We start from the raw sequence: 245,705 nt of genomic DNA, 5'->3' as shown, positions 1-245,705 counted from the left end.
TTTCTGATAGTACAGGAATAGGCACTGTAGTTTTTGCTAAACTCCACTGGGCCAACATTTTTTAAATATAGTTGCAGTTCTTCTTTTAGGGGGAAAGGATATGGAATAAGGTCTCCATATGTCAAAACATTATTGTCTACGGATTCTGAACAATTTTTTTTTGAAAGTGGACTATAAGTTTTAAAATGTTTGTTTCTTTTTTTCCCATGAGGAGTGCACAGGTTTATTTCAGGGTAGGGCCTCTGCTCATCAAGTTCCAGTGGCATGGTTGAATCGCTTGATCGCATTTCAAAACTTTCACTGCTGGTACTGGTATGGGCACTTTGGGTATTTGCAGTGCTGGCATCCAGCTAAAACAAATTAAATATTTGATCAAGTATTATAATTTAATTTATATCCTGTGCTTACAAAAATAAAGAAAAACTACCATATGTCCTTACTAAATTAAAAACATTTTAAACTACCATTATCTTATAAGTTCAGTAAACTGGTATAACCTGAATAGATTGGCTATTTAAATTATCAAAAAACAAATTTGGACCTAATTTCATTTTCGTTTAGGGGACAATCTTCTGCGGTTATTCCACTTTCTAAAATGTACATATTAGTTATTTCACTTTCTGAAAATGTATATACTAGTTATTTTACTTTCTGAAAATGTATATACTAGTTATTCCACTTTCTAAAAATGTATATACTAGTTATTTCACTTTCTAAAAATGTATAGCCTATACTAGTTACGGTCCTACTAATTACCACACAGAACAACACAGGCTGACAACCAGGGGCATTGTCCAGAAGAGGGTTAGGGTAGGGTTTAATAAAAAAAATTGTTTTTTTTAAATGGCAGTAAAAACAGTCAACACGTCCTGTGTGGTAAATAGTCGCCTCTGTGTGGTCCTGTGCGGTCCTATGTGGTCCTGTGTGGTAATTAGTAGGACCCTACTAGTTATTTCACTTTCTAAAAATGTATAGGCTATACTAGTTATAAAAGTCTTAATCACTTTATTACCACAACCCCTCTAAAACAACTTACAAGTATGATTCGGCAGATAGTTAAATTAACCTCAAATACCAGCCCAAATTTTTTTTTGATTTCTACCCCACTTAACATAATTTTTTCACCTTTTTATTAAAATGCGTTTGATACCATTATATGAATTAAGGTAGCATATAACAGAAGATGACTGAACTGTAACACTTAAGCAAAGTAACTTTGCAAATGATTTGGTCAGGCAGTAGGACACTTTTCCTAAGAAGCCCGATTCGGTTACTGTTGCCATTTTAGGAAAAGTGCCGTACTGTCAGGGTTTAAATAGTGTTCACAAATCGGTTTAAATCTATAGTAAATTAGTTCTAAATAATTTTTAAAGGGTAATAGAGGGTTAAAGTACCATCATGCCCAATATTTTGTATAAAAGCGCTTCGCATCTCTATTAATTGCAATGCAAAGGCTAATTTTAAAAATAATTTTTTAATTTTAATTTTGCTAATTTTAATTCTAAAATTGACTTTGTATGTAAGGTAATCTAAGTTGTTCATATTTATATTTTATTACCGCTGGCAGCTTTTACGTAAACTTGTATCTAACAAAATATGTATTACTTCCACAGAAAACATGTGCTTATCCAACTACTTGTATTTTAAACAACTAAACCAAATTTAATAAAATTTAAATGCAAAAACTTACCCTCAATGGATGAAATCACATCAAAATCAAACTTAGATGCTAGGTCTATTAGAGACATTATAAAATTATTAAGAACGATTCGGCCGGATTAAACCTTTTACGACCTTTATCTAAATAGGCACTGTTGAAAAGAATGAACTATGATAATTGGTGGCGCAATAAAAAATATTATTTGTGTTGCCAAAATATTTTATTTAAAACTTGTAAATAACAATTTTAAATATAAAACGGTATACTTAAAAAAATTAAATATAAAAAAATATGATTTTAATATATTCTATTTTTCATTAATGCATATTTTAATAGACATTATATTTCTACGAATACAACAAAATTTAAATCTTTAACTACATATAATTCTTGACAACATGACAGAATTGAAAAATGGCTATATGCCAAAATTACTTTATTTAGTAAATTTAAAATGTACTACTGCCGCGTAGCCCAATGTAATACAGAAAAGGAATTTTCGACGTGTAATATTAATGCGTTTATACGTCATCTGGGAACTCATTCATATAATGAAATTAGTTAATCAAAAATTCAATGTCAAACTAATGGCTGTCCTCTTGAGTTGTCTTCAGTTAAAAGCTACAGACTTCACAGCACAAGAAATCATGACATTTTACTTCAACCCTATACATTTCCGGTCCTATCAGTAGAAAATAATACTAGTTCAGAAGACAACTCGCACTGTACCAGTAATGTCCAAACAACTCACAGTGAACCAATAATGCCCAATACGAATGAAAATTGTTTACAGAAAAACAACATACATGTTTCCCAAGTATTTAATAAATGGAAACATAATGCTGCAAGGTTTTTGCTTTGTGCAAAGGAAGAGCATAAATTAACTGAGGTTAGTAAATATCTTTCTATTAAAATTGAAACTTACCTCATTAACTAAGAATACAAAACAACTTTATATTGATAAACTGATAGTGTCCTAACGTTTTGGTTTTGTCTTAGGCTTCAATAACCTACATTTCGGAAGGAATAAATGACATTTTACAAACAATATGGGAAGAAGTAGACAAACATGTCGAACAAAGGAATCATTGTCATGAACTTGAAATGGCAGTAAACCAATTTAAAACATTACAAACACCATGGCATCGCAAAAAATTTATGCAACTTTCATTTCCTATTGTTGAACCAACAGAGATTATATTAGGGCATTCTGCACAAATAACTGGGTTGGGGGGAAATCGTATTACAGTAAACTCCCCTCATTTATTGTATTATATTTCATTGAAAGAAACAATTGGTGCTCTGTATAGACATTCAAAGTTAAATACCTTTCTTGACAACAATAACATACAGGACAACAGCACCTCCCTTTATTCGCATTTTACTGATGGAAGAGTATTTTCAGAAAATCCTGCCTTTTGCAGGTATAATTATCACAATGTACAAGTTATCTTATACTATGATGATCTTCAGTTATGTAACCCACTTGGCAGCTATACACATTACAATAAAATAGGGTGCTTTTATGTGACATTTGCCAACATACCCAATGAATTAAGATCTCGTTTAAATAACATATTTTTATTGGGTCTTGTGAAGGTTGCAGATATTTTAAAATATGGCTATGATTCAATTTTAGAAACTTTTTTCTTGGAAATAACTGAGTTATCTGAAAATGGGTTTCATTATGTTATTGATGAAAAACAAGTTGCGGTATATGGTGGATTAGCTTATGTAGTTGGTGACACTTTAGCTGCACATCAGTTACTAGGCCTAAAAGAAGGTGTTGGATTTGCCCTAAGAAAATGTCGATACTGTATGACTGATTTTAATCAAATGCAAAACGTTTTTTTCGAAAATCAATTTCAATTAAGAAGTCTTTCATCACATAAAAAACAGTGCCATGAAATTAAGCTTCATCCAGCTAAATCTGTACAGTATGGAATAAACAGGCATTCTAGTTTTTTTAATCTTCTGAACTTTAATCCGTTTAAATGTGTACCTCAAGATAAAATGCACATTGTTCTTGAAGGATGCATCCCACATACCTTAAAATGTATGCTTGCAAGCTACATTGATCGGAATTTGTTTTCCTTAGAAGTACTAAATGAAAGAATATTAAATTTTCCCTACAGTTATCAAGATTCTTGCAATAAACCTTGTGCGATAAAACTATCACATGTCAAAGAAGGAAAATTAAGACAATCAGCTTCCCAAATGTGGGTTTTAGCAAGATTAATGCCATTTTTTATTGGAGATTTTGTTGATTTGGATGAAGATTGTTGGAAATGTTACAGCCTACTTTTACAAATTACTAGTGTGATAACTGCTCAAATTATCTGCATGGACCAAATTGAAAGTCTCAAATTGGACATTAATTTCTATTTGTGTGTGTTTAAAACTGCATTTCCCACAGTCAACATTATACCAAAACAGCACTATTTGTGCCATATTCCTACAGATATACTAAATCTTGGGCCACCGATTCATTATTGGTCAATGAGGTTTGAAGCTAAGCATTCTTATTTTAAAAGAATAGCAAGGGTGGGCAGTTTTAAAAATATATGCAAATATCTTGCTGAGCGACACCAATGGAAGTTTTGCAAAGATGTGATGAAAGGGGATATATTTAAAACCGAAATATGTCATGGTCCAACTACTTCAACCATGTTTTTTGAAATGGATACTCAACTACAAAATATTATCCAGTCTCAAATACCGAACCTTGTTTCTGGAAGTGAAATACTTTCAACTTCTTGGATTTGTATAAATGGAATCAAATATAATCCCGGTATTTTTTTATTTTGTAAAGTAAAACAGGATTTGCCTGTGTTTGCTAAGATTATTAGTATAATTTTAACCAATTCAACATTTTACTTTTTAGTAAATTTACATGCAACACATGGTGTCTGTAGCTCTTTTAATTCTTATATAATAAGTTTCATTAGTGACTTAGAGACAGTCATGGTAGATAACTGTAAATTACCTTGCCATCAAACATTTTCTGTTTATACATACAAAGAAAAAATGCATGTTGTTATTAGGCTGGATATCTCTGCATTACTGTAAAGTTTTAATTTTTGTATTGGTAGAATTCGCAGAAATACACATTAAGCTGTATTGAAATGATAAAAAATAAATAAAAACATAAAATTTTGGTATTGCATTCCAGTGACTACGCAAGATAATTAACACAAAATTCACTTTTACTGCTAAACTATTTTAAATTATCCAACAAATTAAGCCAGTGCTAATCTAATGTTAATATTAGCCACCTTGGCACTTTATTTAAATCCAAATTTATTTTGGTATTTAATAAAGCCAAAGCTATGCTTAAGATAACATATTGGCTATAAATAGGCCAATTTTTTTTAATAAAGACTGTATTTTAGCCAAAACTTTTTAGTGGCCTATTTTTGGCCAAATTACATAACACAGCATTAAATTAAGCCAGACTGGCTTATTCTAAATACAATTGGCCCAAGATAAGGCAAAAATTTTTCTAGTAGCTTTACTTTAGATTTAACTTGGCTCAAGATTGCAAAATTTAACTTACAGTTAGAGTGAGTTTAAATGGGAGGCGTCCCAGCTACATTAAATGGCCAACCGCTTCTCCGTACGTGGATATTCATTGGTTTTAGATGTGCTTGCAGTGCCTTTAGACCGATAGCTTTGATGACTGTTCGCTTAAATTTAAATATCTGATCACCTATGCTATAGCAGCAACTGTTTTTTATTTCATCAATTCTGTTCAAATTTATCAATATAGCTAGTGGTTATACAGTTTAGTTTGTTAGTTATACAGTAAATTAGTTATAAAAGTTGGCTCGTTAGTTATATAGCTATGAGTTATGAAGCTTGGAAGGTCTGTTATATAGCTGGTTGGTGTTTTGCTTGTTTGTTACACAGCTTGGCTTGTTAGTTTTAAATTAAATATGGCTAGTTAGTTATGGAGCTTTGTTTGTTGAAGTTTTTACCAATTGGTATTTTTATTTTTTTGCTTACTCTTTTAAAATGTAAGAAGACGGAGCGCATCTTCCAACAGGCTTCAAATCAATTAATGGCTTCACCCTTTTTTCGCTTTGAAGCAATTAATGGCTAACTAATTGGCTGGATATCCGATATGCGTTTTAGAGACCCAGCAAGAAAAAGGAAATGACGGAAGTATATGATAATTAGTAATTTACATTTACACTCAAACCATATGTCTCAGTTGTACATTTTCATTTTTTTCTATTGGTTAGTGTTTTAGCTAGACTTTTATCTTAGCATTTAAAGGCTAGTTAGCTAGTAACTAAATATAAATATGATTTAAAAATGGGTGACTTAAAATTATGTATAAGTGATTTATGTATTAGTTAAGTATAAGTTATTTGCATTGTTTTTACATCAAAAAAAAAAAAAAAAAAAACTAAGAGCAACAAGCAAGTTAAACTGCTGTAGGTCATGTTAAACTTATTTTTAACCAATGCGGTTGATAATGTTTAAATCACTAAAGAAAGAAAAAGGGTCAAGGTAATTAAAAAAATATATTACATTCATTTACGACGGTTTTGTTATATGCAATGCTAAAATTGTTATGTATTGTCAACTTTCGATACGTAAAAATATTGTTTATTATGCTTAAACATAACAAAATAATATTAAACCTATACCAACTTTTCAAAAAAACAGTGCACTACAATGATCGCTCAGCTATCGCGAGAGCCTAAAATTCTGATAAACATGTTTGTCAAAATTATATTTAATTTTATTCAACGCGAAACGTGTACATGCCATTTCACTAAATTAAAATAACATACAAATAAAAAACTGTTTGGCCCACATGTGCGCCTCAATTCAACAAAGAGTACCGATAAATCATAATCAAATATGCATTGCCTTTGGCGCAATAATACAAGTACAGATCATCCGAAATTTTTTTAAATTAAAATCTGACGTCGTAAGTATAGTCTAACGCTTAAGATTTTAGAAGGCTACAAAGTTAATAAAAATTTTAAAAGATTTAATTTAACCTAAACAACTTTTTAACCCAAAATTTAACATAACCTAAACAACAACAAAACTTTAAAATATGTTAGCCTAATTTTTTATTGAAACCACAGAATTACAGTGCTAAAAAATGAACAAAATTTTGATAATTGTTTTGTTTTTGGGGTTGCTGGCTATTACTAATGCTTCTAGTTTAAACAATATTAGAGGGCCGCCAGCACCTAGTAGGTACGTGAAATTAAAAACCTAAAGTTTGTTATTATATTTTATATTATTGTTTTTATTTAAATTAAGAATAAATTAATTTGTGTAACTTTACAAACTATAGCTTGGAATGCGATGGAACTGATTGTAGAAAAAAGCGAAGTGTAAAAGAGAAGGTAAAATTAATTTTTTGATGTTGGTGTAAATAAAATATATAATTTAAATACTCTTTTAATATTAGTGTAGTTCCACTTTTTTATCAAATAAAGTTGTTAATTATATGTCTTAATAATATAAAATAAAATAGTGATAATTTATCATAATATATAATATTGATTGAGTTGAGTTAGGTTTTATATTGGGTTACATAATATATTTTAAAGAATTAAAATGTAATAATAAACGAGAATTGTATAAATAATTGGTTATGTTAGAACAGGCTTTATATACTTTAAAATTAGTTTTTTTTAAGTAAAATTTTGCAAAGCATTTAACTATTAAACTTATATTTAAATAAAATACAACACGCGTTTTTTTAGTCAGATATTTTTGTAATATTTTAAATAAACAACTTTTTATCGTAGGACAACTTTACCAAAATTAGAGGATTGCCACCAGGGTTTGTACCTTTTTGACTATTTTATTTATTAAAAGTAGTTCATTAAGTTATTTTTAGTTTTTAAACCGTTTATTTTATAAAAAACATCTACTTAATTTGTTTTATATTTTTGTAGTGGAAAGTAATAAAAAAAAGACAACATCTGTGTTCAATAAAATTGTAATGTTTTTTTGGTTGTTTTTTTATCTTTAAAAACATTATGATTCAACTATAAATAAACAAACACGTACAAAACTTTTTTAGTTTAAATCCTAAAGATAGTCAGTTGAAAGTATAATCTTGTTAGTGTGGCGTTAAATAAGTAAATAATATTGACGTAATATTAAAAAAATTGTCCAATTAAATAATTGTTATAACATAACACTGTAAGTAAAAATAAACAACAAAAAATATGTAAGTGCATTTTTATGAGCAATTCCCTTCTACCGTGGGGTTATAGCTAACCATTTTTTTTAGCAATTGTAAATTCATTATATAGTAACTAACTATTTATATTATTTTAAAATGCGTAAATTCAATTATCTATTTAAGATGTTCAATTACTAATTAAAGGCCTTTTTTGAAAAAAAAATAATATTAAGCTAATATGCCAAAAGTTAAATTAATATAAACTATATCTTCTTCCTGCCTTTTTACCGGCAAGTTGCATGCTACTTGTTAAATTTATGCCAAACCAAAAAAAATAAAAGTTTAACAAAACATAATCAATAATGCTTAAAAACACGTAAATAGATTTTAGAGCCAGTAATCGTTCCGCAGATAAAATTACTTTTCTCTTTGTTCACAGGTGATTTATTAATTCCTTATTCAATAAATTACAAGCATTTTGTATATTATACATTTATAATCTCCAACCATAATTATTGTTGTACATTAGAATAAATGTTTTATTTTCATTTGCATTCTCAGTCTATTAAACAGAAAGAATCAAAAACATTTGTAGCAGTCTCCGTCGACCCAATCGAAAGATTTGGAAATTGTTATTGTTAGTTAATTATTTACGATTATCTTGTTATCTGACTTTTTATTATATTTCATAGACTTTAGAAACAAGTTCTGAATTAAAACACATAATTGAGTATACACATTACAAACTAAGCCAATGTTAAGTTTATCGAAATTATAAACAACAAAAATAATATTCACCAAACGTGGTATTAAATTTAATTATTTTTAATGTTTAAAAAATTAGCTTATGAATAATAAGCTAGGCATTGATCTACTATAGGCGAACCGCAATCGCAATCACCAATCTTGGTAAACATGTTTGCTAAATTGTGAAAAGTTCGTTAAAAATACAACGCAAAATGTACCAATGCCGTTTTACTAAACTAAAATAACATACAAATAAATTACAGCTAGGCTCACATGTGCGCCTGAATTCGACTAAGAGTGACGATGAACCTTAACTCGAATACGCTTTGCCTTTGGCGCATCAAAATACGTAACAAGCAAAAAACACTTTTTAAAACACTTTAGTTTAATTCTCTTAAGCTATCAAATTTAGTTTAATGCAAAGGCAGACTACAAAGTTGTTAAAAATTACAGTGCTAAAAAAGTTGAACAAAGTTTTTTTGATTGTTTCGTTTTTGTGGTTGCTGGCTATTACTAATGCTTCTAGTTTGAGCAATATTAGAGAACCACCATCACCCAAGAGGTGGGTTGAAATAAACACTTAATTATTATGTTTTTTTAAAACAAAAATAAACTAAACTGCAAAACTTTAAAACTATAGCTTAGAATGCGATAGGATTGACTGTAGAAAAAAATGAAGTGTAAAAAACATGGTAAAGTTAATTTTTTAATAGAGGTTTAAATAAAATATATTAACTTTTATATTAACTTTTAAAGGTAGTTTTTTTTCTAAAATACTAGAATTTGTTAATTATATATTTTAATAATGTTTAATAAAAAGAAATTTTAATAACCTTTTATAAAATATAATAATTATTGAGTGTTTTTGTTTTTGGGGTTGCTGGCTATCACCAATGCTTCTAGTATGAGCAATATTAGTGGGCCACCAGTACCCAAGAGGTAAGTAAAACTTAAACCCTAAAGTTTATTATTACGTTTTATATAATTATGTTTATTTAAATTAAGAATAAAATAATTTGTGTAACTTTAAAATCTATACAGTTCGGAATGCTATGGGAGTCAATGTAGGAAAAAAAACGAAATGTAAAGGAAAAGGTAAAATTAATTTTTTGACATGGCTATAAATTATAAAAAAATATTTTAAATTGCTTTTTAAAATTAAAATAGTCCTTTTTTTTAAATTATCAAAAATTGTTATTAAATATTATATTTTAAAAGGAGATATACTATTTTTTTTGTGGAAAGCGTAAAAGTAAATTTTCGAACTCTATAAGGCTTAACAAAACTTAAAAGTTATTTTAATGTTTAACGGGTCGTTTATTCATAAAGCTTTACATCCTAATAAAATACAGGATATTTTCAAACCTAACTTCAGTCCAATATTTTTTTAAAACATTTTAATTTAACAACTTTTCATTATAGGACGACTTTACTAAGATAAGAGCACCGCCAGGGTTGTAGCTTTTTTAAATATTTTATTTTTGAAAAGTAATTTATTTATTTTAAGTTTTTTTTTTAATTTGTTTTAAATTTATTACAGAAGAAAGTAATTAAAAAGCAAAAGCTATTGTGTTTGGTGATGATATAATGTTTTTTTTAGTTACTTTTTGGCACAGAAACAGGCCCAAAATACAGGACGGTAAACATAGCACGAAAACAGGCAAAAAATACAGGACGGAAAATGAAGGAACCGAAAAATAAAAGGTCGAAAAAAAAACAGTATATAACAAGCTAAAATATTACAGAATCAAAAAATAAAAATACGCAATACGATTTTTAAACTAAAATACGTGTTATCATTGACGTCACAAATCGGGGTTTTAACAACTTACATATCATGGCGCCCCAATTTATTTTATATATTTTGTGTAGAACAACGTACCCAACAATGGCATACCCTTAAAAAAGTAAACAAAATATTAGAAAGCGGTCAAATGCAGTTGTAAACTTTGTATTTTCGTAATATACACTATATAGGTGACGTCACAAATAGAAGGTTTTGACAACTTACCTATCATGGCAATCCAATTTATTTTAAATATTTTGTTAGAGGTTTTGATTTAAAAGCAAATGTGCAATTATTTGTTGGATCCGTCCACATTTTTGACAAATGTTTTGTAATTATAATAAAAAATAACAAACCTGGAAGTGTGGTAAACCGGTTTTGGCGTCAGACTACGAGCCGACAGGTTTTTGAGATTGAGCTGCACTAATGCCACACTATTCGCCTTTAAAGCCGGTTCACAGATACATCACACACCTCTCAAATCTCACACCCCTTACTCGATAAAAAATATCAAAAAACATAAGTCAACAACTACTTTATTTTATTTGATTTTATTTAAAAAATTTAATCTAATGTATTGACAAAAATCTTATTTAAAAAAAAAAGTTTTCGCTTAGGGTAAGCGAATCTATTATAATGGATTACCAAAGCGTAAGTTTAGGCGTAAGTAAAACTTGGGCCGCAACCAAGAACCACAAATAGCTTTACTTTAGATTTAACTTGGCTCAAGATTGCAAAATTCAATTTACAGTTAGAGTGAGTTTAAATGGGAGGCGTCCCATCTACATTAAATGGCCAACCGCTTCTTGTACGTGGATATTCATTGGTTTTAGATGTGCGTCAAATCAGCTTGCAGTTCTTTTAGGCCGATAGCTTTGATTGACTGTTCGCTTAAATTTAAATATCTGATCACCTATGCTATAGCAGCAACTGTTTTTTATTCCATCAATTCTGTCCAAATTTCTCAATAGAGCTAGTGGTTATAGAGTTTAGTTTGTTAGTTATATAGTTAGTTAGTTATAACGGTTGGTTTGTTAGTTATATAGCTAGTTAATTATAAAGGTTCGCATGTTTGTTATATAGCTAGTTAGTTATGGAGCTTGGCATGTTTGTTATATAGCTGGTTGGTGTTTTGCTTGTTTGTTATATTGCTTGGCTTGTTAGTTTTAAATTAAATATGGCTAGTTAGTTATGGAGCTTTGTTTGTTTCAGTTTTTACCAATTGGTATTTTTATTTTTTTGCTTACTCTTTTAAAATGTAAGAAGACGGAGCGCATCTTCCATCCTTCAAATCAATTAATGGCTTCACCCTTTTTTCGCTTTGAAGCAATTAATGGCTAACTAATCGGCTGGATATCCGATATGCGTGTTAGAGACCCAGCAAGAAAAAGGAAATGACGGAAGTATATGATAATTAGTAATTTACACTTACACTCAAACCATATGTCTCAGTTGTACATTTTCATTTTTTTGTATTGGTTGGTGTTTTAGCTAGACTTTTATCTTAGCATTTAAAGGCTAGTTAGCTAGTAACTAAATATAAATATGATTTAAAAATGGGTGACTTAAAATTATGTATAAGTGATTTATGTATTAGTTAAGTATAAGTTATTTGCATTGTTTTTACATAAAAAAAAAAAAAAAAACTAAGAGCAACAAGCAAGTCAAACTGCTGTAGGTCATGTTAAACTTATTTTTAACCAATGCGGTTGATAATGTTTAAATCACTAAAGAAAGAAAAAGGGTCAAGGTAATTAAAAAAATATATTACATTCATTTACGACGGTTTTGTTATAGGCAATGCTAAAATTGTTATGTATTGTCAACTTTCGATACGTAAAAATATTGTTTATTATGCTTAAACATAACAAAATAATAATAAACCCATACCAACTTTTCATAAAAAAAGTGCACTACAATGATGGCTCAGCTATCGCGAGCGCCTAAAATTCTGATAAACATGTTTGTCGAAATTATATTTAAATTTTATTCAACGCGAAACGTGTACATGCCATTTCACTAAATTAAAATAACATACAAATAAAAAACTGTTTGGCCCACATGTGTACCTCAATTTAACAAAGAGTACCGATAAATCATAATCAAATATGCATTGCCTTTGGCGCAATAATACAAGTACGGATCATCCGAAATTTTTTAAAATTAAAATCTGACGTCGTAAGTATAGTCTAACGCTTAAGATTTTAGAAGGCTACAAAGTTAATAAAAAAAAGTTAATAATAAAAAAAAAAATTAAAAAAGGCTACATAACCTAAACAACAACAAAACTTTAAAATATGTTAGCCTAATTTTTTTATTGAAACCACAGAATTACAGTGCTAAAAAATGAACAAAATTTTGATAATTGTTTTGTTTTTGGGGTTGCTGGCTATTACTAATGCTTCTAGTTTAAACAATATTAGAGGGCCGCCAGCACCTAGTAGGTACGTGAAATTAAAAACCTAAAGTTTGTTATTATATTTTATATTATTATTTTTATTTAAATTAAGAATAAATTAATTTGTGTAACTTTAAAAACTATAGCTCGGAATGCGATGGAACTGATTGTAGAAAAAAGCGAAGTGTAAAAGAGAAGGTAAAATTAATTTTTTAATGTAGGTGTAAATAAAATATATAATTTAAACACTCTTTTAATATTAGTGTAGTTCCACTTTTTTTATTAAATAAAGTTGTTAATTATATGTCTTAATAATATAAAATAAAATAGTGATAATTTATCATAATATATAATATTGATTGAGTTGAGTTAGGTTTTATATTGGGTTACATAATATATTTTAAAGAATTAAAATGTAATAAAAAACGAGAATTGTATAAATAATTGGTTATGTTAGAACAGGCTTTATATACTTTAAAATTAGTTTTTTTTAAGTAAAATTTTGCAAAGCATTTAACTATTAAACTTATATTTAAATAAAATACAACACGCGGTTTTTTAGTCAGATATTTTTGTAATATTTTAAATAAACAACTTTTTATCGTAGGACAACTTTACCAAAATTAGAGGATTGCCACCAGGGTTTGTACCTTTTTGACTATTTTATTTATTAAAAGTAGTTCATTAAGTTATTTTTAGTTTTTAAACCGTTTATTTTATAAAAAACATCTACTTAATTTGTTTTATATTTTTGTAGTGGAAAGTAATAAAAAAAAGACAACATCTGTGTTTAATAAAATTGTAATGTTTTTTTGGTTGTTTTTTGATCTTTAAAAACATTATGATTCAACTATAAATAAACAAACACATACAAAACTTTTTTTGTTTAAATCCTAAAGATAGTCAGTTGAAAGTATAATCTTGTTAGTGTGGCGTTAAATAAGTAAATAATATTGACGTAATATTAAAAAAATTGTCAAATTAAATAATTGTTATAACATAACACTACAAGTAAAAATAAACAATAAAAAATATGTAAGTGCATTTTTATGAGCAATTTCCTTCTACCGTGGGGTTATAGCTAACCATTTTTTTAACAATTGTAAATTCATTATATAGTAACTAACTATTTATATTATTTTAAAATGCGTAAATTCAATTAAGTATTTAAGATGTTCAATTACTAATTAAAGGCCTTTTTTGAAAAAAAAAATTAATATTAAGCTAATATGCCAAAAGTTAAATCAATATAAACTATATCTTCTTCCTGGCTTTTTACCGGCAAGTTGCATGCTACTTGTTAAGTTTATGCCAAACCAAAAAAATAAAAGTTTAACAAAACATAATCAATAATGCTTAAAAACACGTAAATAGATTTTAGATCGAGTAATCGTTCAGCAGATCAAATCACTTTTCTCTTTGTCCACAGGTGATTTATTAATTCCTTATTCAATAAATTACAAGCATTTTGTATATTATACATTTATAATCTCCAACCATAATTATTGTTGTACATTAGAATAAATGTTTTATTTTCATTTGCATTCTCAGTCTATTAAACAGAAAGAATCAAAAACATTTGTAGCGGTCTCCGTCGACCCAATCAAAAGATTTGGAAATTGTTATTGTTAATTAATTGTATACCCTTAATTTGTTATCTGACTTTTTATCATATTTCATAGACTTTAGAAACAAGTTCTGAATTAAAATACATAATTGAGTATACACATTACAAACTAAGCCAATGTTAAGTTTATCAAAATTATAAACAACAAAAATAATATTCACCAAACGTGTTATTAAATTTAATTATTTTTAATGTTTAAAAGATTAGCTTATGAATAATAAGCTAGGCATTGATCTACTATAGGCGAACCTCAATCGCAATCACCAATCTTGGTAAACATGTTTGCTAAATTGTGAAAAGTTTGTTAAAAATACAACGCAAAATGTACCAATGCCGTTTTACTAAACTAAAATAACATACAAATAAATTACAGCTAGGCTCACATGTGCGCCTGAATTCGACTAAGAGTGACGATGAACCTCAACTCGAATACGCCTTGCCTTTGGCGCATCAATATACGTAACAAACAAAAAACACTTTTTAAAACACTTTAGTTTAATTCTCTTAAGCTATCAAATTTAGTTTAATGCAAAGGCAGACTACAAAGTTGTTAAAAATTACAGTGCTAAAAAAGTTGAACAAAGTTTTTTTGATTGTTTTGTTTTTGGGGTTGCTGGCTATTACCAATGCTTCTAGTTTGAGCAATATTAGAGGACCACCAGCACCCAAGAGGTACGTTGAATTAAAAACTTAATTATTATGTTTATTTAAAACAAAAATAAACTAAACTGCAAAACTTTAAAACTATAGCTTGGAATGCGATAGGATTGACTGTAGAAAAAAAAGAAGTGTAAAAAACATGGTAAAATTAATTTTTTAATAGAGGTTTAAATAAAATATATTAACTTTTAAATTAACTTTTAAAGGAAGTTTTTTTTCTAACATACTAGAAGTATAATAATGTTTAATAAAAAGAAATTGTAATAACCTTTTATAATATAAAATAATTATTGAGTTAATGTTAGGTTATATTATGGGTTAGATATTATATTTTAAAGAATTAAATGTAACAAAAAAAACAGATTATTAAAATATTGAGTTTCTCTTAGAGCAGGCTTTACATATTTTATTAGTTTTTTTTTAATCAGAAAAGAAAAGAAAAAAAACTAAGAGCAACAAGCAAGTTAAACTGGTGTAGGCCATGTTATCTTTCTGACCTTTTACCCTTGCGAAACTTTTAAATTATTAACCAATCGGTGTGGTACTAGTTAAACATATTTTAACCAATGCGGTTAATAACCTTTAAAAACACTAAAGAAAGAAAGCAAAGAAAAAAAAGTCATGGTAATTAAGAAAAAATATTACATTCATTTACTACGGTTTCGTTATATGCAGCGCTAAAATTGTTATGTATTGTCAACTTTCGATACGTGAAAATATTGTTTATTATGCATAAACATAACAAAATAATATTGAACTTATAACAACTTTTTATAAAAATAGTGCACTACAATGATCGCTCAGCTATCACGAGCGCCCAAAATTCTGGTAAACATGTTTGTTGAAATTATATTTAAATTTATTGTTAGTACAACGCGAAACGTATCCATGCCATTTTGGTAAAATAAAATAACATACAAATAAAAAACTGTTTGGCTCACATGTGCGCCTGAATTCAACAAAGAGTACTGATAAAAGATAATCAAATATGCATTGCCGTTGGGCAACAATCGAAGAATTCATATCAACCAAAAAATTCATGTTAATATTAGAGTTCTTAACTTTAATTTAACAATTAACAAAGTTATTAAAAATTTTAGTAATAAAAAGGCAGAGTTAAAAAAAGCTACATAACCTAAACAGGTGCAAGAATAAAAATGTTTTTTAATTATTTCTACAGGATTAAAGTACTGAAAAAATGAACAAAATTTTGATAGTTGTTTTGTTTTTGGGGTTGCTGGCTATTACCAATGCTTCTAGTTTGAGCAATATTAGAGGGCCACCAGCACCCAAGAGGTACGTTAAATTAAAAACCTAAAGTTTGTTATTACATTTTATATAATTATGTTTATTTAAATTAAGAATAAAATAATTTGTGTAACTTTAAAATCTATTATAGCCCGGAATGCGTTGGGGGTCAATGTAGAAAAAAAAACGAAATGTAAAGAAAAAGGTAAAATTAATTTTTTGACATGGCTATAAATTATAAAAAATATTTTAAATTGCTTTTTAAAATTAAAATAGTCCTTTTTTTTAAATTATCAAAAATTGTTATTAAATATTATATTTTAAAAGAAGATATACTAATTTTTTTGTGGAAAGCGTAAAAGTAAATTTTCGAACTCTATAAGGCTTAACAAAACTTAAAAGTTATTTTAATGTTTAACGGGTCATTTATTCATAAAGCTTATATCCTAATAAAATACAGGATATTTTTAATTACCTAACTTCAGTCCAATATTTTTTTAAAACATTTTAATTTAAAAACTTTTTATTATAGGACGACTTTACTGAGATAAGAGCACCGCCAGGGTTGTACCTTTTTTAAATTTTTTATTTTTGAAAAGTAATTTATTTATTTTAAATATTTTTTTTTAATTTGTTTTAAATTTATTACAGAAGAAAGTAATCAAAAAGCAAAAGCTATTGTATATAACAAGCTAAAATATATAACAAGCTAAATTATTAAAGAATCAAAAATACGCTATACGATTAATGCAATAGGAACAAGAACAGGGCATGCTTAATGGATAGTTAATATGCATGTAAGAGGCTAAACAAAAATAAGAAAATGGAAAACAGTAAAAAATTGTCAAACACAAGAGTAAACTTTTGTATTACACTAAAATACGTGTTATCATTGACGTCACAAATCGGGGTTTTAACAAGTTACCTATCATGGCGCCCCAATTTATTTTATATATTTTGTGTATAATAACGTACCCAACAATGGCATACCCTTAAAAAAGTAAACAAAATATTAGAAAGCGGTCAAATGCAGTTGTAAACTTTGTATTTTCGTAATATACGCTATATAGGTGACGTCACAAATAAAGGGTTTTGACAACTTATATATCATGGCAATCCAATTTATTTTAAATATTTTGTTGGAGGTTTTGATGTAAAAGCAAAATGTACAATTATTTGTTGGATCCGTCCACATTTTTGACAAATTATTTGTGATTATAATAAAAAATAACAAACCTGGTAGTGTGATAAACCGGTCATGGCGTCAGACCTAGAGCCGACAGGTTTTTGGATTTGAGCCGCACTAATGCCACACTATTCGCCTTTGAGGCCGGTTCACGGATAGCTCACACACGTCTCAAATCTCACACCCCTTACTCGATAAAAAATATCAAAAAACATAAGTCAACAACTACTTTATTTTATTTGATTTTATTTAAAAAATTTAATCTGATGTATTGACAAAAATCTTATTTTTAAAAAATATTTTCGCTTAGGGTAAGCGAATCCATTATAATGGATTACCAAAGCGTAAGTTTAGGCGTAAGCAAAACTTGGGCCGTAACCAAGAACCACAAATAGCTTTACTTTAGATTTAACTTGGCTCAAGATTGCAAAATTTAACTTACAGTTGAAGTGAGTTTAAATGGGAGGCGTCCCAGCTACATTAAATGGCCAACCGCTTCTCCGTACGTGGATATTCATTGGTTTTAGATGTGCGTCAGATCTGCTTGCAGTGCCTTTAGACCGATAGCTTTAATGACTGTTCGCTTAAATTTAAATATCTGTTCACCTATGCTATAGCAGCAACTGTTTTTTATTTCATGAATTCTGTCCAAATTTCTCAAAAGAGCTTGTGGTTATAGAGTTTAGTTTGTTAGTTATATAGTAAATTAGTTATAAAAGTTGGTTCGTTAGTTATATAGCTATTAGTTATAAAGCTTGGCATGTTTGTTATATAGCTGGTTGGTGTTTTGCTTGTTTGTTACACAGCTTGGCTTGTTAGTTTTAAATTAAATATGGCTGGTTGGTTATGAAGCTTTGTTTGTTGAAGTTTTTACCAATTGATAGTTTTGTTTTTTTGCTTAATCTTTTAAAATGTAAGAAGACGGAGCGCATCTTCCAACCTTCAAATCGCATCTTTCAGGCTTCAAATCGGTTAATGGCTTCACCCTTTTTTCGCTTTGAAGCAATTAATGGCTAACTAATCGGCTAGATATTCGATATGCGTGTTAGAGACCCAGCATGAAAAAGGAAATTAGGAAAGTATATGATAATTAGTAATTTACACTTACACTTAAACCATATGTCTCGGTTGTACATTTTCATTTTTTTCTATTGGTTGGTGTTTTAGCTAGACTTTTGTCTTAGCATTTAAAGGCTAGTTAGCTAGTAACTAAATATTAATATAATTTAAAAATGGGTGACTTAAAATTATGTATTAGTTAATTATTAGTTATTTGCATTGTTTTTACATTAGAAAACAAAAGAAAAAAAACCTAAGAGCAACAAGCAAGTTAAACTACTGTAAGCCATGTCATCTTTCTGACTTTTTACCCTTGCGAAACTTTTAAATTATTTACCAAGCGGCGTGGTACTAGTTAAACTTTTTTTTAACCAATGCGGTTGATAAGGTTTAAAAACACTAAAGAAAGAAAGCAAAGAAAAAAAAGTCATGGTAATTAAGAAAAAAATTTTACATTCATTTACGACGGTTTCGTTATTGGCAATGCTAAAATTGTTTGTGAACTTTTGATACGTAAAAATATTGTTTATTATGCTTAAACATAACAAAATAATATTAAACCTATACCAACTTTTCATAAAAACAGTGCACTACAATTATCGCTCAGCTATCGCGAGCGCCCAAAATTCCGGTAAACATGTTTGTCGAAATTATATTTAAATTTATTTTTAGTACAACGCAAAACGTATCCATGCTATTTCACCAAATTAAAATAACATACAAATAAAAAACTGTTTGGCCCACATGTGCGTCTGAATTTAATAAAGAGTACCGATAAAACATAATCAAATATGCATTGCCTTTGGACAAAAATCGAAGTATTCATATCAACCAAAAAGTTCATGTTAATATTAGAATTCTTAATTTTGATTTAACAATTTACAAGTTATTAAAAATTTGAGAAATAAAATAGACACAATTAAAAAAAGCTACATAACCTAAATAGGTGCAAGAATAAAAATATTTTTTAATTAAAACTACAGGATAAAAGTACTGAAAAAATGAACAAAATTTTGATAATTGTTTTGTTTTTGGGGTTGCTGGCTATTACTAATGCTTCTAGTTTGAGCAATATTAGAGGGCCACCACCACCTAAGAGGTACATTGAATTAAAAAACTAAAGTTTGTTATTACATTTCATATTATTATGTTTATTTAAATTAGGAATAAATTAATTTGTGTAACTTTATAAACTATAGCTCGGAATGCGATGGGGGTCAATGTAGAAAAAAACGAAATGTAAAGAAAAAGGTAAAATTAATTTTTGACATAGCTATAAATTAAAAAAAAAATTTTTTTGAATTGCTTTTTAAAATTAAAATAGTGCTTTTTTGCTAGGTTATATATATGTTTAAATAACATATTTTAATGGAAGATATACTAATTATTTTGTAAAAAGTAAATTTTGGAACTGTAGGCTTAACAAAACTAAATAGTTATTTAAATGTTTAACAGGTCATTTATTTATAAAGCTCAACATCCAAATAAAATACAGGATATTTCAATTACCTATCTTCAGTCCAATATTTTTTTAAAATTTTTTAATTTAACAACTTTTTATTATAGGACGACTTACTAAGATAAGAGCTACTAAGATAAGAGCACCGCCAGGGTTTGTACTTTTTTACATATTTTATTTTTGAAAAGTACTTTATTTATTTTAAGTTTTTTTTAATTTGTTTTATATTTATTATAGAAGAAAGTAATCAAAAAGCAAAAGCATTTGTGTTTGGTGATGATATAATTTTTTTTCGGTAGCTTTTTGACCCTTAAAAACATTATGACTCAACTTTAAATAAACAAGCACATATTAAAAATTTGTTTTGTATAAATTGAATGAGACAAATAGTAAGTTGGTAGTAATTTAATTATATTGTAAAATAGTTGTAGATGATTCTTTTATTAATAATATTTAATTAAAGCTTAATAAAAAAAACGTGTAACATTACATTATAAGACAAAATAAACAACTGAAACTATGTAAGTGTATATGTAAGTGTATATGTAAGTGTATAAAAAGCTGTATATAACAAGCTTAAAAATTAAAAACTAAAATATAAAAAATTTAAAAAAGGAAGAGACGAAATACAATTTTTAGGTATTAAACTTTTTAGCAAAAGGAATAAGAACAGGGCATGCTTAATGGATAGTTAATATGTATGTAAGAGGCCAAACAAAAATAAGAAATGAGTAAGTATAAGTTAATTAGCACTTGCAATCTAACCATATGCCTCGGTTGTACATTTTTATACTTTTAGTTTCATTGGTGTTTTAGCTAGACATCTTTCTTAACGCTTGAAGGCTAATTATCTAGTTATTATTTATTTTTATTATTTTAATATGCACGACTTAAAATTATGTATTAGTGATTAATGTATTAATTATTTATACTTACATTGTTTTAGCATGAGAAAAAAATTAAGTGCAACAAGTAAGTTAAATTAAGAAAGGCTATGTCACCTTTTGACTTATTTTTAACCCTACAAAACTTTTAAATTAATTAACAAGCGGCGTGGTACTTGTTAAACTTATTTCGAGCTAAAAAATCAACAGGTTATTTATCAGGCAAAGCGGTTAAAAATGTTCAAAACTAACAAAGGTTTTAAACATTACTCGGACCAAAGTATCATATGTGAATATCTATGTTAAGGTCGTGTAATTGTCCTGCAAGCCCTGTCAACGGAAAAAGTTTACAATATGTTATAATTTACTTAAAATTGACGTAATTAAAGGGGGTGCTAGAAACTGTTGGAAAGAAAAGAAATGGAAAGGAAACAATTGGAAAGGAAACAAATGGAACCGAAACAAATGGAACCGAAACAAATGGAACGGAAACAAACGGAACCGAAGTAAATGGAAAGGAAACAAATGGAACCGAAACAAATGGAACGGAAATAGTTGGAACGAAAAAAAATGGAACGGAAACAAATGGAACGGATTTTAATGAAGCAGATTTTTTTGTCGGATAACTTTTTGGCGGAAAAAAATTAACGGAAATAAATGGAAAAAATCTAACTAACCGGAAACAAATGGAACGGATCTTAATTAGGCGAATTTTTTCGACGAGTAGTAGTTTAACGAAAAAAAAGAAAGCAAATGGTAAAAAGCTATTGGAACGGATCCCAATTAACCAAAACAATTATAATTTAAGCTATAATTTTTATTAATTTAAATTATACCCTACTTACCCTAATTTTATAATAAACTTATTCTATTATCCTACTAGTCTGTCAAACAACTTAACTGAAATTCCTTTGGTTTTTTATGTTCAATTTAAATTCGCTTTATTTGTTTTCATTTTTTATTTAATTAACTTTTTTAAAATTATTTCATTTGTTTTTACTTTTTAAAAAAACCGTTTTAAATTAATTATTTGTTTAAAATCTGTTTTCATAAATGTTTTTCCATTTGTTTCCACTTTTTTAAAGTCCGCCTTAAAAATTGATCCGTCAAAATCCGCTTTTATGAAATCCGTTTCAACTATTTCCGTTCCATTTGTTTCTTTTCCATTTGTTTCCTTTCCATTTGTTTCATTTCCATTTGTTTCGTTTCCATTTGTTTCGTTTCAATTCGTGTCGTTTCCATTTGTTTCCGTTCCATTTATTTCCTTTCCAACAATTTCTTTCCAATAGATTCGGCGTCCCCAATTAAAGTGGCGGAATTATTTTATTTGTACTGGCTAGAAAAGTTAAGCTAGAAAAATAAAAGGTCAAGGTAACTACCATCAAAAGACAAGATTAATTTTTAAATTTATTTGAAGTACAACGCAACACGTACTTATGACATTTCACTAAACTAAAATAACATACAAATTAATTTTTTTCAATTAAAATCTGACGTCTTAAGTATAGTCTAACGCTTAAGGTTTTGAAAGGCTACGAAGTTATTAAAAATTTTAGAAGATATAATTAGCACAAATAAAAAAAGGCTACATAACCTGAACAACAACAAAACTTTATAATATGTTAGCCTATTTTTTTCATTGAAACCACAGAGTTACAGTGCTAAAAATGAACAAAATTTTAGTAATTTTTTTGTTTTTGGGGTTGCTGCTGGCTATTACTAATGCTTCTAGTTTAAGTAATATCAGAGGGCCGCCAGCACCTAGTAGGTTCGTGAAATTAAAAACTTTAAATTTGCTATTACGTTGTATATTATTGTCTGTATTTAAATTAAAAATAAATTAATTAGTGTAACTTAAAAAAATAGCTTGGAATGCGGTGGGGTTCAATGTAGAAAATAACGAAATGTGAAGGAAAAGGTAATATTAATCTTTTGGCACAGGTTTAAATAAAAAAAAACATTTTTTAATTCCCCTTAGAGATTTAAATAGCAATTTTTAAAAACATTTTAATTTAACAACTGTTTATTGTAGGACAACTTTACTGAGATTAGAGGATTGCCACCGACAGGGTTTGTACCTTTTTAAATATTTTATTTTAAAAAAGTAATTTAATTATTTTAGGTTTTTAAACGTTTCAATATAAGAACAACTCATCAATTTGTTTTACATATATTGTAGGAGAAAGTAATCAAAAAGCTAAAACATTTGTGTTTGGTGGTAATATAATAATTTTTTCGGCAGCATTTTAATCCCTAAAAACATTATGACTCAACATTAAATAAACAAACACATACTAATATTTTGTTTTGTATAAATGAAATAAGACGAATAGATAGTTAGTAGTATTTTAATTATAGTATAAAATGGTTATAGATGATTTTTTTAAAAATAGTTAATTTAAGCTAAATGAAAATTTGTTGTAACATTACATTAAAAGCCAAAATAACAAAAAACAAAAACTATGTAAGTGCATTTTATAAGCATCCCAAATACATACCACAAGCCTTTGTTTTACATTTTATCCATTTTGTATTCCCGGGTGATAACTAGACATTTACTTCAGCATTTGGAGACTTATTATTTAGTAACTAATTTTTTATATTATTCTAGAATGCGTAAATTACAATTATGCATTTAAAATAATTATTTACTAATTAAAAAGAAATGCATGAAACAAGCTTTTATGCCAAAATTAATAAAACATCAGTAAAACAATAAAAACGTTAAAATCAATAAAACACGTTTGGATCGTTTAATCGTCCTGCAGATTATGTCACTTTCCGTTTTGTCAACAGGCGTTCTATTTATGCCTTAATAAATAAATTAAAGGCATTTTAAATACTATACAAACTTAATCTTCACCCATAAATATTGTTGCACATTGGAATAAATTTTATCTAAAGTTATTTTAGAAAATTTCTTTAGAAAAAATCTTCAGTCTATTAAACAGAAAAAAATTGAAAGCATTTGTAGCGGTCTCCGTCAACCCAATCGAAATATTTGGGAATTGTTATTGTTAGTTATTTGTTTTTAATTACCCTTTTTTGTACATATCTTAACCTCGATATGGAAAGGTCCAATGCGCGACCTAAACATAGAGTAACATCAGTTACTCCGACTCGGTAAACATAGAGTAACATCAGTTACTCCGACAACAAACAAAAAACACTTTACTTTAATTCTCTTTACTTTAATTCTCTTTACTAAAACACTTTACTTTAATTCTTTAATTCTCTTAAGTTATCAAATTTAGTCTAATGCAAAGGCAGACTACAAAGTTGTTAAAAATTACAGTGCTAAAAAAAATGAACAAAGTTTTTTTGATTGTTTTGTTTTTGGGGTTGCTGGCAATTACTAATGCTTCTAGTTTGAGCAATATTAGAGGACCACCAGCACCCAAGAGGTACGTTGAATTAAAAACTTAATTATTATGTTTATTTAAAACAAAAATAAACTAAACTGTAAAACTTTAAAACTATAGCTTGGAATGCGATGGGATTGACGGTAGAAAAAAAAGAAGTGTAAAAAACATGGTAAAGTTAATTTTTTAATAGAGGTTTAAATAAAATATATTAATTTTTATAATAACTTTTAAAGGTAGATCAGAAAAGAAAATCAGAAAAAGTCAGAAAAGAAAAGAAAAACAACTAAGAGCAACAAGCAAGTTAAACTGGTGTAGGCCATGTCATCTTTCTGACCTTTTACCCTTGGGAACCTTTAAATTATTAATCAAGCGGTGTAGTACTAGTTAAACATATTTTTAACCAATGCGGTTAATAACCTTTAAAAACACTAAAGAAAGAAAGAAAAGAAAAAAAAGTCATGGTAATTAAGAAAAAATATTACATTCATTTACTACGGTTTCGTTATATGCAGCGCTAAAATTGTTATGTATTGTCAACTTTCGATACGTGAAAATATTGTTTATTATGCTTAAACATAACAAAATAATATTAAACTTATAACAACTTTTCATAAAAATAGTGCACTACAATGATCGCTCAGCTATCGCGAGCGCCCAAAATTCTGTTAAACATGTTTGTTGAAATTATATTTAAATTTATTGTTAGTACAACGCGAAACGTATTTATGCCATTTTAGTAAAATAAAATAACATACAAATAAAAAACTGTTTGGCTCACATGTGCGCCTGAATTCAACAAAGAGTACTGATAAAACATAATCAAATATACATTGCTGTTGGGCAACAATCGGAGTATTCATATCAACCAAAAAATTCATGTTAATATAAGAGTTCTTAACTTTAATTTAACAATTAACAAAGTTATTCAAAATTTTAGAAATAAAAACGGCAGAGTTAAAAAAAGCTACATAACCTAAACAGGTGCAAGAATAAAAATGTTTTTTAATTAATTCTACAGGATTAAAGTACTGAAAAAATGAACAAAATTTTAATAATTGTTTTGTTTTTGGGGTTGCTGGCTATTACTAATGCTTCTAGTTTAAGCAATATTAGAGGGCCACCAGCACCCAAGAGGTACGTGGAATTAAAAACCTAAAGTTTGTTATTACGTTTTATATAATTATGTTTAATTAAATTAAGAATAAAATAATTTGTGTAACTTTAAAATCTATATAGCTCGGAATGCGATGGGGGTCAATGTAGAAAAAAACGAAATATAAAGGAAAAGGTAAAATTAATTTTTTGACATGGCTATAAATTATAAAAAAAATATTTTAAATTGCTTTTTAAAATTAAAATAGTCCATTTTTTAAAACTATCAAAAATTGTTATTAAATATTATATTTTAATCAAAAAGCAAAAGCTATTGTGTTTGGTGATGATATAATGTTTTTTTTAGTTACTTTTTGACCCTTAAAAACATTATGACTCAACTTTAAATAAACAAGCACATATTAAAAATTTGTTTTGTATAAGTTGAATGAGACAAATAGTAAGTTGGTAGTAATTTAATTATAATGTAAAATAGTTGTAGATGATTTTTTTATTAATAATATTTAATTAAAGCTTAATAAAAAAAAAGTGTAACATTACATTATAAGACAAAATAAACAACTGAAACTATGTTAGTGCATTTTTATAAGCAATTCACACCTACATAGCACGAAAACAGGGCAAAAAATACAGAACGGAAAATGAAGGAACCGAAAAATAAAAGGTCGAAAAAACACAGTATATAACAAGCTAAAATATTAAAGAATCAAAAAACAAAAATACGCAATACGATTTTTAGGTAATAAACTTTATAGCAAAAGGAACAAGAACTGGGCATGCTTAATAGATTGTTAATATGCATGTAAGAGGCTAAACAAAAATAAGAAAATGGAAAACAGTAAAAAATTGTCAAACACAGGAGTAAACTTTTGTACTAAACTAAAAAACGTGTTATCATTGACGTCACAAATCGGGGTTTTAACAACTTACCTATCATTGCGCCCCAATTTATTTTATATATTTTGTGTAGAACAACGTACCCAACAATGGCATATCCTTAAAAAAGTGAACAAAATATTAGAAAGCGGTCAAATGCAGTTGTAAACTTTGTATTTTCGTAATATACGCTATATAGGTGACGTCACAAATAAAGGGTTTTGACAACTCATATATCATGGCGATCCAATTTATTTTAAATATTTTGTTGGAGGTTTTGATGTAAAAGCAAAATGTACAATTATTTGTTGGATCCGTCCACATTTTTGACAAATTATTTTTGATTATAATAAAAAATAACAAACCTGGTAGTGTGATAAACCGGTCATGGCGTCAGACCTAGAGCCGACAGGTTTTTGGGTTTAAGCCGCACTAATGCCACACTATTCGCCTTTGAGGCCGTTTTACGGATAGCATACACACGTCTCAAATCTCACACCCCTTACTCGATAAAAAGTATCAAAAAACATAAGTCAACAACTACTTTATTTTATTTGATTTTATTTAAAAAATTAAATCTGATGTATTGACAAAAATCTTATTTTTAAAAAAAGTTTTCGCTTAGGGTAAGCTAATCTAATATAATGGATTACCAAAGCCTAAGTTTAGGCGTAAGTAAAACTTGGGCCGCAACCAAGAACCACAAATAGCTTTACTTTAGATTTAACTTGGCTTAAGATTGCAAAATTTAACTTACAGTTGAAGTAGGTTTAAATGGGAGGCGTCCCAGCTACATTAAATGGCCAACCGCTTCTCCGTACGTGGATATTCATTGGTTTTAGATGTGCTTGCAGTGCCTTTAGACCGATAGCTTTGATGACTGTTCGCTTAAATTTAAATATCTGATCACCTATGCTATAGCAGCAACTGTTTTTTATTCCATGAATTCTGTTCAAATTTCTCAATAGAGCTTGTGGTTATACAGTTTAGTTTGTTAGTTATATAGTAAATTAGTTATAAAAGTTGGTTCGTTAGTTATATAGCTATAAGTTATGAAGCTTGGCATGTTTTTTATATAGCTGGTTGGTGTTTTGCTTGTTTGGTACACAGCTTGGCTTGTTAGTTTTAAATTAAATATGGCTGGTTGGTTATGAAGCTTTGTTTGTTGAAGTTTTTACCAATTGATAGTTTTGTTTTTTTGCTTAATCTTTTAAAATGTAAGAAGACGGAGCGCATCTTCCAACCTTCAAATCGCATCTTTTAGGCTTTAAATCAATTAATGCATTCATTCTTTTTTCGCTTTGAAGCAATTAATGGCTAACTAATCGGTTGGATATCCGATATGCGTGTTAGAGACCCAGCAAGAAAAAGGAAATGAGGGAAGTATATGATAATTAGTAATTTACACTTACACTCAAACCATATGTCTCAGTTGTACATTTTCATTTTTTTCTATTGGTTGGTGTTTTAGCTAGACTTTTGTCTTAGCATTTAAAGGCTAGTTAGCTAGTAACTAAATATAAATATGATTTAAAAATGGGTGACTTAAAATTATGTATAAGTGATTTATGTATTAGTTAAGTATAAGTTATTTGCATTGTTTTTACATCAAAAAAAAAAAAAAAAAAAACTAAGAGCAACAAGCAAGTTAAACTGCTGTAGGTCATGTTAAACTTATTTTTAACCAATGCGGTTGATAATGTTTAAATCACTAAAGAAAGAAAAAGGGTCAAGGTAATTAAAAAAATATATTACATTCATTTACGACGGTTTTGTTATATGCAATGCTAAAATTGTTATGTATTGTCAACTTTCGATACGTAAAAATATTGTTTATTATGCTTAAACATAACAAAATAATAATAAACCTATACCAACTTTTCATAAAAACAGTGCACTACAATGCAAAAACAATGCACTACAAACAGTGCACTACGCTCAGCTATCGCGAACGCCTAAAATTCTGATAAACATGTTTGTCAAAATTATATTTAATTTTATTCAACGCGAAACGTGTACATGCCATTTCACTAAATTAAAATAACATACAAATAAAAAACTGTTTGGCCCACATGTGCGCCTCAATTTAACAAAGAGTACCGATAAATCATAATCAAATATGCATTGCCTTTGTCGCAATAATACAAGTACGGATCATCCGAATTTTTTAAAAATTAAAATCTGACGTCGTAAGTATAGTCTAACGCTTAAGATTTTAGAAGGCTACAAAGTTAATAAAAATTTTAAAAGATTTAATTTAACCTAAACAACTTTTTAACCTAAAATTTAACATAACCTAAACAACAACAAAACTTTAAAATATGTTAGCCTAATTTTTTATTGAAACCACAGAATTACAGTGCTAAAAAATGAACAAAATTTTGATAATTGTTTTGTTTTTGGGGTTGCTGGCTATTACTAATGCTTCTAGTTTAAACAATATTAGAGGGCCGCCAGCACCTAGTAGGTACGTGAAATTAAAAACCTAAAGTTTGTTATTATATTTTATATTATTATTTTTATTTAAATTAAGAATAAATTAATTTGTGTAACTTTACAAACTATAGCTTGGAATGCGATGGAACTGATTGTAGAAAAAAGCGAAGTGTAAAAGAGAAGGTAAAATTAATTTTTTGACGTAGGTGTAAATAAAATATATAATTTAAATACTCTTTTAATATTAGTGTAGTTCCACTTTTTTATTAAATAAAGTTGTTAATTATATGTCTTAATAATATAAAATAAAATAGTGATAATTTATCATAATATATAATATTGATTGAGTTAAGTTAGGTTTTATATTGGGTTACATAATATATTTTAAAGAATTAAAATGTAATAATAAACGAGAATTGTATAAATAATTGGTTATGTTAGAACAGGCTTTATATACTTTAAAATTAGTTTTTTTTAAGTAAAATTTTGCAAAGCATTTAACTATTAAACTTATATTTAAATAAAATACAACACGCGGTTTTTTAGTCAAATATTTTTGTAATATTTTAAATAAACAACTTTTTATCGTAGGACAACTTTACCAAAATTAGAGGATTGCCACCAGGGTTTGTACCTTTTTGACTATTTTATTTATTAAAAGTAGTTTATTAAGTTATTTTTAGTTTTTAAACCGTTTATTTTATAAAAAACATCTACTTAATTTGTTTTATATTTTTGTAGTGGAAAGTAATAAAAAAAAGACAACATCTGTGTTCAATAAAATTGTAATGTTTTTTTGGTTGTTATTTTATCTTTAAAAACATTATGATTCAACTATAAATAAACAAACACATACAAAACTTTTTTAGTTTAAATCCTAAAGATAGTCAGTTGAAAGTATAATCTTGTTAGTGTGGCGTTAAAGAAGTAAATAATATTGACGTAATATTAAAAAAATTGTCCAATTAAATAATTGTTATAACATAACACTGTAAGTAAAAATAAACAACAAAAAATATGTAAGTGCATTTTTATGAGCAATTCCCTTCTACCGTGGGGTTATAGCTAACCATTTTTTTTAGCAATTGTAAATTCATTATATAGTAACTAACTATTTATATTATTTTAAAATGCGTAAATTCAATTATGTATTTAAGATGTTCAATTACTAATTAAATGCCTTTTTAAAAAAAAAATAATATTAAGCTAATATGCCAAAAGTTAAATTAATATAAACTATATCTTCTTCCTGACTTTTTACCGGCAAGTTGCATGCTACTTGTTAAATTTATGCCAAACCAAAAAAAATAAAAGTTTAACAAAACGTAATCAATAATGCTTAAAAACACGTAAATAGATTTTAGATCGAGTAATCGTTCCGCAGATCAAATTACTTTTCTCTTTGTTTACAGGTGATTTATTAATTCCTTATTCAATAAATTACAAGCATTTTGTATATTATACATTTATAATCTCCAACCATAATTATTGTTGTACATTAGAATAAATGTTTTATTTTCATTTGCATTCTCAGTCTATTAAACAGAAAGAATCAAAAACATTTGTAGCGGTCTCCGTCGACCCAATCGAAAGATTTGGAAATTGTTATTGTTAGTTAATTATTTACGATTATCTTGTTATCTGACTTTTTATTATATTTCATAGACTTTAAAAACAAGTTCTGAATTAAAACACATAATTGAGTATACACATTACAAACTAAGCCAATGTTAAGTTTATCGAAATTATAAACAACAAAAATAATATTCACCAAACGTGGTATTAAATTTAATTATTTTTAATGTTTAAAAGATTAGCTTATGAATAATAAGCTAGGCATTGATCTACTATAGGCGAACCGCAATCGCAATCACCAATCTTGATAAACATGTTTGCTAAATTGTGATAAGTTCGTTAAAAATACAACGCAAAATGTACCAATGCCGTTTTACTAAACTAAAATAACATAGAAATAAATTACAGCTAGGCTCACATGTGCGCCTGAATTCGACTAAGAGTGATGATGAACCTTAACTCGAATACGCTTTGCCTTTGGCGCATCAATATACGTAACAAACAAAAAACACTTTTTAAAACACTTTAGTTTAATTCTCTTAAGCTATCAAATTTAGTTTAATGCAAAGGCAGACTACAAAGTTGTTAAAAATTACAGTGCTAAAAAAGTTGAACAAAGTTTTTTTGATTGTTTCGTTTTTGGGGTTGCTGGCTATTACCAATGCTTCTAGTTTGAGCAATATTAGAGGACCACCATCACCCAAGAGGTAGGTTGAAATAAAAACTTAATTATTATGTTTATTTAAAACAAAAATAAACTAATCTGCAAAACTTTAAAACTATAGCTTAGAATGCGATAGGATTGACTGTAGAAAAAAAAGAAGTGTAAAAAACATGGTAAAGTTAATTTTTTAATAGAGGTTTAAATAAAATATATTAACTTTTATATTAACTTTTAAAGGAAGTTTTTTTTCTAATATACTAGAAGTTGTTAATTATATATTTTAATAATGTTTAATAAAAAGAAATTGTAATAACCTTTTATAAAATATAATAATTATGGAGTTAATGTTAGGTTATATTATGGGTTGGATATTATATTTTAAAGAATTAAATGTAATAAAAAAACGGATTACATAAAGAATAGGTTTCTTTTAGAGCAGGCTATACACATTTTATTAGTTTTTTTTAAATATCAAAATATTACAAAGCATTTAGTTTTAAAATTTTTTATTCAAATAAAATACGGCCAGGCTGTTTTATATCATTTTAATTAAACAACTTTTTATTGTAGAAAAATTTTGCTAAGCTTAGTGGAACACCACCTTCAGGGTTTGTTACTTTCTAACATTTAATTTCTAAAAAGTTTTTTGCTAAATTTAATTTAGTTTTTAAACCTTATAAAAACAACTCTTCAATTTGTTTTATATTCATTGTAGAAGAAAGTAATCAAAAAGCCAAAGCGTTTGTGTTTGGTGATAATATAATACTTTTTTCGGCAGCATTTGACCCTTAAAAACATTATGACTCAACTTTAAATAAACAAACACATATTAATAATTTGTTTTGTATAAATGAAATGAGACGAATAGGTATTTTAAGCTAAATGAAAATATTTTGTAAAATTTATTAAAAGCCAAAATAAAAAATAAAAAAACTATGTAAGTGCATTTTTATAAGCAATCCGAAATACATACAACAAGCTTTGTTTTACATTTTATCCATTTTGTATTTAAGGGTGATAACTAGACATTTACTTCAGCATTTGGAGACTTATTATTTAGTAACTAATTTCTTATATAATTTAAGAATGCGTAAATTACAATTGTGTATTTGAAATAATTATTCACTAATTAAAAAGAAATGTAGGCAACAAGCTTTCATGCCAAAATCAATAAAACATCAGTAAAACAATAAAAACGTTAAAATCAATAAAACACGATTGGATCGTTTAATCGTCTTGCATATTAACTTTTAAAGATAGTTTTTTTTTCAAAAATACTAAAAGTTGTTAATTATATATTTTAATAATGTATAATAAAAAGAAATTGTAATAACATTTTATAATATAAAATAATTATTGAGTTAATGTTAGGTTATATTATGGGTTAGATATTATATTTTAAAGAATTAAATGTAATAAAAAAAAACGGATTATAAAAATATTGAGTTTCTCTTAGAGCAGGCTTTACATATTTTATTAGTTTTTTTTAAATCAGAAAAGAAAAGAAAAAAAACTAAGAGCAACAAGCAAGTTAAACTGGTGTAGGCCATGTCATCTTTCTGACCTTTTACCCTTGCAAAACTTTTAAATTATTTACCAAGCGGCGTGGTACTAGTTAAACTTATTTTTAATCAATGCGGTTGATAATGTTTAAAATCACTAAAGAAAGAAAGCAAAGAAAAAAAAAGGTCAAGGTAAGTAAGAAAAAAATTTTACATTCATTTACGACGGTTTCGTTATTGGCAATGCTAAAATTGTTTGTGAACTTTTGATACGTAAAAATATTGTTTATTAAGCTTAAACATACCAAAATAATATTAAACCCATAACAACTTTTCATAAAAACAGTGCACTACAATTATCGCTCAGCTATCGCAAGCGCCCAAAATTCCGGTAAACATGTTTGTCGAAATTATATTTAAATTTATTTTTAGTACAACGCGAAACGTATCCATGCTATTTCACTAAATTAAAATAACATACAAATAAAAAACTGTTTTGCCCACATGTGCGTCTGAATTCAACAAAGAGTACTGATAAAACATAATCAAATATGCAATGCCTTTGGGCAAAAATCGAAGTATTCATATCAACCAAAAAATTTATTACAATATTAGAATTCTTAATTTTGATTTAACAATTTACAAGTTATTAAAAATTTTAGAAATAAAATAGACACAATTAAAAAAGCTACATAACCTAAATAGGTGCAAGAATAAAAATATTTTTTAATTGAAACTACAGGATAAAAGTACTGAAAAAATGAAAAAAATTTTGATAATTATTTTGTTTTTGGGGTTGCTGGCTATTACCAATGCTTCTAGTTTGAGCAATATTAGAGGGCCACCACCACCCAAGAGGTACATTGAATTAAAAACTAAAGTTTGTTATTACATTTCATATTATTATGTTTATTTCTTTTAAGAATAAATTAATTTGTGTAACTTTATAAACTATAGCTCGGAATGCGATGAGGGTCAAAGTAGAAAAAAACGAAATGTAAAAGAAAAGGTAAAATTAATTTTTGACATAGCTATAAATTTAAAAAAAAAAATTTTTGAATTGCTTTTTAAAATTTTTTTGCTAGGTTATATATATGTTTAAATAACATATTTTAATGGAAGATATACTAAATATTTTGTGAAAAGTAAATTTTGGAACTGTAGGCTTAACAAAACTAAATAGTTATTTTAATGTTTAACAGGTCATTTATTCATAAAGCTCAACATCCAAATAAAATACAGGATATTTCAATTACCTATCTTCAGTCCAATATTTTTTTAAAACATTTTAATTTAACAACTTTTTATTGTAGGACGACTTTACTAAGATTAGAGCACCGCCAGGGTTTGTACCTTTTTAAATATTTTATTTTTGAAAAGTACTTTATTTATTTTAAGTTTTTTTTAATTTGTTTTATATTTATTATAGAAGAAAGTAATCAAAAAACAAAAGCTATTGCGTTTGGTGATAATATAATGTTTTTTTTCGGTAGCTTTTTGACCCTTAAAAACATTATGACTCAACTTTAAATAAACAAACACATATTAATAATTTGTTTTGAATAAATCGAATGAGACAAATAGTTAGTTGGTAGTAATTTAATTGTAGTGTAAAATATGTTTTTTTATTAATAATATTTAATTAAAACTTAATGAAAAAAAATTGTAACATTACATTATAAGACAAAGGTCGTGTAATTGTACTGCAAGCCCTGTCAACGGAAGAAGTTTACAATATGTTATAATTTACTTAAAATTGACGTAATTAAAGGGGGTGCTAGAAACTGTTGGAAAGAAACAGATGGAAAGGAAAGAAATGAAAAGGAAACAATTGGAAAGGAAACAAATGGAACCGAAACAAATGGAACGGAAACAAATGGAACCGAATTAAATGAAAAGGAAACAAATGGAACCAAAACAAATGGATCGGAAAAAAATGGAACGGAAACAAATGGAACGGAAACAAATGGAACGGATTTTAATGAAGCGGATTTCTTTGACGGATAACTTTTTGGCGGAAAAAAATTAACGGAAATAAATGAAAAAAAAATAACGAACCGGAAACAAATGGAACGGATTTTAATTAAGCAGAATTTTTTAACGGATAACTTTTTGGCGGAAAAAAAATTAACGGAAATAAATGAAAAAATCTAACTAACCGGAAACAAATGGAACGGATCTTAATTAGGCGGATTTTTTCGACGAGTAGTAGTTTAACGGAAAAAAAGAAAGCAAATGGTAAAAGGCTAATGGAACGGATCCCAATTAACCAAAACAATTATAATTTAAGCTATAATTTTCATTAATTTAAATTATACCCTACTTACCCTAATTTTATAATAAACTTATTCTATTATCCTACTTGTCTGTCAAACAACTTAACTATAAATTCCTTTGATTATTTTGTTAAATTCAAATTCTCTTCATTTGTTTTCATTCTTTATTTAATTAACTTTCTTAAAATTATTTTATTTGTTTTCACTTTTTAAAAAATCCTTTTTAAATTAATTATTTGTTTAAAATCCGTTTTCATAAATTTTTTTCAAAAAAGTTACAGTGCTAAAAATGAATAAAATTTTGATAATTTTTATGTTTTTGGGGTTGCTGCTGGCTATTACTAATGCTTCTAGTTTAAGTAATATTAGAGGGCCGCCAGCACCTAGTAGGTTCGTGAAATTAAAAACTTTAAATTTGCTATTACGTTGTATATTATTGTTTGTATTTAAATTAAAAATAAATTAATTAGTGTAACTTAAAAAAAATAGCTTGGAATGCGGTGGGGGTCAATGTAGAAAAAAATTAAATGTGAAGAAAAAGGTAATATTAATCTTTTGGCACAGGTTTAAATAAAAAAAAAACATTTTTTGGATTCTCCTTAGAGATTTAAATAGCAATTTTTAAAAACATTTTAATTTAACAACTGTTTATTGTAGGACAACTTTACTGAGATTAGAGGATTGCCACCGACAGGGTTTGTACCTTTTTAAATATTTTATTTTAAAAAAGTAATTTAATTATTTTAGGTTTTTAAACGTTTCAATATAAGAACAACTCATCAATTTGTTTTACATATATTGTAGGAGAAAGTAATCAAAAAGCAAAAACATTTGTGTTTGGTGGTAATATAATAATTTTTTCGGCAGCATTTTAATCCCTAAAAACATTATGACTCAACATTAAATAAACAAACACATACTAATATTTTGTTTTGTATAAATGAAATAAGACGAATAGATAGTTAGTAGTATTTTAATTATAGTATAAAATGGTTATAGATGATTTTTTATATTAAAATAGTTAATTTAAGCTAAATGAAAATTTGTTGTAACATTACATTAAAAACCAAAATAAAAAAAAAAAAAAACTATGTAAGTGCATTTTATAAGCATCCCAAATACATACCACAAGCCTTTGTTTTACATTTTATCCATTTTGTATTTAAGGGTGATAACTAGACATTTACTTTAGCATTTGGAGACTTATTATTTAGTAACTAATTTTTTATATTATTCTAGAATGCGTAAATTACAACTATGTATTTAAAATAGTTATTTACTAATTAAAAAGAAATGTATGCAACAAGCTTTTATGCCAAAATTTATAAAACATCAGTAAAACAATAAAAACGTTAAAATCAATAAAACACGTTTGGATCGTTTAATCGTCCTGCAGATTATGTCACTTTCCGTTGTCAACAGGCGTTCTATTTATGCCTTAATAAATAAATTACAAGCATTTTAAATACTATACAAACTTAATCTTTAGCCATAAATATTGTTGTACATTGGAATAAATTTTATCTAAAGTTATTTTAGAAAATTTATTTAGAAAAATATCTTCAGTCTATTAAACAGAAAAAAATTGAAAGCATTTGTAGCGGTCTCCGTCGACCCAATCGAAAGATTTGGGAATTGTTATTGTTACCCAGTCAAAAATTGAGACTCGGCATAAGCCCGGCCCATGCTAGGCATATGCTGCCGTGCATTACTCATGCTAGGCCCTAGCGTGGCATTTAGTCGGGTTGCCGACCATCGCATTAACTGATATACACCACGCATGGGCCATACTCGGCGGTTCGGGTATAATGCGACCATCGCATGTTCGAGCATTAGCCACGCATGGGCCGTACTCGGCGGTTCGGGTATAATGCGACTATCGCATGATCGAGTGTTGGCGACGCATGGGCCGTACTCGGCGGTTCGGGTATAATGCGACTATCGCATGATCGAGTGTTGGCGACGCATGGGCCATACTCGGAAGTTCGGGTATAATGCGACTATCGCACGATCGAGTGTTAGCTACGTATGGGCCTTAATCGGCGATTCGGGTATCCAGCAACCATCGAAAGTTCGAGTGTTAGCAACACTTTGAAGTATCGTCCTAAGAAGCAATATGGTAACAATATTACCCCAAAAACGCAACAATAAATATCTTAAGTTTAGGTTGGCATTTTTATTACAAGCGTAGAGCCATGTTTAAAACAACAACGTGTAAAAGCACAGCATGTATTCTCATTAATTTTTAAATCAAGGGGCGAAATCCTGTTGTCTTTTATGGCACCAGAAAACACTTAATTCATTAACGGTTAATAAATTTTCTGAGCAAACTACAGACCAAGTAAAAAAAGGCGATTTTAACTAATTTAAACGAAAAACGACATATTTTTGGTTGTAAAAAGAACTTTACCCAAAAAACGCAACAATAAATATCTTAAATTTAGGTTGGCATTTTTATTACAAGCGTAGAGCCACGTTTAAAACAACAACGTGTAAAAGCACAGCATGTATTCTCATTAATTTTTAAATCAAGGGGCGAAATCCTGTTGTCTTTTATGGCACCAGAAAACACTATCTATCTATTCGTCAAATTTCATTTATACAAAACAAATTATTAATATGTATTTGTTTATTTAAAGTTGAGTCATAATGTTTTTAAGGGTCAAAAATCTGTCGAAAAAATTATTATATTATCACCAAACACAAATGCTTTAGCTTTTCGATTACTTTCTCCTATAATAAATATAAAACAATTTGAAGAGTTGTTTTTATATTAAAAGGTTAAAAAACAAAATTAAGTTTAGCAAATAACATTTTAGAAATTAAATGTTAGAAAGAAACAAACCCTGGAGGTGGTGTTCCACTAGGCTTAGCAATTTTTTTTTACAATAAAAATGTGTTTAATTAAAATGTTATAAATAATATTTGGCTAAAGATTGGTAATTTAAAAACAGCGTACTGTATTTCATTTAAATGTAAGAATTTAAAAATTAAATGGCCCGTGACATTTTACTTTAAAAAAATATTAAAATATGTAAAGCCTGCTCTAAAAGTTTTTAATATATCTTAGTTTTTTCATTTTATCTTGGTTCTTTAAAATATACTATCCAACACTATATATAACCTAAATAAACTCAATAAATATTATTTCCTATGGTAGGTGACTTCTATTTTTATTATATATTATTAAACTATATAATGTAACGAATCCGCCATCTTATTGTTTACGCCAAGGCCTTATCTATTCTGCAGATCACGTGTTTACACCTATTGCCGATCTGTTACTCCTTATCTATATCACGTGGCTTAATCACGTGATGTATTAGTTTAACTGTTTGGGAAATTAAACGGGAACTAGCGTCCCTGAAAAATAAATTAGATTCAAAGATGTTGTACCAATCAACAGAGCTATCAAGATCTAATCAAGAGCTAGAAAAATATACCGGCGAAACCGACGTCGAAGATTACTTAATGAAATTTGACCTTATATCAAAGGCCAATGGTTGGGATTCACGGGAAAGCGGCTATAGACTAGCGCTAAGTTTATATGGTAAGGCTGCCAGTATCGTCACCAACTTATCTGGAAGTGACCGTACACCAGTAGCAGTTTTAAAAGATAAACTGCGTAAACGTTTTTCTTCCCCGAAGTTAAATTTATAGAACGAGCTACATAGCCGAAAAAGAAGAATGAACGAATCCTTAGATTCACTTTCAACCGACATTGCCAACATGGTTCGGCAATGTCCGATTTATACCAATTCAAGCACAAAAGAACTAGAAAAATTAAAGATGAATTGTTTCATGAATGCCATAAAACACGATGAAGAATTGCACTCCGCAATTTATCACCATTTACCATCTACAATCGAAAGTGCCCTGGAAACTGGACAACTTTACGAACAGCTGTATCGAGTGGATTTAAGCCTTAACTCAATGTCGTGTACCAGCACTAAAGACTACATTACAAAATCAAGCCGTTCTAATTTACCGTGTGCGTTTGATCCTATTTCCAGTCCGACAAAACCTTTTTCTTGTACAGAAATAAACACAATTCAACAACCAAAGGCGATTACTACCAAAAAGAAACTAGTTCAGAAAAATGAAACTTTTTATATGCCTATTCGTTCAATATCAAAATCAAATGACGATGATACTATTGAAAAGGAAATTGCCCAGGCCCAATTAGAAGACCCTGATATAATAAATGTAAAACTTTATCTTCGTTCTAAGCCAACTCATAATCTAATTTCCACAAAGTTTGATAGCCAGCTATCTTCATTCATGATCAAAGATGATGTTCTATTTCGAAAATGGGAGTCGGCATCGGGGTCAAAATTCCACTTACAAATGGTTGTTCCAGCATCGCTGCAGGCAAAGATTTTAAAGAAGGCAAATGAAGGCCATAAGGGGGTTATGTCGACGCTGAAGAGATTACGACGACGTTTTTATTGGACATCATTAAAAGCTGATGTGATTAAATACAAAAGGCAGTGTGCGGGGTGCAAGGAAAGAAAAAGAGATAAAAATGGAAAATCGCGAAGTTTTGTTCCCGGAGAGACGGTCTGGCTTCGTTACAAAAGTTCGGGTGGAAATTTACAAAAAGACATTTGCGCAGCTTTTGTAATTACGCAAAAGCTCAATGACAATACCTATCGCATAAAAAAACCAAAATGTTCAAACAAACCTATGGTCGTTAGCAGAGCAAGGCTTCATAAACTCTGTTAGTTACATGGTGAATTCGTTTCTTATTTTTGTTGTATATTTCTTGCTTTCATCGGGAAGGAAGGAATGTAACGAATCCGCCATCTTATTGTTTACGCCAAGGTCTCATCTATTCTGCAGATCACGTGTTTACACCTATTGCCGATCTGTTACTCCTTATCTCTATCACGTGGCTTAATCACGTGATGTATTAGTTTAACTGTTTCGGATGTATTTGTATTTAGTATTCGTGGTACAAGCTTGTGAACGGTTGTATGTGTATCTTTCCGCAATAATAAACTATAAATTATAATACGGCTTTTCTTACAAAAGACAATCAGACTCGATTGTTACAATAATTAGCAACTTTTAATATTTAAAAAAAAGTACTTTAATTTTAAAAGGGTATTTAAAAGTTAATATATTTTATATACCTACATGTAAAAATTAATTTTACCTTGTTTTTTACACTTTGTTTTTTCTACACCCAGTCCCATCGCATTTTAAGCTAACATTTTTAAAGTTACACAATTTAATTTATTTTTGTTTTAAATAAACAAAATAATATAAAATGGTATCATAAGCCTTAAGTTTTTAATTCCACGTACCTCTTGGGTGCTGGTGGCCCTCTAATATTGCTCAAACTAGAAGCATTGGTAATAGCCAGCAACCCCAAAAACAGAATAATTATTAAAATTTTGTTCATTTTCTTAGCACTGCAGTACTGTGGTTTTAATTAAAATTATGACTAAAGTATTTATGTTTTTGTGTTTAATTAGGTTAAACATGTAGATTTTACGTTAAATTAATTATTTAATATTTTCATTTTTTAAACTTTGCCTTTTTAATTTCTAAATTTGAATAACTTTGTAGTCTGCCTGTGTAGTAAACTCAAATTAACAACAACTTAAATAATTATAAGTAAAAGCGTTTTTTGTTTGTTACGTATATTGATGCGCCAAAGGCAATGCATATTTGAGAAGTGGTTCATCGTCACTCTTAGTCGAATTCAGACGCACATTTGAGCCTAACTGTAATTTATTCGTATGTTATTTTAGTTTAGTGAAATGACATAGGTACGTTTTGGGTTGTTTTTTTTAAGAAACTACAATTTAGCATACATGTTTACCAAGATTTCAGGTGATCGCGATTGCGGAGCGACTATAATAGAGCAATGTCTAGCTTATTGCATAAAAGCTGGGAAACAATCTTTTCTACGAGAACCACATTCTTATACCTCTCATGCTGCAGCGCCCTTAATTAAGGCGATATAAACGGTATGAACTCCTGCTGAGCAAGCACTTAATCAGCGGCATAATTACTGGGCAATTATAATCTATAATATCCTAAACTGCTGAAGGCAACTCGAAACTGGGTCGGAGTAACAGTTGTTACTCTATGTTTAAATGGCTTATTCGATTTTACCCCATCGAGGATAAAGAAATATACGAAAAAAAAATTATACTATCAACTAACTATCTTTAAGATTTAAACAAAAAAAGTTTTGTATATGTTTGTTTTTTTAAAGTTGAATCATAATGTTTTTAAAGATCAAAAAACAACCAAAAAAACATTACAATTTTATCAAACACTGATGTTGTTTCTTTTCATTACTTTCCACTACAAAAATATAAAACAAATTAAGTAGTTGTTTTTTATGTAATAAACGGTTTAAAAACTAAAAATAACATAATAAACTACTTTTAATAAATAAAATGGTTAAAAAGGTACAAACCCTAACGGTGGTCCTCTAAATTTAGTAAAGTTGTCCTATAATAAAAATATGTTTATTTAAAATCTTACAAAAATGTCGGACTAAAAACAGCGTTCTGTATTTTATTTAAATATAAGGTTTAAGAGTTAAATGCTTTGTAATATTTTACTTAAAAAAAAACTATCAAAGTATCTAAGCCTGTTCTAACATAACTAATTATTCATGCATTTCCCCTTTTTATTACATTTTAATTCTTTTAAATATCTTATCTAACCTTACATATAACGTAACTTAACTCAATCAATATTATATATTATGAAGTAATCACTATTTTATTTTATACCATTTATAATTAACAACTTGAAGACATATAAGTAACAACTTAATTATTTAAAAAAAGTGCAAAACAACACTAATTTTAATAGAGTATTTAAAAATTATTTATTTTATTTAAACCTACATCAAAAAATTAATTTTACCTTCTCTTTTGCACTTCGCTTTTTTCTACATTCAGTTCCATCGCATTCCAAGCTATATTTTTTAAAGTTACATAAATTAATTTATTGTTGATTTAAATAAATACAATAATATAAAACGTAATAACAAATTTTTAATTTTTAATTTCACGTACCTACTAGGTGCTGGCGGTCCTCTAATATTGCTGAAACTAGAAGCATCAGTAATAAGCCAGCAACCCCAAAAACAAAACAATTATCAAAATTTTGTTCATTTTTTCAGTACTGTAATTCTGTGGTTTTAATGAAAACATTAGGCTAGAATATTTTAAAAGTTTTGTATTTGTTTAGGTTACGTAGCTTTTTTTAACTCTGCTATTTTTTTTCCAAAATTTTAATAACATTGTAGCCTTTCACAAACTTAAGCGGTCTGATATTAACATATGAATTTTTCAGTTGTTTGGTACTCGTGTTAATGCGCCGCAGGCGATGCATATTTGATTGTGATTTATCGGTACTCTTTGTCAAATTTAGGCGCACATGTGGGTATATCAGTGATTCATTCGTATGTTATTTTAGTTTAGTAAACTGGCATAGGTACGTCTTGTGTTGTATTTTTACAATTTACACAACATGTTTATCAGAATTTTGGATGTTAGCGATTGCTGAGCGATCATTGTAGTGCATTGTTTTTCACGAAAAAAAATTGTTGTGGTATTTATGTTTTAAACATAATCGTTATGTTTAAGCATAATAGGCAATATTTTGAGGGATCGAGTGTTTACAATTTAAAAAATTACAACATTGCCTATAACAAAACCAATAAATGTAATATTTTTTTTTAATTTTGGTGATGTTACAAAAACGTTCCAGGTTCGCTTTTTGCTAGATTTAAACAGACGTTTTTATTGGCAGTACGCTTTATTAAAAACAGGTAACTTACAATCGAATAAAAGCAGTGTACAGTTAAAACGTTCAGAAGTAGAATGATCAACATAAACCTACCACGCTCTATCAAAGAGCAATACTTGCGTGCCGTTAATTAGTGCGTAAGCACAATTGAGTTAATCAACGCTCCCGCGTCACAAATTACCCAGACGCGCTACAAGCACGCTGGCACCAAACACTACATTAGGTTCTACTACTATACGACAAATGTAACAGTAAATTTTTATTTCTTTGTGTCATTTTTTTAGCCAGTACAAAAAATAAAATAATTACATCACTTTTATAAACTTAACATGTTAAATTATTCTTTAGTATATTTAACACTTTATTTAATGGTTACATGATTTTTTTGTGTCCAATAGTTTTTTAATTTTTTTAACCTATGGTACTAAATGCACATAATTTATTGAAAAAAGCGTTATCGAGTACGGTTTGCCCGTTGACATGGCGGGTCGTGACATGGTTTGCAAACAGTTACACGACCTTAACGTCATGCAATACGTTAGCCCAATTTTTTTGTTGGTTTTTAACATTATTGACCAAATCTCCTTATATATAACCTGCCTTCTTGGCTAAAAATAAATTTGTTTAAAAGTTATAATTTAAAAGTTTTGTAAGGGTAAAGAAGTCAGGATGATTACATGACCTTAGTTCAACCTGCTTGTTCACTCAGTTTTTTTTATGTAAAAATAATGTGCGTCTCAATAACTAATACATAATTATAAGTCACTTATTTTAAAATAATAAAAAAATGGTAACTAAATAATTAGCCCTGAACCGCTAAGATAAATATCTAGCTTAAACACCAATCAATATAAAAAATTAAAAATATAAAACCAAGGCATATGGTTTAATTGCAAGTGGTAAGTGCTAACTGTCATATACTTACTCATTTCCTTTTTCCTTGTTGGCTTCTTACATACATATTGACTATCCATTAAGCATGCTCTTTGTTAAGTCCATTTATATGAAAACTGATTTATATTTTCTCATTAATTCTAAATACAATTTCACACTCGGTTGGACACCATTAGCCGCTATTGTGCGCTTCTTTTGGATCGCCTTATCGCCTGGTCATTTCAAGTTTTTCCCTTTTTTCCAGCGTTCTTAGTCACGTGATTTGTGTTTCGCCTTTTTTGTCTTTATTTGTATCGTAACTTGGAATAATTTTGGAATTCTACTTTTAGTACGTCATATATTTAGAATACGATTCGCCCTGTTCTAACATTTCATAAATGGTCTTTAGTTAGTTTTTGTTAAAAGTAATATTGATTTGTAAGTGTTAAGCCAGTATTGTTTTTGTTAATTGTTTTTCTTGTGTACTGAATATTGAATACATTGTAGAGTATTTCAATTGTTGTATCAGTCGAGTTAGACAGTTGCAATTCTGGGCCCATTATCGGTATTATTTTTATATTAACTGAGATCAATCTGTGATCAAGGGGCGTATTTTATTCTCCGATCAACCTATTGTTGGTCACGTGGGGTATAGTTAGACAAACCCTACATTTATTTATGAATTGTATGACATTTGGTCATATCATTGAGTTAGTATAGTTAGTTAGATTTGTAGATTGTTTGACTTAAGATCAAGTTTGGATATATAATTTGGAAAGGATTTTTTGGATTTACATATAAGAATGAATTTGGAACCAAGTACCAGCGGTCAAGCTTCGACATCGAAACCCGTCGAAGAACCCAGTGTCGATCCGAAGTCTGCCCGAAAAAATGCTTTGGCAAATTTTACTCGAATTGAAAACCAGCTCCTTAAAGAAATCAATGCTCAAAAGGAGGCAAAGCTGGTCACTGGATGCAAAGCAGTTTTCGACACCGCCTACGATAAATGTTTATCGGCGTGCAACGAATTCTTGGCTGTTCAAGCTGAAGTTGAAAAGCCAAAGGCACAGGCCAAAATTGATGAAGTTAAAAGCCGATATGCGACAATGAACGAAAGGTCTCAAAGTTTTCTATCTTTGTGTGTAACCTCTGCTTCACCAACACATGGAGCTCCCTCAGTAATTGGGTCCCGCCATTCTGGATCTGTTAGCTCGCAAAGAAGCAGAGGTAGCGTCGAGGCGCTTAAAGTTCAAGCCGAACAAGTTCAAAAAGAAGCTGAATTAAGTCTTCGTCAGCTTGAAATTCAAAAGCAACAAGAAGAAGAAGAGGCAGAAGAAGAAGTCCGCGAAGCTGAAGCTAGGGCTCGTCGGAAAAAGCGCACTGCGGCCCTTAAAAGCATGGGCGCACAAATTGAGCTTGAAAAGGAAGTAACCAGGGCTCAATCCAAAGTTCTTGAAGCCGAAGCCGAGTTAGAGGGTAGCGTTTTTGGGTCTGACGGATTCGTAGAAAGGCCATCAATTTCACTTCGACAATTCGCTTCACCAGCTGCTTTGGGGATTGATCAAGCTATTAACAACTTATCACCCAAACGGAGTGACCCGACCCCTATCTTAGTTCCCCAAACGGGGCCGGTGTATGATTCCACGCCTATTGTCAAAGAAACCCAGCAAAGTGTGCCCCGTAGCCAATATTTGCCAAGCTACTTAGCGCAAGACGCCACCTTGCCAAGAATTACGATTGACAATTTTAATGGCGACATTTTAGAATATGATTCTTTCATCATGCAGTTTGATGAATTTATAGATTGTAAAATATCGGATGACGGCGCCAAATTGCAGTTTTTGTTGAAGTATTGCACTGGCGAGGCGTTTGAGGCAATTAAAGGTTGCAAAGTTATTCGTAACCGAACAGAGGCTTACAGAGAAGCGAGATCACGACTTGATGAAAAGTTTCGTGCGAGTGATCTTATCATGGAGGCGGCAATGGAAACCATACTTATTGGGCCTCCCATTTCTGAGTCAGATTCCGATGCTTGGAATAAATTGGCAGACAGCATGTACTACTGCAGCTGTACCTTAAATGCGGGAGGCTATGAGTCCGAATTAAACAGCCGTGAGACAATAAGCAAAATCTATCGACGATTGCCCGAACAAGTGCGGCGTGATTTTATAAAAATTTCAAAAGATAGAGAAAGAACCGGTAGGAAAACAACCTTCGATGATTTGTTACAGTTCGTAAGGGAGTTGGCCCGATCATCAAGGCATTACTACCAGCGCATTCATTTTGAGCAATGCGATAAAAAATTTTCCGACATGAAAGGGAGGCGATTTCAATCGAAATCAAATCGGCCTGCCAGCAAGAGCTTTAACGTGAAGGAGAAAAGTTCGGCGCCATTATCATTTGTATGCTGTCCTTTGTGTAGGAATGGACACCAGCTGTGGCGTTGCGAAATCTTTAAAATGAAAACGTCGATCGATCGATATAATTTCGTGAAAAATAAAAGGTTGTGTTTCAATTGCTTAAGAGAAGGCCACATGAATAACAATTGTCCGACAACAATGGCCTGCAAAACATGTAGCAAAAAACATCACACTTTGCTTCATTACAACAAACCACAACCGAATGAAAACTTAAACGCACCTACAAATAATGAGAACGCCGAAGAAAGAGCTGTCACCGCCTGCGGTACACAGAAAAGTAAAAATGTGAAACGGTTCAAGGTGCTTCCAGTAAAGGTTTGGGGCAGCGACCCAAACAAAATCGTCCAAACTTATGCATTTTTGGACGACGGTTCCGACACAAGTATGTGTACTAAAACGTTAGCCAATCAATTGGGGCTTAACAAAATCGACCGCCATGTACAGCTATTTACAGCAAATTCACTTACCGAATATGATACCATTGTTGGAGGTATGCATATTCAAGGCATTAATGAAATCGAGTCATTTAATGTAGACGAGCTTATTGTTTTAAACGACCTGGTTGATGTAAGTGAAAGTATACCCACTAAAGATGTAGCAAACCGCTACGCGCATCTTAATGATCTCACGTTTCCGAGACTTAAGAACGCAAAAATTGAATTGCTTCTTGGTAACAATGTACATGAAGCCTTTAGGTTGAAGGAGCAACGTGTGGGTAAACCTGGTCAGCCATTTGGCCTGCATACAGCGCTTGGCTGGACATTATTTGGTTCTGACTACTCTAATAGGTCAGATAACAATGCACGAAAAATCAATTTTCTACATAGCCTAGATGGCATTGACGCTTCTTGTAGAATATTGGTCAACTCGTTTAATCAAGACTTTAAGGATTTAAACGACGTTCAACGCCATGAGGCCTCAATAGAGGATAAAAGGGCTTTGGGAATAATGAAATCGACCGTTAAAAAGGTTGACGGTCATTACCAAATTGGATTACCGTGGAAGGACGATCTTGCAAGACCGTCGAATAATCGGAAAATGGCTGAACGAAGGCTTCAGTACTTAAAGAAGAAATTGCAAGCTAACCCTGAACTTTTTTCCAGGTATAGGGATAAGGTTACTGAATATGTAAATAGTGGCCATGCCACAATGATTTTAGATGGTGAAATTAGGAATTTAAGTAACTTTAAATATTATATACCTCACCATTTTACAGGGCCTAAATTTCGTATTGTTTTTGATTGTGCTGCTAAACATTTAGGCCTATCTCTTAATGACTATTTGTTACAGGGGCCTGATTTAACTAATAATCTGGTTGGCGTGCTTTTGCGCTTTCGCCAGGAAAAAATCGCTTTAGTTGCAGATATAAAGGGCATGTTTCACCAGGTGTTCGTTGATCCCAATGATCGGGATGCCTTTAGGTTCTTGTGGTGGCCAGAAAACGACCTGTCGCGAACTCCGGTTGATTACCGCATGAACGTTCATATTTTTGGCGCGACGTCATCGCCGAGTTGCGCTGCATTTGCATTACGTAAGACAGCTGACGACAACCTGACTGGTGCGAACGAACAAACCCTGAGTACTGTAAGGCAAAATTTTTATGTTGATGATATGTTAAAATCGTGTAGTAGTGTAAATGAAGCCTTGCATTTGTTACGTGATATTCAACCGCTTCTTAAAAGCGGCGGCTTCCATTTAACTAAGTTTATTAGTAATGACAAAACTATACTTGCTTCTGTTCCTTCTGCAGAGTTGGCATCGTCAACGTTAAATCTTGATTTACATGAGTTGCCAACTGAACGTGCGTTAGGTGTTTATTGGGACACCGCCCTTGATTGTTTTAAGGTGAAGGTAAACGTTCAATTAAAACCTTCCACTAGACGTGGTATTCTTTCTATGGTAAGTCAGGTCTATGACCCATTGGGCTTTGCCCAACCATTCATTTTACCTGCACGTAAATTACTGCAGGAAGCATGCAATTCACAAGTAGGTTGGGACGATCTGTTACCCAACAGTCATATCACTAAATGGAATGCATGGTTACGTAATCTAACCCTTTTGGAGCGTATAAGCGTTCCCAGATGCCTTAAGTCTTCTTTAAGCATGTTAAAAAGTATTCAGCTGCACACGTTTTGTGATGCAAGCAGTATTGGCTATGGAGCCGTTAGTTATCTTCGTATTGTTGATTTGCATGATGTGATTTTATGTTCTTTTGTTATGGGCAAGTCTCGCGTTTCACCTTTGAAACCTGTAAGCACGCCGAGACTTGAGCTTACGGCAGCTGTTATTGCCGTAAAACTAAGCACGCTAATTCAGCAAGAGCTTGAGTATAAGCTGGGCGACATTTTCTACTGGACGGATTCGACGACGGTGCTTCAATACATTCTTAATACATCAACACGATTCCACACTTTCGTTGCCAATAGATTGGAATTTATTCACGGTCTTTCTAAGCCGTGTCAATGGAGACACGTTGACACCAAACGTAACCAGGCTGACATAGCATCTCGAGGTCTTATGCCAGACAAAGTGGATAAGGCCGAAATTTGGTTTAATGGCCCGCAGTTTTTGGGTCAAGTTGTTAATGAATGGCCCGCTCGCCCACAAGTTTTGCCCCCGCTTGCCAACGACGATCCTGAGTTGAAACAAGAACCAGCAAAGTGCAATTTCACAAAAGAAATTAGCAGCACTGGCATTGAGCGCCTTTTTTCTCGCTATTCATCTTTTTTCCGATTACAACGCTGCGTGGCATGGCTTCTTCGTTATAAGCAATACCTGAGGTGGAAGGCTGAAACTCGAAATTTAGCAGCAAGTTCAACTTCGTTTAACACCAATTTTCTTAGTCGTCAGGAGATAGATGCTTCCACTACCGCTATCGTACATGCTGTTCAGCACGACGTTTTTCCCGAGGTTATTAAGTTGCTTTCTAACCATGAGAACTTTCAGTCGCCTGTAGTAATGAGTAAAGGAGAACTTCGCAATTCAAAAGTTCTCAGCTCGTTGCAAAAGTTGTCACCCATTTTGGTCAATAATGTAATCTATGTTGGAGGAAGATTACAAAAGTCTTTGGTTGATAGGAATGCAAAGCATCAAATGATCTTGCCTTCAAACCACCCTGTCACTGCCCTCATTATTTCGTCTCATCACATACGTCAAGGTCATTCCGGAACCTTGCATGTGGTAGCCTCTATCCGGGAAAGTTTTTGGATTTTGCGTGGCCAGGCAGCTGTTCGAAAGGTACTACGAAACTGCAGACAATGTAGACGATGGAACGCGAAAATCGGTGAACAAATGATGGCCGCATTACCCTCATCAAGGGTTACTGCCAACAGGCCACCATACACCTGTGTTGGTGTCGATTATATGGGCCCCATACCTGTCAAGCTGGGACGGAGCCAAGTTAAGCGATATGCTTGTGTTTTTAATTGTATGGCCACCAGAGCAGTCCATATTGAGGTTGCACAGTCGCTTGAAACAAGTGCCTTTATAGATGCATACAGAAGGTTCATTTCAAGAAGGCCAACACCGAAACAAATTTTTAGTGACAACGGCACTAATTTCGTCGGTGCCGAACGTGAATTGCGTATGGGTATAAGGAAATGGAATAAAAAACAAATGCATGATGCTATGTTGCAGAATGAAATAGATTGGAGATTTAATCCCCCTGCTGCAAGCCATCAAGGCGGAGTATGGGAGCGTATAATAAGAACAGTTCGAAAAATTATACGTTCAATCACCGGTGAACGAGTTCTTGACGACTACGGTCTCATGACGTTGCTCACTGAAGTTGAAAGGATCTTGAATAACCGACCTTTAACCCCTATTAGTGATGATCCGCGAGACTTGGAAACGCTTTCTCCAAGTATGGTTTTAAAAGGAGCAATCGATATGTCATTGCCCCCTGGAGAATTTATAAAAGCGGATGGTTATAAAAAGTCATGGCGCCTGACCCAACTAGTCGTCGATCAATTCTGGACGCGATGGATAAAAGAATATTTGCCGCTTTTGCAATTGCGACAAAAATGGCTTCGGCCCGTGAGAAATTTTGCTGTTGGTGACGTAGTGTTGATTGTGGATGACACAATTAAAAGAGGATACTGGCCGAAGGGAATTATAGAACAATGTGAAAGTGACTGTAACGGACTTGTACGACGCGTGCGTGTAAAAACCGCCACAACGGTCCTTTGGCGGGATATTAGAAAGCTGTGCCTTCTCGAAGCGCAGCAATGACTTATAACGCGTTTTTCTTTCATTCATTATTGCATGTATCGTTATCATTTCACCTCATGTCACTCGTGTGAACTTTCGTATTTTCTTACCCTTTGATGTGTACGATTATCGTATATTGTTATAATGTAATATTTTCTTTTTTGACGATTATTTCACGTCATACTGTTTGCTGCATGCTCACAGTGTATATTGGTTTCGTTTTTGATATAATGTACTTTGTTTATTGTGAAATGACTTCGTATATTTTGTTGTGTACTCGGTCATTTGGGGCCGGAATGTTAAGTCCATTTATATGAAAACTGATTTATATTTTCTCATTAATTCTAAATACAATTTCACACTCGGTTGGACACCATTAGCCGCTATTGTGCGCTTCTTTTGGATCGCCTTATCGCCTGGTCATTTCAAGTTTTTCCCTTTTTTCCAGCGTTCTTAGTCACGTGATTTGTGTTTCGCCTTTTTTGTCTTTATTTGTATCGTAACTTGGAATAATTTTGGAATTCTACTTTTAGTACGTCATATATTTAGAATACGATTCGCCCTGTTCTAACATTTCATAAATGGTCTTTAGTTAGTTTTTGTTAAAAGTAATATTGATTTGTAAGTGTTAAGCCAGTATTGTTTTTGTTAATTGTTTTTCTTGTGTACTGAATATTGAATACATTGTAGAGTATTTCAATTGTTGTATCAGTCGAGTTAGACAGTTGCAATTCTGGGCCCATTATCGGTATTATTTTTATATTAACTGAGATCAATCTGTGATCAAGGGGCGTATTTTATTCTCCGATCAACCTATTGTTGGTCACGTGGGGTATAGTTAGACAAACCCTACACTCTTCTTTCATTTTACTAAAATGGTTAATATTTAAAAATTGTCTTCTGTTCTTTTATGTTTTATTTTTAATATTCTAGTTCTTTATTTTCCAGCTTTTAATATTTTGTTTTTTTAATTTTTAGTTTATTTATTTTTTAATCCTTCATTTTTGGTTTCTTTATTTTCCGTCCTGTAATTTTTGGTACTTTTATATTTCCCTGTTTTTTTAATTTTTCAGTTCTTTCATTTTTCGTTTTTGCATTTTGTATTTACCTGAATTAGCGAAATATTGTTTGGTTACAGTATCTCGAAATTGTATATGATCGCTATGGTCGGTATGCGGAATAGGTCCGCTATTCATGGTCAGTAAGTGCGATATAATCAATGTGTTTAATATGCCCCATGCGTAGTTTGTGCATAACGTAAGTTTTTAGGTAGTCGATTAGTTTTTTACACGCAAAATGATGTGATAATTTAATTGATCTACAAGAGTGTATATTTTGGGTATTTAAACTACCCGATTAGATTTCAAGTAAAATATTTAAAAAACATTTAACCGCTACCAATACTATAAACATATAAAAACTGTGCTAATGCAAAACAACGTAAAATATATACCCATATAACACACTTAAATGAATAACTTAAATATATGCTCAATGACTACTACAGGTTTCTATTCGCTACACAATTTTAAACTATTAGCAGCAAGATTACATTTTAAAGTGCAAGGAAAATTATAAACTTATCTAAAACAACTGCTTACCGTCCAATTAGCTGCTCAACGTAGCCTACCTAATATATTAATGATTATGATTCGATATCTTGAATTTCAAAACATATTGTTATTGTTACAAGAAAAGTTCGATAGTATCGTAATTTAGCCTAACGTTTAGGTGGCGATATAATAAAGATCCAAATTGTATTTACCCCTTACCCTAAATTGTTTATTAGGATGAGACGACCTCCCTAATTTAGTAAAAGCCTAGGTACTACGCTTTAACGGCTCACCGTAAAACCGATTTAGCCAACCCTGTTATCTATATTAATACACAAAGTGGGTGCAGTACGTTACTTTTGGCACTTATTAAAAACTACACATACGCTAATTACAATAAAAACATAAGAACTATAAAATAGTATAAAAGTGTAACATATATGTTTGGTCATGCGTCGGTGGCTCCTGACACCTGATAATCTGTATATGCCCTAGTATATCTAATTAATTAACCTTATCGGGATTTCTTGCCCTAAACGTAAATGTAGCGCCGAATGTTGTATGTAGCGCCTACCAAAAGGTTGGTTCTGACTTGGGTGCGGTTAGGTGTAGTCGTATTGTTTTTATACTGTTTTATTACTCTTATGTTTTTATTGCAAGTATTGTTTTAGTAGTTTTTATTGATTATTAAAAGTAAGCTTACACACCTACCGTACATGTTAATATAAATAACAGAGTTAGCCAACTTTGGTTTTTACGGTGGACCGTTAAAGCGGGGTATCCTAGGCTTTACTAAATTAGGGAGATCGTCTCGTCCCAATAAACAGTTAAGGGTGAGGGTTTAATACAATTAGGACCTTTATTATATCGCCACCTAAACGTTAGGCTAAATTACGAGACGATCAAACTTATCTTGTAACAAATTGGCGAACGCGCCAGGACCCCGCCACCGTGCTAGCTCTGTTAGATATAGTCAGGACTCTAGTTAAATATAGTAGCTATTTTAATATTACAAATTGTTCTTACCTTTTAAAATTCAACTATGTCTTTTAATTTATATACAACACCGCCTCGATTTATTATGGGCGAGGATTTTAATGAATTTTTAAATGTGTTTAACTCTTACTGTAAGAGCGCTGGTGCTACGGGCGATCAAAAAAAGCATATTTTTATAAGCTGTATTGATTAAGATCTTAAATGGATAATCCAAGAAAAAGATGCGAGTTTATATCCACTTGAATTCGACAAACTAATCAGTAGGGCAATAAAAGCAACAGTGAACGACCAACATGCCTTTAAGATACGAACACAACTTAGCGAACGTATACAAATGCCTGAAGAGGATGTACGCACTTTTGTTTATGCGATTAGAAATTTGGGGGATAGGGCTTACCCTAAGGCGGCTGAATGCAATTTAAAAAATGAAATCATGTACATTTCCCTACTACGCGGTCTTAGGAATCAAAATCTTCGTAACCTAATTCAAAACAATCAAGAAAATAAACGAGATTTTTTATTAGCTGCTAACCAAGCCATGGAAGCCAATAACTCCACATCGTCACATTCATTGGTGCTTGCGAACGTTGAGAAACAATCTCCCAAAAATGACCTGGCACTAATTCTTGAAAAAATCGAAAACATGCAAACTGTTGCACAAAAGAAAACTGACGAGATAACAACAACCATTTCGACAATGCAGACCGAAATGAATTTGATAAAATCACAAATGGCTGGGCCGTCACGTAGACAGCCATACAAGAAAAGGCCCGATTCCTGGGTGCCCTATAGAAACCGTGAGTGTTTTTATTGTTTTGACTATGGACATATAAGACAAAATTGTCCTAGGTATATAAGCAAAAATATACCGTATAACGTTCGTAACACTTATAGAAGTCCACACCAGCAGACTGGGACGACGCCCACAATACCAACCCCGACCCGACCCGAGGTTTTAGTTACAACAAAAAGACCCCGTAAAAAAAGTATTCAACCCGAACAACCTGCTCCACCTATAACTAAAAATGCGGCACAAGGTAACTCGTTACGTCGTTTTGTAAATTTATTAGTTGAAAATTTACCTGTTTGCGCTTTGTTGGATACTGGTGAAAGTGTTATCTTAGTGCACCAGCGTGTTTGGGATAAACTAAGAAAAGGCACTAAAAATGTTACTAAACCCCCCGAGTCCTCCCCTAATTTAGTGGGCGCTAATGGTAGTCCTCTAATTATAACTGGCATGGCATCACTACCAGTTACCTTGGGGAGTGTAACGTCATGGTTACAAATGTTAATAAGCCCAGATATTTCCCACGACTTCATTCTGGGACTGGACTTTTTACATAGGGAAAAATGTCAAATATGTTATAAATCCAATTATTTAACCCTGGGTCGTACGTCAGTGCCAATTATAAGTAAACCTTATATATTTCAACGCCATGAGACATTTTTAATAGAGGAAGTTTCTGTTCCAGCTTTCACGGAGTTAAGGCTGTTAGCAAAGTGTAATAATAATTTAATAGCAGCTTCAATACCTAACATGTCTGTTTTGGTGGAGCGAAATATAGAATTTGGTGAACGTTATGGCCTTCTTGTCGCTTCGGCAATAACCAACATAAAATCGAATTTAGTTGAAGTAAGAATAGCTAACCTGACCGATGATAGCGTCACTTTACACAACGGTGTGCGAGTAGCAACAGTATCCCCCGTTTCAGCTATAGGTTCCGATAGTTGCCGAATACCTGGTACCTGTGCTATCATCAATCAAGCATCGCATAAATGTACATGCAAAAATTCGTCCTGTTTTAAGTTACTTGAACATGATCATTCGGTTGAAGAAATACAGCCTACCTCGAGCCAACATCAAGTAGATCACGCAGAAGATAGCGTCAATATAAGCAAAACTCTGACAGAAAGTCAACGCCAGATTGTAATAAAAATGGTAAAGCAATATAGATGTGTCTTCTCCACCTCGCCTTATGAAATAGGAAGGACGAATCTTGTCAAACATGAAATAGACACGGGCAGTAGTAAACCTGTTCGACAAGCGCCAAGGCGTGTTCCCCATAAATATAAAGACAACGTTGAACAAATTATTAAAGAAATGCGTAAACAGGATCTAATTCAACCCTCTCAGTCCCCCTGGTCAAGTTCTGTGGTTCTAGTAAAAAAGAAATCAGGAGAAACTAGGTTTTGTGTAGACTATCGGCTGGTCAACGCCATCACTAAGAAAAACAGCTATCCAATACCCAGAGTCGATGAAAGCCTAGACGAAATGTCTCAGTCTGTTTATTTTTCCACACTAGACCTTCGGTCTGGTTATTACCAGATTCCAATGGACAAAGCCTCAAGGGAGAAAACTGCCTTCACATGGGTTTATATGAATTCAAGGTCATGCCTATGGGTTTGTGTAATTCAGCAGCGAGTTTCCAGCGTCTTATGCGTATTGTACTGAACGGGATTGAATGGCAGGGAGCATTAGCCTACTTGGATGACATCATTGTGTACTCGAAAACCTTTGAAGAACATGTAAGGCGCCTTAAAGAAGTTTTCGCTCGCCTACAATCGGCTGGGTTAACTTTAAAACCATCAAAGTGTTCATTTTTTAAACATGAAGTAAGTTTTTTGGGGCATATTGTGTCGCGCGATGGAATTAAATGTGACCCTGACAAAATAAAAGCAGTCAAAGAATGGCCAATACCAAAAAATGTAAAACATGTACGTCAATTTGTTGGTTTAACATCGTATTACCGGAAATTCATTAAAGGCTATGCCAACATTGCCGGGCCATTACATAAGCCAACAGAAAAGGGGAAAAAGTTTAACTGGACTGATGAATGTCAGGAATCATTTATTTCTTTAAAACATCGACTAACAGAAACTCCAATTCTTCAATACCCTAATTTTGACAAGCCTTTTATATTGGACACCGATGCATCTAATCACGCCATCGGGTGTGTTCTATCCCAAGAACAAAATGGAAAAGAACACGTGGTTGCCTATGGTAGTAGAACTTTGTCAAAAGCCGAAAGAAATTATTCTACCACAAGAAAAGAATTGCTGGCCATCGTATTTGCCACGAAACTATTTCGATGTTATCTGATAGGAGATAAATTTACCATTCGCACCGACCATTCTTCGCTTCGGTGGTTATGGAAATCAAAAGAGTTGTATGGTCATATGCGCTAGATGGGTGGAACATCTAGCTGGGTACAATTTCGAACTAATTCACCGGCCAGGAAATAAACATGGAAATGCCGACTCCCTTAGCAGACTGGAGCCAATTCCCGATGATTTTCCCTACAATATACAACAAAATAAACAACCTTGCAACACAATTGAAAGTTTGGAATTCAGCCTCGAGCCAGGGATATCAAAAACAAAAATCGCGGAATTACAACAGGCTGATAAAAACATAGCCCCCATTTTTGATTGGTTAAAAAAGGGAATAAGACCAAACCAAAAAACGGTAAAGAAATTATCTCCAGCCAGTAAACACTACTGGAACAAATTCAACCACTTGGTGTGTAGAAATAATATTGTTTACTTTGGTGAAAAATGTTCGTCCTTGTCAGCGGAAATAGTCTACAAAGTTGTACTGCCGGATTCTTTAATAGATACGGTCCTAATAAAATTTCACGATAGTCCACATGGTGGCGGACATCTTGGAATTAGCAAAACCTGCGCCAAAATAAATGAAAGATTTTATTGGCATCAGTGGAGAAGTCACACAGAAGCATATTGTAAACGATGCAATGACTGTAATATTAATAAAAGAGCGACTCAAAACCCACGAGCGCCATTAATACCATCGTCAGAAGATCGACCAATGCAACGCATTCAAATAGATGTGATGGGTCCACTACCCATAACCAAATCCGGAAACAGTTTCATTTTCGTAGCAAGTGACATTTTTACAAAGTATGTACGCGCTTGGCCTATGCGACATCAGACAGCAACTAAAACGGCTTCGATACTTTTCAGCAACTGGTTTACGGTACACGGGGTGCCTGAAATAGTTCATTCTGACCGTGGAACAAACTTTGAAAGTCAACTTTTCCAGGAGTTGCTCAAGCTTATGGGTAGTAAAAAATCAAAAACAACTGCATATCATCCAGCCGGAAATGGAGGCGTAGAGCGAAACAATCGAACTATCGCGTCCATGCTACGTAATTACGCTCAAAGCGATGAAACGGGTTGGGATATCACTTTACCCGCAGTGGTAGCCTCCTATAACGCTAGTATTCATGAAAGCACCGGGTATTCGCCGCACTACTTGCTGACCGGCCACAAGTTACGTCTGCCAGGCGACGCAGGAACGGGCTGTCCGACAGAAGCAACGCCATACAACTCACTAGTCGAGGACTTAAGCAAACGCCTAAAGTCAGCCCAAGACACTGCCCGTAAAACCTTGGAAAAACAACGAGAACGTATGAAAAGAAATTACGACAAGAAACAACATGGCGTCCCATTTAAAATTGGTGATAATCTACTTTTAACGAACCCAGCCATACCTCTAAATAAATCGAAGAAGTTCCATTTACCTTATAAGGGACCTTTTATTATAGAAAAGATATTAAATAACGTTAATTATGTCATAAAAAATAAAGAAGGTAAATCCCAAATGGTACATTTTAACCGGTTAAAATTATTTACAGGGACCTCAACAGAGGCAACATCATATACTTTTAACGAGCCAACCTGTGTGAGGCCACCTATTCTAGGGAACATGCTTAATGCAAGGCACACTGAACCCACATTAACCCCAGACAGTGAGGCAACGCATGTGGGACTACCAATGGAAAATAGTGACAATTTGGTGTTAACTGAACCAACAACTTCACGTCCCCAACGCATTAGAAAGCGGACCCACTTCTATCCGGACATTGAGGTTATTGACATCTAGTTTACATTGACTGTTTTTTTTTACTGTTAATTTTTTTATTACCTCACTAAATTGCCCTCGTTTTTGTTTACTTGCACATTATTGTCACTTTAGACTTGCGTTGATCATAACCAACAGTATTGTTTTTTCTTTCACTTAAACATGTTTTGTAGTTTATAATGCGTTTCTTGTTTTTTTTACTCTTAATTGTATTTGTTATTTAAAACACTATTAACGCTTACACTTAAATAGTTTGTTGTTGTATTGAATTTTCCTGTAACGTAAAAGTTCAGATTTTGTTGTTGTCGTGCCTTTAGTAGTATTTAAATGTTTGTTTCACTTTTTGTATCACAATGTTATTGCAGGCCTACGTTTTTTTTACCTCTAAGTATTGTACATGTTGATGTTTTCTTTATGTCAAAAGGAATCTGTTTTTCGTAGTATTTCAACTACAGGAGTTGGTTGTATTTAAGTGGGGGGTGTAACATATATGTTTGGTCATGCGTCGGTGGCTCCTGACACCTGATAGTCTGTATATGCCCTAGTATATCTAATTAATTAACCTTATCGGGATTTCTTGCCCTAAACGTAAATGTAGCGCCGAATGTTGTATGTAGCGCCTACCAAAACGTTAGTTCTGACTTGGGTGCGGTTAGGTGTAGTCGTATTGTTTTTATACTGTTTTATTACTCTTATGTTTTTATTGCAAGTATTGTTTTAGTAGTTTTTATTGATTATTAAAAGTAAGCTTACACACCTACCGTACATGTTAATATAAATAACAGAGTTAGCCAACTTGGTTTTTACGGTGGACCGTTAAAGCGGGGTATCCTAGGCTTTACTAAATTAGGGAGATCGTCTCGTCCCAATAAACAGTTAAGGGTGAGGGTTTAATACAATTAGGACCGTTATTATATCGCCACCTAAACGTTAGGCTAAATTACGAGACGATCAAACTTATCTTGTAACAAAAGCAATACAACTGTACGTTACACACCCAAGTCAGAACTACTTGTTCAACCGCCACATACAATATTCAAAGGTACAATCGGGTTTGGGGCAATAAATCACGATAAAGTTATCTGTTTACACTTGAATATCTTAGGGCACATAACGGACTATAAAACCGACACATGACAAAACATTTATGTTACATTATCGTCAGTATTATTATTATTATTATTACTATTCATTTTTAGTTTTGGTGCAATACCTCTCTTTTTAAAAGTGCTAAAGGATCGAAATTTTAACTCATTGTTGATTGTCTTAAAGGACAACTTAAGTTCGTTTATCAAGTTTTGGTGATCGTTATTTACGAAATAATCGCTTGTTTATTGTACCGATTGTTTTTATATTCATTCAATTTTTTTAAACTAGCGTTTGTGGTGCGCACATACGATCACTTGTGTTCCAATTGCTTGTGTCTCTAAAATGCAGCTAATAAGGCGGACATTAAAATAGTTGTTGCAAGATATGGCTCAAATTTTGTTATTAAGTTAAATGATCAATAATTAGTAAAGCATGATATTTCAACTTTAATTTTAAATCTATCGCATTCGGTGAGGAAAATATTGTTTTAAATTCGCGTGCTTCTGCATGTTTGTGCGCTTAAAGGTTATTTATAATTCCGATTAATTTGATTATCAATGTCATGTAATCATTTATCAGAAATATATATTTATTAAAAATATCGCATACGACCCGTGAAATATTATCACAGCTGGAAATTGGTGGTGTGTTTACATGGAAAAACGATAATGAAATTTCTAAACAATTAGAATAAAAGTTTAGTGAATATTTTTAACAGGGTCAACAATTAAATTACCTTTAAAGATTTTAAACCATTATTTATTTGTCAAATAAATCTAGTTTTGCGTTGTTATACAAAGAAAACTATCTTGATTTTCTTTACTATACAACATTTAAATTAAAAAATAGAAAACTACGACTTATACAAAACTATTAATTATACAAACTTTGAAAATAATAGATGTCTAACGTTAAGATCCAAAATAGTAAGCAAACCAAACAAAAATGCCAACTGGGAAAAACTGCAGAAAGCAAAACTTTGTAACCAACTGGCTCTATTTAATCTAAAACTAACGCCAAGTTGTATAACAAACAAGCCATACACCAACTAGCTATATAATAAACATGCCAAAGCTCCATATCTAACTAGCTATATTACAAACGAACCGGCTGACCGGGCTCAATAACTAACTAACAAACTAAACTCTATAACCAACTACATCTATTTAGTCCATAACAAACAAACCAGTTTAACACACAACAAGCACAAGACATCTACCAGAAAACTTATCGAGCCTGAAGACAACGTAGAACAAAGTCGCAAACATTGGGCAAAATTTAAGGGAAAAAACAGTTGCTGCTATAGCGTAGGAGATCTAATATTCAAAATTAAGCGAACAGTCGATCAAAGATATCGGCCTGAAGGCACCACAAGCTGATTAGACGCACTTATAAAATCAATGAATATCCACGTACAGAGAGACGATTGGCCTTCCAATTTTTGGAGAGCGACGGATTGAAACAAAAAAAAACGGAAAAAATGACTAAATTTAAAAACTAAATTTATTCTTAAAAAAATTTATTAAAAAAAATATAATATAATTCGAAATCGTTTAATCCTTTTTATAAACAAACTTTAGTTTAATACAAAAAAAACAAATTTAAAAATAAATTTTTATAATGATTAAAGCAAATTTTAATAAACAAATTGTAATGATTTTACAAGATAGGCGTACAACTAAACAAAATTAAAAAATAAAATATCGCATAAATATATATATACATAATGATAAATTAGTCGTTAAAGTGTGTTATGTGAGTATATATTTTAAGCTGTTGGGCATTAGCACAGTTTATATATTTAAAGTAGGCCTATATATCCGAAATATTTTTCCCTAATCTAAACCCTATAATCACTCTCAGATTATTATTATTATTATTATTATTATAATTATTATTATTATTATTATTGTTATTTTTATTATTATTATTATATTGTTATTATTTTAAACTTTAATAATAATTAATATGCCAAACAAATTAACATTATTGATAACATTTTTAATAAATTATTATAACAAAACAAAGTTACTGAACTTTGTTATTTTAAATAAAAATTACCTAAACAATGCCCAAGCTAACGATTTCAGATCATGTTTTTTTTAAATTTCTTAGTCAAATTACTTATATATCCGAAGTAAATTTCCTTAATCTGATCACTATATTTCAATTTATATTATGCATAACGTTTTATAAACGCTCAAAAATATAAGCTAGAACAGTTTACAATTTCATAAATTGGAATATCAAAATGATTTCCATCTAGACCAGGATTTAATACTAGATGGAACAAAATTTGTTATCACCTAGTCTAACAATATTTAAAAATTTAACTTCAAAAATAAAGGAATAAAACGGTACCGGTATTGACGGTATGCTGTTATATTTACGTGGTTTACATAATTGAAAATTAACAAAACAAGCTAAAAACATCAGTAAAAATATTAAGCAAACTTCGGAAGACAAGATATTGCTATTTATGTGCTAAATAAATAAAAACTATTATAAATACAATTAAAATTTGTTTTGCAATTAAAAAATTAAAATCATAAATGCCTGTTAAAACATTAAACGAATTTATATAGTTAAAAATTATATTTTTGTTCAATTTAACATAAAGCTGTTAAATTGTTTTTACAAATAAATATCAAAATGCTATGAGTTAAGCTTTTAATGCAAACGTAAATGCTTCTTGTTTTGCGATACAATATTGATGAATGTACAATATTTTTTGTAATTTTGTGGTTTTTAGTGAATTTTTTGTAATTTTGTGATTTTTAATGCACAGCGGCGCATTTTTAAGCAATAACGTTTTTATTATTAGGGTTTTAACTTCCGTTAAATGTGCACACGATTTGCATTTTAAGTAAACACTTATTTTGGCAATGCTTTAAAAAAGAAACGCTTAACTTTTTTTGGCCTACACTAAGCAAGCAACTAGATATAAAGTTATAAAAATCGTTTTTGTCTAAATATTCTTGTTTTTGCAATATATTTTAAAGTGTAAAATAAACTATATTGACAAGGTTACTACTTATGCTTTTTATGTTAGATTTAAAGTAAAATTAATGAGTTCAGTAAACATGAACAAAATTTTGTTGGTAGTTTTGTTTTTTGGGTTGTTGATGATTTCTGATGCAGCCAGTTTCAACAAAATTGAAAAATCACCACCGCAGAGGTTTAGTGGGTAAAAAGGTGTAAATAAAACTGCTAAGTTGGTATAATTTTTTTCTAATAATAAATTTTCAAAAAATTTAAAAAAATATGTAACTTTAAAATATAAAGGTTGGAATGCAAGGAGTTGCAATGCAGAAAAAAAACGAAGTTGGAAGGAAACGGTAAAATTTAAATTTTAAAGATTTAAAGTAAACAAATTTTTCAAAAATTAAAGTAAACAAATATTTCTACTTTTCAATTTTTTTACAATGTTTAATTTACATAAAATTATAAGTTGTAAATTATATATATATTTAGTAGCAAATATTAATCAGTTTTAAAACAAATAAGGTAGAGAAAGTAGTTTTATCAACAATTTACTTGACCAACTCTATAAAAATTAATGCTGTTTTATTAAATATTAATTAAAAAATTTTACTTTTAAAGTGTATACAAATAATATGTTGTAGTGTAGTTTTTCCACATTACTTTAATAATTTACATAATAAATAAATATACTTTAATTAAAACAACTATCTTGTTATAAGCTATATTGACCAAACTTCGCTTATTACCTTATAGATAAAAAATTAATAAATTTAATTTAAAAAAAATAGAAAAATACATCATGAAAAATCAGTATTTAATTTGTTTTATTTATTTTAATTGCAGAAAAGAATTACAAAGCAACGACATTTATGTTTAGTAAAATTGTAATGATTTGAAGCTTTCATAATCTTAGAAACATTATGATTTAACATTAAATAAAGAACACAAAAGAAATAATATTTTGTATAATTTTTAGAAATCTCTTAGTTTACTAATAATTAACACTGCATTAAAAAAATAAAGATAGTGTTTTTTAAAGAATTCAAATTATAAAAAAATTAACAATCAGTAAATTAAATTCGGATTGTGATGGCATTTACTTATAAAGTTGTAAAAAAATAAAAACAGTAACATAAAAGAATAAAAGTAAGAACCAGCTAAACTGATATTGTTTGTGCCTTAAAATTTACAAATTTTAATTATAAAATGTAAAGCATAAGTTATTAAATAAAAAGTAAGCCTTTTTTTACAAAAATGAAATATAATACTTACTATTAATTAAACTGAAAACAGAAAACCCATAATCTTATATAAAAAGCTTTGATATCACCCAAAACTGCTTTTGATTAAGCCATTAATTTAGTCAGTAGCTTTAGAATTTTGGCACTTGAACACAATTTGTAAAGCTTGCACCGCTTTAATTTTTAAAATACACAGGTTATAATTATCAATTTCAAAGATAATTAAATATTAATCATAAATTTTACATCATCCTAAGCAAAAATAAATGCAATGCTTTAAAATCTTGAAAAAAAAAGTTTTTTATGCGTAATAGAGCTTCGTCCAAAGAGAATTTTAAAAAATGCTTAAAATTGCAAATGGTCAACTTTTGAAAAATGAAAGAAACCAAATTTTAATACACGCGACGTTTTTAAATGTTTCAAAAAACAAATAGTTTCTAGTTTCCATAATAATAACCTAGCCTGAAAACTCAATTAGACAAATTAAAACGCAAAAAAAAATTTTTTTTTGATAAAATGCGAAGTCAACATATTTCAGCTAACATTATATATGTTAAAACAATTTGGTAATTAGAGATTAAAGTATAGGTTAGCTTTTTATTTGCAATGATATAAGTTTAGTAAATAAAAAAAATTGTTAAACGGTTTAATTTACTAAAGTAATAAAATCACGGTAGAAGTTACAACCTTACAAAAAACTAAACACAAAAATTAATATCAAAGTTTAACAGATATATTTTTTTAAAGAGAAATAGCTAAACGTAAGTTTCATTAATTATAATTTTTCATTCTCTATAGCAGCAATGTATTTTTTTTGTTTTAAACAAAGTTTGTCCAAATATCTATAACAGCTTTTTTGGTTGTGGTGACACACCAGTTGCTTTATGTGCGCTAGCATTGTAAGCCGCTACCGCTGATAACGCGATATCCCAATTTTGCTCATAATTTTGTACGTAATTTTGCAACATTAAATTAATGGTTCGATTATTTCGTTCGACCCCACCATTGTCGAATGAATGATAAGCGGTATCCTTTTTTCTACTCATTAACTCAACCATTTTAAAAAAAAATTGGCTTTCAAAATTAGTGCGCCTGTCAGAATGAACGATTTCTGGTACTCCATGTACAGTAAACCAACGGTGAAATAAAAGCGACGCGGTCTCAAGTGCTGCGTTTGTTGGCTCATAGGCCAAGCCCGTACATATTTTGTGAACACCAATGTGTATGTTGGCTTATATTTATTGCTTAAAGTAAACTTTACACCAGAGGAAATTTTAAACACACCAATTTTTTGTTTTATTTATAGTTTGGGCGATTTTTCTAATTTACAAAATTTAAACGTAACATTTGATATACAATGCAAACATTGCAAATAATATACCCCAATTAGACAACGACGCTTACCTGTTGAACGTTGAAAATTAAAGATGTTTAAGTTTAAGTATTTTAAATAAAAATCCAGTGCAGTCACGCATCAGTTATTATTGAATTAAATATACCTTATAAATAAACTTTATACGAATAGAAAAGTCACAATAAAATAAAACATAAATTATACAATACACTGTGAACTTAAACAATTAAACAGTATGGCTTTGGGTCATACAACTAAATTTCAAATTAAAGTATGCTGTTGTTAGTTTATATTTTAAATTCTATTAATTTTGGTCTTGTAGGTAGTCTGCAATCTTAGTTTAAAACTTTGTTTCTATAAAAATGCAAATGACGTCACTCTAGTAGCTTATGGCGTCACAATCAAATTACACGTCGTTTCAAAGTTATCTTAAAAGTGAGATCAGGTAATATTGTTAAGGTTTAAAAATATTTACGGGTCTTATTATTCATAAATTGTTGTAAATAGGGCAAATAGCAATAAGTTTTTGATTGTATGCTTATTTTAATTAAATTAGGCGATTTTACATTTCCATTTAAACAGCCAAGGGTCTGGAAGTTTGGTGTACTAACATAACAAAAAAAAACGTTTTAAAAGTCTTACTTGTAATTAAGTTAACAGTTTGGTTTGCCTATATCTAAAAAATATTGCTAGCCTACATAGCTAAACAAAATTGCGTTTGCGCTTACTGGGTAAGATTTAAGAGGCTGATTGTTTTTTAAGCAATTCTAACGTTATTCCTAGGATTGATTTGGCAAACAAGAATACTTAAATGAAACTCATCATAAAGCTCCAAAGCGCAAAAGAAAACATTGCAAAACCATATGTTGAAGCAGCGCTTTTACCATTGATACGTCATAATCTACTAGAGTGACGTTAACTTGCGTTGGAATTTTTTTTTAAATAGTGATTTTTAAACTTAAATTACAAACGATTTATAAAGATTTTAAATATAATTTTTGGTGCGTTTTTTTGACATGGCATTCTGCATGTTTTGATATAAAAATGTCAGGACAGACGAAAAAGCTGAGCCGTTCACTTTAACGAATACATATCAGGCAATTTACGTCAGACAAAAACAAAACCAAAAATCCGCTTTAGGCAAGCGACTTTATTCCACTCTAAAGGTAGATTACAAACCACTGTAAATAAATTAACAAAGGATCTGACAACAGCATATTTGAATAAATATGACGTGCAGATAACACCTTTCTTAAACCCGTATATAGATACTCAGTACCTTCTAACCAGATGTTGTTTCTCATGATGGGCTATATAAACTATCGCCCATATCTTCACAATTCACATTTTCGTAGAATTGAATATTCAATCACGAAAAAAATGAAGATTATCTTCCTGTTTGCAACATTGGCATACACGCTAGCATTAAGATTTGATGGGTTAGTAAACATGTAAAAAAATATTGGTAATTAAAAATATATTTAAATTCTTTTATATCTTTAATGTTGTTGTAGAGATCAAGTACTTACCCTTCACCCAATAACTAAAGACCACCTTAGTCTTATACGTGAATTTGAAGAGCTTTACGATATTGTAAGTATTTTTTATTAGCAGATATTATTTAAACATTTTTTTAAATAAATTTGTATTCTTTTCACACTAGGCTTTGCAAATCTATCGAGTTAAAACTGTTAATACAAGGGACCATATCACAACTGACAATAATCAAAATTTGTTAGTTTTTTACATTTTTGTGCTAATAGGCCGATTTCTGGAGCCCCGAAGATGCATCAGCTGTAAAACTGTTCAAGAGCGTAGATATTCGGTTTATTAGGTAAGTAAAATGCACATTAATATTATATCTAAGAATATACCTCTTTTAGCAATAGTCCTTGTTTTTTTTTACAATGTTTTAATTTTTAAGATCTTCTCTACCAATGATCATAAGAAAGCTTAACAACGCAGGAATGCAATATACGGTATACGCATAAAAGTTGAACTAAATTTAAATTAAAAAATTTGTGTGAGTTTTAATTTTAATTTAACTGTTTCAAAAAAAACTTATAAGTTTTGCTGACTTAAATAAAATAACCTGTTTTACACATTTTACATTTAGGTTAAGATCAACAATTTGCAAGAGTTGGTGGATGGTCAATTTAACATGCCTAACATAAAATCATCAGCCGATTACAACTACAACAAGTATCACAGTTATGATGAGGTAAATAAACATTACACAACAGGGCAATTATCAATAACTTTTTAAAACAATCGTCTGTTGCAAATATTTTATATCAATAATTATTTTCCTGTTATATCCTGGCTTTTTAGAAAAAATTTGCCTTTTATGTGGTTGGCTTTTTTATAGACGAATTATAAAATAACAACGTTTTTTTTAAATGTGTAATGTAGATACAACAATGGATTAATGACATAGCAGCAGATTTTCCTGGTCTTGCAAGAGCAAGCTATTTCGCGACATCTTATGAAAAAAGAAATGTTGATATGCTGACACTTGGTACATCTGACCAAAATCCCGTATTTTTAATCGACTGCGGAGTTCATGCACGTGAATGGATTGCACCAGCTTGGTGCACAAATTTTGTGTATAGAGTAAGTTAATAAAACAGTGTCTAGAATATTGAGATTAATGAAAAAATTGATAGTTATTTATGTCACATTATCTATTTTGTTTTAGACAAAAAGAAAATACTAGTTTCTGTTTAAGTATCGTCTTAAATATCTTAAAAAAACACAAAATTATGAAATATAACATGATAGTATTTTTAGATGGTGTCTCAATATGACAATGATCCCATAGTTAAAAACATGATGGATACAATAACGTGGATGATTATCCCGTTGTACAATGTCGATGGTTATGTTTATAGCTGGGAGACAGTAAGTTGCATTAAAAAAATATGTTAGTTAAGTTTATTTGTTTTTATAATAATATTCTTTAAATTTTTTTTAAATTTGATTTATTTTATTCAACAATGCAATTAAATTTTTTTTATATTTTTAAAAAGTTTAGAAAAATATTAAAAATTGTTAATTAGGATCGTATGTGGAGAAAAACTAGATCTGATGTGCGTACTGGCGGTTGTGTTGGCGTAGATGCAAATCGAAACTTTGACAAAAATTGGAGTGGAGAAGGTGCAAGTGCTAATCCATGCAGCAGTACTTACTATGGCCCTCGTGTTGAATCGGAACCAATTGTATTTGCTCTGTCGGAAATTATACGAAACCAACCAAATATTTTGGTAAAATAATTTTAATAAATTTATTATTGATTTTAAATGACCGAATATTAGAAATGAGTAACAAATAACCAACAATGTTGTGGCAAAAATAAATCAACAAGCAAAATACTCTTAATTTAGCTTTTAAATAAATATTTAATTTGGTCTATCTATAACCATTCACCTTATGCTATTTCTCACGCATCTGTTTCAGGGTTACATTGCCTTCCACAGCTACACACAAGTTTTTGTTTTTCCATATTCATACGATTATGTAAACACCCATAACCACGATGAATTGGTATGAAAAGCTGTATAAATTTAATATAAATAGAGATTTTTATTTAACCTGTTAAACCGGTCCCGTGTGGCTAACTGAACATAATTTAAATCTTATTTATAAAATCTTATTTAGAGATTTATAGAGTTTTTTTTTAAATAGCTTCTTTTTATTAAAGTATATTTTTATTTAATTAAAGGGAAACTATCTATTCTTTTAAACGACAATATTTTTTTTATTTTAAGATGGATTTATCCAGTCGTGCCTCGGCTGCTATTAAAGCAAAAACTGGCAGCGACTACACTTGGGGTCCTGGACATCAATCTATGTGTAAGTTTTAAGTTTGAAAAGTAAGCTAAATTACGCACTTTAGCAACTAAAATGTTGTAAAATGCTGTTGTGGAGTATTTTTAAAAGTTAATAGTACATGGCTTTAGTACAAACAATCCAAGAAGCGTTTGATTTTTAGGCAATGCAGAGGTAAAAATGTTTAGCAACTAACCACTTTAAAAGTAAGTTGTCGTAAGATGTCGCTAACAAGTTTTGTTACAGATCTTGTTTCTGGTGGTTCAAAAGACATGGCATTTGATAACGGAATTCCTTTGTCGTGGACCATCGAGCTTAGAGACACCGGTGAATACGGATTTTTGCTGCCAGAGAACCAGGTACACTTTTTTAACAAAACTCAATTACTTAAAAATTGATATTAAAATTGAATAATTAAAACCTTACCACCAAAAAACAGCATTTTTTGTAGTTTTAATAACAAAAAGGTTGTAGTAGATAACTTTGTATGAAAAAATTCCAGATTGCCGGAACCAGCGAAGAGATGTTTGAAGCTATGATAGTTCTAGCAGACGAAGTAAACTTTATGTGGTTTTCCAAAAATAATAATTAATTAATACGTATACCTTTAAAGATGGTATGCCAAATTAAACGGATAAACAAGTGATTTGAGTTGTGTTTTTTACATAAGACAGGTTAAGTTTTAAATATAATCTGAGAGTGGCATTTCCCTAATTTGTTATTAAAACATGAGAAGGTATTTTTTATATATGTCAAGAGTTAATATCAATCTTTTTTCACTTTTCCACTGCACACATGGTGGTCATAAAAATAATCTAAAATAAAATGTATTGGGTTATCTCTTATTTCATCACATTCGTTATCATAAACATTAACTGAACTAAGGAGTCCCTTTTTGTGATGAAAACAGCCACATGTTATATAAACCGCAGCTAAGATAAAAACCAGACAGTAACACCCATTTTTATATCTTTTTAAATGTAATTAAATTGCTTTAGAGTTAAAATTGCTAGTTTGTTTTGGTTTATGTTTTGAAATACCTTTTGCTCGACTGTGTAAATTAAGAAAACTACAATTTAAAAAATTAAGTAGTATATAAGTTTTAATATGGAGGGACTAAATACTAATAAAGCTTTGATAAATGATGACGGAAGGTGCCGCTGTGCCGGTGCGTTTGGCAAATCGGATACCAGCGGGAAAGTCAAAGAAAAAATGTCGTCAAATATAAAAGCTCGGAGGTCTTTGTTTGCCAAGACAGTATAGAGACAGGAAATACGGCGGCGAAAGTAGCAGCGCACCGGGATATTTCGAGGCAGGTATAAGCTTTTACGACGACATGACGTAACGTCTAGGCACAGTATACAGTACCAGCTTGCCAGATAGCGCATTAGGTTTATTTAAAAAAAGTGTTATAGTATTTTAATTGAAGTAGATCAAAAACAACTTTAACAGGCGTTAGATATTAACTATAAATTGCTATATAGTGTATTGCAAAAAATAAAATTGGGTTGTTTGTTAGGTTAGTGCGTGGTCGTAAAGATTGATAACATACAAGTCAGCAAAATAAAATAGCGCTTTTTAGATAACGACATTTTGCGCAGTTTTAGTTTTTTACGCATTTAATAAAGTAATTACAGTTTAATTAAAAAAAGTTGACTTAAGCTTTTTTACCCATCTGCCCATTGAGCTTTTCCGATTAACCAGCAATGTTCTATATAATTAACAGGTTGTGGTCAGCAAGCAATTACATAGACAATTTTCAGCTGATCTGTTATTAATGTAATCCGAGTGAGAAATGCCTGTTTACAAGTACAGAAACTAATTTTGAAGTTTACCGAACCTTATCTACTACTATCAAGTCATGTACATTAGTCGAATTATAGCGATTGCAATCTTACTGCAAACCTCGGTGATTTTATTATGGATTGGCGGGAATCAGGTCGAAGCACAGCGGAGAGTTAATCACAGACAGAGCCATTGTCCACGAAGTTGTATATGTTTTATGTCAACTGTAAGGTGCATGCACCTCAACTTAGTCGCCATTCCTCGAGTGTCTTCAGAAACTAGAATCTTGTAAGTACACAATAGCTGAATAGTTTTAAAACTCTAGCGTTATATTTTTGTTTGAATTATTTATGGACTATTCTATTTAACGTAAGTTTAATATATATTGCTAACAAAAGGTAATGTTAGAATACACATTAAAAATGGTTTACATATGTTTGTTTTTGGTTTGTTTACTTTGCAATGCCTTTATGTTATAAGACCTTTTAAACATAAAAATAAGTCAACCTTGTGTTTATTAACACTTAAAGTTTGATAGTTTTTGTCGAAAAGCAATGCCAATGCTTTGTTGATATATACCCTCACTTAAAAAGACTGTCTTACTTGAACTTCGCAAGTATGTTTGTTTGCGTTGGCGAATGTTTGCAGAATAGGCGTGATTTCAGGCCAATTAAGTTCGACCTTTTCTCGCTCTTAATTTAACGCTGCGTTATGAACACACGACCGAATTTCGCATCAATAATATGAAAGGTTACAAAATGTGCTCGGGTCAAAGCTTATACAAACATCCTAACATTAACTAAACGATTTTAAGCGAATGCATTTAATTGTGCTTGTCAGCAGGGATTTGTAAGCAATTAATAATTTTGTATGTCGTCTATCAACGTCTAATAAAAAGCGTTATTACAATTAATCACATTGTGTAAACTACCAAAAGTATTGTACATTTTATCGCCGGTGATTAATTAACTTTATTTAAAGCTTTACAATTTAAGCAGTTAAATTCAGGGTCACACAAGTTAATTTTACAATTATGTGTATAGTGTTATAAACTTGTATTTCATCCTAATTTTATCAGTTAAAAAATCCCTGTACTGAAACTGTTCTTTGATTTGCAAAATAAACATAATCGAATGACTTTTTGTTGTCAGTAACCAAATTGAATTCTGCTTAAATCTCATGTAGGAGTAGGAGTATATTATTGGGTAGGTTGAAATAATGAATGATTTGTTTTAATAATAAACTACAGTTATCTGCTATGTCATTTATTAGGTTATATAAATTTACATAACCTTTATATTTTTTGTTTTAAAATATAAATTTGGACACTTTGTGAAACTTTTGTGACAAGTGGTCGTCCAAAACAATTAGAAGTTAAGACAACAGCTTGAACTATTTTATTAAGTGCACAATAAAGGCCACGCTGCAGGTTACTTAAAACTATAAAGAAATCTTTAACTTTAGAACGGGCAAGTTCGTCTCAAGGGGTTTGAAAAGTCTCCCTATTGTTCAATAGTGTGTGAAACTAAGTGGCTCGCTACTGAATTTTGATGTTTACAGGTTAAATTCAATTGCCCACCCGAGCGTATACAGTGTTTAGATCTGGACTTAACACCTTTTTAAAAGAAATAAAACGCAATGAATTGAGCTTTCATTGACCCGTTAGCTTTCTTTTGTGTAGGCCCGACCGCATTTTAAGTGGTGGTGCGAATTTGATTTTTTTTGTGTTCTGTTCGGTTGAATCCAATTTCGCACGAAATAAGGTAGATTGTTTTTCCTATAGTTACTTTATTTAACGAGTTAATTTGACAATGTTTGAATTGCCTCAGCGTTTAAAAAAAAACGTTTGCACATTTGCCCAAATTTTTGCAGTGTTAATGCATGTAGGGTCAATATAAAATTAATGAACAGTCATTTTAAAGTTGGCGGTTAGATTTTTACAATTTTTTTGATTTTGAATGACTTTATTAGAAACCAATAAGTCGTTACTTCATTATCTCTTGTTGAACCCTGCGGCCATACACTTAATCAAAATAAATTCAAAAATCCGTAATTTTAAAATTAAATGTTCAAATTAAGTATAGAAAAAAAGTTTATTGCATGTCTTTCGTTCGTTCTAAATTTATTATTGCTCACTATTTATTGGCCAACACCCTACTTTTATCTCACAATTTAAAAAGTTTAACACGCTTTAAAAACACTGTGTGCACTTGTTTCTGGGAAAACGATGTTGTTAGTTTCAAGGATTGGAATGTTGGGGCAAATCTAATCTGCGTTGAAGTTTATTCTGCAAATAACCATGTAACGCTTGGCTAAATATAACTAGAAATTATCATTTAAAAAACAATTTATAAAGTTCAAACTATAACTTTTTTAATATAAGAGTTTAAATCACGCAAGGCTTTGTAAAGTTATTGTAACGTTTTATATGTTTACTCAACTATTTAGTTTTTGAAATGTATTTTATTTAGTTTACCAACTGATAAAACACTGTATTTAGCAAAAACCTTATTATACTTTTTAACATTTTATAAGGTGACTTAAATAAGTCTGCTTGTGTATTAAATGGAACAAAAAAGAAGGCATTGATAAAACTTTAACTTTACGTGGAGAAAATTTTAAGGTGTGAATTCAAGACATTGCACCTGCTTGTTATATTTAATAACAGGCAATGCTAATATTAGAGTAACGTTTTGTCAGCCACACGAAAGCAACGCGAACAAGATAATGTTTTAACTGAATTCCAGAGCTGGCTTTTATAGAGAAATGGGCTTTAAATAAGGTGTTTATATTGCGCTTCACGGTACCTTAATAACAATACGCCCGAGTATACAGACTTCTGTCAAGTTATACATGGAAATCCATACAGAATTAAGCGTTCCATATAAATTTATCGGGCTGTCTTATTTTTAAGAATAATTAGATAAATAAATAAATGAACTATATCCACGAGATGATTTTTGCTTGCAAATTTAGGAAACCGTAAACTAGGTGTAAGCGGCGAGGAATGTTAATTATCTTGTCACAACTAACTTACCAAATGCCACATACAAAGACCTAAACATTATGCATAAAAGGAGGTATCAATATTCATTAGGTATTTGAAAAAGTTTTATATATCGGTATCTGATGCATGTATGCTACTTTTCTGGTATTAGTTTATTAAGTATAACAATTAAATCTCACTTGATTTCTAAGGGTGGTTTTTTAAACCATGTACAATCATACCTTACGTACTGTGTTAATTTCATCGTTTTTATTAAAGCCCTGTATGGAAAACAAACGATTCGTCATGTGGTTTAGCTTACGTAACGATGCGTCATCGTGAACCTGAGTTTTAATGTTGACTTAGTTAGCTAATTTCGGGTGCATATTTTTACAGGAGTAACTCATTAATGCGGTATTGACAGAACACTTTGTATAGCGAAAAAATGTAGAAAAATAAATATTGTGATTAAATTTTTTTACCGTTTTTTTGTAGTTAAAACTATCTTTTTTTACCAACAAAAATAGAACGAACCATATTTTAAAATTGTTACAATTTACATTTATTTACAATTTAAATATTAAGGCGTCTTTGTGCAAACAAGTTTGTGCTTTAAACTTTATTAATTGTTTAAACTTTTAAGACTGATAGTTTAAAATAACACATTTTTTGATTCAATATTTTGGTGCAATTCTTATTACTATTATCCTTGCATCTCATGCGCATTCCAATAAAGGTATTCTCTTGTTTAGACAAGTGGTCAGACATTGGTTTCTAGGTTGTGTCTGTGATTTTTCGAAACTGTTTGAACAAAGCAAACGTCGTCGCAATTCGTGCACTCGTTCAACAAACAAGTCAGTACCCACGCAAAATAAGTTAATACGTTTTTCGTCTAATCCTACAACCAATAAAATGTGCTCGAATAAGTTTGAAAGAAACCGTCTGTTCTTGGGCACGTGTTGACATTCTATGTGACGTGGTTTATTGATATTTATCTCAGTTATAAGGAACAGTTGCAACGTTGAGAGATTAAAAAGTGTTCTCTTTAATTGTAGCAACTTTTTAATTTCTATTATATGAATGACATTTAAACGATCCGAAGTTGTAAACTTTAGAGACATTTTTGTAAAAAACACAGTATTTTTGCATGGTTTTGTGCACCTTTCTCACATTTTCCTAGCAACTTTTAATAAATTGTTTTCTGCCGAACAGTGACTTTAAATGCAACACTTTAACTGATTTGTTTTGATGAGGAAATGCAATGACGGTTATGCGATTTAAAGACAGGATCTAGGAAGTACAAACTAACCACACATCCTGATTAAAACACTTTAAATATAAAGTTACCCGGAATGTAAACAAACTACAAGGTCAACAATAAAACAAGCTGCTACAGCAGCAAAAGTTACTCTAATTTGGAAGCTGCCAGGTGCACTTTCATCACCTAATCAACTGACAATAAGATTTAAATATCTAAGAGAGCATGACCAAAGGGTTAACTTTTTAAAGATTTGACATAAATTACATCATGGTTTGTTTATGTTTTACCACGAACAAAAAAATCGGTGACTGTGCGGATGTTTAGGTTTGCGTAATTTCATGGTCCAGTGCTTTTTAGATTGTATCGACCATTTTCAGCGTTTTGTTTTTATGTAATGTGGTTAAAACCTTTTTTACATTGTTAACACACATTTCAATAGTAATTGATTATAATGTTTACTTAACCCTTCAGAAGAAGTCAAATTTGTATTTTTTAAAGAAGTCAATTTTGTATTAAAATATTTAAAAATATTGAAATATTTTTTTTTTTTGTTATTGTAAAGCTCCAGGCTTCAAGTATATTTATGATTACTATGTATAACCCTGAATTAATTTTTGTAGAATAATAGGAATTTGGAATATGTATTCTCCAAACAAAATCCTAACCATTATTTTTGTTTTTGCAGGGATTTACGATTTAACCGAATTCGGGAAATTTCATCTACGGCTTTTCGAGGAATGAGACACCTCAATTCTCTGTAAGTTTTCACTTATTCAAATATTAATATAAAAATTAATTAATTTTAATTTAGAGTTTATTGTTTTATTTTATTAAGTTAACACCAGATCTAAATTCTCATAAAAAATGGTCAAAAACAGGCAGCCATGATTACAATGCGGAACATTGTGATATAACAAACCAAAAACAAGACCAGTTATAATACATATAATATCTTATATTAGGCAATTAGTTTACATTGAGCTTCAGCAAGCCAATGTCACTTTGACTGGCTTCTATTTCTATAAAAAGCGGTGACTTATGCAGTCTCGTGTGCTGTAATTAGTAGGTTCCGTTTTAAAAGTTAATATAAGTTTTGCGTTTAAGAAAGTTTTGGAATAAGCAGCTTGTTATTACCAGATGCCAACAAAAACAAAGCCTATCTTTTTTTTTAATAAAGTAAATCAAAAATTATTAAACAAACATTTAGTATTAAAAATTTATACGTTTGCAAATTTTAATGACGTGGGAATGTTGCATATCGAGCTACCAACTAACCCATATCATGTCAGTCGACTGCGTTTATCAGTTGCGTATAAAGTAGCCTCTTAATACAAACTCAACATTGCCACTATCTCCAGATATACCATGAGTTCAGGTTAAGTTTACTGGCGCCATAAGAAATGCCTAAAATCGCCAGTAGATAAAGGTGTATTAATTTTTACTGATTTGCAGTTCCGTAGGTAGATTAAAATACCTTTTAGCCACCTAAATTGTGTAGTAACAACTTTATAGGCTAGATAAAATAAGGATTGGGTCTTCACTGTTTAGCTATGCAAATAAATACCAATAGTAATGACATGGTTATGTATATAATCATTTATCAATATAAATCACCTAGATTTAATGCTTCATATTTAGGCTCACTTTTCAATTACAATCAGTTAAAGTAAGTAGAAATAATTCTTTGTTAAAATATAATAAGTGAGAACTGTCAATAATAAAGCTACGCTGTCAGGCAGGTCAATTGCGCGGTTTTTTTGCATTCACTGACAGCAAGATTGACGGAGTCATGCAAACATTCGGGTCTGTTTGAAAAAAAGTGAAGCCATAAGTTCAAGCACCCAAAGATTTATTTACATGCTATGTTCTTTTAAATGTGACACCTTTACACCAGTCATGCACACAAAAGGCAATCAAATCTCGGCATGTTGTTATAGAAACCCAGGCCCACTTAGCCATTTAAGCCTACCTGTTAAGGCTAAAAGACATTGATATACGTCTGGGCTGATAGTTAATTATAAACTTGACTTCTTAAGCCTAGTTATAATTCACTGTGACGCCAATGGCTAACATTTACCGGCAATTTTAGCTGATTATTTTGTTATTGGTTTTTAAAACGAAGTAGTAAAACTGATTATTTTCCGTCTAGCGAAATGTGATTTAATTATAAAGCATTATTTTTCTAACAAAACACCTTTTTTTAACAAAACACCTTTTTTTAACAAAACACTTCCCTCCTTTTTAATCAAGTTTAAACTTTAGCATAATTTAATTTAGAAAAGTAGTTTTATGAGTTTTTACGATTTTTTCAAATTCCAATTTAAAGTGAAGTAGGTAAAACGCCCCCATTTAACTTTTATTGTTGTTTTTGCACAGGCTGCTGAACAATAACGATATTCAATCCATTCAAGCAGATGCCTTCCACGGGCTATCTTCATTAAAATACTTGTAAGTTAAGACTATTTGTTTAATTTCAATCAATTTTGAACCTCGGGCCCCAGTAATAAAATACCTTTGTCAATAATTGTTTAGCACTTTATTTTGTCCAAGGAAACTTTTTTTATTGATCTTTACAGTTATTTCTTGTTATTAAGACATGTTAGGTAAGTGTTTTTTACGTTCCCAATGAATCACGTTTTAGGAATTTTTAAATTTGTGAAAACATTTAAAAGCAAGTTTTTGTGGCAAATGGCCAAGTTTTTGTGGCAAATGGCCAAGTTTTTGCAAATTGTTTGTTTTTTTTAGATCATATGTTGTTAATAGTATTGATTTACTGTGTTTTTAGGTATATATTTCGAAACAAAATTAAACATATACACAAGCGAGCTTTTCAAGGAATGGACGTTTTAGAACAACTGTAAGTTAAGCATAGTTTAATATTAAGCGCCTCGTTACATTTAAATATATTTTAATAAGCTATTTATGCAAAATTGATCACATAAAAATTAATAATTTTTTTACTTTTGAAACTTTAATGGATTAGATTTTGTAGTATATACTTTTATTTTGTTTGAAGCCTAAAATATTATTAAATCTTAGTGTAACTGCATTGACATTATAGTATTTTAATTAAATAACCTTGTATTAAATGTTTAGGTATCTTCATGAAAACGAAATAGAAACGTTACTACCAAACACCTTTTCAAATCTACCAAACTTAGAAAGGCTGTAAGTTGCAAGTTAATAAAAATATTAAGTTAATATTAATTAACTAAAAATTTTAATTTTGTAAAAACGCATTTTTAGACTTTTGCACAACAACGAAATTACAACCTTGCCAAATAAATTGTTTAATTCTTTAACGTCGTTAAAACGTCTGTAAGTATATTCAATGGGAAACCATTTTTAATTTATTTATTTATAAACCTCATTTTTATTATTGGAAAAGTGTAATCTAATTGCCATAAAGCCTATCGTGTTGCAATTTTACCTATTTATCTTTTAGTTCAAATTAAGACTATAATATTTAACCGAAATTGTAAGTTTAAATGCAGACAACTCTATCCATCATAATTTATGTAGAGTAAATAAGGCCCCAGAAATGTAAAAGTTAGCATTTAGCTTAACGTTAAACTATACTGTCTGATCTTCCATTTTATGTTTGTGTACAAACACGCCAAAGTAATGTAATTCGCGGCCAGACTGTGTGACTTAACCATAACCATATTTACCTAAAAACACACATTATCGAGCGGGTGGAAAATGCAAGCATAAGATAACGTTATTGCCTTACATTAAACATCAAAATTTAAAAATTTTGCAATAAAACTGTTTTTTTCTCGTTAATTTAGTAATTATGTTTTCATAGCATAACATTAGATTATGGTTTCAAATTTCAAATGCTTGGATTTTAAAAGTCATTATGTGATATAAAAATAAAAGATAATTACTTTAAAAATTTAGTCGACTCGACGGAAATAAATTAGAATGTGATTGTCAGTTAGTATGGCTGGCAAACTGGTTAAGAAATCCAGCTACTTCAAATTTGCAAGCTGCTGCTACATGTTATTCACCAAGGCAACTTGCAGGAAGGGGCCTCGCCAATGTAAATCAAAATGATTTAACTTGTGAAAATGTTCCCCCGAATAGTAAGTCAAATTATACACAAGTATTTTTAAACGCCATGTCCCGAAATGTCTTATATGTACAGCGACTTAAGTTTTTACTTATTTAACATGCACCCAGTGTAAATCAAACCAAAGGGTTAAATTTATGATGTTTTGTGTAGGGTCTTCTCTTGAATTTTGTCTAATATAAATTATTTTTAATTAGCTGCGCCGGTGATTGTAAGTCAACCAGTCGACGTCGAGGTGATACAGGGCCACACTGTGAGGATCGACTGTAGAGTGCGGGGAGTTCCTACTCCTGAAATTCGCTGGGAACACGATCGGTAAGTGCTTTGAGCTAAAAATAGAATACTTGTGATGTGGTTGCTTGTTTAAAATGACTAATAGGGTCGAGATAACGAGTTTCTTTTGTTCACCTTGAAGTGTGCAGGTGGTCGAAAACCATCGAGTTCAGATCACGAATTCGGGAACTCTGTTTATTCAAACGTCGCGCAAAACAGACAGAGGTAACATTCTTTTGTGACGTAATATATAGTTTAGTAAGGTAAATATAACTTAATTTATTTTGCCACATATGCCAATAACAACTGTCTTTTTGCCAGGGGTGTATAGATGCACAGCGGAAAACTCGGAAGGCCGAGTGGAAAGTCGTTTTGCTCGTTTATTTTTTACTGGATTGGCTGGCCCGCCTACTTTGACTGTAAGGCCAAAAGACAAGGAGGTAAACTTAACTAAGCTATCCAGATTTTACAGCTTACACACCTTTTTTATTTCTACCACAAAATGTAATAATTTTTTGTGGGGGGCAAAATAAATATTACAACAATGTAAATATAAAATATTGCCACTGATAATTTACTGCTACTATAGGCCCATCTTGACAAGAGTCTAACATAATCAATATCGTATAATAAGCAATGTCAAGTAAACCGTTAAAGGCAGTTTTGTATAATCACATTAAACTATGTCCATATTTATCTGATGTCGTGTTTTAGATCAACAAACTAATTTGTTTTGTGCACACCTGTAATCCTGTACGCGATAACCCACTTAAAGCGTTAACGTTTTTTGTTGACAGGCAATGATAAACGACCGCGTCACTTTTAACTGCCGTGCCGAGGGGGACCCGAGACCGGTGACCAGATGGTACCGAAACAACGAACGACTTTCTTCAAGCAGGAATTACGTCGTGATGCCAGGTGACTTGACCAAAAAAACTTATTTTTGTAATTTTTAAGTGGTTAAAGCAATTCTTCTATGTATTACGTTATAAACTTTCGACTCAATTGTTAATTACAAACATTTTTTTAGGATTACGTTCTTCTTGAAATTATAATACCAGTAAACAAAAAAAATTTTCATACCAAATAAAAAAATCCACATATTTAGGCTTAACAATATCTTCTTTGTATTTTAGAAACTCTTCATATAGTTTCTGCTTCGTTAGATGACAATGCAACGTTTATGTGTCTTGCATCGAACAGTGTTGGAAATGTAAATAGTTCAGCGGTTCTACTTGTTCGAAGTAATTTAAATTGCCTTTATGTAAACAAATTTATCTGTGGTTTTCAACATAATATTTAGTATATCTTACCAAATATATACGAATTAAAATGCGCCGTGGTTGTTATTTTTTTCTTGTTCAAATGTATAACCTTCAATTTAAATGCTTTATTGTACTGTTTTAAAATTTTTAGGCCCTCCTGTTTTAACCGTTACCCCCGAATCCCAGACGGTGACGCAAGGTGGTAGCGTGACGTTTAGTTGCCAAGCAGAGGGCGTTCCAGTGCCCACTATTACGTGGAAAAAAGATGGCCGCCCCCTTAACAGAGATCAGCGTTATTTGGTAATGTCGTCCGGAGCCCTATTAATCCGAGCTATTAATACTGAGGACGAGGGGACGTATACTTGTAAGGCTAATAGTAGATCAGGATCGTCGCTGTACGATGCTAGACTTACAGTTATAAGTAAGTAAAACCTAACTTAACGCTTAGTTAAAAAAAATTTCCTTGACTAGAAAATACAAAATGACATATTTTAACGCCTTTGCATGTTTAAGCCTTAAAATGGCCTTTACGTTGTTAATGAACGGTTTATCAATAAATTATAGTAGGGTTGGCGGTTTAATCGATTTGGATTTTGTTTGTATATTAGTACCGCCGCATTTTCTTATAAGACCACAAAATCAACGAGTTCGAGAAGGGCTTACAGTAAATTTTCAATGTCAAGTAGCTGGACGACCACAGCCTCAAATAGTGTGGACAGTTAATGGTAAATATAAATATTAATTTAAATGGCAAAGCAAGTTAAAAAAATTGTATATACAAAATTAATTAAAAGTTTTTGCCCTAAAACTAGTCGTTTTAAATACCATTTTGAATTTTATTTAATAGATAGAGCTGTACCTGACGACCCACGATTTTCCCTTCTACCTTCGGGGACGTTGAGATTGTTAAGGGCCGAATTGACTGATGCTGGAATATACAGGTGCGAAGCAGCCAACTCGATTGGCGCTAAAAATGCTCAAGTTACTCTTACCGTCGTTCCAAGAAGTCCACTACAATTTTCAAGGTACGAAATGACTTGAAATATTTTGACTTACCATCTTATGATTTCGTAGTGAATTAAATATGTATTTATTCAATTCATTATTTATATTATAGTGCATAACTATATGTATTTACAGTAACTATAATACATATGACGAAAATACCAACTACAATCTACATACATAGTTATTATCGCGCAAATTCAAAACACATTAAATAAAAAAAATAAATATTGACACAAAGACAAGGCTATGTCACCACATCACGTATACAGAGTAATTTAAACCAATATTCACTTCCCCTTTTTTAAATAGAATGCTTTTAATGCTGACATATCCCTAAAACAGTTTAAAAACCAACGAATGGCAATCAATTGGGCTGTGCAGTGTTAAAAATAGATTTAAAAACCAGCAGTGGTAATATTTTTTTGTACTTGCTACGTACGTTTTTATGACTGTTTTTTAACAAATTCTCAATTTTTAGGACACCGCGTGATCAAAATGTTCCGTCGGGCCAGGACGTTCAAATTAGATGTCATGTTGTTGGTGGGGGAGGGGACGAAATAGACACCGAAATATTTTGGTCGAAAGACGGAGTTCGCATCGTTCCATACGGTATTAAATGTTTTTTTATTTTTTCTTGACCGCTTAACTAGACTACCGGACTCAAATATAATTTTTTTTTATATCACCTTACAAGGTGATAGGTTTTTTTATTTTTTATTGGGTAGGGGTGTGATATTGTGACGTGTATGAGCTATCCGTAAACGCCGGGCTCAAGGGCGAATAGTGTGGCAATGGTGCGGCTCTAACCCGAAACCTTTCGGATCGTAATCCCTTGCCATGACCGCTTAACCAGACTACCGGACTCAAATATAAATTTTTGTTTAAGGTGGACGATATCATGTTACTTCAGCGCCATCTAGTGTTCTGTTAATTTACGGAGCTAGTCGAGACGACAGCGGTCGTTACTCATGTACAGCAAGAAGTGGCAGTGATGTTATATCAGCATGTAAGTTAAATATTGTTTTTCAATATTGGACAACAATAAAAATTTGGTGTAATTAAAACTGTCATCTATATTCAAAAATGACTTCGATTTTTTCAAAAAAGTAAAAATATTTTTTTTACTTTTGAGACGAAATTATTTTAACTTATCTTGCAGAATTAAACATTTATGGAGAATGATTTTTTTTATTTTGTAAGTCTTTAAATTTAGCTATGAATCTTGTTGTTAATGTTCGAAACTCGGTAGAGGAGATAATAGAACAACTTTCTGATATTCTTCCGCCAAACTGCCTACGTCACGGATGTACTGAGATTTCGTTAGGTATGTTGCTTTTATTTAAAAAAAAAATTAAATATTTTTATTCATCGATTTTCCCATGTTATATATGTATAATAATTGATTTAGTTACGAAGTAACTCGAAGAACTTTCGGTAAAAATAGAAACTAAAAACAATTTTGAAATTAAAAAAAAAAACTTTAACTGAATATAAATTTGCCGCCTTTTTTAAATAATAACAAATATAAATATAAAATATTTTTTCAGATGAACCTGCAGATGAGAATTCGTTAAACAATTTACTTCAACCGTTTATTTCACCAGATACCAATCAACGCTCGAAACGGCAAAGTGGTAATTAGGGTTTTTATTTCCAAAACTTAAAATCAAAATTTTGATGAACATATTTGGCAATCACTCTTAAACGGCATTTTTTTTTATAAATTTAAACATGGTTTGTCATAAAAATAACACGTGGTAATTTAACTTTTTTGGGTCATACTTTATTTGGTAAAATCTTTTAAGTTTCAAATCCCGATTGAGACAGTCTAGAAAGTTTGTCAATTTTAAGTTAAGGTTATTTCCAATACTATCTCTAAATACGGACCTACACCTAAATTTGTAAAATATTGTTGAGTCTATTTTTATGTTTTTTAAGGATCTATCGTGAGTATCTCAGAGTTGCAACAGACGGTAAGAAATGCTCAATTTGAAGTGAATCGGGGAATTAACGGGACAATAGCACAACTTAATAACAGGTTAACATTAATTTAAAAAACTGTTTCTAACCCCTCAGAATCCTATAACTTTTATCAAATATTTTGGTCGATTACTTTTCTTGTATTCACGCTTAATCATGCCAACAGTTGGATTCGATGTCAGGACGACCATAAGTCTTGCAAAAACACTTACATATTTCTACATGTTAAAAATCCGAATATTTAATTTACATAAGGGAGAATCGTCAGTTTGCGGGTGATCTCTTCACTTTAATGCGATTTCCTTCGTCACAAGAGGGCGTCGACCTTATGCGAGCAGCCGAGGTGTTTGACGTGTCGTTACGCATGATCGAATGTTGTGTGCGACGAGGCATTAAATTAAAACGATTTTCACCACTTCGGAGTGATGAATTTGAGACGACGACAGAAAACCCAAGTATGTATGGTTAAATAAAACATGCCTACTCTCGTATTATTGAATACCATTTTACCGAATACACGTTTGACCGAAAACTGTATAGCCAAAACCGCTATTTTACCGTCAATAAGACATTTTTGTAAACTCCCTTTCACCCTAACCCTCCATTTTATTCGGTAAAGTTAAAAATTCTTGGTAATATAGTGAAATACCCATTTTAATACAAGCTTTTTTATATATTATATAAACCTTGAATACTTATAATCTGCCGGTTCAAAAACTCAAAATTTTGCCAATTTAAGTTTCATCGTATCTATTGCTTATATGACTCATTCACGTCTTAAGCCGCGGTGACTAGTAAGGAGAGCCAGTTGTTTATAACAGGAAACCGCAATGTAAAACGTTTATCTTATCTCAAGGAACCCGAACTAACCAAGTTGCCCGAAGACGAGATGAGTTTGACAATGATATTCCGTTAATAGGAAGCGAAGTGGTCGAGTTGGTTGCAAATCTATCAGGTTGTTCAGCACATCGACCACCACCCGACTGCTCAGCTAATATATGTTTTCATCGAAAGTGAGTTTGGTTAAATAGACAAGACTTTTAAATTAAGTATTTGTTGCAATCTAAACTAGATTTTTAATACCTAATAACCCAAATCAATTTTTAACTCAATTTAAAATAAGTTTTTACCACATAGATACTTGCACATTATAATATACCTACAAAAATACAGCACAATCCTATGCCGGACAAAAATTTGATCATAAATGATGAAGGACTTAACACTTCAGCCTTAAATTTGTTACAAAAAGAAGATGGATACAAATTAAACTTTTGTGTTTTTTAAAAATAGGTATAGGTCGTCAGATGGAACCTGCAACAACCTTCACCACGCAATGTGGGGTGCTTCTTTGACCCCGTTTCACCGTCTTTTACAACCTATCTATGAGAACGGGTTTAATGCCCCCATAGCCTGGAACCCTAGTAAACAGTAAGAAATGTCCCAAGACTTATTTTAGATTGAAAATCTTTTAGGATTTTTTATTTTGTTATGTTACAAACCAAGCTAAATCAAAACGCATCTATAGCGCAAAGTAAAAACCCTTAGTTATATAAAGACCACGATCGTTATTGCTTACGTAAATATAAAACAATGCCTTTATTACCTATCCACATTTTTGTGAATTTATCCAAGTAATTAAAGGTTTTTAACAAAACAATCTCCTTTTTTTCCAGATACAACAACCACACCCTTCCCTCCCCCCGATCCGTCTCCGTGGGTGTTCTGATGTCCGCAGGGTCACGACCCCCCCGCGAGGACCCAATTTTCACCCACATGGTTATGCAGTGGGGTCAGTTTGTTGACCATGATGTTACTTTTACAACACAGGCCCCAAGCGTGCAGAGATTTTCAGACGGGTTGTCATGCAGGGAAACATGTGAACGGGAAGCCCCTTGTTTTCCAATAGGAGGTAATCTGAGGTGTTTTTTTTATTTACCATTATAGTGCCATAAAAGTAAATGGTGTATATGTATATAATTCGCATAACAAATTGTTATAGCCGCATTAAAACTGGCTATTTAAAAAAATCATTTAATTTAACGATAAATTTACTTGCGAAACAAATTTTACAAATCTACCTTTTTTATATATTTTAATAAATACAAATATGATTAAAACAAAAACCAATTTTAAGTTGACCACACTGACCCTCGGCATGGTCGTTTTAACCACCATTCTGAGTCTGGTTCGCGTAGAAATGGTCGAAGAAACCATCATAGCTCTTCGCCTTCGTGTATGGAATTTACTCGCTCAAGCGCTGTGTGCGGGTCGGGAATTACTTCCGTGTTCTTCAGCGCTATCTCGCGGCGAGAACAAATCAATCAAGTGAGTATTTTACTGCTTGGCCCAACTCAATATATTGTAAATAACACATTGTTATTTTTTATAAGATTACTTCATACGTGGATGGTTCAAATGTGTACGGAAGTACAAATACTGATACAAGGAATTTAAGAGATCACACCTCCGACCTTGGACTGTTAAAAGAAGGCCAATCATTAGAAGTTGGTTATAAACCTCTGTTGCCTTACAACGTGTTTAGTGATTTAGGTTCAGGTAAAAATGTAGTTTTTAAGTTTAATACGTTGTTGAAAATAATCGCGAATTCAGATGATTTTTATGCAATTTTGTTTACCATTGACATTGTCAATTCTTTATACAGTAAAACTGCAATAAAATTGTATCACAATCAGTGTTTTTAATAAATTCTATAAGATTTTATTAGTATCGTAATAACCTGTTTAATTTTTAATTTTATTATTTGAAGGTTCAAGTACAATACGACCAGTAGCACCAATCGAATGTAGAAGAGGAGATGGTGAAACTGCTCAACAAAGAAGTGTTCCTTGTTTCTTAGCCGGAGATCTACGTGCTAACGAACATGTAAATTTAATTATTTAAAAAAGATTATAAATTTAACAATATGTTAAAAAACACTGTCATCCCGACTCTGATTCAAGTTAATTTAGCAGTTTCAGTTATTTTTTATTGCAATTTGTAAATAATTACTGGCAAATTGTTATTGGATCAGCAGAAGTTTATTGCGTTTATAACACATAACTCAAGGGCGTTATGTTATGCAGTGGGTATGGCATAAAGTACCTCATGTAGTAAAGACCAGTGTTCTTCACTACACTATATTCTACATTGTTAATTGAATTATTTTTTGAATTTTTTAAGATTTCCTTGACCACAATGCATACAATGTGGATGAGAGAACACAACAGAATTGCTCGTTATTTAAAGCAGTTTAATCCGCACTGGGACGGAGACACACTCTTCCACGAGAGCAGAAAAATTGTGGGAGCACAAATGCAACATATCACATACTCAGTTAGTAATTAAATCATTAGCAATTTTGTAAGGTTGAAAAAAAATAGGCAATCAAAAGTTGTTTTGTAAATTTTTTAATTCAAATGTATAAGTTATGTTTTAAAGCGTTATAGATGTCCAACTTTGTTTTGGTAGCTATGGTTTGTATTACCTGTTTCATAACTTTACTCTTCTGCAGCATTGGCTTCCGAAATTACTTGGCCCTTTCATGGATTCAATTGGTACATATCGAGGTTATGACCCTAATTTACCTTCCTCTATTGTAAACGTTTTTGCAACTGCAGCTTTTAGATTTGGACACACAATGATTAATCCAATTATGTACAGGTAGTCATAAAAAAAATATACATAGGATTAAGTATATACCAAAATTTATTAAACCTTGAAAAGTTTGTTTAAATCGTTTTAAAATACAGGTCAGTAAATTAATAAGTTAAAATAAATTCTTCGTTCACGCTTATGCAACTAACAGCATATAAGGTAAGTTACTCAAGGTTTTAATTTTAGGTTAAATGAGACTTGGCACGAAGCAAGTCCAGGCAACCTCATGTTGCATCAAGCATTTTTTGCACCCTTTAGAATAGTTCACGAAGGGGGAATTGATCCCCTTATCCGAGGTCTTATTGCAAAGCCAATGAAGGTAATGTAATTTAAGTTAAATAATACTTTAAGCTGTAGTAAACACTTAAATTTTAAGTTATATGGATTTTAATCGTTTTTTTATATTAAAAATCTTGTTTTTAGGCTCGAGATAGCAATTCGAATATGAATTCGGAATTAATTGAACGACTTTTTTCAATGGCTGAGGAAATTGCTCTGGATCTTGGGGCCCTTAACGTCCAGAGAGGACGGGATCACGCTCTTCCGTTTTACCGAGATTGGAGAAGTTTTTGTAATCTTAGCCGCGCAGAAACGTTTGAAGATCTTTCTGGCGAGATTAAAAACCCAGAAGTAAATAAATTGTTAAAATCAGAATTTTTGTTTTAAACTTAGAAATTTTTTGTGACAAAATTTAATTGTCATTTTAAAACTATGGAAAAAGAAATCAATAATTGAAAAATAAATATAACACATACCCGAGACCATACCATAGGACGTTATATACATAACACAAACCCATAAATTAAACGTAAAAGGTAAGGAGAAAGTTGGAAGAATTGTACAAAACCCCTTCCAATATTGACCCCTTCGTTGGTATGATCGTAGAAGATATTGTGCCTGGTTCAAGACTTGGACCAACACTAGGCTGTTTGTTAGCTGAGCAATTCAAGCGCATTCGTGACGGTGACCGATTTTGGTAAGACTGCTTTAATTTATTTACTCGTATAAGACAATACAAACATTTGTATAGAAAACCGGTTAACATTTGGGTTGGGTTAACTACTTGAATCAGCTTAATGAGAATTCAACAAATAACTTGACGAAGTTTCTAAATTTTTACGCAATGGCAAACAAAAAGTCCTTAACAATTAGGGTTCAAGTCACAGAGGAGTTTTAATGTGACAAAAATACGTTACTTTCACTAATTTGCATAAACTTTAACACTGGTTTTATATTAGGTATGAGAATCCTGGCATCTTCAGTCCAGCCCAATTGACATCGCTTAAACAAGCCTCAATCGCTCGCCTTATTTGTGAGAACACCGACACAATAAAAAGTGTGCCACGTGATGTCTTTTTAAACCAACCCACCTCGGATTTTGTCTCCTGTAAGGAAATACCTTCGATTGATCTAACAGCTTGGGTCGACTGCTGCCAGGACTGTGGGGACTCTGGTATATTTAACACGTTGACAGGTAAAGTTTCTTTTAAGCATATTTTGAATTATTACAATTTTCATAAAATTTTACAAGCCAAAAATCAAATAAATATTTCAATTTTAAAAACTACATTGTTACGTTTTGGTATTAAATCATATCTTTAACAATAAAATGCAAGAAATTTCACAGAAGCTGCTTTAAAGTTTAATTACAGCTTAACTTAATAAAGTATAGCTTAAGGCATCTATTTTATGTCGTAGGCAAAACGGCTTTTAATAATAACTTAATAAAATGGTTGTACAAGAAGGCCGGTAGCACATAAATTATATATTACAAGTTTGTTTACATTTTCAAATCTGCGTTTTTGTCTTAAGGCCATATTCGCCAGCAGAGACGCTCAAAAAGAAATACTGACAACATTTTTGAAATATCCGCCAATTTGGAACAAAACACAAACATCACATCAAGTTTAAAATTCGAGAAACCCGACAAAACCCACGTCAAAAACAAATTAAACAAGATTGAAAAACGAAAACTGTCAAGACACAAACTAAAAACCGACGCAATCTCGCAGGACAAAACTCTTGACAAACTACTGTCCGTAGTAGCCAGCCTTGAAAAGAAGATTAATCAACTGCAAGGCGAAGTAAATCGCTTGGAAACCAAACTTTCCGTTGATGATATTCATTAGGAAATTGTTTATATTAATTATAAACAAAATATTGAGTAATTTTACAACCTAAACCGATCACGAATTTAACTTAAATCGTGTATTAATTTGGCGGATAACTTTTAAGTGTATGCTTGTCGTAAACATAAACAATAAACCAAACAAACGATAATTATTTGTTACTAGACAAATATTTTTTATTCAAGAGCAAATAGCTATTTATTTCGCTTTTAGGCGAAACAATATCACGTAAATGATTTTATTTTGCCTTTTTCTTTTTTGTGCCGTATTATTTTCCCTCCCATGCAGCATATGTGTTTGTTTTGCTTTATTTATGCGTAACCGTGAGGTAATAATTGCCACTCACCCAGTTCTATGTGAATATCGCACATTGTATATTAAATGGTATTTTCTAAATAGATCAAAATAGGATTTTTAATATCTTGCATTTTCTTTTGTTTCGTTTCTGTATTATTCAAACGTTGAACAGGAATAAAAAGATTTCAGTTTGAGATCAACTTTTGTATTAAGCTTGAATATACGCTGGCATTTAAATTTAACAAATTTCAACTTATATGCAAGGAAAACTAAATAAATTTGATTTTTCTTAAATTTTAAAGAGGTATGTTTTTTAGTAACTATTATTTAAAACAAATACAAAAAGCTGATAATTAAAAAATATTTACAAAAAGCGTAAGTACTAAGTATCATGTAATGTAGCTATTTTAAAAATTGATTTTATTTGCCAGTTATTTTTTTAAGTGCATTTAAAAAGTCAATCGACTATTTATTCTAAACTTAAAATTTAGTACAAAGACTCTAACAGTTAAAGTTGTGAAAGTTTTTTTAAACTTTCCTTGTTTTATAAAGGAAATTATGGTACTAACATATAGTGTATAATGAAAAGCAAAATTAGAAAATTATGATACTAAATATAGTAACTAGATATATTGACGAACTTATACTTCCCAGAAATTTTGCACAAATTTACAACTTTGTGTTGTCCTTGGTTGCAGCTCTGTGTGCCTTGCTGGCATTTGCCCACCATTCCAACTGTGTCAGAAATTTCTCACAGGCACTATTCATGTGCGATCCCTATAATTATAAAAATGGACAAGTTGGAATAAAATGTTACTTAAAATATTTGGGCCTGTATATATATATGTTTATATATATTTAAATATATATATAAACTAAATAACAAAATTTAAATGTAATTGTAAAGTTGAAAAATAAATAGCTGTAAAAAAATAATGCTATGGGTTTACTACTTCATTTTAATGTAATGTATATATACAATTTAATGTGATTTGGCATTTACTTATGAATTTTAATGAATTTCTACATTACCTTTGCTAAACTTGTGTAAGAAACTTAAACCTTATAAAAAAATTGAAAATATAATTATAAGGTACCTCTGATGATTCAGTAGGAACACCATCTTCTGTAAAAGTTGTATGAGCTTTTGGAATAGTAAACATGTTTGAAACACTGATGCATCCAAGTTCTCCGAGAAAGGATCGAAGCTGAACTCCAGCTCTTGCTCCTCCTACCATACCTTTTTAAAATGTAAAATTTTAGCTTACATGGTCAGCATGTTTGTAGAAAAAATTTTTAGTAAACAGGAAGCCATTAATTAAATGTCAGTATTTACCACAAAAGTAAGATGAATTATTAATATTCTGTTTAATAATTCGATCCTAATAAAAATTAATTTAATTAAAAAATGATATATATATATATAAAAAAAATAATTTGCATAAATTTGTGTACAACATGGTTAGCTTAATTAAAAAACATAAAATTCATAAAATCACTAAAGGAAATTGTAGACCAATTTAAAAAAAAAATATCAAGTTTCTTACTCATTGAATAAGTGACAATGCCGGATGGTTTGTTGGAATAAGAACCAGGACTAAAGTAATCCATTGTGTTGGACAAAGCAGGGGGGATAGAATGGTTGTATTCAGCTGAGATAACAACTATAGCATCTGATTCCTTAATCTAAAAATAAATTTTAATTACTAGGCTGTTGGTTACTAGGCTATTAAAGACAGTGTATACTAAATCCTTACTACAGGATTGTTAATTACTAGAAGTTAATCTGTATCCACCTTATATTACAAAAAAACTTTTTACTTAAAAGACATTCTCTCACAACCAAAATTTAAAAAGCAAAATTTCACTAAAATTTGGAGGTATATATACATTTTTTCAAAAATAAAATGACTTTTTTTTACTAGGGACAAGGTGCGGGGTTTTTATTAATATCTCATTTAAACCATAATTTCATTAACAATAAAAAGCCTATTCATAAAAATAATTTTCAGTTTTACAAAAGTAATTCAAGTAAATCAAGATCGCAATTTTTTTAAATCTTATTTACACAATACCAGTTCATTTTTATAACAATAAGCCTTCTTCAACAAATTATTAATGACAGATTATATATATAAATGTTTCGTAAGATCTAATACCACACTTACCTGATCATGCAACTTGACAATGTTTGTAGGTGGAGCTGGAACATCACTTGGCCGATAAAAGTGAACTGGCTTGGTAAGAAGTGGAAAATGATAATCCTTGTTCAATGGATCTAAAAAAGTTAAAAGATACATTCATTTAAATTATTTTTTTTAATATATATATATAATAATTATCTTGTAGGACTTAAGCTATTTTGGACATTATAAATCTAATTTATTTATAGGTACTATAAAGATAGGGTTTTTTACAGATAAATCCCCTATATAATCAAATAATAAAATAATAACTAAGCAAATATTTACCAACATAAACCACATCTAGGTTCTTTGCTTTAAGTTTATTCACAACAAACAATGCAACTCGTTCGCCGATTCTACCCTCTCTTGTTGAACCAAGAAAAACAACAACTTTTTTCCAAACAGTCATCTTGCAATTAATTCGGTTCAAGTTAAAAATATTAAAAAAAGCTTGAAAATAAAACTAAAATATAAAGATTTGTATTTTAGTTAGTTAAATAAAATTTTTACGAGACTAGCCGAGTTTGTATCACTTTCCAAAAAAAAAAACCTGCAAAAAGTAAGTCGAAGCCGCTTATAAACAGCAAACGCCCATGTGGTATTTTGCCGAGTCACCATCGAAAAAAAGGCAAATATTTGTGGACTCATTTATGACAAAGCGAAATATTTTCCAAGTCATGTTTGTTTTTACGTTGATTAAATTACAAGCAAGTTGTAACAATTAACGGACAAAACTAAAGTATAGAATGTGGGATAGTACGGAACTGTGTGTAAATGTTAACAAAATTTTGCGGAATGGGGGACGAAACGGCATTTTTGTACTTTTATGCGGAATAAATGCTGTATTTGCTGTATTTTCCGGCAGCGTGGTGTAGTGGTAAGAACACTTGCTACACCACCATAAGGTCGTTGCTTTGATCCCAATTGCTCTTTAAAAAAAAATTATTTAAAGGAATGAGGAATGATGCGGGTGCGAGACTGACTTTAAAGATGCAAATTAATATTAAAGCGCAAGGATATAGTTAGAAAGGGTATAAAAATCCTGTCCTTTCCGCATTTAATGATTTTTGTTAACGTTTACAAACCTCCACGATATCCCCCCCACCCCACATTCTGTATTTTAGTACTACGCCAATAAATTTTTTTATTTTTAAATTTGTTATATATTTTTACTGCTTTTGAGAAAATTGTTTAATTTGAAATGTATTTTTTATTGCCTTTCTATTTTTACAATTTATAAAAAAACCTTTCATGTTTTACTAAATCACTTTAAATATATTCAGCATTGAAACAAGATGTATAAAACACCCTTTTATTTTTTAAAAGCCTGTAAATAAAAATTTTTATCTTGAACTCCACGTCATTTTTTACTAGAAGCTTGTATACAAATCTATCTTTAACAAACAAGTTTTTCTATGTAATAACGTGTCAGTTTTAAATAATCCATGTCAGTTTTAAATAATCCACCCCTTTTACTTTTATTAAATCAACAAAAAAACTACAAAAACAATATCTACAGCAGTAAGTCACAAAGGTAATACACAAAACAGTAAAAACCTAATTAGCATTTTCTGTCAATTTTTTTTCAAAATGAATTAAAAATCAACCACTAAATTTAAACACTTAAAAAAAGAAAACTTATTAAGATATATTAAATCAAGAGTTAATGTTATTTGATAGAAAAAAGCACCTTAAATGACTTAGAAAGAATTAAAAATTTACAAGCACTCACCCATAATTAAAACTTATACAAAAACAGTTATGAAACTTATATCATTTTATGATCATGGCATATAAAAATATTTTTGTTTTGTAAACATGATTCGAAAATATAGTGGAATAGTTTTATAAAATATTGCAAAAAATGTGTTGTATGTAATATTTTTTTACAAATTAATAAAACAACATATCAACAAAACAAGACTCAAGTTGAAAGAATTAAAATCAAGTGGTAAAAAAATGATTTATTTTTAACACAATAGTTTAAAGTTTAAGATTTAAAAAAACTACTAAATATGTAAAAAAATGGACTTTAAGTTTATTTAAACCACTTAATAAAAAACAACATGCAATAATAATTTAATTATTACACAAAGTTAAAATGTTTTTAATAATGTTATATTACCAAAACCGATATGCTCAAAAACTCGATTTCATCAAAAAAAAAAGATTTTACCGACTGAAAACTCCATTTCATCATTTCTTGAATATAAAAAATGACCTAAATTTCAATAAAATGTTGTATTTCGCTATTTTCATTTTCGGTAAAATGGCGTTTAGACTTAATGGTTTTCGGTAATATAGGCGAATAAAAATGTTTTTTTTGCCCAACAAAAATATTATACAAAATGTATTGGCAATTATGGTGCAAGTTTGTAACAGCTTAAAATAGTAAAGTAGTGATACAGGATTTTTGAGGTTGTTTATTCTTCTACAAGACTCCAAGCTTCTTCAGCTAGCGCAAAATATTTGTTGGCCAGTCTTCCTTTCATTGAAGCCATAGCTGCTTCAGCAGCTTCGTTATATAATTCACCTTTGTATTTAGGACAAGTTAAATCGTGTTTATAGCATTATTAATAGCGCTGATAAATAAATGAATGTTTAAAAAAATATTATGACTAAACCTAAAAATAATAATATAGAAAGTATAATATATGCATAAAATCAGCATGGTAAAAATTAGAATTATTAAATTTAGGTACCCATACAACTAATAAATACTACAAAACAGTAAGTACTATTTAAAATTCACATATTAACTTAAGTAATATAACACTGTGATGTAAAGGTAAAAACACTTTACAGCGTGAGGTCATTGGTTTAATTTTTCTTTGGTTCCATGTTTTATCCCTAAGTAAGGCACTACGTTAATTACCTGGTGATAACAGCCATGGGCAACCAAAACTGGAGTCAGAGTAATAAATATTACTCTATGTTTGAGTCGAAATGCCATTTTTTCCAAATCGAGGATAAAGATTTACAAAAAAAATATGCAATCCTAACTATTCAAAATGAACAAATAAATTATTTTACCCGATTTATTGGGATCTTTTTTCACACCATTTCCACCTTTGAGGTAAATATCAGCTTGGAGGGCTTTTACCTCATAGGGAGGAGCAATCCTTGTTAGAACAGAGTCGTATCCTCCTTCCACGTCCTCTTTATCTTCCTCCATCAATTTGTTATACCAATTTAGTGCTTTGAAGAAATTAGTTGTCCTTGTAAAACAAATTTTCTTCAATGTAAAATTGGACTTAATTTCATGTTTAATTAATACTTCTGTGAAATAAACAACTTGAATTTGAAAAATGCTTATAAATAGCTCATTTATAAACAATGCAGCTTAGTAGCGAATATATATTTATTTATATCTAGCTTAAAGGCTTTAAAATGAAAGAAATTCTGTGTTTGATGCTTGGGTAAATTATCATGAACATAAAAAAATTGCGAATTGTGACATTTAAAATGCAGTCTAATAAGATAATATGATTATTAAAATATTTTTATTTTAAGAATAAAAAAAATTTTTTTTTAAACTAACTCAAGAATTTACTTATTTTTAGGAAGTCCAATATTGTTGTGATAAGCTTTTGCGACAATGAGCATACAATTTCTATCTCCTGCCTCTGCAGCTGACTCCAACAACTCAAAACCACGATCTTGATTTTCCTCACATGCCTGTTAATAAGTAATTAAGTGAAAATAGTTTTGTTTTGTTTCTAATTAACAAAAACAACATGCAAAAATAATATTTCAGAAGCTTAACTAAATATAAGCATTGAAAATAAAAATTCTAAAAATTAAAAACTAATTTTTTTCCGTATATTTTTATTCTTTATAAAGAGAGGCTGGTTTAACAACCTCAACAGAGAGTAACATTTAATACATTGACTCAGTCTAGAATTAACTTTGGCGGTTTTGAACATTAGTATGCTAATCACCAGATAATAATCCAGCTGTTTGTTTTTAGGCTTGACAGTATTCAAACTTTGAAAGCTCCTTACTCATGTGTGCTACAACACGAGCATTGGGGATCAAACTAATGATATATGTTGTGAAGCCAAGTGTTCTTACCACTACATCAAGTTACCAGCATACTAACAGGACTATAGTAGTGTGTTCCAACCTTACTTTACAAAAAAAGCAATTAGGTTAATTTAAAGAAATTTTAAGCTACTTACTTCCACTGTTACTTGCATGAGAATATCATGTGGCATTCCCAAGTAAATTTGAGCCATAGTCAAGGAACCTTCCAGCGAACCACAATCAGCTGAAGTCTCAAGATGAAATAAGGCCGACTCCTCATGAAATGGAAAACGACCACAATCGTAGTAAACAGCCATTGCATAGTGAATCTAAGAAAAAAATTTAGAAAAGAATTAAGATATGATTTAACTTATGAAATTAGTTAAAATATATTTTTCTGCTGTATGATTATCATCAAGCATAAATTTGCTATGGGAAAAAAATTTTTTAAAAGGCTGTTCGTAATACATACTAGTTCATTGCCTAATCTATAGGTTAAATTTTAATTTTTGTAATTTGGTTGCAACTTAAACTAACACTTGCCCAGGACAATTTACTCACCCAAAACAAAAGTATGTTTTTTATTTTTAAGGCCTTTAAATTGGCATTTAAATATCAACAACTCATCTCAATAATATATATGAAGATATAACTATCAAAACAAAATGCCCATAATACACAGATGACCATTGCTTTTAAATGCTATTGCATAAAAAAACTCACTTTGCCCAAAATTGATTTTCCAATCTCGACCTTATTTGTTTTTCTACATCCAACTTTTTTTACTTCATGAACAGCACACGATGATCTTCGAGCAAGGTTAAAGTTATTGGGGTTAAGAAACAAATGAGCCGGGGGTGAACTTGGGGTACTGGGTAAGGAATCAAATCCCCCATTGTTAAAGTTATGATCAAGCATATCTCTGTATTCCTAATATAAAATTAATTTTGCATTTTAGCAATATATATACCTAAACTACAACAAATTTAAACCTAATTTGGAAACAAACTATACAAGAGTCAACTAGTAGCAATTTATGAAATTTAAGCTAAAAAATAATAAAAATCCAGCACTTTATTGAATTTATATAAACTTTTGATGTAGGCACAAAATTTCATAATTTTTTACTTTCTTATTTACACTATTTTATTTTTAACAATGTAAAAAAATGTGTAACTTACAGCATGATCAGATAATTCACTTATAGTTCGAGTTCTTCTTACAGATCCGTTTTTCGAGCCATACCCGCTCGAGTTTGCATCAAAGTCATCTGATTCAGAGCTCATCATCCTGGACACACTCATCTTCATCGATCCAACAACTCCGGAAGATAAATCCTCCCCATCATCTTCATGGAGGATGTAAAGGTCATCATTACCTTGATAGAAAAATTTGAAAGTAGCAATAAAAAATAACTTGATAAAAAATATTAAGAAAAAAAAATACCATTTTTAATTGAATAAACAAGATCATCAATTTTACATTGTAACAATTTAATTTTTTGATAAAATATTTTTTTCTTTTGATAAAAAAATTCTATGACACATTATTATCTGGCTATCCTCAACATCAAACAAGGTTAATGTATTGACAGTGCACCATCAGCAGTTTATATTTAGGTTGATTAAACAAATTGAACTACCAAGTTTTGCTGATTAACCACATTTGTATTTGTTAAGTTAATCAGTAAACAAAAAAATAGAAACTTAGATGTTTTTAAATTAAAAGCACAACAACACCAAAACAGTAACTTAAATTAATTTCAATACAGCTACGCTCTTGAACAAAAATATAAAATAAAAAACCAAAAATCAAACAAAAGTTTTACAACATTTGAAATAAAACTTGTTATATAAAAAAAAATAAAAAAATGCTAAAATAAAATCTGGATATTTTATTAAACTAAATTTAATAAAAAAACAATTTACATAAAAGTTAACCTTCATTAGCATGTGGTGGCAAATAACTAGAGTTTTCTTCTAAAATTTGAAATAAGTCTGAAGAGTTTTTAATAAACGGGGAAAGAGGTTCTTCTAATCCTGTTAATAATGTTCCACGACGCTAGCAAAAAAAATTATTACATGTTTAGCTTGTTATGTTCATTAACTAACATTTAAAAAAACTAAAAGCAAATTTAAAAATTCAGATTTAAAAAAGTATATTGTTTCTCAGCTTAATGCAATTTTTATTTATAACAAAAACAAAATGCTAAAAATATTTATGACTACATCAGACAAAACCATAAATTCAAAAAGTAATTTTGAGGATTATATTTATGTAAAATATTCTGCAAAAACAAATGTCAAATTACTGTAAAAAGTGAAGCTCTTCTTATGTTTGACCTTTCATGATAAGATAAATCAAATGGAGATAAGTTCAAGCTTTGGCATATTTTGTTGCAAGTGTGAGAAAAGAAAAATAAAGCCATTCCCTTTGTACCTAAATTTCCATCTCCATATTCTGTGCCTCTGTAGACCATGAAATATTAAAGAAAATATGATTTTTTATTTAAAAAAAATGCAATTTAAAAAAAAATATATATAATTTAAATTAAAGTAATTCATTTAGCATTTAAATTACTAATTTTTGAATACAATTAAATGTATTAAACTGTTTAATGATTAAACACTTTTTGTAAGATGTTTAGGTTTACAATGTAAGTTTATTTTAAATATGCAACAGCTGTGACTGTTCATTTACCACAAAAAGTAATTTAAACAGTAGGTTAAATATTTGGTTTATTTAGTCATAAAATGTTTTTAATTTGGTTTTATATATATTTAATGTTTTTTTGTTTTAAAAAGGCAAAAATAATTTTTTTTTGATTTGCACCGATTTATCTTTTTTAGTTTATTTGCAATACTATATTTCCTCTAAAATGAAGGTTGGGCTATATTTAAAAAGAGATTAAATATAATCTTCCTTATAATAAATCACCTTTGACATCTTGTTGAATTTACTTAGAAATGAGCAATTATGGTTTAGAATAGAAGGAAATTAAATTAAGTGATTTCCCTGAGGGCAGGATACTTTTGTAAACTTTTTACGTTTGCAAAATTTCTGATTTTTTTAGGTATTAAATGGCTTAAGACAAATCACTGGGTATAAATAAAAAATTGTGTTCCAAAAAATAAGAATTTAAACAGAGATTTTGTATACATAAAAATAAAATACACCACTCTAAATTCTTCATTGGTGTTACTTGATTTACTTTTCATTTTTTTTTAATAATTTTTTACTTGTATGTATGTATTTGAGGATCTGTCCATAAATCACCAACTCCTTGTATATCAACCACAATCAATCTGTGTTGAGAGCACTCAAATGTAAAATGACTAAAGGCCTGAAAATGAAAAACAAATGTAACAAGTGTTAAATTATGTCAATATTGACGTCAGATTTTTAACTGAAGTAAAGGAAGTTTTGTTTTTTACAAAGTATTGACAACTTTTTCTTGTTTGAAATTTTTAACTTGTTTTCGTACTATCAACAAATGTAAAAAATATTTCAAAATAGCTTTGAAAGTTTTCGTTTTTTTATTTTAGTCATAAAACAAAAGATAACAAGATCACAAAATAATATAAAGCTTCAACCAAATTTCATGTTTATCAAATAATGATTAAAACAGAAAATTGGACATTAACCTGTGGTGTTGTTCTAGCATCTTCATCATAAACAAACCCAGAGTTTGAGTTATATTTAACATACTCTCCTTCGATAAAGTTTTCGAGGTGAAATAAGGGTTTGTTCGGTCTCTCGAACATTTCAATTACGCACATTTGCATTATATCAACCTGTAAAGAAAATATTTTTATTCAGTTACGAATAATGGTTTGTGTAAATACTGTGTTTTTTTTTTTTGAAACTTGAATTTATGAGGCTTTTGTAACAATATTTTGGTAGTCAATTTGACAAATATTTTACAAAATAATTAACCCCAAGGCATCACAATTATTTAAAACAAAAAATTTTCGGAATTTTGTTACAAAAGTTTAAAAAAAATTAGTTTTACCTTTTTAGGGGGGTGATGTTTATTGTATTCCTCCCCCCACAATTTTGCATCCATTTGAAGTCTTACATCCTCATATAGAGTCTTTCTGGTAATGCCATCTGTGTCCATGTATTGTTTTACCACACATGGTGTCGCTGTACTCCAATCAGTGCCGTGTGTAAAGTTAGACAATTTTTTCCTAAATTTTTTTTTATTTTTTAACACCTTTTTTGCATAAAAAACTACTTGTTTTTGTTAATATGTTAAACAATCCCTTGTTTATTCACAATTCATATATAATAGTGAAATATACTTTTTCGTAAATTAAAAAAAAACTACGACAAAAATACTAATCACTATTTAATGACAAGCATCTTATAAAGCCCCAAAGGCTAAAAAGGTCTTAATGTTATAGTTGCTCTGCATATGATAAACTTTAAAAAATACTTACGCTTTAAAACATTCCCGCATTGCTCCTTTGCTAAATGGCTAAAAAAAACAATGTTAAAAATTTTTTGCCTAAAAGAAACAAAAAATCGGTCTTGGTATTTTAAATAAAAATATGCCTTAAAAAGATCAAACTTCCAAAATTATGTAAAATAAGTCTTTAAATTGAAAAAGAAGACCTGGAGAATAACTTAACTTCAGATATTACCAAAACTAATACAAACCAACCTCTTTTTCAATTTTAATTTGAATTTCATCTTCGGTCCAAGTTCCCTTTCTTGGACTATATCGAAATCTTTTTGCTTTCTCAGTTGGAAAAGAATTTATTTCCTTCCAAGTGTCACGCTGTGTGCTGACAACGTGTGATGCAGATAATTTCCACATTCTTTTGCGTCTTTGAGCGTTGTCACCAATTTTACGAACCTGTTTATAACATTTTTGTTACTTTTTTGAGTTTCTTTAAAATTTTATTTTTTTAAGTAGGAAGATAAAAATGTAAAAGTTTTTGTGTATAATTTGTTTACAAAATTAACTTAATTTAAGCATACACTTAATTTGATCAAATATTATTTTTTAATAGAGCAATTTGAGACCTAAAACCAACACCAAAACATTTTAAAACATTAAAAAAAATCAAACAATTGTTGGTAGGCAATTAATAATAGAAAATTTCTAATAGAATTAATTAATAGAAAAAGTGTTTAAAGAAATGTTAACCCACATGCAAAGCCAAAAAAATAAAAAAAATAAAGTCAGCCAAAAATTAGTAAATAGTTAAAAAAAAAGGTTTATATAAATCATACATAAATTTCAGATAATCTAAAAAAAAAAATTTTTGAATAGAAGCTTTCTGTAAATTAAAATTTTACAAATAAAGATTTAAAAGAAAAATGTACATTAAAAAAAATGTTTATCTGTAGTTTTCTGTAAAACAAAGTGTAACTGTATAAAAAAATAAAATAAAATTGTAAAAAATTGTTAAAAAAAATTGATTTTAAAAGATGTAGAAAAATAATATACATGCTATTAAAAAAATAAATCAAAAAATGTAGATAATTTGAGAAAAAATGAGCTAAAGCATGTGATTGCAATAATAAGATGATTAAGCAGCAGAAGCATTAAAATACACCTCGTTTAATTCTTGTCTCTTTTGATCCTGCTCCTTTAAACATATCTTTTTATTATTTTTAAACAGATTTTAAAAATATATATAAATATGTTAATAATGACACCAAAAAGTTTATAAGGGAATGTTATACACCGATAATGTACTAAAGTTAATATATATACAGTAAGATGCATAACTAATTAAAACAATATCAATTTACATATTTTAAGTTAAATAGATACATTTAATTTTATTTTTGATAACTTATAAATGAGCAAAAAATAAATACAGAAAAATATCAGGTTTTATTTTATTATTTTTTTTTTTATTTTAATTTTATTTTTTTACCTGATTTGTCATAGACCTAAAAACTAGATGTTTAAAATTGTCTACCAGTATGTCTGCCTCACTGTTATCATTTAATTCATTTTCATTCTTTGTTCTGCAAAAGGTTTAAAAACGAATGTTTTACTTTACAAGTATGTTTAATAAATAAAATAAGGTTCTTTCAATATTAACTACGTAAAAATAGCCACTTTCAAAGCCCTTGAAAAGAGCAAACTGAACAATTTATCGATTTCAATTTTTTTTGTTACATTTGCAGAAATGAAACAAGGTGGACTGTTAAATGTTAAACAATATTATTTAACACTTAAATTTACCTATTTTTGGACAGAAGGCAAATAACAATTTTAATAAAAAAATGTAATTGTATTAAAATAATTTGATTTACATATTTTTTGCATATAATTAGGGTGTTGCTAGCTAAATTTATTTTACATATATTTCAAACAGACTTATTTAAAATTAGTAATGCTATATTATAAAGTTAGTTGTATTTAAGTTTGCAAAAATTAGGTTAGGAGAAAAGAGAATTATAATAAAACAAAGAAACAAATTTATATTGAAATGGTGCTTACTAAATGACGTCAGAGCGCCCTACTTATTGGAAATTCAATAGGGGTAACTTTTTAAATCAACAATTCAAATCAATATTATTTAAATCTGTTTTTGTTTAATTTACAAGAACCAAACACTTTTAAAATGGAAAAGTTAATAAATAGAAAGAAATTTATAAATTAAATTTGTACAATTTATAATTCACCTTATAATTTTATATATAATAACTGTTTTAAATTAAACAAAACCTGCAACTAATTTGCTTTTTTATAGAATTTAACATACCAAGGATATTTAGCAATAATTAATTATTTGGCTTATTTAGAAATGGTGTTAAAATTTAAGTTATGGAGAGTTATTCAATAGGCCTACACATTTTTAATGCATGTCTTAACAATTTTTTTAACATAAAATTTAAGCAATATTGTTTAAATATATAGGCCTATATATATATACCAGAAATCCATGTTAAAATATCATTAAAATTTTATAAAGGGTAATTGTTCAATATATATATACAATATTTTAAACGGAGGTTTAAAAAATTGTATAGCCTATATATTAAACAACAACTTATTTGTATTGATCATTAGGTCTTTGAAGACATTATTTCTATGCTTTATTTAAAAAAAAGTAAGCCAATTTCAAATATTTATTTGCTTGCCTTTTGGGCTGGCTGCATTTTAATAGTGTAATATGGTCACAACTCGCAACTATTATTTGCCGGAGGTAATTTATCTGCGAACCACAAATGGCAGTTTATTTTATTTTAAAGGCTTTTAAGTTAGACATATATACATACTTAATCACTCTTTCCATTTTCTATAGATATATTGTTCACTAACCATTATGCACAATCAATCATATATAAAAGTAAAAAAACTACCTAATTTTTTCACTTTAACATACTTGCTTTTAGAATTGGAATCGTCTCCCGAAGATGAGCTTCCTGAAACATCTGCTTCAATACCAAGGTCATCCAGATCAAATAAATCTCCATCTATGTCCATTGACATGTCATCATCTGAGTCAGAGTCGGATAATGGATCTTGAAGACGAGCTTGAAGAGAGGTCATCTTGTAGTTCTTAAAAGTTTATTTTAAAAATTCTATCTGAGCAAAGTTCCCCTTAAAACAATTTAAATTTAATTTTTTTTTGTATATATCTTTATCCTCGACATTAGCTACTCCAACCCAGTCTTGAGTTGCCTGTGGCAGTTTGAGATATTATAGATTATAATAGCCGGATAATTATACTGCTGATTAAGTGCTGGCTCAGCAAAATTAATATTGTTTATAGCGCCTTACCTAAGGGCACTACAGCATGAGATCAGTGGGGATTAAACCAACGACCTCATGTGTGGTGTAGCAAGTGTTCCTACCACTACAGCACGCTGCCGGTTTTATTTTGAACATCCAATTTGTATTTTAAAATTTTTTCTTCCCAATATAAATTATAGGCTATACTATTTTTAAAAATGTTAGTTACTGTCATATTGTAAAAAGAAGTTCCCCTTCTATCTGTCTATCAGACTTTACTGAAGTATGTTAAATGACATACAACCTATGGTAGCAAACGAAGCTAATTTTAAATCATAAGTACATAATAGCAAACCGTTAACTAGCTTTACGTGGCTCTGAAAAATTACAAACAGTCGAGCACCCGTCAGCCTTTTGCAAAAATATCAGCATTTTTATTTTTTACACCTCATTGACTTACAGTCTGACGTCATAACAATACAAAAGTATCTAAACAAATGAGCGACGTCAGAGGCAGTGTTGTGACTTTAGGCACGTAGACATCGGAAGAGAAAAGAGTTTTAACTACATTTTACGACGTTTGTTTTATAACTCTTTTTTATAAAATGTTTTAAATTTAATGATTAATTTTAAATTTTATCAAAAGTTTGCAAAAAATAATTAATCATTTTAAAAAATTGGACGTTTTAATATATTTTTTTGGTTAAAGTTGTTAATTTTTTTACGTTTATTCTATCGCGGGTTTGCTAAATTGAATACATATCTTAACCCTAGCAACTATTTTTTTCGTCTGCTCCCGACAGAACATCACTTGTTTAAAAATTACCATTAAAATGTGTAGCATTGTAATTTATTTTTAAATATAACAGAAAAAAAATTCATATAGTGGTACTGTGCCTCAAAAACCACTAAGCAATTTAAGATATTCAATATATTAAAGAGTGCATGTGCATATATAAACAAAAACTTCAACATAAATATTATTGTTGTATTATTAAACGGTACTTAACATTTTTAAAAAACAATTTAATTTTTTTTGTAAAAACAAACAATTAAAAAAGAGAACAATATAATATACACAAAAGTTACTGCCAATTCACATTAACTGTATAATAAATAGCACAAAAACATGACATTCTGGATAACATGTCGAAATTGCTTAAATGATTGAATGTTCTGGGCAATAAAATCGACAAAACATAAAAAAGATTTTCTATAGCAACCATATAGACCACAACTAAATCAAAATCACAAACGGCAATAGCAAAAAAACTACAAACAATTAGCCTATTATTTACCTAAGGTATTTAAAAAATATATATATAAGGCCACTTTAGATTTATTACCGACTGAATAAGTTTTGACAAATACGAAAAAAATTAAGCACCATAAATAAACAAAAATTTAATAAAAATCCAGATTATTAATATAAGATAATATATATATATATATATAAACATGTTACCACTTGTGTATATAGGCGCATAAAAAAAACTTGAAAAAAATCTAAAATAAAAAGAACATAGAATGATTATAGCAAGCTTAGTTAGACGTAAAATAAATTAATGATGGCTACTCTTCACGATATATATATATATATATTGTTCTTAGTCTATAGAAAAAAATAAGAGTAGGAGAAATAAAAAGGCAGAAAAAAAAGAAAAAGGGAATCCAAAAACTAATGGCCAATCAAACCTGATTGCACTAAACAAGATAAAGCAAATTTTAGAAAGAATGAAACCATAGTTAAGCGCAGTAAAAATAAATTATTTCATATAAATAAGCGTTTTAGAAACAGCTTTATAACGTACCTTACATGACCCAACATTAACAAGAAAATAACAGTTTAATATCATCAATGCACTTTGATCAATATTTTATGTTTTACAATACTCGGATTGCTTCTAATAAACAGTAAAAAAAGTAACTAAACAATAAAAGAAATTGGATTGTGTATAAGTGGGTAACATAAAAAAAAATGTCAATGCAGTTAGGCACAGTCTTCAATGTCACTGCCGCTTAGTAGCAATGGAGATAACGAACCGTTACTTTGTATTTTACCATTAGAAAGCCCGTTCGTCAAAGTGGAGCCGTTGCTTAACCGGTCAAAACTGGTTATATCTGGTTCCTCGTCGTCGTCGTGATATTCGTTGACACGCAAAATCTTTCCGTCCCCGTTAGGCACGTATTGGTACTGATGCTCTGTTTTTTTCAGGCACCGGCCCCGGTTCCTTGTGACCATGTAAAAGGTAACCATGACTACACAGGAAAAGAAAATAACGAATATAACGAACATTATAATTTGCATCTGCCGGGTTGTTCCATAGAAATAGGTATCCGGAAATGTCGAAGAACCGGGCACGGAAGTGGCAAGGTGGCACACGTTTTCACGTGACATTGTTGCGCCAGTTACACACTGGTTACAGTCCGCTGGGTTTCTACCGACGCAGCTATAGCAGAAGGGGGCGCAATTGCGACATACAAATCCATCATAAAACGGCTTTTTACCGTCAAACTTCTCCTCTTTTTCTTGCTCTTCCCATTTAACATCTTCCAAATTGTTTTCCTTTTCGGATATTGGACGAAGCCGTACTCCGGCGTCCGAGATCACACGCTCGCGCGCCACGTAATGTTCTACTGCGCAGGAGTTTGCGCACGTGTGAGTAATTGGGTCGAGTACCGAATACTGATCGCAAACTTTAAATTGTTCAGTTAATAAAAAATAAATAAAAAGGTAAAGAAAAGTAATACATAAGGTACAGAAAAACATTATGAATACAAAACATGTAAAACAAATATTTGTTTAAATAAAAACATTTTAAAATTGCAAATTATAAAACAACACAGTGTTCAAGTCGATGACGGATTGGTCGATATTTCAATGACGTAGAGGCAGCGAAGAGTGACGTTGTCGAGGGTTGCGTAGATGTGAGGTATATTCAGAGATTGATGACGTAACAATGTGACGTAACAATGTGATGAAATCAGCCAGGGGTGAAGAAAATCGATAAAAACAAACAAATTACTACAGGGGAGTTAGATTGCACTTTACCGTGAGCCACCGGGCCCTTGTTTAATTTGATTTACAACATTTTGAACTTATAAGGTTTACCGCAGACATCATGCACCATGCAAAAGTTAACACAACATCACACCACATTAAATAAGTGAAAAAAATATCTTTTTAAACTGTGACTATATTAATCAGCAGCTTATGAAAAACACACAAGATCAATTTTAAACTAAAAGAAAAGATTGTGCTTAAAAAAGGTTTAAAAGTCTAGGCCTATAATACCGAAGTCATTTAACCGAATGGATATTTTCCGAAATCTTGAGTTCGAAAACCCATTTTACCGATATTAGAATCTTTTTTAATTTAAAAGCAATATCAAGAAGAGTACAGGATAAGGAAAGTTAAAAAAAATGTCTTATTGTTGGTAAATGACGTTTTCGGATATATAGATTGCGGTCAAATGTCTATTCGGTAAAATTGTGTGATATAACAGCAATCTGCTATTTTCACTTTATAAGTTTATCAAACTTTATTAATTAAAAAAAAGCGTTAAAGCATGCCTGGTAAAAATCAAAATTGTAATTTAAGTTAATCTTAAATATAATAAAATCACTAGAAAATTAAAGAAAGCATGCGTGTCAGTGTTATATTAAATATTTCTTAAATCTGAAGGTGAATATAAATAAAATGTTAATATGTTCAGTGTTTAAAAAAAAGGTAAAAAAATATTTTGTGTAAAAAGGCGAAATGAAAACTTAAAAATGTAAATCTGTTAAAAAATTAGAAAAAAGAAAAACAAAAAAGCTCTCTAAGTTAAAAACCTTATGAGTTTATAAATGCAATGACGTCACTATTAGGTGACTATGACGTAATGTAGAATGCACATTGGGCGGGTGGCTGTCGGGGTAGTGCTTTTCATAAATTGTAAAAAATTTAAAAGCGTTATTAACAAATAAATCGCATATCCTTTAATATAAAATTTAATTTACATATACACAGAAATTAAATAAATTTAATTTCAAAAATTTCCAATCAAACAATTCGTATCATAACACATTTACACTCAATTCTACGCAAATATAGACAACAAAACAAGTTGGCTTACCGATACATCCCAGAGTTTTGCTTGAAGAAATTAAACATCCTCCACCTAAAAACAAATTAAATTAAATTAAAAAAAAATAAATCGGGATGTATTGGTATAAAGTATTTTAACCATTTTGCCGTGAAGTATGTTTATTTTACGGTCGTCAAAAAACTTAGGAAAAAAAGTAATGAGATGTGAAAAACGTTGAAGTAACAAAAACAACAATAAATTATCACTATTTTAAAATAATAGTAACCTTTAATCAGATATATAGTGAATATTGGGTTAGAACTGAAGTATATAAAGGGCACTGTTAAAAATTTAAAAAATTTGGCCACAGCAATTGAGGACCGTTAAGTACATCAGATTCATTGATTTTAGTAGTGCGTATTAAGTATTTGGGTACTTTAGGTTGTAACTAATTTTCTATTATAAATATATATTTACAACAAAATTGCCATTAAATAAATTACAACATTTAATTAATCTCTTCAGTGACCCACTATTTTATTTCAGTAAAATTTAAATTTATGTCAATAACGGGAATCAAATCCCAAAACACTGGACTGAAAGTATATTATGCTTAGTAATTAAACTCTCATTTTTAAAAGATATTTTCAAATTAATTTTATAAGTTAAATTATAAATGCAAAATTGAACTTACTTGTGTGTAGGTTACCAGGTTGTATGAGGCTAAGTGTTGATTTTGAAACAGATTCGACATTTTTAGAAGTTGTAGTTTCCTTCTAAATAGGAAAAAATATTTAGTAATTTTTAAATAAAAAAAATATAAAAAGAACAAAAAATATTTTATAGTATGCACATACAATACAATTGCAAAAAAATCATAAATTATTTAGAAAACCTAAAATGTATTAAACACCTACCGATAAAGTTTGTAACGCAATCGATGACGTAGAGGTAGTTGATGACGTAGTTGTAGACGGCCAATCAGCAGACGAGGTTCCGTACAATATAAGATTAAAGAGAGATAGAGTTCCTATAATTATCAAATATAAATAATATAATATTTATAAATGAATTTAATATTATTTAACTGGATAGACATTTTCCAAAAACAAAAACGACATTTTATCAAAATTTGGGTCACTTTTTTTTTAAATTAAAAGGCAGTTTTTAGAGGGTTAGAATAAGAAGGGGTTAACAGAAAAAATCCTATTATCGGAATAATGAATATTTTAAAATATGTTTTTCGGTCAAATGTATATTAAGTAAAATGATTTTCGGTAATATAACGGTAATCCTATTTAATGTTAGGTAAAAATTCAACGATATAAAAGCTTGTTTTTCGTATATACAAAAAAATTATAACGCTTCAGTTTAGTAAAGACATTTTTATGCATAATTTACAGTCTTTTCGACAAGGCTTTAGCGAAAAATTACAATTAGTTGACATAAATTTAATTAAATTGTAGCAGAAAATGTTATTTATTTTATTTTTATCTTTGCCATCAAGTTCAACTCACCTGACACTGATCTTGCGTTGTTATCCCTAATCTCAAGCACCCATTTTCCTTTCGGATTTTCATCCCAGGAATGAGTTGTCATGAACGCCCATTTATCAAAACCCATTCCCGACATATCATTCCGTCTAAAATAAATATATTCCTTTAGTTTTATTTTTTGTTCTGTTTTTTTTTTAAAGATATGAAAATACCAACTGGGCGTCCTGTTTATAAATAAGCTTGGTGAACCATCTTTGTTCAATTTAAACGATATCAAAATAAAAAAGGGGGATTCGTGGGTTAATTTCCACGAGCAAATATTAGTTGCAAGTAGCGGATATATTATGACAATTAAAGTGCAGCCCAATTTTATTTTCCGTTTCTATATTTTTTAATTCCTTCCTTCCTTTTTCATTTTCTCATTTGTAAGCGACCCGAATCAACTAGTATTTATGACCAAATAAGAACGCTACACCGTATTACACCATGATTTATTACGTCACAATTAAAATTACCTTCTTCCTAAAAGTTGTGATTTAGTTCCTGCTGGTGAGGTCAAATGTATTTCAAGGTCACCTCTTCGTTCGTTCCGCAACGATAATTCCGCTTGCACGTGCTCGAGTCGGTCAACCATGACCGATCCTCCGTCACAATCTAATACCTGAAAAAAAAATTAAAAAAATAAATATATAAAACCTTTTACAACAATATGTTTAAGTTTAGACTAATAGGTTTAACGTAAAATAGTGTTTATTCGTGCCTTTTAAGCGCGTTTATTGTATCTAAATAGAACAATTTTTTTAATTTTTTGTGTATTTTTATACTTGGTTTAAAAAGGTGTAAAGTTTGACTTTACAACCTAAACATTATATTTGTTACCCTAACCCAGTTTTAAGTTGACTTTGCAGTTTTAAATTATATTAAGGCTAATGCCAGATAATGACTGATTTTCCTTCTTGGTAGAAATTAGCAGCGTTTATAGCACCTGACCCAAGAGCGCTACATCATGAAAGCAGCGGTTTTTGTTGTAAAGCCAAGTTCTTTAGCCATTACACTACGTCGCCGGTCAATATACAGTATTTCAACACGTCACAACAAAAATCGAACCCACCAATAACTGAACCACCAGCATTTTATTTGATGAAAATATTCTTGGCGTTTCGGATGCAGATATAACTGACTTTGTACAAACTCGTTGTCTTGGAACCATTTCCCAGGTTTCAGCTTGCTTTACCATCTCGTATGCGTTCATAAGCCCGTACCCAAACGCATGGCTTACTGTAAAACAATTTAAATGTTAAAAAAAATAAAATAAAAAATAAAATTTGATAAAAATAAATAATTTTAAATATTTCACAAATTATTATTTTTTTTTTTTCATGAAAACTAAAAAATAATGAAAAAAGGGTATTTAAATTTTACATAAAAATCATGAAAAATAGCAAAATTAATCAAGTATTAATTAATGTTTATAAACTGGCATAAATTAACCCTAATTTGCTAAAACATTGATTTATTTTGTAACATGTTCCAGGATTAATAACATTAAATCGTTAACTAATTCTGACAGACACAAGGGATTTAATGATCGATAAATTAATGCCAATTTGTAATCTGGCAATAAAAACAAGAATTTAAATGTAAGAATTAGCATTTTTTTATTTAAAAAAATGAACCTAAAGTTACCTTTTCTTCCCGCTCCATTTATAACAAAACTCTCTTGATCTAATCCTTCCGAACTGGCAGTTCTCACCACTAGGTGTTGCATGTCTCGCCAAGTTAGGTCAGAACTAAAAAAAGTAAAATTTTAGTGTGTCCGGTAGTGTGGTTAAGCGGTCATGGCAGCGGAATACGAGCCGAAAGGTTTCGGGTTCGAGCCGAAAGGTTTCGGGTTCGAGCCGTACCATTACCACATTATTTGCCCTTGGGCCCGGCATTTACAGATAGCTCATACACGTTACAATATTACACCACTACCCAATAAAATATAAAACCTATCACCTTAAAGTAATATGAAAAAAAATTTAGTGTGGTGCTGTAGAGGTTAAAGCATTAGACTACGAGTCGAAGGGTTTCTGGATCGAGTCTCACCAATACCACCCACTTGTCTTTATGATTGGCGTTTATAAATAGGTTTACCATGTTACAAAATAACACACTTTCTTAATAAAAGTACGAAAACCTATCACAATAGGATTAGATATAAAACAAATAAGAAAATATTAAAAATACAAAATTCAGAAAAAACCATACGAAAATTGTACAGTTACAAACAATTTTTAAATAAAAATTTATTGTAAAAAAACGAAGGCACTATTGCGGAAAAAATATTTAATAATAAAACTATTTCCTACTCGAATTGATTCAAGTCACGTTCATGAACTTTAACAACGAGTTAAAAAAATGGAATGACGACACCTTCCGGAAATTGAATGCGCGCGGTTACCCAAGCGAATATAATAACGTGAAATCATAATCTTTAATCTTTATATAAGGAAACAAGCAAAAACAATAGAACTCCCTAACGAAAATAAATTTAAACTGTCATATATTTTAATATTATATTTCATTTTCACACTTTGTTGCATGTTTTTTAAAACTCAGCTAAGTAAATAATTTGACATTGTGTGTTAAAGTGTATTATAACAGTCTATAGGTATTTTAAAATTTTTTCCCAGATTTGAGTAACATCCGATATGAAAAATGCCAGCTAATACCTTTTGTGTTTATAATTTTTTGTCTTAATTTATGTTAAAAACTGCATCAGCAGTTTATAGGCTATACGCAAGTCTAAAACATCACCCGTTTAAGTTATCAATTAACCTTTAGAATGCGTATGCAAAAACCAAAAAAATGTGAATATTGAAAAATATTTCTCGATATAGATTTTGCCGTGTTATATTATAATCCATTATACTCACTTCGCTTCAAGCGCAAGTGCGCATATTCCAGCGGCCAGAGGTGCAGAAGCGGATGTACCAGTATGAGTAGAAGTACAAGCATGTCTTAAGTCGGTCGTTACCTGTATAAAAATTTTTCAAAAATTTAAATTTTTTTTTTAATTATTGCTAATAAAACATCAAACATTATTTTTACTTTTTCTATTGATTAAAACGACCTAAACATTGTATGTTACTAATAACATTAAAAATAAATAAAAACATCTTGAGCCTTTTAACAATTTTGTAATGTTTATTTTTATAGCTAATATTGCTGCCATTTATTTTTAAACAGGCGAAATACACGCCTTAATATGCGACCAGGTGTGTTTAAATTATTAATATTAGATTTAGATTGCAACTTAGAACTCATAAGTAAAGATAATGTCTAGATAATACAGGAGCGGCTTACCAAAATTCAAACTGGGACAACATTTTTTAGATTTTGTTACGTAAAGTAAGTCGTTTTTTTCTATTAAAAAATTTCAAACAAATTTAAAAAAGTTTTATTTAAATTAACATCAAAAATTTATTAACCCCTACAAAACCAAAAAACATATAATATTTATTTTTAATGTTTATTATTTTCTTAAATTTATTACTGTGTTATCATTTTTATTTGACAGATAAATATACCACAGAAATCACAAGCAAACATTACAAACCCATTAGGTAATACGTTCTAACAAACAAACAAAACTGTCTAGCCAAATTAAACAAAACAGTCTAGCCAAACACAGCAAAAAAAAAACATTTTATTTGGTCAAATTAATTACTTCTGGAAATTGTATACTCGAAACGCAAAATAAACAATCAATTATAGTTAAAAATAATTATTCTCTGTTAATAAATAATTTCTTATTCACAGAAGACACAAAATGAATAGTAATATAAAACCAACATCAACTATTTGTTATTTGCAACGTTAAAACAACAAAATTGTGTAGAATACACCATGTAATAGCAACGAATTAATGTCAGATGACCAACAACAATTTTACTGAAAAAAATGGACCTAGAAGCATAGCCCCGAAAACACCATTTTACAAGCAACATTTTTTATTAAAAGTTACTTTAACAAACCCTTTATTAAAAAATGCTCATTTAATTTAAAAAAAAATATTAACCTAAATTTTGGTAAAATTTCGATATTAAAATGTTGGTTTTCAGAAAAATATCAACTTGGTCAATTTTTTTTCGTAATATGGGCGGATAGTCGCATACCAGCAACAACAAATCCTAACAAAATTTTAATCATAAACAGTTTACTTACAATTTGCTTGTCTCCTGTCGTTCCACTACTATAAGTCGAAGCCAACGTTGAAGAACAAGATTCAGAATACCAGGGTTTAGTGCCCCGCATTGTACAACTACTTATCGATAACGTGTATATGCTGTCCGTGTATCCGTCGCAGTTGCAGTTATCCATATGTCGTCCGCCATTTCCCGATGCCCATACAAATATTGAACCTTTACCCTGGCGGCCCTTTATAAAATTATTAATTTTTTTTTTAAATTGGTAATTTAAATTTATTTTTATAGATGGTTTATTTTAATGTTGTTGGGCTATGTCACAGCGTATCAAAAAAATGTTTTTTAAAACACGCCGAAGAACTTATAAATTTAATAATTAATAAAGACAGAGCGAAATGAATAATGTATCATTTAATACATGTCTTAGATTAAAATAACTTGTTTAAAATTAAAATTGCGACAAGAAAATTACAACAAGTTCAAATTACTGTTGTTATAATAGAAAGTAAAAAATAAACTCATACATCTTGTATCAAAACAAATTTTTTTAGTTTATTATACATGTAAAAAATTAAAAAAACGACATTTTTTTAAATTTAAAAAATAATTTGAATTTGTGTACCAAAACGTAAACGAAAAATTAAATAGAATCAAGCTACATATTTTTAAATTATTCGATTAAAAATCGCGTACTTTAGATATTAGGTCGTAAATTCGCAATGTCGATATAGTTACTCATCATGGTTAGTCATTTTATTCGCTACCCCCTCAGTGTTATAACCCATAAAAAATATATTCCGATAACCATTGTCAAGACTTGTTAATTTTATGATCTAAATTCCGATACAGTTTGCACAAAAATTTAAAATTTGCTGAAATTAAAAATCTATATGTTGAAAAACGCGGATGTCGATATCGTAAGATCTAAAACCAAGTTTATCAATTCTACTGACTTTAATTGTATCCGGAATATGAGAATACACAAACCAAAATTATAACTTATAATTTTAATTAGTGGTATAGGCTACTTCTATACATAAAATTCAAAAAACCTAATATTTGAATTTTCTAAAACAAACTTTTTAAATGGGTAAAAACCTTTTAGTTATAGTTTAGCAAATATTAAAAATAACTTGAATATTTTACCTAAGCAAAAATTTTTAATTTAAAATAAAAAAGGTTTTGCGCGCAAGAAAATAAGAAAAAATTATCCGTCTAAAAATTTCGTTAAAAGAGTTATAAATAATAAACTAATTTAAATTATAAAAAAAAATAAACCTCATTAATTCCATGAGAAAACGCAGCACGAGCAGTAACAGCAGGACCATCAACAGTTCGACCATCGTCATCAGGCCCCCACGAGGCACTGTAAATGTCCACGTGGTTAGGACTGAACCCAATACTTAAAGCTTCGACTTTGTCCGTCACTTGACCATCCAACATTCTAACTCCTTCAAATTCAAAAACGTGTAAATTTGTGTAAATTTTAAGTTTATTTACAAAAACACTAAGTTAAAAAATTTTTTGTTTAGTATAGATTATTAAAAAAAATAAAAAGCTAAATATTAAAAAAAATAAAATAATGTTTTTAAATTTTAAATCTAATATAAACATATAAATACTGCTTTACAACTAAATAAATTATCAAAGTGATAAATATTTAAGGTGTAAAAATTACTTATATTATCCAGTTTAAATTATAAAAAAAAATATAAAAAATTATTTTTAAAATTACACAGAAACAAAATAAAATATATAAATAAGTCTCATGCTAAATTAGTTAAATACCAAACACGAAAATGTAATATATTTCTTAGTAAAATAAGTAATGTATTTCTATAAATAATAGATTTGTATTTACAATGCTCAATTTTATTGACATTATCTGTTGATTTTCAAAATCAATTTTAAAACTATTGTTGAAAACAAATAATGTTGTAGTGAAAGTGAATCTCAAATTTTGAAACGACTTTTTTCAATTTTCTTTCCAGCAATTTAATTTAATTTTTAAATGTTTAAAAACAAAAATTCAGGCAAATTATAGTTAAAAAAAAAGTGTATAACATTCGCATTAAAATAGAATTAAATTTTAAACAAAATGACAAAAACTATATTCTTGAGAAATATTAAAAAATGATTTGATTATGAAAATCAATTTTCAATGTAAGTAGCAAAATGGATTATAAAATAAATAATTCAATTATAAAGTGGAATATTGACACAATTTTGTAATTCGTACACCTCAATCATTAAAAACTAGTCGAATGCCGGACAAATTCTTAATTTTAATTATAGAAATGGACAAATCGCAATTTTTATATTCCTGGGATAATTTACCCGAGCACCACAAACGGCAGTTTTTTTTTATTGCAAGGCGTATAACTTGGACCCTAGTAGGCTATACATTATACAGGCTACTGAATAAATTGTATGGCATATTTTAACATCATACCAAACTAATTATCAACTGCGCTATAAACAAAAAATTTCTAATAAAAAACTAACATATTAGTAACACATTACCTCCAATACTGGCGTTAAATGCGATTCCTGTCGCACAGATTCCATTATTCGCTACAGCGGCTACTTCGCCCGCACACCTCGTACCATGTCTGTTCTCGTTCGTGGGGTTTAACCTGGGAGTGGGGTCGGCTCTGTTTCCGTTAATGTCACGTGACGAGAGGGGGTCCTAAAAATCAAAAATAGACAATTTTTAAATATTTTTGGTTTAAATTTTTAAAATAATAATCGAAAAAATTGACTTTAAAATAATATTTATTAATAATAAAAAACTTTAATATTTAATCGAAATAAAAATAAGGCTCAAAAACAATTTTTTTTTCTTAAGTATAAAAAATCTTGTTTAAATAGTTTCTTGAGGAACTTGCAATTTTAATAATTCAACAAAACAAAAACATAATTAATTTGCGTTGTAAAGGATATTAAAAGTTGATGGAGATGAATATCAGGGAAAACTGACAGGTCGGTAGGTCAACTTCGCATTTGCTTAAATTATTAATTAAGTTACGTTAAATGACGTCATATCACGCAAGTGACGTCACAAAGAACGAAAATTTAGCGTGAGAAATATATAAGTCATCAATAAATTACGCTTAATAAACGTCCTTTGTATAACAAGGCTTAATTAGGCTAAGAATAAAAACAAGATTTAAAATTTAAAAAACACAAAACTATTAAAAACAAATATTTAATATCGTGTCGTAATTAAATTAAGATCCATTATCGATTACTTTATTGCATAGGTGTGTTGAAAATTGGGTCGAAATTGCTCAAGAGCAAAAGTCAAAATAAACTTTAATAAACAAATGCTTTAATTCAGAATTACTGTCATAGAACGAGAACTATTTTTTAAAATAAACATTTGGCCGAAAACACCATTTGCCTTCAATGGGGCATTTATTTATTTCCCTCACCCTTCTTTGGGAAATATCCTAAAATTTCTTTAAAAAATATTAACCCTAATTTTAGTAAACTTTCGTTTTCGAAATTTTGTTTTTTAGGAAAATGTTTATTTAGTCATGGTTTTTAGTAATAAGGGTAAATACCGCAATTTAAACAAATGGTTTAATATCCTTGATTAAACAAATAAAAGAGTAAAACGTATTAATCTAATAATGAAAACTCAAAATAAAATGGAATAAATAAAGAGGTTTATTTATGTCTTTAGACCAAATTTTACATTTATTTTATTTTGAACATCAACAATACAGCGATGAATCTAACCACGTGGTGTAACGCATACAAAAAAATTAAAATCAATATTTAAGCCACGATATTAGTTTAATCGTTCCACTTTTTTACGGAACAGCTTAAGCAAGATTTAAAAAAATCGATTTTGGATAAGAAAAATAACAACCCGAAGCTTAATCGAAATTGAAATTCGTGTAACTATTAATTTTTTTGGCTGTTATTTTAAATATTGCTAATCACAATAACTTAAAAAATGCCGTATGTGATTTAAGACCGATTATAAAAAAGTTAAGATTACTTCACCAAAAAACATTTTACCGAATAGTCATTCGACCGAAAACCATGCCCCAAAACGCAACTTTATCGATAAAAAACATTTTCTATTAGTCCCCTAACATCCTATTCTTGTTTCGATTTTAGTTTTTATCCTATTTTGTAACAATTTTTTAACTTTTTTAAATATAGACCTGAACTTTAGTAGAATGTCGTTTCTAAAATTTTGTTTTTTTGGGGATGCCCATTTGGTCACATGATTTTCTAAAGAAGTTAACACTTGTGTTAAAATTGACCTCAATTAGTTAAGAATACAATATAAAGTTAGGTTTAAATTTTACACTGCAAAGTTTTTCTAATTCCTTTTTGTTACATTTACTTTTGAGGATTTACCCAAGAAATTCTCTTTACAAGTAGCTTGTGCTTTTTATGACTCATTACTAATTCAACGATTATACATTAAATGGTCTCAGTCAGTAATAATTCACATAATTATTTTTGTTTGTTCACCCAATACACATTATAAGCTAAAATCTACATTTCGAATACGACAAAATGGTATTTTAAAACAATTTTCATACCATTTTAATTTTTTTTTTTTTTTCTAAATAGTACTTTTTTTAGTTTAATTCCTTACGTAATTAGCTTTAAGATCTGGATGTTCATGTTCAATTCCATCATCTAATATAGTTACTGTAATCTTTTTTCCAGTATAACCAGCTTCCCAAGCTTCGGTCACGTGCATGTTTGGTTTCGTTGAGGGCAACTGTAAAAAAAAACGGATGGTATTTAAACAACATATAGTTTATGAATTTATGGCCAAAACTAAAGTTGTTGTAATGAACTTAAAGAGCAACAAAATCATTTAGAATGGCGTCTAAAATTGTAGTGTGTTTTTATTGCTACAAAGTATAAATATTTTCTATTTCTGTTAAAGACGCTAATCGTTTTTTAATCATTGTAATATAGTCGTTAATCTAATTTATTTTTTTAATTTACCTAGCATTAATTTACCTTTTTTATTAGTTTTTTAAATTTATTAAGTTTTTAAATAATGGATACAACATAGTCTAAAGCGCTATTATTTATATAGATACAATTTTGTATATTTTATACAACGTAGCGTATATATCTGATATAGCGTATATATCTGTTCGCATAAACGTTAAATTGGTAAACTATGATTTTTTTAATTTATATTTTGCACATTATTATAATCAGATGTACCATTAAGAACGAAACTTAGAAACACATTTGCTGAACCAAGTACAATAAGAAACTAAGAAATAGTCGTATTTATCTATTAAAAAATCAAGTAAACTCACCAAATACCACATATCTGACCATTTCGGATCATTTGGGCCTACACTCGGATCAAAAGTTAAATCTCTTTTCACCCTTCGTTTTACACGCTGTTGTTCCGCCCATAATACCTTTAGGAAAAAAAAATATTTAATTGCGTTAGTCAAAAATAAACTTTAAAAAATAAGCTTTAGTCACTTTGGTTAAAAAAAGGTGTAGTTAACATATTGTATTTACGGTGTTCTTTTTACGAAGGAAACACTACAAAGTTTTAATATGGTTAGAATGTTTAAATTGCAAAAAAGAAGGTGTAGAATATGGCAGACTACAATACAACCAAGAATGCGCATAACATACGTTTTTTTATTAACATATGTTTGCTGAAAAAACGGAAAGCTGTAATCTTAAGTTCCTATTCGCAAAATTACAGCTACAGGACGGCGCTAAGTATTTTTAAAATTATACAATACCCGGGGTGCGACTTATAAACTAATCCCCAATAATCAATCAAACAATCAAATACTTTATACATTTTGATTCTTATAATCGAAACACCGGCAATTTTCAAATGCTAACACCCATGGGTACGTAATTTATAAACTGAAATATAGAACTGGCTACGCACATAGGATTTGATTTTAGCCCTTTGAGTTAATATCGACAATACTTTAAAAATACGTGACCGAAGTTATAAGTTCGTTGGGTAATTTTTAAGTCGTGTGTGGCATAGTTTTACATTGCCTACTTTAAAACTTTGCACATTGTATTTTCGATTGCTGCAAAAATGAGTCAATTTTTATCAATGGATAATGCTTTAAGGCAATTACTTTAAATAACAATATATAAATCGTTTTCAATTAACCACTTTATGCAACAATAACTCAATAGAAGATTTCTAGTTCAACATGAATACTAATTATAACACAATGTTGAAACTTCGCATAAAAAAACAAAATAAGCTAAAAATGCAAACAAATTTTATTTTTTTAGCTCAAAAAACAAACCAATATTGTTTTCGATATTTGAATGATTAATTTTTTTTTATTTAAAGCTTCAAAGTGGTATTTTGTTTTGTTACATTGTGTACTAGCTTATTAAGTTTATAAATAGAAAAATAAGAAATTTTAAGGTACCTTGAAGCAATACCACAACTCACGAAATTTCCCTGACCCAGTATAAGTTTTATAATAATAAACACAAGGTTTAACTCTACCGAAAATACGAATTATAAAAACCATTAAATATGCCACTAAATTTTACCACCTATATTTAACCTAGATAATAAGCAACAAAAATATAAGTAACTATATTTACAAATCATGTTAAAAACGTCAAAAAATAACTTAAACTCAACAACTAAAATTTTGTTATATTTAGTTAAGTAAAATAGTTTAATATAGGTTGGTGAAAATATTTTTCATGTGAAACAATGATCGACAGGATATATCAGCGGAAATAACTACCTTGCAATAACGCATCAATAACTGAGCGAAATCAAAATAGCAACTCATAATTGTAATGATGTAAAATTAACGTGGCCAAAAATAAGATATGAAAATCAACTTTTTCGGTATATTTAGTATTTTGTGAAGTTTCATATATATACATTTTGTATTAGAGGTTAACAAAATGTTATTACCGTACTATAACGAAAATGTTAAACAATTTATAATGTGCTAACATAATATTAAAAACAGTTCTTTAAAAAGTTGGATAAATTAATACTCGTTAAAAGTAATTTTAAAATGTCAGTACGTATAGGTCAATTAGTAAAACGATATAGTACGATGAATGTGAACAAAAATACATTAGACAAATCATCACATCTAATAGAAATGTTTAAAGCGTTTTGCTCTTTTGTTTTGCCACGATATATAGGCAATGAAGCATAACCGTGTTTCATATATGACTATTAATATATTTAAGCAACATTTTTAAAGTTTTTTACAATTGTAAAAAAACTAATTTTCAAATATTTTTAAGGGTTTACATGTCATTATTTAGTGAAATGGCAAAAAACATTTAATTAATTTTATTTTCAAACTAATTTTATCAAAATTTATTCTTAAAAATGTATGTATATACACACGTTTTTTTACTTTTCAACTTTTAAAAAATATACAATTTTAAATAAAACTAAACCTGTTTGCATGCAGCATTATATGGGTACAAAAAGTTTTAAAATATATACCTTTCTATTAAATGAACAAAAATTATCTGTGCAAAAATTCATATTACCTGAGCATGTGAAGTTAATTTAGAATGATGATGTAAATTAGAATCTAATGAACGCTTTTTAAGCTTCGGATGTGAAAAACTATAAAAGTTAAGACCATCTATAATCTGAAAAATGAAAACATCATATTACGAACAGATAAAATATACCAGAATAATATTTTCATTAAGCAGAATAATTTAAACTAAATACATTTCTACACAAATTAATTATAGAAGAATAGCTGTCCTATAATTGGTTATATTATCATATTTTTGATTTTTATGCATTTATTTTCTGTGGAAAGGTCAACTTTATGGTCTAAACATTAAGTCTAACATTTTTATTGATCACAATTGCTTGCCTATTAATCTGCCAATTAGTTTTTGGCTCGGCATGAATTTTTGCTGTTTATAGCAACCTACTTAAAATACCTATATAACATAGCTGGACTATCTTGTTTTTTTTAATTATTTTAGCAAACTCAAAAAAGAAATTAAGATAATATTTTTTTTGACCAATTGACTGTATGACAAAATTTTTTGTTTTTCTGTATTCTTATTTTGTTGAAGTTAATGTTTATGTAATGAATATTACATTTCAAAATTTTACAATATTATTATAAGGCCTACTATAATTCTTTCTACAAACATTTAGTGGTCATGTCATGTATTAAATCATATAATTGATTTAGTAATATTGTTCGATTCATTGGTGTATTATTTGTTGTGTATATATATTTTTTTTAAATTATCGTTAAAAAACTAAAATAAAAATAACAACAAAGAGCATTTCATATTTAATTTTTATTTTTATCTATATAAATTATTTTTGCTTACCACACCATGATTAACAAATCCATGTAATGAGGCAACCTCTTCAGCAACTTTGTTTCCTCCTTCGATCTGAACAGACCATTCATTAAGATAATCTCCATGCTTGGCATAACATGATGATAAATTTAAAAATAAAATTGTCAATATAAATATAGGCGATGTGCTGTATCGAAGCTTGTTAAAATTTAAAGAAAACAATTGAAATGTCCGAGACAGGTATGACACTGAAATCGTCATAACAACAAATTTTCTTTTTGGATGTTTTGTTTAGTTACAGGCAGTCAGTTAATTGTTTGGATTTTCAGCTACAATTGGGTAAATAAGTTTTAAAGTTATTACTCTGATAAAAAAAAATCAAAATTTTGGTAAAACAAAAAATAAATTAAATAAAATTCCCTGGTGACATCTTCAGTTGTTTATAGCAAAATAATTAATTATTTGAAAAGCTATATCAGTATTTATAATAAGTTTGGGGTATAAGTTTAGTCCTACACTTTATCAGTCTATCTGACTTTTCTCTAGATAAATAACAACATTTATATCCAACCAGCCTTTAGCTGTCTATTGTGTTAAAATTTTGACTACAAAACTGGGTAAAAAACGTATTTTTTTCCTCGCACTCCACTACTAGGAATACAAAACACGAATGAAGGCTGTAACGACCGTCTAACGTTTTACATAGTGCTGTAGACTGTAATGTGCACTTTAAAAGTCCATAAAATAACACCAACGGTAGAGCAGTAAAAACGTCATCGTGGGCAGGACTACTCTTATTTTTTTAGTGACATATTCCGCAACATTAACAATGGTCTAAACTTTAAAATAATATTTTACCGAAATTTTAGATAAAAATTTTGAAAAATCAAAAACATTTTCCATATAAAGGTTAAAATTTAAATTGCTTATTAGACAATGTCCAATTGTCGATTAAATGCAATAATATAAAATAAACATTATCATTGGTTAAATGTCTTATAGGTTTATAGTATTGGTGGGTCCTCTATTCAGTAATATTTTTGAGTAATAAAAAAAATTAATATAGGTTAATGTCGATTTTAAATTTTTTTAAAGTATCAGTTTACAGAAGAATGAATATTTCAATACAACATTAACATGGTATTTTTCAGTATATAATTTTAGCAATTTTTGTACTTGTTTTATTTACCATTTTATTTATTTTTCCAAAATGTGTTTTTATTGAGTCCGTCTGTCACGTGACCACCTTGAATTTTAGCCAAGAACAATTAAGTTAAAATTACCACCGTGATTTTTGATTTTTCTAAATTAAATTACTGTGATTCTTCTAAATTACCACCGTGATTTTTTTAAAAATGAGCAAAAATAATAATTTTGTCGCTGATATTTTTTATTTATTCAACTTAGTTTTAAAAAATTATGAGCAAAAATAGGCTTTTCAGAATTTTATTATTTTGTACTAAGCAAAATTTGTGGAAAAAGATAAATACTATTTAACAATAAATTTTTAAGGTACAAAACCTCAAACGATAAAACTTAATGTACCTTTAACCTAAATCCTTCCCATAGGCTATGTAGGAATTAATGCTGAAAACATTTATGTAGCCATATTTGCGTATATTTCTCTTTAATTACAGTTGTATGTATAATCAGAGATGTTAAACTAGGCAAAGCTTTAATTATCAGAAAATTATCTACAGTAATTATTATTCAGGCCTTACGACAATAAAAGTGTTTAGATAACAATATCCGAAACTTTGTGAAAGAAGTTTCGGTTGGATGGTTACGCTTGGCATAATAACAAGTTTGGTACATTTTCTTATCTCCAGATAGCCAGCAGGTGTAACCGCACATATTTAAGTTTTGTTATTTCAGGCTAATTCAAAATCGTTTTGGTTTAAGCTTAACATTTTGTACAAAATAAAAACTTTCCGTATTAAGTTAGGTTTGTTTTGTTAGCACCTCTTTAATGTAGTGTTCTGCCGATATTTACTCACAGTCTTATAGATGAGTGCCTTGTTATTCAGACAGTCAGATGTTAGAATGTTATTACCCTGTTAATGTAAAACGAAGTCTTAGGGATAAGATTTCAATAAAGTAAATACATTTATATGTTAATACTCAGGTAAGTCAATATAACACTAAGTTACAACAACTTTTCCACTTCTTATTTCATTTTAGATTAATTTCTTGAAGGTTATGGTTTAAGGCTAAGTTAAGTTAAGAAATGGGCTGTTGTTGTACAAAAAATGTAGATGATGTAAATGACAACACAGAAAAAGGTAAACACTGTTAATTTAAACAATTTGTATATAAATATTATTGTAACCAGGAATTAAAGCCTTATATAGTTTGCTTAAAGCAATTTAAGTTTTCTGAGCAAGTTGAGAACTTAATTACATATCACGCCCGATCTCTGTTCAACGTAATAAAAAATATATATTTTAAATAGTTGTGGTAGCTGTACATTCGACGACAATTAAATGAAGTCATACTTCTAATTTTAAATCTTTTTGGACTATGTCGTTGACGAGAATACATTTTTAAAATTTTGCAACAAAATTTAGTTATGATTAAAATATACAAAACAGGATGCATTATTTTGATAAATAACAATAAACTCTTTTTTAGGAACCAAAAAGCGAAAATGTTGTTTATTTCCGATTTGTCAAAGAAAAAAGAAACATAAACCAGAGAAAAACAATCAAAAATCGCTTCCAGGTAGCAACGTCGTTCCTACGCACGACATTACAGCTTGTGCGCGCCCACCAGCGTCGGAGCAAAATCTCTACCCCGAAACAAGTACTGCCTTTTTTACGTTCACAAAACAAGACAACCCGCCGACGCAGTTTCAACGTGAGCAAGCTGTTAAGGAGGGGGTGGAATCACCCCTCAACTACATCATTCTTGATGACGAAGCACAGCAAAAAACAAACGCAGAAAAACGCGCGAGTTTAATGTTACCCGAGCAGGCTACAAAATTGTGACGTCATAAAAATTTAAATGGTATAAAGTTAACCGTTATAAACACATTATACTATATTACGTAACCCGATTCAAATTTTTTTTTCTAATTTTACAGTATTGAATACTTGTTTGACTTAAAGCTTATTTACACTGTTTTAATTATGTTTTTTTATCGTAGCAATTCTAAAAATATTATTTTTGTACTTGATTTTTCTTATTTAGTGGTTCGATCGTACACATTTAAAACTTTAAAAATATATTTTTAAAGACTACATTTGGCGGTGATAAAATCAAATTTTACCCTGACATAAAACCAATTAAAAAAATAAATATAATTACCCAATTAAAGTAACTTACAAAAAATAAATTTTAAATCTAACACCTAACATTTAGCTAACAAATAAGCTTTTGACAAGTAAATACAAAAATAAATATTTTTTTATATTACTATAAAGCGAACATTAAAATTTTATGTCATGTCATAAAATGGCAATAAAAAGTTGATCAGTTGACACTGTGCTTTTATCAAAGAGATTTTTTGCAGTTAAATTAAAAGCACCTTTAGATATTACAATGTTAATATAACAGTCATAAAATATGTTTGTAACGTATGCTTTCTACTTAAAATATTTGACTGAGTTAAGAATCTATAAAAAGCTGCGATATTTTAGTTACAGTAGAAGTTTTTTTTATGCTAGGGGTTATAAGTTACAATTTAGCTTTCAATGATTTTTTTTATATGTAGTAAACTCTTATCGTAAATATTAATGTATTTCTATTGCCGCTGGTCATAATTGTGAATTTTGCATTACTAACGCAGAAAAAATTGTTTGATACGCTCAACTTGCTTTAAAAGAATGCAACTTACACACAATTGTTAAGTAAAAAGGTTCAGCGACTTCGCAGGGTTAAGTACAAAAGTAGCAAGATTGCAAACCGTGTGTTCTCAATTAGGCTTTCCTAGTATTACGTTTACATACTTGAAAAATCGTTTTGATTAAAATACGCGGCTAAAAGGAAAAGAAGATTAATTGTAAATATATAATAATCAAATCACGAAAGTTTGAAATTTAAGATTCCAGAATAGATAAGCCTCTATAACTATAATAACCCAAAATATATACGACGTTACATTATATTTTAGTTTTTATAAAACCTAAACATGCAATGATGCGACAGAAATATTACGATTCGAGTTAAAAATAAAAAGGTCTATGACGTTTCTATGGCTTAAGTTGTTACTTGTTACGCAACGACTTAATGCCCAGACAACTTGTTTAGGTAATTTGATTCACTGTTTAGGCAAGTTGGTAAAAAGCGTTTAAAAAGTGTTCTGAATCATTGCATATTAACCTGTTTATTCAGTACAAAAAAAGATCAAGTACGATGAATATGTATTATTTTTTGGCTATAAAAATAGGTGTATTATCAAGTTTGTTTGATGGTAGTTTAAAATTAACCAACGGAAATTTTTCAGGGATTTTTGTTAAATTAATATTTAGGGACTGTTTGTTTTTTGAAAATAGTTTGCAATTTTTTATGAACACTATTGTCTAAAATTTTTTGTGTTTACCTTTTTAAAAAATTGCAAATTTGAAAACTGACAGCAACAAAAGTTAAAGCATTTAAAGTTTAAATGGATATTTTAGCTGGTACTGTAAGCAATTTAACAGAGAGCAGTGTTTCCACGGATCGTAGAACACGTCCATCACGTGACCGCAACAACGATGACGTCGACGCCAGTCAATCAATTTGGAAAAAAATTAGAAAAACATGCAAAAATAAAAAATTTATGGGATGTTGTCTTTTTGGTATAATATTATCAGCTGTTGGCAGTGCTTGCTTGATTCTTTACTTCTCGTCGTTAGATTTCACTATGTTGCTTGTGCCCGCTTTAGTGCTAGTAATTATAGGTAAGTAACACATAAACAAATTGGTAAAACCTTACAATTTTTTTAGTTGCGATTATCATTTCTGTATTTCTATTTTAAAATTTACCGGATGCGTGGTTAAAAAAACATTCGTTTACAATGGAAAGTCGTTTGTTCGATCCCCAATGCCCCCATGTCTTAGAGCCCTTAGATGAAGCGCTTAAAGCGTTACAAATTAACGCCAAGCCAAAAATATATTTTGCAGGTTAATTACTGGACAATCAAAACTAAAAAAGTCAAATTAATTTGTGGTCGGGGTAACTAAAGTTACCCTAAAAAAAATGTGTAACAAAAGTGTGAAAATGGTTTTCGCAAATCAAGGATAAAGATATAAAAATACTGTTTTATTTTGCTTGTTCAGTACATTAAACAGGCTTATGCTAATTTCATACAATTTTGTTTTTTTAATGTTCGTGAAAACCACAATATAGAATGTGTTTAGGGGTTTCTGTAACCATTGTAGGAGAGTGGTATTGCAAAGATAGATTACACAATCTTCATCTTGAAGAGATGGGACCATCTGTGACCGCAAGACGCCGTGAATTAAGTAACCGGCAGATTCGTCGACTCGCAGGAGTAATTTACAGAATTTCGGATAACCCAAACTTGTTGCAAACAACAGAAAACCCCCCTAACTATTATGAAGTTTATCCTCATTCAAGCGAATTAGCGCCCTCTGTTGTTGAAATTGAGGGAAATTATGCTCCGCTAGAAAATCAAACTGTCGATGAACCGTTACCAAGTTATGTTAGCGTTGTGACAGTTTCAGGTAGCCTACCCCCTGAACACATGCTTCCAAAATACTCAAAATATTTAAAAGAAGAGGAAAAAATTTAGAGTTTGTAGTATTGTATTTTTTTTTGAAATAAATGTTTTATTTTATATTTTATTAAAAGTTCTTTAATTGTAAATTAACTTATTCATGTTTACAAATTTGGAAAAATTAGTAATTCAGATATGACAAGGCGTATTTTTAATAAACAAAAATGACTCCCGCTCGACCGCAAAAGTCAACCGCCTAAGTGCTTACCCTATCGCATAAAAAAATGAGCTCGCAAAGCTATATTGGTTAATTTAGTAAATAGAGAAAAATAAATGATTCACGATTTCAGTAACCTTAAGTAGGTGTGTATGTTATTTGTCACTTCATTGTATAACTAACCTTTAGCGATAAAGTTACTTCACTTGTTGAGATTTGTTAATTACATGAACAGTTTAGGTTTAGTAATAAGCACTAGAAAAATTTTATATATTAGTAACCTTGAGCTGTTGAGAGACTTAGTAATATGTTAGGTTTATGACTTTTAACTCAAAGGTCAAATGCGTATATATATATTTTAGGGTGACGTATTTATGATATTTAATCAGATGACACCCATAAAGAAAGTACCAGTTTTTTGTTTAAATAAGCCCCGATATTTAATATCATATAAGAAGGGGCCCTTTATTAAAAATACAAATAAAATACGTGATGTTAAAAGAAAATAAAGTTGTTGCACGTATAGAATAGAAGTCATTTATTTAAAATCGTTCAGAAAGCATTTTCATTTTAAAGCCATATTAAAAGCTAATAGTTAGTTTAATGTTTACCCGTGAATCAATAAAACAAACTTACGGTAAAAAGGTGAAATTAAAAAAATTTTTTTTTAGCAATTCTTATGTGTTAGAATTCCTTACTATAGAATGTTATAGATAGTCAAAATTTAAAAATCAATAAAGGCGTGAATATAATTAAGATAATATACTTCCATAAATAAATTTTCTGTTTAATTTATGTCAAACGCAATAAGGTATGCGCAAGTCTTAATTAAAATCTCTATTTCGTAACAATAGCAAGCTGTTTGGGTCGAACTCTTTAGTTCGATATCTTTCCCCATAGGACAAAAATCTTGTTAAGCAAAACGTAACATAAGGTATTTGGTCTAAAAGAAAAAATCTTAACCTTATTCAATTCCGTAGTTCGCTTTAACATGAATTGACTTTAAAAGGTGCGTGTATATTTAAGAGTTTATAGAAATAAAGGCGGTTGTAAAAACTCCATTAGTTAACCAGTCTGTCAATAAGTTTAAATTTAAAATTACACAAAATTTCATGTTTTAAGAAATATGAGGCTTGGGCTAAATGATTCATGCTTTAAGAATTTTCTAGTTTTGTTAAAGTCAAAAAACAACAAAGCAGCAAACACTTGTTAAAAATATTTAACCGGTTTAGCAGAGTAAATTTAAGATTCGGTGAATAAAGATGTTACAGCCATTGTACGAATTTATAGTCGATCATTATTAGGTTTTCGCTTCAGTAAATTTGGATTAGCACCAATAAAAGCTAGTGTGTTATGTTATATTGGTATAGCGTTACTATTATAAAAAAAACAACATTTTATTAGGTCAGTGTAAAGGGTATACGGTGTCTATTTGTATTGTGTTAATTTCTTAAAAGTTACTTATGCTAGTTATGTATCCAATTGTATTAACACTATGAAAACGAGATTAAAACTGTTTTTTTAGGATAGTTTGGGTTGCCTGTAAAATGAATAATTTAGACTTATGTTTGTATTACAGGTTATTTGAACCTCGTTGTGTTTACTATTTTGAATAATTGATTGCCAATACAGAAGTCAAACACATGGGCCCAAAAGTATAGTACGATTTGTGGAACCTAAACAAATAGAAAGCCAGGCTGTTTATTGTCGTAAAGCTATACCATCACCAGACCAACAACCATTGAATTGCTGTTTTAATTTGGGTCATTTCCTAAACTGGAGCTGTCGCTAATAGCCACATGGACAACGACTTCTCTTCATTCCAAGCTTTTTAAAATAAAACCAGCAACTATTTTCTCAGCGGGTAAGCGAAGATAAATAACAATCGGCGCAGTGACCAAAACAACAAAACTAGTCAAGCGAAGTACAATTGTCTTAAAATTAAAAGTCAGTAAGTGGCTTTTAAGCCAAAATGGTGTCAGACTCGAACAATATGAACAACAACAACCGGTGTACGTTAACATCTGACGATTTAGAAATTAGGATTTCGACTTATAACGCTCCGGTAGGCGTAAATGTTACTGAACGAAATGCACAGGTAGAAGTAAATGACATTCCTAATTCTAGCAGTAATGAAATCGCGACACCAAATAGGCCTCGACAGCAAGGCGGTATTAGTGTGGAAATATCTCAAAACAATGGAATACCTCGAAAATTGGCAAACGGGTGCTGTACATTCGGTGTTCTTAGTATTGCATCTGGAGCTGGACTTATTCTCATATACTTGCTTATCGAATACACAGATGCATTCGGGGAAATTACAAATCTTCAAGTTATATCAGTGCCCGGTTTTACGCTACTTTTTTTAGGTAAATTAAAAGTTTCCCTTTTTTACATTTTTAAGGTGATCGATTTGTTTATGGTTTAAATATAATTACAAACTTTACTTATAGTTCAAATTATTACAAGTAATTTAATGTGACATGCCACATTCACTGCAAATAATTAGTGGCCGGAAGGCTAACATATTATCGTACTTAACGTAATCGTCGATAAATTAAAAACAAGGTCAATCAGTTGTCATAAAACATCGATTATTTATTAATCTACGCATTGATCTTAATCCATGTTAATATGATTTAGGTATTGCTGGATCAGTGCTTGGTATATTTTTTTGCTGGATTTACCCGAGAAGTCGATGGTCCAACGCATCACGCAACCACACAAGTGAACGGGACATTTCTGAAGCTGGATTTGAACTACCGGGCTCAAGTGGTGGTTATTGCAACCCAGGCTTGATTATGGATGCACCGCCACCTTACAGCGCCATTACAAGTAATTCAGTACAAAATAATTCTCGCCACATGGTGTCGCACGCGAGCCACGTCGTAACGCTCCACCGCTTGAATATTAAACGGCGAAGCACAAAACCACCATCATACAGAGACGCAGTTGTCAGCAAAAATGACGAAGATAGCAACAAAAATTTAAACAGTCAGGCCACGTTACCAACAGCAACACCCGTTCCCACACCTCCACCTTATCCGGGGAGGAGGCGCGCCCCGCTTCCACCTGCACAATCCTCTAGTGCAGTTACAGACATTTAAGTGTATATAGGACACTGTGTTAATAAAAATATTGCAATTTGCTTTAACTATCTAGTTGTTACTATATTGTCCGCCCAACACGTGTATGTTTTTACCATAACCTGATTTAATTTTATATCTTTATCAAGGTGTCAATCTTAAAGTATCTATATAAACACAAGTAGTTTAACTGATTCAACCGGACATTTACATTATTTTTCTGATTTTGAAGATCAAAATGGGCGGTCGCATGAATGTTGATTATTAAAATTATTTCTCAATTTTCATTCATGTTACAATGTGTTCTATGACGTAATAATGTTAAGATAACAAAATTTTTTATTTTAAACGTATCTCTTTTTAAAAACGCATCACAAAAACAGTTTGCGCATAAAAATGTCTTATTATTAGTAAAATGGAATTCCGTTTAAATTTGTAGTTTTCTATGTAGTAATTTTCGAAATTAAAAATAATCAGGTTTTTTTCTATACCTGCAATGCACTTTTAAAAATTCATGATCTCTTAATTTTACTTCCAGTCACGTGTTAACATACTTGTGTTAATACATATACTTTGGATTACTGTTGCGAATTCTTTTTTTTTTAAGGCACAAAGTAATAAAAGAGGGCAATGTTGTATTTATTTTTCTTAAATTAAAGAAAAAACAATGTTTAAAGAAATAAACCTAAAAGCCTTTTGTCAAACGAAAGCGACGCAAAAGGCATCTTATGTAGAAAAAAGCAGCACGTGATTTGGCAAAACTAAAACGATTGCTATCACAAAATCTTCCTTTTAAACAAAACAGACAAGTACAGTATAATTTAAAAAAATTTAGTCCCATAATATTGTGAATTATTAATTTCAAAATAAGGCCTTCACTACATACAAAATCCCACTTTACATATGTAATGATTGTTGTTTCCTTTGGAAAAATGAAATTATTTCATAATTAAATAACTTACTTGTTGATCCTTTATAACTGATTTAACTTTAACAGTGTTTCTTATTGTGATCTTGCTTAAGATAGATAGTAATACAAGATTTGCTCTTGAAATGTAAAAAAATAAATTTCGGTCAAGTTTTTTCTGTCCTTCGCAAAGACTCGCCCATGTTATCAGATGGGGGACTGTATGTGGCGGGAGATCCTCTAACAGGAGAGTCTTGGTAATAGTGCCGAGGTCTACCCTCATAGGAGTAATGGTCAGTTGGTGGGTATCTTCTACGATGATGACTCATTCTGTAATCACCTGGAGGTGATCTACCTGGGGGGCTTCGTGAAGGTGGGTGAAAAGGGTAGCCCCTAGGATGTCTTCCATCTCGATCAATATTTCCAGGAAAATCAGTATGGGGTGGTGAATGGTGGCCCCATCTTCCCCCGTAATGATCCGGGGGCCTATGTCTTTGTGGAGACATTCTGTAGTCCCTCGAGTGTCTATCGTAATCTATTTCTCTAGGATACATGCGCTCCGAAGGACTTCGTCCCCGTGGGGGGTTTCTTGGATCATCAAAGTTTGACCTTCGAGGTCGATATTCATTGGGGGATCTACCCCCTCTTCTCCACATATCACCCCATTCATCAAGTTTGTTGTTATGCATGTAACGCGGGTTATCATCGAAATGTCGGGAGGGTGAAGCAATTCGGGGCCGATGACCTTGGGTTGGATTTCTAAAGAAAAGTATTCAATTATTTATTATTTACATAAAAAATCTATTTTAAAAAGTTTTACAATAAAAGGATGTTTAGATTTTATTAATCCCAAAAGTATATATAATTATGGTGGTGCTGTCTGAAGACGAGTCCAAAAATTATATCGAATGCTTTTAATTAATGGTATTTTGTTAAGGCATTATTTATTTGGTAACTTAAATACTTACCCTTTTAGATGACTTTTTATCTTGCTTATATGATGAATGATTTTTTTAAATTACATTTATTTTTTAACTACAGTTTTAATATTTGGAATTTTTTAGTAAATATAACCTGTTTTATATTTACCTATTTTCCCAAAACATTCTTTTCTTAAAATAAATTATCTGACTATTGAATAATTTAATGAATAAACATGATCGCAAACAAATAAAAGAAAAAACACTGTTAGCAATAATTAATCACATATAAGGGTCTTTACTCCACCAAATACATGATCGTCCTGGTATTTTGGGCGACCACTTTTTTAATAAAGGTCCTTTGTGGTTATAAAAGTTTCGGTCAAAACACTCTGAGAATTCATTGTTAAATCTAGGTCCCTGAACTCTTGGCCCCATGCGTTGAAACATATAATTCTGCTCTTGGCAATATCTTTGATATCTATCTCTTTGCATTTCAGGCCGATAGTTCTTAGAATAGGAATTGTAAGGCCTGTCACCTGCAGGACCATAATGCTGCAAATTGACCTTACTAGGTAAAACTATTTCTTCTCTGTTATATTTATATCTGTGTTGAAAATTGGGTCTTTTGTTTTGATAATCTCCCTGCCCCAATTCTTTATTATTGATAAATCGCTGCTCAGTTTTATTTATTCTTGAACTGATATGATACAAATCTAAGTTAGAACTCTGCCCCACTATTACTTTCTCACTGTGGATTGTTTTATGAAATCTGTATATATATATATACAAATATTAAACAAAAAAAACAAATTAACTTCAGTTCTAAGGTATCACAATATTTGACCCAAGTGATTTAAGCTTTAAAAATAAATACAAGACATTTAATAGATATATAATAAGACATATATGAGCTGGCAAAAAAAATATAGCCTTACCAAAAAAAAATTACATTTTAATTTAATAAGGTTATAAATAATTTTCTAGATGTCTTAAATTAAAAAATCCTTAAAAAACTATTTCTCACATTTAAAAAAAAATTAAGATTAACCTTTCGCTGTGTTTGGAGTCAGTGGGATTTTGTTGTTCACTTCGACGATTTCTATCCTTATTTTTAGGGGACAAACTGGTTTGCATATTAGCTTTTTTGTTTTCATTAGGTGAGTTAGAACGTCTGCCACTTGACTAAATTTAAATAGAAAAATAGAAAATGCTTTATAAGTTATACAAACTTTTCACCTACAATGCTAATAAAAAGTAGGTCGAAAATTTTTTGTGCTGTACCTTGTGTTGTATTTTTCTAGATTTTTTAACGTCTTTGTTTTTTTCAGTGGGGGATTTTACAGTGGAAATTTCTTTCTTTACATTTTCTGTTGTGTTAGTGCTAGGTTTGTTGCCATGTTTCTAAAAATCACAGTCAATTTAAAATATATTCGTAGTGGTTAAAATCTTTAATAAAAGATATTCTTACCTCCTGTTTTTCCTTTCTTTCATGATCTCTCTTTTTATTAGCAAGCTTATAAAGTTTGTGTAACTTTTCTGCATTATGTTCAGTAAATTTGGAGACAAAAATCCACAAATTTCTAAAAAAAAGAAATACAATATATTGTAAACATTGAAAGGCCAAATTTATTTAAAAAACAACTTGACAAATAAAGTTTTTTAAAACAAAACCAACCAGTTAAAAAACTTACTTTCTTAAAACTTTAATTGCTTCAGGGTCATGAAGTTCTCTTAAGCAAGAAATAACACGATCTCCTATCTGTAACAAACATTTTCGCGTATGGTCATTTTTTACTTGTTCTTGGTTGCCCTCTGATGCTGCCGGTGGCCGATCAAGTTGTTTGAGAGCTCGCTTAACGGGACGAAGTCTTTCCTTGCATTCTCGAAATGTTTCTGGGTCAAGTTCACCAGAAAACTCATCATTTTCTTAAATTTAAACTTTGTTTATAAAAATACACAGTTTTTTGTATAGGCATATATATATCTTTATACTTGATATGAAAAGGTCAAATGCGCTACCTAAACACAGAGTAACAACAGTTACCTAAACCAATCCTCGAGTTGCCTGTGGCAGTTTGGGATATTATAAATTATAATTTCTCAATAATTAAGCTGCTTATTAGGTGATGTCTTAGCAGGAGTTTATACCTTTTATAGTGCTCTACTCAAGGGAACTACAGCATGAGATCACTGGGAATTGAAACCAGAACCCCATGTAGTGTAAAAGTGTTCTGGCCATTATATAATTATTTTTGATGCCAAAAGCTTAATGCTAAATATATCCTGAACATAGAGTAATGGTAGTTGTTACAAGTCCCAATTTGACTGTGGCAGTTTAAGGAATTATTGATTTACAATTGCATAATAATAAATTTGCTTATTGTTTCTTTGGGTATAGCGCCAAGCAAGGGTGTTTGAAAAAAAATATACTCCACATAATTGTATTTAATAATTAAGTTGTTACAGAAAATTTAAGGAGGAATTAAAAACTTTAATCTGAAAAATGGCAAAACTAAAAACTTACCAACAGATGCGGGTTCAGACTCCATTGTAATATGAACTGGACCCATTTGAGTTTTACTGCTTGCTGGCTTAGTTGGGTGGCTGGAATCCTTAACAACAAATAACCAAGGATATTTAACAATATATACTATATAAACCAAAAATTGAATGATTAATAGGCTTTTTTAAGTTTTTTTTATTAAGTTTAATCTTGATGTGGAAATAAGACTAAAAAATTTGTTAAATCTTTGTTACCCCAACCTGGTCTTAAAGGGATTATGTCGTCGCAGGGTTTATTTTTTAATTAAATTGGAATCTTTCCAAATTGCGAAAGGATACCATTATTTTTAAAATTGGTCAAGTAGTATTTGAGATATCGAGATTGAAAATAGGAATAATCTCTTTGTGTTTGTGAGCCAATATCAACCGTTTCTGACCGGTAAACTTTCAAAATTAACAACATAAACTTAATTTGTTAGAATTTTTGTAAATACAGCGTATCTAATTAAAAATGCTTTAAAAGTAATAACTGTCTTGTATAATATGGCTAAATTTTGCTTTTTATGCTAAGATTGTTTTCTTTAAAATAAATTAAATAAAAGTTCAACAAACGGCTTAGAAAGGGAAAGATAAGAGTATTTTCCTATGTCTGCCAGCACATAAACTTACGACGATGCCCTCGTGCATCATGTGACTGGCGAGCGTAGGAATATTCCCTATTTAGAATATTTTAAATTCAAATCTCGATATCTCAAAAACTATTTAAACAAATTTTAAAAATAATGGCATCTCGTGCAAGATGATAAATTTCCAACATAATAAAAAATAAACCCTGATGCCACATAATCCCTTTAAGCTAAATTTAATCAGCAGTAAATAACTTTGAAATTTAGATTTTTATAAATTTAAGGTTTATTTTAAAGATTTACCTTGCTGTGTTTCTTTCTTCTTTTTTCAGTTGAAGCTGGGGTTGTTACTTCAGATTCATCTTGTTTAATAGAAATTTCATTTTCTGTTGCCTTTCTTTTTCGCCTTTTTCTTTTTTTCTACAGAAATAGTTTAATTTATTGATTTAAAATCGACACTGGCAAAAAAAAATAAAACTACATATGGTACAAAGCATTAAACAAAACCTAAAAAAATTATATAAAAATACAAATAATATCTTAAAACAACAATTAAAAAAAGCTTTTACTTCTGACTGTTCATCTTCTAAATTATTACTTCCATTACCAACTTTTAGTCCCTCATTTGTTACCAAGGAAACGCTGGTGACCTCATTTTCGTTATCACTATCACCAGGTTCTATTCGAGATTTTGACTTAATTTTACGATTTCCACGTTTCTGTTTATAAAATAAAAAATGTGATAATTATTTTTAAAGTTTACATAATCAGACAAAAAAAATAAAAATAAATAAATAACTACACTACAGATATACTGCAAACTAACAACTAAAAATAGATATAAAAAAATGATATATCCTAAATGGATTACATAAAAACTTTGGAAATTTTACAAAAGTATTTAAAAAACCTTTGTTTCAGTGTTTGGAGCTCCCGATTTATTTTCCTTTGATTTTCGTGGTTTGTTGTTGTTAATAGTTGATTGTGGAACACCAGGGTGGTTTTGTTCCTGTGCTTTCTTTAATAATTTAATCAAATATTCTGACCTACTTTGTAGTTGTTTAGCTTGTGGTTTTTCACCATTAGGCCTCAATATCTTGAAAAAATATATATTTATAAATTGGTTAACACCCTCTATAAAATTCATATACTTAAAAAACACCACAAATCAAATCAGCTTAACAGTTTTTGCTTAGTACAACAATATAACAGGTACATATGTAAAGCTGAGTTAAGATTATAAATTGGTTTATGTTTTGAAAAAAAAAATAAAAAAGAATTTTTTCATTGAAAAATTTATTTAGAAAAAAATAAATAAGTTTAAATTACCTTTTGGTCGAGTTTTAGAGCAGGATCAACTTGAATCTGCTCCCAGCTTCCCATCCCGTATTCATAGATTCCAACTAGAAGGCGAGAATCATCTTCAACACTCCAGTCACATCCCCAAGTGTACATCGGTCTTACTGGGATACTTAATCGGAAACTAAGAAAAAAAAAAAAATCGGAAACTAAGAAAAAAAAAATTTTTTTAGTATAAAAAAAATTGAGATTTAGAACTTAAACAATATATACCTAAAAAATTTTAAACAATTATTTAGTTACCAGTAAGTGATCTAATTCCTTTACTGCTAAATTTAATCTTATAGGTTTTTTATGCAAAATATAATGTTTCTTTTATTTTATATATCTTTACTATTAATGAGAAAAGGTTGATTTTATAACTTAAACATATTGTAACATTTGTGTTTCCAGCTTAATTTTGGGTTGCCTTTGGCAGTTTTGAAGATTACCCGATACATAACCAACAAATTGTAGTTTTTTGAGCTTGGCAAGACTTTGTACTGTTTATATTGCCGTACTCAAGGATACTATGACATGGAAGCAGTAGGAAGCAAACCAATAACCCTGTGTTGTGAAGACAACCGTTCTTAGCACCATAATGCCTTTTATTGTTGCAATTTGAACCCTTTTTTACAAGATAACAACAAAATAACCCAAAATTTTACAATAAAAATCTCACAATTTAAATCTTACTTTTTTCTTTCATTCCACTGTTTGGGTATAACATCAACAAGGGGTTGAAGATCAGCAATACAACTAAGTGTTGTTTTAACTGAAACACTGACTCCAGCTAATCTAAACGAAGGTCCTCTACCTCTTGATTGTTTTGTTTCTTCTTTATTTTCCTAATAATAAAACTAGATTTTTTAAAAGGCCAGGTATATGTATTTAAACTAAATATTACTTGGAGTTAGATTTTTGGCCATGCTATAGTGCCAGAAGTGTTTAAAAATTAATTAATAAGATTCGGTTCATACATTTAACAAAAGAATAAATTATTGTAATGTAAATATATTTAAAAAAATCATAAAAGTATTTAAAAAATTTGGCAAGAAACATAAAGTTAAAAAGCTTTTTTTAAAGAGAACCCAATTTTTGTAGACTATAAAATTTATTTTTTACTACATAATTTGAAATAATTTAAGTTCTAAATAAAAATACTTGAGTATTATCTTGTGATAATTTGATGTCATTTCCAACTTGTTGTAATTTATCGTGAAGTTTTTGTCCAAGTCTTTGTAGATCGGCTTCTGATTGTTCACTAAGCTCTGCATCACGTGCAATAGCATCCAATCTAAAATTATTTAAAAAAAATTAAAGTTGCGAGGCTGATTTGCATATTTGAAATTTGTTCCTAATATAAAAAATCTACAGCTCAATCATCAAGTATTTTTTAGAAGAAAATTTTGGCAGTTGTTTAAATTTAGTTTTTTTGAGAGAATTTTACTGTTAGCTCAAATTTATTTATAGAGTGTAAACAAGCAAACATGAACGACACCTTTTTTTCCAAAATGACGCTATAGATAGATCTCAAGGTAAAAAAGTCTATGTAAACAGGCTAATTGGATGTCGAACATGGAAATATTGATATGAACCCAGTTTATGCCATATTAATTTAATTAGGGATAAAATTAATAGTGGGAATTCCTTTGAACCATTCGATTTAAGTTTTTAGCCAATTTAATATACAAACCTGCTTAAAGGATCTCCAAATTTTCTAAAACTTCTCACAAACTTTCGTGCTTCTGCCGTACTGAATCCTTTAATGTAATTCTCCTCATCTCTGTTTCCAGACCTTGCAGGTCTTCCTCTCCGCTTGGGAGCTCCCTCTCCTTCTTCTCCTCCTTCCTCATCATCTTCTGAAGATCCGGAATCAGAGATGTTGTTGTTGTCACTCTCGCTTCCAGCATTGATCTAGGATAAAATTTTTGCAAAATTTAAAATTTTTTTTTTTAAAGTAAAAATCAGTTGTCAAAAAAATATATTTTGAAGTATATTTTATTTACTTAAAAATATAGGTAAAATCTGGCTATAATTTACCAGCTATTGTTGATTTAATAGTTTACAAATACATTTTGTTGGAATTATTCATTATGGAAAAAATATTTAATTTATAAACCTTGATTTTTTTTCTAGCTCTTCTCGGAAGATACAGTTCAGCTTCCTGCTTCTTTAATTTTTCCTCCTCAAACTTTTTTCTATCTTTCTCAGGAATAATCTGATCCCAATCTTTTCCCATCTCCGTTGCTTCCTCTTCATCCAAATTGAAAGTAGCAACCTTTCGCAAATAAAAATTTTAACAATAACTAAAAAAAAATTTGTTAAGAAAAAGATGTTTTATTATTGTACTGTTAAAGCATTAACATAATAGCAGTATGTATAGTACAAAAATCTAAATTTATAATAATAATTAAAACATTTTTGAATTTAATAAAAACCTTAAAAGCAGATAAAAGTTCGTTTCCAGCACTTGAGTCAACTTGCTCAGCTCTGGTTTCAGCTCGTTGAAGAATTTCATCAATGTCACATTCCATATCTTTTTCATCATCATCATTTTCCTGCAAGATCACAAAAATTCTTTTAACTAAGGGTGACAATAAGATAGGACATTTTTTTAATTTGAATTTTCTTGTTTTATTTAATAGTAATTTAATAAATTGTTTATTTTTATAAAAAAAATAAATAAAATTTATACACCAAAAAAAAATTAGACCGTAAGCATAAAGTCCTGTTTGCACAACAGATTTCTAGTTGCTTTGCGCTACACTACTTTATGTAACTTCGTAAGTTCTTGTTGAGATTTTATTTTCAATACTTAAAACGAACTAATAAAACCGCTTACAAAATCTTGCGCTAATTTTGCTTCAGCCACAAAATTATACAAAATCTTACACAACTTTCCCATAATTTTGTATGTGTTAACCACTTTGTTAATTTGTAATGGTTACATAACTTTATATTTTAAGTGAATGGGCCATAAAATCAAAAAAAGGATTTTATTACATCATAAAAACAAAACAAACCTGAAATAATTCTTCAGTTCCAAACTTTAAAATTTTCTCAAGTTCATCTTTATGGAAAGGATTGTTGGCAGTGGAACTTGGATTTGATTTTTTAAACAAAACAGTTTTTCCGGAGGTGTCCATTCTCTGTATAATAAGATGATCCAGAACCATCTTCTTCTTGGCACGTTCAATAATATCTTCTTCCACACTACCAGCACAAACTAATCGATAAATGTTGACCTAAAAAACACAACAATTAGTTAAAACAGCAGAAATAATAATAATAATTTAATGGTACTAGAATTATTTTTTTTTAATTTAAAGGCAGAATTAATAATCTGCGTAAAAAAGATGGGATATAACAAAAATAAAACGAAAACTTTTATATCAGGTTTAAATTTTTTGTGGTGATTTAAATGCGTAACTAAATATATTAGCTAGATTTATCAAGAATAACCTAAATTTACCTGATTTTTTTGTCCAATTCTATGAGCTCTCGCTTGTGCTTGCAAATCATTCATTGGATTCCAATCACTGTCAAATATGATAACCGTGTCTGCCGTGGCTAAGTTTATACCTAAACCTCCGGCTCGTGTTGACAACAGAAAACAAAAGTCTTCAGAATTTTCTGCATTAAAGTGGTCAAGAGCCCTCCTTCTTAGATCACTGCTTACCGATCCGTCTAATCTCTGTTACATTGTTTGTGCGAGGTAAGATTTATTTTTCAGATTTAAATAACAAGTAATTTAAAAAAGTAATAATTTACAACTAGATTTGAATATTAATTCGGCGCTTTCATAAACATGTTTTAAGCAAGATTAAATCATATGTGAGGGTTATGGCCATTTACTTACAGCAAATACAAAAAATTGCATGTCTATCAGTGCACCTTTAAGAGAAGTTTGGTGTTTATTTAAAAAAAATATCATGCTGACTCTAGAACATGTGTAAGTTAATGGTTTGTGTTGTAAATGTAACATTGTTTTTGCAAGATATTCATGTGGCCCTTTCAATCTCTTTCGAAGTTTTTATTGTGACTTTTTAAGGCTAAAGGGTTGTTAATATAATACTTGTTTATTAATCAACAATATATAAATGTTACCGAAGTTTGAGATGTTAGTCAGATAATACAATTAGACATAATAATATCTTTATATAGGAATTGAATTATTAAACTCTAATAATCACAATGATAAATTTTCATTTCACCTGAAATTGCAATCTCCGGATTACAAGGTATTCCTGGATGATATCCAGCATCCTCACCATCTGGGAAAAGATAAGGACTCTGTGGCCATTCTCCCTTAACCTAAGAAGGAGTTTGTCAAGTAAAACCATCTTTCCACTATTCCGCAATACATTCTGTAAAAAAAATATAAAAATAAAACGTTTGTTATAAAATAAAAATTAAGTATTACCCATATACTAACAATAAAAATATGATCACTCAATTGTATTAATGTAGTCTATTGTTAAGTTAATTTTAAATGGATTGCTAAAAAAATGGAAACCCTGTAATTATTGTGTTAACTCTATACAAAATATTAAACTATTTGATATTACTTGAAGCATTGTTTCTCGATCAGTAGGTTCATGTTCAGGTGGTTTAACCAGATAAGCATGATTACAACATTTCTTCAACTCCATTATAATGTTACAGAATGATGAAAAACTACCCCGCGAGCCCTTTGTTAACGCAGCATAATTCTTAGTTAGTAACCACCTAGAAATTTTAATATGAATTAATAAGTATAAAACATTGCATTTTTAAGTAAAGTAGTATCTATATATAATGGATCTTAGTTGCTAAATATATTTATGTATATCATATTAATTTAAAAGCCTTTAAAATATATTCAAAAAAATGTTATTTGTGTTATGCGAGTAAAATATCACAGCATATACAAGTTGCAAATTGCTATTAAGGCATGACAATTAAAATGCAGTCCACAGGGAGAAATTGACAACTTGTTAATAATGTTATTTTTTTGTTTTATAAAAAAGCAAACTAATCCATATTATACTATGTTAAGTAGTATAAATTATATAAATATGCAATTTTTTTTATCAAGACACTGACTATTATTTGAAAGTTTTATTGAAAAAAATTTAATAACATCATCAATTTTTCTAGTGTAGCAAAAATATAACTGATATAATACCTACCATGTAGTATAAAAATATAAGAGAATTTGCAAACATTAAAATACTACCAAAATCCTACTTGTAATATTGCTTTTGTAGTGAAGCCATTGGTATTCGTAAAATTTGTTCAACTTTTGCTGGCAATGATTTTTCAACGTCTTTTTTAACTCTTCGAAGCAGAAAAGGTTGTAGAACTTTGTGCAATGAAGCATAACCCGAGTCCCGATTTTGACCATGTTCATCTTCAAAATCAGACCAAGACTCAAATCTAAGTAAATACTGTATTTTTATCCTAGTATTTTTAAAAGTTTATTTAAATCTGTTAAGGGTCAATAAATATTAATCATAAGTTAAAAATAATTTTAAGGGTTAATTTAAAAAAAACTTTTTACCTACAAATTTGTTAAAATTAACTTCAGGAAATTAAAAAAAAATTAATTTTGAAATAAAAGAATAGATAGGTTACATATTATTATCTTTAGTTATAAATTACAAAATTTAAATAATTTTAACCTATTTTTGCCAACACTTCAGCTCAAGTTATAAAAACTGTTAGAATAAGATAACATAATATTTCTTTTGGCAAAAATAATAATCTGACTTACTTTTCAGGCATTATGTAGTGTAAAAGTGCCCATAGCTCTTTTAAGGAATTTTGTAATGGTGTTCCAGTAATTAAAAGATGATGATTAGATTTAAATTCCCTTAACGACCTTGAGGAATAAATAACAAATTAATAATAAATAAAACTAATTTAAGTGCATTTAACAATATAGAAGAAAATTAAAACTATTTTTAAACTTTATGCAAAGCATAATTTAAATTAAAGCCCGAAAATTTAAAAAAATTAAATGAGTCTTTGTATTGAAGATTTGTTTTAGTGTATGAATATTTATGGTATTGCAATTTAGATATCAAATTTTGGCAGACTCTATATAATTTTCATAACCCAAAAATACCCAATAAAATGCAACATAATAAATTACACATAAAAAACAACAACATAGTATACCGATATAGCAACGAGTCGTCATTTTTTAAACGATGTGCTTCGTCAACAGCTATAACTGCCCAAGAATGTGAACCCAAAAAGGATTTATCTTTTAATAGAATTTCATAAGAGGTCAGAACAGCATTGAACTTGTAATGCTTATTGGGAAACAACCATTCTACATTTCTGATCTAAAAATATCAAAAAGTGAAAAATTAAGTTTTTGTTGAAAAATTTTTTTTTTATTTTATTTTTTTTTTCAGACCTAGGCAAGATTAAACTTTGGCAGTATGGATATTAATTGTATGATTAAAATTGCCTGCTAGTTAAACTGCAAATTGGTTTTTGGCTTGATGAGTTTTAAACAATTACCTCAAGTCTAAAAAAAATTGATTCAGGTATAAATCAAAACTTAACAAATGAGAAAGTTAAAAATATTAATAAAAACGAATAAATATTATATTTAACAAAATATTCATATTACCATGACAAAGCAAAATAACATAAATAGAATAATTTTCCTGTCATTTAAGTAATAACAATAGGTGATTTGTTTACGAAAAATAAAGTTACTTTTTCTCTGCTTGATTGGTCACCCATGTACGTTAGAACATTCATGTAAGGAGCCCAACTTTGAAACTCATTTTGCCAAGCAGGCATAGTGGAAAGAGGTACAATAATGAGAAACAGGCCATATAATTCATGGGTATGGTATAAGTAAGATAGAAAGGTTATACTTTGAATGGTTTTCCCCAAACCCATTTCATCAGCTAGTATGACGCTGTTTCCTCTATAAATTAGAAAGTAATTAATTAACTAACAACAGGTAAAACAGCTGGTCATGCACGTTATCATACAGTAAACAAAAGAAATTAAAAATAGTTAAGTTAGTGCTTATAGATATATAAATTTTTCAAAACAAATTTAGATTGAATTTCGTACTTGCACCAAGAGTGAGCAAGCCAGTTAACTCCTTCTAGTTGGTAATCTCGAAGTTGAAGTTTTCCAGGTAACCAATCAGGCTGTCTTGTCATTGGAACAAACCTGGGCCTGTGACGTAAAACCTAAAAAAACAACAACAATGCTTTATTTAAACTGATTTTTTTAGAACTTCGAATGAGAGATATTTCAATTATATTAGTAGAGTTTAATTACGGCATTGTAATATATTATATATCATTTAATTAAGTTAGGACTAATTATATAATACCAAAAGAAATTTATACTAGAGTTTAAACGGATGTATATTAAATTTTATTAGGCATGACCAACAACATGAATAGCCTGTAAGTTTTTGCTCTTACTATGGGAATTTTGTTGTTATATTTATAGATTTCTATAGTTAGATAAGAATCAAGGCCAACAAAAATAAAGTTAACGAAACAAATTTCTTTGATCAAAGAATGTGTAGATACATTCTTAAATTTTATTTTTAGCAACTGACACAACATATTTACTAAAAGGGCAATTACCATTTAAATAGTAAGCAGTTCAGTTGTTATAGAGATGTTTAAAAAAAAATTTAAAGCCACGATTTAGTTTTACCAAATTCGAAAAACAATTTAATATCAATTTAATCTTATTACCTCAGAAAATTTTATTTATAGTATCTTACTTAATTATTACATATTTATAACAAAATCTCATAAAAGATTTTTTCATCTTAAAGTGCAGAAAAAGAAAATGAATTTAAAAAGTATTTTAACTGTTATAATTTTGATAACATATAAATATGGATTAAGCCAAAGAATTAGTTCAAATCAAAGGTTAATATTTGAGGAAATAATTAACTCAAGTTTAATTAATGCCAGTTCAACAACTACAAATATAATCGACAACAATCCGTAAGTAATAAAAAAAAATGTCATATGTGCGAAAACTATTTGATAAATAGGTTAATGGAAAAATTCTTATTGTTGGTAAAAAAACGTGTTAGGGCATATGGTTTTTAGGTAAAATAGCTACCCAGTAAAACGTTTTTTACTAAATGACAGTAACTCCTAATAAATAGATTGTTATAAATCAAATTTTAACTTATAAATCATAAACATTTTCTTTAGATATCACAATTTCAAATTCTTATGCCTTAGGATAAATAAACTTGCTAATATTTTTATTAAAAACTATATTTATACTAAATTTTATTTTATTAAAACTAAAAAACGCACTTGAAAAGCTAAGTTTAAAATTTTTTTATTTTTTTTTATTTTAGAAGTTTATCAGGAGACAATGAAGGAAATATAGAGAAACTGGTACAAACACTAATTAAGGAAGGTTATTTTATCAATCACACCAACACAAACTCACAACTGGAATGTCATACCTACAATGAGGGACAATACTGTCTAACACAAATTAACACACATATCTCAAACCACATTCTAATTAACAATATCCCAGGTCAAGTGGAAGTTTATGTAGAAGACAGTCAATCGAATGATGATATTATTGCATTTTCTTCTGTAACGCAAAGAAACACCACACAAGTATTAAGGTACAATTTAACAACACCATCACAAAATCAACCGACCCTCGCTTTACTACAAGGACTTTATACAGTTGATATTTTGTTATTTAATGCAAGCGATGGCAGTAGAATTAGAACAGCATCAGTAGAATATGTTTTGCACCTTGGAAAAAATACTCCACATTCAGAGACCGAACTAGAGGAGAATCGAGTAAGTTAAATAATTTTTTTAATTATAGATTTTATACCCCGATAAAGTAGTTTACTAAGAAACTAGAATATAAAAAAGTGATATAAATTTTAACAAATTTTAAACAAAAAAAATGCATCGACATAAAAATTCTTATAACCAAATTTGGTTAATTTCAATAACAGAAAACTTAAACCTTTTTCAGAACCCATTAATATTTGATCCAATTAGTGCAAAAGCCTTTCTCTCCTGCAAGTTTTTTGACACAACAACTTTAAGGTGGACCAGGACAGGATGTAAACCAAAAAAGTCAGTATTTTTAAATAGGTTAAAAAAAAGTTTTTTTTAAAAAGTTTAGTTAAATTTAAAAATTTCCAGATAAGCTAAATATTTTAAAAAAATTTTTAATTTTTAAATTTGCAGTGTACCCGAAAATGTAGATAGATTGGATTTGTTAACTTGTGATTGTACACATACCACTGTATTCTCAGCCCTTCTTGTCGTTGTTCCGAAAGAAGAAATTCTTCAGGAGAATCCCATTGCAATCATAAGTACTTTTGTAATTGAAGGCATATCGCTTTTATTTTCCAGCGCAGTTATGATAGTTTTGGGTTGGCTTATGATTAAAGAAACAATTATCAGAAAATCTATGATTCAAGCTGTAAGGTTCAGCATAGCAGCTGCACTGAGTGGATTTTACATAGCTTTGATAAGTGCAGAAGCTACAGCAACTCAGATTGGACATAAAACAATGTGTGAATGCACAGCATTTTTTCTGCACTTTTTTATGCTGTCGACTTTCTCGTGGATAAGCATCGAAGGAGTATTGTTAATGCGATTCGCTGTCAGAAAAAATCTAGATAGTGAATTTGGTAAAATCAGAGTGGCTTATGTGTTAGGATGGGGCATACCAGCTTTGATAGCAATAATAACCCTCATAGTTGGCAAAACAGCGCCTGGCTACACTTACATTGATGCACATGTTGATTATGTGCAAGCAAGCAATTTGGATGAACCTCTGCCTGGTGACACAGAACATTATAACTGCTGGGTATCCAGAGTAAATTTTCTCTCACTTGCCATGGCTATTCCAGTAATTTTAGCCTTTATTTGGAACTTTATCGTGTTGTTCAGTGTTCTTTTAACAGTGTCACGCCTTACTCACCAAGCTCAAAAACTTCATGTATCTTCGAACACAGGCCTAGAACAATCATTTTCCACCTTTACTAATACAGTTAAAGCCACAAGCTGTGCTATGCTAAAACTATTACCAGTTTTGTGTCTACCTTGGCCGGTTTCATTTGTTTTACATTTTCAAGCTCAAATTGAGGATCCGGAAAGATACTTGGTGCTTTATTATATCCAATTAGCATTTACCGGTTTTCAAGGTATTGGCTTGTTTGTAGTATTTGTCTATTGCAACACAGAAGTAAAAACTGCGCTTAGAAAACAAAAACTTTTTCAGAGGTTTTTTAAACTTTTTTCGCATAAAAAACCTCCTAAAACTTCCAAGCAAAACACTGCAAACAGTAATTTAGAAGGCTCCAACTGCATTAATAATCATTAAAATATCTTCATATAACTTTTTTTGCAAATATTTTTTCTGTTTTTTTTTTTTTAAATAAATAAAATGACCACTAGTAGATGCTATAGTCCTGTAATGGTGTGTTTCAGTTAGCAACTTTTTTAATAAGAAATTTTTTTGCTATTTTATACTGCGTGATATTGCACAGCAATACAGGAAACGTGATGTAAGAATTATAGTTGGTTATACTTAAATATATTGTAATAAAAGGTTCATTTGAGAAAGATATATCCATTTCCAGTCAAGAAATAAGCAAAACAAAGATGTATATAGGTTATTTGACTTAATTAATTATCTATTAAATATAAATTGTTGTCCTTAAAAAAGGAAATTTCCATCAGAATATGTAAAGGCCATCGCACAAGAAAATAATCAAACAAAACTGGTCTTGTAAGTAAAATTTAGTCATCTACAGGAAATGCCAATTTAACAATAATAATATCCTAAAAAATAACCTAGTTTATGCATTTTGATGCACAATCAAAGACAGTGAAAATATTTTCACAAAAGTGTTCTATATTTTCAGAAGGACATCATTTTAGTAAACAGACAATTTAAAATATTTATAAACGTATTAATTCAAGGTATTAGCAAAAAAATAAAAGTAGAATATCTATAAAATTCCAAGGTTTTTTGATTTACGAAAAGGACAATATGAGATTTTTTTTCGGTCTCATATTTTGTTTAATTCCAAAAAGTGACAATGCCGAAACGATAGAAAAGTGTTCATGCACACAAGTAAATTCAACTATATACATGCCAAACAAGAAATTAAACCAGCAATATGATTCATGGAAAAATATTTGCAAGCAAACAAATATACCAAATCCAAAATCTCAAAAAAGTATTGGTTTTCTTATCAAATTCACTAACGATGAAATAACAAAGCTGAAACTGTGTCTTCAAAAATGTGAAAAGTAATTAAATCATGAATATTATGCTAAATAGTAAAACATTTAAGTAGGTTGGCAGCATGGTGTTGCAGTTAGCGCCTTTCGCTTTATAACATAATGCCATTGGAACAATTCCCACTGCTTTTATATAATGACACCCTTTAGTAATGCGCTATAAATGGTAAAAACTATCAAAAAAGAAAAAGACTTTAAAAAAGTTACGTAAACTAAAATCTAAATTATTTTATATGGAATGAGACACTAAAATTTGTTTTCAGAAAAATTCCAGTTCTTAATGCAACAAAATTCTGGCTTGGCCTTCGCTACCGCTCCACAGAAAAAAGGTGGGCATGGGAAGAAGACAACTCAACATTTTATGAAAAAAATCAACCCCCCCCAAAAAAGATTGATGAATGTTCCTACATTGGGAAAACTAATACATGGAATGTTTTGGTGAACAATTGCAACATACACAACTATGGGTTTGTTTGTAAATACAAACAAACAAAAGAAATACACCAAAGCAAGTATTTGGTTAAAATATGTTAATTAAAATACTTTTTTTTTTTTTATGTAATAAAATGAAATTTTTTTTTTAGAATCCACTACAAATACAAAAACTACTAATCTACCATATATTACTCCTATCAAGGTATGTTAACTTAGTTTACCAAATTACTTTTGTACACCACAAAATAAATTTCTTTTATTTTAAAGGACTATAAATTGAACACTACTGACTAGTGACTACTATATATATTTATAAACATATATTATCCATAAACCTTTTTTATCTGAAGATTTTACCTAAACTTTTACCTTTTAAACTTTAAAGCTTTCAGAATTTAAAAATATTTTAATCTAATATTTTAAGAAATCCGAACTTATGATTGACAATATCCTTACAGAAGCTTTAAAAATAAAACATCATGACATCAAAAATGCAACTAAAATATTGCAACAATTAAAAGGTAGATTAAAATATGTAAAAATCTACTTTCTTTTTAAAATTAAAAAGAAACAGGACTATATATAAAAATTCTTCATAAAAAAAATGATTCAAGTTAAAAATTATATGATACAAAATAGAACTATTTCAAAAATCAAAAGCAAAATTTTTTTTATAGAGCTGATTAAAAAAGTATTGGAAAACAAACCATTAGAACCAATTAATCTGATCAAAATTGAAAAATTATTAAAATTGATGATACTAGCAAAACAAGATTCGAAAACTGCTTTAAAAATTAAACAAAACTTTACAAGCAATTTAATAAACATAGCCAGGTATTTTTTTTATAATCTTATTTTAAATGTTCGTAAAGACATAACTACAAGTAATTAAATTTTTTTAAAGCTTTGCCTTGGATGTTGAAAATTTTCTTTCATGGGCAAAATTAATTAAAAAATCAACAAACAACAAAATTCAACCAATGAACATGGTAAAAATCATTAATCTAAGTGTTGCAAAAAACAGAGAAAACTTCCGTGGCTTTCAAAACGTAACAAGATGGAAAATTTTAAACACAATTCAAGTATTAATTCACAACACCAACCAAAACAAGCTGGGGAAATTTTCTAGCCAAGTTAATATTACTCAAAGCAACCAAAAGTCTTCTGCAGAAAATTTTACGTCAGTAGCCATTGTATATAACACACTTCCAAAATTATTGAATTTAATAGAAGAAAACCTAAAGGGGAAAAGACAAAAAATTCATTTTGCATTAAATTCAAAAATCTTATCGTACACAGTTTTTAATCAAAGAACCGGTAAAAAGATAAGCACCCCAATTACATTTTCAATGCCAATTCAAAGAGTTGATAACCTGAATAACAAAAACCTGACACTATCTTGCCAATATTATATTCCAAGTAACAACACCTGGTCTACTGCAGGATGTGAAGTAGCAAAATTAACATCCAGCACGGTAACTTGTTCATGCCAGCACACCACGAATTTCGCAGTGTTGTTGGTCCACAAAAATGTACAAGACCTTATTCAACTTGGTTGTTATCGAAAAACCCTGATAAACAGCGTGGAATATGTAACTGGTTGTTTTTCAATTATTTTTCTATCCCTTACAATAGGCATCTACTTGTACATAAAAGATTCTGTGACTGTTCTCGCCAATGAAAGAATCAAGACCAATTTAAATTTAAGCATTGCAATGCTTGGTTTTTTCTTATCCAACATGTTTAGCAACATTGCTGCATCAGCTAACTACAGTTCATGCGTGGCTAATACTTTTTTTACACAATTCTTCCTTGTTGCGATGTTTGCATGGCTAATGATAGAAGGCATGCTGCTTCATCTGTACATTATACAAGGTAACCTTAAAAACCAAACCTTTGGTTTAACAAAGTATGTCGTAGGTTGGGTAATACCATCAATTATATGTGTAACAACTTTATCAGTTGGTCTACTAAGAGGTGAATATATTTATACAAGCACTGAAAACAGATCCCAAAAGCAAGTATGTTGGTTGTCAATTAAAAATGGACAATTATGGGCAGTGACAGGACCAGTCCTATTAACACTTGTTATCAATTTAATCATTTTAGTGAGGGTACTGTATACAATCGTTAAGCTCTCTAAAGAAACAATAAAATTTAGACCCTCGCAAAGTAAAGAACTCAAAAAGGATCAAAATAAAAGTTTAATAAGAAGACGATTTAAAATACCTAAAAAAATTTTTATCGCTTTTTTAAAACTTTATCCCATTCTTGGCTTTCCATGGATAATAGGTTGGGTTTTGTCTTATGTTATAGATGAGGAAGATATACTTCACTGTAAAAATTCTGTTTTTATAGTGCTGAGTGTCGTACACATGCTTATTAATGGGTTACAGGGTATGTTTGTGTTCATAGTTTGTATCATAAATGACCAACACGTCTCTGCACTGTTTTTAAGAAAATTAAACAGCAAAATGAAGTGGAAGTTTAACAGAAAAACAAGTATTTCAACAAGTTACACTGGGGCAAAAAAAGAAATAGCATCGACCAATTTGTAACAACTTTTCACAGTTTTTAAGTGCATATTTTGCACAAATGTAAAGTTTTCATGATTTAAACTAATGCAATGTCAAATAAAAAATGTTTTAAAAAAATATTATGAAAAACTAATTACTTATTAAAAAATGTACAAAGCCTACTAAAAATCGAATATTAGATGTCATGATTCTAACAACTAGTAGCCTACTGTTTCAAATAATAAATAATAAACAAAAAATTTCTGATAAACCCAAGTACAATATAAAAACAAGTTATACTACTTTCTGCCTTTTTATGAAACTTTAAATAATAATTGATATCAGACTTTGATGCTACTGAATTAAAAAAACTAAAAAAATTTGTTGAACATACCTTACAATCTCGTTTCGGAATACATGGATTATCTTGTCTCATCTCAAAGGCATTGATTTCACTTTGAAAATCCTTTGCAATAAGAATTTCATCTTCCCATGTACACTCACTGTAAGGAAGCCCTTTCCATTTCACCTGATAATCCCATCTACCCGATTCATTCTTTTCGGCTGAACGAGCTGCAAGAAACAAATATTAAAATAGATGTTAATACAGTAAAAAGAAAAATAAATAACTAATAAAATACCAAAAAACAATAATTCGCAGTATTAGCTCTAACAGATTTAAAAACATACTAATAAATTATTTTTAAAATTATCAATAAAATATTCTAAAGTTGCATCCTGTTTTAGAATACACAGGGCATATTAAAAACATACCTATAATTCTTTCCACATTACAATAACTTGACAAAACATTTCTGTTCATTTCTTGTTGGCAATAATAATACTCCCTATCTTCTGGAGAAGAGGCTTTCATCCAGACGTCAATTTCATCCTGTCTCTTCATGAAGTTCTCCAACCTCTTGAGTCCACGACAATTTTGAGCACGAAGAGTTGCCTCTGATTCCCAGGTATTGTGTAAATGTGAAAACTCTATAAAAAAGTAAAAAAAATTTTTGAATAATGTTTATTATGAGAAAGACTATTTGAGTTTTGTTAGTTTAAAAAAATTTCGAATAACCAGTCAATTGCCCTGGCCTGACAAGCTGCATTTTGATTGACACAATAAGGTCACAACTTCCAACTTACATAATGGCTGAAAAAATTTATTTTTGCACCACAAAACGACAGCTTTATTAAGTAAGCTCCATAGATTTTAAACATCATTTTTTATCTTAGGTATTTTATTATTTCTAGAAAACATTTATATTTTTAAATGCTTTAAATATTTGAATAATCAGTTATTGTTTGTGTTGTTATAAAAACAAACTAACTTAAACATGTAGCATATTATAAAAAAAAAACTCTTTGCTGCCATCTGGCAGACATAACAAAAGCTAAATATATGTGATTAGCTTTTGGACAAGTCATAAATAGTATTTCACAATTATACAGCAAGATTAAAAAATCAACAACAATAATCAAACCAAAAACAAAATAGATTACACATTAACTAAATAATTTTTTACCTTTCCATTTAATTAAATACTGGGCTTCTCCTTCATCCACTTTGGCATCAAAATTTTCATTAGGATCTTTATTGTTTTTTACTGCATATGCTGTTGTCTTATTCCCTGTTGCTCCTAGCCTACCAATCTATAAGCAAAAACATGTTCAAAATAGTCTATAACTAATTTGTAAAAACTAATTGTTTATATATCACTATAGGCAACAGTACAAAACTGCTTTATAAAATTTATAGTACAAAAAAAATTTAAAAAAAGCAAAAATACTCATCTTAATAAAGTAGATTAAATTTATCTAAACTTACTCTCCGATCCATTATTTTCTCGATAGCATCAGTATCTTCTCCAGCCTCCTCCATATTTGCCCACTCCTTTTCCGGGATCTCTACCAGATCATCACTATCTGTCTCCTGAGTGCTATCATTCTCTTTATAACTAAATTAAAAGTTTTTTTGTGTTTTATTTATTTATTTATTTTACACTTAAAAAAGTCGACTTTTTGACCTAAACATAAGGTAATATTTGTAAACCTGACCAAGTTGTCTTTGGGGATCAAACTCAGGACCACATGTAGTAAACCCAATAGTTCCAACACATATATCCTGCTACCGACAATTATAAGTTGCCTTTTAGACCAGACATTAAGGCAGAATGATATATACAAGTTAAATTATAAAAGAAGCAGTCAAGCACAACTAAGGTACAAAATTGAAAAGTTAAATCCAAAAAGCAAACCTGATTGTGTTGTTTCGTTGTAACCTAGATGAAACCCTAACAGGTTGGTTATCATCATCGGTGGTAGATTCTTCAGATTCTTGTCTCTTCCGAGATCCTCTTGCACCACTGGATTTTGACACTGAATTATTTGTTACAATTTGAGTACTACTTCCTTTTTTCAATTTTTAAAATATTTCTAATTAATTTAAACTAGAAGATTAGAAAAATAACAAAAAAGTTAAATGTCATACCTTTATAGTTTTTAATTTTTCTTCCTTGTAATTTTGATCTCATTTGACTCAACTTAGAAGGTTTACTAGTGGTACGTACTGATTTTTTTGAAAAAGGTTTCTCATAATCACTTGATTCTCCATCAGTACTATCTGTTAGAGTACTCGCTGCATCGTAACTATGAGAAAAAATTATCATTTTTAAAAAAAATATTGATTATTAGGCGTACACTATTTTCTTAACAAAAATTAGGACTGCGAAGTAAAAAAGAAAATTGGCATGCGAAGTGAAGTTAAAAAAAGATTTGGTAAGAAACTTCAAGGAAAATTCTAAAACAAAAACCAAATCATTTTTAAAGCAATTTGTTAATACAAAAAATTAGAGTTATTAGAGATATATATCTATATAGTAAATGAACTTTAATAGCATTAAATAAAAACTAAAAATCTATTTAAATAAAAAAGTGTTAAGAACCAATAAACATTAGAAACTCAATCATCACAAATCTTAAAAAAATAAAAACATACTCTTTTAATCTCCTTTTAGATTTAGTTTTGCTTCTTTGATCATCATCTGAATCCTCCTAAATTTTGTTAAGTCGTGTTATTATATCTTTGTTATTTTAGTTTAAAAACTATAATTAGTTTGTTTAAAAAAATTTTTAAACAGCTTTGATCACGCGTGTTGTCCAGTTCTAGACAAAACATAATAACACTACGGCTCTCCTAATTCTGGATTACGATGCGGAAGAATTATCACCTCTGGATTACGATTCGAGAGAATTCTCTCCTATGGTAAACGGCACGTTGTTTTGTCTAAAACCGGACAACACACATAATCCAACAGCTTAAATTTAAAAGATTCAAACTAAAAAGAAGCAATACAAAAAAATGCTTTTTAAAATGAGTCACCATTTGGTAAGATACAAAAATAATAGAAGGCCAAAAATTTAAGTATGTGCGATTTGATCTAACTTTAATTTAACTTTTGTGTCACTCAAAAACTAGCCTCATTTAAATTTAATCTTGTTGTTTCTTTTTTTGATCTGGAAGATCTTCTTATTCCATATATTTGAGGATTACTTTCCCATAACTAATTGAAAAAAAATAAATATAAATTTAATTTCAATAATACCACTTAAAACAAAAAATTGTTATTGTGTTCCTGTTATGTGGTATAATTTAAGTAATTAAATTTATACAAAACAAAAAAAGAAACAAAGTTATATTTTTGCCAAAATTTTGATGCTTTTATCAGTTTAAAACGTAAATAAGAAACACAGGGTAGAAGAGAATTATAAGACAAAAAAAATGTGGAAATTTTGTTTAACACAAAAAGAAAATTTGTTTAACTCATGAACATCGTGCTAATAATGCTACATTTTTAAGTTAATTTTGCAGGAATAAGAAATTTAGCAAGAAAAAAAGTATAAAAATAAAAAGTATATATAAAAAAGTTGACCAGAGCCATAAGGTAAAATAGTTTATAAAAAACAATAAACTACAAGTTATCCATAGGTATTCAAAAACCAAAATTACACATATTAAAATTAAATAAAAGACAACTGCATAGTCATAACTACCTTATCAAATATAAATTAAAAAAAATTTTAAAAAAACTTACCGGGACTCCTTTCTTGTTTTGTGATCTTGCATTACCAGATTGTTTGGATTGGTTGTTGGAACTAGATTGGGAACCGGATGAACTATCACTACTACTATCTGACGAATCAGATCCAGAAGATGAATCCTAAACAAAAAAAATTATCAAAAATTTTTTTTGAAACTGGCTATTGTTTGACCATTTAACTTAATGAACTCTAGAGAAAAATTTTTTTAACTTTTTTTGCCAGAGCAAATATTTGAAGCTATTTTAAATTATGTTTTAGCAAATTTAAGATAAGGCGTCTTATGATAATATGTTGTGTTAGTTTTTTATATTTTTTAACTATATATAAAATATCAAATTTACCAAACAGAACTGTTCTTTTTTTTAAACTATTCGAAATATAACCATATGTTAAGCATATATAAAATGTTTTATTGAAATATTTAGTAGCATTACTCACATCTGACGATTGTGTTTGATCTTGTGTATTTTGTGAATTGTTTGCTTCTTTTGCCTTTTCCTTCATGTCATTTTTAAATGCATTATCATGATCTTTAAGCAGCCATTCATTGTGTAGATAATTGTTGTTTGAGGCAGAATCCAAATTTTCCTAAAAAAATTGCACAAAATTAATTAACATTTTATTTGAATTAGGGTGTAAAAACAAATTTATTATAAATGAAATTCAATTTAAGGTCTGTCCAGTTACAAGAAATTTAGTTTGGATAACTTGTTGTATACTGCCATTACTGCTAACTTGTTGTATACTGCGATACTGCCATTAGATAAACATTTTAGCTTTAAGTCATTGTCAAATTTTCTTTTTAGCATTGCAGATCTTTGAAATAATTTTCTAACCCTATTAATAACCCTTGCTTTATAATAATCTTATACACTATATATAACTATATCTAATTATAGGTTAATCTTATCATTACTTTATAATTGCATTTATTAAGGCATTTGTTCTTGTTACTTTTACGGTTCTCCAATCTCATTACTTATACAATCCTAAATTTTTAGGACTGTAACCTGGCAGTAATCTGTTTGCTTTACTCTAAAAAAAAGCTAAACCCAAAAAATAAACAGATCGCTTGGAATAAATGGATCCCTAATTTGAATGAAGAAATGGGTAAGGGTTTGATATATGCAATTCACTTGATCCATTTGATATTCATGCAATCCTGTATATTTTATAGGTACTTCTATAGATGCAATTTGTAAATAAAATATTTACATTATTTTCTTGTGTTCCTTCCTCCATGCTGGAGTCATCCTCACTCGAAACATCATCAGAATCATCCGAACTAAAAATATTTACCACTAAATTAAAATATTTATTATCAGGCCTTTCGAAACAAAGTAATGCTATACTAGTATTTTTAGATAAGTAATAATAATGTTTTCCAAATAATTTTTTGTTATTTTTCATTAATTTGTAAAAACATTTAAATTTTTTTTTTAATAATTCTCCATTTTTTGTTTATTGTTGATGAAAGTTGAATCTTGGTTTAATAGACTAACCATATAAGTTGGTAATATGTTGCCGAAGTTAGTCAACCACAAGTTAATTGTGTAAGCAGTATGATACACTATTGCAATTTTACATTGCTTTTTATTAACACAATAAGTTCAACCATATACATTCAAAACTTTGACAAAGTAAATTCTCTCAAAACCATGAACCGACATACAATGATATTCAGTACACAGTGTGTAAAACATTTTTCAATGTTAATATTGTTAAAGTATGGACTAACCTTGATGATGAACTATTATCAGACATCTGTGAAGAAGAAGTAGATCTGTGAGCTAACATTTCAGAAGGAACCTTCATTTAATCATGTAGTATTACAATGTACAACTTATAACAATGCTTATATAAGCTTACTAAATCTTTTAACTTTAAATAATATTTGTTATTTACATGCATTTTTTGTCTTTAACATTTTAGATGTTAACTACACTAACCTTTCTATATTTTTTGCTATATTACTTAAAACAGTCTTGCAAAAAAAGTTTTTTAGATTCACTTGAACTTATACACTCATTTGCTTTGAGACAAAGGGTTTACTAATTATCTTATATTTTCAGCTAAAAGTAAGTTATTTTGTGCAAATGGTTTAACAAGTGAATTATATATTAACTAACAAATAATCATTAGACAACATCACTTTCTAACAACCAAATTTAAATATTAAAAAGTGAATAACAAAACACACCGCAAACAATAATTCTACATAACTTAACCTACAAATTATTATTTTGTGAAAGATTTAAAAGCTAAGGCTGTATTAGGGCAGTTTGTTATAAATGTTAGCCAAAAGAACAGATAAATTTACTACAAACAAGCACTTAAATTAAAATTTAAGAGTAGTATTTTACTGTGTAGCTATCTGATGATTAAAAAAATGTTTCGCTTTTAAAATTTTATACTTTTTTAGCTTCCTAGCTTATTTTATTAGATTAATATCCATTTATTACTACATTATTAAACATATTTGTAAAAAAACACTACTTTAAGTATAATACAATAAAATTTAAATATGTAAACAACCTGCAAAAAATGTAAACAAACCAATAGTAAGACTAAAAGCAAGTTAAATTTGGTTAAAATTACTTCAAAGATGAACATTTTATTAAAGGGCGTGGCCAAGGTCAACTTTTTACAAGTCATTTAACATAATTTAAAGCATTCTACATTAAAATTTTTCTTGAAATTTGTGTAAATATGCCAAAATTTGCAATAACAGGGCTTAGATATTAGTTTATTGCTGAAAAATATAAATACTGAAGAACGCCAGTTAAACGAGTTAAAAGAATCTAAAAGAGTAAAAACATACTAAACCTGATTGTATCTATCATTAATAACTTAAATATTACATATAAAGGCATTTTGTTGTTTGTAAGTCACGAAAATTTCTAACAGTGTATCACACAATCCGTGTCTGCATGGAGACCCAGCTACCATTTAACATTTTTTTCGCAAATGAGGATCGTAATACAAAAGTCAATCAAGCATTTAATACCAGTATACCACATTTTTTTATTTCTTAAAAAATGCTGTAAATTACAATAATTAAAAAATATGCATTAAATTTTACAGTTTTTGTAACATTTTTTTTAAATTGATTAAAAATAATATGCAAGTTGTAAAATTTATATTTTTGCACTAAAAAGAAAAAAAAAGAAATCTTTTATAACTGGATCTTTAATTACTTTTGAATAATAAACAACATATTTAAAAAAAAAATGTTTACATTTGCTAATATAATAAAAAATAATTGTAAGCTAAAACTAAACATCGAACAAAAGTTGTAAAAAAGATACCTTTATGGTTGCCATAAACAAAACATTATAAAATAAATATTTTGTTTTAATAAAAATAAAGAGTAAAAATTTTTTTTTGCTTTATATGTAATATATACAAATTAATTTCTAAATCATAAATTAAAAATTTTTTTAGTGACACTAGATGTCGACAAAGAAGCTTTATTATTGGTTTTTAATCGTTTAATATAATACGTTTTCTTTTTTACATAAATACGTTTTTTTTTTACTTTACTCTAAAAATGTTTACTATATTAAAAAAATATAGCTAAAATAAAATCGTCATGTATAGTGGTTTCATTTTTTTGATTAAAATAAAAAAAATTATTCAAATTCTGGGTTACTGAAGCAAAATAGTTTAGGGCAAGTCTTTTCGTGAAATAAATACAATAATCTTTTTTAAACAACTTAATTTCATAAAATTAAAATTTTTTTTATTTCTAATATTTGCCCAAAATTGTGCTTGAACGTAAACTATTCAAAAGTTAGGAGAACAAATTAGAAAAAAGGGCGCAGTATGGGTACGTTGACGTTTCCATGTTTACCTCTCTGTGTACCGAAATAAAAAGAAATTTCATAACGATTGTGTGCGTACTGGTACTCGTACAAACTTAATGGCACTTGTTTAAAAGATTTACGCCTTGCTTTGTTAAACTTTGTCAATAAAAGATTTCTCGCGTTGCATTGTTGTTCGAGTTGCGAAAGGCGAAAATTAGATTTTTTTTTGTTTTTTAAATAAACTATGATCGGCCGTTGCGTAGTTACTTGTTGTCCAAGTGCAAATGTTGGCGTGTAATGTATGTAATCAGGCCCTCTATTTAGATGTTATATTATGTTCATTTTAAATGTAGGATCGCGTGCTTATGTTGGTTTTGATGGTATACAAAGGGTCTCATTTATTTAGAAAATTATTACAGTCATGTATAAAGTAAGCAAGGGTAGACTTGTTTTTAAATGTTATGTTTATTTATATAAGAAAAAACTAACAATTGTTACTTTTTAATTTTTAATCTAATCTAGAGGTATCTCTAATTAAATTATAATAAATGAAGTCGTTTTGTTCCCTAAGAATGTGGATTGGTATTGTGTAGGAGGGAATTCGACACGCCCGTAGTTTGTTGAAGTTTTGTTTCCACAATACGATACGGATCATATTCCGTTAATTCACTTTTTTGATTTACGCAGCTTTTTTATAAAGGGGCATTGTTACGCGACTTCTTTATTTAAGTCTGATTTCATAAGCGAATATACAGCTAAACAACCGGACGCGTAACCAAGCCATTGTTTTCAGAGCCAGTGTTCAGGCTTTGTTGATGTGAAGTGAGATAGAGCTTAGGACTTGTAAGAACGCTGTTGTCGCCCTGTACGCAAAAGGCCCTTGAAATATGAAAAGTATTTTGTGTATGTAAACAAACAGACTACAGTGCTTTAAAGTAAATAATGAATAGGTAATTCAAAGAAAAACATTTATTACTTCGCCAAAAATATGGGAAAGGTGATCGTTTTAATAGATATAACTTTATTGTTAAAAATTGACACCATTTTTTATAGAGTTGTTAACTATTTTTCAAGTTGTTAACTGTTAAAGTATATTAATTTAATTTAAAATAATGGGTTGCTCTGGAAGTAAAGCGGTTAACGTTTCTGCTGTACCAAAAACTACAAATGGAACGAGCAGTTTAACTTCGGTTCCGAAACCAAGTATAAAAACCGACACTGTAGCAGGTGAATAATAAAATGCGGATGGTTCATTTATAAGATTTTTATTGCATTTTAATCAAAATTTTAAATCAAACAATGTTTGTTTTTTTTGGCGTTTAAAGATGGTTGTTAATAATAACGTCAGTAAATGTTCTATCTATGTTCCTCTAAAAAGGATGCTAAAATTATACCGTTATACTTCACACTTTACATTAAAAATGTTTTTTTTTAGTGTCTAGCCTGGTTGATGCAGTACAGGCAGAAGCCAACGGAAAAGAAAGTAAGTCTGTGTCGAAATCAAATAACTGCTTTTTAAAAATAAAGCTGTGTTGTATTTGTTATATATGGTGTTAGTTATTTTAATGATGATTTGTTAAAATAACACAAGTACAATGCATAACAAAAATCGCAAATCGCCTACGAATTGATGTAATCGACCTTATAGTATTTAATTATATTTAAAAGGTAAAATATTTTTTTTTGTTCAACCATTTTTTTGCTATGTTATAATTTTAATGTACCGTTTAAATACGTTTTTGTTTATCACAATAACATTAAGAAGTTAACTCATAATTTTAAAGTACATTTGTGGACAGTTTTATTTAACGATTGGCGTTGCTAGAAACCTTGTTTAATGAACTTTTCACTTGTGTAACGGTAAACTTATTCGTTATTCGGAAATGTTATTCGGAAATGCCAAATGCGTTATTCATTTTCAGCTAATATATAATTTATAAAGATGATTATTGAAAGTTTCGTTGTTTAGATATTCGCGAAAACCGCACACCTGCTATATTTGACAATAACCCTTTTTTGTTCCTAATTTCGCCAAAGTACAGTGTTTACGAAACATTAATGCGTTAAATGGCGCTTTTACACATAAGGGTAATTTCAAAGCATTTTTTCAATACGAGTATAACAACATCATGTTTATGGTATCTTTTAAAAAATAGGTTAAAAACTCACAAAATTATTAATCTGAGAGTCAGTTAGAAATATAATTTTTTTTCAATTTAACATTTCGTTTATTATCACATTTACATGACCGTTTGTTTCTATTCAAGTTAGCGTTGGCCGTGGTATTACTTTACTAGCTTACGGCGGCCGTAAAATCGACCCAAGTTACCGCGCGTGTGTTTGAATTTGTTTTGGTCGTTTCTATTTGCTCATACATTTTCCGAAAAAGATTAACCTCAGAATTGGGAGCGGCGTTTGATTTAAACCACGGGGAGGCATACCGACCTAATTCTAGCTTAAAATTATTGATTTGGTTAAATAGTTTTTTTTAATGAAGCAATAACATTTTTCACTACCTGAACTTAATGTGCTAAAACTACGCAATCAAATCTTTTTTTAATTAAAATATTTACCCTTTTTTTCCAGATTTGTCAAAGCATTAATACATTTTTTTAATCACTAGGCGGTTTTGTTCATTTTAAATAACAAGCCATTTGGTAACGATTATTTATTTATAAAATCTACTTAGTAAAGTCAATAAGCTACGTATGTCTTACATATAGAAAAATATACTACATAGTCAACTGAAATATCTCAACACAAAAGGTTGACAAAAATCACAAAACATAATTGTTCCGTTTTACACAAAAGATACAAAATTAACAGAGTTGGGTAAATATACTGATTCATAATTCTCAGCCGCTAGGAATCGTGCATTTTGGGTTGCTTAACCATTTGATATATTATATACACAAAAACCAAAATTTAAAAACCAACATTTTACCGAAATTTAGGTCAACATCAGAAAATAAAGGGTATTTCCCAGGGAAGGGTAAAGGGTAAGAGAAGGTTAAAAATTAAATGGGCCTGTATAGGTAAAATGACGTTGAAAATATATAAAATTGGATCGACTTTTTAAGCTTAATCGTGATTAAAAATTAAAATCTATGTTATTTTAAAAACCGCCAATGTTTACTCCTTTACAATTTTTATGTAACCATGTAACCACCAGGTTGACGTTGACAGTATTGGGATTTACGACATTTCAGCATATAAAAAAAGTTAATAGTTATTAACATACCCGTCATATCTTTCCATGTGGTAATGTAAACCACCCAATTGTAAATAGATTTCGTTGTATTTTGGTGTTTTAAATTTAAATGCATACTACTATTATTCTATTTTGTTTAAGCACCTTCCTTTTTTTCTATTTAAGGCGTAAAAATTGGGCGTATATACTACAAACTTTTTATATAGTAAAGTCATGTATTGTGTAGTTCAAACACTATACGTTGGCATGGAAACAGAAACAAACTTACGCCAAAGATTTAATTCAAATTTAATTAAATGTGCGATTTGTTTATTCAAACCATTCTCATAAATGTAATATTCTATTTTATTGTATTTTATAATCGGTTAAAACAACTGTTATGTTAAAACTGCGCAACATAAACATTATATATTAACAATAATTGATAGGTAGATTTATTTGTTTTAATGTAAATCTTATCTTAAATGCTTTCAATATAAAAATAAATTATATATGTACTATGACTAAGACTTCGCACTACTTTTATTACTGCCATGTCACCAAAAACCATTTTACCATATAAACATTAGACCTATAGGCTTACCTCGAAAATGCTGTTTAGCCGGCAACAAGTCAAATTTTATTAATTCTTCGTTACCGTAACCATTTTAGCAATTTCTTCTTAAATCAAAAAAAAAAATACTGAACCAAGTTTAGGTAAAATGTCGTTTGCAAAATTGTCCATTCGGTTTAATGATTTCGGTAATATGAACTTACAACTTTTTAGCCTGGTAACATTGCGTATTCATTAACTTTAAAATTTAATAAATAGCACTTTAATTTATTTTTTTATTCATGTTTTCACGCTTAGCTGGAGAACACGTCCCAGCAGTTGAGCCAGAAGATTGGAATCCCGCTCAAACAGAAGAGCCAAGAGAACCAACTCCACCTCCTCCAGCTCGTAAGTTTCTCTTACTTGTAAAAACAAAATTAAACAATGTAAAACTTTTTCTGACATTTCTTTAAATCCTTTTTAACTGTATTAATATTTAGTGAATTTATACAACACTTAAACTTAAGCAAATTATTAACATATTAAAACAAGTAATATGATGTTCGGCTAATTAGGATTATTATAGGAAAAGTACTTAAAAGAACGAAATAGTTTTTTAAAGATTAGATAAAAAGTGTTGTTTAATTAACATTTTGTAGAAACGTATAAAAACTAGCCGCAAAAAACTTTCAATGAGTTTCGTAAACAGACGCGGTTTATGTCGTGAATATTTAATGATACAAAGAGATAATATCTCTCCCAGTGGTAGACCTAAAAACAAAGACGATGTTTATCTAAATTAAAATAGTTTTTACTGTAAATATATAAGTTTGGTTTACGCAATTTAAAATTTGAGTTAATTTAATGTTGTCAAATACACAAATTGTTACTCGGATTGATCTATGTGTATAAAACAGCACGTACACCAACTCCAGTAAAAGTTCCAACCCCAGAACCTGAAAAAGTGCCTACCCCTGAACCTGTAAAAGTACCTACTCCCGAACCTGAAAAAGTTCCGACACCGGAACCCGAACAGGCTCCCGCAGGTTGAAAAAACGGCACCGTAGTGGTTACGTGTGTAGTCAATGGTGTTTTAGTGGATTTTGTAAATAACTGTAGAACGAGTTACACTAATTTGTTGTTTTTGCATGCATCACAAACGTAACAAAATACAATTGAGCACAAACTCGTTAACCAAGTAAAAACCTCTCCTACTTTCTATAGTTTTAATATACTTAAATCAAGATCCAAAATAAGTTCTATATTTAACTTTATATTCGTAATTAAATAATAAATTAAATAAATAAACTGTTGTTAGGTACCAATGAGTCTGTAATTGTGTTATGTTTCACTTGTTTGTGGTTTATCTGTGCTGTGTTTTTTTTATCGTAAAATCATTTGCACTAGTTAAAGAGTAGCTTTTTTACATCTATTTTTAATTAAATTATTTTTAAATCTCAAAATTTAACATATTGTATCGTCATTTTTTAACCAATAATATGTTTTACAGAAGTCAAGCCAGATACACCTCCACCAGTACAGACTGAAGAGCCCGGTAGGAAAATTTAAATGTTTTTTAGATTAGGTGTTTTGAAAAAAAGGTATTGTAAAAGTAAAGCAGTAATCCTTGTTTTTGTTATAGTTCGTTTTTTTAGTTTGTTTTTCTATCTTTTTAAAATATCAAACTAATTATCTAATAAGCATTTTGTTGTTGTTACCTTTTTATGCTAAACCTAAAAAAAATGTCAAAAGTCCCACCTTATAGACCAGGGAGTCAAGTAAAGTTTAAACTACTTTAGAAAAATTAAAAATATGCTTTTTTTAGCTCCTGAACCAGAATCATCTGCAAACACAGGTTAGTAAAATTATACACGTTAAATTATAAATAAAAGTTATAAAAATATTTGAAATAAGGCATATCCCTTAAGCATAAAAAAGGCAGTTTTACTAGGTAAAAGTAGTACCACAAAGTATTTCTAGAGGTTTACTGATTTGATTGTTTTGCTCTTGACGAATTAGTTTAACTTGTGACAAAAACGTGTTTACGAATCTTCAACTGACTACTTGAGGTTTTTAAAAGTGAATTTGTAAATGCGCTTCAAATTTAACCACAAGTAAACACTAAAAGTTCTTGAAAATAAAAAGGTTAAACAAATTACAAAGCGTTGCCTTTTGCGGGTGTATGGCCAAGTGTTACTCGTACAAGATCCTGTTCGTTATTACTAAAAAAAGCTTAAGTCTTTTTGTGGTTGTAGTTTTAAAACATCCAGTTTAAACAGACTTTTATTCACTTTAAACCTTGTTTACAGAAACGGCGCAAGAAGAAACGACTGAGCCTGCAGCCGAAGCGCCCCCAGCGGAAGGTTTGTTTTCCTAATAACAAAAATGAAATAAAAAAACATAAATCCGAATTGGTTAAATGTTTGGAGGTTTGTTTTATTTTTCGTATTAAAATTAAGTTTTATTTTGCTTTTAGAACAACAAGAATCTTAGATATCCAACCGGTGTCCTTTCAATAATACCAAAATATTACATTCCGTCTCAAAATAATCAACGTATTCTAACAGTAGTTCTAATATTATTTTTGTCTTTTTAAATTCAATATATTACGCTGTATATTTGCGTGGCTTTATTAATTGGCTGTTATTTAAAACATGACTTTTTCGTTAACTTTTTCAACTGTGCGTTTTTATAACTGTGACGTTTTTGTTGCACTTTTTTTTACAATATTATTAACTTCAAAAGATATATTTTTTTATTTTTTTTATATTAGTGTAAATTGTTATGGATAGACAGTGTTTGGTGCAAAAAAATTAAAATATCTTATTTATGTTTTATTTTAAAAAAAATTCTCATTATAAATAAATTAACAGTAACACTTTGAGTTATCGTATAATTGGTTGTTAAACATTTTAAAATATTTTTTACCGAGTATATATTTGATTATTTAACTTGACAATACATAGATTATTACTAAAACCGTTGTTATTTAAAATAAAATACCTTTGTTGTAAATTAATGCAAAAAAATTATTTCTTGATATTACTTTTGTTTTGTTATACAATTAAGTAGTAAAAAACCACTTTAAATTTATTGACATTAAAAACCAAAGTTTGTAATTTGGATTATGGCAGTTAAAGTATGATTTTATTTTGAAGTGAATACCATGAATAAATGCAGAACAATTTGTTAAAAAATTGCAAATAATCAATCTTAGTTTTTAAAAGGTTATAACAATTTTTGTTTAATTTAAGTAGAAATATAATGTTATACAAACATATTTTTAGGCTTTTGATTGATGACAAAGAAGCCTGCTTTTAACAATTTTTTTAATGTCAGGTATTTAAAACTGCTAAAGGCCGCCTGAGGTTGCGTCGACATTATAGGTATTACTCTGTGTTTAACCTGTGGCGCCATCTTTTTCATATTCTTAATTTATAAACACCGCAAATTACAGTGTTCCAACCTGCCGTGTACTTGCGTTTAAACTGTTATTCCATAGGATGCACTCTGAATTCTTTAACTAACTTGTTAATAAAATCGATTGTATTTGAATCGGTGTAGTTCTTAGTATAAACAAGCGGTATGTATTTTAGAAGATACAACATTTAAGATGATATCATAACATAAGCAATAATGTCACAACACTAACAACGACAATATCGCAAAACAAAATTTTATTTATCCCCCCAAAAAAGAGTAACGTCACTAATCTGAGTCGTTCCACCAGGTGTCGGTACAGGTGTTCAATTGCTTCGGTTTGCTTTCGTAACAACTAGTTGTGACGTCACAATCATCGAACGCTGAACCGTCGACAGTGAACGAAGGTAATCGAAGAATGTTCTCAGAAACTTAACAAAAATTGAAAATGACGTCATATTAGTGTAAAAAATTTTTTTTTTAAATTTTAATAATTACCTACCTGACAAATACGAAGAAGGAGGTTTCCAGATTCCGTGTTTCCGACTTTTTCCGATTTTCTGATGTTTCAAACTACACGAGAACTCTGCCTCCTCCACGTCTTTTTCGTCGTCTGTGACGTCATCGGAGTCAATCTGTGACGTCACGATAGTAGGTTGCTGAGTGGAAGGGATCACGTGATTGTTGGAAAGTTCGGTTGAAAAATTGGGTTTCGATTTTTGCTAAAAATTAAAATTATACATACTGTTTATTTTATCTAAAAGACAATATATAACTTTCTCTTACCGCTCTGTATTTTCTAACACATTTCTCCAACCATTTTCTGATCGTCTCCTTAGCAACATCTTCCTCAATCTCCGCCTCCAACTTTGATCTCATTAGCAACTCCTCCAGTTGAAGACTTTTACGGATGTCGACGCTCCGGTATGCTGTCATCCTGAAACAATTTTGTAATAATGTAATTACACAAACCGGTACTTTTATGTTTTTCCCACTGCTGGCTAGTTTTATTAATCTACTAAAGATTTGTGACAAAAGCCATTTTATTAAAAAAAACGGCGTTGTGTAGTGGTTAAAACACTTGACTTCATAACTTAAGGTTTTTTGCTCGATTGTCATTATATGTTGTAGTGCTTTTAAGTTAGATGCTATAAGCAGTAAGAACGCAGGCCAAGCCTTAAATCCAAGAATTTATTACCTTAAAGGCAACTTGAGACTGGGTTTGGGTACGAAATTTTACCCTATGTTTAGGCCGTAAATTCGATCTAACTAAATCAAAAATTTAACTAAATCATCTAATTAAATACAATATGCAGTTGAACAAAAGTATTCAACTGTTTATTTAATGCAGTAAAATGCCACTTTAAAAAACATGTTAAAAAATACACAACTTTTTTAATAACAAACTTACATCAAAACATCATGAAAAGTTACAACTAAATCATCGTTATTCTTTAAATTCGACGAATTTCCGTTTACTCCATTTTTATTTCCAGTGTTTCGTCCGATTTTTTCCATCTCATAACACATGTGTTTAAGTAATATGTGATCCCGCATTGTGTCGATTTTTAAACGTCCTTTCAGCAATCTTAGCAAGGTAGCAACCTAAGGTTGAATATAATAATTTTCTATTATAACTATATTTTTGTGCATAATATGCCAAAAAGTATAAAACCTTTGAAAACGATTAGTTTAACCAAAATACCTGGGTTAAACAAACACTGTCACTTTATTTGCATTAGATTAATTTGTGATTTTGTAAAATGACCAATTATAGCATATTTATACCATTAAAACATAATCCCAGTACATTTAAACCATTAGTACAGCAATAAAAAATTTAAATCACCAGTTAAAAATTGTCGCTAACTTAAACCATAAGTATACAATCACTGCTTACCTTGTTAACAGGAATTGTTCCCTTTCTTCTAACATCGACCATATTCCAAGTAACTTCAAATCTGTGCAAATCGTTGTAACTAAACAGAATATCCTCATCCAGGGTATAAAACAACGAAAAGTTTTCAACAATGATTGCTAAAATAACGAAAGTGAGATTGTTAGTTTAATTTTAATTTATATTTAATAAGAGATCTATAGCTGGACAAAGCAAAAACTAATTTAAAACCAAAACGTTCACTTTTTGCAGAACAATAGAGAAGAATTGTACTTATAAAACTTGTAACACAGTTAAACCACCATTAGGTTATCAAGCCAATAAACAAAACTTCGAAACTTTGAAAACTCACCAACAAGCAGGTTTAACATGATGTAAGCAATGATGACGTAAAAGCTACAGAAATAAATCAAAGCTGCTGTGATATTTCCACAATCTGTTTCCCAATAATGCTCGCCAGGTGTGCAACGCGGTGGTTGAATCTAAAAAAGTTAAAATAAAAATTTAAATCACTTGTACTTCACGGTTCTCGGAAAACTTGAGTAAATAAAGTACAATTTACAAAAGAGAATTTGCTAGGACCTTAAAGTATACGAGATTATTTCTGAAAACCGTAAATTTAAATATTACTAAAATTTAGGCGTTTTTAAACTCAATAATACAATCACATACCATACAGTCGTGCATAATCTTGTTCCAATCCTCTCCGGTTACAATTCGAAACAAAACCGTCACCGCTAGAGGTGCTGTTGCAAAGTTGGCATGACGATCAATGTTTTCCCCATATCTACAGTTATTTTTATCATTTAAAACATATGCAAAATTTAAAAATAAAAAATGTTAAAAATATTAACATCGCCTGAACTTTGAAATCAGAACCACTGGTCAATAGGTAAGCTTTTTAACAATGGTAATATGGTCGCAACTCTTAACTCATAATATTTGGCCGCGTTAATGTACCCGCACACAACAAACACATGTTTTTTTTAAACACTTTAAGTTAGACATGCAAACATTAATATATATATATATATATATCAGCAACTATTTTTTTTATTTTATATAGAGAATTGCCTTATGTTTTTTAATCAATCCTACTCTATGAAAACAATAAGGCGATATAAATGGTATGAACTCCTGTTCAACCAACACCTATTTAGCAGCTTTTATTATAGGGGCAATTATATTTAATTGTAACCCAAACTGCCAATGTCAACTCGGGACTTTGTCGGGGTAAATAATGTTATTTCATGTTAAGGTCGTAAAGTCGATCTTTTTGCATCGAGGAAAAAAAAAAAATAAATAAATAAAGTAACTTACTTTACCGTCCCGAACAACACAACCCCGGCATAAGCATAACAAAGTAACAAAAGAAACATCGCAATAATGATAAAAGTTGATCTGTACACGCTTACTGCCACAGTCATTAACAACATCTTTAAAGTGGCCTTAAACAAAAACAGGATTGGTAAGAGGGTTTATATTAGACTTGAATTTATTTAATTATATTTTTCAATCTTAACTTGTATTATTTAAACCTTTACACAGCCTTATTTTTAACCGGTTGGTTATAGTCTCTTAAAGGACTAAAAACAAAAAACTTCTGTTTAGCTCAAAACCAATCCACAGGTTAAATATCTAGCAAAATGCCCCATAATATTCAAAACTGTCACAGACAGCTTAAGACTGGGTAAGGGTCAAAATGTTCCACATTAAGGATAAAAACATGTAACATTACTACAAAATTAAAGCAACAAAACCTTAATAAAAAAACTTACATGCTTTCCACAAATACTAAAGAACCTGAGCACAATTAGACACCATCCTGAGCTATATACGCTTGCATTTTCTTTTTTAATAACGCAAACAATAACCCAGATAATATCCATCATTGTCACTACTATGTCATATCTGCAAGTAAGTTTTTTTTGGTATAAAAATGCTATAAGCTATAGTTATGGTGTATTAAAAAAGAATATGTGACTATACAGTATGATATTATTGGTTTGAGTTTTACTGTGTCACAGTGCCCTGAAGGAAAGCACAATAAATAGTATGACTTCTGTTAATTGTAAGATCAAATAACTGACAATATGTTAAAAAATATCTCAATCTGCCAAAAGCAACTCGACACTGGTTTAGGGTAACAAATTTTACCTTATTTAAAGGCCATAAAAATAGTCTTTCTCATCAAGGATACTGTTATTTTCCGAAAAAATGTGTTGGTTCACAATAAATTACATAATTTTTTTAAAATTGTTTAACAACAAAATGTTACAAACAAGTCAACACACCTGTTTCTCCAACTACTCAGCATTCCTTTAAAAGTCATTCCAATTGTTTTGATAACAATTTCAAGAGCGAATATAAAGGTGAAAAATATTGAAGCATTTAACAAATATTTTGCATATTCTTCTGTAGATTCCCACTAAATAATAAATTAAACGTTTTATAAGCACAACTTTACTTTAAAATAAAAAAAAGGTTTTTAGTTTGAAACCCCAAAATTGTAACATCTTTAGGTAAGGTGTTTTTTTTAATTTAGTTTTTATAACAGCAATAAGAGTGGCAATAAACAAGAAATACTTTAATGGGGTAGAAAAAAAATGACAAAGTCAAATTCAAAATCTAAAAAAAATTAAAATTTTTAATAAAGCTAATTTTTTTTAGTCAAGTAACATGATCAACTTAAAACTAGGTCGAAGTAACAAATTTAACTAAAGTTTAGGAGGTAAAATCAAACTTATCACATTGATGACAAAAGATTTATTAAAAAAAAAAAAAATTACCTTCCATGACAGCAGTAGTGATCGAATCATGACACAGCACGCAATAAAAACTTTAAAGTGAGGATTTTCAGCAAGATCGTACATCCGAGCTCGTAAACATTTACCTGGAGGTCTAAATAAATCAAAATTGAATAGAAGACAAAGTTAACTAACAGAAAAATTAGGAAGAAATAAAATATATACCTTGGAGGTAAATGTAATGGTTGAGCAATCTTTAGTCTACTTTTTAGATCTTCCCATCTTCGTTGGTCGACAGTCAAGAGTGCTGTTCCTTTGTTTTCGTTGTAGTTTGCAATCACAACTCCTGTTTATAAATAACAGAAAAAAAAAAAATCATTCCAAGCTGTGTTTGGTTATAAAACATTGTATAACTACTACCTGGTTTAAAACAATAAGTATGTTTGTAAACAGCCCAATATAAAATAATAAAATATAGAAAGTTATAAACTATGCAATGTCTGACTTCCTTTTTTTTAAAACCCTACAGTTGGTTAGCCCGTTACAAAAAGAGAATTAAAAAAAAATTGACACTATTTTTAACTTCAAAATTTAACATACTTCACATAAACAAAAAACCAAATAAAACGAACATCAACTTTCAATTTAAGTTAAAACAACTCACCAATAAACAAAGTTAACCCCATCATACATCCTAGAAACACAAACAAGTGAATGTAGATTGCATGAGCCTAAAATTAAAACAATGTTAAAGCTCAAGTTAACTTTTGCAGTTTATATTGGAGAATATTGACAGAAAATTAACTTGTCATTTGGTTCTAGGTTCAAAAAAAGTTTCTTTCGCTTAAAGCACCTCACTTAAAAACAACAATTAACCGCAGGCAACTTAGTACCAGGCCAGAATAACCAATGTCGTTTCAGATGTTTCTGCTTCAAACTAAAATAATACCAAACTCACCGGACCCATTCTTTCCACCAAAATATCTCTGACTTCGATCCAACCTTTCAGTGATAAAACTTCAAACAAAGCCAACATAGCATCTCCTATTGTGTCAAAGTTAAAGTTTCGAGGGTTTGTCCAAACACGCGGAACCATAAAACCTGAAAAAATTAAGTAATTATTGTCACAGCACAACCAATTTAAAAGTAGTATTTAGATTCTCATTTTTTAATAATTACAATTTTAAGATATATAACTGCAGGACAAATGACAAAAAAATTTTGAAGACCAATTTTATTAAACAAAACTGCTGTAAAAACTTATTTAGTTTAAAGTCTTTTATACCTGGGGGATCAACATCAATGTTCAAGGAGTTTGAAATCCAGACATGTTGAAAGAAAATTCCTCTACAATCTTCATATTTTGTGATCTTCCGATCATTGCATGCAGCCAATTTTCCCCCATAAATCTGGACCCCAAAACTTGCAAACACAAACATTAATGCAACCAATAATATTCCTACCTGAAAATATGTTTAATATAAGCCAAATACATAAGATGAAAATATTGTAGATCATAAAAAGTGTGTTTTTTAATTTAAAATTATTTTTTTTGTATTTATTTATTTTCGATGTTGCAAGCACGGTCTGAACTAACAAGAACATTAGTTATTTTAACTTAGTCTTAAATCAACTGTAGCAGTTTGGAATATTATAAATTATAATTTGCTATTAATAAACCTGCTGATTGTTTTTTTTGTAGGCAGAATTATTTACCACCTTACGTAAAGAGTGCTACAGGTCAATAGCAGTAAGGATTAAATCAAATACCCCATGTGGTTTAACCAATTGTTTTAACTACTACACCAGGCTGCTATCTAAATTATTATTTTTTATTTTAAATTATCAGTAAAAAATTAAAACATCCCATAGTTAAAGTTGAAAAATGATCTTACCATTACAATTTCCTTAATACTTCTAAATAACTCAACAACAACTTTTCGAATTTGTGGAACAAGTTTAAAAATTTTTAGAGGCCGTAGACATCTCAACACCATCAATGCTTGGCCAGTATGTCCTAAAACATTTATCAAATTCGATAAAAACCATTCTTTCATTTAAAATATTTTTTACAGGTACCAGCACCAATTTTTGTTTTTAGGCAGTTAAGTATTTGTAGAAAAAATATTAATTACCCCATCTGAATAACAAGCTAACAAATCTTATTTTAACAGTTAAAAACAAAAAGTTTCGTTTAGAACCCAACAAACCTGTAGAAGATTGCAGAGAACAGACAAAGATCAGAGAAATTAGAAAGATCGCAACATCCAAAAAACCTCCAACATCTTTAAATGCTGGTCTTGGGGTAAACAACAAACCATTCGCAAAAACCTAAAATGTTGACCAACAAAATTGTAACCCAATTACCCTCTTTTGACACCTACAAATCCATTAGAGAATACTTCCTGCTGGTTTTTAATTTAACCGCCAGTGTGTTGTAGTAGTAAGAACACTTGCTAAACCAAAAAAAGTCATGGGCTGCTCTTATGCTGTAGTGCCCTTCATAATTATCGGGCAACTTTAATCCAAAATATCCCAAACTGCCACAGGCAACTCAGGACTAGGTCAGGGTAACAGTTGTTACTCTATGTTTAGGTTGCGCATTTAACCTTCCCACATTTAAGATAACAATATATACAAAAAAAAATTGTATTAAAAAAACCTTTACCAGCAATTCTTTTTTTAAATAAATTTTTAACTTTGAATATAAAAAAGATGACATCATGGCCTAAACAAAAGGTAACCTGTTTTTACCTGGACCAAGACTTAGCAGGTTGGGATATTAATAATTATTGTTAAGTGTATTTCTGCTAAGCAGACACCAGAGGGTAAAGAGATTAAGAATAACTTTTTTTTTGATATTTTTTCTAACTAGCTATTAACTAATGGGGTTGGGTTTTATCAAGAAATATGTAATCACATAAGTCATCAAAATAGTAACTTACCTTAACCAAAAGTTCCAGGCCAATAGCAAACACAAACACATATTCAACGACCTTCAGGGCTGGTGTGTTGTGGATTCTTGTTGTTGTGGTTTCCAACATCATGCATGAACATGAAGCAACAGTGACTGAGATCATCAACCAATCCAGGTAAGTGACTAATCCTAACAACTCACTAAAACACATTGTTAATATGGTCCTTAATTGTAAAATGTAAGCCATATAGGTGGAGTGGTTAAACATTTGGCTATAAAACATTGAGCTATGGGTTCAATTTAAACTGCTCTTATGTTATAAAGCCCTCAAGTAAAAAGCTATAAACGATACAAACTCTTGCCAGCCCAAAAACAATCAGCACCAAAGTTATTGGGCAAAATGCTAACAAATACATCAAAAACTGTCAAGTTTTTAACAACTTTGTTGGTTAGGCTGTAAAATCATTTTTTTACATAAAAATAAAGACCTCTAAAAAAGTCAAAAAGTAACGACTTACTCTAAAACTTGTGTGGTGACTGATTTGTTGACATCACTTGTAGATTTGTTCGTGGTTTTTCCATATTGGGCACTAACAATGTATTTGCACAATCTAAAAAAAAATTCGACTGATTGTTAAGCTTACTTAATACAAAATTGTGCTTAAGATGAAAGTAGTACCTTCTAAATTTGCTTTCCCTTTTAATAAAGAGCAGAGGAGTGTCAAAAAGAGGATGATTTTCGCGTAGTTCTTGTTCTTCTCGTTGTCGTTTCAACAGAGCTTGTTGTCGCTTTAAGTCAATCATTTTAAAGTCAAGTTCATGTTGAGCATTTCGATCAAATAACGAATCCTTAAAAAATGTTTTTAATAGGTTTATTATTTTTTCAACTAATTTGTGATAACCAGACCATAAGTTGCACCATTTTTGAAAGCACAAATTTTATAAATAGGTTTGCTATATTTTCACATAACTTTCATTTCAGGTGTTTGTATAATTTAAATTGTATAAAAAACAATAAACCTGGTGATTAGAGATTGTATCTTCTTCTGCATCTCTTCCGTCGTTGTTTAACATTCTCCTGTTAGTTAAGTTGAAAGTTCGATCTCTTCTGATCAGGTTCTGAGCACTTAGAATCGATCTTCTATCACCTCCACTACTTCCAACTGCGGTGTCTGAAAGTGAGTATTGTAAGTTAAGTATGAGAACACAAACTGTAAGATAGTAATAAATTTATAATAGTCTTTATTTCGAAAAATACTGATTAAATAAGCTACAAAAATACCCTTAAAATATCTTTTATAGATATTCACAGATATAACAGACAACCATTTGACCAAATTAATTTCCACTCAAAACCAAAATTCCGAAATTGAAATACACTCTATTTGGGTCAACTTTTTTCAAAAATTAAAGGGTATTTTTAACAGATTTGTTGGAGTAATGAAGATGTAATGGAAAATGTCCCAATTTTAGTAAAATTGTGTATTCACGCACTTGTTTTTTTTTGTTAAATGTTTATTCGGTAAAATGGTTTTCTATAATATGACAGTAATTTGATTTTCTAATGCATTATCGTTTTAAGATACCTGTAGATTGGTTAGATTGGGAACATTCTTTAATGAGTGAATGAAGAATATTCGGACGATTTTCAACACTGTTGTTTGAGTTCTAAAACAATTTATTAAATTTGTTAAAAAAATGTTTTTGTACTCGAGTATATAGACATTTGGACAACACCTTTATTTTAGTCATACAATACTTAAGCATTGTTAACTGTATTTTGAAATATTTATATCCAAATAAAACAACTTAAAATTATTTAACATTTATAAAACAATTTATTAAACTTAGTTTAATGTAAGAATTAAAATTAACAAGTCAGCCTTACAAAAAAGGATTTTTGTAACAAAAAGTTTTACCTTGAAATAGTTAAAAAGTGATAGTAATCCTTCATTATTTCTTCGCCAACAAAATCTTGTTCTAGTAAAGTTAGTTGAATATTATAAAGCAAAATATTAATGTTTAATTTAAAAAAAATGAGAATTTAACTTATGACTAAATGTTTTTACAATTTTTAAATAGCAACAATTGATAAACTCTTAAATATAACATGGAACAAACACATAAATATTATTACCTTTCATTCAAGTTAATTCCTTGGGGTATTTCTTTTAAAATTTCAAAGTTTTTAAAACTGTTTGTAAGACCATCATTCTGTACAGCAAGTCTTGTTGTAAACTAAAGTTTAATTTAATTTTAAATTTTTCAACAATTAGAAACATATTAGATTCTTTAAATTTAAATTTGTTATTAAAAAAAATTAACAAAAAAGCTGGTGACATGATGTAGTGTGTTGGTTAGAACACTTTGCTTCAAACCATAACGTCATCGGTTTGATTTCCACTGCTTCTATGTTGTCCTACTTCTGAGTAAAATGATATAAGCAGTATGAACTGCAGTAAGCCCAAAACCTATTAGCAATCATCAAGCAAAATGATCAATAATATTAAAAACTGACAAAAACAACTAAGATTAGGTTGGGGTAACAAATGTTACCCTATGTTTAGACCATAAAATTGTTTTCCCACATGAAGAATAAAGACATAAAATAATAATATAACAGTATTTATTTTTGAAATAAATACATTCATTTTAATACAACACTCACAGCAGTAGAAGACACTATAGCAGTTGAGGTAGCAAAAGTGTCTCGGACAGGTAGTGGCAAACCAGCTGCATGACCAACAATTTGTGGCCGTGACACAGACACATTATCATCAGCATACTGGCGCAGAAAACTTTCCCGAACTTGGGGTGAGAAAAACTCATTCGGCATCCGTGATAATCGAACCATTTGTGGTTTGTTGCTGAAGTGCAAAATAAAAATTTAAACATTTGAAGTTATTTTTAGATCAGAAGTTTTATTTGTCCCTCATGTTAAAAGTTCAACTCTATAGTCTAAACATAGAGTAACTTTCATTATCCGGACCCAGTTCAGTGTTGACTTTGGGAGTTCGAGATATTAGAAATTATAATTGCCCAATAATTAAATTGCTGATTGGTTTTGGCTCAGCAGGAATTTTTATTGTTTAGAGCAATTTCAAGTTATTAATTACACTTTGTGTAACAGGTACATTTTAATTAGAATATTAAACAAGTAAGGTTAAAATATTTACGGAAATTTGTCGAAAACTCTAAGTCTGAACGGAAGTTTAAAATCAACACTGGATTCATTCACTTTCAGTTGTTTTAATCTCTGTTAATATTAAGTTTAAACAATATTATTATACTAGTACTTTTCAATAGCTATTAAAGTTGTTTTTATTTTAAATTATTTTTTTTACTTTTAAACTTTCGTCAAGTTCCAGGTTGTCTAAAATAACAGCTACAAACAAACTTATCATCACTGTGGTAACAAACAAGTGATATAATATAAAGTAGATAGATACCTAAAAATAAAATTGACCAAGTTAGTTAAAAGAGATAACCATAAACATTTTAAATTTTTTCTAAGCTGAACACAAACTTGAAACACTTGAAATAATTTACAAAAGAGTGAGAACATAGTGTTATGGTTAAAAAACTTGACTCTTCTACAGGGGGTTCTGGATATGATCCCATTGCTTCTATACTGCCCTTAAATAAAGCGCTATAAGCTTTGTTATAGTCACAAACCAAACGTCCGTGCTTTCACATCAAAGATAAACAAACACAAAAAATAAATAAATTAGAGTTGTGCCAATTTTACTCAATATTCTATTTTTGGCACTACAATTAACAACAAATGTTAAATAAAACTAGTTTGATTTGAAAGTGAGTTTAAATCATCAAGATTAATGTTATCAAAAAATGATCAATATATTGACTAAGTTGAATAACTTACTGGAATATAGGTTTTGTAACCGACCAATAAGAGAGCAGCGTGCATGACATCAACCCAACCCTCTTGTGTCATTATCTGAAACATTGACATGAAAGCCTGCAACAGTTTAAATATTTAGCAAATCTTTTTTTTAAACAAAAAAAAAGTTTAACTATAATTACATTTGGTATTTAAGTATTTTGTTATAGTTATAATGAAATAGGGGCATTTAAAAACAGATATTCAAAGCGAAAACCAAGTCCACATAATGACAACGAAAAATTAGTTGTTTAAGGTTATATTTGGATTAGTATAAATAACTTACTGAACACCATATAAGAATAAAATAATATAAAAAATTGAGGAAATAAGATAAAAATTAATTTTTTTATTAGATTTCATTTAGATATGTTAGTTTTTCTATTCTTCACAGATACATTTTTGCAGTGATTTCGCTTGGCCTCATTTAATTTTATTAAATATAAATTTAATCTTTAAATATCTTTTTCTGTTATTGATCGTATTGATTAAAGCCAAACTTAGTAAGACACAAAACTTACATTGGGAAAAGTTGAGAAAAAATGAAGTTTGTCAACATAGCATAACATCTGTAAACTTATTGTTGAAGTAAGTGTCAAAATACTTAACGTAAAAACAACAAGTAAACCAATCTTCTTTGCTGGACCAAAAATCTAAAAAATAAAATACAATTAACGTATAATTCAGCTTAATTTGATTTTACATCTACAATCATTTTTAGCTTTAGATCTTTATTAAAACTAGTCTCACCCTGCATCTCCTTAATATCGTTTGTATGTAAGAATTTACCCACACACCACAAAAGGCATTTTTTATTTTGAAGGTTTTAAATTAAACATAAATCAGACATAATTTTCTTTATTATATAAAGATTTCTAAATGTGAACCACACATCCTTTAAAAGCTAGAACTCAAAACTTTTTTTAACTAGTATTAAATACATTTATAAACAAACTCAAACCTTGTGAACAAAATTTTCCAAAGTTGGAGATAACTTAACAAGTCGAATTATTCTCAATACAGAAAAACTTCGCAGGACTGGAAAAGAGTAAATTGTTGTGTTAAAGGTTGTCATCAATGCCAGGAATGCTTCATACTTGTAAATATTTCGTTTAAAATAACCTTTAAACCCATAACAAATAATTTTCATCACTGCTTCAACATCGAATATTAGAGTAAAAAATAGCTAGAAAATAAAATTTTAACTAATAATAAAAAAAAAAAAATTAATTTTTTTGTTATATTTAAACCTAATATTATTATAATATTGTTTTTATTAAATTTAAATTAATTAAACAATACAAATGATTAAACTAAATAAATTTGCTCTAAAAGCTTAAATTTTTACCTCAGCAATTCTGAAAAAGTTCCAGGGTCGACCTTGATTTGAAGAAAAGTCGTTTACCGGTGAAAAAGCAGCGATGGAAACATTTAAAACAATTGCAACCAACATTGTTAAGTGAAACCTAGGAATTAATATGGTTTTAAAAAAATTTAATTTGAGCTAATTTTAGTTTTTTTTTCTGTATTCTTTATTTTACTTGTTTTTCTAGAACCCAAAACCTTTTGGCTCACATCCTTATGTTATAACCAGTATAGCACACTATCTGACAACATTCTTTTTTATATAAATTACTAGGGATGGGCTGAAATCCAAATTACTCGGATTCGACGAGCCCGAGTATTTTGTTGCGATACTCGGCCGAGTCCGAGTACTCGGTTATGACGTCATTTAAACGTATATAACTGTTCACAAGAATCTTTCCCGCATAATTTTAAAATGCCAAATTTGCCAAAAAACACGTATTTATGGATTATAAAAGGTTTAACGTTGACAAAACTACCTACCGCTGATAGGAATGTCATTTTAGGTCCAAACAAAAATGTAAAAGTCTCAAATTTATTATGCGTAAAATTTTACTATGTAAAAAGTGTATTTGTTGCGCAATTGTTGCCTAAATAACGTGATATATTTGAGAGTAGATTATAATTTATTAGAAAAAGGCAAAACTTTTTTTATGTTTAGTAAATCGTATACGATCTTAAATGGCAAATTATTACTCGGCGTCCGAGTACTAAAAAATGCTCGACGAGCACGAGTATTAAAATATTCCTAATACTCGGGCCGAGTACTCGGACTCGGATTCGATTGGCACATCCCTATAAATTACCATCTTGATCTTAATGCCTGTCTCCAAGTGTTTAAAGTTCCTTTCTGCGGTTTTCCTAGGTCGATTATTTTCCACTTATTTTGTTCACTTTCACTTCCTATCACCTGAAAAACAAAGTAGAAAAGGGAACATGAAAACTTACTCAATTTTATAAAATTTTTTTTTTGGTTTGATGTAGCATGTATTGTTAATTATTCAAGAAAACTTTTATTTTTATATATAAGAGAAATTGTTAATGAAATCAACCTGAGTAGCAAATAGCGAATGATTTTTCTTTGTGTTTCCCCAAATATTATTCACTTGAACCCGAATCTCAGCAAAAGTCTCGATAATTACAGCAATAAAAACATTCTTAAAAGTCATTTTTAATTGATTAAAATATTAAATCTAAAATTGAAAACCATTAAATTAAGGTTAAAAAATTAGAGTAAGAAAATAATTAATCTTAAAGTCTTACCTTTACAAGCCAAGCCAGAAAAAAAATAAGAGTGACAAAGTAGAGGTAACCATGCCAATCCTGATAACTATCAATATTCTTGTACATCAAAAACACCCAACCTTCCTGACTTGCTGCTTCGTAAACTGTCTTTGTGCTGATGACTTTCATGTTAAATTAATTAAGTTTGTAGATTAGAATTGCATGCAAAATTGCAAGCAAAAGATTCTTTTAATATATAAAGTTATGCTACATATAAAAAATAATTTACAGTTAGTACACCTGTAGAAAACGATTGTCTGATATCATTTTTACTAAAATAAATTCCAGTTTTTAAAATGGTTAATTTACTAAAAAATTTAAAGGATTACAAACTAAATACTTACAAATATTATCGAAGCCTCCAAACCCTTTTTGTTCTATCGTCAAATCGAGATGCATACAAACAAAATTAGGAGGACAAACTGAAATGTCGTCAGGTGAACACAAGGTGTCTGGTATTGCAAGGTTACTTAAGGTCACATTCCTGTAAATAGATATTTAAGATCAAACTTTTAAAATCAATTAAAAATTAAATTGTATAGACTTTAAAATTAGGTGTACTAGTTGATTGCCAGCACTACAAGCTGCGTCATAATTATCATAACTGGGTTGCAACTGAAACTTGCCTGTAATGATTTTATCTATACACCACAAACAGCAATACATTCGTATAAAAACGACTTAGCTCCATTATATTTAGATTTTTACAAAAAAAGAACACTTTTATTTATATTTAAACATATAAAAACAAAAAAGATCTCACTTAGGATCAGTTCCATTTTCTGCGCAGTGAAATGACATTGCTCCAAATAGTTGAACCCCAAGAAGTCCGTAAAGTAAAAGGAAGAAAAGGAGAAACAACGTCACTCCCCAGATTTGGTGGCCAGCTCGACTGTGTGTATTTAGAACATATTTAATTTAAAAAAATTATTTAAAATAATATTTATATAACACAAAAGTTTTTTTATAGTTTAATATTTAAAAACTAAAAAGATTATAACAGTTCAATATTTAAAAACTAAAAGGACAAACAGGAACAACATAGACACAATGTAATTATCAAATACACTAACATACAATAACAATTTAAATCAACAAATTTCTCAACATAACAAACACAAAAGCACAATAACAACAACAACCCAAAAGAAACTCACACCACAATAATAGCGAGCCTCCCACTCTCAAATTGAAAGTTTAAATATTGGAAACCTCGCAACATGATTAAAGCTCGAGGGATTCTCAACAACCCAAGTGGGAAGTTTGTTGCCCCGATAACACTTATTTCCATGAACTGTGTTTAAGGTTGTGCAAACAATTAAAATAGGTGGGTTAGTCTTAATGTTTTCATCTATTCTAGATGTAATTCAAGTTCCCAAAACACTTTTTTGAAACTTACTAAATGCAAAAGGACGTCACTCTGGTAGATTGTGACTTAACAACGAGAATTAATACAGATTTATTTTAGTGAATTTTGTATATATACATTGTTTGCCAAAAGAAACCCAAGCAATACTTAAATAATGTTTAAAGGCAGTCACTAATAAGGTCTTAGTTTAATGAGCACATATGCAATTTTGTGGTTCTAAGCAAAATTTTGTTTGTTAAAAAGTACCAAAAAAAGTGTTTTAAAGTAAGAAAACAAAAATTAGCAAAAAAACAACCTAGAATTATAACTATAAAAGCACAGACCTGTAGAATGACTGAGATCCAAATGAACACAACCATAAGTCCTTCAAAAACAAACCACCGTGTTTTCATGTAAGGGGTATCCCCCTAAATAAGATATTTGTTGTTTTAGGCAATGCTAAATTAAATTTTGAATATTGGCTAAACTAGTTTTACTGTATATGAATATATTTTCTTAGTTCAAGCTTAGGCCAGATGTTGTAAGTTTAAATGTAATTTCGTTAAGCATCCCTGATAAAGAGAATGCCCAAGATTTCCAATTCAAATACCGAATTTATATTGTTTGGACTATGAAAAAATTCACACAATTTAATTCAACTATTTATTAATTTTTAAGGTCAGTAAATTAGGATTCTTTAGATTAAAATTATGATGGTAAAAAAAATAATTGCAAGAACCGTAAGAAAAAAAGCTTGATAAGGATTATTTATTGCAAATATAAAATAAACATATATAACTTATCATTAGTCATTACATGAATGTGTTAGTGGTTATAGTGTAAGAGTCTATAAGATTAGAGTACGCTATAAAATACATAGCCTATTTTAAAAACCTTTAAAGTTATAAAAAATTTGGAAAGAGCCCTAAAGTTGAAAAGTTTATTTAAGGACTGTAAACTACAAATGATACATTTCTTACCTTAATAAAGCCTTGATCTTTAACTTTATAACAAGATTCCAGCGTTAAAATGATGCCGGTAATAATATCAACAATGAGGGTGATGTACTTTAAAGGGGGAAACACCTCAAAAGTTTTTGGTGTGTTGCATGCCACTGAGATAAAACTTATGATGATGGAAAACACAAATAATTTGTGCACAACCTTGAATAAAATAATTACGAAAATTACTATTAAAAATAAATTATTGAGTGTGGCAAAGGTGTTCTAAAAAATACTGCAAATTTTAAAATAAAAGATTGCTTTATAAAAATAAATTGTTATGTGTTAAATCATTACAACTTTTTAACCAATTTTAAAATAGTGCAAAAAATACGAAATAAAAAAGTCTAACTGTCTAAGACTCAGTTTTCAAAGATATAAAATAAAATAATTCGTATACCTGATTGTAAATCCATAACACCGCCTTGTTTTCCGACATTTTATTCTCTTATAATAAAACGTACTGCATGGCTTATTTTAAGCTAAAACTAATTAAATCAAAAATCGATGAAATATTGATTAGCACATGCTGACATTTGCTTGTTGTTCGATATGCGCAGTCATGCGTTCAATTACGCAACATTTTAAAATTCTAAAGGCGGGTTCACTCATGTATAACATTATTTAAAAATAAATATTTTTCAGTTTTTCTATTTAGACAAATTGAAACAAGTCTATGTTAACACAAATTATTTTAAACAAATAAAATCAAAGAAAAACAGAGACTTTTATGTAGAAGATGTTTCTTCACTTGAACATGATATAAATTGAGATGGAAAATCTAATATTATTTGTGTTAACTTTAATTATGGTGCTAGTTTTATATTTTTTAATACAAAAAAAGGGAATAATAAAATTTAAAACAATATATTTGTCTTTTTTAATGGGAATTTTTTGTATGTAATATATTAAAATATAAGTGTATGTCCATATACGCTATTAAAAATTAATTTTAAATAGTGTTTTGTAATGTGTATGTGTATATAGGCTATTAAATTTTAATTTTAAATAGTGTTAACAATTTTTTTCTATCGTATCGAATTTTTTTGTGTACTTTTAATTTTGTTTGAATCGCTAACTCTGGTTTGCTAATCCCAACTAGTGCGATTTCGAGATCTAATCGCGAAATTTGTGACGTCACTATATATCGAAACTTTAGAATGCTTTAAAATTATTAATATTGCATTTTTTTAGTCACTTATTTAATATATATCATATTATAATATTTTCTTTTTACCAGTTAAACTTTAAATTTTATGCTTTTTAGGGGTGGGCAACCAACGGGCCGCGGGCCAAATACGGCCCGCCAGCTGATTTATGACGGCCCTCGATACTCCAATAAATTTGTATATTCATCTGGCCCGCAACAAAGCGCGGAATAAAGTTTTATAAAGTCGTTACATTAAATTAATAATAAGGTCAAGTATAACGTTTGCAACCTTACGCAACTATCACATTTTAATTATTGCGTAACAAGGAATCTTTGTCACACTTGAAGTAATAATCTCATTCGTTTTTTGCGCGCGAAATTTTTTGGGCAACAGGAAATATACTTTGAGTAATTGTTTTTGATTTTTCAGTTTATTTAGTTTTATACAAAACTTAAGGTTATTTAATCTATAAAATCTAAGCGAAGAAAAGTTGATTTAGAATACAGAAAGTTTTAAGACAAATGAACTTAAAAACCAAAAATTTTGCCCCATTTCCATTATTGCAAAAGTATACTGATTCAGACTCGACGTTGCACAAATCTTTTGCTACGTGTATACATGATTTGGAAAGTCAAGTTTCTTTAGGATTTTCTGAATTTAAAAAGCATGAAAGAGATTTTGAGAATTTTTCGTCACAATTCGATGTAGGTGTGGAGAATGTTCCTGAACGATTTCAGATGGAGCTGATAGAGTTGCAAAGTGGCGATAATCTTAAGGCGAAATTTTACCTAACAAAATCCGCGATTAGTTTTAAGTTAACTTTCTTTCTAACTCTAAGTACACCAATTTAACGGACCACGCAAAGCAAACGGTGTCGCTATTTGGTAGCACGTAAGTATGCGAACAACTTTTTTCAAAAATGAAAAACACAAAGAATCGATTGATGACAAAACTAACTGATGTCCATCTAAATAATGTTCCTATTATTAGTACTACAAATATCCCTCCAAAACCATGGTTTACTGACAAAGGATAAGCAAAATCAAATGTCACATTCACCTTTAAAGGGCCTGCGACATTTTTTTCAATTTTAAATTAAAGTTGTGAAGCGATGTTATTTTTAAACATTTCTAATGTAAACCCTTTTTTATTTAACCATAACTTGTTAAGGTTTATAGTTTACTGGTCCTTTAAATACAGAATAAGACAGTACAAGGAAACTAAAAGTTGTGGGTGTAAGTATAACCCAGTAGTTTTTATTCAAACTGAATTTTTAACATTTTTATCAGCTAGGTTCAAAAAATAATGTAAATTACTTATTATCTGATTTATTTCTTTTTTTCATATTGAAAAAAAAATTTTATTTGGTAAAAGTAATATTTACTTAATATGATGTGGGAAGGTCGACTTTATAACCTAAACAAAAAAAAGTTGCCCCAAAACCCAGTCTCATGTTAACTTTAACAGTTTAATATCAAAGGTGTTACAGCATGGGTGCAGTAGGGTTAGAACCGAGGATTTTATGCAGTAAAGCCAAATGCTTTTACCATTACAACATACTTGCCGGTTTTATAAAAATTTATATATTTTTACCTTTAATATCAAAAATTGAGTCCTGTGGTAGACTCAAAAGATTCGTGCAAAATACATTGTTTTAATGAAGTTTTGGATAAAGGAATTGAATTTATGAAAAAAGATTACAACAGTTGCAGCGCCATGATGATATTTGTGAATTTTTGTGCAAGTTCCAAACCATGTAAAAGAAGGACATCAAAAAATGTGCTAGGGATTTAGAAACTGCTTTTACTGAAACATCTGTAAAAAACAACAATGAAGAAGTACTTGTTACTAAAGTTAAGAAAGACAGGATGGCTACATGTTATGTAAAGAACTAGATACTTTGAAACCAATTTTGCCTTCCCATGTAGACAATCCAGCTAAACTTTAGTCCCTACTGAATTTTCTTGTCAAAAAAACAGAATATTTTTGTAGCCATATGCATTTATTTGACAATTCCGGTCACAGTGGCATCAGGGAAAAGAAGTTTCTCTAAGTTAAAGTTGATTAAAACAAATTTACACTCAGCAGTTTTGCTCTCCTTTCTAAAGAAAATGAAATAGCAAAAACTGTAGACTTTGATAACATTTTAAAGGATTTTGCAGACAAAAAAATCAGGAAAGTACCTCTAAAAAAAGCAAGTTTTAGTAACGTTTTACAAGCTGTATGACTTTATCATTACATACTTTTTAATAAAAAATCTATTATAAATTTTTTATTACATTTTTTTTAATAAATAAGCATTTTTTTTATTAATATTTAAATTTAATATAGTTGTTTCCAACTAGGACATCTAGTTAATTTAATGCAATCCAAACCCTAGTTGCAAATAACTTCCGGTAGTTTTAGATTTACTCCAAAACGTAGGGCCTTACCATCGCCTCTTAAATTGGGCCCCGCATTCTCTAGGGCCGGCCCTGGTTACAATAAATAAAGTACATTTAGTTTTTGAACCGTTTTCAATTAAGGAAAAAGCATTTAATAATAATCTAATAACATTATAGTCTATTAATAAGTGTAATGCTTTTTGTTACTTAATATTTCTGAAATATTACTTTTCAAAGTTTTTATTCATATAATGTTTTTTAATTATGATAAAAAAACACTTTGTTGACTTCCTTTAAATATTTTCATGTTATTTTTCAACATTATTTTTACAATTAAAATTTCTAAAAATGGGGATAAAACCTCTTTATTGTTGTTGATTTCACTCATGCGTGCTTATTTCTTCAAGCGTGACTGTTTATTGTTTTTTCATTATTACCCCTTTGCCTTTTTTGTGAAACCCCCCGGGTGAAATTTTGTTCGTTTTTTGAAGTCAGCAGATTGTTTTAGGCTCGTTTAAAGTATGACGTTCTGGCGGAGTAATTATACACTAAAAAAGGTTGAAAGCTTATGGTAGTTAAACTGTATGCGGTGATCTAAAAAAATAGCGAAGAACAGAAGAAATACCGATAGTGATGTTTTAATAGTTTTAGGTTTTTTATTTTCTTGTGGACACTTGCCGGCTTGTGTTTTTTAAAGTTTAAGTTATTACATCTGACAATTAAAAGATATTGTTGCCTGATACAAAAAAGGTCAGGTTTTTTTGCCGTTTTATAACAAATAATTAATTATATTGTTAGATTCTGTATTTATTTATAATTTGAAATAACATTATAAGACAGTCAGATTATTTTAACTGTCTGTACTGTCAGACTGTGTTATTTTTGTACAAACTGACAAACCTAAAAAGTAATGTCTATTTGTTAATATTTTGGTTTAATAATTTATCGATACTATAAAAATTATAAAAACATAAAAAAACAGTGCTGATCTTGGTCATTGATTAAGCCCCAAAAAGCAGGTAAATCTCTTAATTTGTTGTTTCGAATCAAAATAACTAGTGACCAATTTTGGTTTGAACTTACAGCATAAATAAACAAAATAAAACACTCTACAAAATAAAAGATTTGCAGTAGAAGTAAGATTTGATATAAAATGTGTTTCACCAAGTGTTCTGTTTTAAAACTGTACAATGTGACAATGCTGATTTAATATTATGATAGACTTCTTTTTAGGATTTAAAATAAATATCATAATATATATAATTTATAATTGTTTTTATTTATAATAAATGTAGGATCCAAGTTTTTTAAACTTAAAAATTTGCTTTTTGTTAATAAAATTTGTTAAGTATTTTGCATGGAGTGGTAGTATCAAAAAAATAAATTGGGACAAGAAAAGACCTTTTTAAAGATGGCAACTCGAATGTATGTTTGTGAATCTGTTGAACACCCTTCCACATTATTAATTGGTCTTAATGAACAAAGACTTAAGGTATGCTAAAAAAGAAATTTTTTATGCAATAACTATAAATACTATTTTTTGCTCAGTTAAGACACCAAAACATTTTAGTTTTTTGTGTATTAAAATATGCCCATGAAATATTTTATATCTATGGATCAAACCTGTTTAAACTTCTACTTAATCTTATTGATTTGTTAAGTCCATGCACTTTATTTGATTCGCTCTACAAATGCTACGATGCAATCCATTTGATTTTGTATATTTTATAGGTACGGTATATGTCAGGTTAAATTTTTAAAGATGTCTAGTATATTAAGGTGTTGTTAATAACAATATTAAAATATCATTTTACTAGCCCATGTATTTTAAGTATTTCAGAAATATATGCTGATTGCTAATAGCCAGTTACCACATTGTGGTTACCTAATATAGACTCATTGTTTTATATTTAAGTTGTTTTTATTGCATGTAATTTTACAGTTAAAAATAATTTATTAAATTCTTTTTAAAGGGACTTTTATGTGACATTACTGTAAGAGTTCAAGGCCATCTCTTTAAGGCACATGTTAATATACTTGCTTCTGCTATGGGGTATTTCAGGTAGTTTCATCATATTTTAAGTAGATTTTTGTAAAATATATACATATTAGCAATATTTTATGGTATTTGTTAATTTTTTTTGTTGTAAAAAATTCAAAAATATAGTAAATATGTGAACAAATTGTACTTAGGGATCTGTTCTACAAGCCTACAAAGGAGAAAGTTGATGGAATTGTAGAAATTCCGATGATCGTTAACAGCATCGGATTTTCCAAAGTTTTGGATTTTGTTTATACTTCACAACTATGCCTTAGCCAAAGCACTGTAATGCAGGTAGGTTTAATTTTATAATTCATTTGACATCAATTAATAAATTTCCAAAAGTTTTGTTGTATCATATATTCACACTTGTTATAAAATATATATATATATATACACAGTTAGGTTATCCTATTTCTAAAGCAATATTACCCCAGTTTATTTCCTGTGTTAAGAGTAAAACTAAAGTCCTCTGTGTTCCTATTTATAGATTTATATTTATTGCTTACTCAATAGGTATTTCGAAATCATATTGCTTAAACATTTAAAAATTACTACAAATAATTAGTCCGAAGTCATTTAAAATGTTTTGAAATATATTTGAAGCTTATTACTAAATTGTAAACAGGAAATATAAAATAGCTTATTTTAACCTGAATGCTTTACCCTAATGTTAGTTAACAATTCTTTATTTAAAACAATGTTATTTAACCGGATTTTAATAAATAAGGTTTTTTTAATATTAATTTAAAATATTTAGTCAATTTTGTTTAAAATATCAACTTATCGCATACAATTTTAATAACAAAATGTGCGGCGTGGAATTTCAAAAAAATTCTTGATGGTATGTTGTGAAATAACGCAGGCCCGCTCTCATGTCTATTTTACATAATATTACGCCAACAACAAATTTCAAACTCGTTTTTTTCCGCCACACATCTGAACCAACATTTACAAACAGGGGCATTCAGTTCATTAATAATTGATAGATTGTAACCCGAAAAGGGTTCTCTCTTGAGAGGATCGCGCGTGGTTAGATGTCGGTGCAATTTCTTGTGTGCATTTCTCTTGGGTAACGTCTTAAATTATTGATTTTAATTTAGTAAAGAGGTTTGCTGGCTGTGTGGGTCGCTTTGCGAGTAGTCCCTTTTTGTGTGTTTACCTAAGGTTTAAAATACTACTTAATAATAAACTCGGGTTTTATCTTTATTTTAAGTTTCGTGTTTAGCTCTAATTTAAATTTTAACAATTAGTCTCACATTGTAGAAATAACAAAACATTGCCAGGCTAGTGTTTTATGAAACATCGCGTCATCTTTCGGGTTTTACTGCATTATTACCCTAGTGTGAAAATTGCGCCATATGCTCGAGTCATAAAACGATTTCGGGAAAAAAAACGGGGCGGAATATCATTGTATGTTAAGCGTAGCTCCAGGGTACATTAAGGGTCGCTCGTTTTCTATTGTTTGCTATCCCTATACTGTTGTTTGTCGCTGAACACAATACTCTTTACTTTTGAATAGCGCAGTGGGACGCTCGACCCATACTAAAAAAAGTAAAGCTCTTCATATCGCAGTATTGTTATTCGAATTATAACCCTATCCACTAAAAGAACAATTTATTTAATGTAAGTTTATGTCAAAACAAAAGGTCAATATACTATTAGCGACTTTAATATGGTGTGATCACAAACGAATACCAATAATTAACGGTAGACCCCACATTTAAATGAAAGTTAATTGGTTATAATATAGCTGTATCGCGGTTGTATTAAAATTGATACTAAAGAGTTTGGCCATTTCACGGTTCACTGTTACGGGTTCACTGTTCCAATATGAATTAATTAGGTCAACGGGGTGCTAGTAATCCGCTTTTGATATAAGTAAAACAACAGGCGCTAGATTGAATCCTGTCAACGCTTGTTTATGTGGCATTCTTCAAGGTCCAAATTGAGTACATAATTACGTCACTGGGTCGATAGTTTATTGGGTTTCGTCATGTCGATAAAAACCTTGTTTTTTGATTAAATATAAAAACGCGAAAACGAAAACGTCTATTTACAGCCCCCGCTGAGTGAACACAGTTTCACTCTATTTCGCTTTCATGGTGGCTTTTTTATTATTTACTTTTGGCTGTGTGTGGATTTATGTGGTTAAACAGGTTCCAGTTTGAGCTGACCGCTTCGACTTAACAGGGTTACTCTATAACGCGCCACCCGGCCCTCGATTTCAAAGAAATTTACCAACGACGAGTCTATAAAATTTTAAATTGGATGGTTGTGTTACAAATTTTAGCCCGGGGTGATGTAAAAGGGTTCAATTATTCAGGCTAACGTGGCTTCTTTGTAGGTTCGGGATTTCTTTTTATACAATAATTTCGTGAACTGTTTTTCCTTTATTTTGTTCAGTACCCCCTTTTATCCCGATTGTATTTCACCCAAATTGTGTTTTTTTTGGGGGTAAAAGCCTCTAAACACCGCTTTGAAACTTTTTTTATAATTTAATTTTAAGTAATTGGCGTAGAAAATTTTATTTATAAAAATGGGTAAAGAGACCAAAACAAATTTTTTCATGTGGCGTAAATAATAGGTAATAATATGCGTGAGATTGTATATGTACCCATGGTTTATGTCCCCCATGGGATTATACTGGCTCGATTTTATTTAAATATATCATACTTGTCCGCTTGTTCGGTATACGCGCGATTCGCACTAAAATTGGGAGTAAAAACATAAGTTATGACGCATGTTAGCTATTCTCCCGCGCTGCTATGAAAATCATTGATTTGCTTGTTTTTTTCTCTGGGGAAATAATTGAACTGGTAAAGAGTAGGGTGAACACCGTTCCCAGTGGCCTAAAATTGATTTTCCTAAATATAAAGTTCTGCCACTATGGGAATTAAAATCGCCTAAAAATAAGGGAAATGATTTTATTGGTAAACTGAAGGTTCATTATAATTGAGTTATCTTAGGATTGTGATATTGGAATTAGTTCACAAGCTTTTGGAAAATTGTGGTTTTTGTTGGCTGGTGTAACGGTCATTGTATTTTATTTCATTTAAGGTTCGCTTGCAAATTTTGTTGCAACAACTTGTAATTTATGATGACGTTTCTATTTTGCTTGTTTAAGTAGAAATAAATTGCAATTTTTAAAACCCCCTTATTTTATACATCTTGTTATGTTTTTTAAGGCGGAAGGGGATTATTTATAAAAGTGTAATAATAGTTAGCCATTTAATTTGTATTTTTTGGGTAAAAAGCAATACAAAGGTTGAATGGAATTTATATTTAGCATAAGATCCTGTTTTTTTAACAATCACATGAAATAGATAATCAATTTTGCAATTTTAAATATATTCAATTTACCAACAGTTTAATAGGAATAAAAGTTCGATGAAAATGGGTTTTGATAATCAGAATATTAAAAGCGTGTTTGCCTTTAAAATTTCAAGAGGCGACCGAAAAAAAACCCACGACCTAAAGAGCTTTCATATTATTTTTTTATCGCGGGGAAGTGTTAAAAACGAACGAAAAAGTTGCCACACTAGTCAGTTGCCTTACCCAGCGTTTGAATGTTGAGACAGCGGACCTCTTATCTCGATTCCTCTGTGTCTTTAATACTCTTGGTGTAACCACTCCAAGCAGTTTATCGCAGGCCGGGGCTCGTTTTATTTGGCGGGAGGGTATGTGGACAATACACTAAGCGAATATTTGACGTGCGTGTTTTGCGCGTTTTCATGAGAACCCAAGTACAACGCGCTGCTCACACAACGCGCGTGCCCTGCGCTGTAGGGGACCGCTCCAACAGCGATGTGTAATAAAATCGTGGTCCGACTTTAATTGTGTTGGCACATGCGCTTTCCAAAGACAATTTCCTGGTACGATTAAGGTCTGTTGTTTTAAAACCCCTTGTTCTGAAATCGCATATTTCCTGGGTTGGAATATTGAGGGCTTTGATGTGTCTGTATTACAATACAAGCAATGTGGTAATTTAACCGTTTTTTTAGTTCGTTCAAAAAATGATCTTCCAACATTGAACTAAATTTACATATTTCTTAGTTTTACTAAAAAAAAGGATTATGCTTATTGTCAAAATTGTATTGATAAGAGTGGGCGGTAATGTTGTACCCTGAAGGTAAAATAGATCGTCGTTATTGTTCAAAAGGGTACTAACATCAGTTTTATCAATATCAACGAACTTATTTTAATAATTCGTGTTTGTAAACCGTAAAAGGGTATACAAAAAGAAACTGAATTTTAATTGGTGGCTATCAGGCGTGAACCTTAACTTATTTTTTATATTATTTTTATTGATCAATATATTTTCAATCTGTATATAATTAAAGGGGGCATTTTTGTTAAGTTAAGAATCCCATCTGTGTTGTTTCAAGACTTTGTACTCTACTGGTCCGCAAATGAGCACCTTTTAGGCAGCTCAAACACTTTAGCTCTTTTTTTACCGTTCACTAACCCCATGTGATTTTAGAATTTCAAGTTGTAAATTTTCAAAAATTTGGTCATTTAACTATCAGTACATAGCAGTTTTGCACAGTTTTAACTTTTATTAAACAGGTTGATTGCCCGCCCTACGAGCTGGATTTAATTTATTGTAATAAACTCGCAACTAATATATAGTACCAGTGCTATTTTACCCTCCCACCACAAACAGCAGTTTTTTTTAAATTACATATATAAGATATTCTTACATATTTATCTATATCATTCACTTAGATACATTATATTTAGATAAATATCAACCCTTTTATGTAAATTTTTTTTTGCAACTTGAGGCAAAATTTGATAAACAGAAAGGGTTGCTATTTTACTTTTCTGGATATTGTGTTCCCAAACACATTCGTAAATAAGTTGCTATTTTCCTCCTTAAGGATATAGAATTTGTTTTAAATATGCAAATTTTAAAATTTAACGCACATCTGGTTAAATCTATTTAAATTGATTTCAAAAAAGTTTTTTCGACGCATTTCGCAAGTTGTTGGACGCACTGTCCCATGATTTGACGCTGATATAAAACCAAATTAATTTCGTTGAATACTAAATACTTTTGATATAAAAATCAGTGTAAAATGGAATCGGTGTTAAAACAATGAGGAAAAACAATTCACCTTTCTTTTTTTAAAACATCTAATTAAAAATAAAACAGTTCACCTTTTTCTTATTTTTTAGCAAGGGAATAAGAACGTAATTTTCTTTTAAACCCAGTAGGAAACAATGAATACTATTATAATTTAAAAAATAAATAATTAGAATTTATTTACTGAATTTTATATTATAACATGCCACCAATCAAATTTGCAATTTGAGCAAAACGTTGTCTGTGGTTGTGTGGTATATTGCTTATATTGTCCTGGGTTCATTTTTAAAATCACGTGATTCTTTGAATAATTGCCATTTTGTCAGTGCAATGTAACGTTTATTGACGTCACGTCCTACAGAGAAAAACTGCAGCACGGGTGATGTTGTACGTGGGTGTTTTTATCGTGTTATAAGCATATTGGTATCCCTAATATACACATTATATTTGTATTAAACAAAATCCAAGAAAATGTTTTTGTATCTAAATTTGCTCGAGTTTGTCGCTACCAACTAACTTGTGGCCGGTATTTCAAAATAATTGTTTTAATAAGGAAAATGTGATGACGTTTCTTTCGTTGAGTTGTTAACATAAAGTTTTGTATTTATATTTGGTGAAACTGTTGGTTTAAAACTTTTTCTTGGCCTAAATCTATTTGGTAGGGTTATTTCGTGAGTTGATATTTTTTAAATTGAATTTTTTTTAGGTGTATTTATATTTTTAATTAGGCTAAGTGGGGTATTTACTCACATTCAGGTGCGTGCCTTTTTAATCTATTTTTAAATGAAATTCGTTGAAAATTAAAATACGAAACAATTCGTTTCATTTTTAGGGGATTATAACCTAAATAATGTTTACCAATGTTTTTTACTTGGTGTTACGTTATAGGTTAATATCCGATTTTAAAGCAAGGTATATACAGGCACGTGCTGGAAGTTTGTATCAGTTATAATTGCCAATAATGATCTATACATCATAGCCTAATTACGCTTTAGCAAAATTTCCACAAAATAATCAAACTTCGCTCATTTTCGACATGACAAATGAACTATGGTAGACTTCCCGTGAAATTTTAACGACGTGTTTGAGATATTTATATATGGTTAAAACGAGCCATTAAAGCAACTTACATTGCTTTAACATATAACATCAGTAATTTGCTATGTGCCAATACATATATTATGGCAATTTTCATTTCAAATTTGGCAGCATCTATTCGTTTTTTGTTTATATTTGTATAACCCTAACAATATCCGTTTTGGTTAGATCTACGTTAAAATCATTTAAGATATTTGTATAAAAAATGACTGTTGAATAACTAGTAAATGTTAATGAATGCCACATTTGTGAGCACTTGTTCGTTTGACATTGATTTTATTGTAGTAATAATAGTGAGTTATTTTTAATAGGCAATTTTTGTCAGCGATTCGACAGCTACAAAACTGTCTTCTACCCGACAAAATTTAATACATCGGATATTTTAAAGTAGCACATAAAGTCGTATATGTGGTGTTGATCGTACTTTAAGCCACAAAAACAAATCTCTCGAGTTCAAAGTTCCATATTACCCTTGAAACCGTTGCCATTAACATGTTGTTTTTCGCACTTTGTCGTCGCTCCGGGCTGGCTGTTCAGCGCTAATCCAGTTCGAACCGGATTAGGGCGGTTCTGACGGCTGTGGCTCACCCCGCAGTTATCTGTGATTTACCACTTGAAAATGCTGCTGACCGTACATTTCGCCGCGGGCGTAGACCAAGTTGCCCAAGTCTTAAGGAGTTGTTTTCTCGCAGACAAATAAAGTAAACTCAACAAATGTTTTTACCACACCTCTTTACCAAAAAAAGAAATTGCATTCTTCCCACCAATGTTAAATTTGACTTATAATTAAAAGAAAACTCGCGATCATTATTCGAACCCAAAATGACGTCACAAACAAGTGACAGCCTTTTATGAAATTCGATTTCTTATATGGAAATACATTTCCTTGGTGGTGCGATTAATTACATCGACAAGTCAGAAAAAGTGACGCGTTTTGGTTAAGTCTGGGGTTTTGGCAAACTAAAAAGCTGCTGATAATGATTGATTAAGCCACAAATTTTAACGTTAAAATATGGACGAAACAAGGCAAAGCAAGCCAACGAATGCACGCTAGGGTAAAATTAATTAAAGCAACGTCGTGTTATGCAATCATTTTGTTGCGATGACGTAGAACACGTTTTGTCGATGGAGTTAACTTCAAATTTAAGTTTTTGTATTTTAATAATTTTTTTGGCCAGTTTAATATAATACAACATGGTTTTCGTAAGAACAAATATTGTAATTTCTAAATTGTAACAAAAATGCACGAATTATAATTACGGTTTTAATTACGGAATAGCGAAAAATCCAATTATATAATAACATCCATTTAATCATAATAATGTAACTTAAACCAAATTTTAAACACAATAAATGATTCTTTAACATAAAAAGTGCCGCGCTATATATGTTTTTCAAATTACTTTACGCAAAATCATTATTTTATTAAGTTTACAAATTTTTTAAAGGTTTTGTGTTCGGCATGCTACCTACAAATTCCTTACGTTGTCGAAAAGTGCCAAGAATTTATCAGCACGCATGGTCACGTGACCTCGCAATCTAGTCTTAACGCAGTCACGGGGCCTCTGCTGCAGGGTTTGCAACATCAGTCCGGGACCACAAGTCATGGCCATACTCAGGTTGGTATTCGTTAGTTTGTGCTAGGATCTAATATCAGATACCATCCCATGTTACAAACAACAATTGTGAGTGTTCGTTATTAATTTTGTGGATTTAAAAAAATATTTTTTTCTTTTCTGCCTGTTTTTACTTGCTATTTCTTTATTTAAAAAAATTGTCTTTTTAATTTTTGCAGAGTGCAAGTGCGAGTCTTTCGCTTTTATCTCAACTGAATCAAGCCAGCGAAAAATCGCGTGCTCGAGCTGTTAACAAACCCACACCGCACCCGAAGATAAGCCCGCTTCGAATACACGAATCAGACGAGCAACAGGTATTTGAATTTGAAAAACTGTTATATAAATTGCAGCATTTTTGCGGGGTGGTCGAATCGCTAAATAACGCATATTTCTAATACCTGAAATACGGGTTAGATTTTTGCTCTTGTAAAACTACAAAAAACGTATTATGTTAAAATATCGTTATTGGCCATAATCAACTTTGGAGATTAATTGTTTATCGCTTTAACTTATTTAATTTAGGGCCTAGTTAATTTGGCATTAGAATGCGGTGTCCATTTTGTTTTTATAAAATCATAGTTAACTTAAAAATTTTAATATTTATTAATAATTAATCTGAGAAGGCTGATCATAATTAACACAAGACGAATTATCTTGAGTGAATTTTTATTCAAAATCTAATAAAAACTTAAAAACACAAAATTATTTTTTTTAGGAATGTGAATTAATAAACACTCCTCCTTCACCGGGCACTCGATCTTTAACAATTAATGACGATAGAATTCACCAGAATGACGTCCGAGGCCCCACGTCACCAAGTTGTAATAACGACGACACGAAAGCCCAGAATTTGGTATTTTTTTTCTAATAAGTGAAAATACTTCTCAGATATAGCGGCGTTAAGAAATTTTCAGTAAATATTATTTAACAACATTTAAATTTACTAAAATTTATTTCAAAAGCGCGTAAGGTAACTAAAAAAGGATAAAACTTGATTAAAAAAAAAAAAAAACGATTTTTATTTTTTTGTTGTGCTTTAAAGGTAGCTTACCTGAAAACAAAAAATATTTTCTAAACACGCTTGACAGTTTGTGACGTCATAACCGGTAATCAATAAGCATGCCGTGATAGCTTGAATACCAAAATTTATTAAAAATGTCAAACCCTAAAAATCGGTACTTTGCGTTATGCATTTTTATCTGCCTTGGCGTCTTAGTTGAAATTAAAGTAAGGGTTAAATGTAGCATACAAAATTTAAATTTAGTTGGATTTCTTAGAAAAATATTTTAGCATCTTGTCCGGATATGTTTTTGCTGTTTAGTTTTGCATATTATTGAGCATTTCGAGGGCTTGCCTCTTATTTTTGCCTTTAATAATTTTTCCAGCCCGCGGGCTTTGCATTTTCTGCGCTTTGCTAATGAACTGGGAAATTTTAAAGGATGGAATTAAAAATGACGCGAAATTTTTTTTGGAATCTATTTTTGAAAGGTTTTTTTCTCGTTAAAACAGTGTTAACTCTTCAAAGCTGATTTATATAAAATTTAAAACTTTGGGTAAATAAAATAATTGGAAAATTGGTGCTTTAGAATTTTAAAGGTGTAATTACATTTTACCATAATTTTTATTATGGTTTTTCTGTTTTATATCATTTTAGTTATTCAAATTAGTATGTAAAACTTTTTTTTTATCTAAACAGTCCAAATTTAATGTGTAAATAGTTTGTGTAATCCCGATTTCTTTTGTAACTGTCATAAACTTTATCTCCATTGTAAGTTTAAATTGAAATTAATTAACAAAATTTTGGTTAAATTACCTTTTAAGGAGAATAAGAAAATAAAAAATTTGTTAAACCCCTATAAGGATTTTATTTGTTTTTTTTTTAAACTGTTTTTTTTTTTTTGGTATAAGTTTATTTGTTTACTGATTTTTAAAGTTGGAACTCTTAACATGCAACATAAAATATCAGAGTGACTCATAAAATTTTCTCTCACCGCCGATCATTTTAAAGCAATTAAAAACTTTACACGCGAAAGACGAAGGGAATTACAGGTCACGTGATGCCGTGTTACGTGTTTAAAGAGCGAGGCTAAAATTGTGGGTTCGATTCCAGCCGCAGGCGGAATTGGAGAGTTGTTTGTTCGCGCATTTAACCTAATCCTCGTGCAATGGGTTTAGAAAAAGACACGATTCGACATTTTCGAAAAAGATTTTGCTTTAAAGGCATATCTAATTAAGTGCGGTATGCGACTTAAAAAATAACTTTATTGGCTTTTATCAAATATTAATACGACGTTTTTTTATTAATTAAATGGTTAAAACATTTTGCCAAAACAATCACATATTTAAAATTATTTTTTTTTATTCGGAAAAATAAAATTTATTTTTTTTGTTTTTTAAGGTATCAGTAAAAAAAGAAAATTTGGAAAATATCGAGAATCGAAAAGACGAATATAACAACAATCCTGAAAACCAAATAAAGGAGGAACAACATGCAGTTGTTGCTTATTCTCCCCAAAACAGGTATTTTTTAAAAGTTTTACGCCAACCTAATATTTAAGCGAAAATTTTTTCAAATCACCTTTCTTAGAATAGGCGTAGCAAAATAAATATAACATAATGTACAGAAATAAATACTATTTTTACCGCTCTTAAGTTAAAAAAAAAAAAAATTTAACCTATTTTAAAGTGTTTGATTAAAATTTTAACTTGTGAACTATAATTGAATGGTGTTAAAAGGCCCGATTTTAAACGAGATATTTTAACACCGTTTTGTAATCGCGAAACTTAACTCATTAGGCTCTACGACTAATGAAGGGAAATTTGAGAGGATATTATCATTTTTATGATTAATTTGCGCTATCACGCGCCGTGAAAAATTTCGAAATTACCCAACATATTTTTATAGTTTTATTTTAATTAATTAGGATTATAATATTTAAAGTTTTTTTTATTATTTTAAAAGCTATACCCTTATAAGGGTATAATTTTTACCTAACCTAAATCATATTTTATAAAACTTTTGGACTTTGTTTAGGGGTTAAAATATATAAAACTTAGTTATTATTCTATTTAATTCTTTTTTTCATCATTTTTTCTTAAAATGTGCCTATTGATTTAGGGTTATTTTTTTATTTTTTCGGTAAAAACTATTTTGCAATTTTTATTTTATTTTTTTAAAGGTATTCGCAAGGTGTTAATGGAACAGATGAGCCTAACAATTTTTCACATATTAGAAAATTAATAGCTAATGGGCGATCGCGCGATTTAGTTAATGGAGGTAAGTTAAAACCAACAAAGTTTTTTAATCATTTTGTATTTTTGTTGAATGATTGCAATTTTTTGGGAATAATTTTGCGATATTTTTTGACTTGGCGTTTTACTCAGCGGTTAATTATTCTCATGACCGTAGGGTGAAAAATCACGCGATTTATGACGGAATGAAGCTTCGGGCTTAAAGCGGTGACATTTTGTAAAATCTGAATATTTTTGGTAAACCTTCAATTTGTTGGGCAATTTATTGCCAAAATTAAAATAAAAAAACACGGAAATTTTTTTTTTAGATTTGACGATTTGACGATTTAAAGTTTATTATTTAAGTGTTTTTTTTGTAAAAAATTAACGAATTTGTCGTAAATTTTACGTTAAAACCTAAAAAACAAAGAAAATATGATTGTTATTATTGGTTTAACCGTTTTTTTTACATTTTTTGATTTAATTTTTTACATATCTTCAGACGGCCAAGACATCGACCATAAATCTCTCGCTGACTATTTTTCCGCTGAGCAGCAAGAAAAAGATCGACCCCCCAATGCTTACCCCTTTACATTTGAGGGGAATAACCCCATTGTGAAAGCATCGACCCCAGCTGACCAACATATTTTTTCTATGACCAAAAATTGGGGCACTGACAATAAGTAAATAAAACAATTTTTTTTTAAATTAGTTTTTCTTTAACTTCGTTATTTTTTTTTTTATATTTTTTATATATTTAAACTGTAAAAACATGCATTTAAGATATTTTCCATCATAAATACATAAAATAAAATGATTAATATTTAGTTTTATATAAAAATTGACATTTTATATTTTGTTTTGTAATTTTTTAATCATTTTTAAAATCTAATATTTGATAATTTGCATTCTATTTAGTAATTCTTAAGTTTTCATATTTATATTAATTTTTTTCTTAGGCAAACTAATGATTTAACACATTACACACTGGCGCAGAAAAAAGAAAAACCAAAAAAGGAATACAAGTAAGTACTTGTTTAGCTAATTCATTTTAAAAACAAAACTTTTTTGTAGATTTTATCTTATATAAAAATTTTTGTTTGAATTGTGTATATATTTTTTGTTTTGATTTGAGAGTCAATTTTTTTTGCCTTGATCGGTATCGAGTTGCTTTTGGCAGTTTTGAATATTATTAAAAATATTTCCAGATACCTGCTGTTTGATATTTGAGCCCAACGGGAGTTTGTATTGTTTATTTTGCCTTACCCAAAGGCGCTACGACTTTAAGGCACTGGGAATCGAACCAATAACCTCGTGCTATAAAACTAAGTGTTCTAACCGATCCACTTGGTTGCCGGTTTATTTACAGATAAAATTTTAGGTTTAATATACAACGAATTAGGCTTTTAATTTACTTTATAAATTTAAGTTTTTGACTTTTTTTTAAATTACAGATGCGAATATTGCCAGAAAATGTTTGGTCGACAACAACATTTAAAACGTCATATTCTCACACATACTGGTGAGCGACCTTACCCTTGCACCTACTGTGATAAAAGGTTTAGAAGATCGGAACACCTCAAGGTGCGTAAAAATAAAAAGCAACGTATTTAGAGTTTGTTTATACGACTTTAAATGTTAAAAAATTTCTTTAAATTTGTATTTTCTTATTTGTTTAGCACCATTTAGTTAACCACGAGCAAGCATTGGGTATAACAATTGTTCAATCTAAGAAACGGTAAGTGTAAATTTATGCAATTTCTTATAAGCAAAGATGTATTTTTTGAAAATATTATTATCAGTGTTCACCCGTATAATCGAATAGACATTTGTCGTTAACCTAAAATTTTAAAAACGACATTTTTACTTAAATTTAAGTCAACATTTTTTTCCAAAGAAGGTAAGATTTAAGAAGGGGTTAGTACAAAAATGTTTAATATTCAAATGTTTCGGTCAAATGATTTCGATCAAATGACAGTATTACATTGTTATCCGTTGTTTTTTTATATAACTGCCTTTGTAATAAGCCAGTTTAATTTTCAACGTTCTGCTATCACAGACAACGAAGAGTTGACCGGGAAGATGCTTACTCACTGTCGAAAATGATGTTAGATTCGTACGGCCAACCTAACAGAGTAAGTCCTACCCCAGCTATCACTATGTCAGGTCCAGTAATATTACCTTCTATGTTCTCGGATACTACAAATGGAAGAAGAAACAGGTAAAGACTAAAATGCAAAAGACTGATGTACAGCTGTTAGGCGTTTAAATTTTTTTTTGCTAATTGTTTAAACAATTGAAATTCTTATCGTTTTTAATATTTAATTTAACATTTATTTAAAAGTATTAATTTTTTATTTAAAAAAAAACTGTAAATAATTAAACGATTTAGTCCTGGTGCACGAAATACTGAAATGGAGGAACCAACCAACATGGAAATGGATGGAAATTTTGAAGGACAAGAAAACTCCCCAAATGTCAGTGAGGAAAATACTCCAATGATAGCTTTGAACCTTACTAGACATCCTTCTTACACTAAGAACAGGCAACCGGCATTGGACTTAGGTACATTATTTTTTAAAGGTTTTTATATTTAGTAAAAATACTTATTATTTTTTTTTAAACAGTGTGGTTCTGGGTCATACAACTTAATTTTAAATGAAAATATATGTTGTTGTTAGTTTATATTTTAAATTTCATTAATTTTGGTCTTGTAGTTAGTCTGCAATCTTAGTTTAAACTTTGTTCCTATAAAAACGCAAATTGACGTTACTCTAGTAGATTATGACGTAACAATCAAATTACACGTCGTTTCAAATGTATCTTAAAAGCGAGATTAGGTAAAATTGTTAAGGTTTAAAAATATTTACGGGTCTTATTATTCATAAATTGTTGTAAATAGGGCAAATAGCAATAAGTTTTTGATTGTATGCTTATTTTAATTAAATTAGGCGATTTTACATTTCCATTTAAACAGCCAAGGGTCTGGAAGTCAGGCAGTTTTAGTTACTGCCACCTACGATTTATTAAAATGTTAATTGTACCTACATAACAAAAAAAAAACGATTTAAAAGTCATACTTGTAATTTAATTAACGCTTTGGTTTGCCTTTATCTAAAAGATATTGCTAGCCTACATAGCCAAACAAAATCGTGTTTGCGCTTACTAGGTAAAGATTTAAAAGCGATTGTTTTTTAAGCAGCTCTAACGTTATTTCTAGGATTGATTTGGCAAAAAAGAAAACAAATTGAACCAAAATAAACTTTAATTAAATAAAACTTATCATAAAACTTCAAAGCGCAACAGAAAACATTGCAAAACCGTATGTTGAAGCAGCGCTTCTACCATTGTTACGTCATAATCTACTAGAGTGACGTAAATTTGCGTTTAAAATTTTTTTTAAAAAGTGATTTTTAAACTTAAAGAGGTCGCAGAGTTTCTTTTTTAATGATGTTGTAATTTTTTCAACTTGCACGAGAATACCATTAATTTAAAAATTAGTCAAGTAGTTTTTGAAATATCGGGATTTGAAGGTAAATATTGTAAATAGGGAAATTCCCTTCGTTCGCGAGTCACGTGACGCACAACGTCATCGTCGTAAGTTCATATGCTGGCAGACATAGAAAAATAACCTTATTTTTCCCTCTCTGACCCGTTTGTTGTACCTTTTTTAAAATTTTTTTTGCAAAAAACAAACTTAACATAAAAAGCAATATTTAGCCATATTATATAAGACATTTTTTGCTTTTAAAGTATTTTTAATTGGGTAGACTGTATTTGAAAAATTTTAACAAATTAAGGTTATGTTGTTAATTTCAAAAATTTTTCAGCCAGTAACAGTTGATATTGGCTGACAAACACTTACAAGAAACAGACAGGTCAACTAAGTGTTACTGAAGCAAAGTTTACCTGTTAGAACATTAGTTTTTGCTTAAAACTTAATATATCCGACAGTTTTGTTGGGTATCATATAAAAATAGTTCTAATCACTAAACGTCACATGGGTTAAGACACATATGTATATTTTACATCAATAAACTATAAACACTGAGTATTCTGGTTAACATTGTTTTAAGTGTTTTTTTTATTGATAATTCCAAAAAAAATTATTATAACCTACAATATACGTAAGTACTTGTACCCCTGGCAACAAATATTAGTGTTTGCTGCCTTTCTTAACTTCAGTTTGTGGTTTACACCTGTAAAAATATAACAAAAATAATTGATATAATATAACCAAAATAAAAGTATATATCGTCTGTATAGGCTATATAAACAAGACAATGTATTAGTTAACAACGTTGAAGTAATTTTATTTTAAACAAAACTAAGACTGTGTTAACGGTAAACTTTGCTTAAATAAGACTTAGTTGACCTGTCTCTTTCTTGCAAGTGTTTGTAAGCGTTTTTGGTTGGTAAACTTTCAAAATTAACAGCATACCCATAATTTGTTAAAAATTTTTAAATACGGCCTACCAAATTAAAAATATTTAAAAAGTAACAACTTTCTTATATAATATGGATACATTTTGCTTTTCGTGTTAAGTTTGTTTTCTGCCAAAAAAAAATTACAATAAGTACAACAAACGGCTTAGAGAGGGCAAAATAAGGTTATTTTTCTATGTCTACCAGCATAGGAACTTACGACGATGACGTTGTGCGTCACGTGACTCGCGAGCGATGGGAATTTCCCTATTTACAATATTTACCTTCAAATCCCGATATCTCAAAAACTACCAGATCAATTTTTAAAATAATGGTATCCTCGTGCAAGTTGGAAAAATTCCAACATAATTAAAAAAGAAACTCTGCGACCGAACCATCACTTTAAATTACAAACGATTTATAAAGATTTGAGTTATAATTTTTGGTGCGTTTTTTTTGGCGTGCCATTCTGCATGTTTTTATATAAAAATGTCAGGACAGACGAAAAAGCTGAGTCGTTCACTTTAAGAATTTTTTTCTTAAATACAAATCTAAAATTTTGTTTTTATTGCAATTTTTTTTAGCTCTTGGATCAGGTCTTCCGGAAGAAACAGATGGTTTGGGTTCTTCCCCCCCGCTTAACATCTCGTCGGAGGACAACAAGATCGGAGAGGAAGGAGAGAGAGTGGAAGAAAACCGAAACTCTTCCGACTCCAACTCTTTAACAGGATTTGAGGTAAAAATAATTACTTCAAGTAAAAACTTAATTCGTAATTTAATATATACTTTCTAAGAACACTAGTATTGTAAGAAGTTTACGTTAAATCTCTTGTACTACTCAATTTTTAGAAATAAATTTGGAAAAAAAATTAAAAAATTAAATTTTTGTTTTCTAAACTTTTGTATTCGGGCAAATGTACGTTCGCTCAACATGTTTTAGATTATTCGTTCGCATGTAATAGTGGTTATAGGGTCAGGGTTAAAGCGTACATATTTTTATTTAAAACGGTAAAACAACGAATTGTCATGTTTGCAAAGTTAAAACACTTGCGGTCAATTCGGGATAAAATATTGTACGCCGGTTCTGTATGCTAATTAACAATATAGCTTATTCATTTTAAACCCGATTTTTAATATTTGTTAATGTTAAACAGTTCTATTTTTTAGGTTTACATTATAGAAACAAGATATCCACAATATCTTTAAACTTGATTTTTAATTTAAGAATGGCACCAATTCGGATCTAATTGGCATGGAGGGAAGTGAAGTGCTCACGAGCGACCTAAAGCGGTTAATAGCCGCTATGGACGAGTAAACTTGTTCGAAATTAGTTGATGACGATCACGTGACCTAGTTGTTAGTTGGTCACGTGGTATAACTACTGGGATCTTTTGGCTTTTATCAGACTAAATTTAACCTACAATACAGTTCGTGCGTAATTAGCTTCGGATTTTTTGGAAAAGTGTTTAAATGACTCTATGATGTCATTACTCACATTTTTGTTTTAAAAAGTTTAAAGATTTTAGAGTAACTTTGAAATATTATTTCAAGGGGTCATAATTACATAGGATTAAACTAATATATATAAACATTTGGTGAAGGTTATTTTTCAACTGATTTTGACGTTACTTAGATGACGTCATATGTTTTAAGTATTTTGAGCCATGTCAGTAAGTTGTGTATTGCGATGTTCGTTTTTTCTTCTTTATTTTCTTGGAAGTGTTATTCTTACTTAGGCTTGTTCTTTGTTAAAATTTGTGACCGCTTGCTGCTGCTTAAGAGTCCAAAGCGTTTTATTTATTTTGTTATTTTCTTTTTGTTTATTTCCTTATTTTCCGTTTTTTGTTTACTATACGTACTATTTTTGCGCATTTTTTTGTTAAACTTAATTATGTAGTATTTATTTTATGGCAATGGTCGTTCGTACTAAATAATTTTATCAGTAGATTTGTTTTCGTCGTTATTTTCAAAATCGTTGGGTGTTTACTTATTCCTATTTTATTCTCAACAAATAGGAATTTTCGTTATTTTTTACGTTCGTTTATTTTAAAAATTCAAAGTATTTCTTAAAAAGAACTTTGACTACATAATATTGGTTTAAGGAATTTATTATTGGGGTTAAATCTTGCTAAAGGATAACAGTTGACAATGCAATGCCTTGATCCCCATCAACCAAACGAGTACTTTATTTTAATACCAGCTGTGTTTCGTTGCAGTTTGTCACGTGACTAAATTTCAAGTCACGTGACGACATTTGCTGACGTACTTTTATTTTTATTTTGTTTATAACCGCTAACAAAAGCATGACATTTTTACAGTTTATTTATTTTTTTAAAGTTTTTGTGTTTAAATTAAGTTGTTAGGTTTTACATCGTGTTGTGGAGCTAAGCGTACGTTCTTTCAGTTTCACTTCTTTCTGCGTTTTTGTTTTTTCTTTCATTAAGTACTCTAAATATTAAATATTTGAAAAACTGTTTTTAACTGCACCCTATATACACATTCAAATACATACTGAATATAAGACAAATTTGTTTTTATAAGTAAAAATAAAGGGTTTAGAATGCAGAATAAATGGTTGATAGTTTATTTAAATTTAGATTATTTTCTCCAAAACAGCAAACTATTTATATATACAAATGTTTGCTTGTTTTAATTTTTTTTATTTTTGTGAAATAATTTTCTTATTTGCAATGTACGGTTCAGACCGGCAGCGTGGTGTAGTGGTAAGAACGCTTGCTACACCATTATCAGGTCGTGGGTTTATTCCTCTCGCTGCTCTCATGCTGTAGCATTCTTTAATAAGGCGCTATAAACGGTATAAACTCCTGCTGAGCCAGCACTTAATCAGCAGCATAATTACCGGGCAATCATAAATAATTACCGGGCAATCTTTATAATATCTCAAACTGCCAAAAGCAACTCGATACTGGGTCGGAGTAACTGATGTTACTCTTTTAGGTCGCACATATGACCCTTCCACATCGAAAACAACGATACATCAAAAAAAATTTTAAATGTGTAGATTTGGAATGTTTTTGATAAATTAAAAAATTTAAGGTTATTGAAAAACGACAAAAAAAAACATTTAGCCTACAAAACTAAACCTTTAAATACAGTTGTTTAAACTGTACTAAGTTTAAAACGCTTTTTTTGGATAACTGCCAAAACCAACTTAAGGTCTAGTTAGAATAAATGTTACTATATGTTTAGGCCGTAAAGTAAGCCTTTTTACTCATCGATAATAAAAAAAAATTCGTTGGTTGTTTTGTTTTTGGGTTTGTTAGCGATTTCTGATGCTGCTAGTTTAAACAATAAAGAAAGATCACTTGAGGGACTTCGTGGGTAAGGCGGTTTAAAATCTAATAACTGAAAATTGCATTTTATTTCTTTCTGGACATTGCTTTTTATATTTAACGTTAGTCTAATTTTATAAAACTAAAATGTGTAATAATATAAAGGTTGGAATGCGATGGGGTGAAATGTGGAAAAAAAACAAAGTTTAAAGAAAACGGTAATTTTTTAGTTTTTAATATGGCAAATTAAATTAAGAAAATATTTTTTATCTTAAAAAAAATCAAAAAAATTGTTAGTCAAATATAAGAATTTCATCATTATATAAAACAATTAAGGTTAAAAAAAAATATTTTTGTTGTTAAATATTTTTTATTACAGGACCTTTTAAGTTATTTCGTCTGAGACCACTTAAATCGTAAGTATTTTATTTGACTCTTTTAGCCTACAAATATTTATTTAAATAACATGGGTTTATACTTACCTAACTTTTTAGAAATAAGTAAACAAAACAAAAATCAGAGCAACAAAAATTGTGTTTTTTGTAAAAACTTTATGTTATTATTTTTGTAGAGATACTCTTTTTTTGCAGAAATTTGTATATTAAATTAAATATTTATTTTAAAACAGTGTAAATTTCAAAAAAAGTAATATTCGATTTTAAATTATAAATCAGAAGATATTAGTGAACATTTATATGTTAAATATACATTTATGTTTTCATACTTATTTATATTTAATGTAGGAAGGTCGACTTCACGACCTAAATATAGAGTAACATTTTACCCCGACTCACTCTCTAATTGCCTTTTGCAGTTTTAGATATTATTAATTATAATTGTCCTTTAATTAAGCTGTGATTAAGTATTGACTTAGCAGGGGTGATACCGTTACGCCTTTTAATCAAGGGCGCAACAGCGAGAAGTGGGGATCGAACCCAGAAGCTCTTGTAGTGAAGACAATTGTTCTGGCCACTACGTTACGCTGTCGTTGATTATATTACAGTAAACGAAAAAATTATAGATATTACATTACTACGAATTGCATTTTAAATTTAAAATAAGCAATTGTAGTTTTAAAACTAATGTGTAGTTTATAACTAAGAGTAAGATATATCATACAAAAAATATTAGTTTTAAAATTATCGTTTTTAGGGCTATTTGCTAAAATGTAACATAAGTGACGTCACAGGTTGAAGGATAAAACAAAAATTTCTTTAATATACACGTTTTTCATATTTAATAGCTTATGCATTTAAAACAGCAATTTCTTAGTTTGTCTGAATGCTATGTATAAAAATACCTTTTTTTAATTTAGATTTTATATTTACTTAACGTTTTTAGAAAGGATAAAGTTGTTTTAAAATACCTTTTGGTGTAAAGCTTATTCGATGCAATAAATAAGCTAACAATTGTATTTTTAATACATTTGCGGTTATCGATTTGTCAAAACCAGGCAGTTTGCAAAATACAGTTCACACTAGATAACGTTCAAAATAAAATCCAATGCACTAACGTAAAACCGTCTATACTACTAAAAAATGTAATTAAATCGTGAATTTAGCAATAATTATGGTTACAAAAATTTAAATATTAGGCGTTATTGCGAAATTTTAAATTATAATATAAAAGCTATTGATGCACACTTATATATTGGTGTATACTGGCAAACAAAATACATTTTTAAATTGAAACAAATGTAGGGTTTATAAAAAATGGGGTTTAAAATAATCTTTGTTGAACTAATAACTTTACAAGTTACAACACGCTAGAGCTATATAACACAAGTGACGTCACAGGTTAAAGGGTAAAACAAAAATTTCTTCAACATACATGTTTTTCATACTTGTAGTAATTTATTCATCTTGTACAACAGCCCAGCCCCTTGGTTTGTGTAATTGCTATTTGGATTTTAACATGTGCTGTTATCGCTTAATTACAACAAATTAGTTAAAGCGCCTGGGACATCATAAAGTAACTTGACTTTGATAAAATCGTTGGGTCTTCGAAATAAAAAATTTAGGAAAAATTTTTTGTTATGTCGCGTTTTTACAAAGTTAGGGGCGCTTAAAATCGTACTACACTAAAATTCTAACAAATCCATTGTGACGTCAGAGGTGGCCTTTGGCCTAAAAATATCAAATATTTTACTATCTGCACTGTGGGTATTTTAATTTTAAACCTATTTTTAATTAAATATTTTATGTGTTTTTTAACAAAATGTTTAATTTGTAACTCGGCTAACCTTTGGCTACAAAAATGATATCTTATATGATATAAAAAGTATTAAAAACCTCATTAGTAGTGCATACGCCCATTTTCAATCAAAATGAAGCGTAACTGTACAATTGTACGGTTAACAGATAAAAAAAATTGGCAAATGATTTATTTTAAAGTTTGTTATCTTGTATTAACTGCATTTACGCAAGTTTGCGACTTTAAGTATCGTATTTAACATTCTGTTCAACGTAAGGAAAAATAAAAAATATATAAGCCAGTTGAAAATATTAAATTTACCACCTCAAATTCTTTGTGACGTAAACAATAAGTACAAAGGAATAAGCAGAAGACAAAATTTTAAGGGTCATAGCAAAAAGTAGTTTAGGCTAAACTTAAATAGTTCCGTATACATTTTTTGTATTTATTAAAAACTAAAAAAAATATGGTGAGAAGATATGTAGTCGGGGGATGTGGGAGTACGGATGCAGTAAGTGGCAAGTTTAGTTTTCACAAATTCCCGGAGGATCTAAATATTAGGCGTCAATGGGTCCATTTTGTACAAACGACGCGATCCGACTTTAAAATGGTCGGCAAACATGGTCGGCAAACATGGTCGGCAAACAGTGTGCACAAACTAACGTTTAGAGTAAACTTTTAGTTCGTCTAATTGCTGTGTAGATTTTAACATCTGTTTTTAAACGCCAGCCAGGTAGGAACAAAAACAGTTCCCACTAATCAACATTCAATATGTGCGGACCGCCTACTATGGTAATCGACTTGTAAATTTTTGAAATAAATATATTACAATCTATGTCCGCAAAGCCAGGAGGTTTAAGATGCGCTTGAAGCATGCTAATACAAGGCAAAACAACTTAAAAACATCTTACCAAAACGACTTACAAACTTCTAACAACTTACAAACCCTTAACCCTAACTTTTTTCCGGTTAACATTGACAGATATAACTTGGAAATGATCGATTGCCTATTTCGATTAAAATATTAATTTTTAATCTTTACTTTTACAGCAAAGTCATCTGACGTTATTTAAAACTTAATTGTAAAGAATATTATTTTGCTGCTATTAATAAATACACATTTTAAAAACATCGATTTTTACAAAGTATTTTTAAAATATTTTAAGATAATCAACGCAAAATTGGATTTAATTGATTTTACTCTTATCACGAAAAATGTTATGGTTTGATTGATTAAAATGTGTCAAAATATTAATAATTCCCACGGCATTTCTGGCAAGCTTTAGAATATTCGAAGGCTGTGTACTTTAAAACAGAGAATAACAAAAAAGGGATTTTAGTCTTAATTGTAGTTAAAAAAAAGTTTTTGGATGTTTTTTAAGAGCACAGCTGTACTGTTGTTTAGTTAGAAATTAATTTCCCTAGAAAGTATTTTTATGTAACTTTAACAAAAGCTTTGCTTAAAGTTTATGCAAAATGTTTCCGATGACAGTGTTTTGGATTTAATTAGAACACCATTTCGTAATAATTGTAAATAATTCAAGAAATTACATAATACAGGGTCGATAAAAAATCAATTAGTGTGTGTCACAACACTTTAGATAAAGCAACAACAAGCCTATAGAAAACGTCCCCAAGAAGTCTAAATGGACCATTGGATATTTAAGCAATAATCTATTTACGTGGAAAGGGCATAGATAGTTTTTTTTTTTAAATTAGGCAACGTGGTTTATGATCGTCTATTGTAAAAAAACGCGAGGTTATCTAAATGTGTTTAGACGTAGAGCATTTTGATATTTCCGATCGTGATTAGTATAACATATATGCCACGCTTAGCTAGGCTATTTAGACTGAACAATATTAAGAAACAGCTTGGCATTTCAAAAAAAAATCTAACATGTAAAGATAGTGTAAAGCTAAAGCAGTTCAATAACCTGCCAAAAAAGTTGTCGTATTAAACGCAGTTTAAAAATAACCTAACTGCAATTAAGATAATTTAAAATGGGTTTAAGTGCGAATGATAGATTGAGTAAATCATGTTTAACGATCATGTTGAAAATACGTGATATTTCACAATGGAAAATTGTTTAAGCTTACTACACTTATAATACAAAAGTACAAACCATAAGCAAATAATAAAAATATTAAAAAATATGGTTATCAACTTTTATTAAAATAATATAAAAGCATAAGTCTACCCTTTCAGAAAAAGTTTTTATATCTGTTAAAATTTCAATTTTTCTAGCTAGTTATTGTAAATGTGAAGGTTTTTTTTCGTAGTTTCATATTGTCAGCGAAAAAGTATCTATCTCACTTTTAGTTCATTTATTATTCATGATATTTTTTTAGAAAATTTAGATTCTTGTGTTGCACAAAAGTCATAAATAATTTCTCTGCCGAAAATGGGTAAACAGTCTTCAAAATTGAATCCAGGAGCTATCTCAGATTTGGTAAACCAGACCGATTTTACTGAACAGGAAATTCAACAATGGTTTAAGTCGTTTAAAAAAGATTGTCCCACCGGAATATTAACATTAAACGAGTTCAAAAAATTGTATTCTAATTTTTTTCCAGGGGGGGATGCGACCACTTTTGCGGGCTATGCCTTTAGGTTAGTTACATCTGTTTTGTATTAAATGTCAGTGTTTGTTAATTGTTTAATAATTGGGCATTTTTTACAATATTTTTACCGGGAGGGAACCAACATTTAATTTTTGACAATATTACGAAATGATTTTAACTTTTTTATTTACTTTTTTATTTACTTTTATTTCTTAATTTTTAAGTATAAGTTACCATTGGAATAATTAAAGGTAAAATATATCTTTAATTATAACAGTTTTATTGTTATAGTTGCCATAATTACGTTATACCCATAAAATTTAAAATCAAATTTGCAAAAACTTATTTTTTTGTTTATTTTGGGCCACAAGCTATGATTTCATACATTATTAATTGTCTTTAGGCATAGCCCTATTGTTATTTTAAAAATTTATGTAATATTGTAGCAACTCATTTATTTAAAGCCTGAATAATTTTTTTTGATTTATTTAAATTAAATTTAGAACATTTGACAAAAATGGTGATAGCACGATTGACTTTCACGAGTTTTTGTGTGCACTATCTGTTACTTCACGAGGTACGTTCGAAGAAAAAATGCACTGGGCGTTTAGCATGTATGATGTAAACAATGATGGTTATATTACTAAGGCGGAAATGTCGGGTCTTATCTCGGTAAAGAAATGTGAAATTATTTAAATATTGACGACTTGTTGATATTTTTGTGATTTTATTTTTGACATGATAGAAACACGGATATTGTGGTTATAGGAATTCTTTTATTTAGTTATATTTGGACTATTTTTTCGAAATTTAAGTTAACAAATTTTTTATTTTTAGCATATACATTTACAGCTTTATGCTAAAATAACATTTATTAAAACTTAAAAATGTGTTTTTCTTACTATATAGGCTATCTATAAAATGGTTGGGCAAGAAACTATGCAAAAAGTAGTGACTGACGGCCTTACAGCCAACCAAAGAGTCGACCAAATATTTTCAAGAATGGACAAGGATGGAGATTGTCAAATTACTTTTTCTGAATTTAAAATTGCTGCAAGCGAAGATCCCAGTCTTGTTATGTTGTTACAAGTTGGAGGGGGTGCTATGTAACTGAGTTATCCTTATGTTTATAATTTTAATTTTAAAAACTGGATTTTTTTAAAGAATAACTTATGTTTTTAAAAATAATGGCATGCAGTTTATTCTAATATAGTATCCTTCTTTTTGTTACAAAATTTTAAAAACCACGCTAACTTATTAAGGACTGTTTTTTAATTCTAAAAAACGGTATTAAGTTTTACAGTTTGAAAAATTATGAAAACATATTAAATTTATTTTGTTAGAATAATAAAATTTAAAGCTATATTTGTTTCTCAATTTAATTATACAACCGGTTTGACATTACAACAGCCACATTTTTTTTTTTTTTGTAAAGTGGTTATTGATGACTTTATGAAAGCAATATGAAACTGTTTTATTTAAATTGTTTTTGTTTTTTTTTCGCCTTTTTTTCGCTTTTATCATTTGTTAAAAATTTCATTTTTTATCATATTCATTATATTTGATTTGGAAATGCCAACTTTATGACTTAAACATAGGGTTATATTTGTTACATCAATCAGTCTTAAGTTGGGTTATGTTTGTTACATCAATCAGTCTTGAACCACCTGTAGGTAGTTTGGCATATTAATAAGCATAGACTGTGGCTTGGTAATTAAAGTATCGATTATTTAAGGATTTAGTAGTAGTTGGGACCGTTTATTACGTTTTAAGTCAAGGGCCCTTTGGTAATATTGAATACTGAGTTTTCTTAACCCAACAAAAAGGTATTATTAAAAAAGGTAGTATGAAAAAAATTTATTAAAAAAACGTAGTTGAGATTCTCCTTGCCGTGGTCATGTGACCAATTAGATTCGCTTGAATGAGTACAAATTTTTTTTTTGCTTTTTATGTGTTCTTTGATTGGATTCTAACCTAAGTCTTACTCACTGGCTACAAGTGTTCAGACCAAGGACTTAAACTACCGAGAGGGTAAAACTAACTCATTTTTAAGAGTTTATTGGTTTTTGTGACGTCATACTTTTAAAATATAATATCAAAATTTAATTTTGAGATCGTCTTTATTCGGTTTCGAACTAGGAGAATTTACTTGGTAGTTTGAAACGTTACCAACGAGCTAACAAAGCTGTATTTACGACGCTACAACTTTTTATACATATTACCCGCGTGTTTACAGAAATACAAAAAATAAAACAACAAAAAAGTGCCGAAATAAGACATCTATAAAAATTCCTTGTAAAATACATGGTAAAATGTTTATCTCAAAATATATCAATAGGTTTCTGCAATTCGAGATTGCAATCTCAAACATTAAGCAGGTAATAATGTTATTGATCTAAATATAGAACATAAATTTGTTGATCATTTTTTAATACGATTTAAATAACGTAAAGAACATTTTAAGGCGAAAGTATTGTTTGGATATTAGACGATTTTTATTAAGTTTAATATATTCAGAAGATATTATTTCAAAATATTCAAACAATTTCAAACCGTATCTTGTTTAGTTAATGAATCAAGTTATGATAAAAACAAGCTTTATAAATAAATGTTTGTTTTAGCATAGCAATTTTAAATATTGAGAAAGAACAAAATTATTCTATTTAATGAGCAAAACGAAGTAGGAATGTTTAATAACTGTTTTTGCCTTTTTAACATGTTGTATGTTTGAACTTAAAGTTTTATTGTCTGCACAAATTATAGTTTTAATACGTAGCCTTATTGACGCAATTTGTTTTTTCCATCGGTTTTAAATTTTAAAAGTATCCGCCAGATGGTGTAAGCAAGTTGGCCGATATTCTGTAGTGTGCCGTATTTGGCCATGCAACGGAAAGCTTAAACACGGCCCATTGCCGTTCCAAAATTTAAAAAAGGATTTAAATACCGATATTATACAATAAAACAATAATGGCAAAAAAGCAACATTACAAAATTAAAAATGTTGGCAAATTTAGACTATACTTTAGACTATTTTAAATGTTTGTTTATTTTCATTTTAGAAGAATAATTTTTGTTCTTTAAAGTCGTAAAAATTATATGTCAATATTTGCCTGATGTTTACAGAAACCAGGTCATTGACAAATATGATTTTAAAGTTAACATTAAACCAGTTTTAAGCTTTCTTAAAAAAGTTTTAGTTAACATTAGTCGGTTTACCGAGATTTAATAGGATATACAATAAAGATTAAGCAAGATTTTTTTATTGATTATCGCCTTCAGTTAGTGGCCAACACAAATATTTGCCTTAACTAAGCTATCCTTTAAGCGAGCTGAAGTTTTTTGTTAACCTATAATGTCAATTGTATTTACTTGACTTGCTTGCGACCAGGTAGTCGATTGGTCTTGCATGTTCGTTATTTAATGCACTTTAACTTAAATTACTACTGCGATTACTTAAGGAAAAAGGTTATTTTAAACAAAAAGGGGTGATTAGAATAAGAATTTATGTATTACCTTACAAATATGATAGATGATACATTACACAAATAAAATAAACTATACTCTCAAGGTAACAAAGGGACCTATGTTGGGGTCGTGTAGTTGTTCTTTTGACATCAAAAATATATAAATACGAAAAAAATACCATGGGAAATTACAAGTTTTACAAAAAGTTCGCAATTGGGAATACCCTAAATATATTCGAGCAGTATTGATTTGTTTCTTTGTCGCGTGTTTATATGTAATTGGTTTATGTTTGCAATAACAAGTTATAATCAAGTTAAGTTTTTAGATTTTTATTAATGTTTAAAATTAAGTTCAAAATGTTTAAACCTTTCGTAAGTGGATTATTTCAAGTTGACGATTCCGAATATAAAACGCAGCTGTAAATATTCTCCTCTTGCTAGTTGCTGGTAAGTTATTTATGTTTGTGTTGTTATTGAATAATTTTAAAGTTAAAAATCACTAATATTGGCAACATTATTCAGGCTATTTAGTCATTTTATTATTAAACTTTGATTTGTGATATAATGTTATTTGCGCAACCGTTTAATAGATTTCAGGTGCTCTCTATGTGGTTTCTTACAATAACAATGTACTTTAGTTTATTGCCGCCTTGCCCTTTACACGTTTGCTTACTTTATAGAATTTATGATATTAATAATAAAATGCCTAAAATTATGGAATTTTTTCTCCTTACACATTTAAAAAAAACATTTTATTTAGATTACAAACAGCTACTTCATACTTTATTAAATATCAACTCTATTAACTGTGTTTTTTAACGTGGAAAAATATTCAAAAGGGAAGGTATTTTTGTTTTCATATTTTTTAGGCTTTTGTCAAGCCTTGCACACCAATTCAATTTTGTCCATATCAATTTTAGTTAAACAATTTTGTTCATATACTTTAAAATCTATTTTTTACCCTTATATTAATATATAAGAATCTAGGTAACTCAAGTTTTGTTTTGTTGTAAAAATGACTAAATATATTATTTCAACATCAAAGTTCTTTTTTATAGTAAATAAATGTGTATAATTAAAGGGTGATGGCAGCTGTTGATATGTAAATTTTATATTGTTTTAGTTTAAAGACAAAAGCTAGTTATTTGTATTTGCATTTTGCAGCCCCTTTTAAAATTGTTGTTGTGTTTTAAAATGTAAAATTTATTGTTTTTAAACAGGAAATAATTTAAAGCATTTTATTGGGTATTGCACAATTAGAATCAACCAACATGGCACAATGTTGCCGATGTGAGCGAGAGGGTTTGGTCCACATGGTGTCTTGTCACCATAAATTCTGTCTAGAACATGAAGACGCTTTAAGTGCAAGCTGCCAACAATGTCTCAAGGAAAAGTTTCTGACAAATTCTGGTTTTAGCTCGACCGAAGTACATCATACAGAGCCAAGTGCTGATGATATGGACAAGCCGTCGGCAAAAACGGCAAAACTAGACAAAGCCGATAACGACAAGGACAACAAAAAGTGGTGCTAGGCTTATAATGCAAACAAATTATGACCAAACCATAAAGAATTTTAATATTTACTATTAGAAAACCAAAACCAAACTAATACATTTTAACATCCAAAAAAAATTATAAATAGAGAAAAGGTTATTTTTTTTCAACAACTTTTTACACTCTTAAATGCAAAACAATAATGACTAACTCAATAATACAAGTTTTTCTATATATTTTTATCATTTACATAACATATTTTGCGTTTTGTGTTTAAAGTGTAAATTAATATTGATTTTACGACGAACTAGATTGTATTAGAGACCTGTGCTACATTTATTGTAATACGTGTAGTGTTTGCTTATCCTGTCAATTCTGGAATTCTTTTCGTATGTTTTGTAATGTAGATTTTATACCATTTTAAAATAAGTAGGTTTATTTTGTATAAAAAATGTTTAGAAAAAACTGCACTGCTAAGTATTAACAAAATTTAAAAAACAAAAAAAGATTTTTCTACGGTTAATTGCAAAATTTGTAATGACTGGAATTACACCACCTTGTAACCTTGTTTAAATAAGGTACCCTTATTTTCGTTGTTTAAAAAACTTTTTTTATCGTTTATTGTTTACACTATAACAAAGTTCACCGTTTGATTTTATACTTTAAAAAATGTAGCCTTATTTTATTCGATTTTTAAATTAATTTATGTGTTATTAAATTTAAATAAACATTTTATTACAAAGTATAAATTGTGTTGTTGTACCATTTTGGTTAAAAAGGCTGTTTTTTTTACAAATATTAAATAATAGAAACAAAAATAGATTGGTGCATTTTTTCACTTTGGGTATTTTCCTTATAAATTCTCAATTGGTTTATACCAAGATTAATTATTTGTCCGAAACGTAAACGTGTGCTGTCGCCTCAGTTTTTTATGCAAGTTATTGTGTTTAAGTTTGTACGGACTGCATTTAAAAAGAGTTGGCGCAACCAATTTATCAACTTATTTTTAATACACAAACGATTGTTTCTTTTTGGTTTGGTTGACTGATTTTTTACCCAATACATAAAGTTTCGCCACCATGACAAACGTGTACGAATTTAAACTGTTTGTTTTTATTACATGAAAACTAAAAATTTAATCGATCGGATTTTAGATCATTTTTTTTCTTATTATTGTATCATCAACTTTAGCTGGCTACTATTATAAAGTAACGCCATATACTTGTTATATGCTTTTAAAAAGTTGTCTTTCTAGCATAAAGAAAACTTGTTAAATGGTGGTAATAAAATAGCTATTTCCACCAATGATTGCTTTAACATAACGTGATTATTTAAATATTTATGTTGCAACTGTTTAACGACTTGCTATTACAACACTCTTACTGTTTATTCTATCATAGAGTCGTTTCCACTGTTTTTGCAAGTCACCATGATAGTTTTTTATAAAATTATTTACGGTTGGTGAAATATGTATAACACGTTTACAGTTATTTTATGATTTTTAATTAAAAACTAAGGGTGTGTATTTACACAGCTGGTTTTTGTTACCAATTTTCATAATATTGTCAAATTACCTTTTTATTACCAATCAAATATAGGTAAACGTGTATAAAAATTGTAATTGGAAAAATTATAATACGTTGTACACATTTCAAACTGAATACTTATAGAAACCTGTTTTATTACGCATAGGCTCAATGCTTCTTACATATAAACGTTACCTAAACTTATTTTTTTATATATTATAAAGGAAATGAAATATGGAAATAAATAATTGTATTTTAAACAAGGATGGGACAAAGTCAAAATTTGCCAAATCTGAATAATCAAAAATAAGATTCAATCGAATCCGAGTACTCGGCTATATGATGTCATCAATTTAAATGTCAGTCAGATTGAGTGGTTTTTGTACACAATTAAGATGTAAAAAAGCCTATGTTATTATTTGTTTAAATAGTGTTTTAGCAATCCTTGTCATTTCACATTTATTTAACATTATTATCGTTGTACAAATATTGCAAAATTAAGAAAAACTTTTCCATGGCAAGGTAAACATTGAGTAAACCTGCCTTATACTTTTTAATAATCAAAGAAGAAAAAAATGCAATACGACGTTTCTTAAATTGCACTTCCAAAACTCCGTGACCAAATACCAAAAAATACTTACATGAACGTACTAAAAAACACGTATTGTGCAATTAAACAATATAAGCCGATCGCCTTCCTTGGGTTTTAAATGTTTGGTTACAAATTCGAAAAGCGGTCATTATTTGGTTTATGTATTGATATATATATAAATATATATATCTATATATAAACAGTTTTTCAATTGACGTTAACCAGGTTAAATCTCTTTTTTTGGATCGTCTTAACAAGAAAAAAAGGTAATACCTCACCTCTTTTTAAAGTTTAGAACCTAGCTATGTAAAGCGAAAAATTGTATATGGTTATTTAACAGACAATTAAAATTATTAATATACTAAACCGCAAAAGTCAGTTCAAAATTCGGCATGGGCGACAATGTTTAACCATTAAAGTCGTTTTTTTCGCGTCGGGAATAAATAAATAGAACAAAATTTTTTCAAATATAAAATATTGACGATTTGATGTTTTAAACACACCTAGTCAGAAGTTCGTTTCGTTGTCGTATGTCTATAATTTGTTTATGTTTGCAATAACAAATTTCAACTGAGTTGGATTTTTTAGATTGTTGTATATGTTTATAATAAACTTCATCATGTTTAAACCTTACGTAAGTGGATTATTTCAAGTTGACGATTCCGAATATAAAACGCAGCTGTAAATATTCTTACCTTACTAGTTGCTGGTAAGTTATTTATGTTTCCTTTTGTGTTGTTATTTAAAAAACTTAAAAATTTAAATTAATAATTTTATTGTCAAAAAAATCCAAAATTTAACTTATCAAGTCATTTAAATATCAAATTTTGAAATGTGGTATAAACGTTAAGAAATAAGCTAGGCTTTTAATAGTTTTTAAGAGCCCTTTAACAGGTTTCTTACTTCAATAATATACTTTAGTTTATTGTCGCCTTGATTTTTCGACGTTCGTTATTTTTAAACTTAAACAATACCTAAAATTATGGAAAGTTTTTGGCAAAAACGTTTTTAACTAAATATTTAATTTAGATTACGGACGGCTACTTTCGATTTTATATATCAATTCAATCGCTTGTGTTTTAAACGTAATAATATTCGAAAAGAAAAGGTATTTTTTCATTTTTCTAGTTTTTAGCCTTTTGCTGTGTTTTTTTTTAATTAAATAATTTTAAAAATATTCGAAAAAATCAAAGAATCTGAGTAATCTGAATTATTTTGTTTTTTTAAAGATAATTATAACAAATTATACAAATTTAAGTTTTCAAATACTCTATTTATAATTATTAAATTTAAACATATAAAGAGAGTGGCATTCGTTGACCTGTAAATTTTATATTCTTTCAGTTTAAACACATAATCTACTTAATTTGCATTGCCAGCCTATTAATTAACGTATTAGCACTTTTCAAAAATGTTTTGCAATGTAAGAATTTTTTTTAAACAGAAAACAACCCAACCCAATTCATTGGGCAAACATGGCAGAATGCAGCAAGGGTTCATGTAGACGTGAAGGTCTAGTTCACATGCTGTCTTGTCAACATAGATTCTGTCGAGATCATGAAGATTCTTTAAGAGCAAACTGCCCTCAATGTTTCCAAGAGAAATTGTTAAATTCCTGTTTCAACTCGAATAACATAGATCCAAAATCAAAAACATACGTTTTAGCGTAAACATTTTAAAGAGCAACTTTTTTACGTTTAAAAATAAAAAAAACAGTTATCCACGTAGTTTTTATAACAGGCATTTTATCATTTCACCCAATAAGTTAAAGATTAATGGACTTAAAGAAAAAACAAAATAGAGCCACTACTTGCTTCGAAGAGGTTGAAATATGCACTTTTTCTTTTGGGGTATTTTATTTAAAACTTAAAACATATAATTAAAAAAACATAATTTTGTGTTAATGGCTCAAGATTTGATAGATGATGTCGGTTCATGTTTTTATTAGTTTATATTTTTATAAAAATATTTCGGATTGTCAAAATACTTCAGAGATGAGGAGTATATTACAACCCGCTCTGAAGCAGTTATAAAAACTCGCTTAAAAGCTTTAATAGCTTAGTAATTTTTCCAATTTGTAGCAATTATTTGCTATAAATAATGACTTAGGCATTTGGTATTTTAAGAAAGTGCAAATTAGAAACAGTTTACACGTGAAATTACTTTTACCAAATGTCCATGCTACATTTTTGGTAGTATGTGTTTTCGGATTTGTTTTGTAATGGATCTAACACAATTTAAATGAAACCTTTAAAGACTTTTCATAAAAACCACATAGTTTTTTTGTAGATGTTAAAGTAAAATTACTAAACAAATGTAAAAAAATATATACATGAACAAAATATAAAACAACAAAATAGTGTTTTTTTACTCTGTGTTGCAATATTTTTAAACACTCGTATTACAGTCGAGTTTTTCCAATTAATTGTTTTTTTAACCGACTGATGTTTGTTGTTTGGTAATTTATTGATTTTTATCGTTAACATATAAACGGGATTACTATATGATTCAACATTTTATAAGAAGTGTAACTTTATTTTGTTTAATTTTTGAAATTATTGTTATGTGTCTTAAACTTGTTAAATATTTAAAGTACTGTAAGGATCTATTAAATCAACCCCAAGTGTATTTGAATAATAAATTAACGCTTCATCAAATGAATAACGTGTATATGTTTACTATTTGAGTTAAAAGAGGAGTTTCGTGGAAATATTAAAAATGAGAAAAAATAAATATTTGCATGTTTTTACTTTGGGTATTTTCTTCATAAATTCTTAATTGTATTGTACCGAGATTAATTATAAATCCAGAGCGTAAACGTATGTTTTCGCCACAGTTATTTTTTTATTAAAATTCAAATAGTTATCGCAACTTATATTTTATAAAGGGTTGTTTCTGGCGGAATAATAACTTAATACTAATGCAGATGCTCGTACAGACCGCACTTTATTTAAGTTGTTAATTTGTATGTTGAAATATGTTCGCAAAAATGATGGTGCAAGCCCTGTACAACACTTCTTTATTGTTATTGTATAATAGGTTATTTTTTCAAGTTAATATGACGTTTTTTTAAGACCGTTGGTTTAGTTAACTGATTTTTTACCCAACATAAAAATTTTCACCACTATATTAAATGTATAAATTTATACTATTTGTTTTTTACAAAAAACATTTAAACTAAAGGTAACTTATCCCCAAAAAAATTGAATTATACAAAGTGATTTGTTAAATATTAACTAATAGTTTTAGCATAGCATTGCATTTCCCCTTAAATACAGTGACTGTAGACAAACGATTATAACGTCGCTTGCCTAAAGGCCTTAATACCTATTTTAATCATGTAAATTGCTAGGGTCAAGACACGCGTTAATTACTGTTTGTATATTCTTCTCGCTATTTAACTGTTGTTTTAAACTGTTTTTTTAATAAAATCATTCTAAAAAGTGACACATACTGTTAGTTTCTGGTTCGCTTTAAGACTATGTTTTTAATTTAATCAACTTAATTTTTTTTTTGTTTACAAAACAATTTTATAAAATTGAATGCGGAATAATTTATCGTGAATTTGTTACAGAATTTTAAAATTTGTATGTTTCTGGCAAAAAAGCAAGTTGTGTCAATTCTGTAAAATTTAATAGTTGTCGACCATTTAAATCGATTTAAAATGTTACAGTTTAATTGTTTTATGTATAAAGGTTCATCAAAAAAATGTGTAATCCTTTTTGAGCAACCTAATATTACAACATCACTTTACGGATATTTAATTAAAGAAAAGGGTCGCGTAGATTGAACCCTAACCCCAACTCTTATCCATTCCATGCATTTTTTCGAGTCTTCTCGCTCTTCGAACGTCATTCGATGTTCATTTTATATAGACACCTTAAGTTTGGAAGATAGATTAAGTGTGACCCTTTATAAAAGAACCATAAGGTCGTTCGCCAGCATTTAAGTTTGTGGTCAAATAAAAATATTAAAGCACGATTCTCTTCAAAGACATGAAAACGAAAAATCACGTAATATAAAGCACACGTATTAAATTTAAGAGAGTTAAATATGTGTTTTTTGCTAAATGTAGTTTACGCATATTTAAACCATCATTAGTGTAAACTATAGCCAATTTTACGATGAGCTTTTAGTAATTTTTTTTTGGTTTTTGAAAAGAGAAAAAATATTTATAAAATAGTTTAATTTTGTTTATTTTTTCTACTATTTTTATACAACTAGGAACTTAAACGACTGGTGATTTATATTTCAGCAATAAAATAATGTTTGTTTAAATTAGTGAAATTCCTTACATTTGCTGATTTTAATTTTTTTGATTCTAAATACGAAGAAACAATAATTAGGTAAACATTAGTATTTTCGATGATGATAAATAAACTGATTTATTACAACTCTCTGATTTGTAATATCATCTTGTTTGTCTAATTTCCTATTTATTAATTCAATTTATTTTATTTTAAAAAATATTTAAAAAATTTTCCATTGTGTACGTGAACAGGAACCAAAATTGATCTTTTTTTAACGACAAGCTGATCACATTTCGACAAAAAGTTACAGGTGTTGCAATTGTTTACACTACAAAGCTTTATTACTTTAACCTTTTTTTAATGATTTTAGTGAATATGCAATTCCGATTGCTATTGCAACAAAGACCGTAGATGCACGTATTTTAATTAACGAAATTTTATTTGCAAGTAAAAATATTTTTTTTTATATTCTCTTAAGGGAATAGGTTTTTGATATTTTTATCGGGCAATACGTTTTGAGCAATACGTGAACGCCGGGCTCGAGGGCGTATAGTCTGGCATTGGTGCGCACACTTAATATTAAAATAGTACCAGTTAAAATAGTTTAAAAATACTACAGCGCTACCATGTGGTAAAATGTGAGCGGTGGTTTCGTTTAACAAATACATAAAAAATAACGATTCTTTTTAAAACGTAAAAAATGACCAAAATTTCGAAATATAGATAAAATTTCACCAAATAAATATACAATTGTTTCAATCTTCCACAAGTTAACAATAAAAACATGTTAATTACAGTTAGGGTTTAGCTGTGAAGGCATATTTTATTTTATTTTGTTTGAAAAATTTTAGTCAACATAGTTTAGAAAGGCTAATTTAAATAACAGTAAAAACTGCAACAAAATCGTTTTTAAAATGATGCTAATATAGGATCCAATGTATAATGCTATACATTTGACCCTAGTGCGAGTTGAAATGAGTTCAACGGGTTGCATAATCAAAAGAGAATTATTTGTGATGAAATTCGTGCTGATTCTTTGGAGAAACAATAAACTCAAATGGCACGGGCAGCGGCGATAACTAACAATACATTTCTCTTCGTTAAATCACCTGCCCAAACGCCAAAAACAGAATATTCTCAAACGCACGAACAGATGGTAATCAATATTCAACAAAAACTGTCAATAAAACCCATCTAAAATCATGAACAGAACAACATTTTAATCAGCGCCTTTTTGGTGCTATAAAGAACAAACCAAGAAAAGGATTAAACCCAAAGCAGCCCTCGACTCATTAAAAACTCGTACGTCAATCACCACCCATCAGGCACAACAACATTTCGGGTATATAAACCCAAAAATATTCCAAAATAATAACGAGATAAATAAAATATTGTCCGACGGCTGCGGCGACAAAAGGGGAAAAATTGGTATCTGAGAAACTTGAGATGCAGTAGAATAATTACTGATCTAGGTTACTTAGTATACCGATCTCTACCCGGACGTCGACTCGCAGCCATGACATTATATGGCACAGTTATCGTATAATGTTAGTTGTACCAATACTGTATTTAGTAACAAGTTTAACGCCCTTTTATAGAGTAATGTAACTTTTATTGTAAATGTATAAAGTTAGATGTATTATGTAGTTTTATTTAGCGTTTTTCACATTTGTTTGTTGTTTTAATATAATCCGTCACCACAAGAGTTATTAGTGATCTGACAACAGATAAACAATTTAGTTTAGCGGTAATACATAAATTAACCTTCCGATCAGGAGTCTTAGACATTACCAAACCAATTAATAACCAGTTTATAATAATGATAGACATAAGTTTGTTAGTAATAAACTGCTATAATTAAATAATTGACAACAAGTCCTACACTAATCTAGCCAAAAGTGAAACAAATATTTTGAAAATAATTTGTCAAAAAAAAACTTAATCAGCAAAATCAAACCCTTCCTGAATCATAACTAAGTGAAGCCGTATAACCTACGTTAGTGATTTTTAGAATTTGTTTATTTCAATATTATTTTTTAACCAGAAACGTTAACAAATTCAAGCTTTCTATACTAAGATTATGCGTACGCAACATAAATTAGATAAGCATTCCTTTAAAGAATCGTCGCATTTGTGCATTATATAAACAAGCCTTTTTTAACTTGTCTACCTATCAAGTACTAGCAATCATCTATATGCATATTTATATATATATATGTACGTACAATTTATGAGCCTTTAAAATAAGAAAAAGCTGCCGTTTACCAAAAAATTAATTCAGACGTATTAATTGCAAAGTTTAACCATATTACAATAATTAAACAGTTGTATTACTAATTTAAGTTGGATTGATATAATAAAAGATTTAATGGGCATTGACTTTGTTTTTATTACAGATTTAAAATAATTTTTTTTACAAATATTCTGCAAATAAATAATCAAAATGATCTTGTTTATTTTCTATTTGGGATTTTTTCTTGTGTTTCCTGACAATGCCAGTTTGAACAATACTGACAAAAATTCAAAACATTTTGGGTAAGTAGATTTTAACTTCGGTATTTTATGTGTATTTTATTTATTAATGTATTTATTTAGAACGAGATTAAATTTTTTTTTAAATATAAAGGTTGGAATGCGACTTAAGCGGAATATACAGACAAACCAAGTTTAAATAAAAAGTAAAAATTAGTTTTGGACAAAAAGGTTTAAAAATTTATATTTATAAAGATATAATCTTTTAGTTCTGTTTTAGCTAACTAATTTTAAAAATTAAAACACACCTAACAATAAGTTATTACTAATAAATTTGGAATGGAAAGTCGACATTCACACAATGGGGATAAAATATATAAATAAATTCAAAAAAATAGTTTCTAAATAAATACTAAAATATTACTTAATTACAGTTATTCGTAAACAAACTAATATTTTTGAACATTGCCTAAAATTAAAGCTGTACATCAATGAAACAATCCTCAATATTATTCTAGTGTTAAAACGTGTCACAAAATAAGTTTATCGTTAAAGTAAAATACTAAAAATTATGTTAGAAGTAAGATTTAACATAATTATGGCATATTTGATTACGAAATCAATTTTGTCACTTTTTTCATTGCAAAGTTTATAAGCTATTATATGTTTTTTTAAATTATCTATATAGTATTAATAAAAATTAACCGAAACATAAAAATGTCCATTAAATCAAGCCAAAACCTTTATTGTTTCTTGACCAAACAAGTTTAAGTAAAAATGTGTCATCATTTTTGAGATTTTACGTGGTGCAAACAACACTAAAGATATTGTAATAAACAATTTTTTCAAATCCCTTAAAAAATTTTTCGTAGTCGATTGATAGACACGTATTTACGTTTTTTATTTAAACTTAATGAACTCTAGGGTAGCGCTTAAACACGGGATCAGGTTAACTGAAATCTATAAGCTAAGGATTTAACGGATATATTGTGATTAAATATCCGGAAATTAAATTTTAGCTGTCTAGACACTTATTTTTATTAACCTATATTATTATGTTTACACAATGTATGGGTAATAACATATGTCGTGTTTGGCACAATATTAATAACATTTATTCCCGCGCTATAATTGCACGGTTTTAGTTAGTCATGTTAATATTTTAAAATTTTCGCAAAATAAAAAAAAATAAAATATTCGACCTACATCAATAAATATAATCATGCCCAGAGGTAAGAGCACGGTTAGTCACCACGCCTCTTATTTTTCTGCACGCTCAGAATTTTTTGCAGGTTTAGCCAAGTCGTATAAACCCATAAAAGTCACGCTATTTAAATTGTTTACGACAAAACTCAGTGGCCTTTTTCAAAATTTGCCAAACGAAGACTAAACTCGACAATTAATCCTCAAATTCTACAAAAAAAGTTTCTTATTTAAAACCGCGACTTTACAATCCCATGCCGTGTACAAAACCAAAATAAACGCTTACAGTGGATATAAAAAGAAGCAATTGTAGCGCTGTTCAACAGTCTACAATATCAGTTTTAAAAAAGCTAGTTTTGGATTACATTCATGACATATTTTTGTTGCATTACATGAAATAGAATAAAAAACTGAATTGCCTAAAATGAGTATTTTGGAAGAAAAAGAACCTATTACAGAAGAGCCTAAAATTGAAGCAAATATCGACGAAAATAAGTTGAAAGATGAAGAAAAGTTTCAGCTTGGATTAGAAAAGGTTCCAAATTTTTACATGATTTAAAAATTTTATTTATTGGTAGAATGTTAGAAAGCTTTATATGTAGTTTTCTAATAAAAATAATTAGCCCTCTGGCATAACCAGTTAATCGCTTGTTTTGTTGATTATTTTTTGTGGTAAAGTTACATAGTAGTGTTTTTGTATTAATTTCTAAGAATTCATTATTTTTTCAAACATTATAATATTTTTATTTTGTAAGATATTGTTCATAATATAAATACTTTGTAACTTTGTTAGTCAGTATTTGAAGAATCGCTATATATTGTAGGCGTATGAAGCAATAAAGGAAGAAGTGGAAAGAAAACAAAAAGACGACCCTAATTACCTGTTTGTCGACGAAGATTTTCAGCCTGATGAAAAGTCTTTGGTTTATACCGGTCCACCACCACCTGGAACAGTTTGGAAAAGACCATACGTAAATTAAAATTAATAGATTTATTTATAAAAAATCTTCGGCATTTAATAAAGACATTTTGTTTTTTATACCAGGAGATATCTGTGTTTCCTCAAATGTGTGTTGAAGGATTTTCAAAAAATGATATCATGCAAGGTTCTTTGGGAGATTGTTACTTTTTGATTGCGGCAGCTGCGGTTGCTGGCGAACCAAAATTATTAAGAAAGGTTTGGCATAAAGGCCTATTTTAAATATGTGGGTTTCATTATCACTGCTTAAAGGCGTATTTAAAAAAAATTTAAAAAGTTTGCTACTAATTTGTTCACAAACTCCTATTGTTGCTATTTTAGCTTAGGATCTTTGTTGTTACTTTGTTGTTTTTTTAAAAATCAAAATTTATTGGTTTTCCTTAAGTAAATAGTTTACAACAAATAACATTTGCAAACACTTTTGTGCAGCTAGTACCACCAGGCCAAAGTCTGTGCAAACAAGATACAAGATCGAAATACAACGGTTTATTTCATTTTCGATTTTGGAGATATGGGAACTGGGTAGATGTAGTGTTAGATGATTGCCTACCTACATTGCAAGGTTTTTTGCTTATATACGGTCACAGTGCTGATCCAAATGAATTTTGGGTCGCATTGCTAGAAAAAGCTTATGCTAAGTAAGTGATTAAATCTTAATAAAGAAACTATTTTAGGTAAATCGGACGTAGACCTAAAATGCTATTTTGTATAATAAGTAAATTTAAATTGTGATAAGCTATTAGTCACGATCTAGTTAACTAATAATAAACACCTAACGTTATTTAACCTTTCGAAACTTTTTAATAACGTTTTTACTTAATTGCCTGCAGGCTAACTTACCTTAATGAGCTTACGTTAAAAACCGAACAAAAAACGCAAACGAACGGCGTATATGCAAAACTTTATTATATTGCTGTATTTAAACACTAACTCTCTTTTAAGGCTAAATGGATCCTACCAGGCTTTAAATGGAGGTCACAATGCTGAAACTTTGGAAGATTTTACAGGGGGACTGGCAATACCTTTTATTTTGGAAAACATTGATAGAAAAGAACTTTTTAAAAGAATAGCACAGTAAGCAACTGTTGTCACATTTTAAAAATACAAACTTCTACAAACTTTCTTCTGAGGTATTACGTCACAAATGAGTTTTTTTTAATAAATATCGTGTTTTTCTTAGGGCCATACGTCATGACAGTTTTGTGGGAGCCAGTCTTTTTGGAAGCGGTGAAAAACGAAAAGAGATCGAAAGCAAAGGATTGGTAGCAAACCACGCCTACACTGTTACTGGGGCAACGGTGGTAAGTAGTCAGTAACATGTAAAATATAATATTCTATTTTTTTTAATTTTAAACATATACAAATTGTTTTAAATACGTTGGTGTGGTGAATACCGAGAAAAAAATGTACTGAACTGGCTCAACAAACCTAAACGTATTACTGAGATTAAAACTTGCACCACGTTATTATTTTGTTGTGGTCTAAAACGGACACGTGTTTAATATTAGATTTTAAAAATTAAAATCGCAAATGTTTTTAAACATATGCGTGATTATGAAAAATATACATTTTGTTTGTTAAAAACAGTATGATTTTTTTACGTGTCCTATAAAGATAAAGTTATTTTGTATTTTTATTCGTGGACGCTGGCTCATGCGGGCAAAAAGTGTAACATTAGTGTGGCCCCAACCCAAAACCTGTTGGGTCATAGTCTGATGCTGTGACCGTTACACCACATACTTTTATTTGTGAACAAGCGCAGTAAAAAGCAGAAAAATAAAGAGATAATATATTATATTATTTTTGAAAAAAAACTACCGTTTTTGGTACACAGAGAAAATTTTCACCGTTAAAAAGTTAAATTATAGTACCAATTACAATTTAACAGCAACCGCTTATATTTGCGAAAATGCGGCCGGCCACTTAATATCATCGCCATTGTTATAACCTAACATTTTAACGCCCACTATAGAATTATAACATGACACAGTATAAATTTGCATTTAAAATATGATCAGTCAAAACATAGGTTTCGTTGTACAAAATCAATTAAAAAACAGCAAAGCAAAGCCAGTTATTTTAAGCGAGGCTTTTACACTGACTATAATTTAATCCAAAAAATTGCTCCAATATATATTAGTAATTCCATTTAGTAAAACTTAACTTTAACAAACTAATTTACGTTGTTTTAATAAAAATACAAATAATTAAGTTTAAGTCCGTTTTAATACAATTTTATGTAAAGCCTAAGTATAAGAAAGTCTGTAAGTCAGTCAAATTTTTGTAGTGCATCGGGCAATGTGACGTCGAAAAAATAAACTTAGATATAAATATATTTATGTATAGCTATTTTTTTATATCTTGTTTTTAAAACATTTTTTGTTTTTAAAACATTTATTTTAGGTAAAGTTACTTTCCACCGGAAAGTCCTTTAATTTGATTCGAATTCGAAATCCTTGGGGAAACAGTAGAGAATGGTCGGGAGAATTTAGTGATAGGTAGTTTAAAAACTTAACTTATCAGAAACAGTTTCATACTTTTGTATGTTTACACATTAAAAGGGTTCGCTAGTTTGACTATAGAGCAACTATCAAGCCATTTTAAAATGCTTTTAGTTCTTCAATATGGAATGACATAAGCGAAACGACAAAAAAAGCTCTAAAGTTACAAGTGCGAGCTGATGGTGAATTCTGGATGACGATGGATGACATGTACAAATATTTTTGGGGTGTTACAATATGTACTTTAGGTCCGGATTTTGACGAAAATGGAACACTTTATGCTGGCAGGTTAGCTACCTTATGTGTGCATTCTGCATTTTAGCTTGCAGCTTCTAAGGCGGTTTTTGGCATTTTTTTGACTAACGCTATAGATACATTTATTTAAAATGCAGCTACCTACAACAAACCTTAAAAAACAAATCCAACATAACCAATTTTGCAAAATGTCTGTATAGATTAAAAAACGAAACTATAATAAATATTATTCTTGTTTCAGATGGTTGCTATCTACTGTGAGAGGAAAGTGGGTGGCTGGGGAAAACGCGGGGGGATCGAGAAATAATGAAACATTTTACACAAACCCACAATATCTTTTGGAAATTAAGGCTGCTGGTAAGCTAGCAAAAATCTAAATTGTTAACTGTATTTTGGGATTTACATTATCCAGCTAGTTGATTGGATTATGCTTCATGCACATCGATACGTACTTGAGTAAACGCGGTTAATTATTTTTTAAGATGACCCAGTTGGAGAAGTGTTTGCCGGGGAAAAGGAGGAAGAAGAGAAAGAAATTGTGGGAAGTTATGTCCAGATCGGGTTAATGCAGGAGCACAGAAGAGTTAATAAATCGACAAAAGTTCCAAACTATGGGATTGGAATGACTATTATTAAGGTAAAATAAATGTGAAATATTTAAACCCTAATTAATTCGAAAATTCAATATAAAACCGTTTTATTTAAAGTCTGTGACTTTTTTATTGCTTAGCTTAAAGACAAACCATCAAAAAAACTAGACAACCATACATTACTAAGAACCCCAGTCGCTGCACAAAACACAAGTTTTGTCCAGGTTAGAGAAGTTCATTTGACAGTTACCCTGGAGACTGGATTTTATGTCATTGTACCATCAACTTTCAAGCCTAACTCGTTAAGTTCATTTTATATGAGGGTGTTTACGGAAAAAGAAATTGGCCTAGAGCAACTTAATTAAACAGCACCTTGCTTTATTGTTATCCTCAACTCAACTTAGTGAAGTATTATTATTATATATTATATAAGCCAAACTTAATTTAACAACACAGTGTTTTTATAAAATTATAAAAAGAAAGTAAGTTTATAATTCATTAAAACAGAGACGTTAAAATTTGACACAAACTGTTTGATTTGTTAAAGGCGTATTTGTACATATATCATATTTTATTTTTATGTGACAGCCTTATACTTATATAGGTCAACATTATATACTAACATTGCATAATACTTTTATTGTGTGTATACAATTTTTGTGTATTCTATAAAAAAAAGCTATACCATTTTTTTAATTATTAATATTACTACAAAATAACACTTTTTTTTATAATACAACTTTTTCAACTGAGATTCCTTAACAATTGTGTAAATTAAACCCAAAACAAACGTAACAATAAAAAAACATCCCCTGTGTTACGTCACAGTCTTTATGTACAGTCTTACAATGAATTTTTCGTAAATATGTATCGCCTTACAATGAAATATTATAATTTTTCAAAACGAACAACGCACACTTATTATTCCTGTGTTAAATTAAAGTAAGGTATTAAAGTACTGGGAAATAATAGACACTCAAAAGTGAGAATTTAAATTATCAGTTAACTAAACTACCGTTGAAGGGCAAATTACTAACTACTAAAACCTTGCACGACCACTGTCGGAAAATAATTTTTTGCTGGGTCTGAAAACGGTAAGTTTTAGCATATTGTTTAATTAAAAATACAAAATTTAAAAACCTCAAATTTAAAACATACAAAACAGAGATTTATTTTTTCCAACAAAGTAAACTGTTGTATATTACATATTCGGTATGAGTAACATTGTTAATAAAACAGAATTATGAACAAATGAAGCAATATATCGACGACCGTCAAAAGATTGTGCCAAATTACATTTTTATTGATCCTAAATTTCCACCAGACAGTAATGCTTTAGTTAAATCTAAAGAAAATGGATTCATTTATTGAAAAAGAGCTAAGTTTAGCAAATTGATTATAGTTGTAAAAAACTGTATCACATCTAAAAAAATATTTTGTTATCGAAAGGCATTATAAAACCTGTTCAAGATAGTAGTTAAATTAAATTTAAACATTTCAGTCACGATAAAACGGTTTAAAATCGCCTTCTATGCAGGTCTTTTCTCGAAGACCAAGTTTGGTTGTAAGTGGAACGTCTAAACATGATGTAATTCAGGGTAATATCGGAGATTATTATTTTTTATCAGCTTTCGCTGAAATAGCAAGTCGATCCGACATTATTAATAAAGTAAGAAAGAGACTTTAAATATAAAAAAAAAGTATACTTAAATCTCCACCACCCCCTCTCCTTCCTCTTTTTCCTAGTCATTCTTCCTCTTTTCACCCATTGCACATGTTTTATCATGTAAGATCATTGGCCTTGTGATATAACAAAAACTGTTTAACAGAATAACCATTTACGATAAATCTAAAAAGAATTGCAAATTGTATTAATATTAGTCGATTTATCTGGTTGAGCTGCAATAAAATCAACCTTACTTTTGTTAGTGTATTCAACCAACACAGTTTTAATAGTAAACCGACAGACAGAGAAGTGCACTTAATGACTGTTGCAGTTACAAAATGCTCTTGTAAAATGATGTCGAACTAAGCTTTTAGCTGCAAATAACCAAAATATTTTTTGATTACAAAAGTTTGCTGTTTAATTAACTTCTTACATATCAAAATATACACATCACAAAATGTCAGCGGTTTGATAAAGTTACTTAGAATGTGCCCTTTTTCTTTCAACTTTTTTATTGTGAGTTTCAACAGTTATCTGTCATCCTAATCTATGACTGAATATTTACAGTCACTAGTAAACTATGTACATTGCATGTTTTCTTTTTCATTGGCAAACTTTATTTATGCTCTTTTGACAGGCAGGCAAACGGGCAACCTGCTCTTGAGTCTTCTTGTCAGGCAGTAAATCCATTATGATTATCTTTAAAAACTTGCCTTCATCGAAATTAAAAGCATTAATTAACATACAATTCTTTAAAAAGAATGCAAAAACTGATTTAAACTTGCTGTTTTAGCTTTAGCGAGGCTTAAGAGCGACCTTTTCATCATAAACATAATGTGAGAATATACTCGATCGAACGATTAGTATTTCTATTTTTTTAACCTAAAAATATTATTTAAGGCCTTAAAACTTCCTTAAACAAGAATAAAATACCCACTTCACACCTATTTTATTTTATTTTTGTTTAATAGTTAAACAAAAACGATAAAATTTGTTAATATACAACGTTTGAAATTGCCAAAATATTTGGCAACTCTATGGTGGTCTTAGCCCACATTTCGATCAAAGTTCTCAACTTTTTTCCAAATTTCGGAATTTTGACAGCAAAAACGGCGTGATGATATTTTGTATTTGGCAGCCCGTGGGGCTAATTTTGGTTTAGCCCTCACATGTTTACGCTACGTTTTTCGAAAATTTTTGCGTATTTTGTGGCCAAAATAGGCGCTATTTTTTAATATTTTAAATAATTTTAGCGAAAAACAGTGCAAAAAAATAAATATTATTTAAAAAAATAAATATTAATTAAAAAATATATATGTAAATTAAAACATAAAACCATTAAAAAAAGTTGGTGGTTTTAGCCCCATTAGCCCCATACACGAGCCGCCACTGAGGAAAATTAAGAATGGCGGGGAATGGTGGATGTCTTACCAGGATTTTTGTCAACATTTTTATCATATTTTAATATGTACTCTTTTCCCTTACTTTAACGAAGATGGAATATTATTTAATAAAAGGCAAAATTAGCCAATAGATATTTATTTTTTAATTCGTTTTGTTACTGGTAAAAACAATACCAAATACCAATAGAAATCTTAAGTTGAAAATTACCCCTACGAGTCCCAACAAGATGATACTAGTCATTGCATATAAAATCGCGATAAACGTCTAACAACGCTTCCAGAACCTATGATCTAACTAGCCGCTTATTAAGCGATAAATTAATTGCGTATTATTCTTCGCCATAGTTAGCCCCTATATATTTTTAGATACTGTGTTTGAAACACAAATACATGTTTATCGTGCCCTTTTTATGTTTTAACTAATACAACCGTTGTTATATGAGTATCAGGTGTGCAATATTAAAGCAAAGAAACTAAATGTAATAATATTGTAATTGGTACTATTGGAATTAAACTTAGATGGTATTTATCAACAATTAATGCTAGTTGGAAAAGTGGGGTAAACGCAGGAGGCTCAACAAATGACATTTATAAATACGCCACTAATCCGCAGTTTTATCTACATTTACCAAATCCAGGTACAGTTTATTTTACTTGTATATTACTTTCTTCTGCGAAACAGCTAGTGATACAATTAAACAAATAAGACTTTGCAACCATACAAAGTCAATAACGTTATTAAGTAATTGTCTTTGTTTAAAGATGAATTTCACCCAAAAGTAGATAACAACAATGAAATGGGAAAGTGCTCAATCCAGATAGGTTTAATGCAAGAGCATAGGAGATTAGATAAATTTAGTGAACTACCAACTTTTGGGCTTAGACTTAAGATTTATAAAGTTGGTTTGATTTATAGAATTACCTTAAATACCTACATTTTGCTTATACGTTAGCTGTAAAGACACCATTATATTTGGAAAACATATAATTGTAGTTGCGTTATAATTTTTTTTGGTAATTTAGGTGAACAACACACCTGCCCGAAAACTACCCGTTTGCTATTTGCGAAATCGCGACAACTCCGTTAAATCTTCGAAAATTTACAAACAACAACGACAAATTTCAATTCAAACCTCGCTTCTACCTGTCCACTATGTCATTATTCCTTCAACGTTTTACTCTAATAGCGAAACTTCGTATCTTTTACGAATATTCACGGAAAAGAAAATCAAAGTGAAGAAAATTCGTGGTTGACACTTGCCAAGTATAAGGAACAACATTTTAATTTATGTTTTTACAAATGTTATTGGTTTTGGTTATTTAACCGTACTTAAATTTTTAATTATAGAGATGTAACAGTTCTTAATAAAATTCATTACAACAATATTCGATTTTTTTATAAAAAGTTATAGCTAGATTGTACTGTGTTTACTGAAATACGATGCTTCAACAGAAAGTGTAGGCTCAAATAACTAGTCTTATTGTTAGGCTTGTGTTCGCCTCTAGTCAGAAAAGAACGTATGGTAAAACAATAGACACAGGTAATTAACAGTAGGCTACTTTTTAAACTATTTTATCTAACAACTTAAACAGTACTTGTAGTGTTAATTTAATAGGTAAAATTGTCCATGTTGCTTAATTCCATAATGCTTAGGTCACATTAAAATAAAAACATAATAAGCAAAATTTTGAGGTTTTAAACAGCTTGCAAATTTTGGATTGTAATTATTTAATTGAAAATGGGGGAAAAGTTAACACAAGAACAGGAACTTCAGTTTAAGGATTGTTTCAAAAGATTTGACACAGAAGGAAGTGAGTACGTCAGCATCGATGACGTAGCTGGAGTGTTAAGGGCGGCCGGTCAAGCACCAACTGAGACAGAAGTTGAAGATTATAAAAAGGTTGTTTTATGTCAAATCAAAAACGTTTTTTAAAATAATTTTTGCTAAACATAGTAACATCTTGATTTTTATAACCTATATATAAAACATAAGTTAACACCCAACACATTTATGTTTATGTCACTCTTGCTATCTAATGTTCTAATTAGATTTAATTGAAACTAGAAAGCTATCACATAAACATGCAATATTTAAGGCTTTAACTGCAATCTCATGCTATTAATGGATTTTGAAATATCTTTTGATCTAATAACGGTTATAACTTAGGAATTGGACTCAAAAGGTAATGGATTTTGAAATATCTTTTGATCTAATAACGGTTATAACTTAGGAATTGGACTCAAAAGGTAATGGAGAGGCAAAGTATAAAGACGTTCTTGAACTGTATGAACGAATTATGAAAACCACTTTGGAAATGGATGACGAATTAACTGACGCGTTTAAGTATAATAATTTTTTGTCAGTAAGTTTAATACTTAATAACTCTACAAAAAAATGGAAATTTGTTTAAGAATTTTACCTAATTTTTCCAAGAGCTACAACAAACGCAATCGCAACACATTGCTTGCATACTATACAAAAATGTTTTCAACCAATTAAAAACGAAAAAATTGTAGTATTAAACAAAAAAACGCCTTTATTCTTGTATTAAGGGTGTTTGACAAATCAATGTTGGGCTACATCACAGCAGCGGAACTTCGTAAATATATGACAACGTTGGGGGAGAAATTAACAGACGAAGAGGTCGACGAAATGATAAAAGATGCCGACACAGCAAATGAAGGCAAAATCCATTACACTGAATTTAGTTATAGCCTTATTCACGATAACACACCTGTTATTTAATATATTACCTATATAATATTTTTTGGGTTTTTATACATATGGTAATACTTTATGCATTTGATTTCTTAATATTCTTATTAGCAATGTTTTGTTAATAAAGTTATGTAAGGAAAATTCCGTCTTTTGTTTTAACTGCAAACCAACTTTACAAATCACTTGACGAGTATCCCAACCATTTGTTTTACTAAAATTCAACTAAGCTGTATTTAAGAAATGTTGATTACTAAGCACTGAAATACATCACAACACCTTAAACTTACATATACATTGCTTTTTTTACAAAGTATTTAAGTTATAAATAGTTTAAATTAACTTATTATTTAACCTAAAAAATTATATCCTAAATCGTAACATAATTAGTCTTACAATTTTTCTTTTTAACCTTCTCTTTAAGGTATTTTACAAAAAAAAGGATAATAGTAACGAAAAAATAATACGTGCCTAACAATTATAACGCTAAAACATAGGAGATTGCACAAAATTAAAAGATTATCCATACTCGGGATTGGACTTAAAATTTACAAAGTTAATTTTATTTATAAAATACTGCAATAAACATATATTTTACTAAAAATGCTTAAATGGAAAAATTCCTTAATCTACTCCTAACATATAGTTGTATAATTACAACTCACCTGCCCACAAACTAACCGTCAGTTATTTATCACAACTTCTCCGTACAATTTTCAAATGTACGTTGACAAATACATACGAAATATAAAAAAAATTAGTTCTATGTTTATACAAAAGTTATTGCTATTTAATATAATATACTTGTTCTGGGTTATCTACAGACCGTAAGTTGTGGACTTAAAGAAATTCCAATACAACTCATTATAAAAATATTTCTTTTTTAACATAAACGTCATAGCTAGATCGTACTGTGTTGCTGAAATACGATACCTCCACAGAAGGTGTAGACTCAGGTAACTGGTATTATTGTTAAACTTGTGTTTGTAAGTAAAAAAAAACTTTTGATAGAACTTTAGCCACAAGTTGTTTTTGAATGTCATAACTATGAAAATAACTGTAGAGTTGGTTTATTAGATAAAACTGTAGATTGACATGTTAATTAACCGCATATTATATAAGTTATACATTTAAGATATTGCAAGTTAAGAATAATTTTGAGGTTTTTGTTAGCTCGCTAAATTTAAAAAATATTAATGCCAAACAGTAGATTTTAAATGTGTTTTTCTGATAATAGCAAAAAACTGAATCGGAAAAATGGAAGAAAGATTTACGGAAAAAGATGAAACACTTCTCAGGGAGTCTTTCCAAAAGTTTAATACAGAAGGAACTGATTACGTCAGCATTGATGACGTAGCTGGAGTGTTAAGAGCGGCCGGTCAAGCACCAACTGAGACAGAGATTGAAGATTACAAGAAGGTTGTTTGACGATTATTATCAAAACAAATGTGTTTTTTTTAATATAAGTTTTCTAAATATCTAAACATGTTTTATGTTTTTTAAAAATTATAAAAAAAACATTTAAGACAGTTACGTTTAGGTTATTAAAATCTAGTCATTGAATGTTTTTAACCAAGTTGGTTTTAAACAAAAGTAAAAAGCTACCGCATAAAAATTTAATATATAGTACTACAAACCGGCAGCGTAGTGTAGTGGTAAGATCACTTGCTAGACCATATAAGGTCGTGGGTTCAATCTCCACTGCTCTAATGCTTTAACGCCCTTAAGTTAGAAGCTATAAACGGTATAAACTACTGCTAAGCCAGCACTTAATCAGAGCATAGTTATCGGACAATAATAATCTATAATATCCCAAATTGCTACAGACAACTCAAGACTGGGTCAGGGTAACAGTTGTTACTCTATGTTTAAGTTGCGCATTTGACCTTACCACATTAAGGAAAAATATATATACAAAAAAACACAAAACAATGCCTATTTTTTCCAAAATGTACTGTTTAATTTAATAATGTTTTTAAATTAGGAGTTGGATCAGAAAGGTAATGGAGAGGCAGAGTATAAAGACGTACTTGAATTGTTTAGACGAATTATGAAATCATCTGAGGAAATGGAAAACGAATTAACTGCCGCGTTTAAGTAAGATAGTGTAAGTTCTCTGTAGCCAAATAACGCTAAAGATAAAAACATTAGATTATTTTTTGAACCCCATACAACAATGCCCAATGTAAAACATTGTCGAAAAAGCAAACTTGTTCAATATATCATCGAATTTAAAACTACTTTACCGATTAAATTAAGGTTGTTTTATATAACAAAACAAACATTTTTGTTGTTTTGTTAAGGGTTTTTGACAAATCAATGACGGGGTACGTATCAACAGCAGAACTACGAAATTATATGACAACTTTGGGAGAGAAATTAAAAGACGAAGAGGTCGGCGAAATGATAAAAGATGGCGACCCAGCAAATGAAGGCAAAATTTTCTATGACGAATTCGGTCGTACTCTTCGCAACGAAATGTTTTAGTATTATTGTTATACGTTGTTTTGTAAATAAAACCATAAAGAATAAACTTCTTTGATATTTTTACCAACAAAGTTAAAATTAAAAAAATGCAACAAAACAATAAGTTTTTTAAAAATGTTAACAAATACAGTAACATTCAATTCTTAAATTCAACTAGGTTGCAAATAAGTTTATTCAGTTTTTAACAAACTATTTAACAAGTATTCTTGTCAACTAGATTTTACTAGTACAAGAATAAGGCTACATTTTAAAATTTACTTTGTCAGGTTTAGAATGTTGCGTGGCGTCAAATGCAACATTCTATAGCTGACGTTACATATTTTAGTGACGTTATTCATAAAAGTCCATTCGAAATGTTTTTATGACATGAAATCAAAAAATTAAAAACTTGTTTTTAATAACTTATAGCTAAAAAATTTTTGTCAACTTTTAATTATAATTTAATTTTTTGTGGAATGGTAAATATTGTTGAAGTACCAATAAAAACATTTCTAAATAGTATTATTGTGGTTTTAAAAAAAAATAATTCTGCAAAATACTTTTAAGGATTTAAAAAATTAGTATTTATGTTTTACCAAGTTTAAAGAGATGGTTCGGTCGTAGAGTTTCTTTTTTAATTATGTTGGAATTTTTCCAACTTGCACGAGGATACCTTTATTTAAAAAATTGGTCAAGTAGTTTTTGAGATATCGGGATTTGAATGTAAATATTGTAAATAGGGAACGTTCCAACGCTCGCGAGTCACGTAACGCACGAAGTCATCGTCGTAAGATCATATGCTGGCAGACATAGGAAAATAACCTTATTTTGTCCACTCTGACCCGTTTGTTGTACTTTTTTTAATTTTTTTTTTGCAGAAAACAAACTTAACATAAAAAGCAATATTAAGCCATATTATGACATTTTTTACCTTTAAAGTATTTTTAATTAGGTAGGCTGTATTTGAAAAATTCTAACAAATTAAGGTTATGTTGTTAATTTTAGAAATTTACAAGCCTCGGTACAGTTTTAGTCCAGAACCCTGTATTAACGGCCTACCGAAAGAACAGTCGTAACTTTCCATATGGTAGTGTGCACTATATATAAAAACTATCACAATTTATTATTGAGATATAAAACAAAGCTAAAGAGGTCTACAAATCAGAAATACAAATAAACACGTCAGTATATACGAGGCACTCTATTCAGAACTTTCCGAAATACAAGCAACAACCAAACAGGCCAGGAGTGCCGCGTGACCGGCCAAATTACACTGCCCCAAAAGGCATAAAAAAGTAGTTAAGTATTTAATTCAGGTCTGCACCGCAAAAGGCGCGCTGGGCAACCCGTGCTAGAACGTTTTTAACAAACGTTTTAAAACGGTACAAAACGTTACGCTTGCTTTAAATCACTGTTAAAGAGTTGTTTAAATGGAAACCATTTTTAACTTGCAAATGCCTTTTTGTCATTGGGTGTTAATTTTTTTTTATTTGCGTGATTTTAACATTCAGATTTATGTTACAGCGAAAATAACGAGGTGCTTTAAATTAAAAAAAAATTGAAACAATAAGCGATGCCATGACTACACATTTTAATATTTCTTGTTTTCTTACTTCTGGCAGTGGTAAAAAATATTTAAATTCGGATTCTCAAAAAGTTAAAATTAACAACAAAATTGTTTTATTAACTGTTGGTTCACTTCAACCCTTTTTTGTTGTTGAAAATTAAGAATTATAAGTTCTGATAATCACATTAGATTTAAGTGCTCACAATCCAACCAAAAAAAGTTTAACAACAAATTTGTTAGAGCGATATGATGTAATAAAAAAGAGAGGTAAGATGCAAGATTCCTGCTGCAAAAGATATTAGTGTTACCGTCGACATTTGGTCTAACAGATAAATGTGAAGTTACTTAGGCATTACCGTTATATAACAAACAAATAGAGAATTAAATCGTCCATGCTCTCGTGCAAACAATTCTAGAAAACGCATACAGGCATAAACACCCAATTTAAAGATTGCGTCTCACATTACCAAATAGTACTAAAGATAACTTGTATGATAACCGACATACTACTAACATGAAAATGACCTTTTTCCTGCCTGGTTACATAATGCTCAGCGAAATCAAAACCAGTGATGTTAATTCAACAGAAACCGACGATTCTGAAAAGGAAGACACTCATCATGAAGATAAATTAGAAAGCACGGGCAACTGGTTGTGAAAAATTGACTTTAAGAAGCAGGAAAAATTAAAAAGGTAAATAAGTAAGATTTCAAACACTGATGTTTTAATTATGTTAATTTTGTTCATGAAGTCTACCTACTATATGACCTACTTGATCGCATTAACTAAAACACATATTTTGTTTTTAAATTCTGTTAGTTGTATGACTTTTTTATGAATTTTATTTTTGAAATACCGCTTTTTTGTAAATTGATAAACTTAAATAAAATTTTACAGTTTGAACTTCTTACCATCTAAGTGAGTTGGTTAAACGTTAAATACATCTACCCAGCCCCAGAAGTATTATAGATCATTTATGATTAGTTGGATATTTTTTTAATACTTTATTTTAATTTTTAGTTTTAACTAGTTTAGTTTTAACTACTTTATTTTAATGATCAAACAAGCTAAATTTGCTAAACCTATGAAATAACATTTAAAAATATTTTACATTTCAATAGCCAAATGAAATTAAAATTATATAAAATTTCAAACAAAATTGTTTGACATTACGAATTTTTAAAAGAATTATATTATAGCAAAACATAGCCTAAATGACAAAATATTTATTAGACAATTCGAATGGCAAACCAATTTATTCGAATTTAAAATCTCCTAGGCAAACGCTAAAAGCAACAAAATTACTCGAATTTTAGAACAAATTTATTCGAAAAAGCCAAAGGTGAGTTCTACTATAAAAATTTTAGGCAATTCGAAATTTTAAGCAAATTTATTTAAATTAAATTTGAATAGTCGAATTTCAATTGCTATAAAAATATTCGGCAATTCGAACTTACAAATCAATTTGCTCGAGTATCGTTCGAATAAAATTATTAATTGCAACTTTTAAACATTCAGTAGTTCTAAAACCAATATAAAAGTATTTAAATAATCTAATGCAATTAAATGTATTCAGTCCCATTTCCGCATTAAAGCAATGCTTAGTATTTTAACTGAAACCAAAACTTTTTTTCAAAACCAAAACTTTTTACAATACAAAAAAAAATATTTGTTGAAATAGGGTTGATGTGTCAAAAGTTTTCGACATAATTTTGATAGGTTTAAATGTATATCTGAAAATTTAAAACTTGGCACCGATTTTTTTGTGGTTAGTGAAGACCAAATTGTCACTTCTTCAAGAATGAGTTACTTGGTTAAATTTAAGTCAACAACCCCCTATTAGGCTAATTTTTAAAAAATTTTAAAAATTGGTCGTAACAAAATACTTAAATTTCAAAACTTTAAGGACGACAACAAATGTCATTCTAAATCAAAAGTTAAATCTTATAAGACAATTAAACAAAGCACTGACTGACAATTACATATTTCGAAATTAAAGTCTTTATCATTTTATATGTTTTTAATCTAAAATATGTTTTTAATGTCTAAATATGATTTTAATCATAAAAACGTTTTTTTATAAGTGAAAAAAGTTTTGACATTATATTATAACATGATTAATTTTGCAAATTACTAACTACACACGTTTTTAATGATATTTAAAGTGGAAAAATTTTAAAGTAAATCACGAGCTGTTATTACTGAAAAATAATATGTTTCGTAAAATAACGCAAAAAAACGAATTATGCTTAAGTGATTCATTTTTTGATACTTGTCTAATTTTTTAGTTTACCCAATCTGTAAAAAAAGGCAAAATAAATATAGTTGTTTTTAAAACCCTTTATTTAAAAAAAAAACTTACACTTTAAAAAGTAGAAACTTTGTGTTACATTAAGAAAAGGGATTTCCAGTAAGTTAATAAAATCCTTCTGTAGAAAAAAAATTTGGAAGCAACTTAGCTTATATTTTGTTTTCAATTTTTAAAAAGTATTATCTATTCGAAAAAAATAGCTACGCAAATTTGAATTGACGACGGAGTCAAACGCACTGTCTTCGAATTTTAAAACTTTTTAAAACAAAATATTGACGACATATTTGACAATTTAATAGAAAACGACAAGGTATGTGTAAGCTTTGTTGTTTTAAATAACAACTACACTCTTAAAAAGCTAAAAGTTACAATTCATATAATGGTTAACTTTCAGTATGTGAAGAATAAAGCCAACAAACTAAATATTACTTTTTAACTCGTAATTAAGTTATTGAAATAACGATACACTTTGTTCCAAAATTTAAAGTATTAAAAGTCAAAGTTTAATTTTTAAATAAATAAATAAGGATTTAAATATTTAATAAAAAACGAAATTCTTTTTTTAACCCGTACCCAAGTTATTGATATATCGACTACACCAGATCATAATTTTAAATAGTATTACCCTACTTTACTTTCTAATCCACAAAATAGCATTTAAATAAATCAAAGATTTCAAACTATAAAAAACTGTTTTTTTTTAAAGTTTTTGAAAGATTTAAACGTTAAGATTTTTTATAATGTTTGTTATATTGTTAGTAAGTTATAGTAATGCTTTATGGGTTTCCCGTGAAGCACCGCAAAGCTTAACCCAAAAAGTCGACCAAAATTTTTGCTACAAGGAGCGATTATTAATGAAAATTTTGTGGAATTGGATATTGAAACATAAAAATTCAAATTTTTTAGTAAAATTCAAGTAAAATTTAAATTTTTTAATTTTAGATTTAAGTTGACCAAAATAATATTTGCGTAGTGTTAAAAGAATTATAAACACCATTAAAAGTTAAGTTACTATAAAAAAATTTACCATATATATAAAATTTAAAAACTGGTAAAAAAAATGTAAAAAAATGTTTTTTATAATTTTTAGATGTCGTGTCAAACCAAGTTTGAAATAAACGGTAAATTTAAATTGTAGGGTTTATCTAACCTTACCCCACGTGAACAACAATAGGTTGATCGGAGAATAAAATACGCCCCTTGATCACAGATTGATCCCAGTTAATATAAAAATAATGCCGATAATGGGTCCAGAATTGCAACTCTCTAACTCGACTGAAACAACAATTGAAATACTCTACAATGTATTCAAATTCGGTACACAAGAAAAACAATTAACAAAAACAATACTGGCTTAACACTTACAAATCGATATTACTTTTCACTTACAAATCGATATTAATCGATATAATAACAAAAACTAACTAAAGACCATTTATGAATTGTTAGAACAGGGCGAATCGTATTCTAAAATATATGACGTACTAAAATATAATTCCGAAATCATTCCAAGTTACCACACGAAAAATATAACACAGAAAAGGCGAAACACAAATCACGTGACTTCCTAAGAACGTTGGAAAAAAGGAAAAACTTAAATGACCAGGCGATAAGGCGATACAAAAAAGAAACGCACAAAGGCGGCTAATGGTGTCCAACTAAGTGTAAAATTGCATTTAAAGTTAATTTAAAATATAAATTGGTTTTTCATATAAATGGACTTAACATTCCGGCCCCAAATGACCGAGTAAACAACAAAATATACGAAGTCATTTCACAATAAACAAAGTACATTATATAAAAAACGAAACCAATATACACTGCGAACATGCAGCAAACAGTATGACGTGGAATAAAACGTCAAAAAAGAAAACATTACATTACAATAATACACGGACACATCAAAGGGCAAGAAAATTCATAAGTTCACATAAGTGACATGAGGTGAAATGATAACAATACATGCAATAATGAATGAAAGAAAAAAACGCGTTATAAGTCATTGCTGCGCTTCGAGAAGGCACAGCTTTCGAATGTCCCGCCAAAGAACCGTTGTGGTGGTTTTTACACGCACGCGTCGTACAAGTCCGTTACAGTCACTTTGACATTGTTCTATAATTCCCTTCGGCCAGTATCCCCTCTTAGTTGTGTCATCCACAATCAACACTACGTCACCAACAGCAAAATTTCTCACGGGCCGAAGCCATTTTTGTCGTAATTGTAGAAGCGGCAAATATTTTTTTAGCCATCGCGTCCAGAATTGATCGACGGCTAGTTGGGTCAGGCGCCATGATTTTTTATACCCATCCGCTTTTATAAATTCTCCAGGGGGCAATGACATATCGATTGCTGCTTTTAAAATCATACTGGAGAGAGCGTTTCCAAGTCTCGTGGATCATCACTAATGGGGGTTAAAGGTCGGGTATTCAAAATCCTTTCTACTTCAGTGAGCAATGTCATGAGACCGTAATCGTCAAGAACTCGTTCACCGGTGATTGAACGTATAATTTTTCGAACAGTTCTTATTATACGCTCCCATATTCCGCCTTGATGGCTTGCAGCAGGGGGATTAAATCTCTAATCTATTTCATTTTGCAACATGACATCGTGCATTTGTTTTTTATTCCATTTTCGTATACCCATACGAAGTTCATGTTCGGCACCGACAAAATTAGTGCCATTGTCGCTAAATATCTGCTTTGGTGTTGACCTTCTTGCAATGAACCGTCTGTATGCATCGATGAAGCCACTTGTTTCTAGCGACTGCGCAACCTCAATATGAACTGCTCTGGTGGTCATACAGGTAAAAACACAAGCATAGCGCTTAACTTGGCTCCGTCCTAGCTTGACAGGTATGGGGCCCATATAATCGACACCAACACATGTAAATGGTGGCTTGTTGGCAGTAACTCTTGATGAGGGTAATGCAGCCACCATTTGTTCTCCAATTTTTGCGTTCCATCGTCTACATTGTCTGCAGTTTCGTAGTACCTTTCGAACTGCTGCCTGGCCACGCAAAATCCAAAAACTTTCCCGGATAGAGGCTAACACATGCAAGGTTCCGGAATGACCTTGGCGTATGTGATGAGATGAAATAATTAAGGCAGTAACAGGGTGGTCTGAAGGCAAGATCATCTAATGCTTTGCATTTCTATTAATCAAAGACTTTTGTAATCTTCCTCCAACATACATTACATTGTTGACCAAAATGGGAGACAACTTTTGCAATGAACTGAGAACCTTTGACTTGCGAAGTTCTCCTTTACTCATTAAGTTCTCATGGTTAGAAAGCAACTTAATAACCTCAGGAAAAACTTCGTGCTGAACAGCATATACAATAGCAGTAGTGGCAGCATCTATCTCCTAACAACTAAGGAAATTGGTGTTGACGGAAGTTGAACTCTCTGCTAAATTTCGAGTTTCAGCCTTCCACCTCAGGTATTGCTTATAGCGAAGAAGCCACGCCACGCAACGTTGTAATCGGGAAAAAGATGAATAGCGAGAAAAAAGGCGCCCAATGCCAGTGCTGGT

General features: G+C 29.6%; 23 protein-coding genes and 2 long non-coding RNA genes across 35 annotated transcripts in view; 17 read left to right on the top strand and 8 right to left on the bottom strand.

The window, feature by feature from the left end:
- Nucleotides 1-2,423: 2,423 nt before the first annotated feature.
- Nucleotides 2,424-31,530, top strand: LOC145750817 (uncharacterized). The gene is made up of 3 exons (XM_082566892.1): nt 2,424-2,549; nt 2,660-4,627; nt 31,477-31,530. The coding sequence occupies exons 1-3, from the start codon at nt 2,424-2,426 to the stop codon at nt 31,528-31,530; spliced, it is 2,148 nt and encodes a 715-aa protein (XP_082423018.1).
- A 9,019-nt stretch (nt 31,531-40,549) lies between these two features.
- Nucleotides 40,550-41,966, bottom strand: LOC145751176 (uncharacterized). The gene is made up of 4 exons (XR_014283712.1): nt 41,731-41,966; nt 41,579-41,630; nt 41,121-41,155; nt 40,550-41,005 (listed from the first exon to the last, which is right to left on the bottom strand). It is a non-coding gene; the product is annotated as an uncharacterized LOC145751176 (long non-coding RNA).
- A 2,176-nt stretch (nt 41,967-44,142) lies between these two features.
- LOC145750815 (uncharacterized) lies at nt 44,143-49,989 on the top strand. Its single transcript, XM_082566891.1, has one exon. The coding sequence runs from the start codon at nt 44,143-44,145 to the stop codon at nt 49,987-49,989; it is 5,847 nt and encodes a 1,948-aa protein (XP_082423017.1).
- A 15,459-nt stretch (nt 49,990-65,448) lies between these two features.
- LOC145750814 (carboxypeptidase B-like) lies at nt 65,449-68,488 on the top strand. Its single transcript, XM_082566890.1, has 12 exons — nt 65,449-65,507; nt 65,583-65,661; nt 65,832-65,902; nt 65,993-66,047; nt 66,185-66,289; nt 66,481-66,681; nt 66,859-66,969; nt 67,128-67,331; nt 67,525-67,611; nt 67,836-67,920; nt 68,143-68,255; nt 68,399-68,488. The coding sequence occupies exons 1-12, from the start codon at nt 65,449-65,451 to the stop codon at nt 68,486-68,488; spliced, it is 1,260 nt and encodes a 419-aa protein (XP_082423016.1).
- Nucleotides 68,489-69,626: 1,138 nt separating this feature from the next.
- On the top strand, nt 69,627-88,806 carry LOC145751291 (peroxidasin homolog). The gene is made up of 34 exons (XM_082567404.1): nt 69,627-69,969; nt 74,614-74,685; nt 76,305-76,376; nt 76,714-76,785; nt 77,025-77,096; nt 77,175-77,246; nt 77,832-78,016; nt 78,201-78,318; nt 78,419-78,501; nt 78,598-78,716; nt 79,074-79,194; nt 79,413-79,520; nt 79,693-79,962; nt 80,150-80,266; nt 80,389-80,566; nt 81,028-81,158; nt 81,436-81,555; nt 81,763-81,873; nt 82,097-82,183; nt 82,488-82,587; nt 82,785-82,984; nt 83,386-83,542; nt 83,823-83,960; nt 84,206-84,441; nt 84,667-84,857; nt 84,923-85,088; nt 85,300-85,415; nt 85,713-85,865; nt 86,044-86,192; nt 86,373-86,505; nt 86,610-86,816; nt 87,002-87,162; nt 87,425-87,660; nt 87,999-88,806. The coding sequence occupies exons 1-34, from the start codon at nt 69,758-69,760 to the stop codon at nt 88,313-88,315; spliced, it is 4,980 nt and encodes a 1,659-aa protein (XP_082423530.1). The 5' UTR covers nt 69,627-69,757; the 3' UTR covers nt 88,316-88,806.
- LOC145751292 (uncharacterized) lies at nt 88,797-91,256 on the bottom strand. The gene is made up of 5 exons (XM_082567406.1): nt 91,084-91,256; nt 90,781-90,890; nt 90,160-90,298; nt 89,710-89,852; nt 88,797-89,389 (listed from the first exon to the last, which is right to left on the bottom strand). Exons 1-5 carry the CDS (start codon nt 91,205-91,207, stop codon nt 89,282-89,284), a joined length of 624 nt encoding a protein of 207 aa, XP_082423532.1. The 5' UTR covers nt 91,208-91,256; the 3' UTR covers nt 88,797-89,281.
- Nucleotides 91,257-92,269: 1,013 nt separating this feature from the next.
- LOC145750554 (eukaryotic elongation factor 2 kinase-like) lies at nt 92,270-102,934 on the bottom strand. Of its 5 annotated transcripts, none has more exons than XM_082566617.1 (16): nt 102,180-102,934; nt 100,719-100,812; nt 100,392-100,436; nt 99,491-99,685; nt 99,267-99,304; nt 98,837-99,014; nt 98,469-98,618; nt 98,064-98,167; nt 97,136-97,292; nt 96,765-96,885; nt 96,006-96,202; nt 95,548-95,754; nt 94,980-95,153; nt 94,352-94,476; nt 93,832-94,016; nt 92,270-93,331 (listed from the first exon to the last, which is right to left on the bottom strand). In XM_082566617.1, the coding sequence occupies exons 1-16, from the start codon at nt 102,344-102,346 to the stop codon at nt 93,222-93,224; spliced, it is 2,247 nt and encodes a 748-aa protein (XP_082422743.1). In that variant the 5' UTR covers nt 102,347-102,934; the 3' UTR covers nt 92,270-93,221. The 5 variants fall into 5 exon arrangements, with proteins under 5 accessions (XP_082422743.1, XP_082422745.1, XP_082422744.1 ...); XM_082566619.1 differs by having other exon boundaries at nt 100,392-100,418; XM_082566618.1 differs by having other exon boundaries at nt 92,271-93,331; nt 100,392-100,424.
- A 435-nt stretch (nt 102,935-103,369) lies between these two features.
- Nucleotides 103,370-121,090, bottom strand: LOC145750553 (furin-1-like). 3 transcript variants are annotated; one of them, XM_082566614.1, is made up of 16 exons: nt 120,629-121,089; nt 119,813-119,917; nt 117,598-117,705; nt 116,910-117,038; nt 114,812-114,977; nt 113,567-113,739; nt 112,308-112,520; nt 111,017-111,117; nt 109,782-109,885; nt 109,207-109,373; nt 108,611-108,756; nt 108,117-108,241; nt 107,517-107,629; nt 107,294-107,372; nt 106,648-106,692; nt 103,370-105,226 (listed from the first exon to the last, which is right to left on the bottom strand). In XM_082566614.1, exons 1-16 carry the CDS (start codon nt 120,860-120,862, stop codon nt 104,520-104,522), a joined length of 2,715 nt encoding a protein of 904 aa, XP_082422740.1. In that variant the 5' UTR covers nt 120,863-121,089; the 3' UTR covers nt 103,370-104,519. The 3 variants fall into 3 exon arrangements, with proteins under 3 accessions (XP_082422740.1, XP_082422739.1, XP_082422741.1); XM_082566613.1 differs by having other exon boundaries at nt 107,294-107,375; nt 120,629-121,088; XM_082566615.1 differs by lacking the exon at nt 103,370-105,226 and adding an exon at nt 105,312-106,453 and having other exon boundaries at nt 107,294-107,375; nt 120,629-121,090.
- A 1,690-nt stretch (nt 121,091-122,780) lies between these two features.
- LOC145751126 (uncharacterized) lies at nt 122,781-124,080 on the top strand. Its single transcript, XM_082567216.1, has 2 exons — nt 122,781-122,883; nt 123,233-124,080. Exons 1-2 carry the CDS (start codon nt 122,829-122,831, stop codon nt 123,586-123,588), a joined length of 411 nt encoding a protein of 136 aa, XP_082423342.1. The 5' UTR covers nt 122,781-122,828; the 3' UTR covers nt 123,589-124,080.
- A 1,063-nt stretch (nt 124,081-125,143) lies between these two features.
- Nucleotides 125,144-126,386, top strand: LOC145750555 (uncharacterized). The gene is made up of 2 exons (XM_082566622.1): nt 125,144-125,481; nt 125,942-126,386. The coding sequence occupies exons 1-2, from the start codon at nt 125,205-125,207 to the stop codon at nt 126,334-126,336; spliced, it is 672 nt and encodes a 223-aa protein (XP_082422748.1). The 5' UTR covers nt 125,144-125,204; the 3' UTR covers nt 126,337-126,386.
- A 1,478-nt stretch (nt 126,387-127,864) lies between these two features.
- LOC145750374 (uncharacterized) lies at nt 127,865-130,202 on the top strand. The gene is made up of 2 exons (XM_082566397.1): nt 127,865-128,847; nt 129,122-130,202. The coding sequence occupies exons 1-2, from the start codon at nt 128,451-128,453 to the stop codon at nt 129,583-129,585; spliced, it is 861 nt and encodes a 286-aa protein (XP_082422523.1). The 5' UTR covers nt 127,865-128,450; the 3' UTR covers nt 129,586-130,202.
- LOC145750372 (ATP-dependent chromatin remodeler CHD1-like) lies at nt 130,188-156,122 on the bottom strand. Its single transcript, XM_082566395.1, has 36 exons — nt 155,945-156,122; nt 155,422-155,491; nt 154,645-154,794; nt 154,200-154,325; nt 153,585-153,668; nt 153,104-153,159; nt 152,597-152,754; nt 152,364-152,484; nt 151,934-152,063; nt 151,632-151,758; nt 150,880-151,095; nt 150,500-150,678; nt 142,947-143,068; nt 142,578-142,794; nt 142,026-142,195; nt 141,619-141,726; nt 141,093-141,281; nt 140,432-140,591; nt 140,078-140,230; nt 139,336-139,557; nt 138,887-139,108; nt 138,302-138,421; nt 137,983-138,141; nt 137,557-137,777; nt 137,025-137,157; nt 136,557-136,708; nt 135,852-136,005; nt 135,433-135,618; nt 135,092-135,241; nt 134,826-134,942; nt 133,919-134,006; nt 133,086-133,320; nt 132,863-132,974; nt 132,676-132,795; nt 132,443-132,576; nt 130,188-131,230 (listed from the first exon to the last, which is right to left on the bottom strand). Exons 1-36 carry the CDS (start codon nt 156,019-156,021, stop codon nt 130,639-130,641), a joined length of 5,730 nt encoding a protein of 1,909 aa, XP_082422521.1. The 5' UTR covers nt 156,022-156,122; the 3' UTR covers nt 130,188-130,638.
- LOC145749544 (adhesion G-protein coupled receptor D1-like) lies at nt 143,682-146,228 on the top strand. Its single transcript, XM_082565335.1, has 4 exons — nt 143,682-143,848; nt 144,217-144,682; nt 144,867-144,970; nt 145,085-146,228. The coding sequence occupies exons 1-4, from the start codon at nt 143,688-143,690 to the stop codon at nt 146,226-146,228; spliced, it is 1,875 nt and encodes a 624-aa protein (XP_082421461.1). The 5' UTR covers nt 143,682-143,687.
- LOC145750373 (adhesion G-protein coupled receptor D1-like) lies at nt 147,733-150,221 on the top strand. The gene is made up of 4 exons (XM_082566396.1): nt 147,733-147,791; nt 148,014-148,110; nt 148,267-148,423; nt 148,494-150,221. Exons 2-4 carry the CDS (start codon nt 148,026-148,028, stop codon nt 150,145-150,147), a joined length of 1,896 nt encoding a protein of 631 aa, XP_082422522.1. The 5' UTR covers nt 147,733-147,791; nt 148,014-148,025; the 3' UTR covers nt 150,148-150,221.
- Nucleotides 156,123-159,069: 2,947 nt separating the features above from the next.
- LOC145751491 (uncharacterized) lies at nt 159,070-164,382 on the top strand. Of its 2 annotated transcripts, XM_082567662.1 has the most exons (8): nt 159,070-159,239; nt 159,448-159,495; nt 162,074-162,163; nt 162,673-162,801; nt 163,266-163,310; nt 163,581-163,610; nt 164,065-164,118; nt 164,232-164,382. In XM_082567662.1, exons 1-8 carry the CDS (start codon nt 159,125-159,127, stop codon nt 164,246-164,248), a joined length of 528 nt encoding a protein of 175 aa, XP_082423788.1. In that variant the 5' UTR covers nt 159,070-159,124; the 3' UTR covers nt 164,249-164,382. The 2 variants fall into 2 exon arrangements, with proteins under 2 accessions (XP_082423788.1, XP_082423789.1); XM_082567663.1 differs by lacking the exon at nt 162,673-162,801.
- An 855-nt stretch (nt 164,383-165,237) lies between these two features.
- LOC145751490 (sodium leak channel NALCN-like) lies at nt 165,238-182,079 on the bottom strand. Its single transcript, XM_082567661.1, has 40 exons — nt 182,036-182,079; nt 181,615-181,797; nt 180,979-181,062; nt 180,444-180,580; nt 180,050-180,178; nt 179,631-179,770; nt 179,266-179,408; nt 179,055-179,159; nt 178,809-178,912; nt 177,986-178,103; nt 177,599-177,823; nt 177,159-177,290; nt 176,620-176,715; nt 176,081-176,185; nt 175,913-175,992; nt 175,405-175,603; nt 174,874-174,974; nt 174,656-174,716; nt 174,323-174,404; nt 173,757-173,908; nt 173,416-173,585; nt 173,255-173,347; nt 172,765-172,936; nt 172,030-172,150; nt 171,715-171,836; nt 171,105-171,282; nt 170,778-170,920; nt 170,484-170,550; nt 170,045-170,165; nt 169,862-169,973; nt 169,367-169,500; nt 168,851-168,983; nt 168,393-168,520; nt 167,745-167,859; nt 167,425-167,554; nt 167,076-167,212; nt 166,587-166,780; nt 165,962-166,112; nt 165,678-165,897; nt 165,238-165,606 (listed from the first exon to the last, which is right to left on the bottom strand). The coding sequence occupies exons 1-40, from the start codon at nt 182,072-182,074 to the stop codon at nt 165,464-165,466; spliced, it is 5,199 nt and encodes a 1,732-aa protein (XP_082423787.1). The 5' UTR covers nt 182,075-182,079; the 3' UTR covers nt 165,238-165,463.
- A 4,390-nt stretch (nt 182,080-186,469) lies between these two features.
- Nucleotides 186,470-205,186, top strand: LOC145751403 (uncharacterized). Of its 2 annotated transcripts, none has more exons than XM_082567535.1 (16): nt 186,470-186,662; nt 187,144-187,232; nt 187,364-187,505; nt 194,847-195,017; nt 195,194-195,328; nt 195,730-195,867; nt 197,413-197,534; nt 198,194-198,291; nt 198,748-198,928; nt 199,205-199,270; nt 199,700-199,829; nt 199,925-199,983; nt 200,305-200,466; nt 200,638-200,810; nt 203,255-203,406; nt 203,896-205,186. In XM_082567535.1, the coding sequence occupies exons 1-16, from the start codon at nt 186,582-186,584 to the stop codon at nt 203,983-203,985; spliced, it is 1,989 nt and encodes a 662-aa protein (XP_082423661.1). In that variant the 5' UTR covers nt 186,470-186,581; the 3' UTR covers nt 203,986-205,186. The 2 variants fall into 2 exon arrangements, with proteins under 2 accessions (XP_082423661.1, XP_082423662.1); XM_082567536.1 differs by having other exon boundaries at nt 203,838-203,942.
- Nucleotides 205,187-210,558: 5,372 nt separating this feature from the next.
- Nucleotides 210,559-211,828, top strand: LOC145750813 (hippocalcin-like protein 4). Its single transcript, XM_082566889.1, has 3 exons — nt 210,559-210,767; nt 211,222-211,390; nt 211,628-211,828. The coding sequence occupies exons 1-3, from the start codon at nt 210,559-210,561 to the stop codon at nt 211,826-211,828; spliced, it is 579 nt and encodes a 192-aa protein (XP_082423015.1).
- A 2,679-nt stretch (nt 211,829-214,507) lies between these two features.
- On the top strand, nt 214,508-216,412 carry LOC145751101 (uncharacterized). The gene is made up of 3 exons (XR_014283709.1): nt 214,508-214,629; nt 214,943-215,026; nt 215,403-216,412. It is a non-coding gene; the product is annotated as an uncharacterized LOC145751101 (long non-coding RNA).
- Nucleotides 216,413-226,062: 9,650 nt separating this feature from the next.
- LOC145750204 (calpain-B-like) lies at nt 226,063-230,627 on the top strand. The gene is made up of 11 exons (XM_082566179.1): nt 226,063-226,254; nt 226,544-226,690; nt 226,765-226,896; nt 227,128-227,336; nt 227,641-227,772; nt 227,879-227,999; nt 229,102-229,196; nt 229,314-229,487; nt 229,696-229,811; nt 229,937-230,091; nt 230,185-230,627. The coding sequence occupies exons 1-11, from the start codon at nt 226,144-226,146 to the stop codon at nt 230,407-230,409; spliced, it is 1,617 nt and encodes a 538-aa protein (XP_082422305.1). The 5' UTR covers nt 226,063-226,143; the 3' UTR covers nt 230,410-230,627.
- A 341-nt stretch (nt 230,628-230,968) lies between these two features.
- Nucleotides 230,969-234,481, top strand: LOC145750205 (calpain-1 catalytic subunit-like). 3 transcript variants are annotated; one of them, XM_082566181.1, is made up of 3 exons: nt 230,969-231,138; nt 231,284-234,012; nt 234,137-234,481. In XM_082566181.1, the coding sequence occupies exons 2-3, from the start codon at nt 233,911-233,913 to the stop codon at nt 234,365-234,367; spliced, it is 333 nt and encodes a 110-aa protein (XP_082422307.1). In that variant the 5' UTR covers nt 230,969-231,138; nt 231,284-233,910; the 3' UTR covers nt 234,368-234,481. The 3 variants fall into 3 exon arrangements, with proteins under 3 accessions (XP_082422307.1, XP_082422308.1, XP_082422306.1); XM_082566182.1 differs by having other exon boundaries at nt 230,969-233,751; nt 233,876-234,012; XM_082566180.1 differs by having other exon boundaries at nt 230,969-234,012.
- Nucleotides 234,482-234,642: 161 nt separating this feature from the next.
- Nucleotides 234,643-235,993, top strand: LOC145750377 (neo-calmodulin-like). The gene is made up of 3 exons (XM_082566399.1): nt 234,643-235,014; nt 235,346-235,458; nt 235,668-235,993. Exons 1-3 carry the CDS (start codon nt 234,853-234,855, stop codon nt 235,858-235,860), a joined length of 468 nt encoding a protein of 155 aa, XP_082422525.1. The 5' UTR covers nt 234,643-234,852; the 3' UTR covers nt 235,861-235,993.
- A 911-nt stretch (nt 235,994-236,904) lies between these two features.
- LOC145751046 (neo-calmodulin-like) lies at nt 236,905-238,733 on the top strand. The gene is made up of 3 exons (XM_082567119.1): nt 236,905-237,249; nt 237,815-237,927; nt 238,134-238,733. Exons 1-3 carry the CDS (start codon nt 237,088-237,090, stop codon nt 238,315-238,317), a joined length of 459 nt encoding a protein of 152 aa, XP_082423245.1. The 5' UTR covers nt 236,905-237,087; the 3' UTR covers nt 238,318-238,733.
- A 6,018-nt stretch (nt 238,734-244,751) lies between these two features.
- On the bottom strand, nt 244,752-245,309 carry LOC145750812 (uncharacterized). Its single transcript, XM_082566888.1, has one exon. The coding sequence runs from the start codon at nt 245,307-245,309 to the stop codon at nt 244,752-244,754; it is 558 nt and encodes a 185-aa protein (XP_082423014.1).
- A 228-nt stretch (nt 245,310-245,537) lies between these two features.
- Nucleotides 245,538-245,705, bottom strand: part of LOC145750811 (uncharacterized) — a 2,705-nt gene continuing 2,537 nt past the window's right edge. Inside the window, exon 4 of the mRNA XM_082566887.1 lies at nt 245,538-245,705. This exon is cut by the window's right edge and continues 707 nt beyond it. Coding sequence (XP_082423013.1) covers nt 245,538-245,705 — 168 coding nt within the window.

This window comes from Corella eumyota, chromosome 4 (assembly GCF_963082875.1).
Source record: "Corella eumyota chromosome 4, kaCorEumy4.1, whole genome shotgun sequence".
NCBI classification, from domain to species: domain Eukaryota; kingdom Metazoa; phylum Chordata; class Ascidiacea; order Phlebobranchia; family Corellidae; genus Corella; species Corella eumyota.
The sequence above is the reverse complement of the archived record's forward strand: the minus strand, read 5'-3'. Positions and strand labels throughout refer to the sequence as shown.

Coding starts and splice junctions, on each gene's coding strand:
- LOC145750817 (XM_082566892.1), top strand. CDS start 2,424: ATGCCCAATACGAATGAAAATTGTTTACAGAAAAACAACATACATGTT. Junction 2,550..2,659: donor AAGAGCATAAATTAACTGAG/GTTAGTAAATAT, acceptor GTTTTGTCTTAG/GCTTCAATAACCTACATTTC. Junction 4,628..31,476: donor GTGACTTAGAGACAGTCATG/GTAGATAACTGT, acceptor TTTTTATTGTAG/AAAAATTTTGCTAAGCTTAG.
- LOC145750815 (XM_082566891.1), top strand. CDS start 44,143: ATGAATTTGGAACCAAGTACCAGCGGTCAAGCTTCGACATCGAAACCC.
- LOC145750814 (XM_082566890.1), top strand. CDS start 65,449: ATGAAGATTATCTTCCTGTTTGCAACATTGGCATACACGCTAGCATTA. Junction 65,662..65,831: donor TTGAAGAGCTTTACGATATT/GTAAGTATTTTT, acceptor TTGTGCTAATAG/GCCGATTTCTGGAGCCCCGA. Junction 66,970..67,127: donor ATGTTTATAGCTGGGAGACA/GTAAGTTGCATT, acceptor ATTGTTAATTAG/GATCGTATGTGGAGAAAAAC.
- LOC145751291 (XM_082567404.1), top strand. CDS start 69,758: ATGTACATTAGTCGAATTATAGCGATTGCAATCTTACTGCAAACCTCG. Junction 77,247..77,831: donor TTAACGTCGTTAAAACGTCT/GTAAGTATATTC, acceptor TTAAAAATTTAG/TCGACTCGACGGAAATAAAT. Junction 82,985..83,385: donor GACGACGACAGAAAACCCAA/GTATGTATGGTT, acceptor TCTTATCTCAAG/GAACCCGAACTAACCAAGTT.
- LOC145751292 (XM_082567406.1), bottom strand. CDS start 91,207: ATGACTGTTTGGAAAAAAGTTGTTGTTTTTCTTGGTTCAACAAGAGAG. Junction 90,299..90,780: donor TTGTCAAGTTGCATGATCAG/GTAAGTGTGGTA, acceptor ATTTATTTTTAG/ATTAAGGAATCAGATGCTAT. Junction 89,853..90,159: donor CATTGTCACTTATTCAATGA/GTAAGAAACTTG, acceptor CATTTTAAAAAG/GTATGGTAGGAGGAGCAAGA.
- LOC145750554 (XM_082566617.1), bottom strand. CDS start 102,346: ATGACCTCTCTTCAAGCTCGTCTTCAAGATCCATTATCCGACTCTGAC. Junction 100,437..100,718: donor TTAGGTCTATGACAAATCAG/GTAAAAAAATAA, acceptor AATAATAAAAAG/ATATGTTTAAAGGAGCAGGA. Junction 99,015..99,266: donor ATGCGGGAATGTTTTAAAGC/GTAAGTATTTTT, acceptor AAAAAAATTTAG/GAAAAAATTGTCTAACTTTA.
- LOC145750553 (XM_082566613.1), bottom strand. CDS start 120,862: ATGACGATTTCAGTGTCATACCTGTCTCGGACATTTCAATTGTTTTCT. Junction 108,242..108,610: donor TCACAACTTTTAGGAAGAAG/GTAATTTTAATT, acceptor TATTTATTTTAG/ACGGAATGATATGTCGGGAA. Junction 107,630..108,116: donor CAACGCAAGATCAGTGTCAG/GTGAGTTGAACT, acceptor TGATAATTATAG/GAACTCTATCTCTCTTTAAT.
- LOC145751126 (XM_082567216.1), top strand. CDS start 122,829: ATGGGCTGTTGTTGTACAAAAAATGTAGATGATGTAAATGACAACACA. Junction 122,884..123,232: donor AAATGACAACACAGAAAAAG/GTAAACACTGTT, acceptor ACTCTTTTTTAG/GAACCAAAAAGCGAAAATGT.
- LOC145750555 (XM_082566622.1), top strand. CDS start 125,205: ATGGATATTTTAGCTGGTACTGTAAGCAATTTAACAGAGAGCAGTGTT. Junction 125,482..125,941: donor TTTAGTGCTAGTAATTATAG/GTAAGTAACACA, acceptor GAATGTGTTTAG/GGGTTTCTGTAACCATTGTA.
- LOC145750374 (XM_082566397.1), top strand. CDS start 128,451: ATGGTGTCAGACTCGAACAATATGAACAACAACAACCGGTGTACGTTA. Junction 128,848..129,121: donor TTTTACGCTACTTTTTTTAG/GTAAATTAAAAG, acceptor AATATGATTTAG/GTATTGCTGGATCAGTGCTT.
- LOC145749544 (XM_082565335.1), top strand. CDS start 143,688: ATGAATTTAAAAAGTATTTTAACTGTTATAATTTTGATAACATATAAA. Junction 143,849..144,216: donor AATATAATCGACAACAATCC/GTAAGTAATAAA, acceptor TTTTTATTTTAG/AAGTTTATCAGGAGACAATG. Junction 144,971..145,084: donor ACAGGATGTAAACCAAAAAA/GTCAGTATTTTT, acceptor TTAAATTTGCAG/TGTACCCGAAAATGTAGATA.
- LOC145750373 (XM_082566396.1), top strand. CDS start 148,026: ATGATTGACAATATCCTTACAGAAGCTTTAAAAATAAAACATCATGAC. Junction 148,111..148,266: donor AATATTGCAACAATTAAAAG/GTAGATTAAAAT, acceptor TTTTTTTTATAG/AGCTGATTAAAAAAGTATTG. Junction 148,424..148,493: donor AATTTAATAAACATAGCCAG/GTATTTTTTTTA, acceptor ATTTTTTTAAAG/CTTTGCCTTGGATGTTGAAA.
- LOC145750372 (XM_082566395.1), bottom strand. CDS start 156,021: ATGAAGGTTCCTTCTGAAATGTTAGCTCACAGATCTACTTCTTCTTCA. Junction 152,485..152,596: donor AAAAATTAAAAACTATAAAG/GTATGACATTTA, acceptor CAAATAATTCAG/TGTCAAAATCCAGTGGTGCA. Junction 137,778..137,982: donor GAGCTAGAAAAAAAATCAAG/GTTTATAAATTA, acceptor ATTTTATCCTAG/ATCAATGCTGGAAGCGAGAG.
- LOC145751491 (XM_082567662.1), top strand. CDS start 159,125: ATGGGTTGCTCTGGAAGTAAAGCGGTTAACGTTTCTGCTGTACCAAAA. Junction 159,496..162,073: donor AGAAGCCAACGGAAAAGAAA/GTAAGTCTGTGT, acceptor TTTCACGCTTAG/CTGGAGAACACGTCCCAGCA. Junction 162,802..163,265: donor ACCCGAACAGGCTCCCGCAG/GTTGAAAAAACG, acceptor TATGTTTTACAG/AAGTCAAGCCAGATACACCT.
- LOC145751490 (XM_082567661.1), bottom strand. CDS start 182,074: ATGTCGGAAAACAAGGCGGTGTTATGGATTTACAATCAG. Junction 170,921..171,104: donor CATTGATGTTGATCCCCCAG/GTATAAAAGACT, acceptor TAATTTTTTCAG/GTTTTATGGTTCCGCGTGTT. Junction 170,166..170,483: donor GGGGTTAACTTTGTTTATTG/GTGAGTTGTTTT, acceptor ATTTATAAACAG/GAGTTGTGATTGCAAACTAC.
- LOC145751403 (XM_082567535.1), top strand. CDS start 186,582: ATGGCAACTCGAATGTATGTTTGTGAATCTGTTGAACACCCTTCCACA. Junction 187,506..194,846: donor GCCAAAGCACTGTAATGCAG/GTAGGTTTAATT, acceptor AATTTTTTAAAG/GTTTTGTGTTCGGCATGCTA. Junction 199,830..199,924: donor GAAGATCGGAACACCTCAAG/GTGCGTAAAAAT, acceptor TTATTTGTTTAG/CACCATTTAGTTAACCACGA.
- LOC145750813 (XM_082566889.1), top strand. CDS start 210,559: ATGGGTAAACAGTCTTCAAAATTGAATCCAGGAGCTATCTCAGATTTG. Junction 210,768..211,221: donor TTTGCGGGCTATGCCTTTAG/GTTAGTTACATC, acceptor AATTAAATTTAG/AACATTTGACAAAAATGGTG. Junction 211,391..211,627: donor AAATGTCGGGTCTTATCTCG/GTAAAGAAATGT, acceptor CTTACTATATAG/GCTATCTATAAAATGGTTGG.
- LOC145750204 (XM_082566179.1), top strand. CDS start 226,144: ATGAGTATTTTGGAAGAAAAAGAACCTATTACAGAAGAGCCTAAAATT. Junction 226,691..226,764: donor CAGTTTGGAAAAGACCATAC/GTAAATTAAAAT, acceptor TTTTTATACCAG/GAGATATCTGTGTTTCCTCA. Junction 229,488..229,695: donor GGAACACTTTATGCTGGCAG/GTTAGCTACCTT, acceptor TTCTTGTTTCAG/ATGGTTGCTATCTACTGTGA.
- LOC145750205 (XM_082566181.1), top strand. CDS start 233,911: ATGGGAAAGTGCTCAATCCAGATAGGTTTAATGCAAGAGCATAGGAGA. Junction 234,013..234,136: donor TTAGACTTAAGATTTATAAA/GTTGGTTTGATT, acceptor TTGGTAATTTAG/GTGAACAACACACCTGCCCG.
- LOC145750377 (XM_082566399.1), top strand. CDS start 234,853: ATGGGGGAAAAGTTAACACAAGAACAGGAACTTCAGTTTAAGGATTGT. Junction 235,015..235,345: donor AAGTTGAAGATTATAAAAAG/GTTGTTTTATGT, acceptor GTTATAACTTAG/GAATTGGACTCAAAAGGTAA. Junction 235,459..235,667: donor GAATTAACTGACGCGTTTAA/GTATAATAATTT, acceptor TCTTGTATTAAG/GGTGTTTGACAAATCAATGT.
- LOC145751046 (XM_082567119.1), top strand. CDS start 237,088: ATGGAAGAAAGATTTACGGAAAAAGATGAAACACTTCTCAGGGAGTCT. Junction 237,250..237,814: donor AGATTGAAGATTACAAGAAG/GTTGTTTGACGA, acceptor TTTTTAAATTAG/GAGTTGGATCAGAAAGGTAA. Junction 237,928..238,133: donor GAATTAACTGCCGCGTTTAA/GTAAGATAGTGT, acceptor TGTTTTGTTAAG/GGTTTTTGACAAATCAATGA.
- LOC145750812 (XM_082566888.1), bottom strand. CDS start 245,309: ATGATCTTGCCTTCAGACCACCCTGTTACTGCCTTAATTATTTCATCT.